Source organism: Ornithorhynchus anatinus, chromosome 1, assembly GCF_004115215.2.
Source record: "Ornithorhynchus anatinus isolate Pmale09 chromosome 1, mOrnAna1.pri.v4, whole genome shotgun sequence".
Lineage (NCBI taxonomy): Eukaryota > Metazoa > Chordata > Mammalia > Monotremata > Ornithorhynchidae > Ornithorhynchus > Ornithorhynchus anatinus.
Genome location: NC_041728.1, coordinates 59688684 through 59968493, shown reverse-complemented (window position 1 = coordinate 59968493; position 279810 = coordinate 59688684). Strand labels below are relative to the sequence as shown.

The following is a 279810-nucleotide window of genomic DNA, read 5'->3' as shown; positions in this document are numbered from 1 at the left end:
CTACCCCAAGACTTAATACAGAGCTTGATACATAGTAAGCACTTAGATACCACCATCACTATTATTTTTATTATTACAGTCATATTAAGGGTACATCTTACCCAAGAGGCCTTCCCCAATTAAGCCCTCTTTTCTCCAAGTTCCCCTCCCTCCTGCGTCATCTATGCTCTTTTAGATCTGTTCCCTTTGAACATTTGATATTCACCCACCCTCAGCCCCACAGCACTAATGTATATATATTCATCTTTTCTTCAATGATACTTTTGAAACGTTTACTATATCCCAGGCACTATTCTAAGATACAAGATAGCTTGGACATAATCCATATCCCACATGGGGCTCACAGTCCCAATCCCCATTTTACAGATGAGGTAACTGAGGCACAGAGAAGTGATGTGACTTGCCCAAGGTTACACAGCAGAAAAGTGGTGGAGCTGATATTAAAATCCAGGTCTTTCTGACTCCCAGGCCCCTGCTTTAACCACTAGGCAACACTGCTTCTTTATATCTATAAATTCTATATTATAAATTCTTTCATACAAATGTCTGTCTCCCCCTCTAGACTACAAGCTTGTAGTAGGGCAGGAAAGTGTCTGTCAGGTCTGTTGTATTGTACTTTCCCAAGGGCTTAGTATAGTACAGTGTTCTCCACAGAGTAAGAGTTTAATAAATATCCACTGACTGAATGATTGATTGATTGATGGGGTCTAGCAAAGGTCCTCTCTGGGGGCTTACTGGGGCATTGCATGAGTCTTCCACAGGGTTGTGAGACAGTATAGCATAGTGGAAAGAACAAGGACTTGGGAGACAAAATAGGCTAGCCCCAGCACCAGCACTGGCATGCTGTTTGACCTTGGGAAAACTGTTTTACCATTCTGGGTCTTAGTTTCCTCAACTGTCAAATGCGGATAATAATTCCTGTTTCTCCTCAATGGGATGTTGTGAGGATACAGTGAAATAGCTGGTGTGAAACTTTAGGGGAAAAAAAGTGCCAATCATAGTTATTGAGCACTTTGTGCAGACCAGTGTACTAAGCACTTGAGAGAGTACAATATAACAGAGTTGGTAGACACATTCCCCGGTCCACAATGAGCTAGATAGGGAGACAGACTTTACTATAAACCAATTACAGATATAATAAGTAAATTGCAGATATAATAAATAAATTACAGAAATAGTAAATAAATTACAGATTAAATAAATGAATTGCAGAAATAATAAACTACAGAGAGTTGCCCTATAAATTCCCACATTAGAGGGATGCACATAACTGTATCGAAAGACTAAGACCTTGTCCCACCAGAGGGGGGTGATCTGGTGGGAAGCCACCACAGACCATGCCCAAACTGGTTTTCCTAAAGTCCAGATTTAGGGGCCATTAGTGGGGTTAACAGAGAGGGGTGGGATGGACTGGCCTGCTAGGATCCCAGGGAAAACCCGCTTGGGCTGGCTCAGTTCAGAGACAATATGGACAGCCACAACGAGGATGAAATAAAAGGAGCTTCCGATCCTCAAGCAAGACCTTCAACTACTCTGTTCTCACCTCGTTGCCCCAGGAGAATTTCCTAGCCAAATGGGTCTCGTTGGAAAACTTTAAGATTCGGGTGAAGTGGTTTTCTTAGAAGATGGGATTCAGCTGAGTCACTCAACATTGATCTTAATTTTAGATGCATTAATTAATGATCCCGATTACACCCCAAACCCAAGTCCACCCACGCCTCCTCAGATGTTACTCTTTTGCATTTGCCACTTTCTGAGAGGCAAATTGCCTCCTGTGAACTGGAGAATCCAGGGAAGAAGCTGAGAGTCCGGGAGCCCATCCAGAACCTCTAGAGGAAAGACGTCACCCTTTCCACTAGCTCATGGGAAACAAGGTGAGGAAAAAGACCACTTTCTGTTCATCGTTCCCAAATTCCTCCCAAGTATGTGCATTTCCAACAGTTCCAACCTGGTTCCCGAGGGGCCCCCAATAAGATGAATTTTCAGTTTCTGTCCCAGCATTAAGCAGCAGATAGTCCAGGGACACCGATGAGCTGGATTAAATCTACCCTGGATGTCAAGCCCTTGGCCTCCAACTCCCATGGAGGCCAGTCCCTCCATGGGGGCTGCCCATCACGTGGACATCCTTGGCATGTCATCAATGAGTCAATCAATCCTACAAGGGAATTTATTAAGTGCTTACTCTGTGCAGAGCACTGGACTAAATACTTGGTAGAGTATAATATGACAGAATTTGCAAACGTGTTCCCTGCCCTTAGCAAGCTTACAGCCCGGAGATAAACATTATTATAATTTATAATTTAAAGATATGTACCTAAGCGCTGTGGGGTTGGGGCGAAGGTGGGGCAAATATCAAGTGGCCAAAGATCAGTGATCTGAATGCAATATGAGGCCATATTCACCTGCTGGAAGGGATAGTCTCTTGGCAACAGCATGGCGTAGTGGATAGAGCATGGACCTGGGAGTCAAAAGGTCATGGGTTCTAATTCCAGCTCTGCCACTTTGCTGTGTGACTGTGGGAAAGTCACTTCATTTCTCTGTTCTTCAGTTATCTCATCTTTAAAATAGGGATTGAGACAGTAAGCCCCATGTGGGACAGGGACTGTTACCAATCCTATTTGCCTGTATCCACCCCAGCACTTAGTACAGGCACATAGTATGTGCTTAACAATTATTAGCATTGGCCAAAGAGACTTCAACCTGAGAATCCGTTTATTCATCCCTGGGAACTGTCTAGCCCCAAGGTAAGACACGGGAGTGGAAATCTTGGTTTGTAACCTACCAGACCACAATAGCCATTCCACTGAACTGTTCAGTGCAGTGCTAGTCAATTCACTATGCAACAAACACTCACAAGCTGCACTGCACTGATTTCTCACCTAGGATGAGACAAGAAACATTCTCCACTCTCACTCTAGTTAGGACAAGATGGTTCCAACCTCACTGAGAACATAATAACCCTACCAGCAGCACGATTGGTGGGTCAGACTAATGTTTCACCTGTGACAGCGGTGACAGGATATTCATTTCTCCATTCAATTGTATTTACTGAGTGCTTACTGTGTGCAGAGCACTGTACTAAGAGCTTGGGAGAGTACAATTCAATGATAAACACATTCCCTGCCAACAACGAGTTTACAGAAAGGATATTGGAGGAAGCCACATGACTTTTGCCCTCCTTGGTACCAAGCCTTCCCAAGGAAGGCCTTTTTAACATCCCTAATGTTTCCCTCCAATGACCCATCATGAGTGTAGAGATCCCATCAAACGAAGAGAGCAGCGGGCAGGGGATGGGGTGGGGCTGTGGAAGTACCAGCCACGTTGGGGGCAGGACAGGCAAAAGAAGCAGCCCTTTTGGAGGGTCAGCCCAAGATTTGCGGCATCGCCTAGTGGATAGAGCACAGGCCTGGGAGTCTGAAGGATTTAGGTTCTAATCCCAGCTCTGCCGCATGTCTGCTGTGTAAACTTGGACAAGTCACTTCACTTCTCTGGGCCTCAGTTACCTCATCTGCCAAAATGGGGATTAAGAATATGAGCCCCATGAGGGACAGGGACTGTGCCCAACCTGATTGACTTGTAATTACATACTAAGAGTTTAACAAGTGTCATAATTATTATTATTATTAGAGGGAAGACCAGTAGCATTCAGAGTCTATGAATAGCCTAAGGTAAATACCAGAAAGATGGCAAAGATGAGCTAAGATGGCAAACTTCTAGGATGGAGGATAGTAGTGTTGCTCACGGTAATGGGAAAGAAAAGAGGAGGCAGTGGTTTAGAAAGGAAGACCAGGAGTCCGGTTCAATATGAACCTCCTACAGCCTCAAACATCTCCTTCTGGACGGTTCACCAGAACCTTCAACTCTCTACACAAACTTAACGGGACTGCCCCAAAGACACCAGGTATTCTAAGGGACTGTTTTAATTTAATCAGCATTAAATATGACCTCATTATAAACAAGCAGCAGCCTTAACCAATCTTCCACCATTCAACCAAGATTTGGCTGCCATATTCAAAGTAAGAAGGAACAAATCACCGTTTCAACAACCAATTGTATGTTCAACTAGATAAACATCAAGAAAGTAAGGTGGATACTAAAATTCTATTATTGGTGTATGCCTAGGGATTTCCTATAATAACAGTTGTGGCATTTTAAACACTTACTATGTGCCAGGCACTCTACTAAGCACTGGAGTGAAAACAAGCAAATAGGGTTGGACACAGTCCCTGTCCCACATGGGGCTCATAGTCTCAGTCTCCATTTTACAGATGAGGTAATGAGGCACAGAGAAGAAGGGATTTGCCCAAGGATACACACCATGGATTAGAACCAGTGACCTTCTGACTCCCTGGCCGTTGTTCTAGCCACAGCCCCATGATGCTTCCAGTAACCCAAATGACCCATGGCACTTCATACAATTATGAATTATGAGCCAAGCATGTCTGTAGTGAAATGTGTCAGCCTCAATTGCAGGATCTATTAAGCCTGAGCATAAACATCAAATGTGTCACAACATGGGCTTCAATTTTTTCTGATCATCACTAAGAATTCCGCGGCATTTATCTCAATGAACCTAGAAAACACCCAAAGAATGGATCTTTCCACCCACTCACCTTGCAAATGTTGGAAGTGGAGGAAGGAGTGACTCTAAATTAAGATTTCTTGATTCTAATTCTCCCAACACCCACATTTACACCCCAGTGTAACTGAGGCCCCTTTTGACCAGGAATGGACAGGCTTTTTGGGAAATGTCATGACTGTTCTGGATTGCAAAGGGAACGCTCACTGTGTTGTGGAATCCATTCCACATTCACTGCTGTTGTGCTATTCAATAAGTTTTTCCTGGTGATCTGGTCGCAATGGTATTTACTGTGCACTTACTCTGGGCCAAGCACCAGAATAAGCACTTGGGAGAGTAAGGCACAACAGGTAGACACAATCCCTGCCCTCCTGGAGCTTAAATGTTCCACCCAAAGGGCCTGGCTTTGCAACAGCCATTTGAAGCCCCGGGAGTGTCGGGCTTTTTGTGACTGGGAAATTTCTTTTCTGTACAAGGCACACTCCATCTAAACTGTAAACTCCTTGTGGGCAGGAAACACCTCTACCAACTCTGTAATGCTATGCTCTCCTAAGTTCCAAGTACAGTGCTCTGTATACTGTAAACACTCAATAAATATCACTGATTGATTCAGCTGTTCCCCAGGTGGATTTCACAGAGCCCAAAATGGAATGACCCCGGGGGATGGGACTACATATCAAGAGCTAAATTCTTGACACTTGAGAATCTGCAGTGTATCCGGGCCCCAGCCAGAAGACACTCTCCAGGAAACACGCGCATTTCAAATGCCACACAAACTCGGAGTAGGGAAAGGAATAGAGATCCAGACCAGGTTCAAAACCTAATCCGGCATCATATTCTGGCCAAATTGCTCCTCTCAAGAAGGGGTTGACCCTTAGGCTGCACGATCATCATTTTACTTTGAGAAATAGAAACTGAATGTTCAAGCAGGGGTGCTCACTCTACAGAAGCGGGGAGGGACAATTACTAAACTTTATTCATTTCTTTTTAAAAATGCACTTTCCTATACTTTGAATTTCGAGGGTGCTAAGGTTTTGGGGTTTGGCTCCAAGGGAGGTTACCCCTGCATGATTAAATCTGGGTGGAGGATTTGTAGACAGTAAACTCCTGAGAGGAAGTTGCATCTACCAACTTTATTTTATTACACTTTCCCAAGAGCTTAGTACCGTGCTTTGCATACAATAAGGGCCCAATAAATACCACTGATTGGTTGATTTAGCAGGAGAAAGAGAGAGAGAGAGAGAGAGAGAGTGTGTGTGTGTGTGTGTGTGTATGTATGTGTGCTTGTGAATGCCACATGTATGTATAATGGCCAGTTCTTTATACTGTATTAGGAACCAAAGTCAAATTCACAGGCATTAATTAAAAAAAAATAATTCTTAATTTAAAGAGAGCATTCTCCTTCCACTCTGCTATTTTTCCTAGAAGCCTTTGGCTTTGGAGTCAATAAAAAAAAATATTCCAACCCCAGAGCTGATTAATCTTTTTGTTGGACTTAACACTCTCCCAATAAATCAATGGTATTTATTAAGCATTCACTAGATGCAGAGTACTGCATGAAGCGCTTGGGAGAGCACAATACACAATACCATGGAATTAGCAGACACATTCCCTGACCAGAATGAGTTTGACCCCTCCTTTCCAGATTAGGCCTGGCAAAAAGGAAAAATTGCCCTATAGGATGTGAGGGGAGAAACATGTAGGGGCTGGGGGGAAGGGAGGGCAACAGACACACACACCCCCCCCACCCACCTGAGGGACTTAGCAGAAGGGGGCATGGGTGCCGCCACCCCATGGGGGAGACAACTTCCCCCATTCGAAAAAGGTGCCCAGGAATGGTGAGGTATTAGAAGGATTTAGGTGGGGAGGGGTATATGGAGAGGCAGAGAAAAGATAACGCTGCTCAATGCTGGCCTAATCCCCTTGGATTGTTGCTCTGCTGCAGATTTCCACTTCCTGATGATGAACATACTTTGTTTTCCTCCCTCAATTCATCTGTTGTATAAGACCATTCCTAACTCCAGAATTCTTACTAGAAAGCATTCTTCACAAGCAGCCCAAGCAAGTGAAGCAGAATGAGAAGCATCCTGAGAAGTAGGATGGCCTAGTGGATAGACCATGGGCCCAGGAGTCAGAAGGATCTGGATCTCAGCTCTGCCACATTTCTGCTTTGTGACCTTGGGCAAGTTACTTCACTTGTCTAGGCCTGTTACTTCACCTATAAAATGGGGATTAGGACTGGGAGCCCCACTGGGGACAGGGACTGTGTCTAACCTCATTAGCTTTTATCTACAACAATGCCTAGAACAGTGCCTGGCACATAGTAAGCATTTAAATCCTGAACACTCAGACCCTAAATGGCTCTAGAGCAGCAAACACACATGAAGCAGGAAAGGAAGCGATTTCTAAACCAAGAATGGGCTCCCTTTGGGCCACTGGCTTTGAGGATCTCCACCAGTTTCTGCCTTCTTACAGAGTAACTTTCTTCTCCAGCTCACACACTTCACTCACTCAGAGGTGACTTTCTAACTGAACTATGGCTCCAGGCTCTCCCACCTCCAACCCCTTTCACCTCCCTGAAATCCACTCCCCACTCAAACCCACCATGCCCCAGTTCTTATTTTATTATTTTTATGGTATTTGTTAAGGTCTTACTATGTTCCAGGCACTGTATTAAGCACTGGTGTAGATACAAGCTAATCATGTTGGACTTAGTCCCTGTCCTACATGGGGCTCACAATCTTAATGCTCATTTTACAGATGAGGTAACTGAGGCACAGAGAAGTGAAGTGACTTGCCCAAGGTCACACAGCTCTTTGGATCCTCAGAGCCCCGCTAAAATCATAACTTTTCTAGGAGGCCTTCAATCCAACCATCATATTTATTGAGCACTTACTGTGTGCAGAGAACTGTATTAAGTGTTTAGCACTGTACTAATTTATTGAGCATTCACGGTGTGCAGAGCATGGTACTAACAACTTGGGAGAGGACAATATAGCAGAGTTAGTAGACTTGAACTCTGTGCTCAAGGAATTTACAGTCTAGAGAGGAGAATCACAATAATAGAAATTATAAATGGGAGAAATGGCATAGTGTAAGGAGACATACCTATATACTGATTGGGTGGGATGGCAATCAATCATATTTATAGAGTGCTTACTGTGTGCAGAGCACTGTATTAAGCGCTTAGAAGAGTACACTATAACAGAGTTGGTAGACTTGGTCCCTGTTCCTAGAGGAAGGAGCCCTGGCCTGGGTGTCAAAGGATCTGGGTTCTGGTCCCAGCTCTGCCATTCGTCTGCTATGTGATCTTGGGCAAGTCACTTCACTTCTCGGAGCCTTAGTTGCCTCATCTGTAAAATGGGGATTAAGAGTGTGAACTCCACATGGGACACAGACTGTGTCCAACCTGACTAGCTTGTATCTGTGCTTAGTACAGTGCCTGGCACATAGTATGTACTTAAATACCATAAAAAAAGGAGCCCACAGTCTAAAGGGGGAGACAAACATAAATAAATACTGGCTATGTACCTAAATGCTGTGGGGCTGAGGGAGAAGTAAATAAAGAGTGCAAATCCAAATGCAAGGGTGGCTCAGAAGGGAGTGGGAGAGAAGGGAATGAGAGTTTACTTGGGGAAGGCCTCTTGGAGGAGACGTGTGGAGGTGGTACAGTTTCAGGAGCATAAAGGCCTCCTCTTCCTTCCCAGATTCCATTCAGCCAACAGCCACCCATCATCAATAGACATCTCAGGACTGGGGTAAATCCAACATAATCAGATTGGACACAGTCCGTGTCCCACGTGAAGCTCACAGTCTTGAACCCCACTTTACAGATGAGGTAAACAGACACAGAGAAGTGAAGTGACTTGTCCAAAGTCACAAAGCAGAAAAGTAATCCCAGCTCCGCCACTTGTCTACTTTGTGATCTTGGGCAAGTCACTTCACTTCTCTGTGCCTCATTTACCTCATACTGTGAGCTCTATGTGGGAGGGGGACTATGTCCAAACCAATTAACTTGTATCTACCCCAGTGCTTAGTACAATGTCTGGCACACAGTAGGTGCTTAACAAATATCACAATTATTATTAAAATTGCAGTTGAGATGGAACATCTTCTGGGGAATCTCTCTGGCTGACCCCATCACTGTAGTGTCATTTTTGTTGTTTACATTTGTTAAACTCTTACTATGTGCTAAGCACTGTACAAGGTGCTGGAGTAGGTACTAGACAACATCATCAGACACTATCTCTGTTCTACATGGGCTCACAGTCCCACTAGCATGGAGAACAGCTATTTAATTCCCATCTCGCAGATGAGGAAATTGAGGCACAGAGGTATTAAAACACCTTGTCTATGGTCATCCATAATAATGGATTATGGTATTTGTTAAGAACCTACTATGTGCTAAATTCTGTACTAAGTGCTAGCATTGAGTCATGATAATTAGGTTAGATAGTCCCTGTCCCATGTAGGAATCACAGTCTAAGGTGGAGGGTATTTGGTTCTCATTTTACAGATGAGGAAAATGAGGCCCAGAGACATATACCAGGCAAGCTGAAAAACTGGGAATAGAAAGAACCCAAGTTTCCTGACTCCCAGGCCTGTGCTCTTTCCATTAGGTCACACTGCTTCCCACGGCGGGCTGCTCGAAAACAGGACTTGCTAACCAGACCGCCACAGTTCCAAAACCTCCCTTGGGCAGCCAGGGGCTGCCTCAGCCTGCCCATCTGTTATGAAACCACCCCCGAGCCCCCAGACTGCACCACAAATGTTCTCAGTGCACTTCTGCTTTGGGGGAACAGCAGTATCAACGAGCTCAGTTGTATTCACGAGTTTACCAAACAGCAGATTGTCTGATCTGTTGGCCAGATTTGGCGGTCTGTTATCACGGCTCTATCTCAGGATGACGGGCGGCAGATGTTTGCAACTCATTCTTGGGTTCATTCTCACAGTAAGCTGGTGCTCTGCTCCTTGCCTTGTAATTGAAGGCTTTGACATCCTGACCTGACCTAGAACACCATCCTGTCTATTTGTCAAAATGACAGCAGTCAAGGACTTCCTGCTTCCAATTACACCATCACTTGTCTTGCTAGCCCTGTAGCTCCTTGGCCTTCGCTTTCAAGCAAGTTTTCCCTCATCTTCTACTGGTGATCATTTTAGGTGCCAATCACCTAGGTCCTGAATGGTCACGACAAACTTTTCCTTCTCACCAAAAGCTCTAAATGAGAGAATGTCAGTTAATAATGATAATTGTGGCATTTGTTAAACACTTTCTACATGCCAAGCACTGAGATAGCTACAAGATAATCATGTCCCCCATGGGGCCCCATTGTTCAGATGAGGTAACTGAGGCATAGAGAAGTGAAATGACTTGCCCATGGTTACACAGCAGACAAGTGGCAGAGCCGGGAATAGAACTTCTGACTCCCAGGCTCATGCTCTATCCACTATGCCACACTGCTTCTCATGAAATCCCATGACACATATGGATTCTGTTGATGGGAGCCCCTGTTATTCTAAGAGCTGCAGCCTCTTTACAGCCACCCAGAAGAAGCTTTTCTTAAGCTTTTATCCAGGAGGTGAGAAGTAACCAGGTCATAACTCAGAGCCATACTCCCTAAGCTTCTGGAGACTGTGTTGGGATGCTACCCCATGGATGCTGTAAGCACATTTTGGATAATCAATCATATTGATCTAGTGCTTACTGTGTGCAGAACACTATATTAAGCCTTTGGGAGAGTACAATAGAACTGAGTTGGGAGACACATTCCCTGCCCACATTGAGCTTTCAGCCTAGAGAGGGGAGACACAGTCTTGGGGAGGGAGGGGGACACAGTTTAATGGGGAAAGCCAGAGCCTAGTGGAGGGGGAGACAGGCTAGGGGGATAAATGAGGCTTTAAGCACAGGGAACAGCTCTTCACACTTTTTGTGGCTCTAAGTACTTTTGAAAAAAGCATCTATTGCACATAGTCATCTTCACCTTTGGGTCCCCCCTGACTTGGAGAGAAAGGGTAAATAAGAACATATTAAATCCTGAAAATCGAATTACTGGCTTTCAAGGCTGAGTCTCTCACAATTTGAGACATTCTGAATTGGATGAAGGAATCTTGTTAACCCTGAGGCCTGGGCACTCTTGCTCACAGTGCATATTTCTAGATTTCTGTCTGTTCATATTTTTGTAGTTGCCCTCAGAAATCTCAGAGAATGTGGCTTTTCCTCCTTGTGTCCAAGCAGCATGGCTCAGTGGAAAGAGCACGGGCTTGGGAGTCAGAGGTCATGGGTTCGAATCCCAGCTCTGCCACTTGTCAGCTGTGTGACTGTGGGCAAGTCACTTCACTTCTCTGTGCCTCAGTTACCTCACCTGTAAAATGGGGATTAAGACTGTGAACCTCATGTGGGACAACCTGATTACCCTGTATCTACTCTTAACAAATACCAACATTATTATACATGCTTGAATTTGAGAATCAGTGTGGCCTTGTGGAAAGAGATTGGAGTTGGGTTCTAATTCTGGCTTCTCCAGTTGCCTTCTGTGAGACCTTGGCCAAGAAAATTCAGTCTTCTGATCCGTAAAATGGGGATTCAGTGCCTGTTCTTCCTTCCCCTTTGACTATAAACCCCTTCTGGGACAGAGTGTGTCCAACCTGCTTATTTTGTCTCTATCCCAAATCTATCTAGTAAAATAATAGTTATTATTAACTAATAACTAATAACTAACAAATAAAATAATTGTTAGGGCTCGGCTAACAAGACTGTAAGCTTCTTATTATTATTCTTATCAATAATAGTTATTACCATTTATGGCATTTGGTAAGCTCCTACTATTTTCCAGGCACTGTACTAAATGCTGGTGTAGATACAAGTTACTCAGGTTGGACACAGTTCCTGTCCCAAATGGGGCTCCCAAATCTTAGTCATTTTACAGATGAGGTAACTGAGGCCCAGAGAAGTGACTTGCCCAAGGTCAGACAGCAGACATGTGGCAGAGCTGGGATTAGAACCCAGGTCCTTCTGACTCCCAGGCCTGTGCTCTATCCACAAGGCCATGCTGCTTCTCCTTGTGGTCAGGGAATGTGTCCACCAACTCTGCTATATTTTTCTCTCCCAAGGGCTTTAGTACATTGCTCTGTCCACAGAAAGCCCTCAATAAACACAGTAGATTGTTATTGATCTAGCCTTGTCACAGTACTTTTTAGCCACTCTAAAAAAGCTAAAACCACAATATTCAACCGAATAAGGGTAAAGTCAGTTAAAATCTTCATGTACACAGACATTTTCTCACTAATTTTTTTTCCATCTTCTGACTGTCACTAGATATGCAGTTTGCTTTTTCAATGGCGCTTTCCTACAAAGAAAAAGAATTAAGAACTGAAAATATTGTCTCCACCTCAAACCATTTCATTCTCTTATTCTTCAGCATGTCTCTAGAGTGAGAGATCAATGAATAAATTGTATTTACTGAGGGCTGAATGTGTGTAGAGCACCGTACTAAGCACTTGGGATAGTACGATATAACAGAGTTGGTAAATATATTCCCTTCCCACAAGGAACTTAAGAGTCTGGATCCAAATTGGAGTTAAGGAAGCAAGCCCATTATTTGCAAAGGTATAAAACCAACCATTTATATAAAACCAACCATTTAAGGGGAACCAATAATCTCACTTTAAGAACACAAACATGAAGCTATATGCTGACAGTGTAAGAGAAGCTTTTCAAAACATTATTTCCTCTTCTCTTGAGTGGAGGGACCTCTCCTCCTGGGATTAGAAAGAGCCCCATTCTTTTTTGAGAAATAGTTGTTAAAATCAGAGCCCAAATCAGTTTGAAGGAACTGCAGTTTGATGATGAGGGGCATAACCTATAACATTACACAGTGGATCGAGTAACCAGTTGCACTCTCTGTGCGTGATCATGTATGTTGAAAATATACCTGATCTTGGGAAACAAATGTATGATTTATGCAAGTGTGTGTACGGGGATGGGGATGAAAGACAGGGTTTCAAATTGTGATCCCCAAGTCCATATTCAAACTAAGGGAGCCTAGATTAGTGTTACATGACTAGTCAGACTGTGTATTTTTTGTGAGTCACCATCTAGCTTGTGCGTTACCTCCCTCTCTTTCAGGAAGTGGGGAAAAAACTTAGCCCATTCTAACCTCAGCTGGGAATTAAACTGAGCATGCTCTGCATCGGACAGGGAAAACCCAACATTTAAGGAGAATGAAGCAGCTGGAGACAGTGCCAGGTCATCTGAAACACTAGCCAGAACGCTCCCAGTTTTTGGACTTTTGACCAGCTTTACAGTACAGTCCATCAAACCAAATCCTTACCCTCAATGGGGCACTCAGGCTCTTCAGACATTTCCATTAGTCTCATTTATTGAACACTTACTGTGTGCAGAGCGCTGTATGAAGCACTTGGGAGAATACAATATAATAGCGTGGGTAGACACATTCCCTGCCCACAAGCAGTTTAGAGATATACTTTATAATGGTCTTTGGCTTTGTTTTCCATAATGACAGGACTTTTGCTTATTTTTCAGGATGATTGTCTTTTGTCTACATTACAATTTCTTACGATCACCCTCAGAAGGAAGGAAAGGGAGAGAATCTGGAAATCAAAGCCACTGAAAAGGGCAGTTCAATTTCCCCTGGGAAATTCAAAGTCGAGTCTCGGGCTTATTAATCTGTTTACTGCCTCCTCTCCATCACCACACAATTCAAAAGTTGGAGATACTTCAAACCAATAAAAGCCAGACAACCTATCAAACCCTGAAAATAGGTTGTCTGCAGTACAGTGTTCGGAACACGGTAAGAGATGAGTGGCAAAGTGGATAGAGCATAAGCCTGAGAGTCAGAAGGTCATGGATTCTAATCCCGTCTCTGTCACTTGTCTGCTGTGCGGCTTTGGGCAAGTCACTTCACTGTGCCTCAGTCACCTCATCTGTAAAATGGGGATTGAGACTGTGAGCCCCACATGAAACTGGGACTGCATCCAATCTGTATCCACCCCAGCACTTAGTATAGTGCCTGGCACAGAGTAAGTGCTTAACAAATACCATTATTATTATAATAAATCAATCAATTGTAATAATAATGACTGGTATTATTACCATTGATTAATAATAATAATAATAATAGTATTTGTTAAGCACTTACTATGTGCCAGGTACTGTACTAAGCAACCTCAGGCGTCCTATGGAGTAGAATGTTGACACTTTCTTTTCAAAGACTCCCCCAAGTCTATCTCACAAGGCAGGCATATGCAGCTTCACCTTACAGGTGATGACATGGATTGCTGCATATCAGAATAGGTAGGCCTTCATATATTGTATATATGAAATTCACAGTATTTGTTAAATGCTTACTATGTGCCAGGCACAGTACTAAGTGCTGGGGTAGATATGATATTATCAGGTAGGACATAATAAGCAGTGAGGTTTTCTTATTGAGTGCTTTTGTTCTGGGTGCAAAAGCACTCTAAGCATCTAGTACATGAAATTAAATTCTCTAAAATAGCAGTGCAATTGAAAAACTGTGCAGTGCAGACTGAAGTCCCGGAAGCAGATTGCTTAGAGCTTTTAACAGACTGAAGCATGGATCTCAGAATCTTCCGTAGAAAAGAGGTCCCCAATGTAATGAATGTGGAAAAACCTTCAGTCAAGGCTCAAACATCAGAGACTTCATCTGTAATGAATGTGGAAAATCTTTCATTTGACACTCGATCCTTATTACACATCAGATAATTCATGCTAGAGAGCAACCCTTCAAATGTAATGAATGTGGGAAAGGTTTCTATCAATATGCAAACCTCATTGCTTATTTGAGAATCCAGGCTGCAGACACACCCTAAAAACGAGCGGAGACATCACAAAATCCATTCCAGAAAGAGCACGGGACTGATAGTTACGAGACTTAACCTCAGCCCCACAGCACTTATGTCCATATCCATAATTTATTTACATTAGTCAGTCAATTGTATTTATTGACCACTTAGGGTGTGCAGAGCACTGTACTAAGCACTTGGGAGAGTACAACATAACAATTCATTCATTCAATAGTATTTATTGAGTGCTTACTATGTGCAGAGCACTGTACTAAGCACTTGGAATGAACAAGTGGGCAACAGATAGAGACAGTCCCTGCCGTTTGACGGGCTTACAGTCTAATCGGGGGAGACGGACAGACAAGAACAATGGCAATAAATAGAGTCAAGGGGAAGAACATCTCGTAAAAACAATGGCAACTAAATAGAATCAAGGCGATGTACATTTCATTAACAAAATAAATAGGGTAATGGAAATATATACAGTTGAGCGGATGAGTACAGTGCTGAGGGGATGGGAAGGGAGAGAGGGAGGAGCAGAGGGAAATGGGGGGAAAAGAGGGTTAAGCTGCAGAGAGGTGAAGGGGGGTGGTAGAGGGAGTAGAGGGAGAAGGGGAGCTCAGTCTGGGAAGGCCTCTTGGAGGAGGTGAGTTTTAAGTAGGGTTTTGAAGAGGGAAAGAGAATCAGTTTGGCGGAGGTGAGGAGGGAGGACATTCCAGGACCGCGGGAGGACGTGGCCCAGGGGTCGACGACGGGATAGGTGAGACCGAGGGATGGTGAGGAGGTGGGCGGCAGAGGAGCGGAGCGTGCGGGGTGGGTCGTAGAAAGAGAGAAGGGAGGAGAGGTAGGAAGGGGCAAGGTGATGGAGAGCCTTGAAGCCTAGAGTGAGGAGTTTTTGTTTGGAGCGGAGGTTGATAGGTAACCACTGGAGTTGTTTAAGTAGTGGAGTGACATGCCCAGATTGTTTCTGCAGGAAGATGAGTCGGGCAGCGGAGTGAAGAATAGACTGGAGCGGGGTGAGAGAGGAGGAAGGGAGATCAGAGAGAAGGCCGACACAGTAGTCTAGCCGGGATATAACGAGAGCCCGTAGCAGTAAGGTAGCCGTTTGGGTGGAGAGGAAAGGGCGGATCTTGGCGATATTGTAAAGGTGAAACCGGCAGGTCTCGGTAACGGATAGGATGTGTGGGGTGAACGAGAGAGACGAGTCAAGGATGACACCGAGATCACGGGCCCGAGAGACGGGAAGGATGGTCGTGCCATCCACGGTGATAGGGAAGTCTGGGAGAGGACCGAGTTTGGGAGGGAAGATGAGGAGCTCAGTCTTGCTCACGTTGAGTTTTAGGTGGCGGGCCGACATCCAGGTGGAGACGTCCCGGAGGCAGGAGGAGATGCGAGCCTGAAGGGAGGGGGAGAGGACAGGGGCGGAGATGTAGATCTGCATGTCATCTGCGTAGAGATGGTAGTCAAAGCTGTGAGAGCAAATGAGTTCACCAAGGGAGTGAGTGTAAATGGAGAACAGAAGAGGGCCAAGAACTGACCCTTGAGGAACTCCAACAGTTAAAGGATGGGAGGGGGAGGAGGCGCCAGCGAAGGAGACCGAGAATGACCGGCCAGAGAGGTAAGAGGAGAACCAGGAGAGAACGGAGTCCGTGAAGCCAAGGTGAGATAAGGTGAGGAGGAGGGGGTGGTCGACAGTGTCAAAGGCAGCAGAGCGGTCAAGGAGGATTAGAATGGAGTAGGAGCCATTGGATTTGGCAAGAAGGAGGTCATGGGTGACCTTAGAGAGAGCAGTCTCGGTAGAGTGGAGGGGATGGAAGCCAGATTGGAGGGTGTCCAGGAGAGAATGGGAGTTAAGGAATTCTAAGCAGCGATTGTAGACGACTCGTTCTAGGATTTTGGAAAGGATGGGTAGTGGGGAGATAGGGCGATAACTGGAGGGGGACACATTCCCTGCCCACAATGAGCTTAAAGTCTAGAGGGGAAGTGTCTGTCTCTCTTTCTAGAGTGTAAACCCCTTGTGGGCAGGAACATGTCTACCAATTCTGTTGCATTATACTTTCCAAGTCTTTAGTACAGACAGTAAGTAGTGCAGACAGTAAGTACTCAGTAAATACCACTGATTGACTGAGTCCTGGGTTCCAAACCTACCTTGGCCTCCTGTGTAACAAGTCACTTAAATCTTTTGTGCCTCTATTCCCCTAGGAGGAAAATGGGAATAACATCCTGGCACACGCTCCTTCAGACTGTGAACTCTCATGGAGCAAGGACACTGTCAGATTTGGTTTAACTGCATCTATTTCAGCATTTCAATAACATAATAACAAATATATACCCCATAATAATAACACCATAATATTTCCTGCTTAATAGAGATGAGGCACTCTTGTTCTCTGATGGGAAGCAACATGGAAAGAGCACAGGGCTGGGGGTCAGAAGGACCTGGGTTTTAGTCCCACCTTTGCCACTTGTCAGCTGTGTGACTGTGGGCAAGTCACTTAACTTCTCTGTGCCTCAGTTCTCTCATCTGTAAAATGGGGATTAAGACTGTGAGCCCCACGTGCGACAACCTGATTCCCCTGTGTCTACCCCAGTGCTTAGAACAGTGCTCGGCACATAGTAAGTGCTTAACAAATACCAACATTATTATTATTATTTGCCACTTATCTGCTGCGTGACCTTGAACAAGCCACTTCACTTCTCTTTGGCTCAGTTACCTCATCAATAAAATGGGGATTTGATACCTGTTCACCCTCCTACTTAAACTGTGAGCCCCATGTGGGACTTGATGATCTTGTATCTACCCCAGTGCTTAGGAGAATGCTTGGCACATAGCAAGAGCTTAAATACCACAATTATGATTATGATTATGTTCAGCTACCCTTTTGAATTCTCTTGCATCATGCAGATACACTTCTACTCCATGACTGCAAGTCTTACCCGGGGTTTAATTCTACCCTAGCCACATCTGGCTTCCAAGGAAACAGCTTCCTAATGGAATTTCCTCTCCCAGTCCAGTGTGACCACAGTTCTTACGAAGGTTCCGGCCAGGCTTTGTTCCATTTTTGATAAGTGTCCAAGACAGTTTCCCACTAAAACTCTTGATACTCAAGTGAATTGAGAAGACCATCTCATACTTTAATACATGTAGGAACAAATTTCCCCAAAGACATACTGTTTTCACAAGAGGTCCAAGCAGATCATCTGAATTTTACTGATTTTTTTTCCCCCACTTACCCCTTTAGTACATCACTAAATGTCCCTTGGCAATTCCTGGTTTTGTGTTTTTATTTTCAAAACGTTTTGCTTATTGAAATCTTCCAGGAACACAGATGCAGTCATCAACTGTGAATAATGTTAAGAACACATGGAAAATTTATGCTCCATATAAGATGGTGAGAGAGGAAATACTCAGAACACCAATATCATTCCAACAGTGAACCAAACCAAATATGCCGCCCTGCCATGTTATCTGTCACATGACCCTCGGATGCCCTACTGAAAGGATCCTCCACCAGGTGTCCCTTGTATATATGGAGCTGGCAAATCCCTAAGCACTACTCACGAGTTGGGCATAATACATCTAGGCATGCATCATACCAGGAGTAGTGTCATAAATCTGGCAGACCTACACCCGCATTTCTCTCCCCAAGGGCATGAATTTTTATCGATAAACATTCCACAGAAGGGTGTTATAAGCATATGTCACCATCTAAATTCACCCTGATGGCATTTTCCCTAGGCATCCATTGTCCTCAATTATTCAAATTGTAGTTAAGCATTTGAAAACAGAGATGAACCACAAATCATTCATGTTGAGTAACATTACTCCTCTTCTTCAACTTGCTTTTCAGGTAGGCTCTGGTCTCCCTCACTCCATCAGGGTCACCCAGTCCCCAGCTTGGAGGTCTGTTCTGTTTGGGGACCCAATGATGGGGCAGAGGGGTGGCTTTTCATCTACCCATGAGAGGGCAAGTGTGACAAACATGGCCAAGGCCCTGACCAGGGAGAAGTCGAGGTAGGTGATGCCTGTGGGGGAGTCCATCTAGCCTAGAGGATAGAGCACGGACCTGGGACTCATAGGTCATGGGTTCTAATCCAGGCTCTGCCACATGTCTGCTCTGTGACCTCAGGCAAGTCATTTCACTTCTCTGTGCCTCAGTTACCTCATCTATAAACTGAGGATTGAGCCTGAGCCCTAAGTGGGACAGGGAATGTGTCCAACCCAATTTGCTTGTATCCATCCCAGTGCTTAGTACAGTGTTTGACACATAGTTAGCGATTAACAAATACCATTATTATTATTATGCTACTCCCCTCACCCTGGCCGAGTCCTGGGTGATCTCCCAACCCCACTCTGTTTCCACTCTGGCCCATTTCCTTCTTTGGAACTGACCAAATTCACTTTGCAGCAGGGCAGAGGAAGCAGCTCCAGCTCAAGTTGCAAAACCCAGCACCCCAGATAGGGAGCTGTTCTCAGAAACCAGCATGAGGCAAGTTGGTACTCAGCAAGCTGTGCAACGTAATCAATGGCCCTGAGAGAAAGGGCTGTATGATGCCAGGATGAGTAGGCCCTCAGATGCTGCCAAATCAATCGGTTGATGGTGCTTATGGATAAGAACACCTACTGAATGCAGAGTGCTGGTCTATTCGAGAGAGTACTACAGTACCAAACATATATTCCTGCCCTCAGAGGGTTTACAATTGACGTACTGCCCCCAAAGTCTCCAGAAACAACCTATCAGCTGGCAGCAGGGACAGCCTGAAATCCATTGGCAGCTGCACTCCCAAGAGAGGCCTGCCAGTGTTCTGGAGCTTGGGAAGGTGATGGAGGCTGGTAGGATTACTAAAGGTGGCACACCTGCAAGAGTGAGTGAAGACCCTTAGAGCTTAATCAAGAGTGCCACCTATGATTATTATTTATTTTATTATTATTATCTGATACTTAGTCACCGACTTTGCTTTGCTTGATGAACTTTGCCAATTCACGTCTGCTTCATAAAAGGGGGAAGGGAACAAGGGGAAAGAGGGCAGAGGAACAGGCCAGGGTGTGGGATTAGGGGGAAACAGAGCTCAATAGAAGCAGTGTGGCCTAGTGGATAGAACACAGGCCTAGGAATCAGAAGGACCTCAGTTCTAATCCCGGATCTGCCACTTGTCTGTTGTGTGACCTTGGGCAAGTCACTTCACTTCTCTATGTCTCAGTACCCTCATCTGGAAAATGGGGATTAAGGCTCTGAGCCCTGTGTTGGACAAGGACTGAGTCCAACCCAATTATCTTGTATCTCCCCCAGTGATTAGAACAGTGCCTGGCACGTAGTAAGGACTTAAATTCCACAATTATCATTATTATAATTTACTTAAATATGATTTCTCTCAAATATTTCCCCAGCTTATTTTGGGGGTAATCACATGAGTTAATATTATTAATAATATTTTTTAATCACGTAGTAAGTATCAAGCACTGTCTAGCAGCTAGGGTAGATACAAGATAATCAAGTTGAACATAGTCCCCATCCCACCTGGGGTTCACAGCCTAAGGAGGAGGGAGAATGGGCATTTAATCCCCACTTTATAGCAAGGAAACTGGGGCACAGAAAAGTTAGATGAGTTGTCCAAGGTCACACAGCAGGCAAGTAGCAAAGTTGGAATTAGAACCCAGGTCCTCTGACTCCCAGGCCTACGCTCTTTCCACTGTGCCAAACTGTTTCTCCTTGCTGATATGTATTTTTAGGTCACCAATCATTCTTCAAAAACACTACAGATCCACTTGTCTATGCATCTATGATGAGGAAAACAGTCAGAGTTGAGTAGCAGGCTTCTCCCTTAATCTTAAGAGTAATGAGCAAACCTAGCAGAGGGGAGACAGGGAAGTTGTAAGAAGCACCCAACAAAAACAAACAAATAACTGATAAGCACAGGCAGCAGAGCAGCTGACAGTGACAATTTTGTTTGACTAGCTCTGCTGATGTCAACTGCAATCCTATTGGAAGACTTCTGGCTTCTTTTTGTTTTGTTTTTAAACAGTGGGTCAACAAGCAGCTGTTGTATAGTGAGCTGAAATGGGATTCCTGCAAGTCAGTAAGACAGAAGGCACATTTCCAAGACCCTGGGAAAAACAACTTCAAACAATGCCACGGACACTAGGATGGAGGGAGACAGAGATAGCAGCCCAAACCAGCCTGACACACAGTATACAAACAGAGTTTTGGGTAAGGCTGTTGCCTAAAGCACTCAGTACAATGTTAATAATAACAATAATATTAATAATGGTACTCATCAAGTGCTTACTCTGTACCAAGCACTATTCTAAGCACTGGGGGAGATACAAGTTAATCAGGTTGGACACAGTCTCTGGCCCACATGGGACTCCCATTCTTAATCCCCATTTTACAGATGAGGTAACTGAGGCCCAGAATAGTTAAGTTGATTCATTCATTCAGTCGTATATATTGAGCACTTGTGCACTGCATTGTATTAAGTGCTTGGGAGTGAACAATACAGCCATAAACACATTCTCTGCCCACGAGTTTACAGTCAAGAGGTGACTTGCCAAGTGTCCATACGCTTGGTGGAGCTGGGATTAGAACCTAGGTCCTTCTGATTCCCAGGCCCATGCTCTATCCATTAAGCCACACTAGTAGACACAATAAATATGATTGAATGAATGAATGAAGCAGGCTTGGAAGCAATACCAGGGATTGCAGATAGCCAACACAAAGCCTAGTTGAGGACTTTATGTACTTGAGCAGTATACGAGGAATTGTCAGTCACACCCCAGTCTTTCCAGTCACACCAACAAACTTCAGTAAGGTTTGCTGCTGGAGGCACTGTTTTCAAACCCAATGATTGTCTCCATGAGGCCTTTGGATTCATCTTGGCTTTAATTGCATGGAACAGTATTGTCCTCTCTACATTTACCTGGCTTATTTATAGATCCTGGGGGCCACATTGTCTCATCTTGTCTTATGCCATCAAGTCGTTTCCCACCCATAGCAACACCATGGACACATTCATTCATTCAATATTTATTGAGCGCTTACTATGTGCAGAGCACCGTACTAAGCGCTTCGAATGTACAATTCGGCAACAGATAGAGACAATCCCTGCCCAATGATAGGCTCACAGTCTTAACGGGGGAGACAGACCAGAGCAAAACAGAACGAAACAAAAACAAGACAACATTATCACGATAAATAGAATCAAGGGGATCTACACCTCATTAACAAAATAAATAGGGTAATAAAAATATATACAAATGAGCACAGTGCTGAGGGGAGGGGAAAAGGGAGGGAAAGTGGGTTCAACTGCGGGGAGTTGAAGGGGGAAGGGGGAGGAGCAGAGGGCGGAGGGGGAGCAGAGGGAAAAGGGAGTAGCTCAGTCTGGGAAGGCCTCTTGGAGAAGGTGAGCTCTCATCTCTCTCAGAACACCCCACTCTCCACCTGCAATCAATTTGATAGTGTATCCATAGAGTTATACAAGCCTAAAATGGAGTGGTAGAAATCTCTGCATTTTTAATACGCTGCCTGATTTTGGAACAGCTTTTAAAATCAGTGTCCAGTTCATTGAAGGAAGTGTCCTCCTCTGGAGAACTATTGCTGAAACCTGCTAAAGCTCATCTTCAGCTCTGATCTCTCTCTCTTTCTGCAGTCTTACATTTCCTCCTGCCTTCCAGACATCTCTACTTAGATGTCCTCCCATCGCCTCAAACTTAACATGTCTAAAACTTAACAGAACTCCTTATCTTCCAAAACAACCCCTGTCCTCCCCCTGACTTTCCCATCACTGTAGATAGCACCACCATCCTTCCTGACTCACAACCTTGTAACCTTGGCATTATCTTTGACTCCTCTCTCTCATTCAACTCTCACATTTGATCCATCACTAAATCCTATGGGTTCCACTTTCACAACATTGCTAAAATCTGCCCTTTCCTCGCCAACGAAACTGTTACCACTTTAATCCCATCACTTGTCCTAGCCCACCTTAAATACAGTACTGCCTTCTTGGTGACCTCCCTGACTCCTGCCTCTCCCCATTCCAGTCCAAACTTCACTCTGCTGCGTGAATCATTTTTCTACAAAAACATTCAGGCCATGTTTCACCACTCAAGAACCTCCAGTGGTTGCCCATCCACCTCCACATCAAACAGGAACTCCTCACCGTTGGCTTTGAAGAATTCAATTACCTTGCCCCCTTCTACCTCACCTTACTCCTCTCCTAGCACAACCCAGCCTGTACACTTCACTCCTCTAATGCTAACCTTTCCACTGTACCTCGATCTCATCTATCTCACTGCCGACCTCTTGTCCACGTTCTGCCTCTTGGCTGGAATGCTCTCCCTCCTCAAATCTGACAATTTCCCCACCTTCAAAATAGTATTGAAAGCACATTTCCTCCAAGAGACCTTCCCTGACTAAATCCTCTTTTTCTTTTCTTCAATTCCCTTCTCCATCACTCAGGCTTGCTCCCTTTATTCATTCCCTCTCCCTGCCCCATAGCACTTATGTACATATCTGTAATTTATTCATTCATATTAATGTCCATCTCCTCTTCTAGACTGTAAGCTCACTGTGGGTAGGGAATGTGTCCATTATATTGTTATACTGTATTCTCCCAAGTTCTTAGTACAGTGCTCTGCACACAGTAAGTGCTCAAATACGATCGACTGACTGACTAAAGTTGACTCTGTGTCATTCAATTGCACCCAAATAATCAAATAAGGTCACATCACTTAACTTCTCTGTGCCTCAGTTACATCATCTGTAAAATGTAAATCAAGACTGTGAGCTCCATGTGGGCATGGACTGTATCCAATGTGATTAGTTTGTATCTACCCCAGTGTTTAGTAAGTGCCTGGCACATAATAAATGTTTAATGCCATAACGAAATAACCAAAACATTCCAATCTGGTCCCCACATATCTAGAAAATGCAACTCTAGATTTATCTGGGCTATGTGCTGGGCTGAAAGATCCAGATCTTTACTGTGACATCATCTAAGAGCAAGAGCAACAGTCAATCAACAGTATTTATAAAGTGTTCACTGTGTGCAGAATGCTGTACTAAGAATTTGGAAAAGTACAACCGAGTAAACAGGCACAATTTCTGCTTTCAAAGGGTTTTCAATCTAGGGGAAGAGACCAGCACTGAAATAAATTATAGGTAGAGTCACTGTCAAATGGTGGGAACCAGGGGTAGAAAGGAAGACTGCAGCCACTCGACATTGCTCTGGAGAGTCCGGAGAACGGTATTACAGTAGCTATGACTCTTCACCTCCTGTGAAAGTAAACCTTTTCATTTTGCATGTCAATCTATTTACAGATGATTTGATTACTGTAACAAAAGAGAAAACCTCAATTCTCCAAATTAACCTTGTACTTTATCTGGTCCAATATATGCCCCATGTATTTTAGACAACTGACTCCTTCCTTTCCTCACAATATCCTGTTTTGGGGCTCAGACACTCTTTTCTGGGGACACACTGTTGAAATTGATGGCTAGAAGCTCACTTTTGAAGTTGCCGCATTTGAAGCTGACGACGAGGAATGGTCAGGGAAGGCACATCTGGCCTTCTCTGTGACATAGGCAGACCAAGCACAGCAGCGAATGATGAGGCAGAACAGCCAGAGAAGCAGCATGGCTTAGTAGAAAGAGGACTGGACTAAGAGTCAGAGGGCCTGGGTTCTAATCCCAGCTCTTCCAATTGCTTGCTGTGTGACTTTGGGCAAATCAATTAACTTCTCTGGGCCTCAGGTATGTCACTTGGGAGAGTACAGAGATGGTAGACCTGTTCTTTACCCACGGTGGGTTTATAGTCTAGAAGGGAAGACAGATATTAATGTGAATAAATTAATAACAATAATTACACATTAAGTATACAAGTGATTAGTGTTTAGTACAGTGTTTTGCACATGGTAAGTGCTCAATAAATATGATTGAATAATAATAATAATTGTGGTATTTGTTAAGCACTTACTATGTGCCAGACCCTGTACTAAGCCCTGGGGTGGGTGCAAGCAAATTGGGTTGGACAGTCCCTGTCCCATGTAGGGCTCACAGTCTCAACCCCCATTTTACAGATGAGATATCTGAGGTATGGAGAAGTGAAGTGATTTGCCCAAGGTCACACAGCACACAAGTGGTAGAGGGGAAATTAGAACTCATGACCTTCTGACTCCCAGGCCAGTACTCTATCCACTACACCAAGCTGGTTCTCAATAAATGGGGATTAAATTATCTGCCTTCAATTTAAACTGTGGGCCCCAGGTGGGACAGAGACTGTAACCAATTTGATAAGCACTATCTACTCCAGGCCTTAGAACAATGCTTAACACCTAGTGTTTGTTTAACAAATACCATAAAAGCAAATAAACAAACCGCAAAGTACGCTAAGGTCTCAGAACACAGATCACCAGTAGAGAAGCAGTGTTCATCACAACACAGTTCTCTGCTGGGCAGGACATTTAAGGGGAAGGGACATCAACAGGATATGTAAGCTCTGGCTGGGTGGTGAACTGAAATGAGGTGTATAAGGTGCAGGGAGGGCAAAAAAAGCATTTTAAAGACCCAAAGAAGATCAGACTCAAACAACATGGTACAGTAGCAGATTGCTGGGAGGCAATAACAGAGGACAGGCCATGTGACTCTTCATGACTGAAGAGACTAAAGGCAGATTGAAATGAGTTACAATCCCTGAAAATGGCAATCACATCTCCCTACTTTCAAAGCCTTATTTAAAGCTCATCTCCTCCAAGAGACCTTCTCCGACTAGGCCCTCATTTCTCTCCTCCCACACCCTTCTGCGTTACTCTCGCACTGGGATTTGCACCCCTTCCTCAGCCCCAGAGCATTTATGATTATATCCTTAGGTACATTCAATGTGTAATTAATGTAATTAATTTATTCATATTAATATCTGTCTTCCCTTCTAGACTATAAACTCACCCTGGGTAAAGAACGGGTCTACCAACTCAGTACTCTCTCAAGTGCTTAGTACGGTGCTCTGCACACACTAAGTCCTTAATAAACATGACTGATTGACTGACTGATCAGGATAGCAAAAACCACCTTTGTAGAATGGAGTGTCAGTCAAGTGTCAGTCTTTTCAGTCACATCTACATGTATGGATAGGCTCTCTCATTAGTAGCTCCAGCTTTTAATAAGAAGGAGGGCAGGGATCATGTCTACCTATTCTATTGTATTGTACTCTCCCAAGCACTTAGTACAGTGCTCAAACACGGAAAGAGCTCAGTAAATACCACTGATTGATAGAACAGCTATGTGTACGCATGCATAGGTATATAGGAAACAGGTGTGGAGGACAGAGTCCAGGCAGCAGTAGTGAAGGGTGGGGGCGATTTTGTTCATTCATTCAACCGTATTTATTGAGCACTTACTGTGTGCAAAGCACTGTACTAAGCGCTTGGGTGAGTACAACACAACAACAAAAGAGACAAATTCCTGCCCATAACAAGCTCATCATCTAGATTCAGGGCCTGTAAGGCTCCTTCACTGAGGGAAGGGCCCAGCGGAAGGCAGGCCCCATCCCCGACTCTGGAAACTGGTGGGTTTGGGGCCCCCCTCCCTCTTCCCAGTCCCAAGTTCCCCACCTTTAGTGCAAGGGCCCGGGTAGCATAGCCATCCTGCCTTCAGCTCGACTTGCTCCTGCTATCTCCAGGGGCTCCCTATTGCTCCCTCAGCAGATCGACCCACCACCCTGGTGGGCGCCTTGGCTCCCCCATTCCTTCACTCCCCAAGTCACCCTGACCTGCAGCGCGAAGGATGGCAGAATGTTACCGAGCACCCCCAGAAGCAACCCACCCTAAGCACCTTAAATGAGAGAGGTAATGGCAAGACATTTTCAATCTGTCCACCCTGGTGTTAAATCAAAAAATATCATGCTGACCCTCTGCAAAGATCTGACTTTATTTAAATGAACAGTTGACATAACTAGTGCCTACTAGAAATCTTCCTGGTTTCAACTTCTTCTGAACCTGCATTTGAGTTGTGCTCATGTGGCAATCTTAGGAAGATGTCCTCTGTTACATCATATGCTCGCAAGCACTTAGGACAGTGCTAAGCACACAGTAAGAGCTCAATAAAGACAATCGATTGATGGATTGCTGTCTGCTGGGGCTGGAAGTGAATCTAGTGGCCTAAATGAATGACTTGGTTTTTAAACAGCCAGGACAGAGGGGGCAGAAAGTGAACAAAAATAAATACTACTTACAATGCTTAGTTCAGTTCTTTGCATACAATAAGTGCTCAATAAATACGATAGAATGAAGTGAGAAAATATTGCGGCCTGAGCCGATGCTAAAACTGTTGTCATCATGGCTGAGGCAGACATTTCTCTTTATTAAACTACTACAATCTCCCTCCGAGGGGGCCAGCGAATTGTGGTTTCTCTGTGAAATTGTTGGGGTACCATAGGTTGTCAGATGTTAGGATTTGAACTGGTTTGGGACTGGGTCCCGTATAGCCTCTGCTAGTCTGTGCTGGGTCTCACTGGGGCTTCTCCCTAGGAGCTCGGCAGGGGAGAGTGGAATTCAGGGGTGTGGACCAGGCTGGCAGTCCGAGGCCGGCTGGACAGCTGGGTCATACCAGAGCTGGACCAAACTCCTTCAACCTCTGCCACCAAATCCCAACTCTCTGAGTCTTGGATGGCAATTTCACTAGGTGGGGGGGTGGCTCTCCCTGACTTGGGCTCCCATCTTGTCCTCCTGCTCTTCCCCATCACTCCCCCCATCCCCAATATATGCTGTCTTCCTTCATTTGCACATCACTGTCAATTATCATTGCTATTAATTTATTGTTTGATATTTTATCAGGTTTTGAGCATGTCTAGTACCTGGCAGCGGGAGTAGCAGTTATCAATTAATAATAATAATAATAATGTTGGTATTTGTTAAGCGCTTACTATGTGCCGAGCACTGTTCTAAGCGCTGGGGTAGACATAGGGGAATCAGGTTGTCCCACGTGGGGCTCACAGTCTTAATCCCCATTTTACAGATGAGGGAACTGAGGCACAGAGAAGTTAAGTGACTTGCCCACAGTCACACAGCCGACAAGTGGCAGAGCTGGGATTCGAACTCATGAGCCCTGACTCCAAAGTCCGTGCTCTTTCCACTGAGCCACGCAATTGCAGATTAGGATAGATATTTTGTGTCTGTGGATTAACAGTGAGTTTGCAGGAAAGCCAATCCAAAGTGGGGAAGGTCTTTGGAAGCTTGGGCAAGCATTTCCATGGGAAGGGGGGTCAAGGGGAGGGGATGCAGGGTCCCCAAAATGCTGCTCCCCCCTCTCTCCAGCTTCCTTCGATGATCATACCTCACTTCTCCCCATTGAGTGATCCCTGGCTAGAGTCTCCCGAGATACTTTACTTTTGCATTTGGCCTTTATTGTATATTAAAAACTGAAAGAGCTCAGCCTCTAGGCTTTGATGAGTTTAAAGACACACACTTATAACTGGATTCATCCATAATTCAAAGGAGTCAAAACTAAGTAAATCCTGGTAGAAGCTGGAAGTTGGAATGAAAAAAAGAAAACAAAACCCTCATTTCCCCAGTGTTTTTTCAGTGAGCGTTACTGTAATTCTGGCCTGGTGGAATACCGCTAGACTGTAAGCTTGTTGCGGACAGGGAATACATCTCTCTGTAGTTACAGTGTATTCTCCCAAGCACTTAGTACAGTGCTTTGCACATAGTGAGTGCTTAATAAGTATGATTGAATTAATGAATACCACAGGACCTTCTCTGTACCTCAGTTCCCTCATCTGTAAAATGGAGAATAAGAATGTGAGCCCTATGTGGGACAGGGACTGTGTCCAACCCGATTACTAGGTGTCATGCACTATTCTAAGGACTGGGGTAGATACAAAGTAATAGGGTTAACAAATACCATTATTATTATAATAATTATTATTATTATGGCTATCCTGCAGGGTTCTAGCTTCAATGAGATGTATTCATCTGGGTGGAAGGCCTCTGCCTTTCAAATCAATTGTATTTACTGAGTAGTTACTGTATGCAGAGCACTGTACCAAGTGTTTAGGACAGTACAATATACACAGAGTTAGTAGACAGGATCCCTTCCCACATGGAGCTGTACTGAGATCCCAAGGACCAATAACTACTGAAAAACCTCGGCAAATGTCCCAAGCCCAAGAGCAGAGAGACGAGTTGGACTCTAGCATCTTTACAGTTCCCTTAATTCATCCCTCTCCCAGCCCCACAGCATTTATGTCCTTATCTGTAATTTATTTGTATTAATGTCTGTCTCCCTGCCTCCAGACAAAGCTCGTTGAGGGAAAGGAAAGCGTCAGTTATACTGTAATTTCTGTACAATTTTCTGCAGCCAGCAAGCACTCAATAAATATGACTGGCTGACTGTTAGAGGCACAACTGTTCCCTCAGGACACTGACAGCTGACAGGAATAATAATAATAATGTTGGTATTTGTTAAGCGCTTACTATGTACAGAGCACTGTTTTAAGCTTCTGGGGTAGAGAAAGAGTAATCAGGTTGTCCCACGTGAGGCTCACAGTCTTAATCCCCATTTTACAGATGAGGGAGCTGAGGCACAGAGAAGTTAAGTGACTTGTCCACAGTCACACAGCTGAAAAGTGGCAGCACAGGATTCGAACCCATGACCACTGACTCCCAAGCCTGTGCTCTTTCCACTGAGCCACACTGCACACAGCATGCCCCCAGTAGCTCCCTCCAGCCTGGGCTTCCGCTCCCATTTGGGTTCATTTTTCTCTTTTAATGGTATTCAAGCACTCACTACGTATCAGGCACTGTACTAAGGGCTGGGGTAGATACAAGCTAGTCTGGTTAGACACAGTCAAAGTCCCATGTAGGGCTCAGTCTTAATCCCCATTTTACAGATAAGGTAAAAGGCATAGAAAAGTTAAACGACTTGCCCAACGTCACACAGCAGACAACTGGCAGAGTCAGGATTGGAACCCAGGTCCTCTGACTCACAAACCCATGTTTATACACTAGGCCATGCAGTTTCTCCAAATGACTTGCTCAAGGTCACACAACAGACAAGTGGCAGAGCCAGAATTAGAACCCAGGTCCTCTGACTCGCAGGCCTACGCACTATCCACTAGGGAATGCTGCTTCTATTTTTTCCAGTTTCCCTTCCAGGAGACGAAGCGAGCAGCAACAATCAACGACAAACTGCGCTCTGATGACAGTGTTTCTCGCCACTTCCCATCCACCATGAAAGGTACCCACACTCAGGGAGTAGAATTGGACTAGTGAGACATTATCTAAAGTGGAAGGGTCCCTTCTCTCACCTTTTCGAAAGTTGGTTCCCATGAGGAAGCCACTGATATCTGCGTTTCACCCACCACCCCCTCTGCCAATTTTGGCATTTGAAAGGCCGGTACCTGGTCTTCTCTCTGGGGGAGAATGTGCTCCAGAGAGCATTCAGCTGGTTCCCTCTGCTGGTGGACCCACAGAGCTGTTTAACCTAGTCTTCGCTCCCCTGCCCTCTCCTATTTTATGCATTCTGTGCTTGTTTGATATCTGTTAAGCTCTTACTATATTCATTCATTCAATCGTATTTACTGAGCGCTTACTGTGTGCAGAGCACTGTACTAAGCGCTTGGAGAGTACAATTCAGCGATAAATAGAGACAACGCTATCCAACAGTGAGCTCTCAGTCTAGAAAGGGTGAGACAGACAACAAAACAAAGCAAAACAAGAAGACGGGCATCCATGGCATCGATATGTGTCAAACACTATTCCAAGTGCTGAGGTAGATGCAAGTTAATTTAGGTCGGACACAGTTCCTGTCCCGCGGAGGAGCTTACAGTCTTAAGCAGGAGGGAGAACAGGAATTGAAACCCCATGTTACAGTTGAGGAACCTGAGGCAGGAAGAAGTGAAGTAACTCGCCCAAGGTCACACAGCAAGCAATTGGCAGAGTCGGAATTAGAAGCCAGGTCCTCTGACTCCCAGATCCATATATCCCTTATTGGATGGCTTTTTTCTTCTTTTGGGGTGAGCCAGGAGCTCCTCTGGGTGCCTCAAGTCTGGAGACACAGTTCACAGCCTTCAGAAAGTCATCCATGAAGGACACCAACCCCTCCCACTGCCAAGTGGGCACTGTAGGGTCATAGAACAAGAGACATTGGGCAAGTGGAACCTGGAGTAAAAGGTGGGTCTTCACCAACCAGCTACCTGGATAAATTGAGCACACAAAAATACACTTGGTCCACAATTATGGGAGTACTTAAAACGTTTAGATATTTAGGACCGTGTCTGACCTGATTAACTTGTATCTATTGGAGTACTTAGAACAACACTTGACCTTTAGTAAAAAACATTAACAGTATCAATACATGGACATTCAGAACAGATATATGCCTCCAGTAGTGAACAGAGAAGTCTTTCTATCACTGAGATACAATCTCATAAGCATGAACTGTGGGACTCAACTTATTTGGGTGATGTTTTATTCATTCATTCCACTGCATTTATTGAGCGCTTACTGTGTGCACAGCACTGTACTAAGCGCTTGGGAAGTACTATTCGGCAACAGATAGAGACAATCCCTACCCAACAATGGGCTCACGTTTTAGTATTTCATACTCGGACTCAAATATGCAACTGTACTAGAGAAGTGCATCTCACTATATGAGTTCCCAATAGTGTTACTAATTGTCCAAACCAAAGCATCCACAAAAGCAGCAAGGGTATTCTAAACAGGCAGTGATGTTTTTACTCCACAGTAGTAAATATTTTTGTCTATTTGAAAAGCAAGAGGCTTGGTCCTGCGTGTCAAAGCTGCTTAAATATAAACAATGTGTAGAACAAAGTTGCAATGGCAAACCTTTGGGGAATGCCCACCAAAGGCTGATTGAAAAATGAGTATTGTGGATCATGAGAGAGGCAGTGTTCCTATACAAGGGAGAAAAACAACAGTGTAAATTGTGATGATCTTGTTCAGAAAATTGTCAGATGGTATTTTGTCTGGGAAGCAGGGTGGCCAGAAAGTGGACAAAGCCCCGGCCTGGGAGTCAAGAGGCCCTGGATTCTTCTAATCTTGCTTCTGCCACCTGTCGGCTGTGCTACCTTGAGAAGTCTCTTCACGTCTCTGTGCCTCAGCTACCTCATCTGTAAAATGGGCATCGACTCCACCCTATGTGGGTCAGGGACTGTGACCTGGGCATTGATTCCTCCCATGCGGGACAAGGACCGTGTCCAACGTCATTATCTTGTATCTACCCTAGCATTCAGTACAGTATCCGGCACAGAGTAAGCCCTTTAACAAATAACCCTTGCAAAAAGAAGAATCCATACCAATTTTCCACCAAAAAGCAGAGTCAGAGGAGATGGAAAATATTCCTATCTCACTCAAAGTCAGTTTCAGCACTGATCTGAACACACCACACTGACTCCCGACTTTCCTGGACTTTATGGGAGCCAAGGGAACGTTGTCGATCCAATCTGATTCCAAGAGTATCTCCCCAAAGAAAAGCTCCCCTTGCCATAGGGTGGGTCATGATCAGAGGAGACCCTCCCACCCCGACCCCCACCCCCATCGGGTGTCCCAGACCCACCATGCCAACTGTCCTTGGGAGGCCCAGGCGCAGCCCGAGCCGGAGAGAGGGCGAGGGGCGCACCGGGCCGGGACCCCCGAGCTGGGACCTTCCAAACACGGGGTAGAGGAAGCCGATTCAGACGCCCCCGACCCTTTTGAACCCCATTGAGACCCGGGACTGTGGGTCCCCGCCCCCAGCTCCCGGACCCAGGAGACTGGAAGCCCCTCATCAGAGCTTCCCAGGAGGTGGGCATGGGGAGAGACCAGCCGGGCAGGAAAGCGACCATCTCCTTGGAAATGCAAGCCGAACGGGAAGGCGTCATGGAAGGCTGAAGCCCCCTCCTCCCCCAAAACACACACACACACACACACACACGCTCCGGGCTACCTGGCAACGGGGAGGGGAGGGAGGAGGATGGTGGGGAGGGGAGGGAGGAGGATGGTGGGGAGGGGGCTGGAGTAGGGGGGCGGGGGGAGGTCTCTCTGTCTCTGTCGGGGGGCTGGGAGGGAGTCGGAGCCCCCCGCCCCCATCAAACGCGGGGCTCTTTCCGCAGCCCCCGGCCTCGACCTCCCCCTCGTGTCCCCCCGAGGCCCTGTCGCCCAGGACCCCCGCCCACCCAAGCATGGGGGGCACACCAGCCTTCCTCCCTCCTCCCACCAGCCAGGGCCGGTCCTTGCCCCGCGCCCCCTCCTCCGCCCGCCGCTCACCTCATTTTTCCTGCCAGGCCCGGACCCCCGGGGGGCGTGGGGGGACCCTGGGGGTCTCTCCGGTGGGGGGGAGGGGGGGAATGGGGGTGCCCCGGGCCCCTGGGGTCAGCGCGGGGCTGCGCGGGGGAGGCGGCCCCGGGGGGCGCGGCCGGGGGAGGGGGCGGGGGACGGGGACAGGGACAGGAGGAGGGACAGGGAGGGGGCGCGGCGGCTCCGGCTCTCGCTGGCCTCGGGACGGGGGCGGCGCCTGCGCATCTTTTGGGGGGAGGGAGGGAGATGGAGGGATGGAGGGAAAGATGGAGGGAAAGATGGAGGGAGGGAGGGAAGGAGAGAGGGAAGGAAGGAGAGAGGGAGGGAAGGAGGGAAAGGAGGGAGGGAGAGAGGGAAGGAGGGAGAGAGAGAGGGAAGAGAGAGGGAAGGAGGGAGGGAGAGAGAGAGAGAGAGAGGGAGGGAGGGAGAGGAGGGAGAGGGAGGGAGGGAGAGGGGGGAGAGGGGGGGAGGGAGAGGACGGAGAGAGGGAAGGAGAGAGAGAGGGAGGGAGAGGGGGAGGGGGAGGGGGAGGGAGAGGGGGAGGGGGAGGGGGAGGGAGAGGGGGAGGGGGAGGGGAGGAGAGGGGGAGGGAGAGGGGGAGGGAGAGGGGGAGGGAGGGGGGAGGGAGGGAGAAAGGGAAGGAAGGAGGGAGGGGAGGGGAGAGGGAGGGAGGGAAGAAAGGAAGGAGGGAGGGAAGAAAGGAAGGAGGGAGGGAAGAAAGGAAGGAGGGAGGGAAGAAAGGAAGGAGGGAGGGGAGGGGAGAGGGAGGGAAGGAAGGAAGGAGGGAGGGAAGAAAGGAAGGAGGGAGGGGAGGGGAGGGGGAGAGGGAGGGAAGGAAGGAGGAAAGGAAGGAAGGAGGGAGGAGGGAGGGGAGGGAAGGAGGGAGAGAAGGAAGGAAGGAGGGAAGGAAGGAAGGAGATGGGTGGGGGTCGCGCCGCTAGCTGGGGAGGCGTCTCCCAGATGCTGGCACTTCTCCCCCAGCCCCTGCCATCCACCCCCCCCCAGCTGTTGCTGCCCCTAGGCCCCGCCCCGTGTGTCTCTGTGGGTGTGTATATGCGTGTAACAGACAAAACACAAACACACAAAGCCGCTGTGTCCCGGGTCCCGCACCAGCCTCTACTGGGTGGGGGTCGGGGGGAGAAGACTCTCCGGGGATCACAGAGCACACACACAGATTCACACCCGCATCCCCAGACTGACACCGTCAGAGCAAGCTTGGCACGCCGATCCAGAAGCCTAGACTGGTCCATGACACACTCCCTCCCCCAAGACAGGCCCAATCAGACACAAGGACAGACCCACACCATCACACACAACCGCATGACGCACGCCTTCCACCACCACACAACCACCAAGTCTGTCCCTCCCAGGCAGTCCACTGAGCAACCCACCCCTTCCCAGTTTACACTTTGCCCCCCATTGCAAAGGTGCAACCCTTCAAACCCAACCACGCCTACACTCCTCTCCAAGACAGTTTCCCTTACAAACCTAGACACGACACAACCTCAAAGTCAGCCAGAACCAGACACATACCACCTTGAATGATACAACCACTGCAATCACCACCACCCCACAGTCTCCTCCAACTTTTACTCACTCTGAGCATTCTCTATTCAAAGCTTCTAACCCTTCAACACCCCAGAGACTGACTCCACCAAGGGCCCAAAGGGAGTTGTTCTCTGTTGTGCTCTGAAAAATTGTTCAAGTGGTGGTGTAGGTCGGGATTTGCAAACTGAGGCTGGAGAGAAGGCCCTCCCTGCAAGGGAGATTTAACTCACCTAGGGATTCGGAGAGCATCACAGGACCACCACTGGTATTTGTGAGTCACAAATCAATCAGTGGTGTTTATTGAGCTTTAGCAGTGTGCAAAGCACAGCACTAACAGAGTTGGTAGATGCAATCCCCGCCTGCAAGGAGCTTACTGTCAACAGGTTCTAAAACTCATTCTGCCAGAGAAGGAGGTGGCTCACTGGAAGGAGCCCGGGTTTGGGAGTGAGAGGTCGTGGGCTCTAATCCCTGCTCTGCCGCTTGCCAGCTGTGTGACTTTGGACAAGGCACTTAATTTCTCTGTGTCTCAGTTACCTAATCTGTAAAATGGGGATTAAAACTGTGAGCCCCTCGTGGGACAACCTGATCACTTTGTATCCCCCAGCGCTTAGAACAGTGCTTTGCAAATAGTAAATGCTTAACAAATACCACCATTTATTTATATTTTTTACTGTCAACGGGTTCTAAAACCCATTCTGTTTCAAACTCTCACCCACAGATGATTGCATATCAGCAACTGCTTAGTTTCACCTCTTTTTTTAAAAAACAAAATCCCCCACCTATTTTGGTTCATATTTTTCCATCTATTTTTTGACCTTCACCCCTTCTAATCCTCCTTTCCTTTCCACTAAATTATCAATCAATCACAGTATTTACTGAGCATTTACAGTGTAAAGAATGGTGTACTAAAACGCCTGGGAGAGTACAGTAGAGAAGGTAGACTACGATCCCAGCACTCACCCTTTTTTCCTTGCTCCTCACTTCATAAACAAGTTGTTTCAAGTGCCAGTGCAGCCATACGTGAACTATTTTTAAAGTTGGAATCACATTAGGTCCAACTATTCATAATTAACTCCACCTAGTAACCTTCTGAGTTGTTGCTTAATGTTGCAGGGTTCTATTTGGAATCCCTTTACAATAATTGACTTCTGATTTTACTTCCCTAAATTTCTTCTCTTGAAAAAAAAAGCAGTGCACCTCCAAATTAGCTGTAGCAATATTTTTTCTGAACCACCCTAAATGGGGAAATTTAACACGTTTACTTCCACTTGGTCTGGATCAACTCCACTGTTCCTGAGAACCTCCTTCAGCTGAGTCCAATTAGACACTAGTCTGATGAGCTCCCAAGCACTGAAAGTCACGGGACTCTTTTGAAAGCCCCCACATGAATGATATGATTGGTGTGAACAATAAAATTAATCATCCTTCCTTTAGTTGAAATATGAGATGAATTTATGCAAGGGAGAATTATTCTTTATATATCCACAGCAATAAATGGCTTAATGAGTCTCATTTCTTTATCTAAACAACTTGTTACCGGCACCTGCTTATACTGCATTTTCTAGTTGGAGCAACTATTTCAAGTGATAGCTACTGCTGACATTTATTAAATTAAAATTGAAGTATCCATTTGGGATTTTTACCTCACAAGTGTCATTACCTTAGAAATATTTTCAGCCCCAAATACATTTGCAGTGAATAGGAAAACTCAGAAGCTTCCACTTGGTTTTTTGTTCAATTTCTATGTGAAATGATGCTGGTTTCTAAAAAAAAAGTGAAGATTATCTCTTGCATCCATGACCGGCCAATCCTCAGTGTGACACTGAACAGTCCTCCCAAGAAAAGCACCGAGGCAGATGTTACAAATATCCTGAGATGGTGATTAGGAAATAATTTTGCAGAATCAATTAACAATTACTTAAACTACTACTTTAACACCTTCTTAAAAAGCATGCCAGAGAATGTGAGCCCAAGAGAACAAAATGCACCAAGAGGAGTTTTTAATGGGACCAATTTAGTTGAATTTGTAAAATGTGAGGGCAAATAAAACTAAAGTATCAACTTTTATTAGTGAAAACACCAAAGTTTGCTAATATAAATCACAGGATTGTCATCATCAGCAGTACTTAGAGCACAGAAGTGTGAAGAAGGAATGATGATGATAATTTTATCATTTGTTAAGCAACTATTATATGCCAAACACTGTGGTAGACATAGGATAATCAGATCAGATACCAATCTTATCCCACATGGGACTCAGAATCTATGCTAGAAGAGAACAGACTAGACAAGAGTGTAAGCTCATTGTAGGCAGGGAATGGGTCTACCAGCTCTCTTATATTGTTATACTGTGTTCTCTCAAGCGCTTAATACAGTGTTCTGCGCATAGTAAGCAGTCAACAAATGTGATGAACTGAACAGGTATTAAATCCCCATTTTACAGATGAGAAACCTGGGAAGTTAAGTAATTTGCCCAAGGTTGCACACAGTAGGCAAGTGGCAGAGCCAGGGCTAGTACCCAGATCTCCTAGCTCTCAGCTCTGGGCTTTATTTATCCACGAGGTCACTCTGCTTTTTGTGGAAAAGAGAAGCCCCATTGCCTACCCTCCAGGGCTTGAATTCTAATAGGAGAGAGAGGTGGATGCAAGTAGCTTGCACTGCCAATCAACTGGATTTAATGAGCTCTTATTATGTGCAGAGTACTATATTAAGCACACAGAACCTAGAGCGCATAGAACAAGCACATTTGGAAAGGTACAGTACAACAGAATTAGCAGACATGTTTCCTGTCCATGATAAATTTACAATCTAGAGGGGGGAGACAGACATTAATATAAATAAACGTGCTTACATTGGTAAGTATACTTATTATACATGTATTTATAAACACATTTATTCTACTTATTATACATCAACCAGAGATGTATTTAGAGGAATGTGACCCAGAGATGGGCTCAATCCTTTCACTCTTCTCTAGCCTGGTCTGACCCTCATCCTAATTTGGTCCAGTTTTGGAAATCAAACTTTAAAGTGGAAGTGGATAAACTGGAGAGGACCCAGGGAAGGGTGGGGAAAATGATTAAAAGCCTGGAAAATGGATCCAATAAGGAAAGGTTTTGAGGTGCTTAGCCTGGAGAAATTTTTCTTTATTTCACAAAAACTCCCTGTAGAAATAACATTCCACTAGAAACAACCTACACTATATTTTGTGATTTCTCTTAGGTTCCTTTCCAATTTGCCATTGCTTTCTTCACACCTCATATCCTAGTGAGGAGCAGCCTGGCCTAGAGGAGACAGCACAGGCCTGGGGGGTAAGAGGATCTAGCTCCTAATTCAGGCTCATTCACGTACCTGCCGTGTGATCTTGGTCAAGTCACAACTTCTTGGTGACTCAACTACTTCATCTGTGAAACGGGGTTTAAATCTGCTTCCCTCCAGTGCACTATATGAGATGCTTGAAAGAAGAAAACAGAGGCAGATATATTTCCCATCCACGAGGAACTTGCACTCTAAGGGGGGAGACCAACATGAAAACATTTTCAAATAGTAGAATAAATAATCAAATTTTCACTGAATAATCAATCAATCACGTCCATTGAGTGTTGATTTATGCAAAGCTCTGTATTAAGCGCTCTGGAGAGTACAATATAACAATATAACTGAGTTGGTAGACACTTTCCCTGCCCATAGACTCAGAATCTATGCTAGAAGAGAACAGACTAGACAAGAGTGTAAGCTCATTGTAGGAAGGGAATGGGTCTACCAGCTCTCTTATATTGTTATACTGTGCTCTCTCAAGCGCTTAATACAGTGTTCTGTGCATAGTAAGCACTCAACAAATGCGATGAACTGAACAGGTATTAAATCCCCATTTTACAGATGAGAAACCTGGGAAGTTAAGTAATTTGCCCAAGGTTGCACACAGTAGGCAAGTGGCAGAGCCAGGGCTAGTACCCAGATCTCCTAGCTCTCAGCTCTCGGCTTTATTTATCCACTTCTACAGTCTAGAAGTAATAACAAATATACACAGGTGTTGAGGATAGGTAGTACTAGGCTTAGAAGGATAAAGGGCTTGGCTCATAGAGGGAGTTTTCTGGATCTTGGGGCTCAGTAAATCCCCACTGGAAGAGGTGCATGGGTTTTCTGAGTTCTCCCAGTTCACCCTTTCTCACATTTCAAAGCCTCTCAAGGCAACCTTCCAGGTCAGAGGGGACCAGTGACCCTAACAGTCACAAAGTCACATATATCCACAGGCTAGAGTTCAGGGGCAAACATATGTGATCAAATCTTATTACTTCAAGCCTTGCTAAGAATTTCTGATATTTCATAGTAAACATTTACTACCAGATTCTTCCCTTTGCCTCTTCTATTACAACCTAAGAAAGTCAGATTTGATCCAAAGAAGAACATATTTGAGCTGCATCATGGTCTGAGTCTGTTAAACTGCAAAGCAGATCTCTAAGGAGGGGTGGGGAGTTTGGGGGAAGACAGGAATCTGTCATTCCCTGTTTCACTTTTTGCACCTTCTTCCCCAGATCTGGCCATATCCCATTTTTCTGTCTTCTCTGTCAGAGCTCCCACCATCCCCAAACCCTCACTACCTGAGAGGCCCGGCCAAGCCTATCGCTGGAGATAACTTCAACTGCAATATACAGAGGCAGAGATGCCAAAATGCACCTTCAGCCCCACAGCACTTATGTCCATATCTGTAATTTATTTATTTCTACTCATGTCTGTCTCCGCTTCTAGGCTCTCAGCTCCCTATGGGCAAAGAACATGTCTACCAATGCTGTTACAGTGTACTTTCCCAAGTACTTAGTGCAGCGTTCTGCAAACAGTAAGCATTCAATAAATATGATCAATTGATTGATTGATTAAGCCCTCTACGGAAATGGCAAGGGAGAGAAAAGAAGATACAAAAGACTGGACTATAAAACATGCTTTCATTCTAATTGTCTCTTCTTTAATCTGGACTTCTTTTGTGAGGGTGTCCCATAACCCAAGCCTGCCTATTTCCCTATACTGCAAATGGGACGACTCCTTTTACATAATCATACCTCTTTGCTGATCAGACAGGCTCCTTACCGAGATATTTCCTACATGTGGTTCTGGGATAGTCCTTCAGTCTATTTAAAATATCTACAAATAGCTGAGGTAAAACTTTTAAAGATCTCTTCTGAAGGCACTAATAAGAAGGCAGTCATCTCCATAACCCTGCCCTAGTTATCTATGTTTGACACACCTCCTTGATGGATTGGTTGTATGTCATTTTAAAGAGAAATGTTTTCCACCAGAAGGTAAGATCATGAAGCTTGCATAGCACAGCAATAGAAAATGCCCAGCCTATATATATGATTAAACTGAAAGTGTTAATAGGAAAATAAAATTGTATCTAATTAGGGAGACCTTCTAGACCCCGGAGAGAAATGAAAGTTTTCCTCCTTTCAAGTACAACCCACGAGGGTTCACACCTCCTCTGAAAGGAATCAATCCTGCTTTTGCTATCCCCCTCACAGACGTCATGACCATGACACACATTTCACTTCACAGTTTTACTCCTCTGGAGGAGGGTCTAGTCCTTTCTTGGCCTTCCAAACCCCCATATCATTTAATAAATGACTAACATTTTCATCTACAAATAAAAATATGGCAGTTCTGCGGCAAGAGGATACCTGTTGCCTCTGTGGGGAACCTGGAATGGAGCATATTCATTTCCTTTCCTTTCCGAAGTATAAATTATAGCACAATGAAGAAAAACGTGGTTTCAGAGACATTCTGCCCCACAAACAATGGCTGCCCCCTGCTATCCCTGCAGGGACTCCTTCCACAGCATGCTGCTGCTGCTGCTGGGCTTCAGTGCAAATCATCACCACTACTGCCAAAGCTCCTTCTCAAACACACCTCCTGTGGCTGAGAGGATCTATCTTTGTCTTCCCTCAATGCTAAAATCCTAGGAAGCAGGCTGATCGCAGCCTGGCCTGTTGCAGCGTGGCCTAGTGGAAAGAGTCCGGGCTAGGGAATCGGAGGATCTGGGTTCTAATTCTGGCTCTGCCAAATATATGCTGTGTGACCTTGGCCAAGCCATTTCACTTCTCTGTGCCTCAGGTCCTTCATCTGTAAAATGCAGATTAAATCCTACATCCTCCTACTTAGACTGAGCCTCATATGGGACAGGGACTGTGTGCAACCTAATTATCTTGCATCTATACCAGTGCTTAGAATAGTGCTTAGAATAACACAGCAAGTGCTTAACAAGTACCATGAGAGATAGAGGGAGAGAGAGAGATGGCAGGCTAAGAGAGAGACAGAGAGAAAGAGAAGCAGAGGGAGGGAGAGAAGAGAGAGGGGGTAGAGAGGGAGAAAGAGGGAGAGAGAAATGCCATTAATGGCTCCCTTGGTATCTGAGCAATAACACAGAATGGCATGGAGCCAGAAATTCTACAGTGAATTCATGCTCTCCGTCAAGTGTGTTTTGCAATGTGCAAGATTCAGCCAGGAGAGGGAAGGGTCCCCAATTCAGGTCATATGCTGTGTGGGAGAAGATTCCCTCCCCACACCTTCTCAAAATAGAGAATTAAGCTTAGAACATAGAGTTGATCTGAGTAGGAGAAAAAGCAAAGAGTTTGTGTTCATTATTTGCTTGTGAATGTATGGGTGGGTACTGTAAGCCCTTTGTTGGGCAGGGATTGTCTCTATCTGTTGCCGAATTGTACATTCCAAGTGCATAGTACAGTGCTCTGCATGATTTACTTGTATCCACCCCAGTGCTTAGCACAGTGCTTGGCACATAGTAAGCACTCAACAAATACCACAATTATTATTATTACTAGAGTTAGAGAAGCAGCATGGCTTGGAGGAAAGAGTATGAGTCTGGGAGTCAGAGGGCCTGGATTCTAATAGCAATTCCACCTCTTGATGGGTGAGCTGAGAAGCAGCATGGCCTAATATAGAATGCATGGGCCTGGGAGTCAGGAGGACCTGGGTTTTAATCCCACCTTGGTCAACTGCTTGCTGTATGACCTTGGGCAAATCACTTAACTTCTCCGTGTCTCAGTTCCCTCATCTGCAAAATGGAGGTTTTATACCTGCTGTCCCTCCAACTTAGTCCGTGTGCCTTATGTGGGACTTTATTACCTTGGATCTACTCCAGTATTCTCTACAGTGACTGACACATAATAAGTGTTTAACAAATATCACAATGATTATTATTTTTAATGGTATTTATTAAGTGCTTACTATGTGTCAGAGACTGTTCCAAGCACTGGGGTAGGTACAAGTTAATTAGGTTAAACACAGTTCCTCTCCTGCATGGAATTCACAGTATAAATAGGAGGGAGATCAGATATTTAAACCCCATTTTACGGCTGAAGAAATATGAGGCCCAGTGAAGTTAAGTGACTCCCAGGCCCCCGCTCTTTGCATTAGGCCATATGGCTTCTCATTATTATTGTTACAGTACAATAGAGTTGGTAGACAGAATCTCTGCCCTCTTGGAGATTTTCATTTATCTCTTTTTTTATGTATGTCTCACCCACTACCACCTCAGGTTGAGCCTTTTATAGCCCTCATCCTTACCTGTAAATAATAAAATAGGTGGGCTGTGGTGGTGGTGATAAAGGGATACAGGATGTCAGTTAAGAAATAGAAAGTGGTGGGGAAAGATAAAGAGAGCTAATACTTTTAAGACTGAAGCCAGATAATCAGAAGTTTAGAGAATAGAAGATTTTCCATCTTGAAGCATCATATTTAGGGGATCACCTTAGATCCTCCTTTCAAAGTCCAATTTCAGAATAAATAACCTTAACAAAAATGGCTAAATTATGACCTATTAGGCAGGACAAAGACTACTTATATCTGTGCCTGTATCACGTTCATCATCATCCTGACTACTGGCTTTAGGGCACTTCATTCACTCTCTCGTCTAAACACTCTCTTCTCCCACTATGCCCCAACTCACTCTCCCCATTCTTCCCAGCTCACCTTCTCTCACTTGGCCTTGTTCACAACTCTTTTGTCTCCAAACCCTGGCTCATACCCTTCCTCCCGCCTGGAACTCCCTTCCCCTTCAAATTCACCAGCTCTCACCATTTTCTGATGAGAGAAACAAGTGGACAAAAATTGCCAGGTGTCCAAGAGATAAAAGAATAGATATAAATGAAAAAATACCCTTCACCCAAATAAGCAATTTATATTTCTATGGACTTTGTTTAGAGTTTACTATGTGGCAGGCACTGTACTAACTGCTGGGGTAGATAAAGATAATCTGATTGGGGACAGTCCACATTCCACATGAGTCTCACAATTTTAATCCCCATTTTACAGATGAGGTAACCAAAGTAACCAAGTTAAGTGATTTGCCCAAGGTCACACAGTAGATACAGCAGAGCCGGGATTAGAACTCCAGTCCTTCTGACTCCCGGGCCCATGCTTTATCTGGTAGGTCACACTGCTACATTAAATAAGCAGTTATACAGCTGAGTGCTGAGGTAGCTGACAGGATGATGTAACCTAGGGTGGCAGGGCCATGTTGGCTCTCTTCCTGTCTAAATCAATCTATCTGGTATTTGACTACTTATTTGAGTATTTGAGTGAAAAGCTTTTTCCACTAGGAAAAAGCGCAGGCCTGGGAGTCAGAGAATTTGGGTTCTAATCCCAGCTCTGCCACTTACCTGCTGTGTAACCTTGGACAAGTCATTTCACTTCTCTGTGCCTCAGTTTCCTCATCTGTAAAAATGGGGTTTATATCATTACTCCTTCTACCTAGACTGTGAGACTCATGTGGGACAAGAACTGTGTCCAAACTGATAATCTTGTTTCTTCCCTAGTGCTCAGAACAGTGCTTGGCACATTCGAGCTACTGGGGGTGACAGGTAGGGAAGCAGCCGCTGAGAGTATCTTTTGGAGCTCTGGAATGTGGCCAGGCCCACAAACTAGCACTACTCAAGGGCCAAAGTTAAGAATACCCTCTACCAGAATAACAAGCAGGCGCTGGGGCTAAGTGGGTGAGCCATTTAAAACTGCTGCCAGGGGCCTGTGGGCATCAGGGGCATGAAACACTCCAGCTCTCCCTCTGCTTGGCGAGGATGCCAGGAACCCACAGGCTGAGCCAAGGGTTGCCTGTCACCATCAAAAGAGGCGGCTCCCTCCAGCTCCACTCATGGGCTGTGCCCATGGAGCCACGCAGGGTTCAGAGCAGGAGCATGTAATGTGGCCCAGGGCTCTCTGTCTGCCTGGCCCACTACAGTTCAGTCTGTGATGATATTTGTTAAGTGCCTACTATGTGTCAAGCACTGTTCTAAGCACTGGGGTAGATAGAAGCTAATCAGGTTGGACACAGTCCCTGTCCCACATAGGGCTCACAGTCTCAATCCCCATTTTTCAGATAAAGTAACAAGCTCTGAGAAGTAAAGTGACTTGCCTAAGGTCATACAGCAGATAAATTCATTCAATAGTATTTATTGAGCTCTTACTATGTGCAGAGCACTGTACTAAGCGCTTGGAATATACAATTCGGCAACAGATAGAGACAATCCCTGCCCAGAGATGGGCTTACATGGCAGAGCTGGGATTAGAACCCAGGTCCTACTGACTCCCAGGCCCGGGGTCTAGCCACTAGGCCATGGGGGAGGCCCTGACCCAGAGTCCACTTTGAAATAATTTCTCCCCAAATGCCCGCTCTGGCCCCTTTTGTGTTACTGAGGTGCCACTCTGGGGTTCTGGCTTCCTCTCACTACTGGCACCCCACTTGTGTCTGGTATCATGACACAATATAGCCAAATAAATCAATCAATCAGTGGTATCTTTTGAACTACGCATGCTTAGGAGAGTGTAATATAGATAATAGACAAAATCCCTGTAAGGGGCTTACAGTCTAATGCTGAATCTACCAAATTTCTCAGGGAAGGAAGTGCAACAGATCTTTTACCTGCACATCAACAGGACAGTCTTACCTGATCTTTCTAAAAGTGAGTTTGAATTTTCTTGGTGATAAACAGACCCTTCACTAAATGGTTGAAAAAAGGATCGAGGGTAATGCTAAGAGCACAAACCATCTAGGGCTGGGAGATAAGAAAAAAATTACAGTTGGGGTTTTTCTGCCAGCCTTATCAATGATATGACTGGATTCCTCCTTTTGTTTTGTAAAGGAGAGGAGGACAGCTAAGTCAAGGGCCTGGCAGATGAGAAACAACACGATAATGGGGAAATGAGATGTTTAAGGGGTCTGTTACCACTGCCTCTATTTTTAGATTGGGAACCAGGGACTCTGTCTAGACCTCATCCATGTATTTCTTTCCCAGTGCTTTGCCTGGAGTAAGTGCTCAATCAATACTATTACTCCTACTAGGAAAGGAAAAAAGGAGAGCAATGGTCAAGATGGGTTTACCAGGCAACCTCTGCCACAACGAACCCTGAATGGAGAGGAGGGGGAAAGTGGGTCCTCTACCTCCCTTTGAAGCTTTGATGTTTCACCTCCGATAGTTTGGGGTAAGGTCAGGCAATTGGAGTTACTCCACCCTGCCCCCTTAGAGCCACCGAGGAGGGGATAAATCCACTTCTCAATCTGCTCCTCCCTACAGCCCGGATGCAGCTCCTCAGCCTCAATCTGCAGGCACCTCTCCTCCCCCTAGACCCACTGGCCTCTAGCCTACAGCCATACTCTGCCTGACTTGGATTTGGCCCGGGTGTTTTACTCATCCCTGGATAAGGGCCAGATTTGGGGATTTTGATCTCCTTGAAGTCTCATCCTCCCAAAACCCTGCACCCACCCCCAAAAGCCTGCCGGGGTGAAATGGAGGAGGAAGCACAATCAGGGACTTCCTGGGGGTCGAGGAAGTTAATAAATTTGGTTACTTGGGTACGGAACAAAAGTGAAGAGCTGTAGGGAAAAAGAGAAGAAGGCTACATTTCACATCACGTTCAAGCAGTTCAGAGAGAGAAATGCTCTCAATGCAAATTCTAATAGAGCTGTTTGTGTTTGCCAACTCGGCTGTACTGTACTCTCCCAAGCACTCATTACAGCATTCTGCACACAATAAGCATTCAATATGACTTATTGAAGTATATAGTAAGTGCTCAATAAATACTATTGATGATAATAGACAGCATTCAAAATCTGTATCACTAGAAAGGTAACAAGGAAAAATTATTCCAGATAGCATACCCAAATCTACTTTCTTGCAATTTTACAGGTCATCCTCTCAATGATGAGTTCCACCAGCATCTGATAATTTCTGGGAGCCCACTGGGGGCCTGGACCTGAATTATCATCAGTACATATGCCTCCACCAAGATGGACACTTTCTGGCATGCAGTGCAATGCTCTGCACAGAGTAAGTGCTCAGTAAATACCATTGATGATAACAGGAAGGAGGGTGCTACACTGAGGGGGAGGGAGGATGTACATCTCTAGGCAGAATCATCATGGCAGGGTCAGTATCACAAAATGACCATCCTGAGAGATGATAATAGTCAAATGGGTAGCGATGCTGAAATATGGAAAACAATGACTGGAAAGTTAAAGATCAGTGCTCAGTTTAAGCCCAGTCAATGGACTGGTCATTACCCTGTGATAACTATCAATGGTATTTATTGAGTGTTTACTGTGTGTAGAGGACTCAGTGCACTGAGTGCTTGGGAGAGTACAATATGACACAGTTGGCATTTGTGATTGTAAGCCACAATGAGCTTACAGTCTAGAGGGTGACAGACATTAATATAAACAAATAAATTACAAACAAATAAACAAATGTACATAAGTGTTTTGGGGTTGAGGTAGGAGTGAATAAAGGGTGCAAATCCAAATGAAAGGGCGATGCAGAAAGGAGTGGGAAAAGAGGAAATGGGAGTTTACTCGGGGAAGGCCATTTGGAGGAGATGTGCTTTTAATAAGGGAGAGTGGTCACCTGTCAGATATGAAAGGGGGAGGGAATTCCAGGCCAGAGGCAAGACACTTGTAAGACGTGGGAAATGGATGAGATCAAGGTACAATGAGGAGTGAAGTATAATAATAATAATGTTGTTATTTGTTAAGTGCTTACTATGTGCAGAGCACTGTTCTAAGCGCTGGGGTAGATATAGGATAATCAGGTTGTCCCTCGTGGGGCTCACAGTCTTAATCCCCATTTTACAGATGAGCTAAATGAGGCACAGAGAAGTTAAGTGACTTGCCCACAGTCACACAGCTGACAAGTGGCAGAGCCGGGGTTAGAGCCCATGACCTCTGACTCCTAAGCCCGAGCTCTTTCCACTGAGCCACACTGCTTTCTTGAAGTATGCAGGCTGGGTTGTAGTAGGAAAGCAGGGAAGTAAGATAGGTTGGACAAGGTGATTTTGTGTTTTACAGCTCTTTTTCTGCTTTTAAGCACCATGCTCTGCACACAGAAGAGCTCAATAAATACAGCTGATTGATTGATTACGAGAGAGAAGGCTACCTCAGGTATGCCCAAGGTCTAAGAAGTGGCATCTAACTGCCTAAATTGTTGCTCACCTGCTGGAACTGAAGGATGCTTTTAATACTGCCATTATTCACGGGATTGGACTGGTCACGCCTGGACTGGCCATCATTTGACACAAACTTTGATCATAAACAGTTCTTTTGGAAGAAGCAGTCACAAAATAAATAAGCACACATAAAAAAAACTCTTAAGAACTGCTAGCCTGACATCTGTTCTGTTCATCAACTTAGAAAGCTCTATCATCACCAGTATTTTATGGCATGGTGAAGTAACTGTATTGATGTTAGAGTACTTTCAAGGAATTCTTTTTGGGGCTGAGATTTAAAAAAAGTTCATTTTCACTCTTTCAAACAGGATTAAAAATTTTTGTCTGCTGTAGTCTTCTCTTATGCTGTCATCACCGACCTATAGCGACTCCATGGACACATCTCTCCTAGAATGTCCCACCTCCATCTGCAATCATTCCAGTAGTGCATACATAGTTTTCTTGGTAAAATAGGGAAGCAGTTTACCACTGCCTTATTATTATTAACTGTATTTGAGTGCTTACTGTGTGCAAAGCACTGTACTAAGTGCTTGGGAGAGTACAATATAACATAAAACACATAACCTGCCCACAGTGAGATCACCGTCTAGAGGGAAAGACAGACATTAATATAAATGAATAGATAATTAAATTACAGATATATATATATATATATATATATATACTATGGGGAAGGGATAGAGGATGAATGAAGGAGCAAGTATGAGCTGTGCAGAAGGGAGTGGGAGAAAAGGGAAGGAGGACTCAGTCAGGGAAGGCTTCCTGGAAGAGATGTGGCTTCAATAAGGCTTTAAGGTGGCGGAGAGCAATTATCTGCCTGCTAGGAAGAGAAAGGGCATTCCAGGCCAGGGGTAGAATGTGAGCGAAAGGTCTGGCGGTGAGATAGACGAGATTGAGGTACAGTGAGGTTAGCACCAGAGGAACAAAGTGTGCAGGCTGGGTTTTAGGAGGAGAGTTGTGAAGTGAGGAAGGAATGGGCAAGGTGGGTAAGTACTTTAAAGCCAATGGTGAGGAGTTTTTCTTGATGCAGTGGTGGATGGGCAACCAATTGAGTTTTTTGAGGAGTGGGGAAACATGGTCTGAATGTTTTTGAAGGAAAATGATTTAGGCAGTAGAATAGAGTATGGAAATAGAGTGGAAAGAGGCAGGAGGCAGGGAGGTCAGCAAGGAGGCTGATACAATAATCAAGGTGGAATAAGATAAGTGGCTGCATTATGTGGTAGCCATTTGGCATGGAGAGGAAGGGGCTTTTGGTGATGTTGTGAAGGTAGAACTGACAGGATTTAGCGATGGCTTGAATATGTGGGTGAAATGAGAGCGAGGAGTCAAGGATAATACCTAGGTTATGGGCTTGAGAGACAGGATTATGGGTTCGTGCCTTCTTCCGTGCAGTAAACTTGAGTCTCTGCCCTTGACTCTCTCCCATACCGCTGTTGCCCACCACAGGTGAATTTTGATTTGTAGCAGATTGCCTTCCACTCGCTAGCCACTGCCTAAGCTAGGAATGGAGTGGGTATGCCTCTGCTTGACTCTCCCTCCCATAGCCGAGACTGGTAGCGTACTGGAAACTCTCCAGGTGCGATCTTGAGAGGGGAGTCATCTTGAGAGGGGAGTCCACTGTAATAGGGATAGTAAAACACATATTTAGAAATCATTTAGGGAACCTTCAAGGTTACTTGCATTTCCCTAACAAGAGTAACTGCAGATTGAGAATAAATGTAAATGTATCACTACCCTAAAGATACTTAAAGGTTCTTGAAATTCAATTTTCAATTTGTCATTCAAATAAGTCAGTACCTCATCTCCGGATTAGATTTAAAATAAAACCATTACTGTGATATCTCTTTCTTCAGCATCTATAAGTTTGCATACTGTAATACCAAAAGTCAATATTTAAACAGGTGTTTTTTTCCAATTGACTAAATGTATAGATTTCCAGAGAGAACACAGATTGTAAAACTGTAACCTAAAAATCATAAAATCAAATGAAATGGAGAGTTTAAAAAAGGTCCACTCATTTTGAACTTAGCCAGAAGCCAGAGAAAGGAAATTTTTTTCCACAGAAATAAATATGTCCTAGAATTGCTCTGTTTGGGGAAAAAACTGAGAAGTCAAATAGAATCTCCCCATCTCTGCCACATCACATGGGCTCAATACAGTACCTCATAAACACCATAGCTTCTCTAAACAGATTCCTGCTGAACATAAGGTAACCAAGTAATCTGGGAACCATGTGGGAACCACCTAAGCAATTAGGTTAAAAGCTCTTACTCACCCATCAAATAGCAAGTCCATAAAAACGAAGCCTGCACAGAAAACCCATTTGTGTACACACTTATTAAAGAAAGTAATTTAAATCTCTAAATCCTACAGCATAATGACGGGTGGGGTGAACCCGTAGTAGTAGTGCTCCTGTTGCGTCGGAGGAGTCAAAGATGTCTGATTTTATATATTTTGCTTCTGTTGCATTTCCTGCAGAACTCTGAACTCAGTAGGTGTTTAATAATATCCACTTGCCTGAAGAAAAGGATACAAAATTCACTGCTAGATTGAGTGGGACCACACAGGATGTGGATGTAAAGTAAGGAAACACACAAACAATTCATTTTTATACATGATTTTTATTGGCGACCTGCACTTTCAACATAGCAGGTTGGAGATGTAATAGAAAATGTTTCAAACTTTTATTTATTCTGTGTCATTTAATTAATCACTCTAAACAACCAGTGTTGTAGAGTTCAGAGAATTCAACACATTTACTTGTCCATAACAAGCAAAAACTTTAATAGTAGCTTTTAAGTGTCAGTTTATTCCTCTATTTTAAAATCTTAGAGACATTCCCCAATGTAAACAATACATTTCAATCTGTAGCACACGATCAAAATTGATAAGGCCTTCTGAACCATTTTATGCCACCTCCATTATGACTTCATAGCAAAACACAATCTTATTTCATACTATAAATATCCATCCATGCACAAGAGACAGGGACCAGAAGTTGCACATTAATATTTCATGTAGGCTTTCAAGACTTCCTTTTCCCTCTGCAGGTTTATGGTACACTTAAAAGATATTCTTTTGACTTGGCCTTCTTGGTCTTAAAATACAAATATACAATATCCATAAGCATAAAAAAGTAAAGCCTAGCCTTACCCATTTATTATGAATCGCTAAAATCCTATACAAATACAATACCGTTTCATGCCGATTAATATACAGATTATGGCAGTTAAATGTCTTAACCATTAATGGGCACGTGGGTGGTCGATAACTCAAACATCATAAGAAATTCTTCATATGCCTGGGAAAAAGTTGGTTTTCATTTGTTTGGGCAGCACGCAATCCAAGAACCAGTTAAATATGGGCATCTCCTGTTGAAGTCTTTAAATCGATTTGTAATAGAATCTGTTGCTTACAAAAGGAACAGAAATCCACCCACAGGAAGAATTTAATGCATGCCATACCTTCATTTCTGAGTCGATATGCTGCTCGGCTATTCGGCATTCCTCTGGTATGGTTTAGCCTTTTGGGGTCAAAGAATCATTAACCGTCATAATTCAGTACCTCAGTGTTGCCATAAATACTCTAAATAGGTAGATTACATGGAGTGTAGATGGTGAAAGAATTAAGAACATATATACAGTATTTGGAAAGGCATTCTGTGACCATTTTAGTAGAGTTTCTAGAAAAGTTACTAAGTATTCACCAGTTACTTCTGTTCATACCACCGCTCTGTAAACCTTGGAGTCATCTTTATATTAGATTTGAACTGTCTCATAATTGTACAATAAAAGAGAAAATAGAAATTGCTTTTCAGAAGTGACACTTCTTGAATCGCTAAGCTAAGGTAACCGGCAGAGGGCAAAATTTTCCTGAGGTTTGTAAGAAATTTTAAACAAAAACAAAACGAAAATCACAGTGACCAAGCTAACTGCAAATACATGTCTTAAAGATGCAGCTTTTACAGAAGTATGCTCACGGTCATCGCGTGATTATGTTGTGTTCACACTGAAGTTCCCTTTAGATGACTCGCCACTGCATAATACTTGTATCTTTTCCACCTGTGGAGATGAGATGGCTGTCTTCACACAGAAAATCTACATTTGTTACATGACTACTGTGTCCACCGTACACATGGCTTGGAGCCTAGAAAACAATAACAGAATAGAAATGTTAGTTGGAAAATACTCTGGCTCTGATTTCTGCAATTATTTTTCTTCTCCTGACAGTACTGAGCAAGTCTTTCGAGGATGAGGGCATCCTGACAGAAGAATAAACAAAACCCCTTACCCTAAACTGTGAACAGGGATAAGAGAAAAGATGCACTTTGCCAAAATCATCTCCAGTGGCCAGAAGTCTTTTTTCGTGGGCTCTGCAGACAGCATTAAGATCAGTTCCATCAGAGCCTTCGGGCCAAACTCCTGAAATGGGACAAATCTGGTTAATTCCCTGGACATGGAACTGAAGCAGGAAGAAGAAGTAGAGAACCTTATTCCCCCCTACCTCAAATGCATTGACTCTGCACTTGGCTGTGAACCGACTAAGCACTTTGATACCCCCACCCGGGCCCAACAGCACTTATGTATGTCCCCTTACATGATACTATTTCCCTTAACTGTAATTCATTTTTATATCTGTCCCCCTGTAGACTGTAAGTGCCATTATTATTATTATTACTGTAATTGTTAAGTGCTTACTAAGCACTGTTCTAAGCACTGGGGTAGGTACAAGCTAATCAAGCGGGACATAGTCCCTGTCCCACATGGGGCTAACAGTCTAAGTAGTAGGGAGAACAGGTATTTAACTCCATTTTATTGTTGAGGAAACTGAGGCATAGAAAGGTGACATGACTTGACCAAGGTCACTCAGCAAGCAATTGGCAGAACTGGAATTAGAACCCAGGTCCTCTGACTTCCAGGACCATGCTTTTTCCACTAGGCCATCTATCTCAAATGCTTGTGCTATGTGCACAATGTGTTCAATTAATACCATAATAAATATTTAAATTTTATTATTTTAAAAATAAGGGATAATTACTTACTGACATGCAGACTACATGTTTTACATGTCAAGGAAAGTCTTTTAACTATTGCTCTACTCTTTCTACCTAAAAAATTTTCCCAAAAAGTTGCAGTTTACTCACTGGCGATCTCAGCCCCTGAATACAGCATTTTAAATAAATGAACCTGATGCCTTAAAAGAAAATAGCTTCTAGCTTTGAACATTTAAACCCATTTCATCAGAAATGTAACTGAAATGTAACTGAAAAATCTAAAGTCAAAATCCCAAACGATTAAATCGACAAGCTGGCCTTAGAGGCAAACGTCCCCAAATTAGATCTCACTTACTTTTGAATTCAATAAAATTAACTTACCAAAAACGTGAAATCCCAAAGTACACGTGTAGGTCACCCACTCAATATCTCTAGTTGTCTCCACACTTACAACTTGCTTACAAGCAGAGGGAACCCCTAAGAAAAGGAAACAAGCAAACTGTGACCTCTCACGGGGAAAACGGAACCAAGTAAAAGCACCACCTCATTAAAACACTCAGGATGGATCTGTGTTGGGCAAACCCAGGATCAGGTTGAGCCCATTACTAACAGAAATTCCCCATTTATTTTAATGGCCCAAACCAAATCCAATTTGGCTTATTAAGCAGCTAATGGTGGGGGATAAGGTACTAGAATTCATTGGTGCCATTCAGCCTAAAAGGTCTGGTAAGTGCTTTAAATGACACAGCTTGAGCTTTCCTTCTGTTTGGGCATGTCTTTCTAGGGGCTCTTCTGATTGACCTAGAAGTTCACTTGAGTGACAGTTGCTGCCTGGGAGTCCACCAGGTTGTTTGATCTGCTCCTCTTACCTCTGTAGTAGCCTCCTAAGGACCCTAGGCCAACCATGGAGGAGGAGACATACTGGAGGACATATGGTGAGCTAGAAGAGCCCAAAATGTCGTGAATCCAGTGGTTGGGTGGAAGGAAAAGTTTTTGAGATGGGCTCTATGGTGGACAAGTGGTACATGGCTCCATAGGGCAAAATCTTTCTAAAATTCCATGAATACAAGCTGTCAATTGATTCACAGTGGACTCTACACAGAAGAGGTTAGATATGCCCCACACAGATCCCACCAGAGATTATCTTTAGAAAGAAAATTCCAAAGCTGCTCATTCCATGCTGTCACAATCACCGAACCCTTTAATCTCAGCACTGGAATTTCATCCTCCTGGCCTCAAGCAAGACCACATCCAAACCATTTCAGACATATTTACTTGTTTATATTGATGTCTGTCTCCCTTTCTAAGCTGTAAGCTCCTTGTGGGCAGGGAACATGCATACCAACTCTGCTACAGTGTAGTTGCCCAAGCGTTTAGTATCATTCTGTGCACACATTCATTCATTCAATCGTATTTACTGAGCGCTTTCTGTGTGCAGAGCACTGTACTAAGTGCTTGGAAAGTACAATTCAGCAATGAAGAGAGACAATCCCTGCCCATAACAGGCTTACAGTCTAGAAGGGGGAAGACAGACATCAAAACAAGTAAACAAGCCATTCTTCTCTTACATCTAACAAAAATCCCTCATACTGCAGGCTAACTTTTCTCTTTTATTTTTATTGTCCTTTGAAGAATTGGGAGAAACACTATATAAAAACCTTAAAATAGCAGAACATCATTTAGTCGCCCCTGAATGCTCTAAATTTCTTTAGGTTTTCCTTAAATGTCTCATTTTCCAACCCTTTAATTATCTTTGTGGTTTTCCCATGAAAGCTCACTCACTTATTTCTACAAAGACACCACTTGAGCTTTAACAGAGCTTGGCACAGTCTCTAGGAAGGGTCGGATCACAGCTGACTATAAAAGGGAAGATAACTTCATGGTTCCTCCAATCTCTGCTATTTATGCATCCCAATATCAAATTTGCCTTTAACACTTTAGTGCTACCTTGCTTCCTGATGGTCTGAACACCAACTTTCTAGTCCCCCCTCAACCACGCATTTGCCTGGGACCTTGGCAAAGTTGCTTAACTTCTCTGTGCCTCAATTTCTTCATCGGAAAAGCCAGAATAATGCCTGTTCCCAGAGGGCTTTTGAGAAGACAGATGAGGCCACTAAGCTAAGAACCCTTCAAATGCTTGGATCAGATTTATCTTCCATCTTGACTTTTCCTCTCCAGATCTACTTCATATTCTAGAAGGGTTCTATGTGTTCTGTGTTCCCTCACCCCCAACGATCTGGCCACCAACTTCATCACAAAAATTAACACAATCAGGTCTGAGCTCCCCAAAGTCACCCCTCTCCCTTCTGCCTCCCCCTACCCCCACGATCCTCTCCCCTACTTTCCCATCCTTCCCTGCAGTATCCTCAGAGGAAATCTCCTCCCTCCTCACAAGTGCCACCCCTTCCACCTGTGCTTTGGACCCTATTCCCGCTCACCTTATAAAAACCATCACCTCTTCCCTCCTCCCCTCCTTAACTTCTCTCTTTAACCGCTCACTCTCCATTGGCTTCTTCCCCTCTGCCTTCAAACATGCCCATGTCTCCCCCATCCTAAAAAAACCCTCTCTTGACCCCACTTCCCCTTCCAGTTATTGCCCTATCTCCTTCCTACCCGTCCTTTCCAAACTCCTAGAACGAGTCATCTACACTCGCTACCTAGAATTCCTTAACTCCAACTCTCTCCTGGACCCCCTCCAATCTGGCTTCCATCCCCTCCCCTCAAAGGTCATCCATGACCTCCTTCTTGCCAAATCCAATGGCTCCTACTCTAACCTAATCCTCCTCGACCTCTCAGCTGCCTTTGAAACTGTCAACCATCCCCTTCTCCTCCACACCTTATCTCACCTTGGCTTCATGGACTCCATCCTCTCCTGGTTCTCCTCTTATCTCTCTGGCCGTTCATTCTCTGTCTCCTTCGCGGGCTCCTCCTCCCCCTCCCATCCTCTAACTGTTGGGGTTCCTCAAGGGTCAGTTCTCAGTCCTCTTCTGTTCTCCATCTACACTCACTCCCTCGGTGAACTCATTCGCTCTCACGGCTTCAACTATCATCTCTATGCAGATGACACACAGATCTACATCTCCGCTCTGTCCTCTCCCCCTCCCTTCAGGCTCGTATCTCCTCCTGCCTCCAGGACGTCTCCACCTGGATGTCTGCCCGCCACCTAAAACTCAACATGTCCAAAACTGAGCTCCTCATCTTCCCTCCCAAGCCCTGTCCTCTTCCTGACTTCTCTATCACTGTGGATGGTAGAACCATCCTTCCTGTCTCTCAAGCCCGCAACCTTGATGTCATCCTTGACTCACTCCCACACATCCAATCTGTCACCAATGCCTGCCGGTCTCGCCTTTACAATATCGCCAAGATCCACCCTTTCCTCTCCATCCAAATGCCTATCTTACTGGTACAAGCTCTCATAATATCCCAACTGGATTATTGTGTCAGCCTTCTCTCTGATCTCCCTTCCTCCTGTATCTCCCCGCTCCAGTCTATTCTTCATTCCGCTGCCCGGATCATCTTCCTGCAGAAATGCTCTGGGCATGTCATTCCCCTCCTTAAAATCCTCCTGTGGTTGCCTATCAACCTCCGCACTAAACAAAAACTTCTCACTCTGAGCTTCAAGGCTCTCCATCATCTTGCTCCCTCCTACCTCTCCTCCCTTCTCTCTTTCTTCTGTACACCTTGCACACTCCACTCCTCTGCCGCTCACCTCCTCAAAGTCCCCCGTTCATGCCTATCCTGCCACTGACCCCTGGCCTACGTCCTCGTGCTGTCCTGGAATGCCCTCCCTCCTCACCTCCGCCAAACTCTCTTCCCCTCTTCAAAGCCCTACTGAGAGCTCACCTCCTCCAAGAGGACTTCCCAAACTGAGCTTCCCCTTTTCCCTCTGCTCCCTCTGCTGCCTCTCTGCCCTCGCCTCCCCTCCCCTCAGCTAAGTCCCCTTTCCCCCATTTCCCTTTGCTCCTCCCCCTCTCCCTTCCCCTCCCCTCAGCATTTTGCTCATTTGTATATATTTTTATTACCCTATTTATTTTTGTTAATGAGGTGTACAACCCCTTGATTCTATTTATCATGATTAAATTGTCTTGTTTTTGTCTGTCTCCCCCGATTAGACTGTAAGCCTGACAGTGGGCAGGGATTGTCTCTATCTGTTGCCAGATTGTACATTCCAAGCACTTAGTACAGTGATCTGCATATAGTAAGCGCTCAATAAATACTATTGAATGAATGAATGAGTGTGTTCTGATTAAGCCCTCTTTTCCCCGCCTCCCTCTCCATTCTACATTATCTTAGTCCCTGGATCCAAGCCTTTTAGGCATCTTGTATGCACTGCACTCTCCATCACACAGCACTTATGTACATACCCATAAATTATTCATTTATATTACTGTCTGTCACTTCTTTTTAGACCTTAAGCCTGTTGCAGGCAGGGAACGTGTGTACCGACTCTATTGTAGTGTAGATTCCCAAGCTCTACACACAGTAAGCGCTCAATCAATACCACTGATTGATTGATTCTATGGGCCCTCTATGTTTGACCAAACTTCTAAACATTCTAGAAGTGCAGACAAACTACTGTGGATCCCTGATTATGTATGGGATGAGCCTCTAATAATTATGGTATTTGTTAACCACTTACTATGTGCCAACCATTGTTCTAAGTGCTATGGTAGATACAAGGTCATGAGGTTGGACACAGTCCCTGTCCCACATGGGATTCACAGTCTCAATCCCTAGTTTACAGATGAGTTAATTGAGGCACAGAGAAGTTAGGTGACTTGCCCAAGGTCACACAGCACACAAGTGGCAGATTTGGAATTAGGACCCACAACCTCTGACTCCCAAGCCTGTGCTCTTGCCACTAGGCCATGCTGCTTCACTACAAGGTATGGTCCCCAAAACATTCATTTGTTTATACTCACAATAAAGAATTTCGTAGTCCCCTGAATTAGACACGAGGTACTGTGAATTAACAGACCAGTCCAAGTGAGTAATAAAGCTGGAGTGACCCTAAAAAAAGAGAAGCACATGTGATTATTTTCTTTGGTGAAGAAATCTGTCACTGAAACATATGAAAGCACATTTAAAAAGTCATGATTCTGTGTTTAAAACAAAGATGGGAACTTACTGAGCACTTGCCAATTCTACTGTATTTCCTTCCGTTGTCATTTACACCATAGATATAGATACAGTTGTCATGTGAACCAATCGCCAAAAAATTCCCATCTATCCAAAAAAAAAGAAGAGGATAATTACCTTCCAAACGTAAGCCTAAATTGGCTTGCAAAGTACCAAGGCTAATCACTCAATTTTCCATAGTGGTTTTAAACAAAATCCTAAACTACTGTAATTTTTTTTCCTAATATGGAAACATTCAGATTCTTGGGTGAATTTTGGAATTATTTTGCTGGGCCTGACAATGAACTCAAGGGCTCTCTCCCATGCCAATGGCTTTGACTTTATGTGACAGCCTAAAAATCCTGTTCCCTGGCTCTGAGCCAAGAGCTGCTGGGGTAAAAGGGACTCCTGGGACCACTTTATGATTCTGATTCAGGAACCTCCCTGAACACTCATCTTTAGTTAGAAAGGGGATGCAGGTGACCCATTTCAACTCAGTTACCTGATAGACACTTGGTTCTAAATCCTTTGGATACTATCATATTTACAAACAGGTTCAAAGCAGAGGAGAGAAATCGTATTCAAATTTTTAACTTGGTTTAAATTATGATGTCCTCATCTCAATTATCTGAAAGAAACTTGGTCCTGAATTTTTTGGATACCATCATATTTTAAACCAGGTTCAAAGCACAGGAGAGAAATTATAATCAAATTTTAAATTTGGTTTTAATTATGATTAAAGTTCTACCATATTCTTCCTCTGATGTGTATATTAAATATCTATACATGTATATGAATATATATTTAATGGTATTTGTATACATTTAATGGCATTTGTTAACCACTGCTTCAAATGCTGGGGTAGATACAAAGTAATCAGGTTGGACACAGTCCATGTCCCCCATGGGGCTCATAGTCTTAATCCCCATGTTACAGATGAGGTAACTGAGCCACAGAGAAATGAAGTGTCTTGTCCAAGACCACACAACAGACAAGCAGCAGAGCTGGGATTAGAACCCAGTTCCTTCTGATTCCCAGACCCATGCTCTATCCACTAAGCCATGCTGCTTCTCTCTATATCTTGAGGAAGGTGGAGGAAAGTGAAGAAAATGACCCAACCCAACTATTGTGTTGTTGCTCATGCCATACCCTCACCCGTAGCATAAAACTGTATTCTTCCCCCCTACACAAACTTTTTAAAATGTCACTCCTCGATATATTCCTGATTCACCTCTTTCAATAGCAGCTTTACTGAGTCAGTCATCTCGGGACTCAGCCAAAAGTTTATGAGTGTATTCTAATCCCAGCTCTGCCTCTTGCCTATCTTGTGACCTCGGGGAAGTCACTTATCTTCTGTGTGCTTCCGTTTCATCTGGAAAATGGGGATGAGATCTCTGTTCTCCCTCTTTTTTAGATTCTGAGCCTGAATGGGTCAGAGACTGTGTACAATTGGACTAGCTTGTACCTACCCCAGGTTTAGTTCAGCGCTTGGCACATAGTAAGAGTTAAACAAATACCACATTTATTAATGCATTCCTGTTAACCATGTACCGGCATTACAAATGACACGTCTGTGATCCCTGATGTCTGCCCGATTCCCCATTTAGACCATAGATTACTTGAGGGCAGGGACATTGTTTTCATCTTCCTTCCTCAATTTTCCTCAGTATTTTGTAGTATAAATGCTTGCCCAGAGCAGGGTGCCCAATGAATATTGTGGGAAATGATGTGATTAAAGCTCTCACTGGATGCCAACTTCTCACTCATTTTAATACTTTTATGGCACCAGGGTCCTATTCTGAGTACTAAGGCAATTTACTGAACGTCACCCGGGTGATATGGAGTGCAGGGACCAGGCCTGTTGGCTTTGCTGGGAACAGAGTTCAAGACGCTGTCATGTACACATGAGCCCCTAATTGATGTGCTTGATGGTCAATTGCTCAGGAGTATGGTGCTGGATGGGAAATTTGGCACTAAAAGATGCAACAGCTGGATGTTGAATGGTCAGAATCCATGAACTACATGACTAGCTACAAGGAGTTATAGAAATGTTTACATTTTAGTATGGAGAATTTAATGTTAACATTTTTAACTATAAAACGAGTCTGAAAACATAATCTCTGTATAGTGAGTTCTGATAGTAATGGCTATAGCTGAATAATTTTCTGGGTTTTTGAATTTGGGTTTACAATGCTATATTTTCTCAAATCTAAGTTTCTACAGAAGACACGGAAATGATAATAATAATGATGATGATAATAGAGAGACTAGTAAAATGTCCTAATTTGGGGCTAAAGAAAAAGGATCCTCTAGAGATTAAAAAAAAATTGTTCCTCTTCCCTTGTGACCAAAATAGAATTGGCATAGAGGTCTCCAAAAGGTGGCATACTCCCAAGTCCATCAAGCCAACCCATCTTACTCCCAGTTAAACAACTGTGAATTTTTTGTCTGCAAAACATGCATTTCTGGAAGGTTCAAAATGGTAGCTACAATGCATAAATTTGACAGAAGCCAAGTTACATTTTACCTAGGTCCATCTAACCAGGCCAAAAGAGAGGCTAAATTCACCCTGAAATGATAGCCTGTGAAATACTCACTTTGCAGAAAAAAAAACCACTAACATAACCCAAATTGGGTTAACTCTGCATAGCCTGTGATAAATTTGTACATTTGGTCCTTCCTCAATATGTTTTCACTTGGCATTTTGGATAGAACATTGTCAGGGAATTTGGGAATGCTCTTCTGACGATTCACAGCTATCTGGATAGGATGTGATGTAAATGGAAAAACTGCTTGAAGAGATGCACACAGTGTGGGTCAAGATGTATGTGGCTTTCCATAATGTGGTTAGGCAAGAACATAACCCCCTCACTGTGAGTTTTCTGAATCTCTGTTTGGAACTCATTCACAAATTTTGATTTGCCTAGAGATACGTTTAAACTTAACAGATGAAAAGTAAAGGGTGTGTGATTTAATATTCCAACTACCAGAAAAACAGTCACTGTTCTAAAAGTGGGGGCTAATAGTCTCCTTCCAAACACTCATGCTCATTCTGAGCCCTGATGTGCTGCTCATTTGTCACATCACCTTAAATGACCACAAACCATGCACTGGCCCAGAGGGTCAAGAAGACTGCAGCTGGTGCAGATCATAGCCACCTGTCTGCTAGTTAGAGCCAAGTAACACACAGGACGCTGCAACCCTGGTGCTCTACTCTTTCTAACAGGGGCAGAGGTCTAAATCCTTGATCCCGCTGGAGATTGTGGACCTACTTTTTAAGGCCTTGTAGCCGAGTCTGAAATGATCATGGCGATTGGGAAACCAGGAATATTATTACTCTAGGACTGCTCCACTTCTAGTTATAACTACTGCTCCAGTTGTTTCACCTAGGAGAGAGAAGTGCAGCCGGCTTTGGTGGCCTTGGAAGCTACCAACTATTTTTTTTATGGAAATTCCTAAGAACTTACTATGTGCCAGGCACTGCACTACATGCTGGGGGAGATATAGGTTAATGAGGTTGGACACAGTCCCTGTTCCACATGGGGCTCACAGTCTTAATCCCCATTTTCCAGATGAGGTAACTGAGGCACAGAGAAGTGAACTGACTTGTTCAAGGTCACGCAGCAGACAAGTGGTGAAGTCAGGATTAGAACTTAAGTCAGTCATTCATTTAACTGTATATATTGAGTGCTGTGTGCAGAGTACTACTAAGTTCTTGGGAGAGTACAATATAACAATAAACAGACACAATCCCTGACCACTATGAGCTCAAAGTCTGTATTTGTGGGGGAGACATCATTAATATAATTAAATTACAGACATGTATCTAAGCGCTGTGCGGCTGGGAGGGAGGAATAACAAAGGGAGCAGGTCAGGTTGACATCCAAGGGACTGGAAGAAGAGAAAAAGGGGGCCTTAGTCAGGGAAGGCCTTTTGGAGATGTACCTTCAATAGCCTTGAAGTGGAGGGAGAGTAACTGTCTGTCAGATTAAAGGAGGGAGGGTGTTCCAGGCCAGAGGCAAGACACGGGCAAGGGGTTGGTGGTGAGATAGGTGAGGTCGAGATAGAGTAGAAGGTTAGCATTAGAGGAGCAAAGTGTGCAGGCTGGGTTGTAGTAGGAGAGTACCAAGGTGAGGTAGGAGGGGGCTAGGTGATGGAGTGCTTTAAAGCCAATGGTGAGGAGTTTTTGTTTGATGCAGAGGTGGCTGAGCAACCACTGTAGTTTTTTGAGGAGGGGGCTGACATGACCTGAACTTTTTTGTAGAAAAATTATCCAGGAAGCAGAGTGAAGTATGCACTAGAGTGGGGAGAGGTGGGAGGCTGGAAGGTTGCTGCAGTAATCCAGGATGGAGAGGATGAGTGATGTTTTAATGTGGTAGTAAGTTTGGATGGAGAGGAAAATAGCGGATTTTAGCGATGTTGTTAAGATGGGACCTAAAGGATTTAGTGATGGATTGAATATGTAGGTTGAATGAGAGAGTGAAGTCAAGGATAACACCAAGGTTACGGGTTTGTGAGACGGGAAGGATGGATGTGCCGTCTAAAGTGATGGGAAAGTCACGGGAGGACAGGGTTTGGGTGGAAAGATAGGAGTTCTGTTTTGGACACATTAAGCTTGAGGTGACTGGAGGGCATCCTATTAGAGATGTCTTGAAGACATGAGGAAATGCGAGACTTCAGAGAGGGAGAGAGATAAGGGCTGGAGATGTAGATTTGGGCATCAACTGCACAGAGATGGTAGTTGAATCCATGGGAGCGAATGAGTTTTCCAAAGGAGTGGTTGTAGATGGAAAATAGAAGGGGATCCAGAACTGAACCTTGAAGACACCCCCAGAGTTAGGGGGTGGGAGGCAGAGGAGGAGCCCATGAAGGAGACTGAGAAGGAACAGCCAGAGAGATGATAAGAGAACCAGGAGAGAAAGAGTTAGTGAAGCCAAGGTGGATAATATTTTCAGAAGGGGGTGGTCCACAGCGTCAAAGGCAGCTGAGAGGTCGAGGAGGATTAAGATGGAGTAGAGGACATTGGATTTGGCAAGAGGGTCCTTCTGACATCCAGGCCTGTACTTTATCCACTAGGCTACACTGCTTCTCTGTAGTATTGTACTCTCCCAAGAACTTAGTACAGTGCTCTGCACACAGTAAGCACTCAATAAATTCCACTGATTGATTGTACTCTGAGTGGGAGATGATGTGGGGGTTCAATAATAATAATGATGGTATTTGTTAAGCGCTTACTATGTGCAGAGCACTGTTCTAAGCGCTGGGGTAGACACAGGGGAACTCACCTCACCTCATGGTGGAGAGTGTGTCTCCAGTCCCTTCCCCTAGGAAAATTTCTATCTTTGTGGCTGTGGAGGGGGCAGGAGCTCATCCTTCAGGGAATGTGGAAGCTGCATTTCCTACCAGAAACAGCATGGGCCAGGAAGTAAGAGGCCCTGGGTTTTACTCCTAACTCCAACACTTACCTGCTGTGTGACTCTGGACAAGTCACTTAACTTCTCTGTGCCTCCACTCCCTCTTCTGCAAAATCGGGATTCAAAACCTGTCCCCTCCTTTCTACTTACTCTGTGAGCCCCATGTGGCACCTAATTATCCTATATCTACCCCAGGGCATGATACAGAGCTTGGCCTATAGTAAGTGCTTAACAAATACCACAATTATTATTATTATCCTTTGTTCCTGCCTCCTCTAGTCAACTCTAGGATCTGATGCAGATTCAAAAACGTGGCTATGGAGCACATGCAGAACTCTCTCCCAATGTTGGCTGGGAAATGACATATTTAGCCCTCCCTGGAGTTTTAGACTCAGGAGGTGGTTGAGGACAATCGCAGGGGTTTCCAGGGCTGCTCTCGGGCCTATGGATGGCCAATTGCCAAATCAAGAGCATCCTATTAAAGACTCCCTAATAAAGATGCTAAATGATTGCCCTGTTATCATCCTCAATTAGCATTTAATGGGAACCCACAGGGTGCATGGCAGTGTGCCAAGCACACAACCAGCAATCACCCTTGTCTTTTGTTTCATTTGAAAAAATCATACTGCATTAAAGCAATGTATTTGGATCATTTTAAAGGATAATTGAAACACAATTACTCAGTTAAATTTGATATTAAATAATCCACAACTTTTACCTGCATCAACTTCTGGATGATCTTCAATAATACCTTTAGATTCATGTCTATTGTATAAGCTGCCCACATCCAGTGTGAGTGAGTGAGAGAGAATGTGAGTGAGAGAGAGAGAGAGAGTGAGAGAGAGAGAGAGAGAGTGTGTGTGTGTGTGTAAAAAACAGTCTGCCCTTCCCTTCAAGGGTCAAATAAGTGCAGATCATATCCGCATCAATATTGTGGGCAGGGAATGAATCTACCAACTCTACTGTAGTGTACTCTCCCGAGCACTTAGTATACTTCTTTGCACAAAGTAAACAATAAATACCACTGACTGATTGATTGATTCTTTCTCCAGGCTTAGTCTAGTGCTTTGCATTCAACTGCCAGAGAAAGTACTAATAATGAAATTTAGGAAGCAACCATTTTTACCAGTGTTTCTAAAAAAGAGTCCCTGAAATGCAGCGGAGTGCACCTAAATCAGAGATACTGACAGTTGAAAGGACTGTTAACAACTAGTCCGGCAGTCAGCCAGGTTCATGGAAGCAGTAAATTTGAGGAACTGGGAGAGAAACTGGAGAGCTGATGGTCCTTAAAGCCTGACTGCTCTCCAGAGGGAACCAACTCATCTCTGTAATGACAACTCTTTGGAATAGAGGAATGAATGTCTGGTAGAGAGGAAGGGCATTAATTCTAATGGTGGGGATACCAAAAGAAAGTTTAGGACTATCTAGTGTTTGCAGTGTGAACATAAAAGTTTATTGAGCTAGCACAGAGAATCAAATCTCTGTGGTCTGGGACCTTACCATCCAGAAAACTCTACTGATAAATAATCACTCATCCCTACTGAAGAGGGTTTACAATATCAGTTGCTCCCTAGGGTGATTGTATAAATCCCTGATGATAGTTTAATTAGCAAAGAGCTTCATTTTTACTATCAGTGACTTTCAGCCACAGGTTACCTTCCAATCTGATCAGTAAACAACTTTCCCCCAACAGATTTGGGTTTCCCAGGAGGATGGAGTCCTCTGTGTGATCATGTAATGCCCCCTTCTGGCTCCTCGTTAATTAGCACGGTGATGATAGTCTCGCTTGGAAAACGACAGATGAGTTACCTGCCATACGCAGAGTTCTTTCAAAAGGCTGGTTTATACTGAGTTTTTAGATTGCATGCTTCTGGGGAAACTGGGCCTGTTCTTCTCACAACACTCTTATCTTTGGCTAGAGCTCAGTGCTATGGGATGTCAGAAGAAAGTCTTGACCTGTAAATAGGATTGCTCTGACAATACATTAACAAGATGCTGGAGATAAGGAGGACACCTTGTAAAGTTTTGATCATACCCAGAGATGTACAGTGACCACTTGACTACTAATCCCCTTTTAAATCCAATGAAAACTCCCATTTATGGAGTCCCAAGTTTTCCAAAGATTGTCTCTGCTTTTTTATCCATGGGCCATTGCTTCTCCGAACAAGCAATCTACTTAGTGAAGCCAACTGTATATCCCTCTCCTTTATCAATCAATCATATTTATTAAGCATGTACTGTGAACAGAGCACTGTACTAAGCACTCGGGAGAGTACACTATAACAATATAACAACTCGGCACCCCTCCTTTCCAAACAACCTCACCTGGCTCCAGCCACTCTAACCATTGCGATGTGACTCTTAAGACTCAAATGTCTTTTCCCTTGCAATCGGTTAGGTATTTTATTTACATGGCTGTATATACCTGTAATTCATTTATTTATTTGTGTTAATGTCTGTCTCCCCCTCCAGACTATAAATTCGCTGTGGGCAGGGAATATGTCTGTTTATTGTTATATCATACTCTCCCAAGTGCTTAATACAGTGCTTTGCACAGAGTAAGTGTTCAATAAATGTGACAATTTATAAAACTTCAACCATGGGGACTGCAAGTTTCTCAAGGACCAGGAATAGGTCTTGTCCATTCTCTCGAACTCCACTCAGAGCCTTGGAAAGTAATGACGACGATCCCAGACTGCATGGTCACAGTAAATGTGGGTGGCAGACAATGAATATAAACATCTGCGGGCACAATTTAAATTGGACGCTGAGAGATTTCAAGTACTTGAAGAAAGGGAATCATACACAAAATTGAATCATTTTTGTTTTTACAGTGACTGAATTGTGTTCTGACCTGGTGAGTAACGCATTACAGACAGCTGCTCATTTCCATCTGTGTGGACAGTGACCAGATCTTTTGTTTCTGTGTCAAACACAAACCACCTGTTGTAAACACAGGAAAGAGTGCAATAAGCCACTAGGCAAGAAATGCAATTTACAGAAGGTTTATTTAATCATTTATCATTGAGACACAATAACAGCTCTCCATGTGTTTGCCTTAAAAGGGAAAGAGCTTTAAACGCCATTCAATGAAACTACTGTTCATAATCACTTCCTAATGGTCGTTCTCTGCCCCACCCTCAAGTTATTCTCTCGTTTGGAACTCCCTTCCCTCCCAAATCCCCACACACCACAGTCCTCCCTTTTTCAAAGTCATCTTGCAAGCCCACCTCCTCCAGCATGTCTTCCCTAATTAATTCCAAGTATCCCAAGTCAGATAAGCCCACCAGCCATTTCCAGCACTTAGGTTTTTATGTTTATTCAACTGCACATTAACGATCTCTTTTGAATACTCTATTTGTAGATACTATTGTGGGTCCTATTGCATCTGTGACCCACACTAGATTATAAACTCCTTGTGGGACAAAATGTGTCATTTGTTTGTTTTGAATTTCCCAAGTACAAAGCATTACTTTCGGTGGATGCTTAATAAATGCTGCTAATATTACTACCACAATTACTATTCTGTGTCACTGAGGCACTTGGTTGTGTAGCTCTTAAGCATTTTGATACACACCGCAGCCCCACAGCAATTATGTATGTATCCTTTTACTCTTCTATTTCACCAGTTTATTTTGATGTCTGATTCCCCCGTAGATTGTAAGTTTCTTGTGGGCAGGGATGGAGGCACTTGGTTGTGTAGCTCTTAAGCATTTTGATACACACCGCAGCCCCACAGCAATTATGTATGTATCCTTTTTACTCTTCTATTTCACCAGTTTATTTTGATGTCTGATTCCCCCTGTAGATTGTAAGTTTCTTGTGGGCAGGGATGGCATCTAACTCTACTGCGTACTTTCTCAAGTGTTTAGTACAGTGCTCTGCACATACTAAGTGCTCAATAAATCCCAATGATTGATTACTACAACTACGACTAATTGAGGGAATCCTTTACTGGCTGCTACCCAAACTGCTCAGTTGCAAAAGTTATGTTATCCCTAAATTTTATTTTCCAATTTGAATTTCATTATATTTCAGGTCCTACAAAATGCAAAAATTTATGCCTAGAAAGAACAGAAAAGAAAGATCACAAAATAAAAATCAAATCTAAAATCTGGAGTAAATTGGTTTGCTAATCCAAGTCTGGTAAAGTATTTGGCTCTACTTAAATGTTATTTACAATATGCTTATTCTGTTTCATTTCATTCAGTTTGATGTATTTTTCAGGGGTCAAATTTCATGGAAACACTGAATGGTACATTTCTCTGAAGGAATATTCAGAGAGCAATGAAAATGACAGGAAGTTAACAAGGCATAAAACATACTACTGCAGGCTTCATGTGGCTTTTAGATGCCTGTCTTGTTCAAAAGAAGCTGGGCAAATGCCTTAAAGGGCAAAACTGGCCATACTGGTGGCAGAAATCAAAATATCGATCTTACTTGCAGTGAGCTTCTGAAATATAAAAAATAGCCAACAGATTTGCCTATTTCTCTTACCTTCCAGTGAGGGTTCCAACAGCAACAACTGAACCTGATGGATGAAAACCGGAAGCCTGGGCTGGATCCTATAAGATTAGAGAGCAAGTGTGAATTGAAAGTCACACCTAATAATATGAAAAATAAAAACCAGGCTTTTTTGTTCAGGCAAACACTTTTCCACATAAACTACTACTCCTTTATTTAAAAAATAAAGTGATTCTTCCTTGCTTACATTAATACCATTTTTTCAATAGGACCCTAACAATTTGCCTCTGTTTCTTGACCTGCCCTTGATCCATAGTTCCCTATGTTATCGCCCCATCTCCCTCCTACCGTTTCTCTCCAAATTCTTTGAGCAAGTTGTCTACATCCGCTGCCTCCACTTCCTCTTCTCAACTCCCTTCAATCTGGCTTTTGCCTCCTTCACAACACCAAGGCTGCCCTCTCAAAGGTCACCAATAATCTTTTTCTTTCCAAATCCAACAGTCTCTACTCCATCCAAATCCTCCTCGACCTCTCAGCTGCCTTTCACAGTGTTGACCACCCCCTCCTCCTGGAAATATTATCCAACTTTGGCTTACTTCACAGACACTGTACTCTCTTGGTTCTCCTCCTCTCTGGCTGCTAATCCTCAGTCTCTTTCATGGGCTCCACCTCTGCCTCCTACCCCCTAACTGAGGGAGTCCCTCAAGGCTTAGTTCTGGGTCCCCATCTATACACCCACTCCCTTGGAGAACTCATTCACTCCCATGGTTTTAACTACCATCGCGTTTTGCAGATGATTCATATATCTGCATCTCCAGCCCTGATTTCTTTTCTTCTCTGCATTCTCGTATTTCTTCCTGGCTTCAGGACAACTCTACTTGGATGTCCTCCCTACACCTCAAACTTAACATGTCCAAAACAGAACATCTCACATTCCCACCCAAACCCTGTCCTCCCCATGACTTTCCCATCACTGTAGATGGCACCACTATCTTAGAGAAGCAGCGTGGCTCAGTGGAAAGAGCATGGGCTTGGGAGTCAGAGGTCATGGGTTCTAATTCCGGCTCCCTCGCTGGTCAGTTGTGTGACTTTGGGCAAGTCACTTCATTTCTCTGGGCCTCAGTTACCTCATCTGTAAAATGGGGATGAAGACTGTGAGCCCCATGTGAGACAACCTGCTCACCTTGTATCCCCCCAGTGCTTAGAACAGCTTTGCACATAGTACTTAGAAATACCAACATTATTACATTATTATCTTCCCTATCTGATGAGCCCATAATCATCGTGTTATCTTTGATTCCTCTCTCTCACTGAATACCAAGTATTCAATCTGTCACCAAATCCTATCAGGTCAACCTTTGCAACACCGCTAAAATCTGCCCTTTCCTCTCCATCCAAACTGCTACCACATTAATCCAAGCATTTATCTTATTGCACCTTGAATCCTGCATTCATTCATTCATTCAATCAATAGTATTTATTGAGCGCTTACTATGTGCAGAGCACTGTACTATTGGAATGTACAAATCGGTAACAGATAGAGACAGTCCCTGCCCTTTGATGGGCTTACAGTCTAATCAGCCCCCCTTGCTCACCTCCCTGCCTACTCTCTCTCCCCACTTCAGTCCAGATTTCACTCTGCTGCCCAGAACATTTTTCTACAAATCCATTCAGTCCATGTTTCCCCACTCCTCAAGAACCTCCAGTAGTTGCCCATCCACCTCTGAATCGAACAGAAACTTCTTACCATAGTCTCTAAAGCATTCAATCACACTGTCCCCTCCTACCTTGCCTCACTACAACCCAGCCCACACACTTCACTCCTTAAATGCCAACCTACTCACTCTACCTCCATCTCATCTATCTCGCCGCTGACCCCTAACCCATATCCTGACTCTGGTCTGGAATGCACTCCCTCTTCATATGTGACAGACGATCACTCCTCCCAAAAGGCCCTCCCCGACTAGGCCATATCGTCTTCTCCTACTCCCTTCTGCACAACCCTTGCACTTGTATTTTTACTCTTTAATAATAATAATAATGTCATTTGTTAAGCACTTACTATGTGCCAAGCACTGTTCTTCTTCACCCCTCCCTCAGCCCCACAGTACTTATGTACATGTCCGTAATTCTTTATATTAATGATGGTCTCCCCCTCTAGACTGTAAGCTCTTCGTTGGTAGGTAACCTGTGTACCAACTCTGTTGTACTGTACGTGGCTCAGTGGAAAGAGCATGGGCTTGGGAGTCAGAGGTTAGGGGTTCGAATCCCGCCTCGGCCACTTGTCAGCTGTGTGACTGTGGGCAAGTCACTTAACTTCTCTGTGCCTCAGTTACCTCATCTGTAAAATGGGGATTAACTGTGAGCCCTATGGGGGACAACCTGATTACCCCGTATCCACTCCAGCGCTTAGAACAGTGCTCTGTAAATAGTAAATGCTTAACAAATACCAACATTATTCATTCCCCTATATCTACCCCAGCACTTAGAACAGTGCTCTGCACGTAGTAAGCACTTGGCAAATACCAACATTTATTTATTTATTTTTTTTACTCTCCCAAGTGCTTAGTACAGGACTCTGCACTCAGTAAGTGCTCAATAAATATGACTGACTGATCTTCACTTGTCACTTCCCTTCATATGAAAAACAATCAGATGAGACAGCAAGCTGGATGACAATTTTTTTTTTTTACAGAAATCTGTACAATGTATGCAGTATACATCCCCAAGGCTGGTTTTCGAAGGCTGAACTTGTCAAATAATCATGTCCACTCATTACCTGAGAACTCAACTGTATAAACAGTGTTTGTTTAGCAATAAATTATGGGGAAGGTTGGAATATTTGGGGAAAAATTTGGATTAAACCCTCTTAGTCCACAAAGCACCTGTTGAAAGATCGATGATGATTTCTTGATATAAGCCGGGTGTCAGCAACCCCCAACATGTCTACCAGAGAGTGGCATGCTAGACCATTTAGTCTGGCACACGCCAGAGAGGTGGTCCAAACTACTGTCTCAAAAATCATTACCACCATCTTTTACTCTGGATGCTTCCTAGGTGCTCTGCACACAGTAGACAATCAACAGTCAAGGTAAAGATGATCCCTTGGCTTCTGTCACTGTCCTCTGTCCACCTGTGCTACTGCTTGGGTGGCAGCAGTATTATTAATAATAATTATGGTATTTGTTAAGCGCTTACTATGTGCCACTGTTCTAAGCAGAAGGTGATGGGAGTGGGAGAAAGGCCTCAGACACCAAAAGTCAGAGCTGCTCTTTCTGTGTTGGGGTTTAAAGCTACTACCTCCATCCCCAACTCACCCACACAAGGGCACCATGTGATCTGCCAATCCCTAGTATTTATTGAATACCCGCTGAGTTCCACGTTCTAGGCAGTTCGGAAAGTGCAACACAAATAAGTGACACATTCTCCCTGCCCACTAGGGCTTTATACTCTAAGGTGAGAGGCACACATAAAAATATTTTCATTTAATCAAAATAATTGAATGTACAGTTGAATTGGCATTTATTCATATTTGTGGAAGATGAGTGTAAATAGTGACAGAGGTGCTAGAAATGGCTGGTGGCTTTGATTCTGGGAGGGCCAAGGGGACATAGGAGGGAGGAGCTGAGTTTGGGGCCTGAAGGGTGGGAGAACTTCTGGGAAGAGGAGAGAGTGGAAAAACAAAAGGGGAAGGGGTGAGACTAGAATTGATTGGCAGGCACTGATTGGCTGTAACTTTCTTTGCGTGAGGGTTTAATCAATCAATCAATGGTATTTACTGAGCGCTTACTATGTGAAGACCATCCCCGCTCCCAAACCCACAGCACTTATGCACGTATCTGCAATTTATTTATATTAATGTCAGACCGCCTCTCATTGTGGGCAATGTGTCTGTTTACTGTTGTACTGTACCCTCCCAAGAGCTTAGAACAGTTCTCTACACACAGTAAACGCTCAATAAATACGTTTGAATGAATGGATGAATGAATACAACAGAAGTGGCAGACAAGCTTCTTTGCCATTACTAACTTACCATCTAGCATTTATAGATCTTAGAGTATGTCAGCAATTAGTGTATGACATATTTCTGGGTTATACAGAGTGTGGGTGGGTAGTAACATATGTATGTCTGTATTACTATTGTCTAGGGAGAATGTCTTCATTTTTTAGAGCCTCATATTCCCATCAGTAAAATACTCCTTCCTGCCTCAGAGATGCTGGAAATATGAAGGTATTAATATATATGAAGACCCTGGGGCTTCTTGGATGAAAGGCAAAAAATATAAGGCAATCATTATTATTATTATTATTATCATCATTATTGAGATGCAGCTTGGCCTAGTGGAAAGAGAATGGGTCTGGGAGTTAGGGGATCTGGGTTCTAATCCTGGCTCTACCACTTCACTACTTGGTGACTTTGGGCAAGTCGCTAAACTTCTCTGTGCCTCAGTTTCCTTATCCATAAAATGGGAGTTAAATACCATTCTTATTCCCATAGGACTGTGAGCCCTATATTGGACAGGAACCGTATCTGACTTCATTTATCTTCTCTTCCCTAAAGCTGAGTTCAGTGCTTAGGCCACAGTAAGTACTTAAATATTATTATCATTATTAATACTCACTTTCTAGGAAGTAAGTAAGGAAGGGAGGGAGAGGGGGAGAGAAAGGGAGAGGAGGGAGGGAGGGAGGGAAGAAGGGAAAAAAGCAAGGAAGGGAAGAAAGGAGGAAGGAAGGGAAGGAGGGTGGGAGGAAAGCAGGAAGGGAGGGAGGGAGGGAAGGATAGAGGAAGGGAGGAAGGGAGAAAGGAAGGGAAAAAAGCAAGGAAGGGAAGAAAGGAGGAAGGAAGGGAAGGAGGGTGGGAGGAAGGCAGGAAGGGAGGGAGGGAGAGAAGGATAGAGGAAGGGAGGGAGGGAGAAAGGAAGGCAGGAAGGAAGGGAGGGAGGGAAAGAAGAAGGGAGGGAGGGAAGGAGAAGGGGAGGCAGGCTGGCAGGCAGGAGAGTTATCTTCATATACAAGGTGGGGGAAGGCTAAACTGGCAGAGCTGAGACTAGAACTGTTGTCTTTCAGCTGCAGGTCTTCTCCCCAAATTCCTTAAGGTTATAAAAATTGATACTCATGCTAAGACTGGTAGATCCTGTCCAGTGGAAGGAACCATTGTCCTGGCTCAGTTGTAGATATTAAGGAATAGGATACAAATCCATATTTCAGCTTATTTTGAGTCCCATGTCTAAATCTCCTAAATAGAAACTAGCTAAAAATTGGACTACATTTTTGATTACTTTTGTGGCAATACCAAGCAAATCAAATCCTTTAATGATTATGTAATTACGACAATTTGCTACCAAATGAAGCTCCTAGAGTTCTGAAGGAAGTATATCCTCTAACTTGAAATTAACAGCCATTCAAGTTATGTAATTGTCATAAAATAATTTGATTATTATTAAATTACCTGCTAATCAGGTTGGACAAAGTCCCTGTCCCACAAGGGGCTCACAGTCTTAACCCCCACTTTATAGATGAGGTTACTGAGGCACAGAAAAATGAAGTGACTTGCATAAAATCTCTCAGCAGACAAGTGGAGGGGCTGGAAATAGAACCCAGGTCCTCTGACTTCCAGGCCCATGCGCTATTCACTAGAACACACTACTTTTCAATTCAGTCAGCCATTCAGTTGTATTTATTGAACACTTACTGTGTGCAGAGCACTGTGCTAAGCGCCTGGGAGAGTACAATATAACAGACATATTCCATGACCACAACAAGCTTACAGTCTAAAGGGGGAGACGGAAATTAATATAAATAAATTACAGATATGCACATAAGTGCTGTGGGGCTGGGAGGGGGGATGAAAAAAAGGAGCAAGTCAGGGTGATGTAGAAGGGAGTGGAACTAAAGGAAAAGAGAGCTTAGTCAGGGAAGACCTCTTGGAGGAGATGTGCCTTCAATAAGACTTTGAGGATGGGGAGAGTAATGGTCTGTTAGATATGAAGAGGGAGGGCATTTCAGTCCAGAAGTAGGACTTGGGCGAGAGGTCACCAACAAGATACATGAAATTAAGGTACAGCAAAAGGTTTGGCATTAGAGGAACAAAGTGTGTGGGCTGGGTAGTAGTAGGAGAGTAGCAAGGTAAGGTAGGAGGGGGCAAGGTGATTGACTGCTTTAAAACCAATGGTGAGGAGTTTCTGTTGGATGCGGAAGTGGTTGGGCAACCACTGGATGCTTCTGAGGAGTGGGGAAGTTTCTTGAGGAGTGGGGAAGTTTCTTGAGGAGTGGGGAAATTGGTTAACTCAAAGCACTGCCCTTCAAATATATTTAATTATAAGAAGCAAAAAACAAACCCTGGCTTCATCTTGGTGCCTACCTCTATTATTTTGTTCCAGATGGGGCAGTGACTAGACGCATCCCAGAGAGTGACGTGTTTGTCATGTCCACATGTCAAGAACTGAGCCTTAGAAGAGTGAATGGCTAGACCCCAGAGCTCATCAGTGTGACCCTATTGAGCAAAGAAGATCAACAAAGGAAAATATAAATAATAATGCCATGATTTTAGTGCGCTAACCCTACGTGACTTTTCTAATCTTCATAACATCAAAGTTACTCCCTTCTCTTGTGTTTCAATTATCTGCCAACTTTGTTATTATTTTATCCATTTCTTTCCTTCTAAATTGACAGTAGTAGCAGATGAAATCAAGAAGGCAAAGAGCTCTATGCAACCATATAATTACCTATTGCACCTTAAATACCTTTGAAGGACACTATTATAATTTCAATTGGAAAAATAGCTGACCGGCCCATTTTGGGTAAGACGTACCTGGGTAATTGGATAAAAGTCTCCCGTCAGCGGGCCTTGTAAAACAAAGTTTCTAGTAGTGCCTATTAATACAACGTCACCTTTTCCTTCAGCTACTGTCCGGATTGGCCCAAACTGCTCTGGAATCTGGTTTCAAAATAGTTAGGGAAAAAAAAAATGTTAGGCTAATTTTCAAAACTTGGTCATGAGTAAGATGCATTTATATATGTATTAACTCTAAAACTGTTCCCGTTATCATTATTAACTAATGGAACAGAATTCAAGGTGTTAGAAGGAAATTGATTCACAACTGTGGACCAACAATCTTATAGGCTAAACTAAGAGACCACATTTATTATTTAGATATGAATAATATATAATAATAATACTTATGAAAGCTAGACGGATCCCTAACAACTGAATTTTCTACTAAAAGAAGAATAAATGATGTCTGTTTGATTTTTTAGAAATTTGGGGCTTACATATTGGTATGCATGGTACTGAAGAGTGGATTAAGTTTACAAACTTTAATGTTATTTTTTTTTCCAATGGTACTTGTTAAGCACTTACTATGTGCCAAGCACTGGGGTAGACACAAGACGATCAGGGTGGACACAGTCCCTGTCCCTCATGGGGCTCACAATCTAAGTAGAAGGGAGGAAGAGTTAATCCCCACTTTAAAGATGTGGTAACTGGGGCACAAAGAAATTTAGTGACAGGCCCTAGGTCACACCACAGACAAATGGTGAGGCTGGGATTACAACCTAGGGACCTGACTCCCAGGCTTGTATACTTTCCACTAAACCATAGTGCTTACTGTTAAGTAATAAAGTACCTGAGAAATTCTAAATTCTAAGTGAAAATTAACCTGGACTAACATTAACTAGGAGTAGAGAATCTATCAAGTTTTATTAAAACAAAAAAAGATTAAACTAAAATGGAAAAAAAATGTACTTCTGTATTTGGTGACACTGAATATTCTAGTTCTGTGAAAACATGGTACCATTTACTTTCATACAAGATTCATAATGACTATATGTATTTAAGGACCAGTATTATAAATACAGAATTCTCAAATTTTTATTTCTTACTAAGTTTTACAGATGTAATAAATATTAAAATCTCAACTTGCAATTACCATTTCAAACCAAAAATGTAAAATCCTATTCCCTAGTAGTAAATAATTCCCTAAATAATTGACTTTAAAAATCAGGTACTTCATTCCAATTCATTTCTGATTAAACTGTGTAATTTTTCAAGTGACAATTTACAGCCTCCAAACTAATTAAAGAAAAAAGGGAAAAAAAAAGAATTTTTCAAGTTCAAAATGAAGCTTAAGCGTTCCACTTGTCTCACCTCAGTTTTATGAAGTTTTTGATAATTTCCATTCCAAGATATTAGTTTTCTGTCTTTTCCTCCTCCTGACACCAGGGTACCATCTCTTAACATACAAAGTGCAAAAATACCACCCTCATGGGCTCCTTGAACTGCATAGCTTATTCTGTTGGTACCTAAACAAATCCAGAAACAAGCCCTTAGAATGACATTTAATAGTCTGTAGACACTTTTATTGCATGTGTAGTCTGGATTGGTGGCACTGTTTGAAGAGCCTCCTCTCCCCTCTCAGCTCCAATGCAGCAAAACTGTTGAACCAGAGATCACTCAGCTGACAGCTCTCTGTCCAGAAAGACAGGTCAGCTTGCTCTCTCAAGCAGCAGCTCTAACTTCCTCTGGAGAACTTTTATAGCATGGGCCTTAGGAGTCAGAAGGCCATGGGTTCTAATCCCACCTCTGCCACTTGTCTGCTGTGTGACCTTGGGCAAGTAAGTTCACTTTCCTGTGCCTCAGTGACCTCATCCATAAAATGGGGATTGAGACTGTGAGCCCCATGTGGGACAGGGACCGGGTCCAACTGGATTTGCTAGTATCCACCACAGAGCTTAGTAGCGTGATTGTTCAAGCTGCTCAATGAAAACCTGGCCAAAGGCACTGAAGAGCAACAGCAGGTTACTAGGAGAGTTGAGTTTGCCTGGGGATTGCCACTCCACACTCAAGGGGATGACCCACCCTGGAACCCTTGACACATGATGGAAGGCATCCCACTAATATAAAATCAGTGGAAGTGATTTTCCACTGGAAGATCGGTATAGCTGACTAGTTTTCACTCGTTGCCTAGCTCAATGTCTTTTATGATATTTAACATATTATCCCTCGTTTGGAGGGGAGATGACAGCTAGAGAAAATTGCTCAGTAGTATGGTGATCACCCACAACCACTCTCCCTGCTAGAGAAGCTCCATCGGGGGAGGGAAGAAGAGGGACTACTGTGACATTTTTATTCTGGCGATTGCATTGATGTTAATAACACATATCTGTGGAAAATAATGGTGCCAATAATAAACTCCATGTTGAACTTATCTATCACCTTCCTTCTGTGATACCTGAAATAGTTCACCTAAAATATCTGATTTATCTCAGTATAACCTGGGGGAAAGGGCAGATGATACTCTGATCTTTAAGACTTGGAAAAATGAAGAACCTGCCCTTGGGAAGAACCCAAAACAGAATTCAAATCTCTCAATTTCCAGTCAAGATAGGGTTATTAATAATAATAATACTATGTGCCAAGCACTGTTCTAAGGGCTGGGATAGATACAAGGTAATGAGATCATCCCACGTGGGGCTCACCGTCTTAATCTCCATTTTACAGATGAGGTAACTGAGGCACAGAGAAGTTAAGTGACTTGCCCAAAATCACACAGCTGACAGGTGGCGGAGGAGGGAATAGAACCTACAGATGCTGACTCCAAAGCCTGTGCTCTTTCCACTAAGCCACACTGCTTCTCAATTCCAAATATTGCAATGTTCTTTTTTATTATTATGGTATTTTAGATTATGGTTTTTTTTATATTACTATGGTATTTGTTAAGCACTTCGTATGAGCCAGACACTGTTCTAAACACTGGGGTAGATACAAGCTAATCAGGTTTGACACAGTCCATGTCCCATTGGGACTCACAGTCTTCATTCCCATTTTACAAATGAGGTAACTGAGGCACAGAGAAGTTAAGTGACTTGCTCCCAGGTCACGCAGTAGATAGGTGCAGGAGACGGGACTAGAACCCAGGTCCACTGACTCCCAGGCCTGTGTTGTACCTACTAGGCCATGCTGCTTCTCTATTGGTCTTGATATTTTCCATTAAAATTATCTGGAAACAGAGGACCGAGATCTATTTGCATAGTAATATTTTTTAGAAAATCTGTAGTGGATGTTTAATAACTGACAAACTTCATTTCAAAATGTACTCATAATAATGGTATTTGTTAGTGCTTATATGTGCTAAGCATTGCACTAAGTGCTGGTGTATATAAAATAATCAGGTTCCATATGGGGTTCACAGTTTAAGGAGAAGGGAGAACAGATAGTGAATCCTCATTTTGCATAGGTGGGAACTGAGGCATAGAGAAGTTAAGTGACTTGCCCAAAGTCACACAGCTGGTAAGTAGTAGAGCTGGAATTGGAACCCAGGCCCTCTAACTCCAGGGCCCATGTTCTTTCCCCTAGGCCATGCTCCTTCCTCATACACAAAGATGGAATGATGATCCAATTCTATTTCAGTTGACCACAATATTTTTATCACTAACTTCATACAACTAGATCTCCACAATCATCCTTCCCATCATTAGCAGTGATTTATTATGCACCCACTGGGTGCCTGGCTGAGACCTTGAAGTAGTACATTTTTTATACAGACAATATATTTATACAAAATTGATCTTTCATTTCCTGTAACTAACAAAAATGCATTAGAAAAACAATGTAATTCTTTATGTATGTGTTTCACCTCTCCTTCATGCTACCATATAGCCATTATTTGGTTCTGAACTGAAAATAATATTCTGAATATAAATGATCAAACTTTTTTTCCTTTTTAGGACCTCTTCTGGCCAAACAATTTAAATGTGAATTCCCAAGAGCATTAACCTGGCTGACCCTTTTAAAGACAGGGTTAATTTAACTTTGAGGCACTCTGTAGCTTTTAATATATGCAAAAGTGAGGATGCCTACTGCCTAAAAATTCAAGTAGTTTGCACCATGATCTGATTTACATTTGTACATTTCTAAAGAATATTACAAGATAGTGTTGGTGCCAGGAAAATAAGAGCTAGAGAAGAAAACGTCCAAGCTTGCCAGAATAAAATAGCTCCATTTGCAGATGAAGACATTTGCAGAATATTTCAGTAGAAGCCAAATTTAACTTGGCTTAAATATTTCCTTAAAAAGGAATCGTAACAGCATCAACAATATTAAGAGGATGTTTAGGCTCACTATAGCAGGCATTATCCTTTATTATAAAATATGTTTTCTCTCACCTTTTCCCCAAACCAAGATATTTCCACTTGAATCTCCAGTGATGGTATCCCCATTTTCAGAAAAGGTCACACAAAGGACAAACTTTGGCTTCTCTTGTTTCTACAGAGTCATAAACATTTGTATATTTTCATTAAGAGAGTTTTTTAATTGCACATAATATTCTAGAATAAAGTACTCTCATTTATTATTTTTCCATTCCACACTATTTCACAAAACACCTCATCTTTTTTAGAATTCAAAAAGGTGAATAGAGTTTTTACTTTTTTGGACATTTTTCATCTCTGAGTATCCATTGCTGCTATAGTCTTTGTATGTGCATCAGTTTTATTCTTACATATTGATTTTGTTGATCAGAGGCACCATAAATCAGAAGACTAGTCTTTCATGAATTACAGCATTCCTTTTAGACAACTGGGTAGGATGTATTCTAGGGGAAAATTCAATTTGTGTTATTTCAATGTATATCTGTTGTCTCCATCATTAGATTGCAAACTTTTGGAGGGCAGGAATTATGAAACAATCCTTCTGTAATAACAATGTAACAATAATCCTTCTGCATGTTCCCCTTTGAATACAGTAGGCACTCAATCGATTCTGCTAGTGACGTGATTTGCCAATGTCCATGTCTGTAAGAGGTAATTCTAAAAGGGAGAGTGTAAGAGTCAGGGCTGGAAGCTCTCTGTGGGCACAGAACATGTTTACCAACTCTGTTGTAGTGTACTCTTCCAAGTGATTAGTACAGTGCTCTGCACAATGCTAAATATGACTGATTGAAATCATTTAAAGTAATCTACCTGGGTCAAGGATGCTGAGGCTTGCTAGAATTCAAAAACCTACGGCTGAGAACAATAAGCTGGCAATATATTTTCTCCTGGTTTGTATTGTTTGATTGCTAATGGGGCCTGCCAATTAACATTGGCTAGCCAGAAGCACTAGTAATAGTAGTAATGGTATTTACTGAGTGCCTAGTAAGTGTAATGCAATATGCAGAGCACTTGGGGAAGTATAGAAACACAAGGCATGTTGCCAGCCTGCAGCGCAGCACGCATATGCTCCCTTTCTCTCTAGTTATCCATGGAGGAGTGGATTCCATTCCTCTAGGACTCAGAAGCTATTTTCTCAACCAACCTCTTCCAGTCACCTCTGTCCCATTTCTTTCTGCCAGAGTCTCATGGCTTTCTACCTTCCTCCACTCCCGATCCACTCCTGAAACTTCTTTTCACCCTCTACAGCTCTGGTGTGCTGGACTCTGCTGCTGCCACCGCTATAAACCTCACTGTTACTACCTTCTGCATCCCTTCATATCTGGTGGTCCCTACCCTGTCTACAGAGTTTGGGAGCTGGACTGGGGAGAACAAGGAGATACTTGGACTTCTTCCCTGACCTCCTTATCCTCTTCCCCTCCTTGTCCCTCTGCTCCAGGCTGCTGCCCACCTTCTTCTGCCTTACACTGGCCCCCTTATTAAATACACATCTCCTTCAAGAGGCCTTCCCCAACCAAGGCCTCATTTCCTCATCTCCCACTCTCTTCTGTGTCATTCTTGCACTTGGATTTGTACCCTTGATTCATCCCTCCTTCAGCCCCCCAACACTTATATACATATCGGTAATTTATTTATTTATATTCATGTCTGTCTCCCCATCTCAGCTGTAAGCTCACTGTGGGCAGAGAACGTAACTACCAACTCTGCTAGGTTATACTCTCCCAAGCACTTAGTACAGTGCTCTGTACACAGTAAGAGCTCAATGAATACCACTCATTGATTGACTGGTGACAGTGAGGTTCATAATGGCAGAGTTGCAGAAAATAATCCCCAAAATTATAAAAATAGGTCCAGAATAGAAGAGAGCCCAGGAGATCAGAGTCGTTTAGACTGTGAGCCCATCACTGGGCAGGGATTGTCTCTATCTGTTGCTGAATTGTACATTCCAAGCGCTGGGCAGGGCTGTCTCTATCTGTTGCTGAATTATACATTCCAAGCACTTAGTACAGTGCTCTGCACATAGTAAGCACTCAATAAATACTAATGAATGAATGAACAAAAGCTGGGGAGACAGTCCAGGGTGCATGGGCCAAGATATCAATCAGTGGTATTTAAATGCTGGCTTAGTGTGCAGAGCACTGTAAGAAAATGCTAAGAAAGCTGTGGAAGGAGGAAAGGCAGGATGAGAAAAGACAAGATTAGGCTAATTCCCTGTCATATCTCCTAAAGAAGAGACTCAATCCACTATCACTTTGAGAAGACGTGATTTCTGTGTGGCTGGCGTGCGACCCTCTCTTAACCTTCTGCTGGCCGGCCAGCTGACTCCCTGGGAATTGGGCATAGGCTGAGGGGCGGCCAGGCCCACACGGATGGGAAAGCCTGAAATACTGCCTGCCAAACAGGAGCACAGGCTGATGTTAAGATTTCTGCACAAGTAGTAGTAGTTGCTGTTGTAATAGTATTTAGGAAGCACTTACTGTGTGCACATCATTCTACTTAGTACCAGCAAAGAATGTACAGGCAGGAATTAGACCCGATCCCTGCTGAGGGTTCCGTGGCTGGGTGGGTGGCCGGAAAACACTCGGATCTTCACAATTCAGCAATGACATCATTAGGTGGACACTTAGCATTTGGTTTGCCGAAACCAGATTTGGGTCCCAAATAAGACTTTTCTTAGGAAAACTTCTCTTCAAAAAACATGCTTGTGCCCTGAGCAAACATGGCCAAGTGAGGTATTCTGGTCCTAAAACCAACCTAGCAGGGGAAAGTTACTACCCTATTCCAGGATGACCCACTCCTTCCAGACCTGGATAGATACTTTCTGACTCACCATGGAACTACTCTGAGCACAGACAAGGAATCAGAATGCCTAACCTCTCCCACCACCAGAAGAGCTCAACAGTTTCCACAGGCTTAACCAAGAGCACACACAGTACACTCAATCAAACAATGTTGTTGCTTATTATGCACAGAGCACTGTACTAAGCGCTTCGGAGAGCACAATACAACAGAGTTAGCAGACAGGTTCCCTGCCCATAACGGCCATAAGTTGGTGATTGCAGTGGCACTAGTAAAAAAAAAAAAAAAAGGGTGGGGGGAGGGGAGGGGATCTGCTTTACCTCAAATAGCCCTTGTTTTTTAATAAGTGAGTTTCCCTCTAATGTCCAAAAGTAGAGATGCAATTTTCCACAGGTAACTATTATATTTGTATCAGTGGGGTGAAAATCAGCGGCAAATACAGCTTCATTGGAACACTAAAAAGATAAGAAACCTAATGTAATAAATAACTCCTTTTAAATGGAAACACAAAACATTGACTTTACATTATTAATGAAAAATTCTTACTTATGCAAAATACAAATTTATCAAACCCAAGAAATCTTGCATTTCTCTTATTTTAACAGAAATAATTTCAATGCACAAATACTCTTCTATAAGAGCTCCAAGATATTATATGAAAATATGCAAACTACAGCATCAATCACTACCAGTTAAAATGGTTGCTTATATTTTTATACAGAAACAACATAGGCTTTTCCTATTTCTGCATTCATTCTAAAATCATTAAATTTTGAATTTGGAGATTCTTAATGGGGAAGCTTTTCTTAAAAATAACAATAAAAGAAACCCCAAACACTTTCTATGAGAAATTTTTTATTGTTGTTGTTGTTGTGCAGTGGAATGGTTTTGAGAAAGGAACATTTCAATTGTGGCTGAAAAAAATCTCTTTTTTTTTAAGCTGCCAGGACATCCAAGTATTTTGATAATGCTTTCTTTCAGCAGGACTTCCTTTGGCAGTGTATTCTTCAGGACACATTTACCTTAAACATAATGCAACTATCCTTAAAATTTTACATATTGAGGAAAATGTCACCCCCTGGTGCCATATCAGGGACCAATGGCATAATCTAGTCTGTTTATAATAATAATGTTGGTATTTGTTAAGCGCTTACTATGTGCAGAGCACTGTTCTAAGTGCTGGGGTAGATACAGGGAAATCAGGTCATCCCATGTGAGGTTCACAGTCTTAATCTCCATTTTATAGATGAGGGAACTGAGGCACAGAGAAGTTAAGTGACTTGCCCACAGTCACACAGCTGATCAGTGGCAGAGCCGGGATTCAAACCCATGACCTCTGACTTCCAAGCCCATGCTCCTTCCACTGAGCCACGCTGCTATATTTATTCATATAGTCTCAGGTATGCTTCACTAGACAATGTAGGAATGCCTATATTTTCTGCAAGGAGAAATACCAAGGGCCCCTCACAAATCTGCAAACCAATTCCAGCTCCCAGGCATATGCCTGAGCTATTGGAAATGGGGTGTGGAGAGCTAGTCATGTGTGCCCAGCATTATTGCCAGGGAATGAAGAGTGACTTCTCCATTCCTCTTTCAATGGCACTTGGAGATGAGTAAAACTTGAGGAGCTATTCTCTTTAAAGCAGGAACCAGACTGGTAAGAGAGATTAAAGACAGGAAGGATCGGTATGTTCTTCCAAAGGGTGCACTGATGCACCCTGTGGGAATTCAAGGAGAAAACAGAATCCAATTAGAATTTGTGGGTAAAACCTTGACATCTGCCAATTTTTCTTCCTTCTGCCAATCCCACACAGAGAGCACATGGTCATTGGAGTCATCCACCGAACACAGGTTACTTCCTCCATTCTGAAATACAAGATCAAACAAGAAACCTTCATGTGAGTATAAAAAAGACAGACTAGGATCAAATGCATAACACTACTTTTGAAAACTAAGAAAATCTCCTTGCCTATGCATCAAGGAGCGGGGAGAGAAAATGGGGAGACCAGAAATGGGCAGGGGAACAGTCACATGGGGACAGGCTTCATAGCAGTAGATCAAGATGTTCAGAGTGGCTGGGGAAGAGGTGCTGGTACAGATATCTGGAGGAGGAACAGGTTCACAGCACAGTGACCACTACAACGCTTAATTAAGTGGGTATCCTAGAAATGATCTAAAGTGTACTTACAGATTTAGAAAAAGCAATGCAGGTGACAGCACGGTCAAAAAATCCCATTCCGATGACGTGTAGTGTATTTAAGGTAACGGAATCCCAGATGCGAACATGGGGGGGTAGTTGCTGTTTTACACAAAGTGGAGGCAAAATTTAGGAAATGTTTCTATCACAACAAAATTAAATGATTACTTGAATGAAGACCTGTTCTAACACCTCTATATTTACTGAGTCCAACAAGAATTACAGTCCTACATGCACAATCTACATTATATAAGAAATACTTCTTTGCCGAACTATGTCGAAATGTACCCTTAGCAAATCTAGCGTCAGCTGGCAACCTAGACAAATAATATTAGCACTAAGTGGAATTTAAAAAGTTTTTTTATCTTCCTTCAAGTTTGTCCCAAACAGATTCAGCCTAACACCTCATTTCACTTTTTTTTTAATCTAGGACTTCACCTGGACTTTGAATTTGAGGTATCTTTTTAAATATCTGTAGAACTGAGATTTGTACACATGAACTGGTTAGCAGATGTTCAAAGGCAGATTAATTTGAGCTAAAAAGATGAGTTCTGATGTGTTTTTATGTTTCCCACGAATTAAATTATATCTGACTGGGCACAGAGAACGTAATCATTTTCAAATAGCTTAATATTATGCTAGACACTACAGTGAGGAAGCAAGTAATTACATTCACATTTCCACTCTGATTAGTATGAAACCATAACAGTCGGTTTTGGAGGATGATTTACTTGTATTTCTCTCAAGATTATTGAAATTAACCTAAGTTAAGGCACCCGACAATTAAAAAATAAAAAGATCTAACCAGCAAGAGAATGAAATACAGTTTCAATCCACAAGGGGGGAATCTATTGAGCTTTTCAAGTTGTTTTTTTTTTTTCAAAATCACATAATGCAGCACAGCAAAAAGCTATAGTCACCAATATGCCTATTCACAACATACACATTTCCTGATATTGGTTCTCCATTAATCCTAGTACCTCTTCTAATAGTAGTACACTATTTACAAGCAAGAGGATTAGATTTACTTTTCTCCCATATGATTTTATTAAAATATTTCTTAAATGTCGAAGAAAGCTTCATGTTTCCGAAAGAAGAGTGTTCTTCTGTAGATTTAGGTATTGAATTAAAATACATTTCAGTCAAAAAGCATGCTCAAAAATTGTAGGCAGGCATGATATACATTATTTATGTTTATTACAAATACAGCTTAATGTGTTTTTTAATAATACTTTTGGTTAATCAAGGCTATCAGGCTCTGCACAAGTACATTTTAGAAATATGAGAAAAAACATATTTTGAAAATCAAAGAACCAACAGCTCAAAACAATGATGCCAAACCTTTTCTGCAAGGAGGGATAAGCCTTAAGAATTCCTAAAGTTATTGGGTTTTAAATTGCCATGATTCTAGTGAGCCATTAAACAAACATGCTCATCATCTTCAACGGCCTTTATTAGGCACCAACTGGATAAATATGTTAATTCTAGCACTCTTACAATAATATCCATCAAAAATGCTCTTATGAAATATGGGTTCATTACCCTGAGAATGAAAAATGTTAACTCACTTTTCCATCCTTCGATGTACCTGCAACTTGGCCTGTTGCTATGGTGATTCTATCAGGATGAACAGCCAGGCTGGAAAAAGGGATATTTGTCAAGTCTACCCCTAGGAAGAAAGCTTTAGTGTATCCCAAATATAATTCACAGATATGCATTTACCTTTTAATATCATTTCTAAACAATCTGTGGACTCCAACTAAATTCACTCATCATCCATTTTCCCCCATATAATTCCATTTTTCATTTGGCCAGTTTATATTATTTTATTTCTCAATAAAGAAGAACAAAGTCCAAGTTGGGATGTTTGGGGCATTTCTTAAAGCCCCAAGATGTGGTGTTTGGCTTTTTTTTAAGCATTAAGGATGAGAAATGAAACGGAAATTGTGTTGCCTTTAACTATTCTTTAAGAGATAGTCATGATATCCTCAACTGAGGGAAATTAGAAACCACTCCAAATTATAGTGGTTTCCTGTCCATTCCACCCAACCACTCCATCCTCCCCCAAAATCACTCTTCTGGCCTTTGCATCTCTGCAGGTGCAAAGAAGACACCCTGTTAGTTTAGTTGTGCAAATGGAGAGTCAAGGAGGCAAAAGAAAAAATGATAGAGAAGAGAGTAAGAGCAAAGGGTCAAAGGGTAGAGCACTTTTCCCTACTCCTTTTTTCTCTCCTCCCCTCTCCCCAAATATTTATCTTGTGTTAACAGAAAGTTTATACCCAGCCAACTGATCCAATTTATTTTAAAAGTTAATTTTAGGAATAATGAAATAGTCTGTAACGGAACACTCACCACTTTACATCGTCGTTGTGGCCAGTGTAATGTCTCTGAAGTTGTTCCTCAACATTGTACAGCACAACTACTGATGCGATGAAATAGACAGTCTCACCCGTTGGGAGTAGGTAAAGGTTGTTCCGGCAGTCCCGACCCCGATAACCGTAACTTGCATTTTTGTCAGGAAGAAATCTCATTTCAGTAAGTGTAAGGTCTCTGTGGGCAGGGAAAGTGTCTACAAGCACTGCTGTATTGTACTCCCAAGTGTTTAGTGCACAGTAAGCACTCAATAAATACCACTGATCGATTGATAATGATGGAGAGTGTTCTCTCCTCCCTTTTGCCCAGGTCCCAATCTGCTAACAATGCCATTAGCAAAAGGAATGGTCCTTTCGTGCGTGGCCTGAAATGTTTCATGCCCCACTAAATCCCATAATGTATTAGCAGGGAGAGAATGGATCATGGGGGAAGAGTAAGGTATTTACTCTCTGGGGAGAGTATAAAGTTTAATCTTCCCACCTTCAAAGCCTTACTGAAGGCACATCTCCTCCAAGAGGCTCGGTTAGAGACAAGCTAATCAGACTGTTTTTCTACAACCTCTTTCTTCACCACCTTCCCTACTATGGCTAGACTAATGTGTCGTGGCCTCCCTATCTCCAGTACATACTTCCTTCTGCTTCTCTGATCCTTTTTCTAAAGTGTCATTCAATAAATCAACGGTATTTATTGAGTGCTTACTAGGTGCAGAGCACTGGACTAAGCACTTGGGAAAATATGATACAACCAAGTTGGAAGACACAATCCCTGCCTACAAGGAGTTTACAGTCTACAAGGAGAGACATTAAAATAGATCAAGGGATAGGGGAAATAGTAGAGTAATACATCTCTCCATTTTTCATAAACCTCATAAACTAAGCCCCCCTTTTCCTCAGCTCCTCCTTCCTTCCACATCAACTCAAGTTGCTCCCTTTGCTCTCCCCAACCTGCCCCACAGCATTTATGTACATATGTACATATCTATAATTCTATTTACTTATATTGATGCCTATTTACTTGTTTTGATGTCTGTCTTCCCCCTTCTAGACTGTAAGCCCAGTGAGGGCAGGGATTGCCTCTCTTTATTGCTGAATTGTACTTTCCAAGCACTTAGTAAAGTTCTCTGCACACGGTAAAGCACTCAATAAATGATTGAATGAATGAATGGTTACCCATTCCTCTATGCACTGTGGAAATTTTTGGCTCTGGCTTTAAGGCCCAACAGCCCTATTGTCCCATTGGAACCCCGTTTTCATTCCTCCCAAGCTAATTTGCTTACTGTGTCTTGCTCTCATATTTCCTTCTTTGGACTCCTTGCTCATGATCTTCCTCCTGCCTACAGCCTCTTACCTCTTCAAACCCACGAGACCACAGCTCTCCCTATCCTCAAAGCCCTTTTGGAGGAGATAGAAGCTATTCCCCAATTAGTCTCTTCCTTCTTAAATTAAATCCACTCAAATACACCACCAGCTAGTATGCACGTATAACCACCTAGCGATTTGCCTACTTTATTCTGACAGCCTTCCGTTAGACTAGAAGCTCCTTGAGGACAGGGGTAGCATCTTTTACCTCTATTGTACTCTCCTAACAGCTCAGTCATGCTCTGAACATATTAAGGACTCAGTAAATACTACTGATTGATTGATCCACCAAGACCTAAAAATTTCAGAAGTGATTCTTATAGCTACTGGCAAAATTGTACTTGCATAAAATGCCCTTTTCAGAAGATACTTCTAACACTGCTACACTGACCAAAATATCTCTGATGAAAAAATTTGCTCAAAATTAACTCATACAGTCTCTAGGCACTCTAAATGAGCCTTAACTCTCCCAGTCAACAAGTTCAATTTGGAGCTTTCAAGATAAGATTTTTAACTTAATTCTTTCTGTCCTGGGTGGCCTCTGGTGCTTTTATCTGAATCAGGCAAATCCTTCAGAATGGAAGAAAGTCTTCATTAAGGTGAAATTTTGGTTTAAAGAAATAGCCATATTCTAGTTCTTGGCACCTTTGTAGTATTTTTTGAGTGGTGGGGAAGTTCAAAACCTCCTCATTTTAATTTTAATTCTATGTATAACCTCAACATTGGTGATAAAAAAAATCTAATATTTTAAAAAGAAGATACTTCTTGAATAGGAACCATTGTTTTAAATGACTTAAAAACTTGAATTGGAAGTAGACAAAGATAAGCTTCTACTCTGACTCTTCCCCCTGGCTTGAACTGAAACCGAATCATTTTGGACACGTGAACCAGAATTGAACTGCAAAATTCCAAGCTTGGATTGCTTGGTTTAGCTGAAGTAAATGTTTATGGGAGAAACGTATTCCAGTCCTCAGATGTAAAACAGGAGTCAGCAACCCACAGCAGACGTGGCAGAGAATGGCCCACCAAGCCACCTGTCTGCCCAAGGCTGAGGGTTCGATGCCCTCTTCTGGACCTACCTCACTATTCCCAGTTAATAATAATAATGATAATAATAATAGTAGTACTTGTTAAGCGCTATGTGCCAAGCACTGTTCTAAGCACTGGGATAGGTACAAATTAATCAGGTTGGACCCAGTCCCTTTCCCACATAAGGCTCAAACTCTAAATCCACCTTTTTACAGATGAGGTAACTGAGGCTCAGAGAAGTTATGTGACATGCCCAAGGTGACATAACAGACATATGGCAGGGTTAGGATTAGAACCCAGGTTGTTCTGACTACCAGGCCCATGCTATATACATTAAGCCACGCGGCTTCTCATGCAGCTACACGGTAGCTGCTCTGGGGACCTTCACCCTCCTCCGTGCTCCTCCCCCTCACCTGTCTACCCTTTCTGCTCAGGCCCAGGGTACCACGTGAAGCCTGGGTCAGCAGCAGTCCAGACCCATGAACGTCTTGGCGGCAGCTGCATTTAAATTGCTGATGCCTGACTTAAGATGCTTCCAGAGATATGAGATATGTGCCTGTCTACTTTAATACCTGAAGGTCTCCTAACCTATTTCCTTAAGATCAAGGCCAAAAAAACCCCTAGAAAAGCCTATATTTTTGTCTAACAACTCTCGGTGCAATTTAATCCCCTTCTGTGTGTGGAGAACCATTGCTCATTCCCCTTTAAATCTATACAAACTTTTAGATATGAACTGCTATACTCCTCACTTCTTTTCTTCTCCATAGCACTGATCCAAATTTCTTTCCTTCCAGATTCGACGCTCCACATTTTAATAATTTTGTATTTTTGTGGCTCTGTTCTGGATTCACTCCAAGTTTTACAGATTGCTCATATTCTGAAACCCCAAAGTTGACTCATCAAAATTCCTTTCTTTTATACTGCTTTATTATTTTAAAAAACACAGGCATAAAGATTACACTGATAATTATTTTGTTATTTGTACCCTAAAACCCTCAAGTCCTGTTCTGCAACACTTTCATATCACTGTACGTAACTTCACTTTGCTCCTATACTCTTCATTTCTCTTTTCTAAATGAAGCACTTGGTTTTCATCTTATTTCTGGCAACTTCTCCAACCTGCCAATTTTGAATTCTGATCCTGCTTTCCCTTTGGTGGTCAACCACCAAGTATATGGAATGAAGGAAAAGCCACTGGTATCTATCAAAAACTGTGGAAGAGTAATTGGACTTTTTTCTCCCTTAATGGCATTTATTAAGTGCTTACATTGTTCCAGGCACTTTACTAAGCACTGGGGAAGATACAAGCTAATCACATTGTATTAACCCCATTCTAGAGATGAGGTAACTGAGGCCAGAGAAGTGACTTGTTCAAAGTCATGCACATCAGACAAGTGGCAGAACCAGGATAAGAACCCAGGATCTCTGATTCCCAGGCCTGTGCTTTTTCCTCTAGGACATGCTGCTTACTTTTCAAGTCAGTGCTGGGCAAGTATCTTTTTCCCATTTTAAAAAATTGGTTCCTTTTTTGAAGGAAGTCACTTTACCAACCCCTGTGAGTTCTTGAAAGAATATGCAATTACTTCAGTGAGTTTTTTTCCAGTGAATCATACAGCATTGTAAATTTTAAGGTCCTAAATTTGCTATTTGCTCTATGCTTGTTAACATCTAAACATTTTCGTCCTTTGTTTAAGTCTGTCATTTCCACTAAAATCCCAAATTCCACTTTCAAAAAGATTGTCTTCAAGTACTATATCTCCAAGTAATTCCTCTTCATTGGTGAGAAGGACATTGTCATATTTGGTTTGCCTTCTACCTCCACCTCCTCCCATGGCCCCCCTACCACACTCACAGACAGGATGCTGCCCTTTTAGTGCCTGTTGATTGCAGAATGCATTACAGCCAACTAAGGCTAGAGGAGCAGTGTGGCTTAGCAGAAAGAGCATGGACTTGGGAGTTAGAGGTTGTGAGTTCTAGTCCCAGCCCTGCCACTTATCAGCTGTGTGACTTTGGGCAAGTCATTTTACTTCCCTGTGCCTCAGTTACCTCATCTTTAAGATGGGGATTCAGACTGTGAGCACCTGATTACCTTTTATCTACCCCAGCACTTAGAACAGTGCTTGGCACATAGTAAGCGCTTAACCAATACCATCATCATCTAATGTAACTGAACAAAATGAGATGCCATCTTCCCTTTGAATTTTAAATATTGGAAAATAATTTTTCAGTATGTAAGTACTTTCAAGCTATCATGTAGTATTAGCAGCAATAAATTTCAGCACCACTCTTTTGGTTAATAAAGGATACACCCATTCCAATTTAAGTCTCTTGGCTGGTAGGTCTACTTTTGCTTCCAAATTGTAAGTTTCCACTTGATCTTTGGGCATGTACATAGTAACAGGACGTCCACGAAGAAACATTTTTACGTATCCTTCCTCTATAAAAAGCCAGAAATTGTTAGTGTAATACTTAAGTCAATGAAATATTTAAAAAACAAATTTGGTTCATTTCCACAGCCTACCAATCACCCAACATCAGAAATACCACACATCACATCTTCCTTCACATCATACCATCTCTAATTTGTGCCAAAGAAATGTTGAAAGAATAGAAATGTTTATCTTAAATGAAAGCACCCAATTTTAAGAAAGGTGTAGTACTTTTCATTCATATTCTATGTGCATCAACAACACAATTTAATCTGTTCATCAAACCAAACACAACAAGAAGGAGCTCAAGTCATTAGTTCACAAGAGAAATTGTACTCTTGTAAGTCCAAACAAATGAAGAAACACCAATAAAATAAAAACTACAAATCCTCTTAAATGTTTTATTGATTTTAATCAATATACACTTGCAAAATCACGATCCACAAACTATATTGTAAACTCAAACGTATTCTTGTATTTCGGGGTATAGAAAAGCCCTGATCTATCTTTAACAGAGTGATGGTTTCAAACACAAGTGACACAGATAATTAGCTGAAGACACATGCTAGTATACATGCCAAAAGAAAGGGGATAAGTACTCAAAGACAAGCTAACACCTAAATCACAAGACACATGAAAGAACAAAGAGACATTCGAAAAGAAATCAAAAACAGAACTTTCTAGAACAAGCATTCAATGGTTTGAGAATCCCCAAGAAGGGAATCCCGAGAAGGGAGGTAAATCAATATCAGTAACAGATCTGAAAGTACTGACTCGGGGACCTCATGGGGTTTAAAAAACTAGGTGACCTGGGAAATGTTATGCAGGTCTGACTGGGACTTTGGGGAACTGGCATGGCCAAAGAGAATGTCTTGTGAACTTCTGACGAGGTTTTCCCAGATTCAGAACGTGTTGGCTCCTGCTGTTCCACTAGCAGATCAAGGGATCCAGCCTTGCTCTCAAGCGAATCAAGCAGTTTTGGAGTCAGTGACATCTGCAGAATTACTGGATAGAATGGTCATGGGCATAGAGGAAATGGAAGGGCAAAAGTCATAAAATTGCATTGAGAATTACTATGGACAAGGTACACCTGTACAAGTTAGCGATGAGGATGTTGTAAGCGTTCTAGGGGCAAGGAACCCTGCTTTGCCACCTAGAGCTCCTGAAGGCACGGTCACTGTCACCCTCTCCAGCACCACAGAAGGGAAAGCAACCAGCCTCCACCACCTCTTTCATTCTCTGCTTGAAGCAGACCTTGAACATCCTTGTGCAAAGCTCATGGACTTCCCTTTCTTCAGGTCTTTGAAAGAATTCTCCCCCTAAGTGAAGGACAGAACTGGGCTCAATTTTCACTGCACTTTTAAATGTTTTGCTGTATTTTATTTCATTGGGCATGTTTTCATGCATTTCAGATCCCAAATGCATCTCCAGTATAATAAAAATAAGACTGTGAACCAAAAAATCCTTATATATTTTGAGTTTTTTTTAAGCTATTGAATGAGAGAAATTGAAATACTAATACTGTGGTTGGCATTCTATTGCTGAACACATGAGAAAAGAAAATTCATTTTAAAAACAGACTTCGGGTTCACACAATCGCAAAACACTTAAAAAACATCCAACAAGATCATCACACGCTTGTAGCAGCAGGAATTACAGTTTAAAATTCAAGATCATCAATCCAAATATGCTGTGGAATATTGATGGATTATTATGCCAGTTTTTATGCTTCATATCTCTATTGACACCTCAGTATCAGCCATTAACAGTCACATTAAATGGGTCAAGGACACTTTGGAAGTTACCAGGGTTTGTGGCTCAAAGCTTCATATCATGAATTTTAGGCTAAACAGAATTGCTTTAGTGATTTAAAGTATGATGGACCTCAGCCAAACTGAGCAGAAGCCTTAGATACCCAATACTTTTCTTGGGTGAGGACCTCAGAGCATCAAAAAGTACCAAGTGCCAGAATCGGTGGTGTCATAAGAATAGAAATAGTAGAGAATCAGTTCCTCCATTAGGACTGAGTCAACATCTACAGAATGCACTGGTTAGTGAGAATATGAAAAAAACCTCACATTTCAAAATGAAAAAACAAATAATATACACACATGAAATGTACACATTGGTTCTACAACACTGATTGGTCAGTGAAGAATTTAGGAGTAATTATAACAAAATCTGACATTACTGACCTCAGCAAAAAAGCTCTGAATTTAATTACTGGCATTATGCAATGGTAATTCCGAGAAGCTACATCTACCAAAGCTAGCATAGGAGAAGCAACGCTTCTTCAGGCAAACATTAGGAGAACAGCAAACACCAATCAATTGTATAAGCTCATTAGGAGGGACATTTCAGCAGAAGTGCAACAAATCATGTTTAAAAAGTGGGTCATCCAGGGATTACCATAAAGCTCTTAATTTGCCATATAGCTCATTTTATTTTTTTAATATTCAAAAAGTTGGTCAAAATGAACCAAAATCCAAATATTACCCCAGTAGAGTGCCTCTAAGGGGACAATCGAGGATTCTTTGAATTCAAAATAAAACACAGGCTCGTAAAGAAAAATCTTTTATACAAGCCTTGCTTGTACAAAAAGGAAATTTCTGAAGCCCAGGCCATATTTTGGCTCAGAGAGCTATGAGGTTTCCGAGGAGAAGCCTACCTTTGCAGTGGGTCACACGGCGTTTCCCTTGGGATTACAGAGACAGAGACAGAAGGGCTAGATCAAGAGATTGCAAGTACAAGACTGAACTGACCCCAGTCTAGCAGAAGTCTGGCTGCTTTCAGATAGATGCTAACCTGCTCCTTTTCAAGGGATTGAATACCTAGTTCTTTGAGTTTTTACAGATAAAACCTTTTTCTGGGAGATTCTATAGATCATGAAATTATCCTAAGAATACAGGATAATACTCAAGTTTATATTTCTTCATGGTTCATTTAGAAAAAAATCACTGAAGCAAAGCTTATTTTATTCTCTAAAATGAATGGATTCCTCTAAAAGGTAACAGTTAAAATCTATTTACTTTTCAAATGAAATTTAAAATAAAATTCATGCGTTAAAATGCTATCTACCTTTATACAAAATGTGCCGTAAAGGTATGTCAGCTATTAGTTTGAAGCTTAGAAATCGAGACAGAAAAAGAAAAAGTTACTTTAAGAAAGGTTACAATGCGATGCGCTGGAAATCTCCCGCTTGCCCCCTTTTTAAGAAATATAAGTATTTTGAAACAAACCTTGTCAGTAACCGAGGAACAGGAAGCTCTGGACCAGTCCACCTAGAGAACACTGTTACCCCAGGGGCACTGGAAGTTCAATCATTCCCCTCCATGCCCTCTATTCAAGTACCTTAAATCCGGTTTTGATAGGGACCGATTACAGGAGTACAAGTCTCTATGACCTTTTCGCTGAGAGTGGACCAAGAAAAAGTACCAATTATTAGTTGAACCACTTGACCATAGGTAACTCAACTGCCATGGTGCACATATTCTACAAAGACTCTGGCCACCATGCAGACACCACAGTAGCCAATGACTGAGAGGGGAAAAGCACTCTCGGTCCTGTTTCCAATTCCCTGCAACGCTTAATCTGTAGTCACAGCTCAAGCTCCAAAGAACAGAGTGGGAGGTATCCAAAGGGCAAAATAGAATTGACCTACCTGCACTGAACATAGGTTCCTTGGGTTTGCTGTGAAAATGAAACAAACTTTATTTAGCAGATTATCCACATTTAAGTTACAGAAAGCATCTGGGTTATGAATTTCAATAGTTCATTTCATCACAGAGTCGCCTGCACTGTCTTTGCCCTTAATAACAAATATATCACTACTGGAACATTTCATTACAGTACGGAGGAGACCCATGTTAGAAGCTAGCACAAAGTGGTACTTAGGCAGTTTCTGAAATCTATTTGCCAGGCTACCAACAACATCCAACAGGCAGAAGAAAATTACAAATTAAAGATATAGATTATTCATACTTATTTTTTAATTAAGGCCAATTAAGCCTTCTTATCCCCAACTTCCTCTCCCTTCTGTGTTGCCCTTGCATGCGGATCTGTACCCCTTTGGGTACTTGATATTCACTCTACCCTCATCCCCACAGTATTTATGTACATACCCATAATTTACTTTTATTAATGCTTGTTTCCCCTTGAAGGCTGTAAGCTCCTTGAGGGCCAATAACGTTAATGCTAGCTCTGTTGTACTGCACTGTCCCAAATGTTTAGTAGGGTGCTCTACACTGAATAAATGCCATTGATTGATGGATTGATTATAAATGGTTGGGCCTGGCCATCACATTTCTTAAAACAGCCTTAATAGGCAACTTCTCTCATTTCACCAAAAGTGCTATTTCATAAAGGTACTTATGAAAATAATGTGCTCTGAACAATTGATATTTGCATAAAATTCAGATATTAGTGAATTAAATGTTAAACAAATTAAAATACAACTCCACTCTTCAAGGAAATCTTTTATTCTGCACACTTCACAAGTAAGAGCTTATAAAGTACACACCTCTCCATCTTCAAAAACCTCTAATTACTGCCCAAATCCTTCAGGATCAAATCAAAACTTTTTACCACTGACTTCAAGACTCTCCTCAGGTTTTCTCCATCTTACATATCAGCTCTCTTTACCTACTTCTTCCCCCAACATGCAGTCCTTGCTCCTCCCAAACTCAATTCTAACCATATCTTGCTCCTGACCCTGCCAGACCACACCTCTCTCCACTTTCAAAGGCATCAGACCTCCTCCAGGAAGACCACACCATCCCCTTCACATCAAACCAAAAGCCGTCCTTAGCACTATGTAATTAAGTGCCTCAACACCATCAGAACTTCCTAACAGTCTTTGCTTTGTTCCTCTATGGTAGGGAGGGGAAGTAATAAGAGCATGTCCACTGAATTTTTAGAAGCCTGGGAAAGCTTTTAAAGGTTGTTGTAGCTACTGTAACTGTTGGACTCTGATCTTTAAGGAGGCTAAAAATCTGCTCCTCTAGATGTTCTTTATGGTCTTTGTTAAGCACTTACTATGTGCCAAGCAATGTTCTAAGCACTAGGGTAGATACCAGTTAATCAACTGGGCCACAGTCCCTGGTCCACATGGGACTCACAGTCTAAGTAGGAGGGAGAACAGGTATTGGGTCTCCATTGAACATTTGAAGAAGGTGAGGCACAGAGAAGTTAAGTGAATTGCTCATGGTCAGAGAGCACGCAAGTGGCAGAGCTGGGATTAGAACCCAAGTCCTCTGACACCCAGGCCTCCTTCCAATAGGCCAAGTTGCTTTAAGTATTTGTGTATTTCTCACTGTACTTGTCTTTTATGTTGTTTTGGAGTTTTTATTCTTTCACCTTTATTTACTCACCTTTCGTCAGTGCCCTCTCCCCTCTTGTTCTTAGTTTATGAATTTCTTGTAGGGCAGTGGCCATGTCTAATTCTCAAACTTATACTTTTCCCCCAGAATTTAGTACAGAACTTTACACAGAGTAGGAGCTTAATCAATACAATTACTCTTACACCTTTTGATTATATCTGTCCTTGGGAAACGTTTATACATATAGTCAAGTATACATTTGCTTATTCATTCTAATACTTCAATAGTAATAATAATAATAGTAGTATTTGTTAATCCCTTACTAGGTGCCAAGCACTGGAATACCTAAAGGATAATCAGGTTCCTGTCCCAGATTGGGGCTCACAATAAATATTTTCTCTACTACTTATTTTATTATTGTTCTCTCTGCTCCCAATACTTATTTATAATTCTGTATATCTATTTTCCCCATTAGAGAATAGGCTCTTTGTGGGCAGGGATCACGTGTTCTATTTCTGCTGCACTGTTCCAAGTACTTCATAGAGCACTTTTACTTGGTATGCCTCAGTAAATTCTACTGACTGATGATACCTTAGTATACTAACTAAAATTGCATTTGAATTATACTCAGTTCTGCAAATTCAATTTATTTTGTCATTTACATAATACTGTATCCAATTTTGAACTACCATACTCTCTTTTGACTAGAAAAAAGATCCAGTTCAAAAAGGGGCAAACAAAACCGCTGGCTAAATTCATTTGGATGAATGAATGATGAATTCATTCATTCATTTAAAGTGTGTTAAAAGGTCTATAAAACTGAATTATCGCCAATAGATGGTGCTATATGGACACTTTTAAGCCACCAAGATCTCATTAATCATTTGAGAAATAACTGCAGTATCAATTGTGGACTTGCCAATGAATCAATGTTTCGTACGGTTTTCTTTTTCCCTCAGTTATTTTGAAACGCAACACACCATTTTACTCCTTTGTAGCATGGTTTTCCCTAATGCAAAATTGCTGATCTTTTCGACTTTTGCAAAAAGGCCTTTGGCAAAGGCTGCTTTGCTGGGCATTGGCGATTCTGGTAGGAGTGCCTTTGATTACATTAAGCCACTGAGGTGGACTGTTTTGCAAACAGTACTAAGAAAAATACTGCCTTGCAAGCTTTTATTTTTTTAATTAATTTTATAATTTTGGCCAAGAGCTGAAGAGCCAAAGCAACCAACAGCAGGCGTTCTGGGGGAGGTTCAGCAGCAGGGGCTGTCCACATGGGACCAGCTGGCCAGCCCCACAACAAATTCTGTGTACAACCACTTGCCACCGGGATGTCTGGCTTTCAATGAGGAGGGGGTGGCAAAGTGGAAGAGGCTACGGTAGCAGCGATGACATCTTGGAAGAATTCCTCAGCTCCCCAGTCTGGTGGCTACTGATCGTATTTATGGACGTGCAAATGTTCTTTCAGGCTTTACAGACGTGACCAATTTCAGGTCATTTCTATGGGCTGTCTGTGAATCATACACACTGTTTTGGCAATCCTATGTGGAATTCTGGATACTCTTTTATCAAAGCGAGCTCGTTGTGGGCAGGGATTGTCTCTCTTTATTGCTGTATTGTACTTTCCCAAGCGCTTAGAACAGTGCTCTGCACACAGTAAGTACTCAGTAAATACCATTGGATTATAATGAATTCCTCTCCCCTCCATTTGTGATTCGATAAACACTAATAACTAATAAAAACAAAAACTAGGGTGAAACTACCTTGCAGGAATGATTTGGTTTCGTATTTTGGTCCATTTCTGGTGTCTCCAATTTTGTTTTCTTCTGAAATGAATGACAACCAGTCTTTCCCTGATCATGGTCCAAGAAGCAGACACGCTATAACACAAGCTATGTACATTACATGAGGGCTTCATGGGGACTCACACGTCAAAAGATTCTTTGTGGAAATTTGTCAAACCTGTAAGGTTGTTGCATAGTACAGTACTGGCAACTCCGGCAGAAGGGGCAAAAATAATGTTGGTATTTGTTAAGTGCTTACTATGTGCAGAGCACTGTACTAAGCACTCGGAATATACAATTCAGCAACAGAGACAATCCCTGCTCAATAACGGGCTCACAGTCTAAAAGCTTTCCATAACTACTAATAACAGGGAACTCAGAGTGAATGCTGAAACTGAAAATGTAGCAAGTAAGAATCAGATTTTGCCCACAAAGATCTTCAAAGGATGCTTCCGAAGGTCCGGCTTTAGTATTTTGATCACCGTCTATTTATGGCTTTGGTCTGACCCCAGCCACCACAGTTTATCTAACCATTTGTTCCCTCCACTTCCTCCAGTTGCTTCCTTCCTTTTGGAGGAATGGGCCCAATGAGAAGCAGCAGGGCCTAATGGATACAGCATGGGCCTGGGAGTCAGAAGGACCTGAATTCTAATCTCAGCTCTGCCAGGTGCCTGCTGTGTGATCTGGGGCAAGTCACTTCACTTCTCTGGGTCTCAGTTCCCTCATCTGTAAAATGATTAAGACTATGAGCCCCATGTGGGACATGGACTTTGTCCAACCTGATTAACTTGTATCTACCCCAGCATTTAGTACAGTGCCTGACACATAGTAAATGCTTAACAAATGCCATTAAAAGACAAATATCTCCTTCCTCCACAACCTGATTCCCCTCTCTCTTATTCTTCCAAAGAAACCAAACCCTTGAAAATGAGTAAATTTAGGTGGTAGAAGTTATTTTTAGAAAATTATTAGTAATTGTTGCCTTTCCTTTCAAAAACAAAATTTCTTACAGGAGCACCTTTTGATAAAAGCAATTTATCTTCAACGCTCAATATTTCTCATGGAAATATTTACCCAGTACATTAACAAAAGACGAAGGATTTAAGAGATAAAGCAGAGTTGAAGTTTGCATAATCCAGATTCTCTTTTTGGAAATTCTTAATAAAAATCAGATGGCCAATGGCAGAGCCAAGAAGTAAGGGCTGCCAGGATCTAAATATTTTGGGTCAACTTGCATGAGCTCGTTCTGCATTTGGAGGGACCGAGAGCCACACATTAAGCATTATGTGTACAAGCTGTGTCTGTTCCCCTATATTAATTACTATGCATCCGCCTCCAGCTTTATATCCATGGGTGCTGTCATCTTGTTAGCATAATCCTCTGATAAGAAACTGACTGCTAGAGTGAGCCTTAACTAGATGGAGGCTTCACTTTAATTATTTTTTAGGAAATCAACAGAGTATTGTCATGATACTCAGATTTAAAAAGCCCAATATCCAAAGAAATATTAGGGGAAAACTTCAAAGCCATTTCTACAGAATGGACCAAATCATGTTAGAAATAAAAATTAATTCACAAGCTGCTTTTATAATAAGGCATTTCAATCAAATTCTGTACAACCTCAGAATTTCACAGCTTTGGAGACCCTATTTCATGACTCAGACTTCTTTAAATTTAAACATTTGAGAAAAATACATATTTTAAATCTTTTCATGCAAATGCCAAAACTTTTGAGAAAATGTCTTCAGTTACAAATCCAAATATCTATCATGAAACTTGTGTAATCTAAATAAGAAATTTACTATGGTAGAATTTTTGATGATTAAAATAGACTACTCATTATAAGTTTTTACTTGAAACCTGTTACTATCAAAATTTTTTTAAAAAGATTTTAATTTGGTTCACATAAATTATCTACACGACTGCAAAATCAAGGGTTACCTAATTTAATCAAATATGAAAAAAGCTGCCTTATTTAACCTTTCTTAAATTGTTTTGAAATATTATTTATTTTTCCTATTTATAAAATTGCAGCTTTTATAAATATAGCACCCTAGAGTGCAAGTATACATTTTGAAATTTTCAATTTAAGTAAAGAAAGGAATGCAATGGCACTCGATTTTAAAAATCTCAACCTTAAAGTACCACCCCAAAGAGAGTCCAGTTTAGAAATCTAGACCAGCTCCATGTTCAATATCAAGACAGCACCGTCTACCACACTGGGCTCCTTCACAGTCCCTTTTAGCACAAATACCGCTGTAACGCAGAGCTCCATCTTGAAACTATAAATTTCAATTTATCCCCTAAGAATATAATTCACAAATTTCTTGAAGACTATTTTAATAAACTGTTATCCAGATTGGTGGACTGGCAAGAGGGCCACGCCTCCTTACTCCCCCTCCTTACCCTTACCTGGGGGGCTTTTTGGACAATATCAGGCTAGGGGTAGAGCCAAGCCCTATTGGCTCAAGAAGAAGCATGGCCTAACGGAAAGTGCATGGGTCTGGGGTGTCAGGAGACCTGAGTTCTCATCTCCACTTTACTGCTTGTCTGCAAAGTCATCTGGCAAGTCATTTAGCTACCTTCCTTATCTGTAAAATGGGGGTACCAGTTCTCCTTTCCCCTTAGATCATGAACCCTATATGGAACAGCAAGTGTGTCCAATCTGCTAATACTGTAACTATCCCAGTGCTTAATAGAATTCTTAGCATGTAATAAGTGAGGAGCAGCATGGCCTAGTGGAAAGAGCATGGGCCTGGGTCTAATCCCAGCTAAATCAACTGCTTGCTGTGCGACCTTGGGCAAGTCACTCAGCTTCTCTGTGCCTCAGTTCTCCTTTCCTCCCTCCTACTTAGACTGTGACCCCCATGTGGGATAGGGACAATGTCCAACCTAATGAACTTGTATCTATCCAGATCTTAGAACAGTGTTTGACACTTAGTAAGCGCTTAACAAATACCATAAAAAAAACAAACCCAGAGTAAAGGGAAGTGGGGGAATTGAACATGGTTGTTGGCTGGGTTGTGTACTGCTGCCTCCTCTCATATTCATTCAATCATATTTATGAGCACTCATGTGCAGAGTAGTACTAAGCACTTGGAAGAGTACAATATAACAGACTTGGTAGACACATTCCCTACAGTCTAGAGGGGAAGACAGACATTAAAATAAATTACGGCTATGTATATAGAGCTCTATATGTGGTAATGTATTTCTCTCCACCCAAGCAATACCTAAAGAGGATGCTAGAACAGTTTAATTTAGTTATCTTAATTTGGGTGTTTAATCAACTAAAACCTATTCTCCAACATTTCCCTAAGCAAAGCTTTCATACAGGCCACATGGCTTATACGCATGTATAAAATCAAATCCCCAGCTTGAACCTGACAGAGTAAAGCCTTGGTGGTAGAAAACATTACCTGGAAAACCTTGTCCTTAGTATTTGCTGTTGTGATCTTTCCTTTTGTATTACTGATTTAATCCCAATTTTCATTATTATTTTATTTGGGACTTTGGTTCTATCATGGCAACTGGGGCCTAAACAGAATGATAGTTATCACATAGTGGTGAGTAATTTTTGCTCTAGCTGGGTATAAACAGAAAAGAGACCCCAGTACAGATCTAGTGAGGAAAAATAATCAACCTCATTGGAGTCTAATATAAATGATAATGATTTAACTGTTAATCCAGTAGGATATACTAGTCTGAATGCCCTTGAGATATGATATGAAGTGAGACAAGAAGGTACTGAAAAGACAAGTTGACAGCACTGTGATTAAAGGGTTTAGCTGATGAAATTCTCCCTTTGTATACCTATGGGTCAAGTCATCTTTACTTATCGTTTTCCCCTTGCAACAGTCAGAGAAGCAGTGTGGCTTAGTGGAAAGAGCCCGGGTTTGGGAGTCAGAGGTCGTGGGTTCTAAACCCAGCTCTACCACTTATCTCTGTGACTTGGGACAAGTCACTTAACTTCTCTGTGCCTCAGTTACCTCATCTGTAAAATGGGGATTAAGACTGTGAGCCCCACGTGGGACAACCTGATTACTTTGTGTCTACCCCAGTGCTGAGAACAGTGCTTGGCACATAGTAAGCGCTTAACAAATACCATCATCATCATCAATCAACTGGAATAATGACCACTAAACTGAAGTAAAGAAAATTTTCCAATTAAATTTTATATGAGTTCAGGAAGTTTGGCTGCTTATGAGAGGGGTATAATTTAAATCACTTAGTGTCGTATCTTTTTGGGTATGGGCATGATACATTTTAAATATACACATTAGAACTTGATCTTACCTATAATGTGGCCTGATTATAGTCTGATCCAACCTAAAACAAGGATCCCATGGACCAGAATAGAGTAGACCACAGAGATTTGCATCTCAGTAAGGGGATAGGCAAATCTAATTTAGGAATATCACTCATTTGATACAATATATTGGAATGTACACAATATATTTGAATAACTTTGACTAAAAATCTCCCATCTAGCAGAATACATGTCTGAATTTTTCTCACTCTCAGAAAGTTAAAGGAAACTAAGGGGAGAGTTTAATCAATCAATAAACAAGTGCTGTTAATTGATGGAAAGTTTAGAGACACTGTCAAAGGCCAGGGAATGGCTGGCTCTAATAAATTATACTGAGTGTCAACATTCTTCTCAATCAACTACCCAGCAGGGTTTCTCTAATTTAAATATCCTCAATGAATAACAGCTTCACTCCTTTATTAGGGCTGAAGAGGTGACATCACAGTCCTTTGTTTTTGGTTTCCTAAAAATTTGCGAGTTTTTTTAAATGCTTTATTTGACCTCTTTCCCCTTTATATCACTCACATTTTGGATAAAACCAATTTTTAAGAAATCTGAATTCAGAGCAAAATTGATCCATTAAGCTGTTTGAAACTTAAAATGTCTAAGGCTGCATCAATTTCAGATACTCTAGGATCCATCTGGCTCAGAAACAGGAGCCAGGAGTCTCTGGTCAGGGGTGAGGAACAGGATCTGTTTAGCTTACTGCCCATTCAGTCCTCTAGACTATAGAGCTCGCTGTGGGCTGGGAATGTGTCTACCAACTCCGTTGTACTGTCCCAAATGCTTAGTACTGGAGCACACAGTAAGTGCTTAATACCATTGATTCATTGGTTGATGTTCTCATATTTACCCAGGAACACCACCACTGGTTTTGACCTTTCTCATTGTGGCACTTTGACTTCTCCTATAACACGGGGGACTGTGCTTTTGCAAGCCCCAGCACTAAGAGAAGCTCACACTGTAGTGCTCACCCATTCTGACACTTCGTTCTTAAACCTTGTCTTTCTTCCCTGAGGCATGTTGTATCCAAACAGGCTCACACTGTCAGACTTACGTTCCCTAATTCCCTTTCCCTTTATAACTGACAGCCGATCACTCTCCCCATTTTCAAAGTCTTATTAAAATCACATCTCCTCCAAGGGGCCTTTCCCAACTAAATCCTCATTTCTCTTACTCCCTCTCACTCTGTGTCATTCTTGCAGCACTTGGATTTGTACTCTTTAAGCCCTTGATATTCATCCCACTCTCATCCCCACAGCACTTATGTACAGATCTGTAATTTATTTTAATGTGTGCCTCCCCCTCAAGAGTGCACACTCCTTGCGGGCAGGGGGACCACGTCTACCAATTCTGTTGTGCTGTACTCCCCCAAGCATTTAATACAGTGCTCTGCACACTGTAAGTACTCAAAAAATAATTGCCTAATATTCTAGCCAAAACTTGTAATGAAAACACACGATAGCAAATATCAGCTTAGTTATAACTAAATACATAATAAATGTTAAACTATCCATTACCTTTCATTGTTCTTTTTCCCACTAGAAGAACTGCTAGTCGATCCCGTTCGATTGCGGCTCCCTTTGGAATCTCCATAGCTTTCCTTCCGGCCTCCAGGAGACACACGCTCAGTTGAGCTTGTTCTTTTGATGGTACTAAGAGGGGAAGGAGATTACAACTGTATTTTTTTCACAAAAGGAATTTCAAATATTAAAGAAACTAACAACTTCCTTTGTTTCTGAAATCAAGAAAATACCCATCAATCTGGATCATAATATTTTAGAAGCTTTTAAACTTAAAGCCTGACTTTATGAGTAAAGTGTGCTTTTCTGAGTCTCCACTGGAACTGTTGACCTTTGGTCAGAAGTATAATCACTGATTCTGCTAGAAAGAACATACGAGGTCAGATCATATTTCATAACTGCAGCAGTGGAAGAGGAGATGGAAGTAAAATAATCTCATTTAACCAACCTAATATTCAATACTTGGCGTGGTATTCCTTTCCCTCTGACACATAAAATTGTAAAATTGTCAGGTTTATTTCTAAACAGAAGTACTGGAATCCAAAGAACACTAACCTGATCATAAATAGTTTTTAAACTTAATTTTTAATGATGAAGATGAAATTAAATAAGGAACCTTGGGACATAGGCCATCTTGGCATTTTTGAAGATGTTCATTTTTACAAAGATGAAAAATGGAGTCCAATTTTCTGGAAATTAACATTTCTAAGAATTACTCCAACCAACTTCACACTTAAGTGGTGTCTCCATGTTTTTCTGAAATTATTCTTTTGATCATAGAACAAGGAGTCTTAAATGAAGTTACCGGAATATTTCTGGGTGGCCACTGGAGCGACCGCTGATACTCTTATATGAGGAGAACAAAGTGAAGTGTAAGCTCCTTGTGGGCAGGGAATGTGTCCCAGCTATGCTGTATATATATATATATATATGCTGCTCCTATACCCAGGAGCTTAGTACAGTTCTCTAAACACAGTACACACTCCATAAATACCAGTGATTGATGGGTTGAAGCACAGTAGAAAGGATATGTTCAGAGGAAATGTGTTTAAAAAGTAACAGGAATATCACCTCCCTGATGTTAACAATAATAATAATGTTGGTATTTGTTAAGCGCTTACTATGTGCCGAGCACTGTTCTAAGCGCTGGGGTAGACACAGGGGAATCAGGTTGTCCCACGTGGGGCTCACAGTCTTAGTCCCCATTTTACAGATGAGGTAACTGAGGGACCGAGAAGTTAAGTGACTTGCCCAAAGTCACACAGCTGACAAGTGGTAGAGCCGGGGTTCGAACCCATGACCTCTGACTCCAAAGCCCGTGCTCTTTCCAGTGAGCCACGCTGCTTCTCTGATGTTGTGCTGACCCAAAAAAGTGCTGATTGTCCAAACCAGTGAACCCCTTTACTGAATTTTGCAGGACTTTCACATGACTTGGGCAAACGGTTGAGGCCAACTATTTTCTAAATAAACAATTAGTTCCAATTTTTTCAGATATCTCCTTCCCTAAAGTGCAATTTCCATTTGTCCCTCACTGTATGCATATAGTAGCTTACTGCGAAACTTGGGGGAAGTTAGAATGCTAAGAGTCTGAAGGATCTTGGTTCTTATCCACAACTTGTCAGTTGTGTGACCTTGGCCAAGTCCTTTAAATTCTCTGTGCCTCAGTTATCTCATCTGTAAAATGGGGATTAATACTGAGTCCCCTGTGGGACATGGACTGCATCCAAATTTATTAGCTTTTATCTACCCCAGTGCTTAGTGCAGTGCCTGGCACAAAGTAAGCATTAAAAAAATATTATTTTGAAAGTTTTTTTTCATTTTAGGGGTGGACTGTAATTTTGCCTTATTGATTCTATTAATGTACAAATATTACTGAGAAGATAGGAAGGATAGATAGCCTTTCTTTTAACTTCAAACAACATAAAGGGCTTCATTAAAAGTGGAAGATCTTGTTAACTAGTTTTTGGAATCAGATGTGCTTAGATTGATTTTAATGTTCCAACACAATACCGTTGGTCAGATTCATACCCTTAGGTCATCAGCTTCTTTCCAGGGGTTGACAAAACTGTTTAGGTTGCCAATTATGAATTCACTTATGACTCCTAGTGTGTCTCCTTCCAGCAGTCAGTCACTAACCACTGTGACCAGTAGGATAGCAAACTGGCGAAATGTCTTCTGGCACTGCTATTCTGCAGCTAATATTGAGTCAGTTCCTGCCACTTTTGCCTACACCACCAGTGAGACCAGACTGGGGGATGGGGGATGGGGGGTGGGGGAGCATAGAAGTACTGGGTTTGAATGGGAGCCCAAGAAGCTGAGTGGCTTAGTGGAAATAGCACAGGCTTGGGAGTCAGAGGTCATGGGTTTGAAGCCCAGATTTGCCACATAAGCTGAGTGACTTTGGGCAAGTCACTTAACTTCTCTGTTTCTTATCTGTAAAATGGAGACTGTCAGCCCCACGTGGGACAACCTGATAACCTTGCATCTATCCCAGTGCTTAGCATATAGAATGCCCTTAACAGATACAATCATTATTACTAACCTGTCATCCAGATGACCCCAGCGACTTAGCCAATCATGTGACAAGAATGAGAGTGAACTCAGCGTGGGCCGGGGGGAGATTAAATTTGGTATTAATACTTATTTGATCTTCCTACTTGCACCTTTCTTGCACCTTCACACAACCTCGCTTCCCCTAAATCTATACCAGGGATTCTGATCCCTTTAGGGGAGTAGGTTAAACAGCATAGTTCGGACTTTGGCCTGTCTGTCCTACAATCAATCTTCCTATCCTAGAGCCCTCTAGAGTGGAAACAATCTGGGCCAGGAGTAAAACTTTCCCCCCACCCGGGGGCAACTCTGGGGTGTCATTCCAGTTTCCCAAGCCCCTGGAGGCTCTGGGGACCTAATCCTAGAGAGGAGGTGAAGTAAAAAAGGCTCCTCATCATTACCGATTAGAATGTGCTCAATCCGTGTAGCAAACTGCAGGGAGAAAAATAATGGCCTAACAGCTCGCTGAGAAGGGCTGTTATGACTCACTCCCCTGCCAATTTTTTTTTTAGAATCAAATAATTAAAATGATTAATGAAGTCCTGCCTTCTTATACTGACTTGAATGCTATGATGATGAGTGACTTGATTATGTACCGAATTTCACAATTCATTGCTTTTGAATCCAAATGTCATTCTAGGGGCAAAGAATGGGGATGATCACTGAATAATACTTTTTCATATTTAGTACTATTCCACAGCAATTACCCAGACTTCAGGTTGAATTTTCTTCAACTCAACCTGAAACTAACAAACAGTAGGACAGTAAAGTAGCAGCGTGGTTCAATGGAAAGAGCCCGGGCTTGGGAGTCAGAGGTCATGGGTTCGAATATGACTCGGCCACTTGTCAGCTGTGTGACTGTGGGCAAGTCACTTTACTTCTCAGTGCCTCAGTGACCTCATATGTAAAATGGGGATTAACTGTGAGCCTCACGTGGGACAACCTGATTACCCTGTGTCTACCCCAGCGCTTAGAACAGTGCTCTGTACATAATAAGCGCTTAACAAATACCAACATTATTATTATTAAAGTATAAACGTTTAATTCAACAGTATTTTGTGGGAAAAACAATACTAGAAATATAAACATGAAACATTCCCTACATTCACTCTGGAACCTTGATGTAAGTCCTAAAATAGCACTGAACCCAACTATTTAATAAAACCTGTTTCTAATCTAAAAGCCTGCTTCCTTCCTTTTTAAAAAATGAATAAGTATTTTGAAGGACAAAGCAAATCTAAGCACTCACCAATACCAAATACTCACCTTTAAAAAGTAAATCAGTTTGAACTCAGTTAAAGGCAAGGTGCAATAAGAAAATTTGTAATAATGACAGGTAAGTATAATCAGTAAGAATATTAACCAAGATGTTAGTGAGCTTATATTTAATTCTTAGTAATTGGCTAGTAATTGGTCTTTCCTACTTCAAAGCTTTATTGAAGGCACATCTCCTCCAAGAAGCCTTCCCTAAGCCCTCTTCTCCTCTTTTCCCACTCCCTTCTGCGCCACTCTTACTTGCTCCTTCATTCATCCTCCGTCCCATCCCCACAGCACATATGTATATATCTGTATGTATATGTAATTTATCTATTTAATTATATTAAGGTCTGCTCTCCCTCTAGACTGTGAGTTCTTGTGGGCAGCAATGTGCCGGTTTGTTAGATTGTATTCTCCCAAGCGCTTAGCACAGTGCTTTGCACACAGTAAGCATTCAATAAATACGAATGAATGAATGAATGAATGAATAGCCACTTTGGGAAGAACATTAACTCTCTCCAAAAATAGGGTACGTTCAGTACATTATATCAGTATATGCATGGCATAGGCAGGAATAAAGGCAACAGCATTTTAGAAGCTTGCAAATATTCCTGCCCCTCCCAAATTACATTTCTCCCAGTAAGGAAATTTAAGCATGGGAGAATTGACTCAATGCAACCAGAATAATTCCTTCCAGAGTTTATGATGCACTGCCACATTTATTCTAAGACTATTTAATGATCCTTAAAATAAAATCAACAATGGATAAAGTTATATGATGAGGCACATAACTAAACATTAGGAGAATGGATACCTCTTCAGATTACTGAGTTAAAAGGGAAGGGAAGATCTAGTGAGCTAGCAGCTAAGACTACAATAAATCCAATAAGCCCTCACCTGGGAGCAGATTTATTCAGTTTGCATGCACTGAGAAGATTCACAGACCTGTTTAATCCGTGAGCATGAGATGCAGAAATAAAACAGAATAAAAGTGAATGCAACAATCAAAGAAGTGGGAATGAAGTACAATATGTAGAATTCAAACAAACTATAATAATACGTGAACAGCATCTTAAGACATCAAAATAGAAAAATATTTGGACATAATATATGGATTTATTTCATGCAACAAAACTGGTCCTTCAATGAGATATTTTCAGTCTGACATTAAATGCAAGCAACAAATATTTTTTTAATCTTTTGTCACTTCTCAATATATAGGAATATATAGGATCCTTTCACAGTCACAGGTTATGTCACAATTTAAGGTTTGAAAGAAAAGAATGGAAAAATCAAGTTCTATGACAGGACACTTTCAACAACAAGGAGAGCAAGAACAGGCAATGCAGGATACACACAGCAGGAATTCTTCTCAGGCAACTAAAGGGGAATATCAAAGAAATTATGTTCCTTATGGCCAGGAGAGGCTGCATAATGATCTTCATCATGAAAGAGAAGTAGAAGAAACTGAAAGATGTAATATTAAAATGGAATAAATTGCCCAACTAAGTTTATGTAAATCTAAAAAAAGCCCCCCAAAGCAGAAGCCCTACAGATGACCACCAGAATAATGAGAACTGATTCTTGTATTGACCACAGGTGACAACCAAAGAATCTCCAAACTCTGTAGAAGAGTCAGAAGGGAAAGAGTCAGAAGGGAAAGTTTCCAGAGAAATATTTGTAAACTTGCATTTATCATATTCCAAAATTCATGCCAATTCTGACACTATCATAGAAATGTGCAAAATCAATCAATCAATGATACTGATTGAACGCTTACTGTGTGCAGGGCACTGTACTAAGTGATTGGGAGAATATGATACAACAGAATTAGCAGGCATGTTCCCTGCCCAATAGGCTGATGGAATTCACTGAGCTTCTACTGAATGGGGGGAATGCAAATCAAAAAGATAATGTGGCTGACAGCCTCAGTACCCGCAATAGCAATGGCAAGAGAACAGGTGTTCACGGGAGCATGGAGTGCAGAAAGAGTGGTGAGCCATGGCACTGAGCAAGATTCAGCCATGGCAGGGGTTGGAGGTAGGTGGCTAACTCTAACCCCACCCTGGCCCAGGCCAACAGGGGCAGACCACCACCGACACCAAGAAGACTGGAGCGGCGACACACTGGGAAATGAAATAAGAACAAATAATCGAGCTTATTTGGGCAGGTCACACAGCAGCTGAAGAAGCTTGAGCGGCGGTTTGGCAACGCCTGATCCAAAGGGTGAAGAGCACTGAGTCGAGCGCTTGGGTGACTACATGAGTAGCAAAAATTACAGTCCTTGCCCTCCAAGGGATTAGATTCTAATGGAGGAGATGGGTAGTCATAAATTATTTACAAATAATTTATGTAAATACCTTTGTCTCTAAGGTCCAACAGCAGGGTCGAGGCAGCCGGGCAAGCCGGGTAGTAAATGGGACCACTCCATTTCCCCATGGGCACTGGGCACCTTGCGTACTGGTAGTGGCAGCAGATGGCTGCCCGCTGGGTAGGGGGGTGGGGCAGGGAGCAATAATAGCCCCAACCTGGGCGTGACATTGCCCTTGCTCACTGGCGTGGCAGCCGTGAGTCACATTCCAGGCAGGGGGCAGGGAGATTCTCTGGCTGGGAGCCAAGCTCCCCATGTGCATTGAAGGACAAGAGTCACCTTCCAAGGGTGCCAGGCCTGGAGCAGTGGTAGTAACACTGGAGGAGGAAGACAAAGAGGAAGATGACGGAGTGGGTGAGATGTGACACAGCACAGTGCTCTTCCACTCTAAAATCCTGCCTAACTTCTCTTCCATATGAACCAAGATTAAGTTTGTCCTTTCTTTCCCTACTGCCCTTTTTCCTTTCCTCCTCTCCTCCCCAATTTCTATTTAAATTTTACAACTGACTTTTTGCACAGCAATTGCTCAAAAGTTTCATTTTACTCCCGGCTCTGCCACTTGTCTGCTGTGTGACCTTGGGCAAGTCATTTCACTTGTCTGTGCCTCAGTTACTTCATCTGTAAAATGGGGATAAAGACTGTGAGCCCCATGTGGGACAGGGACCATGTCTAACCTGATTATCTTGCATCTACCCCAGCTCTTAGAACAGTGCCTGGCACATACTAAGTGCTTAACTAATACAATTTCCAAACCAAACCAAAATAAACTTAGCTGTTCTGGCCCAAAAGGTTGCAGCCCCCTGCATTGGTCCATACTACCCTAAACCAAGTTGTCTCCACCTCCAACTCCTTAATACAGACCTAGATTTACATTTTTCAAAGAGGTTTGGTTGCCAAAGGAAAGAGACAACTTTCTATTGCAAACCACTTTAAAGCATAAAGCATGATTAAACTGAATTTCCTAATGATTTTAATTAATGTTGGTATTTGTTAAGCGCTTACTATGTGCAGAGCACTGTTCTAAGCGCTGGGGTAGATACAGGGTAATCAGGTTGTCCCACGTGAGGCTCACAGTCTTCATCCCCATTTTACAGATGAGGTCACTGAGGCACAAAGAAATGAAGTGACTTGCCCACAGTCACACAGCTGACAAGTGGCAGAGCCAGGATTTGAACCCATGACCTCTGACTCCTAAGCCCGGGCTCTTTGTAACATTCTAAGACTTTGAGAAAAGATCCAAAACTAACCAATTCTGTTATAATGTACTTTCCCAAATGATTAGTATAGCGTTCTGCACACAGTAAGACACTGGAAAAAACACACTGCTGAGCTCGATGCAACCATTTGACCCATTATCTGTGCAAAGGAGGATCAAAGATAATATTTTAAACTGAAGCAGCTAAAAAATATATTTCCTTTAGACTCATTTCAACATCAGAGTTGTTAAAATAAAAAATAGTTGAGACTGTACTGTATTGCTTCTGATAAAGAATATTTTGTCATTCAAAGAAGATCCAAAACACAAAATTAATGAAGCATTTTTATTCCAATTAAAGTTGTAAAAAAAACCCAAAACATAGCCCTAAGTAATCAAGGATGTTAGGACCCTAAAATTCTACTAACATTGAAAATATTTTATTTTGTGCATATCTCATTAATTCCACAGTCTAAACAGGAGTTATGATAAAATTTTCAGAAGTATTACAAACTTAAACCATTTTGTGATACTTTTTATAATGTTCGCTTTTTCTACGAGTTTCCTCCTTTTGATCTCCATTCTCAGTTTTGTCCTATTGTAGTGCTCTACTTCTAAATTGGGATAATAAGTGTTTGTCTTTTTTTTTTTAATCCAGTGGATCTGCTACTCTAGAGACTGCTCCAACATCCCCCACTGAGCTAGGTATGACCCGCAATGTCTTCCCCTGGATTTTCTCCTTTTTTTCCTTTTACTAATGGAAACAAAGCTTTTTCCAAGGATTCCCGAATCAAGCCTCCAATCTAGGCCTTAATTGGCAACACAAAGCACAACCACTGTGTACTGGCCTATTTCCAATTTTTTGAGGGGGGCAGGGGGTAAGAGGGGGAGGGGAGGGAGAAGGGTTGAATCACTCAATTTCAAATTACTAGAGAAACACAGACGCTTTCACAGGCAACTACATCCACCCAGCTTCCCCATTCTGTTTGGCTTCATACAAAATTCTCCAGGCATTCTGAATACTTATAAATGCAATGTTTTAAATAGTTCCCTGAACCTTGGTATTCAAAATCTCTTTGTATTCTATATGCTGCTATAAGGCAATTCAGACAAAACACAAGGGGCTAAATCTCACTCTTCAAAAAACTTCAGAGCTGAGTTACTATAGTGTTGCATAAGGTAAGAACCTGGCCCACTCTTCAATTTCCAACTTCACAATGGATGTGGATTCAAAAAAAAACCACAAGTCCCATAAGAGAAAGTGGGAACAAAGAAGATGGGAAAGAATGAGAAGTTACTAGTCCACTTAATACACCAAGCATCTCAGACAGCCAACGGTCTTTAAGACCATTCAATTACAAACTGAATGGTTCAATACTTGTGTTGAAGTTCCCGTTCAGTGTTGCTATGTTAAGCTTTACTCTACCAATAGCAACAGAAGCCATTGTTTGAGAGAACTAGGAAGAAAAAAGTCTGCTGATGAACTGAGACATTTTCAAGAAGTGCTTATTAAGTGCTTATTATGTGCCAAGCATTGGGCTTGGCACTGGGGTAGCCACTCTCAGTCCTTGTGCAACTATGAAGTGGGGGGGTCATTTGGAAAGAGCACGGGCCTGGGGGTCAGAAGGCCTGGGTTCTAATCTAATTCACCACTTACACCTGCTGTGTGACCTGGGGCAAGTCATTTCCTTCTCTGTGCCTCGGTTTCCTCATTTGTAAAATGGGGATTCAATACCTCATGGTGGGCAGGGAAATTGTTCATTGTTATATTTTACTATCCCAAGCACTCAGTACAGTGTTCTGCACACAGTAAGCACTCAATAAGTATGACTGAATGAATCAACTCCCATTCTCCCTCTTATACTGTGAGCCCTGTGTGAGCCCTGGGTATCTTGTATCTACCCCAGTGCTTAGTACAGTACTTAGCACAGAGTAAGCACTTAACAAATACCTCTATTACAGGGATCATAGTCTAAATAGACTCAGTCTAAAAGAGAGGGGAGACAGGTACTCTATTCCCCTTTTACAGAGGTGGAAACTGAAGTAGAGAGAGATTAAGTACCCTGTCCAAAGTCACACAGCAGATGAGTCAAGTCTCCTGACTCCCAGTCCCATGGCCTTTCCTTTCAGAAACAATATGTTTGACTCTGACCATTTTTATATTTACTTCGTGAGGTGGAGCTGGAATTCTTCACTACCAAGGATCCCGCCTCCAAGTCCGAAGGCAATGAAGGGAAATAGTTTGCTCTTGCCACCTCCCTCACACTTTACACTGAAAGACTTGCTGTGGTCCAAGAATTCATTAATCTCCATCCAGTAGGATCTGGAAGGGTGGGGAAGTTCACATATATGATGCCCCACAAGGCTTTGATATTTTTATTCTGTATAAAGAGAAGCAGCATGGCCTAGTAGACAGAGCACGGACCTGGGAGCCAGAAGAGCTTGGGTTTTAATCCAGGCTCTGCCGCTTGTCTGTTGCGTGACCTTAGGCAAGTCACGTCACTTAGCTGTGCCTTAGTTACCTCATCTGAAAAGTGGAGATTAATATTGTGAGCCCCGCATGGCACAGGGACTGTGTCCAACCTATTAGCTTGTATCTACTCCAGAGTTTAGTACAGTGCCTAGCATATACTGACACATCTTCGAGAGTCTGGCACAGATGACCTGCTGAACAAATATTAAAAAAATATTTCAAACACTCAGGATTCAGAAATGGTTGCACATACAATCTGGGAGTTGTGCCAAAGAACTATTAATTGAAGAGTCACTCCATTACTACTAACACAGCTTCATTAACAAAATATATTCTGTCCTCCACTGATAGGGCATTGTTTTCAAATATGCCTCCCATATATTAAAGGAAGTCCTCTTAACTGGTGGAACCATGAAAAATGGCTTCATACCTGGACCTGATGGTATACCCACTGAAATCTACCTGCAAGGAGGGGACACTCTGCTTAAACATTTAAACAAGCTCTTCCTCAACATATGCAACAGTGAGGACATATCACAGACTCTCCAATATGCTACCATAATCACCACCTTCATAAGATGGTTGAAAAATCTAGTTGAAACTACTTATTGTTATTATTACTAAAAGTGCTTCCTAGGAGTCAAGCACTGTTCTAAGCACTAAGGGAGATACAAGTTGATCAGGTTGGACACAGTCCATGTCCTACCTGGGGCTCCAAGTCAAAGTAGGAGGGAGAACAGTCACTGAATCCCCATTTTACAGAGGAAGTAACTGAGGTAAAGAGAAGTTAAGTAAAGAAGTGTGTCCAACATCACACAGCAGGAAAGTGGAAGAGCCTGGATTAGAACACAGGCCCTCTGACTCCCAGGCCCATGATCCTTCCACTTGGCCATGCTGCCCCTCAATTAATGTTATTTTTTGGGCACCTACTGTGTACAAAGCACTGGACCAAGCACTTGGGAGAGGATGATACACTAGAGTTAGTACACATGATTCCTCATTACTCTTACATCTACCCTCATTCCTTTGGATATTTGGATGTATATATTTTCATTACCCTATTTATTTTGTTAATGAAATGTACATCGCCTTGATTCTATTTAGTTGCCATTGTTTTTACGAGATGTTCTTCCCCTTGACTCTATCTATTGCCATTGTTCTTGTCTGTCCGTCTCCCCCGATTAGACTGTAAGCCCGTCAAATGGCAGGGACTGTCTCTATCTGTTGCTGACTTGTTCATTCCAAGCGCTTAGTACAGTGCTCTGCACATAGTAAGCGCTCAATAAATACTATTGAATGAATGAATGAATGAATGGAGAACTTAATCGTTCCCATGGCTTAAACTACCATCTCTATCTAGATGACACCCAAATCTACATGTCCTCCCCGATCTCTCTCCCTCTTTTCCAGGCTTGCATCTCCTCTTGCCTTCAAGACATTCCTACCTGTATATCCTCCCACCACCTCAAACTTAACATGTCCAAAACAGAGCTCCTTATCTTCCCACTCAAGCCCTGTCCTTTCCCATCACTACAGATGGCACCACCACCCTTCCCGTCTCACAAGCCCGTAAACTTGGTGTTATCCTTGACTCCTCTCTCTCATTCAATCCACATAATCAGACACCAAAGCCTGTCTGTCCCACCTTCACAACATTGCTAAAATCCACCCTTTCCTCTCTATCCAAACTGCTACCATGTTAATACACGCCTTTTTCTCTCCATACAAACTTCTACCTTACTAATACATTCATTCATTCATTCAATTGTATTTATTGAGCACATACTATTTGCAGAGCACTGTACTAAGTGCTTGGAATGTACAATTTGGCAACAGAGACAATCCCTGCCCAACAACGGGCTCGCTCATCCTACCCAAGATTACTGCATCAGCCTTCTTGCTGACTTCTGCCCACCTCCTGCCTCTCTCCTCTCCAGTCCATACTTGACTCTGCTGCCAGGATCATATTTCTACAGAAACGTTCAGGACATGTCAGCCCACTCCTCAAAAATCTCCAGTGGTTGCCTATCCACCTCTGTATCAAACAAAAACTCTTCACCACTGGCTTTAAAGCACTCCATCATCTTGCCCTCTCTTACCTCACCTCACTTTTTTCCTTCTACAATCCAGCCTGTATACTTGGCTCCCTCCTCAAATCCACCAGACAATTACTCACCCCACTTCAAAGCCTTATTGAAGGCTCATCTCCTCCAAGAGGCCTTACCAGACTAAGCCCCATTTTTCCTCATCTCCCACTCCCTTCTGCGTCACCCTGACTTGCTCCCTTTTCTCTTCCACCTCCTCCAGCCCCTCAGCACTTACACATATAATTGTAATTTTATTTATCTGTATTGATGTTTGCTTATTTGTACTGACATCTGTCTCCCCTGCCTTCCAGATTGTGAGCTCATTGTGGGCAGGGATTGTCACCATTTATTGTTGTATTGTACTTTCCCAAGTGCACAGTACCATGCTCTGCACAAAGTTAGAACTTAAAAAATACCATTGAATGAATGAATTCTTTTCCTACAAAAATCAAGCCAGAGTACTTTGGGATCAGCTACTAGAGAAGAGTGTTGAACAAATGTTACTGGAATCTCAAAGGGACTTAATAGCACAGACCGTGGCACAAAGGATGTGATCTCTGCACCACATCAAATATAGGAAAAGTTCAAGGAGCAGTATCAACACCTTATACAATTTCATAGACCTTATGAAACCATTTGGCACCATCTATAGAACTGCAAACCCTCTAGATTTGAAGGGCTATATTAAAAGTTAAGGAACAGAGCAAAAAGATGGGCCTATATTTGAATGTCAAGAAAACAAAGATCATGACAACTTGAAGCTTTAACACATTTATAGTGGACAAAGAGAAGATTGAAGTAGTTGACAATTTTTCTCTCCTTGGATCAATAATCAATAATAAAGGAACCAGTAGCCAAGAAATATGCCAAAGATTAATGTTAGGAAGACTTGCTACGAAGAGCCATGAAATGTGCTGATATAACAATTGCCACAAAAATACAACTGTCAACTCTATGGTGTTTACAGCAACAATGAATGGATATGAAAACTGGTCAGTGAAAAAACAGAATAGAAAGAGCATCGATTCTTTAGAAATGTAGTGTTGGGGAAGGCTTTTGTGAATTCCATGGACTGCCTGAAAAACAAATGGATTTTAGAGCAAATTAAACCAAAGTGGTCTTTGGAAGGCCAAATGATTTGACTTAGATTAGCATATTTTGGACTCAAAATAAGGTGAGCTAATTCTCTGGAGAAGATCACTAATGCTAGGAAAAGTCCAGGGATTATGTGGAAGAGGCAGACCAGTAGCTAGCTAGATGGACAGAGACCATACCAATGATAACGGAAGAACCATTAAAAAAGTTGCAGATTACGGCACAGGATAGGACATTACAGAGAAAGTATATCCATGGAGTCGCTATAAATCGGAAATGACTCAATGGCACTTAACAATAATAGAAACTGCATCCTGGAAATCATTTTGAAAATTTGACTAGCCTGAGAAGTTCATTAAGATTTTTTTTAATGGTGTGTGTTAAATTCTTACTATATTCTAGGTAAGGTATTAAGCACTGGAGAAGATAAAAGCTAATCAGATTGGATACAGTCTGTGTCCCACACCGGGCTCACAGTCTTTATCCCCATTTTACAGATGAGGTAACTGAGGCACAGAGAATCTAAATGACTAACCAATGGTCACAGAGCAGACAAATGGCAGAAACTGGATTAGAACACTGGTCCTCTGACTCTCAGGTCCATGACCTTTCCATTATGCCATGCTGCTTTTTTTAATGGTATTTTTAAGCATTTATTATGTGCCAGGCACTGTACTAAGTGCTCGGACAGATACAAGGTAATCAGGTTGGACACAATCCCTGTCCCACATTGGGCTCAAAATCTTAATTCCCACTTTACAGATGAGGTAACTGAGGCTCAGAAAAGTATAGTAAAAGTAAAGTAAAGCCCAGTCACACAGCAGACATGTGGTGGAGCCAGGATTAGAACCCTGGTCCTTCTGACTCCCAGGTCCATGCTCTATCCACTAGGCCGAGATGCTTCTCAAACTCCTTCATATCTCATGATACCACTGACCTCGTTAGAGCCAGATGTGCCCTATCTGATTCATTTCTCAATGCCAATGGGGTAAAGCCATGATGTGTAGTAGGCCCAGTCCTCTTCAATTTATTCTACACTGTCTATTAGGAAGATGCAACAAGAGACCTGGAAGCAGGTGATACACCTAATATGCTTCCACCCCTCCCAGAGGTACTTCTAACAACAGATTATAAGCAACATCCAAAGTCTTACCAATGACTGCACACTTAGAGGCATTCTCCCAAGGAGACATGCAAATGAGTGTAAATATTAACTTTGTCCAACCAGCCAGGCTTTACGGGTTGCCAATAAACCTGAAGGAAACTGAGGTAATGCAATAATCTGCACCATGGAAGTCATATACACAACCAAAAATCTAAAGAGTCATAAGGGCTAAATTCCATCATGGAATTCTGCTACTTTGGCAGCACAACGATCAACACTGCATCAACAGACAAGGAAATAGAAAACCAAATCCAAGGCCGCATCATCCTTTGAAAGACTGTCAAAAAGAGCGTGATAGCAGTTTGGTATCAGGTTTCAGACAAACTAAATATCTACAGAGCTATAGTGTGTTCCAACCTTCTCTATGGCTCTGAGACTTAGACTCCCCACAGACACCACATCCAATTTCCTGAGGAATTCCACAAGCATCACTAGCAGGTTATGCTCTACATCAAATGGCAGGAAAGAATCACAAGCAGTCAAGTCCCAGAACGAAACAATTCTCCTAGCATGGAAGCAATGCTCACAACAACACAACTGCAGGAGAATGGTGACAGCAGGATACCCAAGTGGCTGAAGTACTGTGAACTGAAACTGAATAACTGAAAAAACAGAGGTCAGAGTAAATTTAAGGATTTAAGGTTTAAGGATAGAGTAAAACAAAGCCTCAGATAATTCTGGATCACAATTGATCACAGCCTGGTTCATTGCAATAAGAGTGGTTCTGTTGGAGGAGAAGCTGTGAGGATTGTGAAACAAGGAGACAAATGTGAAAACTCTAATTGGGGTTAGAAGTACAAATATAAGGATTGGCTTGTGTCTGTATAATGTGGCCTGGTCTGTGGTCCTACATTGATATTTTCAGTCAAAGAACCACGCACAGGTGGATTTCAGATCTGTAGCCTCTTCACCTAGGCTTCAAGGCTCTACATCACCTTGCCCCTTCCTACCTCTCCTCCCTTCTCTCTTTCTACCACCCACCCCGCACGCTCCGCTCCTCCACCTCCCACCTCCTCACCGTCCCTCGGTCTCTCCTATCCCGCCGTCGACCCCTGGGCCACGTCCTCCCGCGGTCCTGGAACGCCATCCCTCCTCACCTCCGCCAAACTGATTCTCTTCCCCTCTTCAAAACCCTACTTAAAACTCACCTCCTCCAAGAAGCCTTCCCAGACTGAGCTCCCCCCTTTTCCCCTCCCTCCCTCCTCACCTCCGCCCTACTGATTCTCTTCCCCTCTTCAAAACCCTACTTAAAACTCACCTCCTCCAAGAGGACTTCCCAGACTGAGCTCCTCTTCTCCCTCTACTCCCTCTGCCACCCCCCCTTACCTCTCCGCAGCTAAACCCCCTTTTTCCCCTTTTCGCTCTGCTCCTCCACCTCTCCCTTCCCATCCCCACAGCACTGTACTCGCCCGCTCAACTGTATATATTTTCATTACCCTACTTATTTTGTTAATGAATTGTACATCGCCTTGATTCCATTTAGTTGCCATTGTTTTTACTAGATGTTCTTCCCCTCGACTCTATTTATTGCCATTGTTCTTGTCTGTCCATCTCCCCCGATTAGACCGTAAGCCCGTCAAACAGCAGGGACTGTCTCTATCTGTTGCTGACTTGTTCATCCCAAGCACTTAGTACAGTGCTCTGCACATAGTAAGCGCTCAATAAATACTATTGAATGAATGAATGAACCTATCTCTCATCTATATCTATATATCTCTGTGTGTACGTACATACACACACACACACACACACACACACACACACACACAGAAATATATAGATAAATATGCCGCTCAGGGCCCCAATCCTTTATATGCATGTGGCAAATGGAAAGAATGTGGCTCTTATAAATAAGCAAATGACCTGAAAACTAGAAATCGCGGTTTTGGTCTAGATTTTGATTTCCACTTGGAAATTATGTTATTCCTACTGTTCTGTCTCAAAGAGGAGAAGGGATGTGAAAGGACTAGCCCAAGGATTAGGGCTCTCGGCTGTTGAGCAAAGCTATGGGAACAGGATTCACAGCCACTGACAGAAGCCATGGGGACAGGCTTCACAATAGTCAACAAAGGCAGAGATTTGCAATTTTCTTTTGGAGAGAATGGAGGGATAGATTTTAGCCTTCTCATTACCTACTGCTGATGTGAAAAAGTCAATCTTAATAAGCATCCAGTTAACAGACAATATTGTCCATGTCTGCAGTTGGAGACTGGAGATCTGGGAGGCATTTCACATTGATTTTCAATTCAAATGGCTTTAAATGAACAGAACTCGAATGGAAAATAAGGCCAGTCATTACTTCATTTAATTAAGAATTTTCAGAAGGCCCATGAAATAAAATTTTCTCAAGGCCTGCATATTACCAGGGGTACCCTTACTTAACAAATGCCATTTGATGGAAAATACATCCTCAATGTGTACAGTTCCCTAAGTTATATTGCTATCAGCACTTGTTTATCACAGTTAACTACAAATACCCTAGCTGAAACCACCAGCTCTTTTCCTGATCTCCCAACCGATTGTGCCCCGCCCACTTCTGGTTGTTTGCCTTTTCTTCACACAGGTTCTTGTATTTTTGAGAAGCAGCGTGGCCTAATGGATAGAGCATGAGCCTGGGAGTCAGAAGGACCTTGGTTCCAATTCCAGTTTCGCCATTTAATAATAATTGGGGTATCTGTTAAGCTCTTACTATGCGACAGGTGCTGGAGTGGATACAAACAAATCAGATTGGATACAATACCTGTCCCATGTGGGGCTCACAGTCTCATCCTCATTTTATAGATGAGGTAACAAGCACAGAGAAGTGAAGTGACTTGCCCAAGGTCATACAGCAGACAAGTGGTGGAGCCGGAATGGGAATCCATGACCTTCTGATTACCAGGCCCCGTGTTCTATCCACTACACCATGCTGCTTCTGTCTTCTGTGTGACCTCGGGCAAGTCACTTCATTTCTTTGTGCCTCAGTTCCCTCATTTGTAAAATGGATATTAAGACCATGAGCCCTATGTGGGACATGGACTGTGTCCAGCCCAATTATCTTGTATCTACCCTAGTGCTTAGTACCGCGCCTGGCTCGTTGTGGGTAGGGAATGTGTCTGTTTATTGTTATACTGCACTCTCCCAAGTATTTAGTACAGTGCCCTGTACACAGTAAGTGCTCAATAAACACAACTGAATGAATGGCACATAGTAAGTGCTTAACAAACACCACAGTTATTATTATTAGACTGATACAAAGCCCCATATCTCTTCTCCATAGTAGTTAGTAATAGCAGTAGTAAAAGAAATTGTGCTCAATAGATGCATTGGCCTGCACTAAGCACTTGGGAAGCACAAAACAAGAAAGTGACACATTCCCTGCCCACAACGAGCTTACATTCTCAATGGGGAAAGAGGTGTAAAGGCATTTACAAATAGCAATCAAAATTAAATACTTGAATGCATATTTACTTATATGTGTTTACGTATAAAGTACATGTTTGCTCAGGGACTGTCTCCAGACTAATTAAATTGTATTTACCCCAGTGCATAGCAAAGTGTTTGGCACAAAATAAGCACTTAAAAACACCACAAATATAAATATATACCTTTCATTAATGCATTAATTCAATCATATTTATTGAGTGCATACTGTGTGCAGAGCACTGTACTATGCGCTTAGGAGAGTACAATATAATAATAGACACATTCCGTGCCCACAACAATCTTACAGTCTAAAAGGAGAGACAGGCATTAATGTAAATAAATCAATTACAGATATGTACATGCTGAGTCCTAGAAAGGGCTGATGGCTTGACATAACTTTGGATTCTGGGAATTATTGGAAGAAGGCATTTGGGAGGAAAAGGGCTTTCAGGATCTTGAACACAGGGAGGACTGTGATCAGTCAGACCCTTGGCTGCTGCGAACCTGATTTCACAGTTTTTCTTGTCCACTAGATCCTCTCAGCCTGTGGTTTTCTTCCTGGCCCTGAGCCAAACTGGTTCAACAGGGAAACCACAGTGGTCTAGAGGATGGGTTGCCCATCCATGGCCAAGGACGGGCTTGGCCCCATTGTGGCTCTGGTCCCCGGCCTGAAGCCCCAACTGGTTTGTGCCAGGCGGCCAGTGGCTACTAGCCGGTCTGTTTGCTTCTGTGGCAACCTGGTGTGGCTCTGGTGGGGTGCAGAGGCCACTCCAGGGAAAGGAAGGAAAAGAGTCAGGCCAGGCTCCTGCTGCCCCCCCCCACTTTTTTATGGGATTTGTTAAGCACTTACTATGTGCCAGGCACTGTACTAAGCACTGGGGTGGATGCAAGTTAATCAGGTTGAGCAGAGTCCACATCCAATGTGGGGCTCTCAGTTTTCATCCTCACTTTACAGAGGAGAGAACTGAGGCTCTGAGAAATGAAGTGACTTACCCAAGGTCACACAGCAGCAAAGTGGCAGAGCTAGAATTAGAACCCAAGACCATCTGACTCCCACGCCTGAGATCTATCCACTAGGCCACGCTGTTTCTCTAACTTCTAACTCCCAGGCCCTTGCTCTTAGGCTGTCGTCCTAGGGACCTGAGTTTTCCCCATCATCCTCATCGAGCTCAAGGTGAGTCAGTACAGTTCCCGCCATTGTGGACATGATTTTAAATGCCTTTGCTTCACACACCCACTCACCCCAGCCCCACACAATGCTTGGTCTTATCAGAGCAGCGAGGCACTTAAAGGAACCGGTGCCGTTACTGCACTGTTCCTTTACATCCCCTGGCTCCTGAGTCGATTTTTACTTTCACCTCTGTTTATGCTGCACTTTGCCAGATTATGTGTTTTCACTACATGTTTTGAGTGTAATTTGAAAACAGACTTAGAGAACAATCTTCCGACACACTTTGGACAGCGTACATCTCTGAGACTTGATGGAGTTATGGTGTCAGAAAAAAGGGTACTGTGCACTTGCTCAGCAGACAAGGAGTGAACAGGAAAATGCAAGGAATCTTCAGGAATGCAGTGCCCAAGTATAGAGGAGTAGTGATTGTGCAGACACCTAAAAATATCTAATATGAGTCACCATACTGTTTAGAAGTCAAGTTTCATTTTTTGTTTGAAGGGTTGTGGATTGCTTTTTTTTGTCAGTCAGCATGATGTTTTTATTCAAAATAGATTGTAGGCTCCATTTGGAATTGCTGAATATTCTTTTAGCCCAATTTTCTTCTGGCAGTTCGAACAAAATTAAAATGCCATACTGTGCTTCCAACGCATCCCTAAAGCATTTCTCCTACCCATCTCTTATCATTTCTTCCCTTCATTTCATCACCCAGTAATCTTTCTGTAACATGATGTCATTCAACCATCTCATATATCCAGGCCTGAAAAACTAAGTTACAATGCCTGCCTTCATGGTCAATGATTATACAAGAGAACTTCTGTATATAATATACAACACACATTTGATTTCACCTTGTTTTCATATATATGACTGTTTGGATACAGGGGGCAGCAGTAACAGAATAAACACTCAGTGTGTATGGGGTGGTGGATAGGATGAGGCCTTCAGTGGGAGATTTTGCACAAACACAACTCCCAGGATATAGAACTGGGCATATATGCAAATTATGATCAGACAAGAAATACTAATATTTGATGTTCCTGTTGCTAACCTCAGCGTGAAACCCCAAATTACCCACACATATCACCATAAACCAGTTAATACATAAAAAATAATTCTCAAATCTACAAACAAAATTTGAAGAATTGAAATAGATAATGTTGGAACAATTTGTGCAACCTGGGATCTTCAGATCATTACCACAAGTTATAAGCGCCACCATTTTCAGAACACTTAAAAAGTGCAAATAAAGGACAGAATTTCCTTCTCTTTCGCCAAGATCTTTATAGATTCCTAGATTTGTGTCAAGATACAATAGCTAAAAAGCAAGGAAACATATTTTAGAATGACTAACATTTATTACAGAAACATTTATCATTCAGCATTTAAGTACTGCTTTAATATAAGCTTTAATTCCTAATCTATGACTTTCAAGGTGCTACATAAAAAAGAAAAGTGACTGAATTGTCTTCACAATGTGTTGATATACATTTCTGGGTTATTCCTACCTTTTAGTTGCTGGTGAAATCGTTTCTTTCCTGGCCCCTGAGGGGGAAGGCAGAGAGCCACTGGGTTTCTTTGGTAACACAGTTCCATTATTAACAGTAGTTCTTAAAGGCAGTGTTTGTACCAGGGGTCTTGCTAGAGAAGACAAGCAGAAAATAAAATCAGAGCTTGACCTGAAAAGATACTTATTCCTTAAAAGAGGAGAGGATATCCTGTAAATTGCAACGACATTACTTGAACCTAATCCATTACATTAATTTCAAAATTAGAAATGCAAATAAAAGTGATGTCATATATCAATTCTTTTCAACTGTTCCATCTACCACTGATCACGACGTGATAAATTTTTACTAATGCCGATATCCTAATCCTAGTTCTTGTAAAGTCATCCAGTGAGAGTACCAGTATCCTATTTTGGTTTTAAAGGTAGTAACTAGCAAAGGCCATGGCCCCAGCTCTCCATCTCAGAGAGAGGATGATTCAAAACCCAACTGCCAAACCCAGAGATGCCGTCCGTTTAGGTGAGCACGGACCCCTGCATGTCATGAGTCTTCTCTGGATCAACGAATAAATCAATCCATATTTATTTAGTGCTTGCTGTGTGCACAGCACTGTACTAAAACACTTAGGAGAGTATACTGTTATAATATAACTGAGTTGGTAGACCCGTTCCCTGCCCACAATGAACTTAGAGTCTAGAGGGGATGGCTGACAGTGAGGTAACAACGCACCATGAATGAGCTGCCTCCCAAGAAGATATAGCTACTAACCGCCATCTAGTTTTAAGCCAGGAAGGAATGTGGAAATTCTTCCTCTCCAAGCCAGAGTCAGCAAAGGAAATAAAAACTGGATCCCACTGAAATGCTTGTAAATGAAAGGGAAATTGTGCCACAACACAGAGGCCATGCAGTTTTTTTAGGGTATTTGTCAAGCACTGCGCTAGACACTATTCTAAGCACTGGGGTAGATTCAATGAGTTTGGACACTGTTCCTGTCCTACAAGGGGCTCACAGCCTAAATAGGAAGGAATTGGATTTAATCCCTGTTTTACAGTTGGGGAAACTGAGGCACAGAAAAGCTGAGTTACTTGCCCAAAGTCAGACGGTAAGTAATTGGCAGAAAGACCAGATCCTCTGACTCCCAAACCCTTGCTCTTTCCACTAGGCCCTGCTGTTTCTAATGTAGTGAAGAATCAGACACCATAGGGAATTTAGCTGAACTTCTCGACTCCTGCAGCCACAGGAGTTAAAGACTTCTCCAAGACAGAGTGTATGGAATGACGTAATTTGAAGGGTAACCTACGCCCATAGTCTCATCTGAGTCCCTTATCTTGTACCAGGATCTCTGTCACGTGATAACAAACCTGAACTCCTGAGTCCTTTTCCACCTTGAATAAAATCACATTAAGTAAATAAGCAGACTGCTTTTCTTTCTCAGGAAAACAAATGTATTAATTCTTACAATTTAGAGGGTTTCCATAAATTCACACCTCCCTGGATTCATAAGGTTGATCCATAAAAATGCCAAGAATTTCTGTTCTTCCTTACAAACCCTGAATTTCTTCTAGGGCACCAAGCATCATGGCCTGGGAGTTACAAGACCTGGGTTCTAATTCCAAATCCTCCACTTGTCTGCTTTATGACCTTGGGCAAGTCACTTAACTGCTCTGTATCTCAGTTTCCTCAACTGTAAAATGGGGATTAAATCCTACACCCTCCTACTTAGACTAGGAGCTCCATGGGGGACAGGGACTGTGTCCAACCTGAATAACTTGTAACTACTACAATGCTTAGATCAGTGCTTGACACATATTAAGTGTTTAACAAATATTGAAATAATAGAGAAGCAGCGTGGCGCAGTGGAAAGAGCACGGGCTTTGGAGTCAGGGCTCATGAGTTCGAATCCCAGCTCTACCACTTGTCAGCTGTGTGACTGTGGGCGAGTCACTTCACTTCTCTGTGCCTCAGTTACCTCATCTGTAAAATGGGGATTAAGACTGTGAGCCCCAAGTGGGACAACCTGATTCCCCTGTGTCTCCCCCAGCGCTTAGAACAGTGCTCTGCACATAGTAAGCGCTTAACAAATACCAACATTATTATTATGGTGTTCAAATTTCAAAAGGAAAGATCATCAAAAGCCTTGGATAAAGTGAATACTCTGTCTAGTAGCCATCCAGAGAAACAAGCGTCATTCTCTCCCTTTTTTGAAGTCTAATCTGTATATTAAATGCTCTATTATAAAAATTCAAAGATTCAAAGGTTGCTTCTAAGAGATGGTTTGGTTTTCTGATTTCTGGAACCCATTCAGCAAAAAAAGTTTTTAATCTTGAAACTAAAACATTACCAAAACAGAACCCAAGAATAAAAATCAGCAAACTCACCAAGAAAATAAATGATTTAGTATTGATTAAAAATAAAATAAAGCATGCACTGTTTCAGAAAGATACTTGTTAAACAGTCTTATTAATTCAAATTAAACATTCTCAAAATGAAACAAATCAGGCAAAGTTGTGAAGAGTCACCGAAGCAAAAAACTAAAATGGTGGAAGTTTAATTGGAATCATGTTCTAATAGAAAGGATGCGCTTTTATTGCAAATGCTAGCAAGTATAATAAAACCAAGCTTATCTTATCTGTTGAGATTTCTTTTCTAAAAGATAACAAGAAATGTACTGTTTCGCTTCAAATCAAGAAAATGTTGCATTTAAGACAATTCTTTAAAATATATTGCAGAATGAAAAACTGATCCTTCCATACTTTCCCCTTTCTCCATACTTCACGTGTGTTCCACTTTTCTCACCTCTGTATGTAAGTAGCGTGGCCTGGTAGAAAGAACATGGGGGTCTGGGAGTCACAGGACCTGGGTACATTGATTTATTCATTCATTCAATCATATTAATTGAGCGCTTACTATGTGCAGACCTCTGCACTAAATGCTTGGAAAGTACAATTCAGCAACTAATAGAGACAATTCTTGCCCACAATGGGCTCACAGTCTGGAAGGAGGATTTTAATCCACGCTCTGCCATTTGCCTACTGTGTGATCTTACGTATGTCACTTCACTTCTCTGTGTCTCAGTTAGCTCATCTGTAAAATGGGGATTAACACTGTGAGCCCCATGAGGGCTCACATGCGTCCAACCTGATTAACGTATATCTACTCCAGCACTTAAAACAGTGCTCGATACATATTACGTGCTCAACAAATATTAAAATAATAATAATAGTTACCATGGGCCCTTTTTCCTCTCATCAGACACTCCAAATCAGTTCTCCTCCTGCACCATTTTTACTTGTTGGCAGAGTCAGCATAAAAGACTACTTGGAGACATGATTTGGGGAAGCAACAGGAGAAAGTCAGAGATAAATATAAAGGAGACAGAGGGATGGGCACAGAGGGAAGAGCAGAAGGAGACGGAGACAGAATCAGAGTAGAAGTTAGGAGAAAAGTAGCATGGCCAAGGGGAAAGAGCATGGGAGTCAGAGGACTGGGATAAGTCACTTCATTTCTCTATGTCTCAGTTTACTCGTTTGTAAAATAGGGATTCAAAGCTTGTTCATTCATTCATTCAATTATATTTATTGAGTGCTTACTGTGTGCGGAGCACTGTACTAAGTCCTTGGAAAGTACAATTCAGCAACTTGGAAAGTACATTTCAGCAACAGAGACAATCCCTACCCAACAACATGCTCACAGTCTAAAAGGGGGAGACAGACAACAAAACAAGTAGGCATCAATACCATCAAAATAGATATATAGAATTATAGCTAATTCACATCATTAATAAAATAGAGTAATAACTATGTACATATATACACAAGTGCTGTGGGGTAGGGAAGGGGGTAGAGCAGAGGGATAGAGTAGGGTTGATGGGAAGGGAAGGGGGAGCAGAGGAAAAGGGGGGCTCAGTCTGGGAAGGCCTCTTGGAGGAGGTGAGCTCTCAGTAGGGCTTTGAAGAGGGGAAGAGAGCTAGTTTGGCGGATGTGAAAAGGGAGGGCATTCCAGGCCAGAGGTAGGACATGGGCCAGGGGTCGATGGTGGGACAGGTGAGAACTAGGCACAATGAGGAGGTTAGTGGCAGAGGAGTGGAGTGTGCAGGATGGGCTGTAGAAAGAGAGAAAGGAGGTGAGGTACGAAGGGGCCAAGTGATGGAGATCTTTGAAGCCAATAGTGAGGAATTTTTGCTTCATGTGAAGGTTGATAGGCAACCACTGGAGATTTTTGAGGAGGGGAGTGACATGCCCAGAGCTTTTCTGTAGAAAGATAATTCGGGCAGTGAAGTGAAGTATAGACTGAAGCGGGGAGAGACAAGAGATTGGGAGATAAGAAAGGAGGCTGATGCAGTAGTCCAGTCTGGATATGATGAGAGATTGTACCAACAAGTTAGCAGTTTGGATGGAGAGGAAAGGGCAAATCTTGGCGATGTTGTGAAGGTGAGACCGGCAGGTTTTGGTGACGTATTGGATGTGTGGGGTGAATGAGACAGCGGAGTCAAGGATGACACCAAGGTTGTTGGCTTGTGAGATTGGAAGGATGGTAGTGCTGTCCACAGTGATGGGAAAGTCAGGGAGAGGACAGGGTTTGGGAGGGAAGAAAAGGAGCTCAGTTTTGGACACGTTGAGTTTTAGGTGGCGGGCACACATCCATGTGGAGATGTCCTGAAGGCAGGAGGAGATACGAGCCTGGAGGGAGGGAGAGATAACAGGGGAGGAGATGTAGATTTGGGTGTCATCTGCTTAGAGATGTTAGTTGAAGCCGTGGGAGCGAATGAGTTCACCAAGGGAATGAATATAGATGAAGAACAGAAGAGGGACAAGAACTTACCCTTGAGGAAGCCCTACAGTTAGGGGATGGGAGGGGGAGGAGGAGCCTGAGCCTCATGTGGGATAGGGACTGTATCTGACCTGATCATCTTGTATCTACCCCAGTGCTTAGTAGATAAAAAAAGCTTAACATTTTTCATTCAGTGCTCTGCACATAGTAAGCGCTCAATAAATACTATTGAATGAATGAATTCAATCGTATTGAGTGCTTATTGTGTGCACAGCACTGTACTAAGTGCTTAACAAACACCCCAGACTATCTTCTAGATTGTGAGCTCACTGTGGGCAGGAACTGTCTCTCTTTATTGCTGTATTGCACTTTCCCAAGTGCATAGTACAGTGCTCTGCACAAAGTAAGCACCCAATAAATACGACTGAATGAATGAACCACAATTATTAAAGACAGAGAGATCTGAGGCAGGGAGAGGGACAGAAGAAGAGAGAGAGAATCAGTGAGATGGAGTCAGTAGAAAGGAAAGAGAATGAAAGTGGAAGGAACACATATGCAGGCACCTTAAACATGTTTTTCTTCCTAAATATATCCCAATACTTCCCCCCAAAAAGGGTTAAGATGTGTTCTCTCAAAACCATTATTCCCCTGATCCTAAACTCGAATCCCTTACACTGAGAGCCCTATATGAGCCAGGGGTTGTAACCAACTTGATTATCTTGTATCTACTCCAGTGTTTAGTCAGTGCTTGGCACTTAGTAAGCCCTTAAATACCACAATTATGATGATTATTATTATTAGAAAAGAGGCTAAGAAGGGATGATGGAAAAAGACTCCCAGTGCCAGTGCCCACAGAATATATCTCTGTAACTGCCTACAGTGCTATCTGAACAGGAAACTATTCATTAGTGCTAAAAATAGGACAAATAATCCCATTATCTTGGTTTTAGGGCAAAACAGTAGTTAGAAATGGACATTTCATACCATTCTGAGGCAAATGAACACCAGTATGGCCTTATGGAAAGAGTACAGACCCGGAAATCAGGGGACCTGGGTTCTAATCCCAGTTCTGCCATTTGTCTGCTCTGTGCCTCAGTTTCCTCATCTGTCAAACCAATATTAAATATCTGTTCTCCCTCTAACCTTAGATTGTGAGCCCATGTGAGGCAAGGGTTGCCCAACCAGAATATTTTATAACTATTCCAGCAATTAGTACAGATCTTGGCACATAGTAAACCCTTAAGAACTACTAGTTCTTATTAACAATAATAATAATTAATAATGATAAAAATTACATCCAGTTTGGTTGTTTGATTAATCATTATTACATACTCCTCTCTTCCTTAATATGATGGAATTCTTCAAAATTCCCATGTGATCTCTGAGTGTGGGGCATGGTAAATATGTGAAACCCAAAGCCTTTTGTTTCTCCTTCAGAAAATCAGTTTTTCTCATGTGGAAAGGAGAAACAGTGTTCTTCACATAGTAGATACTCAATAAATGGCGCTACTGATGAATGTTGAGAAAACTGTTGCCCTATTTCTAATCTAGTGATACACTGATATATTTCTTCTAATGACCTGACAAAAATAATGCTCCTCTCCTTGAAGGTCCCATATCACTAGAGGACTGACCCCTCAATCCAGAGAAAGGACTACTGAGGTCCAAAGGCAAAACATCAGAGTTTCCTATCTGAACAAGTGTCACTACTGAATCCAGCAAAATTACTGATAAAGGCTATCCATAAACATCCATAAATTGTTCCATAATAAAACTGCCTTTTAAAGACTGTGATGTTTTCCAAAGAGAGGCACAGCACACACTTTCCCAAGATCTTCGGTGTGCTGACAAGGCCTCACGTGGCTCTCCTCCTACTTCACTGACTGCTCATTCTCAGTTTCATTTGCTAACTTTTCTTCCTCCGGTCATCCCCTAACTGAGGGTGCCCCACAAGTCTCTACCCTGCTTCTTCCTCTTCTCACTTGGCACTCACTTTCTCCATTTGCTTATCTGCCCTTTGCAAATGATTCCCAAAACTACCTTCCAAGCCCGCTCACCTAATATCGCTTATCTGCAGGACATTTCCCAAACTGACCTTCTTATTCTCCCTACCCAAACCTGTCCTCCTCCTAACTTTCCTATCTCTGTTGACAACATTGCCTCTTCCCTGTCCTGGAAGTCTGTAACTTTGGCATCCATCATCTTTAACTCCTGTCTTTCAGCCATCTGCTAACTTTTGCCAACACTTCCTTCATAATACCCCCTGAAACTGCCCCTTCCTAGCCACGTATACCCAGTTAGGCTACCACATCAGCTGCCTCGCTGGTCTCCCTGTACCTCCACTATTAAGTCCATCTTCCTCACACTGCTGTAGGGAAGCAAGGTGGCTTATTGGAAAGAGCACAGGCTTGGGAGTCAGAGCTCGTGGTTCTAACTCCGGCTCCACCACTTTGGGAAAGTCACTTAACTTCTCTATGCCTCAGTTACCTCATCTGTAAAATGGGGATTATGACTGGAAGCCCCACATGGGACAACCTGATTCTATCTTGTAACTACACCAGTGCCTAGAACAGTGTTTGGCACAAAGTAAGTGCTTAACAAATACCATTATTATTAAATGATCTTCTAGCTACATTGCTTGACAACATGTTTTTCCACTCCCGTGAAACCTACAATGACTATCCAACTCCCACCACACCAAGAAGGAACTTCTTAACATTGGTTTCAAGGGTCTCTATTTTACATATCAGTTCTTTTCAACCACTTCTCCCCAGCTCACACTCTTCACTCTTCCCAAATGCCCCATCTAACTGTAACTTGCTCTTGACTGTCCCACCTCTGATCCCCAACCAAAACTGTTCCTCCACACTGCAACTTCCTGCAACCCCAAATTCAACAGACCACGGCTCTTCTTAAATTCAAAGCCCATCTACTCCAGGAAGCCTTCCCCAAATAACGCAAAAGCACCCCAGTTACATCGGCCTCTTATGGCAATTATGTTCTTTAACTGTACACACAGCACTTGTTTACATGCACATAGTTTATAAATTTACACATTCAATTATTTTTTTCAGCTCATTCATCCTGATCTTCTACAGGATATCTATCTCTCCCATTAGACTCTATGCTTGAGGGCAGGGATACTACCGAGCTCTCCCCTTCTAGACTGTATGCTGGTTCTCGGTAGGTAACACGTCTGCCAATTTTTCTGAATTGTACTCTCCCAAGCTCTAAGTACGGTGCTCTGCACACAGTAAGTGCTCAATAAATACCACCGATGAATGATAATACAGTGCTTAGCAATCAGATGGCACTCAGTAAGTAGCACTGATGACGATGCTGTTAAAATGAAAGATGGATTTGTTTTTGCAGACCTGCTAAGCTGCTGCTTCTCCATTTTCTCTTCAATTTTCTTACAGGGTTTTAAGTGTGTGGAAAGAAAAGAGAGCTAGAAAAATGTTTCACTATCTTTAGGCTTAAATGGAAATTTGATTAATCTGTTCTTTACTCCTTCACCTAAATCATCAATAACTTGGGGAGAACTGATCCCGGAACCAATCTTCACTAGGTTACTAGAGTTCTGGCTCTTTCTCTGCTATCAGCTCGGCTATCTCCCCTAGTGTAAGGCTCCAAAAGATTTGTATTACCGAGCAGAAAGCTATAAATTAAGAGGCTTTTAAAAACATGTTCATTTGATTAGCCAGTGGTTAAAGATTGTGGGTGGTTAATTGGGTCTCTGCCACTGAAATGAAGAGGAATGGAATAGTCTAATACAAATGCCTTCATACTGGGAGATAAGAATTCTCAAATTATGTAGTTCCTAGCTGTAACTTAGATTTCTGCTTTGGCCTTGAGCAAATTCTAATGTTTTTGACCCAGTCACCCTGTAATAAAGGGGAGAAAATAATTACCTGGGTGTGGGGAGGATTAGTATCATTACTTCCACCTAGACTCAGGAAATTTGCTCCCCTATCTTCCATCCTATTCATTTGAGAACACTTGCGGCTGTCATTCAGTTTTTATGTGAACTGAATACCTTAACAGGCAAAAGAGACCACAAGCTTATTTGCACACAGAAGAGCCGCTATGCACAGGGAAAGATTTCCATGAGAAGAGATGCTACTTGTCGCAAGTGATTAAGCACATATGTGGAGAAAGACCTGACCAGCTTGCCCATCACTCCATGTGGCACAGTGCTTGAAAGAAAGAGATTACAGATATGATGCTTTAGCTTTAGATCCTCTCACTTTATAAGGGAGTCCTCCCTCAAAACAAATATCAAAATCCTCCTTTCATGATTTGATGCAATGAGCTTCGGGTGATGCAGCAAAAGGCTCCATGAGAAGCTGGAGGATGAAGAGTGGGAAGCAGCTTGGTCTGGTGGAGAGAACATGGGAGTCAGAGGACCTGGGTTCTAATCCCATATCCACCATTTGTTTGCTGTGACCTTGGGAAAGCCACTTCACTTCTCTGTGTCTCAGCTACCTCATCTGTAAAATGGGGATTAAGATGCGAGTCCCAGGGGAGGAATGGACTGTGTCCAACCTGATTAATTTATATCTACTCCACCCCTTAGTACAGTGGCTGGTTTAATAAATACCATAAAAAAAGAAGAAAAGAAGAAAAAAAGCATGCCAGCCAGCAAAATTTAACAGTTGGGCTGATTACCCCTTAAATTCATTATAGGCAGGGAATGTGTCTGCTAATTCTGTTGTATTGTACTCTCCCAAGCGATTAGTAAGTACTCAAATAAATACTACTGATTGACTGATCGATTTAATGGCTTCAGTTTGCCAAGATCATCCTGAAAGTTTAGGTTGGGCCACCGCGCCATGGGGTACTAACTGATGTCCACTCTACCCAGTTGTCTCTTATTGCATGTAATCGTATTTACAGCGTGCTTACTTTGAGCAGAGCACTCTATTAAGCACTTGGGACAGTACAATATTACAACAGACATATTCCCTGCCCACAAAGAGCTTACATTCTGGGGCCACTGCCTCCTGATAATAATAAATTATATCAACAGTGGCAATTGTTAAGCAGTTACTATGTGCCAAGCACTGGTCTAAGCACTGGGATAGATACAAGTTATTCAGGTTGGACACAGAGTCTTTAGCCCACATGGGGCTTACAGTCTTAATCCCCATTTTACAGATGAGGTAACTGAAGCCTAGCGAAGTAAGCGGCTTGTCCAAGTCACACAGCAGGCATGCAGCAGAGCCGGGATTAGATTCCAGGTACTTCCTCCCAGGCCCGTGCTTTATCCACTAAGCCAGGCTGCTTCTCTGATTTGAGGACTAGGATCTAATGCAGGAACGGGCCTACGAGATGTGCTGATACCCAGCATGATCAATTCTTTTGTACTCTACTGTCTTAAAATTCCAAACACAGATTTGGGACAATTATAATGCTAAGGAATGCCCCATAGCTTAGTATTTAAATAAACCCTTCTGGCTTGCAGGGACCAGGGGTGGTGGCATGATGGACTGCAGTTACATGAGTTGAAATGCAGAGCATGTTTTCTGTTCAGAAGCTTTCAGAAGGCGTGACAAAACCCAAGTTACTACATTATCAAATATGAGTTACTTAGTATGAGGAAAGTACCTACAAAAAAAATCCAATCGACTAACACTGTGAAATTGCAAGAAGTGTTTTTTCTGATCAAAGGAATTTCAGAGCACGGAGAAATAATCTGGTTAGCAATGTGGCCTAAGAGTAAGAGCACAGGCCTGGGAGTCAGAGGCATTGGGTTCTAATTCCATTTTTGCTACTTTCCTGCTATGTGATCTTGGGCAGGCCACTTAATGTTTCTTTGTCTCAGTTCCCTTTTTGCAGAATGGGGATTCAATACCTGTTCTCCCTCCTACTTACTCTGTGGGCACCATGGGGGACCTGATTATCCTATATCTACCCCAGTGTTTGATAAAGTACTTGGTATATAGTAAGCATTTAACCACCACTATTATTATTATCATGAATCAGATGAGGATCAGGCCAATAGACACTAGTTGTACATACAAATAATATATATGTGTGTGTATATATATATATATATATATATATATATATATATATATAATAAAAATGAGATGACAATCCCTACTCAAAGAAAATTACTTTTTAAATGAACACTACTATAAGTATAATATTAGAGAAGTAGCATGGTCTAGTGAATACAACACAGGCCTGGGTGTCAGTAGGACCTGGGTTCTACTCCCTGCTCTGGCACTTGTCATATTTTACTTTTGTTTTTTAACCACAGGCTTTAGAAATCTACAAGATGCCCAGTGGATTTCTTTTTTTAATACTCTACATTTCTTCAGGTCTCACTCCCTGATTCAGTGAAACCCAGATACACCTCTTCAAAAATCAAAGAAAGGCTAACGAAGCACTACCATTAGCAGTTCCCCAGAATTCCTTTTCCCTATAGATAGAAATTAATTAATGGGCAATGACTAGATGAAACTCTTAACATTTACTTTAAAATAGGCCTTAAGGAAAAAAGGCAATATTTACAGGCGGGACCTAGAAAGAGTAGGACCTCAGTGGGGCCGAGAAGGGGGAGAAACATCCATTACACTTTCTAACAACCAGGATGATTGACAACAATAAGCTTAGTATCATTTACAGTCAGAGAGTGAGAAAGCAAGAGGCCTTTGAGGTGAATATTGTACCTGAATCATAAATTCGATGATAATTAGTAGACCCTATTATTCCAACCAAGGTTGAAATCGAAAGCATCCCATTATACTCAAAATAGTTAGCAGATTGACTCCTTTATTATCAAACAGGGTTCTCATGTTAAATCACTAAAAGAGAAAACCTATCCAGTCACATATTTGTTAGTAACTATTCTGTGGGATTAGACTCACTCTTTTAAATCACTGTTTTGAGGTGAGAGAAAACATCAAAATGTTAAATGTTAACACAGCAGATACTAGCAATGGATCAATTATATTATTCCTGGTCAGTAGCTGTTTAAATTATTTTAACATTACTTGTCCATTGTTATGCTTTGATGCCTTACCTGGAACAGCAGCACAGACATGTTTATCAGTCTCTCCAGTAGATGCTTTTTTAATCATATTCTGATCTAAGGATTAATAAGGCTATTAACATCAGCAGTAAAAAAAAAGACTTTTAAAAGGAAAAATTAAAAATGGAAAGACTGGAAGCTAAACTAGATTCTGGATAGACAATTGAACAAACAGAATGTCAAAGTCATTAAACAGCTCCCTGAGTTTCAATTATAATAGATTTAGGCATAAAACGCATTCATATTCATTATATTTGAAATGCATCAACAAAAACTCAAACACTGGTTCCACAGCTTGGGTGGTACTCTTATAGCACCTATAATTACTGATGCTGATAACACCAGCACCAGCGACCCTTGACCCCTATGGCTTCAGGGCACAAGCAGCTTCTAGGATGAAGCAGGATGACCCAGTGGAAAGAGCACAGGCCTTGGAGTCAGAGGACCTGGGTTATAATCCCAACTCTGCCTCTTGCATGCTGTGGGACCTTGGGTGAGTCACTTGACTTCTCCATGTCTGAGTTTCCTCATTTGTAATATAGGGATTCAATACTTCTTCTCCCTTAGACTGAGAGCAGTTGAGGGACACAGTCTGTGTCCAACCTGATGATCTTGTAACTACCCCAGCGCTTAGTACAGTGCCGAGCCCAGGAATGAGAACTTAAAAAGTACCACATTATTATTAGCCCCACTGTTACTATAATTTCTGGGCCCCACCATTTTCTGTATCCCCATTCCCATTCACTTGGTCTATCTCGATGACTGTTTGGGGGAGGGAGGACCCCCAAAGCAGTTGCAGACAGAGGCAGAAATCCTACAGAACTCAGGAGTCATGGAAAGAAGTAGGCAGCAAGGAAGGGAGGAAAGGGGAAGAGGAATGGAGGGAGAGCGGGAGGGAGAAGAAGGGGAAAAAAAACCAATGAGAAAATAAAAGGTCATGGCATGTTCAAGATCAATGAAGCATTTTTCTACCATAACAACAAATAATATGCACTGCCCTGCCTGTCTAGTCTTTCTAGAATCTTGAGCTTTATTTATGTAACTACTTATTCACTCGAGTCTCAATAAATCTGGTAGGCCTTTCTACTATATAAACTGGAAGCGATTAGTACATGACATTTACTGTAATGATGAAAATGTCCGAAGAACTGGAGCTGGACACAGGAGACATTGTTCTAATCAGCTTTGCTCATGAATCCCAGAATGACCTGGGATAGGCACTAGCTGTGGCCCTTGGTTTCTACACTGAAAAGTGAGGCAACCATTTCCCAAAGGAGCACACTCAAAATGCCCTCAACCCAGCACATCGCAAAAATGTAATTCCTGATGATGAGAACCACAAAGAATTGCTCCTTCCATAAAACAGCTCATCAGCTGATCAGTTGGTGAGCAGGAAGTCTCTTCTAGAGGCAGCTCTTCACCTTTTGATAAGGAATCCCTTTTTAGGATCCCAGAACACTGTAATCTGGTGTTCAGTGGAAGTCTGGATAGCCCACCCATTCAAGACAGCAATTAGAGAGACAGCAGTGTTACAATTCCCTGTTTTTGTAGTGACATTTTCACTGCAATTTCCTATTGTGCTTTTTACCATCATGTTTTGACATGTTGCCATTTATGTAAGAAAACTGTGAAGATGAACTAGACATCCAAAGCACCGTGAGCTTACAAATAACCAAAGGCATTATTAACATTGCTTTATCTAGGAACGATTTTTTTTCAAATGTAAATTTGCTCACATCCAACAAAAAGACAGCACACATGGTATTAGTACCTAATTCAGGTTGGATAAAATCCATCCCATTTGCATCTTATTTAGCTTCTTATAATTTGACTCCATTGCCCCTAATGAAATATTTTACATACTGAAAAACGATACCCAAAGATTAAAACATGAAACACAACCTCAATGATTTCACTGTATTCTATGATACCCTTTAGAGGAGCAGATTTATTTCCTTACTAGATTCCTTAAAATAATCCAGCTTCAGTTACATTACTCATAATTTTTAACCTTAAAATCCAACCGATATGGGCATCCTACATCAGTTATTTGTCACAATTTTCTTAAATGTAACTGTGATTAGACCACCATTAGTCAATCTCATTTTGAAAAATAAACAAGTCTGGCACAATCTGGCTCCAGGCAGAATTTGTTAGCTGCAAAGTAATTTGTTAAACACAAAAAGGCTTGTTCTAAGAGTGTTTGTACCTGGAGGTTTTCCTCTGAACTTTAACGTTTGTTTGACATTATGACTTATGGCTAATCTGTTTTCCAGAGTAAAAACACTGAACACTGCCGCTAGTAAAAAGCGTGTAGTGAATGGGCATTTGGATTCTTAGTGAACAGAACTGAAAAAGTTGTTCCAAGGCCCTTTAGTCAAAACCTTCAACAAAGGGGTTGTCAAAAACACAACAATGTTCTTTTTATTTGGACTTTAAAATGGAATCCAAGGAGTAGGATGACTCCCCCAAGAGCAAAGGAGCACTGAGATCATATTTTGGGGATACCCTAGAAAATGATCAGGCTTTGACCAATGATTATTTCTTCTCGTTTGAATTCTCCTCAAGGCATCATAACTATGACTAGGATTCATCTAGGGTTGCTTTCTTTTTAAGTTTATTCATTATTTACTCCATTTTTAAAAGAATGAAATACATATTGCCGGAACATAAGTCAATGAAAACAAACTATTACTTTGCTATACTGCAGGGATCAGAAATGTCTACCTTTGGTAGGTCCTTTCCTATTCAACATGGCCTGCTGCTCCTCTGTAATATTCAAACGCCGAACTACATCGGCCAGAGCTGACTTGAGCAGCTGGATATCATCTTCTTGCATCTGGACCCGTTGCTCCAGAGACGCGATGCGATCAGTTACCTCCATGCTACTTGCTGCTGAAGCACTGTCATCTAAAATAGAGAATAAGAAACTAAAGGTTATAAATAGGACAGCTAGAATAAAGGTTCATATCCTGAATTAGCACTTGGCTAGCACCTAATAATGATAAAAATGAAACATCATAGGCCTTATTTATTCTAAAGTCATTCATCTTTCATCTTCATTTTACCAATTTATGAGAACAAGAAATGTTTTAACTTCAAATCTTTATTCCACTTGACTTTATTCCTTCTAAAATAATCCCCCCATCCAGCATTATTTCATTGTATCCCCACTTCTTTGAACTCCAGCTTTCAAGTTCAATGTGTTGTGTTTTCTCTGGGTTTTGGCCAACTGTTGTTTCCCTATAAAAGATGTGCCTGTAAACATAAAGGGCCAGGATCCCAGTTTCTAGATCATTCTAGAGTAGTCTACATTTTGTCTGGTCAGTGTGTTTGGTTATCAATAGAATTTTATTCAGTACAGCTCTGAAAGGGACCATAAATAAAGCTTCTTACATTAAGGTATTCTTGATCAATCATTTGCATTTCTTGAGGGCTTACTTGTGCAGGTAAAACACAACAGAGCTGGTAGACCCAATCCCTGTCCATGACCTCAGTCCAGACACATAAGTATAAATAAATATGGATATGTACAATAATGCTGTGGAGCTGGGGGAGGGGTAAATAAAGGGTGCAAATTCAAGTACACGGTAGACTGAGAAGGGAGTGGGAGAAGAGGAAATGAGGGCTTAGTTAGGGAAAGTCTTTTGGAGGAAATGTACTTTCCGTCCATCAGGCAGTCAATCGTATTTATTGAGGGAGGGCTTTCCAGGCCAGAAGCAGGATGTGGGTGAGAGGTCAGCGGTGAGATAGATGAGACTGAGAACAGTGAGCATGTTGGCACTAGAGGCGTGAAGTGTGCTGGCTGGGTTGTAGCAGGAAATCAGGGAAGTAAAACAGGAGGGGGCAAGGTGATTGAGTGAATTAAATCGGCAGTTTGGAGTTTCAGTCTTATGCAGAAGTGGATGGGCAACCACTGGAGGTTCCTGAGGAGAGGGGAAATCTGGACTGAATGGTATGTGGAAAAATGATCTGGGCATCAGAGTGTAGTATGGGCTCAACTGGGGCAAGACAGAAAGGCAGGAAGGTCAGCAAGGTTACTGAAGGAGTAATCAAGGCAGGAAAAGATAAGCACTTGGTTTAACATGGTAGTAGTTTGGATGGAGAGGAAAGGGTGGATTTTAATGGTTATGAAGGTTGAAGTGACAGGACTGGGTGACACTGAATATGTAGTTGAATGAGACAGAGAACAGTCAAGGATAACACCATAATTAGAGGCTTGTGAGACAGGGAGGATGGTGGTGGTGGGATGATGGGAAAGTCAGAGGGAGGATAAGGTTTGGATAGGAATATGAGTTCTGGTTAGGATATGTTAAATTTGAGATGTCAGGAGGACATGCGAGTACAGATGTCCTAGAGCCAGGAAAATACATGGCTGTAGAAAAGGAAATCAGGGATGAAGACGAAGAAGCTTAATCATCCCTAAAATTCCAGCAATCAATCAACAGTACTTATTGAGTGGCTACTGTGTCTAGAACATGGTACTAGCCACTTGGAAGAGAACACCAGAGATAGGAAAGTAGCATGGCCTAGTGAAGAAATCATTGATCTGGGAGTCAGAGGACCTGGATTTTAATCCCAGCTCTGCCACTTGCCCGTTGCGTGACCTGGGGCCAATCACTTAACTTCCCTGTGCCTCTATTACTTCAACTGTAAAGTGGGGATTTGATACCTGTTCTTCCTTCTACTTAGACTGTGAGCCCCACGGGGGGACAGGGACTCTGCCCTACCTGATAAATTGTATCTAACCCAGCATTTAGAACGGCACTTGACACATAGTAAATGCTTAATAAACACTATTTAAAAAATAGACAGGATGAACCCTGCCCTCTAGAGGTATGCTGCCTAGCAGGAGAGACAGACACAAAGCAATTACAGGAGGAAGAAGAGAATGAAAATGATGGCTGTGTGGATAAGTAGTGCTTTGGTACACTGAGTGATATGTACCAAAGGGCTACAGATCCGAGTGCTGAAAATTCATTCATTCTTTCAATTGTATTTATTGAGCGCTTACTGTGTACAAAGCACTATACTACGCACTTGGAAAGTACAATTTGGCAACAGATAGAGACAATCCCTACCTAACAACGGGCTCACAAGAGCAAATGCAAGAGTTCTGGGGTAGGGATTAGGAGCATATGACTTAGAACAGTGCTCGGCACATAGTAAGCACTTAACAAATGCCATCATTAACATATGACATGGGAAGAAGAAAGATTAATTGGGAAAAGTCTCCTGGAGGAGGTGGGATTTCAAAAGACCTCTGAAGATGGAGAAGGCTTGGTCTGGCATATTAAAGGAGGAGGGAGCTTCATAATGTAATAAGCATTTACTTATTTGTTAAGCACTTACTATGTTCCACACACTGTACTAAACTGTGGAATAGATACGAGGTAACCAGGTTGGACACAGTCCCTGTCCCATATGGGGCTCACAGTCTTAATTCCCATTTTACAGATGAGGGCATTGAGGCACTGAGAGCTTAAGTGACTTGCCCAAGAACACACAGCAGACAAGTGATGGAGCCAGCACTAGAACCCAGGTCCTTCTGGCTTCCAGACCAGTGTTCTATCCGTTAATTCAATCATATTTGAGTGCTTACTTTGTGCAGAACACTGTACTAAGTGCTTGGAAAGTACAATATGGCAATAAAGAGAGACAATCCCTGCCTACAATGGGCTCACAGTCTAGATGTGGCGAGGGGAAACAGACATCAATATATACAAGTAAAACAGGCAGCAATATAAATAAATAGAATTATAAATATATACATATATACATAAGTGGTGGGGGTGGGAGAGGGGGAAAAGCAAGGGGAGTGAGTCACGGTAACATAGAGGGAGTGGGAGCTAAGGAAAAGTGGGGCTTAGTCTGGGAAGGGCTCTTGGAGGAGGTGTGTCTTCAGCAGGGCTTTGAAGGGGGAAGAGTGATTGTCTGGCGGATTTGAGGAGGGAGGGCGTTCCAGGCAGGAGGTAGATGTGGGCCAGGGGTTGGTGGCGAGACAGGCAAGATCGAAGCACAGTGAGAAGGTTAGCACCAGAGGAGTGGAGTATACGGGCTGGGCTGCAGAAGGAGAGAAGGGAGATGAGGTAGGAGGTGGCAAGGTAATGGAGAGCTTTAAAGCCAATAATGATGAGTTTTTGTTTAATACATTTTATGTTATTTTATGTTATTTTTGTGTTTATATTGCTTCTTCTTTCCTTATGTGTCCATTGTTAGCCTTCTCCCCCTTACTCCTACATTCCTGAGACCATGTCTTATTTTTACCTGCATATTTTTCCCAAAACTCAATACAGGGCTTCACACAAAGTAGGTGCTTATAAATACTATTACAACCTCGGTACCCTGAGAAGTTCAAAGTAGTGCAGACAACAGTAATTCCAACTGACGTGCTGACGGGTAGGCAAACCATGCAATCTGTCCACCAGCTTGGGCACTAACATATTTTCACTGGTAAGAAATGCAGCAAAGGCTTTTTTACAATCCAGCTTGCTCAGGGGATAGGAAGAGCTGGTTAGTCAAATATTCCAGCTGTCTAAGAGAAAAAAGTTAACAAACAGGGCACTTTGTATAATAACCCATCTGTTTGGGTAAAGTGCCCCACTAGGCAGTGAACTCTGGCTGTGTTTACAGTCCAAGGATTGCTTGTTGATCAGATTAAGAGATAAATTTATGATGAAAAAGGAGTGTTGGCTAATCCTATTAGAAAGAAAGCAAATTTGCTGCTCGAAGAGTCCTTTCCTATTGGCATGGTGCTGGATAACCCAGCTTTAGCTGCATGGCCTAATGGAAAGAGCATGGGCTTGAGAATCAGAGGACCTGGGTTCTAACCTCCACTCTGCCAAATACGTGTTGGGTGACCTTGGGCTATTCACTTAACCTCTCTCGGCCTAAATTCCCTCACCTGCAAAGTGGAATTCAATACTTCCTCTCCCTCCTGCTTAGGTTGTGAGCCGAATGTAAGACTTGATTATCTTTTACCTACTCCAGTGCTTAGTACAGTTATTGGCACATAGGAAACGCTTAAAAATCATTATTATTGTTGCATTATGAGGAAATAAGAAACTATGGAGGTAGAGGAGAGGTGATTGTTAAAGAAAGCCCTGCCACTGAAGAAATGTTGGTGATCAACCAGTTTTGAGTTATAGTTGTGTGAATTAAGAAGTTATGAAACTTTGTAGTTGTGCAAACTGAGGGGCATTTTAAGTATTTTAAGGGGGTGTGGGGGTTGCCCTCCATGACATCCATCTTCAGTGTCCATGACATCCATCTTCAGTGTTGGAGCTGGGCTGTCTAACATTCCTCTAGTCATTCACTGAACACTCCTCACCCATTACTTTATTTAAATTCCTCTTCCTTCTGATATTTTCCACTGAATAATTTCCTGCATTAACAAATTCCACATACTCACCACTCTCTCAGGAAAGAAAAATTTCCCACTTGTGCATTTAGAACGTACCACCTTCAAGCGTCAGTGGGCGTCCCCTCATCCCCATGGAAGGAGAATTCACCACCACCAATGGAGGGTCCAGTCTATCCACATGCTTCATGATTCTGTAAACCTCAATTCACTTCTCCTTCAGCCTTGGTCTTTCCACACTGGAGAACCCTGAACTTCTCAGACTACTCTCATATGCAGACAACTCCATCCCCCAATCAACTCTCCAGCTAAAGCACAACAGGCAGACCTGCATGCAGTATTCCAGGTGAGGGTGTAACACTCCATATATTGATGAAACCGTCTCATTTTGTATGTTCTTCCCAGTGAGGCCCAAACTTCTGTTGGCTTTTTGGGTGGCTGACACATCTTAAATAAATGATTTGAAGGAAGTTTACCGAAGGTCAGATTTTTGTACCCCTTTTAAAAGAATTATGAAACAAGCATGTGGATATGGCACATAAATACCATTCCCTTACCCTTTAGGCGCTTGTAACATTAAATGAGCATGAGATTGTAAACGCCTTCCGGCCAGGGATCGTATCACCTTTATTGTACAATAGAGTAATCTAATGTATTCGCTCAGGTGCTTAGTATAGTGCTCTGCACACAGTAAGGGCTGAATAAATATCACTTTGTGAACGGTGTGGACACACACTGTTTACAGACATAGCTTTAATTGGTCTATAATCACATCAGGCTGGCTTTCATTCTGCTACAGAGAAAAATTTTTATCTAAGAAATCCTGTAAAATGTTAACATTTCCCCCCCAAATAATTTACATCCCAGGTTTGCTTTAAAATACAACTGAACAAAAATGAAATTTAAATTGTCCAATTCAGTTTATGAGCACTACAGTTTCTAAGATTGGCTGGTTTCCCCTTGGCCGAATCTATCCACTGAACAAAACCTGGCAGAATCAATGCTGAATTTGTTAATAGGCTTTCTTACTTCAGTCGTTTCAGGTAATTAATCCAAGGAAAAAGATTCCTAGACTCTTTGGCAGTAGGAGCTGTCTGCTGATCTTTACCTCTCTGGGTAGAGAAATGGCCTGTATTATTCCAATGAGTTCACACTTTAATTCAGCTGGAAGTAACCCTGATCAGCATAACAGACAACAAAATCCAAAGCTCAATTTAACCAATACGAGCAACATTCAACTTCTGGACAGTTGGCTAGGGTCTGCAGGGCAAAACTTCATTTGATCTTGGAATGTGGCCAAAGAAAAGTTGGCAGGTTTGGTACTCGCAGTACAGTGTTACTATTCTAAAACATCTAATACTGAATGCTACTTCAGGTAAAAGAGAGGTACGGTTTATTTTAGTTCATCATGACAAACCTTCATTATTTTAGGTCGAACTCCTCAGCCTTTGGTTTTCTGTGGCTTTAAGGCCACTGTGGCCACCGGTGGGCCACAAGGAATCTTGGAGAGCTGCCAGGTGGGTCCTGGAATTTCACTATGCCTGCTTGGCAAGATGGCAGTACCCAAAACCAGTGAATTCCCAATTTAAAAAAGAGTTAAGTAAGCACTTATTTTAGGTTCTCAAATTCTGGTACACAGTTTTGCTTGAACTTTACTAAGCTGGGCAAAGAAAAGAAAAAGCTTTACTTCATTTGTTTCAATATCTTTCTTAATTCATTCTTTAAAATCTTCCAAGGTAAACATTACTAAAGATTGGCCAAGTCATTTGCTGTTTCCTTTTATACACTCATGTATTATTTTATACACATTTAACTGCTTTAATAATCTCCTCCTTCAATCTTCTCTAAATTATGCTGTATATCAATCAATGGCATTTATTGAGTGCTTACTCTTTAATAACTACTATACTAAGTGTTAGGAAGAGAATAATTCAGTAGAGTTGATACGCATGTTCCCTGCTCACAGGGAGCTCACAGTCTAGAGGGAGACACAGATGTTAAAATGAATTACTGATTGGGAAATGGGAGAGTATAATGACGAACATAGGGTTGGGGGTGGGGTGAACATCAAATGCTTGGGGGTACAGATACACATACATAGGCAGCACAAAAGGGAGGGTGAGGAGGAGAAATGGGAGCCTAATCATGGCAGGCCTATTGGAGAAGGCGAGAATTTAGTAAGCTTGGAAGTTGGGGGAGAAGTGGTCTGTCGGGTATGATGGGAGAGTGAGTTCCAGGTCAGAAGGATTAAGTGGGCAAGGGGTCAAAAGCTAAACAGACTAAATCAAAATATAGTGAGATGGTTGGCAGTAGAGGAATGAAGTATGTGAGATGGGTTGTAGTAGTAGATCAGTGAGATAAGATGGAGAGTCAATTGACTGACAGAAAGCTGAGAGTAAGGAGTTTCTATTGGATATTGACGTGAATGGGCAATGATTGGAGGTTTCTGAGAAGTGGGGAGATGTGATCTGAACTTTTTGTAGAAAATGATCTGGGCAACAGAGCAAAGTATGGACTGGAGAGAGGAAAGACTAAGCACAATGTGGGCAGGGAACATGCCTAACAACTCTGTTGGACATCAAGCTCTTAGTACAGTGCTATGCACACAGTTAGTGCTCAATAAATACCTTTGATGATGATGATGATGATAAAGATGATGATGAGAGACAGGCAGGGAGGTAGCCTTGACGCAGTAGCCAAGGCAGGATATAAGAACCTGGATCACCCTGGTAGCCATTTGGATGAAGAGGAAGGAGTGGATTCTAGAAATACTTTGATGGTAGAACTAACATGACTGGTAACAGTGACCACGTAGGTGGACCGAAAGAGATGAGTCAAAGATAACACCAAAGCTGCAGAGAGGTGAGACAGGGAGGGTGGTGATATTGTCTACAGTGATGGGAAAGTCATAGGGAGAACAGGGTTTGGATGGGAATAAGAGTTCTGTTTCGCTCAATAAATTCAATTGATTGATTAAGTTTGAGATGTCAGCAGGACATCCAAGTAGAGATGTCCTGAAGACAGGAGGAAATGTGAGACTAGAGAGAAGGAGAAAGGTTGGTCATGACTGGAGAAATAGATTCGGGAATCATCCGCACAGAAATGGCAGTTGAAGCCATCCAAGGGAGTGGGTGTAGATGGAGAATAGAAGCGGATCCAGAGCTGAACCTTGAGGGACCCCTAAGTTAGGGAGTGGGAGGCAGAGGAGGAGCCAATGAAAGAGACTGAGAATGAGCAACCAGAGAGACAGTAGGAGAACCGGGAGAGGACAGTGTCAGTGAAGCCAGGGTTAAATAATGTTTCTAGGAGTAGGGGGTGGTCGAGAGTGTTAAAAACAACTCTGTGACCTTTCATATTCCAGAATCCCATTTCCAACCCCAGAGTGATTAGTACAGTGCCATTAGGGTTGCCAACTGCTGAGAATGATTTTTATCATTTGAATAAAAATGATTGACTTTTGAATTTAACTGGCAGTTTTACACAATGTAAGGGACTAACTGGTCATCAGGTGTGCCAATAATCAATCAGTCGATAGTACTTGAGCACTTACTGTGTACAGAGAAGGGCACTGAGCACCTGGGAGAATACAACAGAGTTGGCAGACACGATCCCTGTCCTCAAGCAGCCTATAGTCCAATGTTATTTATTCAGCCCAGAGGTACGGGTTGTTAGAGAAGCAGCGTGGCTCAGTGGAAAGAGCCCGGGCTTGGGAGTCAGAGGTCATGAGTTCGAATCCCAGCTCTGCCACTTGTCAGCTGTGTGACTGTGGGCAAGTCACTTAACTTCTCTGGGCCTCAGTTCCCTCATCTGTAAAATGGGGATTAACTGTGAGCCTCACGTGGGACAACCTGATTACCCTGTATCTACCCCAGTGCTTAAACAGTGCTCTGCACATAGTAAGCGCTTAACAAATACCAACATTATTATTATTATTACTATTAACCCGCTAAAAGTGGGAGAGCTCTGCAGGGCATGTAAACCACATCTCTGCTCTCCTCCCCATGTGATAATGATAATAGCAATAATAATAATGAGGATAAAAACAATAAGTCATCTTTTAAAGTATTTTCTTTTTACTTTGTGCCAAGCACTGTACTAAGCACTGGTATAGATACAATTCAATCAGATCAGGCACAATTCCTGTCCCAAAGAGGTATTCATTCATTCATTCAATCGTATTTATTGAGTGCTTACTCTGTGTAGAGCACTGTAGTAAAAGTGCTTGGAAAGTGCAATTCAGCAATAGAGACAATCCCTACCAAACAACGGGCTCTCAGTCTAGAAGGGGGGAGGCAGACAATGAAACAAAACAAGCAAACAGGCATCAGTAGCATCAATATAAATAGAATTATAGATATATACATATCATTAATAAATAGAATAATAAATTCCTATTTTACATATGAGGAAACTGAGGCACAGAGAAATTGAGTGACTTGTCTAAGGTCACACACAGTCAAGTCATAAAGCCAGGATTAGAACCTGAGTTACTTGACTCCCAGGCCAGACCCCTGTTCTTTCAACTAGGCCATGCTGCTACCTTTACTCTTGCCCAGAGGCTGGTTTCCCTGGGGGAGCGGGTGCTGGGAGGCTGCCATTTCAAAGCTCTTTGGCAAGAGCCAGGGAGGGAGGGAGGAGTGGAGGGCATTCCTAATTTCTAATTCATTTCTAATTTCCCCCAAAGGCCCCTGTGGCCCTGGAGCCAGGCGTGCTCAGCACCAGTGGTTTCACCAATGGTAAAACTGGGTGGGGAGAAGGGGACCTTCCGGGACTACCTGGGATGACAAGGATAGGCAGTGCCCACTCGGCTGGGAGAACCTGGCAGTCAGAGGGAGCTGGCCATTGGGGGTGGCGACGGGCAGCTCACCTGTACCAGCCACAGGTGAGTTGCCCCTTCCTGGGCTGGGGAGGGGACAGGGCATCACATTTCACCCACCACCGGTTGGCCAAAGAAGGCAGGGCTGGGTGGCATGTGAGCTTTTGGAAAAGGAATTATTCATTCACCACCATTGCCCAGCAACTGCAGTCATCCCTCAGGCCCTGGGGAAATGGGCTTGACAGAGGGAGGCTGGCATGCACCTCATTGGGGGCAGCTCCTGGGCCACACTGCTGAGCTAACAGGATTCTTTCTGCCACTACCCAAGGGTAGCAGCTGCCCATATTTACAAGTATCAAAATATTGCTTCAGGTTTGGAACACATGACCAATTTTTGTACATTTCCCTCCTCCATTCATTCATTCAGTTGCATTTACTGAGCACTTACTATGTGCAAAGCACTGTACTAAGCGCTTGGGAGCATACAATATTACAATAAACAGACACATTCCCTCCCTACAACGGACTTTGATTGCCACCCCCTTCTGTGTTACCAATACACTTAGGTTTGTATCTCCAGAGCACTCTGATATTCATTCATTCATTAATTCGTATTTATTGAGTGCTTACTCTGTGCAAAGCACTGTACTGAGCACTTGAGATAGGACAATACAATAGACACATTCCCTACCCACAATGAGCTCAGCATCTAGATACTTGATACTCTACCCTCAGTTTCACAGCACTTAAGTACATATCCTTTTAATCTGCCTTTCCCTTATCTATAATTTATTTTCATGTCTGTCTCTGCCACTTCACTGTAAACTCCTTGTGGGCAGGCATCATGTCTACCATCTCTACTGGACTGTACTCTCATAAGCACTTAGTCTAGTGCTCTGCACAGAATATGCACTCAATAAATACCATTGATTCACTGATAAATTGCCTACCAATGTTCAGGTGGCAACCCATCATAGGAAGCATTCATAGCTCAGTTGGTTAGAGCGTGGTGCTAATAACGCCAAGGTCGCGGGTTCGATCCCCATACGGGCCATCTCTTTTTGGAGAAGCAGCGTGGCTCAGTGGAAAGAGCATGGGCTTTGGAGTCAGGGCTCCTGAGTTCGAATCCCAGCTCAGCCATTTGTCGGCTGTGTGACTGTGGGCAAGTCACTTAACTTCTCTGGGCCTCAGTTCCCTCATCTGTAAAATGGGGATTAAGACTGTGAGCCCCACGTGGGGCAACCTGATTCCCCTGTGTCTACCCCAGCGCTTAGAACAGTGTTCGGCACATAGTAAGCGCTTAACAAATACCAACATTATTATTCATCCATTCATTCAATCAATCGTATTTACTGAGAGCTTACTGTGTGCAGAGCCCGGTACTAAGCGCTTGGAAAATACAACTCAGCAACAAATAGAGACAGTCCCTACCCAACAATGGGCTCATATTCTAGAAGGGGGGAAACAGACAACTAAACAAAACAAGTAAACAGGCATCAATAGTATCAATATAAATAGAATTATATACATATACACATCATTAATAAAATTAAAAGAATAATATGTACATATATATAGAAGTGTTATGGTCGGGGGGTAGAGCAGAGGGAGGGAGTCGGGGCGATGGGGAGGGAAGGAGGAGCAGAGGGCAAGAGGGGCTTAATCTGGACTATTAAGCAGTTGGTGCATGCTTAATAACTATTAACAGAATTGATCAAGATAATTCCTGAGGCTTTCATTCTCTTATCTCACTTAATAATTCATTGACAGCTACATTGAGTGCCTATTCAGTGTAGAGCACTGTACTGGGTGCTTGGAGCATTTTGTAAAAACAAAGACATGGTTCTTCAGACCAGGAGGATTTTTAAATCTAATGGTAGAGATAGACATACACATATTGCACAAATGGAATCTCTGGTTACCACCTCTTTTAAAAATAATAAATGGAACAAAGGAACAGATTTTTCACAGAAGCACTGAGAGTCTGAATGGATGCCACAGGACCACGAGATAGGGGTTATTGAAGGATTATTTAGGGAAATTAAACACAAAACGGGAGTAGTGCGGGCTAGGAAAAGAAGCAAGGGCCTGGAAATCAAGGGACTTGGATTCTAATTCTGACTCCACCACTTGGGCAAGTCACTTCACTTCTCTGTGCTTCAGTTACCTCATCTGAAAAATGGGGATAAGCCTGTAAACCCCACGTGGGACATGAACTGTGTCTAACCTGATTACCTCGTATAGTGCTTAGTATAGTGCCTGGCACACAGTAAGTGCTTAACGAATAGAATTAAAAAAAATAACAAAAACAACAAAAAAGGTGATTAGCAAGGCAAACAGTGGAAGGCTTTAAAAACATTACAGACAACAGCATTGCATGATAATTTGACTGCTGACCTTCCTGAAGAATGGAGGTGGGGTTAAACTATAAGCTCACTGTGGGAAGGTAACTCCTCTGCTTACTGTTCTATAGTACTCTCCCAAGTGCTTAGTACAATGCTCTGCACACAGTAAGCACTCAATAAATATGACTGACTGAATGAATGAACCTGGAGGTTCATTAGAGAGTAAACTCCTTGAGGGCAGGGATCGGGTATTACACTACTGTATTCTCCCAAGCACTTAGTACATCGCATTGTACATAGTAAGTGCTCAAATACCACTGATTGATTGATTTCAGCTCTAGGATTCTATGCTACTGCCAAAGTAAAAGGTTGAAAACATGTTTTTGCCTGAATTACATAATTTTACTTTTTTTTTCCACCTAAATTATACAGTTATCTCAACCACCTCAGGGACTAATGCCCTTTTCCTTCCAACCACAATAAATTGTTGCTTAACTAATGTTTGGCCTATAGTCTTAATATGAGATTAAATAAGGATTCAACATATTTATGGCTATCAAATTGAACGCCATTTTGTTTAGCTAGGCAACACTGGGGGTATAAACCACAGCACGTCCAAAGATAAGAGAAATTCAGACCTACTTAATAATAATAATTGTGGTATTTGTTAAGCACTTATGTGCCAAGCACTGAACTAAGCACTGGGGTAGTTACAAGATAATTAGCTCCCACAAAGCACTCATAATCTAAATAGGAGGGAACAGAGGTAATAATCCCCATTTTGCAGATGAAGGAACTAAAGCATAAAGAAGTTGAGTCCTGCCTAGGTCACAAAGCAGGCAAGTGGTTGAGCTGGAATGAGAACCCAGGTCCTCTGACTCCCAGGCCCATGCTCTTCCCACTAGGCCATGCTGCTGCTTTCTCTCCCCCGCACTTCACATTTTTACTAAAAAAGCAAAGCCTAGGTATCCCTTTAACTTGTCATCTTCATTAATTAAAACCCTAAAATCATCACCTCTTAGACTTAGCCAACCTCTAGCTTGGTAAACATGATGCCTGAATTTCAGTATACATTTTTTAAATTTTCATTTAATTGGGAATTTTTAAAAAAAAAGAATGTGCAGTTTGAGAACTTTTGTTCAAGAAAATTAAAGCAGAAAGCAACCTCTTCTCGCAAAGGTATTTTTGTTTAGAGAAATTTCATGGTTGGTCTTAATTTTAATCCATATGCTTCACAAGCATGTGTTCCACGTATTCCCTAGGCATTTAAATGAAAGTCAAAAAGGACTAGTCATTTCACCAAATCTCATTTGCAGTTTCAGATTGTCAACAATCAAAAACTTCAAATGTGTTAAGCCTCATATTTCTACTAGAAATATAAATGTACAAGGCTATTTTTGTCTGATTGATTTGGGAAGAATATTATTTCTATCTTTTTAATAAACAAGGACTGCTCCTATACCAAAATATGGTCACAGGAATGCAGAGAGAATTGCTAGCTGGGTTCGTGGTATAGTTTGGTGGGTTTGAGTGCTTCTCCACCCCACTGCCCCCCAACCCTTTTTGAATTCTTCCTTTTCCAAATGTATCTGCTTCAAAATTTCTCTCCCCACTAAACATAAAGAGAATAGAATTGAATAGAAAGTGACTTGGAAGTAGAAGCAACTACACCAATAAGCATACTGGTTGGTATCTATGAAAGCATTTGTTTTGCTAAGATATGTAATGAGAAACACTTTGGTCAGATAAATCATCACCTCAATTGAGGCTATAGTATGTTTTCTATGCTTTTCAAAACTGCTACTCTTGAATAGAACAATCTTAAATGAAATTATTATATATCCTGGAACCTGTTACATGAAATTTAGCTGTCACCATTGTAAAAGCCTACCCTGTGAAGACACTTATTAATGGCATCCTATTAACAGGGGACAATAAATACAATTGATTAATTGATTTTCACTCTTCTTTCTTGACAATAGTGAAGATAGTGAAGATGACATCAATGGCATCCTTTGGCATTTCCTTGTTGTTACAAATGTTAGATAAGTGGACAGATGAACAATCATTCCCTCCTTATTTGAAGATCTAGGAAGCATGCCCTCAGATTTAGAATAAGTAGCATGACTTCCTCAACTGATGATATGGAAAAATAGATTTCTGAATTAGAGGTACATGTTGCTCATCAAGTGATAAAGTAAAATCAATTACAACTAGAAAATACATTGTGAATTTTCCAATTGTGTGGTTATGGAGTTTGTCCACTGTGCTCCTTTTTGATTTCTTAATTGTATTTTATCTAGCAATAACAATTACGCCAAGCAGAAATACATGAGGAGAAATTCTGATTCCTATCTTCTATTGTAAATATTATACAATTCATAGTAGTTTTGCCTACTTCAATCAATCGATGCTATTTATTGAGCACTACATGTATAATTATTTGCAAATACTTCTAGTTCCCAATTTTGAATACAAATAAAAGAACACTGTAGCTCGGCCAAACTGCCATCTGTTACCGCAAGAGATATGTCCTTTTCCTACCCTGCTCAGCCTCACCTAGGAGCATGGGAACATCCCCCCAATCTCCCACGGTAATTTGAAAGAGAAAAAGGTGGTGAATAAGAAGGAACTGTAGATTTTCAATAAGCCTGAAGCTTTTGGAGGAAACAAACAAAGCACCTGAGTCTGAAACTGGGTAGCTTTAATATTATAAAGGAGGGTGAGAATAAAATCTGCAGGAGGTGGAAACAGAGGGAGCATGAAAGTTGAAAGGAACAGAGATCTATTGAGAGAATTCTAATACCTAAATATCAGTTGGTATTGCTGACATACACTCATTCAAGCTATAAGTCCTTTACATTGAATTTTGACATCTTATTGAACTTACCTAGATTTTAGGGGGTCAGGGTCTACAATCAACATCTGTCCCCTTTTACTACTTAAAGCTTTGTACACTTTTAGAGGCCATCTCCTTTTATTATAATTCTTACCCCATGTTATTAAGGGGCACTTTGAATTACGAGCTAAATTGGGCTTAGCAAAGACTGCCCTTCTCAAGATGAATGCGAGAAGAGGTCTTTGAGGGCTGGCTGTTCCATTTTTCACTTCTGGCCAGTTACCTAAGATCCTGCTATATGAATAAGCTGATCATTTTTGTTCAGGACTTAATGCCTCTTTAACTGTGGAAAAAAATGAGATCTTTTTTGATACCTTCATTTTACGCTGCACTTTCTCAGGGAGTAGCTCCAGTGTAAAGTACAAGATACAATTTGCTGTCATAAGACACTTCTGTATAAAACGGCAGTTCATACACTTGCACCAGAAAGCCAGTCAGTTTTCCTATAACAAATTCTGGCATTTGGCAAAACTCTGTCAAAAGCTTTTCAAACAGAATGAGATAATGGGGAAAAAGTGAATAAAAAATGGGACTGGATTTTAAAATTGTCCTATTGGAACGGTACTTTTCTCTGAAGTGTAAGTACTTTCCATTCAAAATTAATTCAGCTGTTATGCAGAAGAGTTTTGTTTAGTTTCAGGAACTATTTCCTTGAATGAGAGATTAGCCTTTCCATTTCCGAATGAAGGGAAGGCCAAAGAAAACTACAGTTTAAATGACTTTGCTACCCAGCTGAACTTAGATCCTTGGCTTTCCATTACAGCCCCAAAACACATGTAATCCAACAGCCTTCATTGTGAAATATAAAGATTGTTCATGGAAGTAAAATGCATTCAAGGACATCAAATACTGAGATAATAAATACTGAGATGTGTTAAAAGTATATGTCACGAGAAATGAGGTGAGCTACACCATTCCATCTTTGCAGTCCTCTTAGAACTTAGGTCTACCCTTCATCCACTGGAACCCCAATTTCCCCCCACTCTTCCTCCCTACCACTGATAGACATTTAAGGAAAAGTGGCCACCTCTTTCAATAAAGGATGAAGCAACCTCATATTCAAAAATGGGATGCTTCCTCTGAAATATTTCTTCAGTTTAGTCAGAGAAGTTAAATAAAACTGAACCTGTAAAAGGGTTTCTGGAAATTAAATGTAATCTTGTTTGTTTTTACATAATAAACCAGAATTAACTTTAAAAAGTACCACATTTCAACTCAACAGTTAAAGACTAGTGTACCCATAGTGTTGGGAGAAAAAATAACTTAGCACTTAAGTTTACTATTTACCTTTAACCTGGGAAACATTTGCCTCCCTGCATGAAATTCACACTTCAAATGTTTTCAAACATTTAATTCATGACTCTCAGCACATAGACAAATACTGCCAATATTGAATTCAAATGACGTGGCTGAAAAGTATTCCCAAAACACTCCCCACATTAATTCAAATTAGAAAATTGGAGCTCCTTTGAAAAAGGTAAGTTTCACAAATTTGAGTTATGATTTATTCCCATCGTGTTAGCAGTCCTAAGCAATACAGTTTCCATTAATAGCTGGACCTGGACCTTGAAAAGGGGTAGGAGGCAAAAGATAATCAGCAGGTCGTCTCCTGACAGGAAAGGCTCTCTGGTAAAAAGGATACAACATAGTACGTAGAGGTACAGGAGTCCCAAACTAGGTTAATAAAGCACTCGGCTTTTACTGTAAGCCCGTCAAAGGGCAGGGACTGTCTCTATCTGTTGCTGACTTGTTTATTCCAAGCGCTTAGTACAGTGCTCTGCACATAGTAAGCGCTCAATAAATACTATTGAATGAATGAATACTCTACCATTCATCTAACAAAACATCAATTTAGATTAACAATGCATTTTCTCTATATTTAGGGTTTTGAAGTAAACTCTCAAAACTCAGTACATGAAAGTTTCAAGACAAATACCTTATTTTCAAGGAGAAAGGCCCAAAAGGTACAAGGCAAACGCAAACTCATTTCCCCAAACCATCTTGAATCTACATGACACAATGACATGACTTAAAGACATAAAACCATGAAATCTAAAAAGGAGTCAACAAGCAATGAATTTTGCCTTAAAATTAGGCCATGTGACCACAGTCTCCCCTCTGCCAACTGAATGGCTAGGGATTCTGCCTGACTGACAACATTCCCCAGGGTGTTCTGGGGGCTCTGCGTTGTCCCACTCGCACCATGGGAATTGCCTGCCTAGAATCAATTATTTCCCTTACTTTCTATTGCAACTTTTGAGTGCTCAGTTGAAATACCATTGATTGATTACTTTGGGTAAAGTATTAAGGCTCTGTTCTAGACCCTGTACTAATCTGGGGACTGCCCCTGGGAGCCCCAAAATGACAGCAGAGTGGGGTGATTAGTCTCGGGGTTGAAAAAGTCTGAAATGCCTACGGCGGATGCCTGAAGTAGGCTCTGGGACAGGGCTGGTGGAACAAGATACTGGAAATGTTTGCGCCATTTGCGCAACACTTTCCAGCAAGTGATGGATTGGTGCCAAGGGTTAGAATTTTCCTTTGAAGATTCTAGCCAGAAGAAAATAAAATCCCCTCAAAAGATATGTATTTTCCTTTGCAGACGTACCTGATAAGTGGACACAATCAGAAAGATAAGTGAACAGACAAAAATATGAGCAAAGTACACAAGGAGGACTACTGCGAGTAGGTACCAATCATAACAAAATGATTTAACAGACAAATAAGCATGAACAAAATGTGATTAAAACAGAGGAAGGCAATTAGCAAACTATATAAATGGGTTTTTACTTTCTATTTTATATAAAATATTATATATATTAAATATATATTTTATTACAAATGGGGGCGTCATCTATATTTCTGGTAGGGCTGTTGGGTGGATTCAGTAGGTGATGTATTTTAAATGGCTTTCAAGGTGAAATGTGTTGTGTGAAGTAAGCATCATCATCTTCTTATCTTTTGATTATGTCACTCCCAAAAAGCAGGGGAGGCAAGGAAAGTGGTCCCTAATTAGGTGAAATGAGCAGCAGTAGCTCTCGAGTCTGAAATGTGGCCCCAAAAAAGGATTTAAAATGAGAGAAATATTCAATCTAAGACATAAGGCCCTCTATGCAATTCAATTTTTAATCTATCCATGCAATCCACATAACTCATATAATGGAGAATGTATATCCCAGTGCATTTCATGATTTAATGACTTCTTCAATTCTTAAAGTAGATTGTCTTCTAAACATTTAAGTTAATACAAAATAGCTAACCCTTAGGAAAAACCAATACAGTTGCACTTGATTTTGCATCAGTATAGCATCCGTGGTACCTGGTACTCAGAGGCTGACTTGCTTATTAAAATAAGTAAAAGGGTGAAATTCAAGTATGCCACATTGTTTCCATAACTCATGGACTTTCCTAAAATAGGAACTTTGAGCAATGTGGCACACTCCTCACCTTTTCATCTGCTCATCTCCTTTCTCTGCTAAAGTTGGGCTATGGTAGTGAAAGTGTTTAGACTGGGAGCCCGTTATTGGGCAGGGATTGTCTCTATCTGTTACATTCCAAGTGCTTAGTACAATGCTCTGTACATAGTAAGCACTCAATAAATATGACTGAATGAATGAAAGCACCTGCCTTCTCTGGGTGCACAAAGTCCCCAAATTCTTATTTTCTAGATCCTATGCCATTATTATCCTCTAAATCTGCGATTGTGAAACTAATGGAAAAGGCTTAGTTTGAAGCAAAGTGAGTGTACTATTATCGATCTCATTTCTCCCATCCCTAAAATTTTCTATATAATGGGATGTTTTTATACTTGAGATTAACAACTCTACTAACTCCAGAATTACAGGAAAAATAAAAAGGACTTCAAATTGTTACACCAGTATTATTCAGGACTTCAATGGAGAGGAAAAATTTACCAAATCCTTTTCCTAGTCTTGCCCACTTAGCAGTTTTTTTCAGCCATCTTCTCTGTTGTGCAGTTTCATGTGCAAAATAAAGCACTGCATGGATTGAGATGAAGGTGTCAGGCCCAGCCCAATCTACCCCATTTCCAGTTATGATTTTTATTATTATTATTCTTGTTGTTGTACTTGTTAAGCACTAAGTGCCAAACACTGTCCTAAGCACTGGAATTGATACACATTCATCAGGAGGACACAGTCTCTGTCCCACAAAGGGCTCACACTCTTTATCCCCATTTTATAGATGATGTAACTGGGGCAAAGAGAAGTTAAGTGACTTACCCAAGATCACACCGCAGACATATGGCGGAGCTGGGATTAGAAGCTGACTCCCAGGCCTGTGCTCTACACACTAAGCCATGCTGCTTCCAGTGCCCATTAATACTCTCTCACCTTTGGCTGAATCCAACTTCAGCTGACTATGCTTTGGGGATGACAAAGAAGAGGGAAAGTCAGCCAGAGATGACTTTGCCCATGCTTTTCAAATGTGTAAGTCTGTGGAAACTCACCGACTTCCACACATCCACCTGACGGCTGCACTTCCTCCTAGACCAGAAAATACTAACTGGTATTTGTTAAACACTCACTCTGTGCCAAACCTTGTTCTAAGTGCTGAAGTAGATACAGGATAATCAGCTTCCACATGGGGCTCTCAGTCTAAGTAGAAGGAAGAATGGGTAGTGAATCCCCATTTTGAAGGTGAGGAAACTGAGGCAAAGCAGGTAAGTGGCGAAGCTGGGATGAGAACCCAGGTCCTCTGGCTCCCAGGCCCATGCTCTTTCCATAGGCTATGCTGCTTCTGGGCCACTCTACTCTGACCTAAATCCAAGCGTGGCATGAGTCCAGGGCAGACCCATGCCTAGGACAGATTGGATTCCAAGCAAGGGTGCAGCCCCTTCCCGCCCTCCACCTTTGGAGCTGGCTCAGTCTGGCACGATGGCAACAGAGACCTTTCCCACAACTCATAGTTGAGGCAGCAGGGGAGGGAAGCTTGGAGACACTCTCCCCTGTCACATCACAGCCTCCCCTACCATCTCTGCCTCTCAAAATGGGTGGAAATGAACCACTAAGAAAAACAACTCCACTGCCTTATTTTTGCATCAAGATCATTTTTCATTATAATAATTAGAATTGATAGTAACAATTATGGTATTTGTTAAGTGCTTACTATGTGCCAGGCACTGTACTAAGCACTAGGGTGAATGCAAGCAAATCGGGTTGGACACAGTCCCTGTCCCATGTGGGGCTCACAGTCTCAATCCCCATTTTACAGATGAGGTGACCGAGGCCCAGAGAAGTGAAACGACTCGCCCAACATCCCAGAACAGACGAGTGGCAGAGCCAGAATTGGAACCCATGACTTTCTGACTCCCAGGCCCAAACTCCATTCACTATGACAAGCTGCTTCTCAACTATATTCCTTATATCACAGCTATATTAAAAATGCATGTATGTTGTCTGTAAACCACGAATTAAGAAACTTAAAATTTGGTAAACATCATCTTTTTGTTTGTCAAAGTTTGTCAAATGTTTTCTATAAGACCAGGATTTGTGAGCTTTAATTAATAAGTTGCTGTGTGCAACACGCAAAGGTTTTTGAGGGCCAATACGTTTTATTGTTTTCCATTGAGACCAACTACACAAGTTTCACTGTGTTTTTAATCCTTTCTGATATGAATGGAATGTTCATAAATCATGCTTCTTAACCCCCTACGCTATAACCCTTTATTTGTCCATGCGCTTCTCAAATGAAAAACAGAGACAGTATTATAATTTGGGATGAAAAGTTAATATTCAAAACTACTAATGTCCTACCATTCAAAAACCTTGCAAGAGACCTCAAATTATTCCCTGTCTCCCAAATCTTAAATATATTCAATGCAATGCCTTCAAAAAATTAGTATTTTGTCAGAGAATAAAGTATAGCAGAGGGGTCATAATATTCAAACCAACTCCTCCCACTTTTCCCCAGGTCCACTTTTATATTGAAGAATTTTCTAGAAAGAAACTTTCAGAAAGACTGTCAATGAACACTCTTACCGGCTCAAAACAGGCAAACTATACAGATGTAGGAGAACATGTTTTAAATCAATATTCAAAACATTTGCCTATTTATGAAACTGCTTTAAGAGAATAAAAAGGAAGAAATAATGTTGCCCTGCTAATGAATGGCATTTAAGGAAAGAAAAATAAAAAGCATTACTTGGCTCAACAATGACATTTTTCCAATGAGATTTCTTCTTTCAAAGGTTCAATTTGTAAATCGTCATATTCACTCAGTCCCTATTTCTGCAAGCCTTTCCTTCAGTTTTCCTTTCCTGCTGCTACCTACCAACCCATAGCTGGTTACACATTCCTTCCATTACTCAGTTTTTCACTGAAAAAAAAAAAAGACTTTTTTTTTTAGTAGTTTTCTGAAGCAACTAAAGAAAATGAGACCATAAATAATGCCATTACAGGGTCTGACCAATCTCATTTTTCAATTTCTTATTTACCACTCACAGTACTGTTCGGAAGCATAGCACTGAGTGCTTTTCCAATAGTGGTACTTCACCGCACCCCAGGTGACACATAAACCCATGTAGTGTTTACTCTCCTAAGGGAGGAAGGGGCAATTTGTTTGCCCTCTTGTTGGATTTAGATAACAGCAGGGTGTCTTTAATAGGACCAGCAATGAGGGAAATATGTGCCCACACACAGAAGGTACCCAACCAAGGAATGCCAAAAATGGACATGTAGGCAATTCATTTCAATGCTACTTTTTCAATTACAGGAAAAAAATAATTAGATTGAGCATTTTATATGTGGATTTTTCTCAGAACAAAAAAGGGAATCTCTTTCATAATTTCAGACCATTTTTTTCCAATCAGAGTTTCAAGAAGTTATGGGGACTCTGTCCAACTTGATTATCTTGTATCTATTCCAATGTTTAGCTCAATGTCTGGCACAAAGGGCTTAACAAATACCATCTTAAAAAAAGAGGGAAACACATGTATTTTGCTTGCATGTGCTGCTACACCAAACAGACACTGAACACAAAAGTTCACCCACATTTCAATTTTGGTTAAAGTCCATCTGCTTCTTCAAGCAGGTTGCTTACTATTAAAAGGTGCATTATGCTTTACCTTTGTACATGTTGTTTTATTTTCTCTCCCTGGGCCAATCAGATAGCTATACTACCTCCTCCTAACAAGGAACCATCAAGTACCTGAGTATTCACAAAGAAAAAAACAAAACAACAACAAAAACCCAAAACTTGAAAAGCAGAACCAAACATGATCTATATGCCTATGGGCATTTTTATGGTATTCGTTAAGTGCTTTACTATGTGCCAGCCACTGTGCTGAGCACTGGGGTAGACTTAGGATAATCACGTGGACACAGTCTCAGTTCCATATAGGGCTCACAGTCCTAATCTCTATTTTACAGATGAGATAACTGAGGCACAGAGAAGTGAAGTGACTTGCCCAAGGTCACACAGCAGACAAGTGGCAGTTCTGGGATTGGAACCCACATCCTCTTTCTCCTAAACCCATGCTCTTTTCACTAGGCCATGCTGCTGCACTGTTCATTATTCTAAACAGAATAGCAGTAAAGTAGGTCTATTGAATATCAATTATCTCTGAATTTAAATCCAGGCTGCCTGGGCTTTGGCTTTCCATATATGTTTAATTATCCCTTTGCTAACGTTGAGGTATATATGCAGGAGATGTCCAGAGCATGTCCTGGCATTGGCTGCTCAGTGCTGCCATCCCAGAAGTAGTTACGGCTCAGTGACAGATAGTAGGGGATGGAGGCTGGTAAGCGGTAAAGCAGCAACGGTAGGGAAAGCAGTAAGGGAGAGCAGGGAGGAGCAGAGGGGAGGGGGGAATCAAGCAACTTCAGAAGGAAAGTCCACCAAAAGAAAAAGAAGCATTTTCCTGACCAATCAGTGCTGCTGCTACAGGGCTCACAAGCTATTTGGGGACCAGGAGCAAAGTGCTGATGCTGGAAATGTGCAGGAGAGTTAAGGGTGTGTGGGCAAGAGCATTCTGACAGGTTCAGTCATCCATTCAATAGTATTTATCGAGCGCTATGTGCAGGGCACTGTACTAAGCACTTGAAATGTACAATTCGGCAACAGATAAAGACAATCCTTGCCCAATGGCGGGTTCACAGTCTAAACGGGGACAGACAGCAAAACAAAACAGAACAAAACAAAAACAAGACAACATCTTCAAGATAAATAGAATCAAGGGGATGTCAAAGAGTAGAAAAGCAAAGGACAAACGACTCTACAAAAATACTCCAAAACAAATGAGAAACTAGTCAACACAAGAAATGTGACATTTTTTAAAAAAATTCAAAAACAAAGGAAGAGGACAACTACAAGACAAACAGGGAGGGAGGAAAGGAAAATGGCTGGGATGAAGTCTACATAGTCTGCAAAAAATGGGTATGTCTACCAATCTCCAATAGGTAGAAAGTAAGCATTACTTTTCCTGGATGGTCAAGCAAAAGCAAAGAACTGAGAGTAATCAAAAAGAAAACAAATGTAAAGTGCTAAAAAGTGAAAGGGTTAATAAGGAGCTACAAAACAGAAAGGAAATAGGGATTTGGATGGAAGAAGTTGAAAGAGAGGGGAAAGGAGAAGAGGAAAATGAGACCTACTTCACCTCCAGCAGTAGTTGGAACAAAATGATTTATGCTGAGGACCCTCATCATATTGCTATTCAAATATTTAAGCACTGTTAAATGACTTGTAATCTCATGGGGCCTAAAGGTTTCCTTTCACTCCTCTTATTTTCAGACACACACACACTTTCATTCTGCTTGAGGCTACTATACTTGAAATTAGAACTAATTTATTATAACTATTAGAATCACCATCCTGGTAATGCAATCTCAACAGCCACCTTGGCAATCATGTGCACCTCTCTGTTACTGATTTATTTCACTGCTTATTTTTGCTGCTTAACAGCTGCATCTTTTACCTATTGTATATTTGGCAATTTGTGCCATCTTATCTCCCCTACTGGACTGTAATTTTCTGGAAAGCAGGAATCACATCTGCAACTTTTATTGTATGTTCCCCATTCCCCTAAAATGGTACTCGGGAACACAATAAAGGTTTAATAAATGTTGTTGATGAGAAGGGCACCCAGTGGAAATTAGTTTGGATGAGAAAGGGAAGGGCATCGTGGAGGGTTATGTAAAGTAATGGGAGGAGGACAGGAATACTTGAGACCACAGGGATAGAGTTGATTAGGTTGAAAACACCTATATTAGGAGAAACCAGCCCTGACTTTACTGCTGTACTTTCCCAAATGCTTAGAACAGGGCATTGCATCATGGACCCTCAATAAACATCATTGTTACTACTGTCCACTTACATAAATATAGCCATGAAGGCTTGCTTTGGGCAGGGAATGTGTCTATCAACTCTGCATATTGTACTTTCCCACGTGTTTAGTACCGTGCTCTGCATACATTAAGCTCAAATACCACAGAGGATGATGTTGATGTTTAATGTTTGACCTGCAATTCATTTCTGTTCTCTACTGGTTGCAGATATTATCACTCTTTGAGGCTGTGTCTCAGCTTCACAAGTCACCTGTCCTCCTAAAGAGTCATATTACAATTCTACAGTTACGCATATAATCAGCTCTAAATCAGGGACTATTCCTAGTATAATGGAGGGTCAAGTTCTTCTGATGTCACTTCACTTTTCTGTGACTCAGTTACTTCATCTGTAAAATGGCGATTAACACTGTGAGCCCCATTTGGGTCAGGGACTGTGTCCAAACCGATTAGCTATGCCCAGCGCTTAGAAAAGTGCTTGACACATAGTAAGTGCTTAACAGATACCATCATCATTATTATTATTATTACTTGGTAATTATTATCATATTTATTAAGCATTTAATCTATGTGCCAAGCACTCTACTGAGCCCTGGGGTAGTTGTTGGACACAGTCCATGTCCCACATGAGGCTCACAATTTAACTAGGAAAGAGTGAGGTTTAATCCCCATTTTAAAGAGGTAATAAACCCAAAGAGAAGTTAAGTTGCTCGTCCAAGGTCACACAGCAGATAAAGCAGGGAAACTGAGATTAGAAGCATAAGTCTTCTGACTCCTGGTCCGTACTCTTTCCAACAGGCCATGCTGCTTCTGAAAAGTGTATGTGCCTTGGAAAGATTAAAGAGAGCACTTTTAAATGAAGCTGCATAGAAACAGATCCTTTCTTCATTTGTGTTTTAATAACACTCACTGGTGGTGGCTTATGAGTGTAAATTTAGGAGTGACTTTTTGAAAAATCTATGTGTCCTAAAATTTAATAGCTTCATTTAATATCTCCTTTAAATGTTAACAGCTTGCTCCTTCAGCATTGGATGCAGCTATAATTTATCCTCATCTAGACATGCAAAGTGAGTAATTATGCACCTTGCTAACTTCGCACATTTGCAAATCAAGGAACTGTACGCATGCCATTTGTTGTGCTGCACATTTGGGAAGATTCCTATATTTCATCTATCAAGTTTGAAATTGCTTCCCCTTGGCCAATTTAGAGGCCAAAACAAAACAGAGTATGCTAAAACCACCTGTGCATGCAAACATAGATTTATTTATTCCCCAGGAAGATGAGTAGTAGTAGAAGTATTTATTAAGTGCTTACTGTGTGCAGAGCACTGTTCCAAAAACTAGGAGGGAATACAAAGGTGGGAATTAACCATGGTCTCTGTCCCTCAAGGGGCTCAATCTCACAGCACAAACAGACATTCTGATTTCGAGTCAGCACACTAGGCTAGGACAAAAAAGCCTCTGAAAAGGCAGATCTTTCTAGAATTGGGTCTTGATCAGTGCTCAAAGTGGAGAGGCGTGCCTGAGTGAGGTTTGGTTTGCTTTTTTGAGCTCCACCATCCTGCTTCAATTTTCGAAAAAATCAGGTTACTGCATTTTTAGAAAACTACCCAGAAGCATTAAACATCACTTCTTCCACTGTTTTTTGTTTCTGAAATGTATTTATTCCATGAATGTTCACTATGATACAAATGCAATAATGAAAGATAAAATGAATTTTTTTAGATATTTGAAATATTTCTACCATAACAAATCAAGTGCAACTTAAAACAGGAACCCAGTTTTGGATTTGCCTTAATACACATTTCTTGGGAGTTAAAATGGAATAAAATGTCTTGCAAAATACCTTTCCTTTAAATTTCATTCTAATGTCTTTAAGCACAATTGATCCACAAGTTGTACACAATACTGAGGTCATAGATTTCATCTTGTAATATGTTATTGACTACACTACCAAATTACAAAAAGAAATACAATAGAAGTTCAACCTTCTAGACTGTGAGCCCGTTCTTGGGTAGGGATTGTCTCTATTTGTTTCACTGTACTTTCCAAGCACTTAGTACAGTGCTCTGCACACAGTAAGTGCTCAATAAATACGACTGAATGAAAGAACAGAGAAATGCAATGCTGCAATACAAGTTTCAGACAAGCAGGGTAAAAGGTTAAATCTAGTGTTCAAATGTTTGCACTCTGAAGAGTCAATTGTAATCATATTTGAATTACTTGTTCCATAAGAATTTAAGGAGTTAACTCTTATCAGAGTTGTCCCTTTTTCTAACCACCCTCTTCTCAATCAAAGACAACCAACTGAAAACCCTTAGCTCTTCCTAAAAGCTTCTCTCCAATCTCTCCAACAAACTCCTGTCAGTGTCATCTGGAAGAGTTTTAAAAAAAATCACAAAAGAAGAATCACCTACATTTTCTATCACTCTACCTCTAATAGAGAACATTAGCGTGGAAAATACATCAAACAGTGGTTCAGAATCGTCAATCGATCACTTATGAGAAATCCCGCTAATGTCAAATTTTGCTGTCACTTGAAAATTGCTTTGGTTGTTTTCTAGGACATATTGTGAAGGATGATGCACCTAAACTGTCTAAATATTTATTTCTTCTCTTTTAAACAAAAAATATCATGATTTGTGGGAATAGAAGCAATAGATCAATTACAATTTTCTTCAAAATAAATCAATAACAACTGAAAGATAAAGACAAATTCCTGTCATGGTAGAATTTGAACCTCAAAAATACACACCTTGTGGTTACAAACTTAACCACAGAATCACTGCTTCTCACCTCTTTTCACTCATACCTCACTGCCTAAATCATTTTTTATAATTTCTAGCCCAAAGAATAACAAAACTATTCAGCTTTAATGAAAAAAAAAAGTCCTGAAAAAGAAAAGGGCAAACATATCTATGTGGAATCCTTGCTTCAGTTTAATTCTGAGTATCTACATATTTTGTAAGGTCACTATAAGGAGGCACATATAACTGTCAACTGTCTATTGAAGTAACTAAATTTCAGGTCTCAAGTAAAATGCAACTCCAAAGATCAACTAATACCAGCCAAACTCTAGAGTATGTTCCTCTTTACTAAAATAAAAACATCTAGTCTATAGCAACAGTGCTTGGCACATAGTAAGCACTCAACAGATAACATCATTATTATTATATCCAACCTCCATTGCATTAAGATAATTCTCTTTAAAAGAATGACATAGTAATTCACTTTCAATCCCACTGCACAGTAAACTCCTCAAGAGAAGGGACCAGGTCTTCTGCTTTTATTATATGTTCATATTGTAATAATTATTTTATTATATGTTCATATGCATTTAGTACAGTGCAGTAAGCACTCAGTAAGTCCTGATGATGATGTGGCGATGATGATGAAATTTGATTTAACTTCCTTAAGTTCTCAAAATCCTTACTGTCTTCGTGAAAGTAACTGCTGTTTCCTTTTCATTTAATTCTCTCAATATCTGAAACAAGAAAACTAACCAAAGAAGAAGAAATTGTACACACAATATAGTGGTGTCTTAATTCAGATCTTAGGAAAGTTTCTGAAACAATTATCAAAATTAACATGAGCATAGCACCTGTTTCCTTAAGGAAATCTTGTAAATTCTGCCTGAAGATGACTACAGTTCAAAACCTCAAGACCACAGAATCAATTTTTGTCTCAGTTTTACAACACAAAAATAGAGTTTCCGATTTGACTACAGAAATTTGATTTTGATTTAAACTTCCTAAATGACTACTGTCATATAGCCGAGAAGCAGCAAGGTTTAATGGATAGAGCACGGGCTTGGGAGTCAGAAGGACATGGGTTCTAATCCCAGCTCCACCACTTTGTCCACTGCGTGACCTTGGGCAAGTCACTTATATTCTCTGTGCCTCAGTTACCTCATCCTGTAAAATGAAGATTTTGACTGTGAGTCCCATGTGGGACAGAGAAGGTGCCCAACCTGATTGGCTTCTATCTGTCCCAGTGCTTTGTGCAGTGCCTAGCACATAGTAAGCACTTAAATACTATAAAAAGCCAAAACTAATGTATAAAAAATAATTCACATATTCACAATGAAGCCTTTTTGGTGTTTGCATATCATTATATTCCTAGCTAATTTCAGAACAGTTTCTTTGGCCTGGGAAAAAAAAACACACAATTATTGTTTACAGAAATCAGTAACAATCATCTGAAAAATAACTGTAATGTCAGTGACATTTGGGTTGTTGCCTCACAGACAACACTAGGAAATGATGTGGCACATTTTAATATAGCCACCGATTTCTTTACTTAAAACCAAAACTGGTATTTTTCTTCTGTGATCCTATTATTCTCAAATTGGGAACCACAGCTTTGAAAGGTCATATTTAATCTACAGTAATCAATCACCAGAATGATTAAGGATCCTCATTGTGGAAAGTCCTGACTAGGAAGCATTTTTACACTTTCTTCTATGAGTGGCACTTAATTTAAACCGATTTATAAAACAACAAACACACATGAAGCCTCAAGAATTCTGTGGCTGACCTCGCCCCTCTGTCTTCTCTGGTATGTTAGTCCTGGTTAAGGGAAAAAAGCTTTTCCCATTTAAAAACAGCTAATGGAAGTTGGGTTTTTTAAAAAACTCATTCAAGAGTGGTTGGACACAATGTACACATTTTCAGAATTAACAAAGCAATGTGTTACTATTATGCAGACCATGCAAATGAGAGCTCTAAAGCTTTATTGAATCTTTTATTTCACCCTTGAAACCTCTAAGAACTGAGCCAGAGAGCTTCCCTCCTCTCCTCAACCTACTTCCTGGTTCCAGTTCTCCATCTCTCACAGATTAGTAGTCTAGAGGTAGAGGTTGGGCAGGGATAGTTGCACTAACTGAAAATGCCAAATCGGACACTTTGAAGTGGGTAGCCAGTTTAAAGGTTGGGAAAGGCACAATAAGACATGGATATCACAATGGAGGAAAGGGGTCACGCACTGAGATTTGTTGCCGAGAAAGAATTAGTTCTTCACTCCTTTAATGCCAATGTACTCACTGTACCCTGATTTCTGTCTGTCTTGCCACCGACTTTGCCCATAACCTTCCTCTGGTTTGGACCTTCCTCCCCCTTTATATATGATAGACAATCACTCTCCCCACCTTCAGGGCCTTACTAAAATCCTATTATTTCCTCCAAGAAGCCTTCCCCAAATAAGCCCTCATTTCCCCTACTCCTTCTCCCTTCTGCATTACTAATGCACTTGGATCTGAATCCTTTAAGCACTTGGTTTAATAATTATTATTATTATTGTGATATTTGTTATATGTTTGCTATGTGCCAGGCACTGTACTAAGCACTGGAGTGAATACAAGCAAAGCAGGTTGGACATATGGGGCACATAGTCTCTATCCCCATTTTACAGATAAGGTAACTGAGGCCCTGAGAAGTGAAATGATTTGCCCAAGGTCACCCAGCAGAGAAGTGGCGCAGCTGGGATTAGAATCTTCTGATTCCCAGGCCCGGGCTCTATCCATTACACCACACCATGCTGCTTCTCCCTCAGCACCACAGCACTTATGTACATATCTGTAATTTATTTGAATGTCTGTCTCCCCACTCTAGTCTGTAAGTTCTTAGCGGGAATGGAACGTGTCTGCCAACTCTGTTCTCCCAAGTGTTTAGTACAGAGCTCTGCACACAATTAGTTCTCAAAAAATACCACTGCTTGATTGTGCTAGCCATCTCAATTTTGGAATATTTATCGAAAATGTCAGATGATCTTCTAATGGCTATGTCTACTAGACCTTAACCCTAAGACCTTAAAGTTGTTGCAGGAATACTGCTATATTGTATTCTTCCAAGCACTTAGTTCAGTGCTCTGCACACAGTAGAGGTCATTAAATACAATTGGCTAACTGATCCTAAGGGTGAACTTCAAAGCTTCAGGTCCAGTCCAGAGACTCAGGGGGATATCCAAAAGCTTTGGTGTGTGTACATGAATATCAGGTCACCAGATGCACTAACTGGTGCAATCTTCACTCTGGAATTCACTCTGGAGCTCACAGGACATTAAAAGTGCTACCCAGCAGATATTTCATATTCATCCCTTCTAACAGAAGGCTTAAACCTACAGGCTCATGTTTCACTCGAAAGGTTTTTAAGAAGATCCATGCTTCTGCAAATGTCACATACCTTTCAATTTTCCAGAGGGTGGGAGGGGTTGTTCGTTGTTTATGGTATTTGTTGAGCATTTACTATGTACCAGGCTCTGCATTAAACGCTGGAGTAGATATGAGATAATCAGGTTGGACACTGTCCTTGTCCCACATGAGGCTCACAGTCTTAATCCCCATTTTATAGATGAGGTAACTTAGGGACCCAGAAGTGAAGTGACTTGCTCAAGGTCAGACAGCAAACAAGTGGCAGAGCCGTGATTAGACCTGGAGTCCAGGTCCTCTGACTCCATCTACACATTAAGGTTAAAGTCCATGTTATTATATGCATTAAGGTTATATCCACGTAATGTCCTATGAAAAGAAAAATGACTTTTAATGGAACCTTAAGTTAACAAACGTCTTCATTTATGGAACATTGTTTTAAGTATATTTATGAAAAATCACAAGGATAAATTCCTTTACTTAGAAGATGAAACCTACTATATTAAGAGCTCAGAAAACTTTATCTTGAACTGTATTTCAATATAGGTAGCTTACTTTTCATTATAATTGAAAGACAGAAACAAACCTAGATCTCAGATTTATCAAAATCTCTTCAGAAAAAGGATAACCTGCGTAATTGAATGACAAATAGTTCCTTAACAGATGATTGCTAATAAGAGGCTGACACCAGATAGTCACGTGACTGGTCCCATTAAACCATATTAGAAAGCCTAAGATTCCAGTTCAGATTCATCACACATTAGGGTGTCCAGGACATCCATTGTTTCCTTTCACAGATACCGGCTATGGAACTGTCAAGAATTATAGATGACCTGTAGGGTTGTAGAATGGAACTGATGTCATTTATTTATGCTCTTCATATTCCTCTTAAATGCCTTCAAGATAGCACCCTCTCCTGTTCTCTACAGCACTTATGTCCATATCTGTAATTTATTTATTTTTTTATTAATGTTTGTCTCTCCCTCTAGACTGTAAGCTCTTTATGGGCAGCAAATGTGTCTATTACATTGTACTCTCCCAAGCGTTAAGGTACAGTGTTCTGCACACAGTAAGCACCCAATAAATACGATTCACTGATTGACTCTCTACCGCAAGAATGCAGCCATATATGGGCCTGGCTGAGCGTTAAAGCCCCTCCTCAAGCTGGAGCTTTATTCGCTCAATCATATTTATTGAGGGCTTACTGTGTGCAGAGCACTGAACTAAGCATTCAGCAGAGTACACTACAGCAATAAACAAACACATTCCCTGTCCACAACAAGCTTAGATGGAACAAGCCAAAAGTCAGGACGGAGAGAGGGGTACAGTGGGAAGAAAGGTAGTAGGTTCATCGGTAGATGTTAAAACTCCCTGCGGGCAGGGAACTTGCCTACCAACTCGAGTTGTACTTTCCCGAGTGCTTAGTACAATGCTCTACACTCAATAAGTACTCAATAAACACCATCGATTGACTGATTTATCTCAATTGCTGCTACCCCCTACCTACCAGCACTTCCAGGACTGCAACCTTCTCCAGTCAGCTCCGTGAGAGGCTGAGTCCTCTAAAACTGTACGGTTCCTCAGGCGGGGTTTTAAAATGCCACTGTCCACTTGGCTTGAGCCCAAATCAGGGATATTCGGGCCCACAGAATCCAGCCCACGCCAAGCTGTACCAGGAGGGCCGGGAAGCCGTGCCCAAACCCTGCTCCTCAAAGCCGGCTTTGTTCACTTCAGAGCAGTGGAAAGTGTGGCTAGGAGCTGGGAGTGCAGTTCTCTGATATTCTGAATTCTCCTTTCTATTGCTTTTTTCCCACCCACTCTCGACTTGGTCCTCACGTTGGCTCCAGTTTAATGGGGGAGCATCGTCTTGCTTGTCATCTTTGTTGCCACTCCCTGCAAGAGGTGTCGACAGTACTTTGTACTTGTCATTAGCAATACCAGGCTGTTGAAGTTTGCACGAGGCTGAGATGGAGAATCAGTAGTATGCTGAAATAGCGATGAGATAACAGCGTTTCTGCTACACCCGCACTGGCCCAGCCTCTTAGACCAATGTAAGGAAAAGATAGGAAACCTGGAGAGGAGCCAGATGAGAGCAATGAAAATGATTAAAGGGTTGGGCAATTAGACCTCTGAGGAAAGGCTAAAGGAACTAAAGTTATTTTATTTAGCAAGGGAAAGGTTTTCCAGAGGAATGTAATAAAAGTCTTCAGGAAGCTTAAGGAGTGACAAGGGCAGTTTTACGCGAGAACAGGCTGCCATGGGAGGCTGATGGACCCTCCTTGGGAGATTTTTTGTGTTACAGTAAATGGCTTTCTGACTGGGTGAATTAAATGGCCTCTTACAGTGTCTTTCAGTCTGTCGATTCCAAGATACTTCTGACTGATGTTTTCATGGAAGTACATAATATTGACTTTAAAAAAAAAAGGTCAGACGCAAGTAAGACAAGAAAAGGTTGGGCCATATATCAGATTTTGCTCATTGATAGTAATGGGGTGTGGGCCATCTTAATTACTTTTCAAAGAACTAATTCAGTAAAATCATGTTAAAAAGAAAATTATCTTTATTGCAACTCCCTAATAATCCCTGGGGAGACGTTTCCATGTTTTATTAATCATGTAATGGGTAAGCATTTGGAATTTGGTTTCATGGCTGATGACCAGTCCAAGCCAAACTTCTCTTCCAATCTAAGAATTTTACATTACTACTGGAATTCTAATTAGTATTACAATATACAGTAAAACCCACAAGAGTTTATAGATTTCTAAATATTTTCTACACTGGTAAATATTTTCTAAAGAAAATCCTTGATACAGAACTAAACATTGCATCTGAGCTGTCTGAACAGGCAAAAGTAGTGCATATAATGTTAAAAACAATGAAACTAAAGGGAAAGCCTGAGAAGCAGTGAAGCTTACTGGAAAGAGGAAGGGCTTTGGGAGTCAGAAGACTTGGATTCCAGGCCCAGCTCCACCACCTGTCTCCTGTGTGACCTTGGTCAAGTCACTTCATTTCTCTGTTCCTCAATCACCTCATCTGTAAAATGGAGATGAAGATTGGGAGCCTTATGTGGGACAGGGACTTTGTCCAACCTCGTTAACTTGGTTACACCCCTGAACTTAGTACAGTGCCTGATGCATAGTAAGGCTCATAACACATTCAGGGAAAAAAAAAAAAAGAAGAAATGTCTATTTTGAAAACATTGCTTAAGTCATCTGGGCCCAAACTATTTGTCTTAGTAGTTTAGAGTGCCCTAATAATTCTGCTTTTAAGACATTTGCAGTGGATGGAGAGAAGATTGAAATAGTTGACAATTTTTCTCTCCTGGGATCAATAATCAATAATAAAGGAACGAGCAGTCAAGAAATATGCCGAAGAGTAATGTTAGGCAGATTTGCTATGAGGAGCCTGAAAAAACTCACAAAATGTGCTGATGTAACAACTGCCACAAAAATACAAATGGTCAATTCTGCGGTGTTTCCAGTGACAATGTATGGATCTGAGAGCTGGACAGTGAAAGAAACAGGATAGAAAGAGCATCGATTCTTTTGAAATGTGGTGTTGGAGAAGGCTTTTGTGAATACCATGGACTGCCCGAAAAACAAACAAATGCATTTTGGAGCAAATTAAGCCAAAGTGGTCTTTGGAAGGCAAAATGACTTGATTTAGACTAGCAAATTTTGGACACATAATCAGGAGGACTAATTCTCTGGAGAAGACACCAATGCTAGGAAAGTTCAGGGATAACGTGGAAGAGGCAAACTAGCAGCTAGATGAAGAGAGACCCTAACAACGATAACGGAAGAACTGTTAAAAAGGTTACAGATTATAGCAGAAGACAGGACATTCTGGAGAAAATACATCCATAGAGTCGCTATGAATCGGAAAAGACTTGACAGCACTTGATAATAATAATACTAATTCTGCACATGACTATTAACACTTTTCTTGAGAAGGTGATGATTAATGCAAATGTTTACACAAGTACTTATAAAGATCAGACTGTATGAATGTTTATAATAATGTTTGTTTATAAAAAATAAAGTCAAAGGATACAACTAGCAAATAAATTTTTTATAAACATATGGCCTGCTAACTGCATTAATATTTGCCAATGTGGACATAACTTTAAAATAAGCAGTACAATGGTAGTCTGCCTAGTCAAACCAAAAGGAAAAATGCAAAATGTCCGTGCAGGGAAGAAATCACTATTATTAAGTGCCATCAAGTCATCTCCAATCCGTAGTGACTCTGTGGATATACTCTCTCCGGAACGTCCTGTCTTCTGCCATAATCTGTAAATTTTATGGTGTCTATCCAATCTAGCTGCTGATCTGACTCCTCCTTGTTTTCCCGAGACTTTTTCTAGCATTAGTGTCTTCTCCAGAGAATGAGTCCTCCTGATTATGTGTCCAAAATATACTAATCTAAGTCAAGTTATTTGGACTTCCAAAGACCACTTTGGCTTAATTTGCTCTAAAATCCATTTGTTTGTTTTTCAGGCAGTCCATGGTGTTCGCAAAAGCCTTCTCCAATACTGCATTTCAAAAGAATCCAAGTTCTTTCTAAGAAATAGTCTCTTGTAAACTTTTATTTCAAGATAATCAAAATTATTGGTAAAAGTGTAAAGTTCATGAGAACTACTGAAAGCCTTCTAAAGATTCAATGTAGACTGAATTAGAAACTATCAAATATTTCTACTTTTGTGCTAGTGTTACTGTTAATGGCATTTTTAAGCCCTTGTAAATAATGTAGAAAACATTTAAAATGTTTTGAATTTGTGAAAGGCAAATTACAATTTAGAATGATTAATTTACCACTATAAGTATTATTAATTTCTAGACTAAAAGCTCCTTATGGGCAGGGAACATGTCTACCAATTCTGTTGTATTGTACTCTCCCGAGTGTTTAAGTGCTCTGCATACTATTAGTGCTCAATAAATATCACTGATTGATTAAAGTTAACTGTTGAAAGACCGCTAAAGCGTGTTTTACTAGGGTGAGTCTGGTACTTTTAATAAATCAATAGTATTTGAGTGCTTACTCCATGCAGATCACAGTACTATGTGCATCTGAGAGAGTGCAATAGAGTTAGTAGACATGAACCCTGTCCTTAAGGAGCTTATAACCTAGTGGTGGAAATAAATTACAGGTAGGGAGAAGCAATAAGGGTGTGTACTCAAGTGATTATTTGAGGTTGAAATGCTGAAGGGGACAGAAATACGATCAAGAGAGGAGAGGTTAATCAGGAAAAGCTTCCTGGAGGAGATGTGATTTCAGAAGGACCTTGGTCTGCTGGATGTGAGGGGGAAGGAGTTCCACTTAGAAGGGAGGATGTGAACTCTTTAGACTTAAGCTCCTGGTGGGCAGGGAACTTTATCTATCAACTCTGTTGTACAGTACTCTACCAAGAACTCAGTACAGTACTCTGTATATTTTAGCACTCAAATACTATTGACTGATTGACTGAACAAGAAGTACACAAATACTATTGACTGACTGATTGAACAAGAAGTCTGAGGCCAGAGAGATGAGAACTGTTTACAGTGAGTCTGTTGGCTTGCAAGCATGCAAGCTGGGGTGTAGGGGCGAGAGGATAAGTAAAGGGATGAGAGCTGATTGAGTGCACTGACGTATTCTAAATATTGCTTTACATTCATTCATTCACATTTATAGTATCACATCTAACAGATTACTAGTTTTATAGTATATCAGAGGCATCAACACTAAGTTCCTCAATTACAACTGATTCCTCTAGACAATCATGCCATCTTTTGATGATTCTATATCATAAAACCCCCTAATATTGTCTTGAAAAATAAGTTTAAAGCAGCATATGTTTTCTAATAAGGACTCAGGATTGAAGAACATTAACATCTCAAGGCAAGTAACCTGCAATTTGGGGAGATTTTCCACCATGAATTTGGATTTTTTTTAATGTATCATATTTGTTAAGCACTTACTATGTGCCATACACTGTACTAAGCACTGGGGTAGATACAAGCTAATCAGGTTGGAAAAAGTCCCTGTCCCATGTGGAGCTCACAGTCTTAACCCCCACTCTACAGATGAGGTAACTGAGGCTGACTAGTGAAATGACTTGCCAAAGGTCACACAGCCAACAAGTGGCAGAGCCAACATTAGAACCCAGGTCGTCTTGACGCCCAAGCCTGTGCTCTCTCCACTAAGCCATGCTGTTTCCATCCCTTGTTTCCCCACAATTCTTTTATATTTTCATTTCAAAAGGTACAGATTTAATGTTAATCATAAAATCCCTAGGCTCTTCAAAGAAAAGGTGTTATTTAAATTTAATGAATCACTGAAAAATAAAGATGGCACATATGAATGCAAATGTAACACTATAAAGCACAGGCCTGGAAATCAGAAGGACTTGGGCTCTAATCCCAGCTTTGTCACTTGTCTGCTGTGTGACCCTGGGTAAGTCACCTAACTGCTCTGGGATTCAATTACCTCATCTGTAAAATGGGGATTAATACTGACCCAGAGGTTAAGCACATAGTAAGTGCTTAACAAATACCAACAATGAAATAAAGCTATGCATGCTTTCTTGAGTAAATGGGATGATACTTGCTATTATTTCTGTCATCAACCCCAACTGCATTAAGAGCTGAGAGAAAAACACAAAAGAGGAAGTGAATGTATTCATTCATTTTTTTCCCCTTCCTCTTTTTTTCATTTTAGCATCCTCTCCTACCTTCACATCTCAAATCCAAGTGAATCATTACTAGTTCCTAGACACAAACAAATGCATGGCTCTAACTTTTATGGCATCTATTAAGCTCCCTCTAGACTGTAAACTCGTTGTGAAAGGCTGTAAACTCACTGTGGACAGGGAAACTGTCTACCTACTCTGTTGTATTACACTCTCCCCAGGGCTTAGTACAGTGCCCTGCACTTAGCAAGCACTCAATAAATACCACCGATTGGTTGATTGAATAGTACAGACACAGCCCTGGTTCCAAACCACCACAACATGTAAACTCCAGAGATATTAACATGCACTACCTGCTGATGTAGATCAAGTTCTGAAAGCCCCACCCTATACTGCATCCAATCACTGTTGGGATTCAATTCTCTCTCCAGGCCCAACCCAAATACCACTAGGATACCACCTTCTCTGTTTCACCGGAAAGCAATCCAGAGAAACTTTCATTCCGCTGCTGCCTTTCCCCTCAATATGAACTGCAAACCAGTTTCTCCACTTGATCGAAAAGCAGCACAATGGCAATCAAGTGGAAGAACCTGATTAAATCCATTTAAAATCCCTGCCCTTCTATCTCACTCCAATTCTATGATGAAGACTGTGAACTCCTTTTGGGCAGAGACTATGTCTATTTATTGTTATGTTTTACTCTCCCAAGTGCTTAGTACAATGCTTCGCACACAGTAAGCACTCAGTAAATACGACTGAATGAATGGAGATGCTGGCTCCAAGGTTTTGCTGGGGGAGAGGCAGCAGCTGAACCTTCTTCCCATCCCCACTCCACTCTGCCCCAGGGTGGATGTAGCCAGGGAGATTGTTATGGCTGCGGCTAAGGTTGTTGGCTTTGTCTGTTTTATTGTTTTACCCTTCCTTAAGTGCCTGTCATCTGTCCCTGCTTCTCTCTCTTAATTCTTAGATCATGAGATTCTTGAGGGTCAGGGATCAAGTCCACAATTCACCTGTGCATATTTTCCTTGTGCTTTATAAGTATGACTACTATCACTACTAAAATCTTAGCTCCCACCACCAGCTAAGGGGTTAAAAATATTTGCATCAGTTTTTTAAAGAGTGGATAGACTTTTTTAAATGACTGAAGAAAACAGAACTATAGAGGGGAGTTTAAAGGGGTGAAGAGATGTTCCAGAGAATTTGGCTACTACAAGAGATTTTATGAAGAAAAGAAGGCTGTTCAACCTCAACTGGACACATTTTTCAGTACATTAAATCAAAAACTACTTTTCCTTCTCAGTCTCTTTCACGGGCTCCTCCTCCCCCTTCCATCCTCTAACTGTAGGGGTCCCTCAAAGATCAGGTCTTGGTCCCCTTCTATTCTCCATCTATACGCACTCCCTTGGAGAACACATTCAATCCCATGACTTCAACTATCATCTCTATGCGGATGACATCCAAATCTATATCTCCTCCCCTGTTCTTTCTCCCTCCCTCCAGGCTCACATCTCCTCTTGCCTTCAGGACATCTCTACTTGGATATCCTCCCGCCACCTCAAACTCAACATGTCCAAGACAAAGCTCCTTATCTTCCCTCCCAAACTCTGTCCTCTCCCTAATTTTCCCATCACTGTGAACGGCAATATCATCCTTCTTATCTCACAAGCCCACAACCTTGGTGTCATCCTTGACTCCGCTCTCTCATTCACCCCACATATCCAATCCGTCACCAAATCCTACCCTATTGATGTTCAATACTATAGAATATTAACTGCAGAGGAATTTTACATCACTGTCCGGAGGTTCTGGAACAGGTCACAATTTATAACACGTACGTCTATGAAAAAGTAGACCCCAGGATTCAGCCAAGTCATGAGGCTATATCGTGGGAAATGCCTGTTTCTGCAAGAGACAGAAGCTCCTTACCATCAGCTTTAAAGCGGTCAATCAGCTCATCCCCTCCTACCTTGCTTCCCTGATTTCCTACTATAGCCCAGCCCACACATATCACTCTTCTAGCACCAGCTTGCTCACTGTGCTCCAATCTCATCTATCTCACCACCAACCCCTTTCCCACAATCTCCCTCTGGCCTGGAAATCTCCCCACCTTCAAAGCCTTAATAAAGTCACATCCCTCCAAGAGGCCTTCCCAGATTAAGCCCTCTCACTCCCCCCAACCCCTCCCTACCCCCTATCCAGGCTCGCTCTTTCTCCTGCATCATCTTCACACTTGGATCTGTACCCTTTCGGCATTTGGTGTTCACCCTTCCCTTAGCTCCACAACACCTGTGTATGTATTCATAAATTATTTAAATTGTCTCTCTCCCCCTCTAGAATGTAAGCTCATTGTGGGCAGGGAACGGGTCTACCAACTTTGTTCTACTGCACTCTCCCAAGCACTTAGTACAGTGTGCTGCACACAGTAAGGGCTAAAAAAATAACGCTGATTGATATTTAGGACATTCTGAACATACGGAAAATGTGTGAGTTAGCTGGCCAGACTTTTCAAGCCTTACCATTTTAACAAAAGCCAGAAAGATTTTAAAGTTCCATACGTGAACCAAAATAGTCAAGGCTTGGCCTAATTCTTGGTAAATCTGAGTCTCACAAGCCAAATGTTTGCGGTAATTTAATGAATTACACACATCACCAATGTTAAGTAACTATTAGTTGTTTCTACTTTCTCTGAAAGGAATTGGGTATTTTAATGCTTAGTTTCATGCTAAAAGCTTTGTTCCTGAAGAAACAATTAGATGACATTCACTTCTGCCCCTCAAGCAATCACGAGTGTGGGTTTATACAACCCCGGTACTTAACATTATCCTGAATCCATTTATGCGTTAACCAGAAAATTTTAGAAAGTGCTACACTGCCATTTGACAAAAAGGCAGTTAAATACTGTAACCTACTTGTGCTTTGCAAATGATTTCATCATTCATAAGCAAACATGTACAAGTTCAAATTTTCAGCTATTCTTAAAGTTTTTTCTCCTTACACTAGATTGCCAATTACATATACCAAAAAAAGTTTCAAATCTTCTATAAATATCATTAGCTGTTCTTTACATCTGTAAAGATATAAGTAAAAGGTATAGGATTATGCAGAGTGCTAAGTGAAATGCAGGACTATTTGTCTAACTAGTCATAGTAAGGTTACCCTGCTACTCAAAGAAACGTTAGAAACGTCCTAGAATGATTATTCAAGACTATGATTTAGTTCCCCCTTTTTCACATCCAAGTCAAATTATCAAGTGTCTTCTTGTCTAAGAGACACTAAAGCATAATTTACATCTAACATAACTATCTTGGGAAGAACTATACTAGTTTCACGGCCGTATACACACACACGTCTCATACAGTAAAATTTTATATAAAGCAATAAAGAATTCGGACAAATTGCAGATGAAAAATGCAGTTCAATAATTATTACGTTCAATCTATTAAAGGAACAAGAGAATACATTTGGATTAGCCTTTGCAATTGGTATGTATGCCCTGGCCACCGAACAATGGAGCAAAGCACCAAAGCACCCCAAAGTCATTATACTGTCCCTCAAGAAACGTACATTTTATGGCTCCAAAGAGAGCTCGTTTTGGGCAAGTAATGTGTCTACCAATTTTGTTGTATTGTACTCTCCCAAGCACTTAGTAGAGTGCTCTGCACACAGTAAGTGCTCAATAAGTACCACTGATTGATTGCCGACTACACATCTGCGAGTTAGTGTCCTGAAATGCAAGTAAAACTTGCTAAAATCTATTTATGTTGCCAAAATTACCGAAACATGTTTAAATGGAAATGATAAACCGTTATTTTAAATTCCCAAACAACATAGTAAACGCTCAGTAAATACCACTGATGATGATGAGCATACGCTATGGCAGTTTTATCCCATTCTTAACAATGAATCTCCCTCTAAAGCCATTATGTTACACAAACTGTGCCCCTTATTGAACCTCATGAAAGAAATGATCATTCATGCTCACATGAAATAAATGCTTCATGCTCTATGGTCAAATCGTAACTCAAACTTTTAATAAGCAGCTTCATGTTCTATCAATGCAAAACTGTGAAAGACACACTCTTCTAGTTATCTCCCAAACTACCTACAGTTTAAATGTATTCTGTTTCATAACTACCAGGGAAGTTTACAAGAGCCCTCAATAAAGTGTTCACAACAAATGATTTAACTTTTCAGACTGTTTATGAAGGAATTAATCAAACGTACAAAATGGGCGGTTCATTTCTTTGTGCATAGATCATCATACATCTTCTGGTAAAACATGCAGTGTGCTGTTAATGCCATGTTTTTCCAAGTTCTAGAATTATAAAAAAAATCTTAAAACTTGGAAGCATTCCTTCAAGACCATCTTAATAGCCATTAATGCTAACTTTCCCCTTCCCCTTAGGATCTATTACATAAAAGTCAATTAAAGGAAAAATGTCTGAAAATCCATCCCAGCTTGCTCCTGATACTCTGAAAATTTAGGTACAACTAGAAATTTCAGAATGTTCCTCAACGTTTATACGTTGGGATACAACTGGAAGGAAATAAGATGCTGAAAAAAAGTTTGCAGCCAAGTGTTTTCATTCTTGGGTTTCGTCCTTTGTTGATATTAAACGGTTTGTTGCCCGTGTTTTGCTTTTGTTTTTCCTTACCGGTTGTTTCTAAACAAAAGCCAGCTCTCAACACTAAAACCAAACGTCTTGCTCAACTATAAAATTCCGCCTAACGTGTCTCCCTTGATTCCTCCCTTTCTAGATTTATGAACCATTTTCAGCCTCCTTATCCAGTTCAAACCTCTCTAGGAGAGTCCCCTTCTAAGAAACCCCAGGCAATCAACTACTCAGAGTATCAACAGCAAGCTGGGATGGATTTTCAGACATTTTTTCTTTAACTGACTTTTATGTAACCGATCCTAAGGGGAAAGGGAAAGTTAACATTAACGGCTATTAAGATGGTCTTAAAGGAACGCTTCCAAGTTTGAAGATTATTTTTAAAAAATTCTACAGCTTGGAACAAAAAAACCGATGCCTCCTTAAAAATAGTTTCGCCATGACACCCCCCCCCCCCCCCAGCGAGATTCCCCACCAGAATTTGACATTTCCAGCGCTTTATCACCTATTTTTAGGGGGTGGGAGGATTGGCTGATGACAGTTGTAACTATGGGAGGCTTCGGGGAAGGAGCTCGCCCTTTTGCAAGCCTGGATGCACGACTATACACGTGTCAATTTCCCAAGATTTACAGGGGTGGGGTGGGGGGCTAGCGGTTTTTCTTTGGGGGGGAGGGGTTTTCCCTTTTCAGGCCTGGAAAGGGGAGCTGGGAAAGGGGAGGGCGGGGGGTGTCACGCACAGTTCAAGCAGCTCCACATTGCAACGCCAAACACAATGCCCACCCCGGATGGCTTCTGGCTATTGTGGCTGGACACTGGACCTCGCTGGAAACTTGAGCGGTTCAGCAGCCCCAAGGGGGCCTAAAAAGCAGCTTTTGGGGGGGGGGAGGGGATGCTTTTCTTTCTCCCACCCCAGGAAAGTTTCTCCGTGACTTTGCAGGGGGATGGGGTGAGCTCTCCTCTTCCTCCCCCTTTGGGATGGGGGTCGCAGAGGGGGGGAGGGGAGAATAATCCTAATGGTATTTAAGCGCTTACTATGTGCCAAGCGCTGGAAACCCCCAACGGCCCCGTAGGCCTCGCCAGCCCCCCAGGCCGGGGAGGGAGTGCGGTGGGGGATGCTGCGGGCGGGAAAGCGGCCTCCAGGGGTGCGGAGCGTTGCGGGCAGGGTTGGGGAGGAGGAGGGAGCGGGGGCGCAGGGAGGAGCCGGTCCCCCCCGGCCCTTCCCGCTGGGCTCACCGTTGCAGAACTGGAGCAGCGAGGAGGTGTCATAGAGGCTGCCGTAGCTGGAAAATCCGTCCTCCATCGTGCGGGAGGACGGGGCGGGGGGGAGGTCGAGGCCGCTGCTGGGGCTGCAGCCGGGGCGGAGGCTCCTCGCTCACCCCCGCACAGGGCTGGGGCTGGGGCCGGTCCTGCTGTTGCTGCTGCTGCTGCTGCTGCCGCTGCCGCTGCCGCTGCCGGTTACCATGGCAACCCCTTCCTCCGCCGCCGCTCTGCCCCGGCGGGAGCGCGCGAGAAAGAGCGGGAGCGCGCGAGCGGGGGCAGCCCCTTTCTCCGGCCCCGCCCCTCGGGGGGGCTCCCCCTCCTCATTCATTCATTCATTCATTCATTCATTCAATCATTCATTCTTCATTCATTCATTCTTCCTTCATCCTTCTTTCCTTCCTTCCTTCCTTCCTTCCTTCCTTCCTTCCTTCCTTCCTTCCTTCCTCCCTCCCTCCCTCCCTTCCTTCCTTCCTTCCTTCCTTCCTTCCTTCCTCCCTCCCTCCCTCCCTCCCTCCCTCCCTCTCTCCCTCTCTCCCTCTCTCCCTCTCTCCCTCTCTCTCTCTCTCTCTCTCTTTCTCTTTCTCTTTCTCTCTCTCTTTCGTTCTTTCGTTCTTTCGTTCTTCATTCATTCAAGAGCAGCTGCTTCGGGACTTCGTGGCAAGAGCCCGGGCTGGGGAGTCAGCGGTCGCGGGTTCTCCTAAGAATAATAATCATAATCTGTTGCCGCATTGTCCGTTCCAAGCGCTTAGGGCAGTGCTCTGCACCTAGTAAGCGCTCAAGAAATACTATTGCCATTGTTCTTGTCTGTCCGTCTCCCCTGATTAGACTGTAAGCCTGTCAATGGGCAGGGATTGTCTCTATCTGTTGCCGACTTGTTCATTCCAAGCGCTTAGTACAGTGCTCTGCACCTAGTAAGCGCTCAATAAATACTATTGAATGAAAATACTATTGAAGGAATGAATGAATATGTGATAAGCGCTCACTAGGTGCAGAGCCCTGTTCTAAGCGCTGGGGGAGATCCAGGGTCATCAAGTGGTCCCACGGGAGGCTCACGGTGACTCCCCATTTTCCAGATGAGGTCACTGAGGCAGGGAGAAGTGAAGTGACTTAATAATAATAATGTTGGCATTTGTTAATGATGTTGGTATTTGTTAAGCGCTTACTATGTGCAGAGCACTGTTCTAAGCGCTGGGGTAGACAGAGGGGAATCAGGTTGTCCCACGTGGGGCTCCCAGTCTTAATCCTCATTTTACAGATGAGGTAACTGAGGCACAGAGAAGTTAAGTGACTTGCCCACAGTCACCGCTTACTATGTCAGAGCACTGTTCTAAGCGCTGGGGGAGATACAGGGTCATCAGGTGGTCCCACGTGAGGCTCCCAGTTTTTTAATCCCCATTTTACAGATAATAATAATAATAATGTTGGTATTTGTTAAGCACTTACTATGTGCGGAGCACTGTTCTAAGCGCTGGGGGAGATACAGGGTCATCAGGTTGTCCCACGGGAGGCTCACAGTAAATCCCCGTTTTACAGATGAGGGAACTGAGGCACAGAGAAGTTGAGTGACTTGCCCACATTCACACTGCTGACAAGTGGCAGATCCGGGAGTCGAAACCATGACCTCTGACTCCCAAGCCCAGGCTCTTTCCACTGAGCCGGGCACCGAGAAGTGAAGTGACTTAATAATAATAATAATGTTGGTATTTGTTAAGCGCTCACTAGGTGCGGAGCACTGTTGTAAACGCTGGGGGAGATACAGGGTCATCAGGTGGTCCCACGAGAGGCTCACCGTTTTTTAATCCCCATTTTACAGATGAGGTCACTGTGGCACCGAGAAGTGAAGTGACTTAATAATGTTGGTATTTGTTAAGCGCTTACTAGGTGCAGAGCACTGTTCTAAGCGCTGGGGGAGAAACAGGGTCACCAGGTGGTCCCACGTGAGACTCACAGTTAATCCCCATTTTACAGATGAGGTAACTGAGGCACAGAGAAGTTAAGTGACTTGCCCACAGTCACACAGCTGACAAGTGGCTGAGCCGGGATTCGCATCCCGCCTCCCCCTTGTCTGCTGTGTGACCTTGGGCAAGTCACTGCTCTGGGCCTCAGTGACCTCATCCGTAAAAGCGGGGATTAACAAATGGGAGCCCCACATGGGACAATCTGATTATCCTGTATAATACTAATGGTGTTTGTTAAGCGCTTACTATGTGCAACGCACTGTTCTAAGCGCTGGGGGGATACAAGGTAATCAGGTTGTCCTACGTGGGGCTCACAGTCTTAATCTCCATTTTACAGATGGGGTAACTGAGGCACAAAGACATTAAGTGACTTGCCCAAAGTTACACACTTGCCAAGCGGTGGGTGCGGGATTAGAACCCATGACCTCTGACTCCCAAGCCCGTGCTCTTTCCACTGAGCCATGATGCTTCTCACCCCATTGCTGAGAATGGTGCTCAGCACATAGTAAGCGCTTAACAAATACTATGCCTCAGTGACCTCATCTTTAAAAACGGGGATTAAAAAAATGTGAGACACACGTGGGACAATCTGATTACCCTATATCTACCACAGTGTTTAGAACAGTGATCAGCACATAGTAAGCGCTTAACAAATACCATCATTATTATTATTCATTCAGCTGTATTTATTGAGCGCTTACTGTGTGCAGAGCCCTGCACTAAGTACTTGGAAAGTATAGTGCAGCACCAAAGGGAGACATTCCCTGCCTACAACGGGCTCATAGTCTAGAAGGGGGGAGACAGATAGCAAAACAAGTCAACAGGCATCAATAGCATCGATATGGATAAGTAGAATTAGAGATCTACACAAATCATGAATAAAATAAATAGAATTATAGATATGTACACAAATACACACAAGTGCTGTGGGGCGGGGAAGGGAATGGAGCAGAGGAAGAGAGTGGGGGTAATGAGGAGCAGCAGCAATGGGGCAGTGAGGAATCGGGGCGTGAAAGAGGCTGCGGGCAGGGGACGGACAAAAGGTTCACGAAGAAGGTCCCATGGGGCCCCTCACCCTGCCGTCTCCCTTGATGATGATGATGATGACATTTGTTAAGGGTTTACTATGCGCAAAGCACTGTTCTAAGCGCTGGAGAGGATACAAGGTGATCAGGTTGTCCCACGTGGGGCTCACAGTCTTCATCCCCATTTTACAGTTGAGGGAACTGAGGCCCAGAGAAGTGAAGTGTCTTGCCCAAAGTCACACAGCTGACAAGCAGCAGAGCCAGGATTTGAACCCATGACCTCTGACTCCCCAGCCCGTGCTCTTTCCACTGAGCCATGCTGTTTCTCCCTTGTCCCTCCTTCGCTCCCCATCAAGTGGCCTGGTGCCAGGCCCCACACCGACCCATCTCCCCCACTACCACCGACTTCTCAGGGGTCGGCTCTGGACGTGCCCCAAAAGCCCTCCGCACCCGCTGAATAAATACAATCGACTGATTGACTGATCGATCGTCACAAAGTGAGGAGACATGAGGAGGAAAAACTCAGTCCTGGGGGAAAGCACGTGTGCCTCGTTCCACTTCCCTCCTAAACGCAGAGGCAGGGCCAGGTGGGAACTCCAGGTGGGCAGGGTGGGAGGAAGGAGATGGAAGGAAGGAAGACCAACAATCTGTCCTCCTCAGCCTCACACCTGCTTTCCCTCACCCTCCAATAAACTCCTTTATCATCACCAATAACAATAGTGATGGCATAGGTTAAGCACTTACTATAAGTAAAGCACTGTTCTAAGCGCTGGGAAGGATACAGCTAATCGGTTTGGACACTGCCCCTGCCCCAAATGGGGTTCACAGTGTTAATCCCCATTTTACAGATGAAGTAACTGAGGCACAGAAAAGTGAAGTGACATCAGAAGAACTGGTCCCTCCATTACACTAGGAATAGTCCTTGATTGAGAGCTGATGATTTGTGTAACTGTAGAATTGTAAGATGACTCTTTTTGAGGACAGGTGGCTTGTGAAGCTCAGACAGAGCCTCAAAGAGTGATGATTTCTGCAACCAGTAGCCTTAGCTGCATATGTTAAGTGCAGCTAATGCTAAGTGCATATAATGTGCCAAGCACTGTTCTAAGTGCTGGGGTAGATACAAGGTTATCAGGTTGTCCCACGTGGGGCTCACAGTCTTAATCCCCATTTTACAGATGAGGTAACTGAGGCACAGAGAAGTTAAGTGATTTGCCCAAAGTCACACAGCTGACAAGCAGTGGAGCTGGGATCTAAACAATCTCTTTCCAAAGACCTAGTTAGCACTGGTAACTCCACCCTGTTGGGGCAGATAGATTGACCCAGATGAGAGCAAACCATAAGGGTTTCGGTGACCCAACTCTCACAAGCCCTGGTCAACCACCTGCCTTTGGTTTCTACTCCTGGTAATGCTAGTGGCCTAATGGAAAGAGGGTGCAACTGGGAGTCAGGAGACCTGGTTCGATGATGTGCCGATTGCCTTCTGTGGGACTTTGGGCAAGTCATCCATCCCCTTTGGACCTCAGTTTCCTCATTTTAAAATGGGGATGAGCTTTAGACTGTGATTCCCCCCATGGGACAGGGACTGGGGCTGATCTCATAACCTTAAAACTACCCCAACTTTTAGCATAATACATGACTCATAGTAAGTGAATGCCATCATTATTATGATTGTATCTAGTGTGCATTACAACTGTATGCGGAGCAATCAATTGTATTTACTGAGCACTTACTGCATGCGGAGCACTCTATTAAGCACTTGGGAGAGTACAATATAACAGAGTTGGTAGACACATTCCCTGCCCACAATAAGCTTACAGTCTACAGTGCTCTGCTAAGTACTTGGGAGAGGATGCTATTGAGCACCTACTCTGTGCAGAGTACTGTAGTAAGCACTTGCGGGAATATAGAAGGTTAGAAGACATGATTCCTGCCCTTTCATTCATTCAATCGTATTTATTGAGTGCTTACTGTGTTCACAGCATTGCACTAAATGCTTGGAAAGTACAATTTGGCAACACATGGAGACAATCCCTGCTCAACACAGCTCACAGTCTAGAAGGGGGTAGATAGGCAACCAAACAAAACAAAACAAGTAGACAGCCATCAATAGCATCAATATAAGTAAGTAGAATTATAGATATATACACAGCATTAATAAAATAAATAAAATAATAAATATGTACATATTTACACAAGTGCTGTGGGGCAGGGAGGGGGGGTAGATCAGAGGGAGGGAGTAGGGACAATGGGGAGGGGAGGAGAAGCAGAGAAAAAGGAGGACCCAGTCTGGGAAGACCTCCTGGAGGAGGTGAGCTTTCAGTAGGGCTTTGAAGGGGGGAAGTTATTTTGGCAGATGTGAGGAAGTAGGACTTGGGCCAGGGGTGGACGGCAGGACAGGCGAGAAAGAGGCACAGTGAGGAGGTGAGCAGCAGAGGAGCAGAGTGTGCGGGCTGGGCTGTAGGAGAGAAGGGAGGTGAGGAAAGAGGTGACAAGGTGATGGAGAGCTTTGAAGCCAATAGTGAGGAATTTTTGCTCTATATGAAGGTGGATAGGCAACCACTGGAGATTTTTGAGGGGTGGGTGACATGCCAGAGCATTTCTGTAAAGATAATCCGGGCTGCAGAGTGAAGTATAGATTGAAGTAGGGAGAGACAGGAGGTTGAGAGATCAGAAAGGATGCTGGTGCAGTAATCCAGTCGGGTACTAACAAGGTAGCAGTTTGGATGGAGAGGAAAGGTTGGATCTTGGCGATGTTGTGAAGGTGAGACCGGCAGGTTTTGGTGACAGATAGGATGTGTGGGGTGAATGAGAGAGCGGAGTCAAGGATAACACCAAGATTGTGGGTTTTTGAGATGGGAAGGATGGTCTTAGCGTCCACAGTGACCTTAAGGACTTTAAAGTCTAGCAGGGGAGAGAGACCCAAAATAATTGACTGATAGATGAGAAAGGAAAAAGGGACATGTGAGTGATTAATATAAGTGCAAATAATGGGATATGTAAATTGACGGGTAGAGGAGTGCTAGAAGGGGGTCTGACTGCAAAATTGGGGAGTTGGTGCTAAAGTGGTAGTTTGGTGGCTAGACTTTGAAAGAAGAAAAATTAATCAGGAGAAAGAGTAGTTGTAATAGTAGAAGTAGGAGTATTTGTTGTTGTCATAGTATTTATTAAGGGCTTACAGTGGATAAATCACTTTAACTGGTGGGAAAGACTACACGGATAGGAATTAGATACTTTCCGTAGTCCTCAAGGGGCTCACAAGCTAAGTATATAAGGGGGTAGAGGGGACTGTCGACAGACTTATGAGGAGAGAGGAAACAATAAAAACACTCCAACGAGGTAAGATGAGGACAAACACATCCAAAGTGAAAACAACTGGACCAGAACAAAAGCAATAGGGTACTGTGAGACTCCTGCAGCAGAGGTTCAGGTTCTCAGTGGCTCAGAGCTCAACAGTCTTAGCTGCAGCCATGGCTCCAGCAGCAGCCTCAACCTAACCAACACTCTAAATTTTGTGCAGCTCTGCAACTAAAGCTTTTCTCCCGGGGGGCCCTGATTTCTCCCCCACTACCTTGTTCCAGAGCTAGTGTGTTCCCCTCCGCAGGTCCCTGTTAGCACAGGCACCACTTCTGACTCGGGCCAAGAGGAGCTGGATGCTTTCGAGTTTTCAGCTTTTGCTGTTTTTCGGCATGGCTAAGGTCCCAGGAATTCCAAGTTCCCCAAGCAACGTTCTTTCCCCTAAAATCCATGGGGCGGAGGGTGAGGAGACAAGCAGTAATCAGAAGAGAAGAAAGTCCTGACCCAACCTGGACAATTATCTTTAGTTCTTCCTGCCTGCTCCATGGACAACAGGATGGTCAGTTGTCCAGTTGCCTGCCAGACAGTCTGCCCTTCAGCAGGTCCATCCCCCATTTGGACACAGAGTCACATGCCCCTAAATCTGGTAAGCTTCATCACCCAGCATCCTTCCGCCCTGCCTTCTGCCACAGCTCGGAAGCCACAGCCATGTTCACAGACACCTGGGAGGGGAACCAATGGCTCTGGGGCCTATGGGAAGGCTAGGGCACACCCAGAAAAACTCTTCAGGTCAGGCAGAATCAATGGGAATTCTAAAGCGTACAACAAGCTGTGTAGGGGAGAAGAAGCTGTGTGACCTAGTGGATAGAGCACAGGCCTAGGAGTCAGAGGACCTGGGTTCTAAACCCAGTTCTGCCATTTTTCTTCTGGGTGACCTTGGGCAAGTCACTTCACTGTGGCTCAGTCAGCTCGTCTGTAAAATGGTGATTATGACTGTGAGCCTCATGTGAGACATCAACTGTGTCCAACCTGATAAGTTTGTGTCTACCCTAGTGCATAAAACAGTGCCTGGCCCATAGTGAATGCTTAATAAATACCATAACAAAAAATACGACCACTTGTCCTAATTGGAGATGCTCTAGATACAGTTGGTTCTCATTTCTATTGACTGATCGATCAATTGTTTTCAATACCACCCAATTAAAACAATCACAACCATAACCACAAAATCACAAAGATCGCAGGTTACTAACTTGGGAAATATTGTTCCCTCTCCCTCTTCTAGAATCATGTATTCTTAATGCTTTGAATTAGTGATGGCCTTAAAAAAAATCCCATCCAAGCAATCTGAATCAAACTTATCAACAAGTTGTCATACTATTGACTTCAGTATAGCATTTCATTGCTAAAGTATAGCAGAAAATGATTCTCATTCACCAATCTATCATGGTAGCATGTTATATCGAGCTATAGGTCATGCTGTATAACTAAATACTCTTTTCAAGAATTTCTAGAATGGTTAAAATTTCATTTTAAAATTATACTCAGAAATGAAAAAAGATCTAGTGTCATTTTGTACAATGGGGCAGTGCATATAAAAACTTCGATGAATCAATGAGGGTATTTTTTTCCAGTATACATCACTCGAAGATATCATTAATAAAATTTAAACAATTACAAAGAATAACCATAATTCTAGAATAACTTGAAGGTCAGTGATTTTTTTTGTGGTATTTGCTAAGCACTTACTATGTATTAAGTGCTGGGGTAGATACAAGCTAAACAGGTTGGACACAGTCCATGTCCCAAATGGGGATCACAGTCTTATCCCCATTTTACAGATGTGGCTACTGAGGCCCAGAAAAGTTAAGTGATTTGCTCAAGGTCACACAGCAGACTAATGGCAGAGCTGGGATTAGAACTAAGGTCCTTTTGACTCTCAGGCCCATGCTTGATCCACTAGGCCACGCTGCTTCTCAGAGCCACTTACTGGTGTGGGAGGAAGGGGAAGGGAAGGGGTGTGACTTTGAAAATGCCCAAATAGTAAGGAGCTACAGTATAGCATGTTCTGCTTTATCATTGATAGTTGATAGTTGATAGTATAGTGTGTACTGAATAAACTATAAAAATAACTTTATTAGTAGAACTATCACAAACTTCTAAAGTTTTGGTACTTCAAGTTTGTGGCAACAGAGTTCACTACAATCAATCAATCAATGGTATTTATTGAGCACTTACTATGTGCTAAGCGACTGAGACAGTACGACAAGTTTAGCAGACCCATTTCCTGCCCATAACAACCTTACAGTCTAGAGGATATACTGTTCATCCTGGAAAAATAATAAAACAATAACATTTGGTAAGTGCTTACTGTGTGCTAAGTGCTGGGACAGGTACAAAATAATCAGATGAGACAGTCTTTTCTGTTCCTCGGTGAGTTCATTAAGAGGGAGGAGGGGAAGGTGTCATCCCCACTTTATACATGAGGAAACGAGACACGAGGTTAAGTGATAAATATACAAGGTCACACAGCAGGTCAGGGGCTGTGGCGCTCAGGATTTGAGGAATTCTGGAAATTCTATCTCTCTGAACAAAAATTGCAGTTATCCAGTATATATTACAAGCTTTAAAAGTATATAGGTTTTCTGGACTTATGAAAATTGCCTAGTATATCAGTTTTTGAGGTTCTTTTAAATAAGGTATCAGATTGGTTAAAAGAAAACCTTCTAAATGTAGGACCTTTTCTTATATAGTGATAGTGATTTCAGGCCCTGAAGTCTCCTGTCATCTTTATGTGGGGATAATGCTAGCAGAAAAGTGTCAGGGCTAGAGGGGGTATAAGGTTCAGGGAAGAGTCATTGACAAGGGAAGAGAAAAGACAGGAAGGTCCATCAACCAACACTAAGCTCCATCCACTCCTTCAAAATTACAATTTCCAAAGCTGGGATTCAAAGGAGAGTTCCTCCAATCAACTGTGAAGTGCTCACTGACTGCAAAGCCCTGTACTAAGCACTTGGGATGGTACAATCCTGGCTCTGTTACTTACCTGCTGGGTAATCCTGGGCAAATCACTTAAGTTCTTTTGCCTCCATTTTCTCATTTGTAAAATGGAGATTGAATAGCTGTCTCTCTCTCCTCCTTTGACAGTGACAACCCTGTGGGAGAGAGACCATGTCTGATGTAATGATCCTGTATCTAACCTAGCACTTAGCACAGTCTTGGTACATAGTAAATGCTTTTTAACAAATGTTACTATTATTATTGCAAAATATGGGTTCCTAGCCTTCAAGGAGATTATAGTCTAAACTTCAAAGTCTCTACTGATTCTAGATTTATATTAATGTCCATCTTCCTCTCTAGACTAAGTTTGTTTGGGGCAGGGAATGTGTCTGTTATATTGTACTATCACAAGTGCTTAGTCCATTGCTTTCCACACAGTAACCACTCAATCAAATGCGGTTGACTGACTGACTGATTTGTTGGACAATCAGTCAAACTGCCCCTTGAGGCTGGTTACAAGCCCCAAACACACGATACGCTTTGAAGACCCTGAATCCGGAAAGTCGTTTCTGGCCTCTAGACACTAAGAACATTGAATTTTATCAAGGATTGTAATGTGCAGATAAGAACAGTGTTTCTGGATATTTGTGCCATTGGTGTCATCTGAGACCAGTACCCAAGTATTGCCAGTTTACTTCCATCAGTTGATCTTAAAAATGGTCTTTCCTATTCCATTTCTAAAACAATGTCTTTCTACATTAAAAACCACAAGAAACACTTATAAGCAAATTTGGATTCTTTTACAAGAAAAAAGGCATGTGGAAGCATGACACTTTGGTTTCCAGAATTTTGCATAGAATTAGTAGTAAACAGAGAATGTTCTTCAAAGAGAATTATTTTTGTCATCCATCTGTTTTCAGAGGAGTGGCATTTAAGGCTTGAATTAACATAACTGTATCACTGAGGTCTGCTATGAAAATTCATTTTAGCTCCAACTTTACTTTTTATGTCATGACTGTTAAGTGGTCTTATAATAATCAAGAAACCCCTCAAGCATATTTTATTTGGAGCCCTTTTACTCCTAAAAGTATTTTATCACCCTGTAAAGAAAGACCTTCAGTTCCCGGTTCATTTATTTTTACCATCTTTCAAACTGAAAAGGTAAATGCATATATGTATTTCAGTAATAAAAATAAACCTTTTTATCATCATCATCATCATTATTATTGTTTTATTTGTTAAGTTCTTGCTATGTGCCAAGCAGTATTCTAAGCATTGGGTTAGATAAAAGTTAATCTCGTCGGGCACAGTCCCTGTCCCACATGGTCTCACAGTCTAAATAGGAGGGAGACAAGGCATTGAATCCCCATTTTTCAGGTGAGGTAACTGAGGCACAGAGAGGTTAAGTGACTTGCCCAACTCATACGGCAGGCAGCTGGTAGAGTCAGAATTAAAACCCAGGTCCTCCCAGGCCTGTGCTCTTTCCTCTAGGCTACGCTACTCCTCTGCTATCTCAAATCAAAAATAATAATAATCATGGTATTTGTTATATGCTTACTATGTACCTGGCACTGTACCAAGTGCTGTGGTGGATACAAGCAAATCGAGTTGGCCAAAGTCCTTGTCCCTAGTCGGTCAGAGTCTCAATCCCCAGTTTACAGATGAGGTAACTGAGGCACAGAGAAAGAGAAATGACTTCCCCACGGTCACACAGCCGACAAGTGGCAGAACCCGGACTGGAGCCCACAACCTTCTGACTCCCAGGCCCACGCTCTATCCACTATGCCAGGTTGCTTCTCATCCAATCAGTGGTATTCATTGAGTGCTTACTGTGCTGTGACTGCAAGCACTGGATGTCAATAACATTATTCAAATCTCAATGTATTGAACTTAATTCTCCTGCCCAAGGGTCAGGGAACAAAGCTGAATTCAAGTATGGTGGGTTCCTCAGAACTGAAAATATACTCAGTCTATGATCTTCGGTCTGTTTTTGTTTCACAGCGTAATGAATGTGTCCAAGCAGTGTTGATGGGGTTCCCCAAGACGGATGAGCCTCAATCCTGTAAATTCAGAACCAAGGACCTACTCAACTGATTATGATGCTATTGAATCGGGCAGCGACACTCACGTCCTCTCAGCCCCCTGCCAGTTGTGTTCCTGCCAGGGCACAATGCAACAACTCGATGGGCAGGATTATAACACAGTGTGAAGGCAATTCAAAGGATTTCTAAATGCTGGTCCCATAAGTGACCACAGAATGGTGCCAATGCTGTGTTATAGTGCTATAACTTGGCCACTGCAATCTTGGCAACACCTACGATTTTTGCCACCCTCATTAGCCAGTTACTTCTCCTGATTCCTTCTGGGTCTAGCCACCTCAAGGAATATCTTGGCTAGTTTTGGGTCCAAACTTTTCATTACTGATAGCACATCTCCAGCAGGCATTCCTTGCATAACCAAAACTAAAACCCAAGTCTTCTGATTCTCGATATTGCATACCTTCCTCTGGACTGGCAACAGGGATAATGTGCTCAATTATAAGATGCTTGACTCTCTGGCAAGATCATTAAAAAGGCATATTCATTTCCCCCATAAGCCGAAGTGGTTAAAAACAGCTTTCAATAAAAAATACTATCTTGACAAATTGAGCATTTGTGTTGGATATTTTTCTCTTTGCCACTAAGTAACAGATGATAAACTACTAGAAACAGTAAGCTCTATCTACTAAGATAACATGCATATATGCATATATATGGTATTTAAAAGAACTTAGTACAGTGCTTTGCACACACTAAGTGCTCAATAAATACAATTGAATGAATTTATTGAGGGCTTACTGTACTTAGAGCATTGTAATAATAATAATAATTATGGTATTTGTTAAGCACATACTAAGTGCCCAGCACCGTACTAAGCACTGGGGTGGGTACAACCAAATTGGGTTGGACATAGTCCCTCTCCCTTATGGGGCTCCCAGTCTTAATCCCCATTTTACAGATGAGGTAACTGAGGCATAGAGAAGTGAAGTGACTTGCCCAAGGCCACACAACAGACAAGTGGTGGAGCGGGGATTAGAACCCAGGGCCTTCTGACTCCCAGGCCCGTGCTCTATCCACTACACCATACTGCTTCTCTGTACTAAGCACCTGGGAGAGTACACTTTGATTTGCTCCTTTTGCTCTACTCCCCTCTCCCCGCTCCACAGCACTTGTGTATATGTGCTCATATCTATAATTCTATGTATTATACACTGATGCCTGTTCACTTGTCAATATGTATAAATCTATTTATATTGATGCCTGTTTACTTGTTTTGATGTCTGTCTCCCCCCTTCTAGACTGTAAGCCCAGTGGTGGCAGGGATTGTCTCTCTTTATTGCTGGATTGTACTTTTCAAGCGCTTAGTACAGTGCTCTACACACAGTAAGCGCTCAATAAATATGATTGAATGAATGAATGAATTCAATGTACCACAATAGGAAGACACGATTTCTGCCCACAAGGAACTTATAGACTCTACATACACATGGTCTGTTCTGACATCTGTGGCATGAACAGGTGAAGAAAACTGTTTTCTTGGTTATTCCATCTGACAAACTTTAAGCAGATATTTTATTGCTATAGCAGTTGAGATCCACAGTCTTCTATCTTTCTTTCCCCACCTCCCTCACACCATTCTTTTCTTATCAAGAGATAACGTAATTAAGGTAAATAGTACTATCTCAAGGGAACCACTGAACATTTAGTTAAATTAGCCAGCTCCTCATAAATAATGCAACACAAAGAATCAGTTTCCAGCAAGGAAATTGCTCACTTTCTGGAAAGATTCAGTGTAAACTTGTTATGGTAAGGGAACATAGCTGCTTATTCTGTAGTATTGTACTCTCCCATGCTCTTAGTACAGTGCTCTGCACATAGTAAGTGTTCAATAAATACCAGTGATTGACTGATCTGGGCCCTAAGGGCTCCTTTAGGAAATCACCTGTCATCCCATCTGATACCTCTAGGGTCAAAGGGAGTTGGTGAAGCTCCAAAAATACAGTTTATGCTCCTTTCTCCAAATTGTAAGCCCCATGAAGTAGTAATAGTGTTTATTAAGTGTTTACTGTCTGCATAGCACTGTACTAAGTGCTGGGAAAGGGTGCACAGGTGGGAAATAGACATGGATCCTGTCCCTCAAGGGGCTCACAAGCCATGCAGGACAGGGACTGCGTCCAATATGATTATCCTGAGTCTATTCCGGCACTTGGAACAGTGGTTGGCACAGAGTAAGTGGTAGATAAATATTGTAATGATTAGCAGGATCAGGTCTGTAATATTAGGCTTGATTGAAGACCCTGAATTTATCTATGATATGAGATTATTCAAATTTTTAAATCATTATTATCTCCCTTTAGCTCCTACAGTAGCATGGGGAGCAAGTTATTATGAAAACATTCGTGGATAATCCATATCCCTTACATGCTCTGATTTGTGGCAGAGAAGGGAGGAGGACAAGGAGAAGCTGGTCTGTGGCAGGCAGTCCCTACAGGGCCAGGGCTCATTTATTCATTCATTTAATTGTATTTATTGAGTGCTTACTGTGTGCAAAGCACTGTACTAAGCACTTGGGAGTGTAAAATACAACAAAAGAAAGACACATTCCCTGTTCACAATGGGCTTACAATACAGTTGAGAAGAGACATCAATAAAAATAAACTGAAGAAAACAAAAATAAATTGTACAAATCCAAATACAGATATATACATAAGTGCTGTGGGGCTGGGAGGAGGGAAGAACAAAGAGCAAGTCAGGGTGATGAAGATAGGAGTGGGAGAAGAGGAAAAGTGGGGCTTAGTTAGGGAAGGCCTGCTGGAGGAGAAGTGCCTTCAATAAGGTTTTAAAGGGGGGGGAGAGTAATTTTCTGTTGGATTTGAGGAGGGGAGCATTCCATGCCAGAGGCAGTATGTGGGCTAGGGTTCAGCAGCCAGATAGGTGAGATCGAGGAACAGCGAGAAGGTTGGCATTAGAGGAATGAAGTGTGTGGGCTGGGTTGTAGAAGGAGAGTAGCAAGGTGAGGTAGGAGGGGGTAAGTGGGTGAAGTGCTTTAAGGCCGGTGGTGAGGAGTTTTTGTTGATGCAGAGGTGGATGGGCAACCACTGGAGTTTTTTGAGAAGGGGACGACATATTCTGAACATTTTGTTAGAAAAATGAACCAGGCAGCAGAGTGAAATGTGTACTGGAATGGGGAGAGACAGAAGGCTGGGGGAGGTCAGCAAGGAGGCTCAGAGAATGCTTGGGAGGAACCAGCCAAGGGAACTCATTTTCCTCTCACCAGTCAGCCAGCCAGCTCCTCCCTGGTGTGCTTCATTCAAGGGGAAAAAGTCGTTATCAACACATCTTTTCTTAAATTTCAATCCACGTTCTTCAAAAATAGGGAAAAACAATATGCCCGAGTCCATGCATAATTTAGGAACGTGTGTGCATCCAGGATATTCAACTTAGTGTCTCATCATTTGTACTGGGCTAGTTTCAGTGGAAAAAAGGAACAAAATTCAACCTACTCACTGATTTATGAATACTTAAAAAAAAGAAAAAAATAGCAAAGTAATTTGGTCACATAAAGAAGATATGGTGGAATGTGAGCCATGAACTCAACAAGCAGATGCAGGCAGGGACCAAAAGAGATGGGAACATAATCCCTCAACTTGGGCTCAAGGAGGGCAAAAGGTTACTCTGGGTCACTGCCCAAACTGCCTTCTGATTTAAGATCTTCCTTTATGGAACTCCAGCCTTCCCAGCATTCCCACTTAGCCCATTCTCTCAGATTTCTCCCCTGTCACGTGGCACTTAATAAGATGAATTCATTGATTTAGTCAGCAGTCTTTACCATTCAATGGATTCATCGTGTTCAGTGGAAATTTTGCCATGATGATCAGGAGCCAAGCATTTCAATTTGGGAAAAACTCCAAGTCAGCCATCTCATGGATGCAAACAGGAAGAAACTTTCAGGTCCCTCCACTGTCACAGCTAAGCAACTCAGCAGAATAATCATATTTATTGTTTTAGAACTTGTTTAGGAAATTTCTTAAAGGTTGATTTAGTCAAATTGGTTTTAGTCAGTCAGTTGTATTTGTTGAGCACTGTGCAGAGCACTGTACTAAGCGCTTGAGAGTGTACACTATAACAGTATAACAGACACATTCCCTTTCCAGAACAAGCTTACAAAAAGGGAGACAGACATTAATAAAAATAAATCAATTACAGATTTGTACATAAGTGCTGTGGGGCTGGGAAGGGGGGATGAATAAAGGGAGCAAGTCAGGGCAATGCAGAAGGGAACTGAAGAAAATGAAAATAGGGCTTAGGCAGAGAAGACCTCTTGGTGAAGATTTACCTTCAATAGGGCTTTGAGGTGAGGGAGAATAATTGTCAGTTTTAAAAGCAAGATACTAATTAGTACATTTATCGGGTGCCTGGACTGGGTGGTGTCCATTAGATCGTAAAGCTCCTTGAGGGTAGGGGTTGTGTCTTTCATCTCTGTTGAATTCTCCTGAAAGCTTAATACAGTGCTCTGCACACAGTAGGTGCTCAATAAATACTACTGATTGATTGATTGATTGATAATCTCCTTCAGTAGTTCCCAAGCACCTGCATCAAAAGGGCATTCAGTAAATGCTGCTACTCCTACTGCGATTACTACTAATTAATTAATGGTGGCATTTGTTAAGTGCTTACTACTAATTCTACTACTACTTTTGTTACTCTTACTAATTAAAGTGAGAGACCAAAGTGAATAAATAAACAGAATGCTGAGGTGGTGGATATATCAGCATTAAGCTCACTGTGGGCTGGGAGCACGTCTACAACTACCACATCTGTTATATTGTATTTTCCCAAGCTGTTAGTATAGTGTCCTGCACACAGTAAGTGCTCAATAAATACGATTGAGTGATCGATCGATTAAGCAAATGATACTTGGTGAAATTCGGTGGATGACAAGGATGGGAGAGGAGTGAATCTAAGAGGGAGTCAGGGAAGTGGTATCCAGGGAAGGGACAAGCTCAAGATGAGGGAAATAATTGGTCACTGCAGGGGTGAGTGTCTCAGGGAAGAAGAGAATGCCTATAATAAGAGGCAGGAAACTGAGGCCTTCCCGGATTAAGCCCTTTTTTATCCAACTCCTTTTCCCTTTTGCTTCATCTGTGCATTTGGATATGAACACTTTAAACACTTCTGGTATTCACCGCCCTTCACCCCACAGCACTTATGTGCATATCTGTAATTTAGTTATTTATTGGAATGTCTGTCTCCCCCTCTAGACTGTAAGGTCATTGTGGGTGAGGTACATATCTGCCAATTCTGCTGTAGTGTACTCTCCCAAACATTTAGTACAGTGCTCTGCACAAAGTAAGCACTCACTAAATACCATTGATTGATTGATTAATTGAACCTCAGCCTGCAGAGATGAGGAGAGGAGGAGGAAACATTCCTTTGAACCTGGAAGACAAGTGTTGAGTGTAGGACTAAGGAGGTCCAGTTCAGGGTGACTTTGCAAGGTGAGAAGATTGACTCAAAGATAAAGGAAGGTTTTCAGAGGTGTGGGGGCCTCAGAATAGGGAACTAGTAAGACCCAATTTTCCACATTAGCAGGATATTTCCCAGGAGCTAGTCCTGCTGCTCTAAAATAATCATATTGAATTCATGGATAATTTTTATCTTTCCAGAGCCCTTTCATATCGATTACGTTATTTTATCTTCATAAGATCCCTGTAATAATGAGGAGTCTAAGGCACCTTTCAGTTTAGTGACTTGACCAAGATCATACAGCAGGATGGTGGCAGAGCTGGGACTTCATATCTGGATCTCCTGGCTCCTACACACAAATGCTCTTTCTAATAAGCCACCCTACACTAGGGGAGTTACTGCACAAAATATGAGACGCGAAAGTATTCTGTCTTACTTTACTCAAGTTTTCTGGAAAAAAAAACAAGTTCCTAATGGAAATATAAGCCGCTTTTATGAGCTACATGAAAAACAATATCCTGACGGATGTGGCTTTCTCTCCTAATGCTCCTAAGATATTCTGCAGATCATGCAGTATGGGATCGTATCCAATGCTAGTCTCTCACAGCCCAATTTTAAGTGCCACTTTAAAACCTAGTAGTAGAAAATCATAATTCTTTATGCAATAAAAGCCAAACACAAATAAGAAATCATGTCTTTTGGGGAACTACTAGATCAGAAAAAGATTAAATATTGCCGTTCAATAATTGTTTGTATTGGTTATGAAAAAGAATTGGTATGTGTTGAAAAATATGGTTCTTCTACTGTCTTTACTTTTTGCTCTCATTTTTCCCTTCAAGAAGTCGTTTCATTTATATGTGAAAGGCCCTTTAAATGTAAAAAAATGGTGTGAATGGAACAAAGCACTTAAGATAGGAGATGGCACAGGCTTGTGGAAGTCTGAAAGTCAGAAGACCTGAATTTTAGTCTTGCTTTGCCCATTGACTGACTGGGTGCCCCTGGACCTCAGTTTCCTCAGTTTCCTCATGAACTAGGGATGATTATATCGGCCTCTTCTCACCTCACAAGGATTCTGTAAGGACAAAACAAGAGAGCAGGAATGCAAGTGCTTTCAAAAAAATTCAACTGCTCTACAAATGATTACTGAAAATTGCCCAGATTTATTTTCACTCAATAAAAAATATTAGCATTCCCAAAGACTAACAATAGACTGTTCCATATTTACACCAAGGGAGAGAATTTGAGAGCTACTTTTTCTTTCCGGGAGCGTAGACGAACCCTAGCATCCCTGTCCCAAGACAAGGATATGTCTTAACCTCATCTGAACTGATCCACCTCATGCACACTATACTGGCTTGGAAACTTAACGTGGCCTAGGGAAAAGACCACCAGAAGAGGAGTGAGGAGACTTAGTTTCTAATCCCAGCTCTGCCACCAGTCTGCCCTGTGACCTTGGTAAATCCCTTAACCTCTCTGGGCCTTGATTTCCTCATCTATAAAATCAAAGTAATATACCTGTTCTCCCTACCACCTAGACTGTGAGCCCCATATAGGGCCCATATCTAACTCCATGCTTAATACATAGTAAGCACTTAATATATATTGTCATTGTTTTTATAGTTTTTGCTTATAGAAACTCAGTGATGGGCAATCGTCCATACAGTTTTTTGGGTTGGACATCCAGTCCTGCTCATTCCACATCTCTCCCTCTAGAGTCCAGGCCTGGGAGTCAGAAGGACCTGGGTTCTGATCCTGGGCCCGCCACTTGTCTGTTGTGTGACCTTGGACAAGTCACTTAACTTCTCTGTGCCTCAGTTCCCTCATTTGTAAAACAGGGATTGAGTGTGAGTCCCATGTGGGACAGAGACTGTGTCCAACCTGATTTACTACTCCAGTGCTTAGAACAGTGCTCAGCACATAGAAAGTACTTAACAAATACCGTAATAATCATTATTATTATTATTATTTACTTAATTAATTATTTACTTATTTAATTATTATTATTAACTGTAAGCTCGTTGTGGGCAGGAAATGTTTCTACCTTCTCTGTTATATTGTACTGTCCCCAAAAGCTTAATGCAGTGCTCTGCCCACAGTAAGCACTTAATAAATATGATTGATTGACTGATTGCTCTCTGACAAGACCAGAGAATTTTGAATCAGAGAAAAAAAGACTCCGAACAGGGTTTTTCTTGTTTGTTACTTCATTCAAGCCTATCTCTTCCCAGTTCCCCTCTCCCTGCCCCTTCCGAGTCTCTGCACTCTAAATGAACAGTTGGCAACTATGACTCCAATTGCCAGGGTTAGAGAGAAATGAGGGTTAGAATCAATCAAACGTCATTCGTATTCACTGAGCACTTACTGTGATAATAATAATTCATTCATTCAATAGTATTTATTGAGTGCTTACTATGTGCAGAGCACTATACTAAGCACTTGGAATGTAGAATTCGGCAACAGAGACAATCCCCGCCTAATGACGGGCTCACTGTCTAAACAGGGGAGACAGCAAAGCAAAACAGAACAAAACAAAACAAGACAACATCATCAAGATAAATAGAATCAAGGAGATATACATCTCATTAACAAAATAAATAGGGTAATAAATAATATATACAAATGAGCACAGTGCCGAGGGGAGGGGATGGGGGAAGAGCGGGAGGGGAGAGGAGGAGCAGAGGGAAAGGAGGGGCTCAGTTTGGGAATAATAATGTGGTACTTGTTAAGTGCTTCCTATGTGCCAGTTACTGTACTAAGTGCTGAGGTAAGATATAAGCAAATCAGGTTGGATGCAGTCTTTGTCCCACAATGGGCACACAGTCTTAATCCCCATTTTCCAGATGAGGGAACTGAGGAGAAGTGAAGTAACTTGCCCAAGGTCATGCAGCAGGCAAGTGGCAGAGCCAGGATTAGAACCCAGGTTCTTCTGACTCACAGGCCCACACTGCTTCTCTACTGTGTGCAGAGCACTGTACTAAGCACTTGGGAGAGTACAATATAACAATATAACAGACATACTCCCTGCCTACAGCAAGCTTGTAGTCAGAAGGCTAAACAGAAGAGGTTCATGAGACTGAGAAATTCGAGAGGAAAAATAGACCAGGTTGAAGGGAAGGGAAAATTATACAGCAAACAGATGGTCTTTGAACTAGTAAATATGGCTATTTGTGTTTTTTCCTGTACTAGGGACAAGGGTGGGCTTTTGCTACAAAGCTTTCTTTAAAAGAAAAGATGGCTACCAGTTGCATGAAGGAAATGTAAAGAGGAGTAGAAATGTAAGCTGAGGTCCAGTCTGGGCTAAGTAAAAAAAAAAAACAAAAAACAAAAAAAAAAACCTGAAGTTTCTTAGCTAGGCCTTCTTCTCAAGCTATCACTATGGCAATGGGAAAATATTATGAGGTGAAGGAATTGTGGGAATATGATTCAGCAGGGCCAGAAAAAGGAATGTTCAAAATTTAACTCCCAGTGGGTATGCATTAGATTTTCAGAGAAAATATACCTGAGTGATGAATGACATTAGGCAACCTAGGAAGCACTTAGTGGTCTGCGTCAATCTATTAGAGACAAAGACCTGCCTCTTAATTCAATCGTCAGTACTCCCTTCCTTTTATCTAAAAATATTGGCTATCCATTATCATTATTGTTGCCCGGCAACCTGGAACTGTGGAAAACTGCTGACTTCATTAAACTTTAAAGGAATTTTTGCTTTGCCAAAGAAAATAAATTATTGATGTTGATTTTTGGGGTATATTTAACATGTTCGGTGGAATTTCCACAGTGAAGAGGAAAAAAATCTGTTTTAAATATCCAGGATAATGAAAAAGTCATTGTTCATTACAACAAATGCCCTTAAGATTCAGTTATTTCCCATTTATTATCCATTTTGGGGGTTATGTTCATGAATCCTTCAAAGAAGTGCTGATGATAGTGGCAGTAGTGGTGGTGGTGGTGGATGTGGTAGTGTCAGAGCATCACAACTGGCACGCAGCTCGCGGTAGCGAACATTTATCTCCAAAGCCGAACATGACCTGTCTGCGACCAACATTTTTTCTTGGAGGCGGGACCTGTAAGATGATTTGATGCCCTTGGAGATTCAGAGAAGACTTGACAACGTTGCCAATTTTGGTTGATTTCCAATAGAGCATTTGTGCCATCGGTGCAAACAAAACTGAGTGCTTGGCTTCGATCCCTTTGAAGCCAATCGATTGGTTCATCAATGCCATCCTCTTCACTGGCCATCCCCAGTCTTTTAGCAACTCTTGGCCACTTGGGAAAGCTCGTACGAGGAAGAAAAACTCAGAGGACTTGGGCATGCCCTAGATGTGACTGGTGAATGGTGAATGGTTCCTAATGGGAGAAGGGAAGCCGGAAAGCTGAGAGAGAGACGGGGCAGGGGAGAGAGAGCAAAAAGACTCCAGAATGAGGTTTGGTAGCCGAAAGAAGACCTCAGTGTGAAATGTCTCCCACAAGGAGACTGTGAGCCCCAAGTAGGTCAGGGACTGTGTCTACCCTAGTGCTTAGAACTCTGCTTGATACATAGTAAGCACTTAACAAATACAGTAATGATAATTCAGGAGGTTGAAGGAGAGGGCAGGAGAAGAAGTGGGCAGTGCTAAGCATCCATCGTTTACAGAGCACTCTACTGTGCACTTGGGGAACAGACAGCAGAATTATTCATCCCGCACTCAACCCCACAGCACTTTCATTCATTCATTCATTCATTCATTCATTCATTCATTCATAGTAATTATTGAGCACTTACTATGTGCACAGCACTGTACTAAGCCCTTGGAATGTACAATTCTTTAAGATAGAGACAATCCCTGCCCAATAATGGGCTCACAGTCTAAATGGGGGAGACCAGACAGCAAAGCAAAACAGAACAAAACAAAACAAAGCAAGACAACATCATCAAGATAAATAGAATCATGGAGATATACACCTCATTAGCAAAATAAATAGGGTAATAAATAATATATACAAATATACACAGTGCTGAGGGGAGGGGAAGGGGGAAGAGCAGAGGGCGGGATGGGGGGAAAAGGAGGGGAGGAGGCGCAGAGGGAAAGGGGGGGCTCAGCCTGGGATGGCCTCCTGGGACATACCCCTATACTCTCCCATTTCCCCTAAATGTAATTTATTTTAATGTCTGTCTCTCCCTCTAGTCTGTAAGTTCCTTGTGGGAAGGGATCGTGACTACCAATTCTATGCATTGTATTCTCCTAAACTTTTAGTACAGTGCTCTGTACACAGTAAGCACTCAAGAAACACCATTGATTGATTGACTGATTGAAGTAAAAAGCCCAGTGCCTGTCTTAGAGAAGCTTACAATCTACTCGGGGAGGAAAACGGACAGAAAATGCTAAACATTCAGTATGCTAAGAAGGAAGAGCATAGATATAAATGATAAAAACAACCAAGTAATTCAATCCATAAATGATGATATATAAAAAGATATAAACATGAGTGGTCATGTGACTGATGGAGTAACATGGCCAATTAATCAATCGTATTCACTAAGCACTTACTGGGTGCAGAATACCGTATTAAGTGTTTGGAAAACTACAATATGACAGAGTTGGTAGACACATTCTCTGCTCACAACAACCTTACAGTCTTCTCACTGTGCTGCAATCTCACCTGTCTCTTCGCCAAACTCTGGCTCCATGTCCTGCCTCTGGCCTGGAATGCCCTCCCTCCTCATATTTGACAGATAATTACTCTCCCCCACTTCAAAGCCTTATTGAAGGCACATCTCCTCCAAGAGGCCTTCCCAGACTAAGCCCCACTTTTCCTTATCTCCCACTCCCTTCTGCATCACTCTGACTTCCTTCCTTTGTTCTTCCCCCCTTTGCAGCCCCACCACATTTATGTACATATCTGTAATTTCATTTATTTGTATTGATGTCTGTTTCCCCCACTTTAGACTTTAAGCTCATTTTGGACAGGGAATGTCATTTCATTCATTCATTCAATCACATTTATTGAGCACTTACTGTGTTCAGAGCACTGTACTAAGCACTTGGAAAGTACAATTCAGCAACAGAGACAATCCCTACCCAACAATGGGCTCGCAGTCTAGAAGGGGGAAACAGAAAACCAAACCAAACAAGTAGACAGGCATCAATACCATCAAAATAGATAAACAGAATTATAGACATATACACATCATTAATAAAATAGAGTAACAAATATGTACAATATATACAAGTGCTGTGGGAAGGGGAAAAGGATAGGGCAGAGGAAGAGAATAGGGGCAATGGGGAGGGGAGGAAGAGGAGAGGAAAAGGGGGGCTCAGTCTGGGGAGGCCTCCTGGAGGAGGTGAGCTCTCAGTAGGGCTTTGTAGGGGAGAAGAGAGTTAGTTTAGCGGATGTGAGGAGGGAGGGTATTCCAGGTCAGGACATGGGCCAGGAGTTGGCAGTGGGACAGGCAAGAACGAGGCCTAGTGAGGAGGTTAGAGGCAGAGGAGCGGAGTATGCGGGCTGGGCTGAAGGAGAGAAGGGAGGTGAGGTAGGAGGGGGCTAGGTGATGGAGAGCTTTGAAGCCAATAGTGAGGAGTTTTTGCTTCATGCGAAGGTTGATAGGCAACCATTGGAGATTTTTGAGGAAGGGCGTGACATGCCCAGAGCATTTCTGTAGAAAGATAATCCGGGCAGCAGAGTGAAGTATAGACTGAAGTGCGGAGAGACAGGAGGATGGGAGATCAGAAAGGAATCACTGTTTACTGTTGTATTGTATTTTCCCAAGCATTTAGTACAGTGCTCTGCACACAGTAAGTGCTCAATAAATACATCTGAGTGAGTGAATTAATAGAGAGTTTACAGTCTAGAGGCCAGGAAGGTGAGATTTAATCAGAGAATATCTCCTGGTGGAGGGGGTTTTTAGAAAGACTTTGATGCTGGAGAAGGATTTGGTTTGGCAGGCTTGAGGGATTAAGGAGTTGTGCAATTTAAGGGGAAAGGAATGAGCAATGGATTAGAGCTGGAAGAGTCACAAACCAGGTGCAATTAGCAGGTTAATGACAATAATAATAATGGTACTTGTTAAGTGCTTACTATGTACCAACCACTGTTCTAAGTGCTGAGGTAGATACAAGTTAATCAGGTTGGACACAGTCCCTGTCTCTCATGGGGCTCACAGACTTAATTCCCATTTTAGAGCTGTGGTAACTGAGGCCCAGAGAAGTGACGGTCACACAGCAGGCAAGTGGCAGAGTCGGAATTAGAACCCAGGTCCTTCTAACTCCCAGGCCCATGCGTATTCCACTACAACACGAGGTTATCTTGGGAGGAGTGAAGAGTATGAGCTGGGGTGTAGCAGGGGAATAGACTGAATAGGTAAGAGGGAGTCAATAATAATGTTGGTATTTGTTAAGCGCTTACTATGTGCCGAGCACTGTTCTAAGCGCTGGGGTAGACAAAGGGGAATCAGGTTGTCCCACGTGGGGCTCACAGTCTTAATCCCCATTTTACAGATGAGGTAACTGAGGCACCGAGAAGTTAAGTGACTTGCCCAAAGTCACACAGCTGACATGTGGCCGAGCAGGGATTCGAATCCATGACCTCTGACTCCAAAGCCCGTGCTCTTTCCACTGAGCCACGCTGCTTCTCTACTTCTGGAGATCCTCGAGAGCAATTTACACACTACTTTAAGCTCTGGTGTTGGAGCTGGGAGGGAGCCAATGTGGTATTGAATTCTCCACATTGCCAGCTGCTGGTCATGGCTCTTTCCTGCCAGCACCATCCCAGCCTGGAAAACACCATTTCTCTAAATCCTTCCCTTCACCTCGCCGCCATACAAACAGTTATGTAGGTAGTTCTCATTCAGTTCAAGAATCACTTCCAGACAAGAGGCTGAAAAACCTTAAAAATAGTCTGACTCTTCCCCTAAATCCTTTCTGTTACATCAGGATTACTAGCTGGGCTTGGGAGGCAGACATTACAATAAAAACTGGACCTAGAAGAAGCTAAGAATACCTGATTGGAAGTCAGGCAGCAGGCTAAAAGGCAGTGCACATACTCTGCCTCAGCCTCTCATTCCTGTCTCCTTTTTGTTTCATTTTCAAAGACGCCTGAGTTTACAGGAGATCATCGGCATATGTGCCATTGGCAGACGTTTGTGTCTTTGTAAGGTAAAGCTGGGAGATTAAGGTGGATTTAGATCTTAAACTGGGGACATCTTTGCTTCAGCTTTTTTAAAGCCTCAGACCCACTCTCCTTCGGAAGGATACAACAGGCAGAAGGACAAAATTAGATAAGCAGTGGGAAAGTGTTTGCAAAGATAAAGTGCTGAACCAATTCAGATGTTCATTGTCATAAGAGAAAGATAACATCACAATTTTTAAAAAATCTAATTCCAAACCCTTTAAATTCACTACGAATATTGTAACCAGGTTTTTAGATATAGTTAATAATAAATAGCAGTTGCTTGACCCTAAATATGCTTATATGAACAACTTGAATTAACTCTCCTGAGTCCTAATAATAATAATAATAATGATAATATTACGTTAAGCAATTTCGTGTGTCAAACATGGGACTAAATGCTGGGCTTGATAAAATATGAACAGATTGGACACAGTCCCTGTCCCACATGAGGCTCACTATGTAAGAGGAACGGGTATCTTATCCCCATTTTTACAGATGAGAAGATTGAGGCATGGAGAAGTTAAGTTACTTGCTCAAGGTCACACAGCAGGCGAATAGCAGAACAGGGATTAGAACCCAAATCTCCTGACCACCCAGGTCCTTGCTCTGTTCGCAAGGTCACATTGCTTTTCAAAATATTGCATGTGTGAGTTTCCCTGAGTTAAAGTATTTTGAAAGAAAATTTCTAGATTCACGCATTCATTCTAGCTGAGAAGCAGTGTGCCTAGTAGCTAGAGCACAGGCCTGGGAGTCAGAAGGACCTGGGTTCTAATCCTGGCTCCACCACGTATCTGTTGTACGACCTTGGGTAAGTCACTTAACTTCTTGGGGACTCAGTTACCACAGCTGTAAAATGGGGATTAGGTCTGTGAGCTCCATAAGGGATATGGCCTATGTCCAACCTGATTATCTTGTACCTACCCTAGCATTTAATGCAGTGCCTAGGACATAGCAAGTGTTTAATTAATGCTACTAAAAAAATTTCACTGTTTTCTATTAGATGGAAATGATTTTCCATTTTAAACTAAATAGTCAAAGGAGCCTTCTATTAGAAGCCTTCTCACTTCACTCAAAAGTTGGATTTTAAATGAGCTCAGGAAGTGTCCTGACAACTCATCTATCCCTAATAAAAGTAATGGCATTTGTTTAACGCTTACTATGTGCAAAGCACTGTGATAGATACAAGATAATCAGTTCTTGCACAGCCCTGACAGTCTAAGTAGGGAGAGAACAAGTGTTGAATTTCCATTTTGCAGATGAGGGAACTGAGGCACAGAGAAGTGAAGTGACTAGCCCCATGGTCACATAACAGGTAAGTGGTGGAGACCGGATTAGAACCCAGGTCCTCTGACTCCTAGGCCTGTGCTCTTTCCACTAGGCCATGCTGCTTCTCTAGGTAATAGGCTTGAGCCATGTGGTCCTGGCTGAGACATCAGTGGGATTTGGTGAGTGGGAAGAAAGCCAAAACAGCAGGAGGTGCAGAAGGGATTGTGGGTGGTGGATGCCTTACAAGCAACACTCTTGCGCAGGGGAGCCAGGCTCTCCCTTAAACTGGGCCTCTCCCGAGCCACTCTCCTACCCTTCCTTCTCCAAATATCCTCCCGGGCATCTCTCCTCCAGCCCAAGATGATGATTACATAGAAATTCTGATTCCCAACCAGCATCCAACCTCCATCAATGGAGTGGATGATTCTAGCTCATGCAACCAGTAAGGCTTTGGAGTTGGTTGTGCTCTCATGCTGAAGTGGATAGAGAACAGGCCTGAGAGACAGAAGGCCACGGGTTCTAATCCCGGCTCTGCCACTTGTCTGCTTTGTGACCTTGGACAAGTCACTTCACTTCTCTGTGCCTCAGTTACCTCATCTGCAAAATGGGGATTGAGACTGTGAGCCCCATGAAGGACAGGGACTGTGTCCAGCCCAATTTGCTTGTACCCACCCCAGCACTTAGTACAGTGCCTGGCATATAGTAAGCACTTAACAAATACCATAATAATTATTATTATTATTATTCTTTCATGGGGACTCCATTAGCAGAAACCTGGCATTAGACTCCAGAGGCCGGCAGAGACCGATCTCAACATCTCAGCGTCAGGATCGCCATGCTGTGGGAGAATTTAGTGGAAAATCGGCATCTGTGCTTTGGCCCATTCCAGTAACAACTGAGCTATGGGCTCATAAACGGCACGTGACTTACACAGGCTGAGTAAAACCATCTGCTGGGCTCCAAAGGCAGAAGCCTGTAGTGCCAACCGAAAAAGGAAAAAAAAATCTTTGAGAACCCTATGGCAATCAGACTCTCTTTCAGAATGAGTAGATGCCTACCAGGACTCCTTTCAATATTGCTACTAATAGCCCATCCGGACATCAATCCCCCATCTGGAATTGGCAGCCAATTGTCCTATTCATACCAGACAATCCAGTTTTCAGCCTTCTGGTTTTGATGCGGTGCCAGTCACCTTTCAACCTTATGCCCGTATTTTCAAATTTTTAGCACCAAGACCTCCTTCCCCAGAAGTTTCTGTTGCTAAGCTCTTTGTCTCAAATTCTTACAGCTTTGGTAGGGGAACACCGAGGCTCTGGAGCAAAGGAAGCGATTCAGAGGTCCTCCTAAAGAGAGATTCTCTAGGATTCTGTGAAATTGGCAGCTGTGACATCATCACACTATGTTGCACGCCCGGTCTACCACATGGGAGTGTCACGTGTGTCTCCTTGTCTGGTATTTGGCATCAGTGGCCACCGCAAGTTGGCATGGTGACTTCTAAACAGATGCCATTATCATTCGAGAATTACAACCCTGGTGAAGGAAAATTACATTAGTGGGTAGAATGCTTTGACTTTCCTTTGATTTGGGCCTAAATTTTACTCACACACTAGTGGATGTGGACTTTATTTAAAAGGCAATGGATCTGGAGACTCAAAAATGGAAGACGTGCTATTAAGCCGATTCAAATAACACCCAAGACTGGATTCTTGGATCAAATGTACCTGCTATTCTGCGTTTTTCTCATGGCTTTGTCAAAGATTCTCGGGGACTTTGGAAACACTCATTAATTCATTATCGACACATTCTGTACTGCGCTGCCAATGCAGAAGGGTCAGGACCCGAGCACCCTGTAGGAAGTACGGCAAGCTTCTGACGCGTGCCAAGTCATAGCAAATGAAAGGCAGAGACAGAAAGAGAGACACAGGAGTCTCAATTCCCCGGTGCCGGCTCATACTTTCTCCATTATTTATACTTGTTTGAGGATCCCCATGCTGCACTAGAATGCTAATAATCTTGCAAAGGAAGAAATATCCTTTGGTCCAATTCCAGGCAGTTATTTCCATGGGCTGAATGGAATAGGGGATGAATTGTTCTGGGGCAGTCATGTAAATTGAACTCAAGGTAAAATCAATTTCTCTTTGGGGTAAATGTCAGAACTGTGAAAGGCAGACTCCTGATTTCAAGTTCAAACAATGCCAGATTTATTCCAGGGACTTGGGGAGATGGTTAGCTCACTTTAATGGGCTAGGATGCTTGAAGCCAGCCCTATCCTACAAAGTGAAAGCAGGTACCGTGCTGTTAATGCAGAACAACAATTCAAGCTTAAACTCCTCAAGAACCAAGGTAAGGCTTTGGATGAAGCTAAGTGATCTCATGCTTTAGATCCAACACCTAATAACTCCTCAATCAGTACTTCCTTTGAAAAATGAACCAAGTATTTAGTGAAAACAGCTTCAATTTAAGGAAAGGCTATGCTCAATACGTTTTTTTAAAAAAACAAAACACCTTGTTAAAGGCCTTTTCATTGCTCAGATAAATATATTTTAGGCCTTATTTAATGCTGTCCTACTTCTGAAGTAGGAAAGTGGATCATGAATGATTTATGAAGAGGAGATATGCATATTCATAATGAGTGTTCTTTTCCAAGTCCAGTTGGAGTGTAGTAAAAATATTCATATACTAAATGGCAATTTTATGATCTGAAGAAAAGAAAAAAGTGATTAGATTCTGGCTTTGCCTTTAATTGACGTTTCATTTTCTATACTTTGTAGTGGGTCACCTTCTTTAATTTAGAAATATTTGCTAGGAAAGTGCCCAGGATTTGTGTTTGCCTTAGTCCAACAATTAACTCTCATCATATTTTTGAAGATAATTGATGAAAATGCCCTGGAATTCATACATTTGTGGAAATTATAGAAAAATGCATGTTTCGAAAAGCAGTGTGAACTAGTGGAGAGGTCTCAGGCCTGGGAGTCAGGAGGCTCCCAGCTTGTCCACTTGCCCGAGGTGTGACCTTGGCCAAGTCGCTTAAATTTCTCTGTGCCTCAGTTTCCTCATCTGTAAAATGGGGATTAAATTTCTGTTTTCCCTCTTCCTTGGGTTTACAGGGAAATGGGGGATAGACAAGTTGTCCCATCTGCTTATATTTTGCCCACTGCTTTGTATAGTATATCGCACAAAGTGAAACTACTTATTCACACTTAACAAATACCATAGTTACTGTTACCAAAAACCCCATTCATTCATTCATTCATGCAATCATATTTACTGAGTGCTTTCTTGTGCAGAGCACTGTACTAAGCACTTGGAAAATAAAATTCAAAAACGAATAGAGAAAATACCTGCCCACAATGGGCTCACAGTCTAGAAGGGGGAGACAGGCATCAAAACAAGTAAACAGGCAACAATAGCATCAAAATAAATAAGTAGAAGTATATATATCATTAATGTAAATAAATAGAATTATGGATATAAACATCACTCACACACAGGTGCCATGGGGCTGAGGGGGGGTAGAGCAAAGGGAGAGAGTCAGGACGATGGAGAAAGGGAGCCGAGGAAAAGGGCTTAGTCTGGGAAGGTCTCCTGGAGGAGGTGAGTCTTCAGTAGGGTTTTTAAGGGGGGAAGTGTGATTGTTTGGTGGATTTGAGGAAGGAGGGCACTCCAGGCCAGAGGTAGGACGTGGGCCAAGGGTCAACAGTGGGACAGGTGAGAACAAGGCACAGTGAGAAGGTTAACACCAGAGGAGCCGAGTGTGATGACTGGGATGTAGGAGAAAGGGTGGCGAGGTAGGAGGGGGCAAGGTGATGGAGAGCTTTGAATTCAATAGTGAGAAATTTTTGCCTGATACAGAGGTTGATAGGCAACCACTGGAGATTTTTGAGGAAGGGGGTGACATGTCCAGAACGTTTCTGTAGAAACCTTAAAGTTAAAATAGAACTTCAGACTTAGAAGGCACCAGTTTAAGTAAAAAATTCTGGGATGAGAATTGTTTTGCTGAGTCTATGGAAGTGAAGAGTTTGTTAAGCTGAGCACTGAAAGGGACTTCAATAACAAGATACCACAGAAAAAAAGGACAGACTGTAAAAATCTAAGCTTGCTCCACTTCAAGTGGGCTCAGTCAAATCACCAGCTCCAGCCTTGACTTCCTCCTTAAAACAGATCTCTTCCCTGAGAAGACAGTCTCACCATTTAATTCTGATTTGTCAGACTTAGCAATGTGTGTGTCCTGCTTAGGAAAACTCACTTTGTAATCAGCGTTCTTCATGGGTTTTGCAGAATTCAGAGTGATTATCTGATTAATTTGGATTTTGCGAGGCCTAAAAGTCTAGGGTTTCCCTTGACTAGTCACAACACACTTAAACTTTTCCTCGAAAAGCATATGATAGTGATTCATTCAATACACATTCCAGCTCCTCTCATTATGAGGAATGCATTGTCGAGTGTGCTTTTATTGGGCTGAAAATCGCTTATTAGACTATAAGCAGCAAACTCTTTTATTTCAATAAACAAGGTTTTCAAATCTGATGCTTGAGTGTACCCGTGAAGATCAGTTCTGGGAATTGCATCGATATTATTCAGTTCCTAGGTGCATTCCAAGAAATGCACCGGAAATTTGTTTAACCTGTTTCCAGAAGTAATAACACTTTCCAGGAAAATGCATGGGACATTTCCCTCCCAAATCTCTTTCCTTTTTCTTGTGTTTTTTAAATGCTATTTGCTAAGTGCTTACCATGGCCTTTTTTTTCAAAATGCTATTTGTTCAGTGCTTACTATATTCCAGGCACTGGACCAAGGTATGGGGCTGATAAGAGATAATCAGGTTGGACACAATCTTCCCTTTCACTTTTTGATTCTGTGGTTCCTCCAGGTCAATAGAGAAATACAGCTAACTTCGCACAGCTGCGAATTTACCACAGGCCAAACCTATCTGCTGAGACTCAACTCCTGTTACATGGAACTGCTTTTGGGAAAGGCCCGGCTTCTCCTTCTCCTTCCTTGCCTTCTCCCATCTTCGGTGTTTCAGCCTCTCAATATTCCAGGCACGTTGTCGGGCTCCTGCTCTGCGCCCCCTTCTGGTCATCCATGGAAATAGAAGCGGACCGATTTGCTTCTTTAATAATCATAATAATCATTAAGAATTATTAATAATTATGGTCTTTGTTAAGCGCGTACCGTGCGCCACGCACTGTTCTAAGCGCTGGATTAGATACAAGGTAATCAGGTTGTCCCACGTGGGGTTCCCAGTCTTAATCCCCATTTTACAGATGAGGTAACTGAGGCACAGAGAAGTTAAATGATTTGCCAAGGTCACACAGCAGACAAGTGGCGAAGCCAGGATTAGAACCCAGGTGTTCTGACTCCCAAGCCCGAGCTCTTGCCACTAGGTCATGCTACATCCACACTTGATTCTATTTATTGTGATTATGTTTTCTTGTTTCTGTCCATCTGTCTCCCCCAGTTGGACAGTAAGCCCGTCATTGGGCAGGGATTGTCTCTCTCTGTTGTACATTCCAAGGGCTTAGTACAGTGTTCTGCACATAGTAAGTGCTCAAAAAATACTATTGAATGAATGAATTAATGTATAGCCTACATTCAGATGTAGCCTACAGCTTCCATCCTGTGGGGCATCCACAAGGGGGCTGAGCTCGAGACAAGGCAGCCAGTCAGTCAATCGTATTTACTGAGCACTTACTGTGAACAGAGCACTTTACTAAGAGAGTACAATACAGTAATAAACAGACACACTCCTTGCCCAAAATGAGTTTACAGTTGCTCATTGTAAGGCTCTGAAAATTAAGAGCATCTGGGTTCTAAGTCCGACTCTGCCACTTACATGCTGTGTGACCCAAGGCGAGTCACTTAACTTCTCTGTGCCTCCAAAACCTCATCTGCAAAATGGGGATTCAATACCTGTTCTCCCTCCTCTTTAGACTGTGAGCCCCATGTGGTACCTGACAATCATGTATCTACCCCAGCAATGAGAACAGTCCTTGGCACATAGTGATAGCTTTAAAAATACCATAATTATTATTATTATGTAATGGAACCAGTGGAGGGAAGGGGAGGTAAGGGGTAGCAACCTAGCCTCTAGCCTGGGGAGTGGAGAATGGAGGAAACCAAGGTTGGAGAGGACAGGCCCTGGGGGAGAGGGAGGGGCAAGGGAAGAGAGGCCACGTGGGCAGTTCTGGACCCTAACTGGAAGAATGGGGATTGTGCAGTTGACTGGAGCCCAGGCTCTCCCAAAGTGGGGATACTGGGCAGGACCCCGATTTACTATGCCATAATAATAATAATCATGGTATTTGCTAAGCATTTACTGTGTGCCAGGCACTGTACTAAGCACTGGGGTAGATAGAAGCAAATCAAGTTGGACACAGTCCCTGTTCCACATGGGGCTCACAGTTTCAATCCCCATTTGACAGATGAGGTAACTGAGGCACAGAGAAGTGAAGTGACTTGCCCAAGGTCACACAGCAGACAAATGAGAGAGTCAGGATTAGAACCCATGACTTTCGGACTCCCAGGCCCGTGCTCTCTCCACTGTGCCATGCTGCTTCAAAGTTCACTCTAAGAACAGTGAACTCCAGCTGCAGAAAAGATTCTTTTTCAGTGGAATTCACTGACAATCAGATTTCTTAAATGGGTGAAACTCAAAAAAAGTATTCGTTTTCTCTAAATGATCATCATTGGCAATCTTTCATGACTGAGAATTTTTACAGTAAGCAGTCGATCAGTACCATCGACTGATTGTATGTGGTCAATAACGTTGACTGTCAAGACATTATTCCTTAACCGAGGTGTTTTCTTTCCTGCTGCTAACTGTAAAACTACTGAGCCCCTGCTGTGTCTTTTTCACCTTCCCCGATTATGTGGTTACCTCTCCTCCCACTTCCACTATGATACCACAGGTCCTGAACTTCCTATCATCATCCTATGACCATTTGCTTTCCTGGAGTTAGCCCCAGATACGCATCCACACAGGTATTTCTTGAACACAGAAGGCAGACCAGCAGCAATGGATCACATTGCCTACTTTATTTGATCATTCGGGCTATTATTTTCAGACTGTGCTCTTAAGATGTTTCACAAAGGTGAAGACAATTAGAGCACAACAGTGCTTCATTCTTTTCCCCTTCTAACGGTTTTGTCTAGTTCTTTCTATAGAAAACAAAAGCACGGTTGTATAAAGTCCTGAGATACTAAAATAATCCCTTCTCATTCAATTAAGTTAAACCATTAAGGGAATTACAGCTTGGTTTAGATTTACAGCTCTCCTCAGTGCCACCTGTCCTGTTTTGTTAATCAAGCATCAGAAAAAAACTGTCATCTGCTGTCAGGTCAAGCTAAAATCTTTATCATAAAAAGATAACACTTACAGAAATGAATGAATGGAACCAGGGCCATACACCACAAAAATAGACAATGCTTTCTGCCTCTCCTTTCCTTTCACCACTTCCATCTACAGCAGAAATCTTAATATAGGAATGAAGTCTCAGCAGATAACTTTAAAAGTGCAGAAAGCATTATTAGAATCACTCGACATTACGTTGTCACACACATTCTCATTTTACAAGTTCATTTTCTTCCAAGAGGTCTGAATAATTTAGTCACTTGATAGATTTAGCCTGAAATCTTAAACACAGCTAGAAAGCACAGACTGCCACGGCAGTGGAGTTACAGACGAGAATAAGACTCAGAAGGAATGACCTGCAATGAATTCCGCTGCTCCAAACTTATGTAGCTGAACTGGTTCTTCAGGAATAGATTTCATATTCATCAGGATGCTTCAGAAACGGCTGACGAAATCTCCTGGCATTCAAAGAACTCTGTATTGGAGACGGCTGGCCCCCCTCTCTCCTTTTATTTATGTAAAGGTTACAACGGTAGCCCACACTGAAAACACACACTAAATTAATTGAGCTTCCTTTAAGCCACAGCATTAAGGTGATGTCATAAGAACCAGCTTAGGATGGAAAGGTCATTGGAAAGGGAGGGCTCATTTTTGGTAATAAACCAATTTACAGTTTGAAGGACACTTACCGGATCTTCTGTATCTTAACTGATCTAATGGATTATAATCTGAACATGGATTTGAACTAAACAATGAAATTTTTTTTTTACTTTTAAAGATAGCAAAGGAATTTTCTAGTGCTTGTGGACTAATTGGTTAAATCCTAAAAGCAACATGACAGTTAAGATGTCACTTGATCATTATGTGATGAGCAATAAAAGAAGTTTTAATCTGAATAAATCTTTAAGAAGATGAATAGTAACCTGTTCAATAGTCAAAACACACAGAGAGAGGACATCCAGTGAATTAACCAAGGTTATCCCTGAGAGGAAATGAGGTATAGAGGGTTTTGGATCTTTGTTTTTTAAATGACAGTTACTTTTTTAAAAAAATTAGGACACGTGTACATCAGCACACCCAATCTCAAAAAGAAATGACTTACATAACACAGTATTTTTTAGATTCTGTCTTGATCAAGGTTGCAAACAGTCAAAAAATTACTGGCAAGAATATTTGCAGCAATATTCAGCTTCCTTCACCACTCCCTATAGTTAAAACCTTTTTCTTAAAAGGATCTGAAAAATGTAAGTGGAAATAATTATCCTTGGCAAGGTTTTGATTCCCATACCTCAAGGGATTTAAAGCTTTGTAGTAGAAAAACTACAGCAGAAGCCATGATAAAAGAGGCATTGCATTACAAACCCACAATGTTAATACTTTTTTAATGCGAGAAATTCCCACCAGCCATTCAGAATGCCTGATCTCTCCACTCATTCGCTGAACGGCTGAACTGCAGGCTCTCCATAATCCTTTCTTGCAAAAAATCCAACTCGGCCTAAGTACTGAATAAGGAAATGTCTCGGACTTGGACATTAATGAAATCAAGTCAAAGAAATAATACTGTGGGTAGAATAAGGCCAAGAATTTGTATTTGTGGTCAAAGTAAAGGGATTTTTAGAAGCAATCAGTTCCACATGAAGCAGAGGGATTCAGAACAGTCCTTGGGGATTCAGTTTGTAGTTTAAGAAGATTCTTTAGCTGTCAATGCCGAGAGGAAAATGGCTCCCAAACTCTGCATGTTAAAAAAAGATGCTTACATGTTCACACTGGCATCACCTCCCAATCAAGTCTCCCCTGCTCTCATCAGGTGAGAGGAGTCTACCCGAGTTGCTCAGCAGATCTACTCGTTTTTGCCCAAGAGGTGATTGCCACACATTTGGTGTCTCCGCCGAGCCTTCAGTGGGTGGGTAGCATTCCGGATAAATGGCAGGGAGAAGGCCTGCACCACTCTGCCTGCCCCTGTACCCACACAGAAAGCCATCATCAATCAATCAATCAATAACATGTACTGAGTGCTTACTGCATGAGGAGCGCTTTGTGAGAGTCCACAGACCCAAGCAAAAGAGATGCCTGTTTTGACTCTCTCCCCCGTTTCTGGTCCCACCCACTCATCTGACTGGCAGCTTGAATTTTGAGTTTTTCACACCTACTGCCAGGATCTGGCCACCTTCCATCTCTTGTCTTGCCCTCCTCCTGCCACACTGCTGCGGCCTTCAGAGCAGTTCCCGGAGCTGAAGGGCTGGGGGTGTGAGGACAGCCAACCCCAGTTGGCAGTTGCCAATCAGGATGACTTCTGGGCCAATCAGAAGACCTGCTGGAGAACCCAAACTCATATTCCCACAACCCCATCTTCATGACCTTTGGTGACAGTTTGAATATGTGTGCTAATAATAATAATAATTGTGGAATTTGTTAAGTACTTACTATATAGCAGGCACTGCACTAAGCACTGGGGTCTTGTCTTGTCTTATGCTGTTGAGTCAACTCCGACCCATAGCGATGCCACGGACACATCTCTCCCAGTGCAGCCCACCTCCATCTACAATCATGCTGGTAGTGTATCCATAATGTTTTCTTGGTGAAAATACGGAAGCAGTTTACCATTGCTGCCTTCCGTGCAGTAAACTTGAGTCTCCACCCTCGACTCTCTCCCATGAGCTGCCGCCGGCACAGGAGAGTTTTGATCTGTGGCAGATTGCCTTCCACTCGCTAGCCACTGCCCAAGCTAGGAATGGAATGGGTATGCCTCTGCCTCACTCTCCCTCCTGTAGTCAAGAGTGGTGGAGTGCTGGAAACTCTTCAGGTGCGACCATGAGAGGGGAAGCACTGGGGTAGATACGAGTTAATCAGATTGGACACAGTCCCCTGTTCCACATGAAGCTCACAGCCTTAATCCCCATTTTACAGATGAGGAAACTAAAGCACAGAGAATAGAAGTTACTTGCCCAAGGTCACACAGCAGACCAATGGCTTTAAAACTGGGATTAAAACTCAGTCCTTCTGAACCCCAGGCCCATGCTCTATCCACTAGGCCATGCTACAATAAGAGATGAGTCGAGGACAGATCAGAGGAAAATAACAAGAGAACTGCCACTGCAAATCTTCCACTCAAAAGCCTGAAAATCTGATTGGATAGATCACCATACTTTACCTGGAATTAAGCCAGTGGGCTGACTAGATTTGAGGGTAAGAATGGTGGGGAAATATTTATTAAGGATCATTTCAAGCCATTATTAACAGGGAACTCAAGCATGTCAGTCTAGGTAACTGACATGGAAAACTACTGCTGTTAGCTGAGAGGAAAGCTCTTTATGCAGTGTGTTCAAAACACTGGTCCATACTGAACTAAAGAGCTCCTGGGATGCAGACTTTTAAACACCAGAAACTCTTCAACAGGGTCAATGATTCCAATTTCCAGAGGAACACTGAATCTAGGACACTCTGACTGATGATTCTTCCCAGGGTGTATAACGAGATTTCATGTATGACATCTTTTATCTTTGGAAGCAGACATTGACTGGAAAGCACTGCAAGAATGAAGACATTAACATGTGCTGCTGATGCTGGGTTGTTACTCCAGCTTTCAGTCCTGGAAAGATAAGCTAAAACCTCCCACACAACAATATTCACTTCCCAGATGCTTCTGAGAAGTCAGAAGGTCATGGGTTCTAATCCGGACTTTGCCACCTGTCTGCTGTATGGGCAAGTCATTTCACTTCTCTGTGCCTCAGTTCCCTCATCTGTAAAATGGGGCTGAAGACAGTGAGCACTATGTGGAGCAGGGACTGTATTCAACCGGATTTGCTTGTATTCATTACAGTGCTTGAGACATAGTAAGCACTTAACAAACGCCACAATTATTATTATTATTTATTCTGCCCATTCATCTTAATAAAGGGGTCATTTCCTCAACTTGTCTTTGGGAAGACAAATACTTTTCTCTTCACTGGGTTCAAATACCTGCCTTTTAGTCAAAGAATTCTCCCTCAATCTATAGTGGGGATTGTTCCAAAATCATCTGTTAACAAGTCAGTATTAAGGAAGGAGGCAGAGTTCTAATTTGAACCTCTCAACAGTGTCTATAAGACCACACTAATTGCTCTCACTGGAGCTGGTGAGTACAAACTGAGTTTGATGGAAGAACTGAATCTCTGAAGGACTCCTCATTATTACTACTATTAGTACTCTATTATTTTATATTACCTACAATAGTCTGAGTGATACCTCCGCTCACTTTGCATTTATTCATGTTTCTCCTGATGGGTTAGGCATGAGTTTCTTAGCATCTCACAGAAAACAGTGGCTTGTTTATGTCTCCTCTACTGATCGGCATGTGTCTTATGAGTTTCCAAAGATCCAGGCTACTGTAGAGTAACCAACTTCAGGAAAGTAATAGTTAAATGATCTAGCTCCCAATTCTCACTAAAGCAGCAAACCTATAACACCAAGCCCTGAGTATTGTCTGCTTGATTAAATATGGCAGACACTCCCTAATTAAAAGGCAGAAGGATTCCTTCAAAAAAAACCTGCATTTGTTCAGCACTTAGTATGTGCCAAGCATTGTACTAACTGCTAGGGTACATACAGGTTAATCAGGTCAGTTAGAATCCCTGTCCCACATGTGCTGCTTCTGGGAAGCAAATACCAAATACCTGCCCTTTAGTCAAAGTTCTTCTCAAACTACAGTGGGGATCATTCCAAAATCATCTGTTAACAGCTCAGTATTAAGGAAGGAGGCAGAGTTCTAATTTGAACCTCTCACCAATGTCTATAATACCACGCTAATTGCTCTCACTGGAACTAGTGAGTACAAACTGAGTTTGTAGGGAGTAGAATTTAATCCCCTTTTTACAGATGAAAAACTGAGGCACTGAGAAGTTAAGTGGCATGCCCAAGATCACACAACAATCAAACAATGGTGTTTATTGAATGTTTACTATGGGCAGAGCACCATACTAAGCACTTGGTAGAATACAGCACAGCAGAATTAGCCAGAACATTCTCTGCCCATAATGAGTTCCAGGTCCTCTGACTTCCAGGCCTGGGCTTTTCCACCTAGGCCATGCTGCTCCTCAAAAATAATTTTGGTACTTGTTAAGCACTTACTATGTGCCTAGCACTATACTAAGCACTGGGGTAGATAAAAGATAATCAGGTTGGATACAATCCCTGTCCCACCTGGGGCTCACAGTCAAAGTAGGAGGGAAAATAAATTTCCATTTTATAGATGAGGAAACTGAGGCACAGAAAAGTTAAGTGACTCAGTCAAGAACACAGAGCGGGCAACTGGTAGAGCAGGGATTAAAACCCAGGTCTTCTGACTTCCAGGCTCATGCTCTTTCTGACAGGACATGCAGCTTCCTTTAATAATCATTTAATAATTTAGTAATTATTCCTTGTCACTGTGATTGTTTCTTTAATAATACTGTAATGTTTTTCTGTTCCTGCCTGATCTAAATTTCCAGCGTTTCCGGCATTGCCCACATCTTTCTTGCAAATGTTAAGGGACACTTGCCCACTCTCTTCTTCCCTCCCTGACTTGACCTTCATTGGATTACTTTCCAATGGCTCCTTCCTCACTACTTTCAAACAAGCTCCTGTATCCCCAATCCTAAAAGTATCCTCCCTTGACCCTATGGATCTCTCTAGTTATAGCCATGTCTCCCTCAGTTGATCAATCTTATTCAGTGAACACTTACTATGTGCAGAGCACTGTATTAAGTGCTTAGGAGAGTTCAACACAACAGAGCTAGTAGATACATTCCCTGGCCACAAGGAGCTCAGAGTCCAGAACACCGCCATCCTCCCTGTCTCACAAACCCATGAACTCAGCATTATACCAGATTCATCTCTCTCACTCAACATGCATAGCCAACCTGCCACCAAAACCTGTTGGTTCTACCTTCGCAATATTGCTACAATCCATCCTTTTCTCTCCATCCAAACTGCTACCATGTCAATCCAAGCAATTATAACATCCACCTTGACAATTACCTCAGCCTCCTTGCTGACCTCCCTGCCTCCTGTCTCTTCCCTCTCCAGTTTTTTCTCCACTCTGCTGCTCAGATCTTTTTCTAAAAATAATGCTCAGTCCACATTTCCCAACTCTGCAAGAACTTCTGGTTTTTCATATCAAACAAAAACTCCTTACCTTGGATTTTAAAGTACTCAATCACCTTGCCTCCTCTTACTTTACCTTGCTGATTTTCTACTAAAACTCAGCCCACATACTTCACTCCCATAATGCCAACCTAGTCACTGTACCTGAATCTCAATCTCACCACTGATCCCTTGCCTATGTTCACTATGTGGCCTGGAATTCCCTCCCCCTTCATATATGATGGACCACCACTCTATCTTAAAAACCTTATTAAAATCATACCTCCTCCAAGAGTTCTTCCATGACTAAGCCCACATTTCCCCTACTCCCTCTCCTTTCTGCATTGCCTATGCAATCGGTCTGTACTTTTTAAGCACTTAATATACACCCCACCCTTAACACCACAACATTTATGTGCTTACCTGCAATTTATTTTAATGCCTGTTTCCCCTCTAGACTGTTAACTCCTTGTAGGCAGGACAGGTGTCTACCACTTCTGTTATATTGTATTCTTCAAAGGGCTTAAAATAGTGCTCTGCATACAGTAAGCATTCAAGATACCACTGACTGACTAATTGATAGATTGGGATCTCCCCATTGTTCTTAATAATAATAATAATAACAATAGTAATAATAATAATTGTACTTGTTAAGCGCTTACTATGTGCCAGGCACAGTTCTAAGTGCTGGAGTAGACACAAGCTAATCTGGTTGGACACAGTCCCTGTCCCAGGTGGGGCTCACAGTCTTAATCCCCATTTTACAGATGAGGGAACTGAGGCACAAAGCAGTTAGGTGACTTGCCCAAGGTCATAGAGCAGACATGTGGCAGAGTGGGGATTAGAACCCATGACCATGACTCCCAGGCCTGTGCTCTATCCACTAAGCTTGCTTTAATTCTTTCAATTCCTTCACCCAGGTTCTCACAAGTCTTTCTCTGGACTAGACCGAGGCTCATCTGGCATTTATGATGGGAGACACCATCTTCATGTTCTTACATCTATCTAATTTTACCTCTAGTCATCATCATCATCATCATCATCATCATCATCTTCACCAATGGTATTTATTGAGTGTTTAGGATGTGCAGAGCACCGTGCAAAGTGTGTGGGAGAGTACAATTCAAAAGAGTTAGCATACAAGTTCCCTGCCCACAGGGAGCTTAAAGTCTAGAGGGGGAGACAGACATTAATATATGTAAATGATTTATAATATATAATTTATATTGAGGGTCGAGGGTGGGGCAAATATGAAATATCCAAAGGTCACAGAGCCAAGTGCACAGAAGACACATCATCCTTAGCAAGCTATTTGGGATCTCTACAAATCCTAGTGTGTGCCCAAATTTGACAGCATTTCCTCTGTGTATCTTTAATTTTTCCCTTATTCCAGTATTAACTTTTCATCCCTTCATGAACATGTTGAAATTTTTTGTCCTGTTCAGCTTCCTGTAGGAACAAATTTCTTGGGCTTTCCACTTGCAGTATATCTTTTGTTTGCTTTTAAGCCACCGCCTTCAAGCTTAATGGGTGCTGCCTCACCCTAATGTTCTAGGTTTAGGTGCACAACACTCTTTTCTCCCCACCCTCGTATCTTTGTGTTTTTGCAAATTTGAGCCTCCACCTTTCCAGAGTGAATCAATCCATCAGTGGTGTTTATTGAGTGCATACTGTGTAAAGAACACTGTACTAAGCACTTGGGAGAATATGATAGTTGGTAGTACAGAGGAGGAGGTCTACAGTGAAAAGTCCTGATCACTTCCTTTCCATAGCATTCTAACACCCACTTTAGGACTCATGAATCAATCTCTTATTAATGTACTTGTGTCCGATATCTACATATTCCCTCCCTCCTAATTAGAATGTATATGATCAACACATGTTTATTACCTCCAAAAGCCTAATCGAAAAGATAGTAACTCTTTGAGCAGGGACCACATTTATCCCACTAGACTGTAAGTTCCTCACAGGCAGAAAATGTGTCTACCAACTCTATTGTATTGTACTCTCCCAAGTCCTTAGCACAGTGCTCTGTCCTCAGTAAGTGCTCAATAACCACGACTGATCAAGTGATTTTAGGAAATTCCACCTCATCCAGCAAGCCTTCCCTGATCACTTCCCAACACTCCAAGGTATAGGAACCACCTTTGCCACTTATACACCGATTGCCATCCTCAGCAGTTATGGATACATGTTCATTGAATTATTTATTCTGGTGACTCTAATTGCAAATAATTTTATGCCTGTCTCCTCCATTAGAGTGTAAGCTCCTTGTCACCAAGTCATTTCTACGGTTTGTACTCTCCAAGTTCTCACTATAGTGCATTATACCACAGGACCTCAATAAATACTGTTAATAGTAGATTTCTGTTTTAATTCCTTTCTCTTTCAGCCCCTAAATCTCAAAAACTCCCCTCTAGACTGCAAGCTTGTTGTGGGCAGGGAATCTGTACGTTACATTGTTGATTTGCACTTTCCCAAGCACTTATTATTTAATAGTAATAATAATAATAATAATTCCATTTATTAAGTGCTTATTATGTTCCAAGCACTGTTCTAAACACTGGGGTGGATACAAGCTGATCAGGTTGGACAAAGTCCCTGTCCCACAAGGGGATCACAGTCTTAAACCTCCATTTTACAAATGAGGTAACTTAGGCACAGAGAAGTGAAGTGACTTGCCCAAGGTCACACAGCAGACATATGCAGAGCTGGGATTAAAATCCACGATCTCTGACTTCCGGACCAGAGCTCTTCCCACTAGGCCAGGCTGTTTCTTAATAATAATAATGGTGGCATTTGTTAAGCACTTACTATGTGCAAAGCACTGTTCTAAGTGCTGGGGGGATACAGGGTGATCAGATTATCCCACGTGGGGCTCACAGGTTTAATCTCCATTTTACAGATGAGGTATCTGAGGCCCAGAGAAGTTAAGTGACTTGCCCAAAGTCACACAGCTGACAAGTGGCAGAGCCGGGAGTCGAACCCGTGACCTCTGACTCCGAAGCCCACGCTCTTTCCACTGAGCCACGCTGCTTCCCCGGTGCTCTTAATACAATGCTCTGAACACAGTCAGCACTCAATAAATATGACTGATTGAGTGACTGAGAGAAAGAGCAGCAAGCCAACTCTGTCTGGATTCTGATGTCCATCATCCACCACGTCCACAGGGAGGTCCAGGAGTCAGACCTTCCCAAGGGCTAAAGCAGAGGGGTGAGAACCTGAAGATTTTGAGGGAAATGGATTGGTGGGACTGCTGCTCTGTCACTCGGTGGTCTTCTTTCCCTCTCAGACACAAACATGCTGGACAAGCTCCTGGACCAACGGGAGCTGAGGAGCCAAACTGCAGGTCTGCCAGTCCTCAGAGGTCAGGGTGGAGCCGAGGGGAGGAGGACTCAGAACCGACCAGCACAAGAGGCATTCCTGAACTGATGCTTCCTTCCAGTGGGGCAATCTGGTGGTTCCTGAAAAAAGCACCCTTCTGCATTCTGCCCCCCACTTCCCTTTCTCCCAAATGCTAAGTGCAGTCCTCTGCACATAGTAAGTGGTCAAAAATAATAGTAATAATAATAATCATGGTATTTGTTAAGCACTATGTGCCAGGTACTGTACTAAGCATTAGGGTGGACAAAGCAAATTGGGTTGGACACAGTCCCTGTCACCCAGGGGGGCTCACAGTCTGAATCCCCAATTGACAGATGAGGTAACTATAGCCTAGAGAAGTGAAGTGACTTGCCCAAGGTCATGGAGCAGACAAGTGGCAGAGCCAGGATAAATATGATTGACTGACTGACTGATAGGCTTCTTTACTTCACAATCACCCCCACCTCGGCCACAGGCTCTGCTCTGCCAAAATAAAGAAATGAATTTTCACCTCACTCCTCTCCCAGCTCCATTTCCTTCCCCCTCGCCACCCCACCCCTTTCTCCTGCACCCAGATGCCAGCATCTGGTCTGGAATTTCTGGTTTTGAATAAATACAGGCAGTCAGCAAAACTCTCAGCTGGGGAGAAAAATCTCCCAGAGATTAGAGCTGTCACGCAGGGCAAAAGCATTTCTGAAAAGAGAGCTGCCACTTCCCAGACCCCTGTGGTCGGCTGCTGGTGTATTCACCCTGCCAACTTCCTTTTTCACCGAGTTTATTTTTATAGTCCCTCTAGAAAATGACACTTCCTAAACCTTGGATTTGGGAAAAAAAGTTGAAGAGATACAGAAGTAGATGTTCCAACCCTTCCGCACGTTGCTGGGGAGGGTGGCTTCTGGAAGGAAAATAATAGCAATAATGCTAAAAATAATAATAGTAATAATAATACAAATAATTAAGCACTTACAATGTGCCAAGAATAATAATAATAATTATGGTATTGGTTAAGAGCTTACTATGGGTTAGGTACTCTTCTAAATTCTGGGTTAGATGCAAGATAATCAGCTTGGAACCAATCACTGTCCCACAAAGGGCTCATAGACTTAATCCCCATTTAACAGATGAGGGAGCTGAGGCACAGAGAAGTTAAGTGACTTGCCCTAGGTCACACAGCAAAGTGGCAGAGCTGGAATTAGAACCCATGATCTTCTGATTTCCAGCCTGGTGGTCTATCCACTATGCCACACTACTAAGCCCTGGGAGAAGTACAAAATAATTAGATGGGACAAAGTCCCGGTCCCACAGGGACTTCACAGCCCACGTAGGAGGTTGAACAATTATGAATCCCAATTTTACAGATTAGCAAACTGAGGCATAGAGATGGCAAGTGACTTGCTCAAGGTCATACAGCAGGCAAGTGGCAGTCCTCGAATACCCAGGCCCAGGTGCTTTCCACTAGACCAAGCTGCTTCTCAGAGGAGAAGGAAGAGTAGGCCTAGGCACTGTGGGACCCCCCGCTCTATGGAGATCTCCTTCTGCCTCTCCGTTGGTTCCTGTCTCTCAATCAGGATAGAAATAGCCTGCAACCAGAGCCAGTGGTACAAGATAAGGGAGAGTCTGGGGAGAGTGGCATAGTGGATACAGCTTGGACCCGGGAGTCAGAAGTACCTGGGTTCTCATTCCAGCTCTACTGTCTGTGTGGTCTTGGGCAAGTCACTTCACTTCTCTGTGCCTCAGTGGCCTCATCTGTAAAATGGGGATTAAGACTGTGAGTCCTGTGTGGGACATGGACCCTGTCCAACCTCATTAGCTTGAATCTACCCCAGTGCTTAGTACAGTGCCTGGAACACAGTGAGTGTCTAATAAATGCCATTTAAAAAAAAGAAGCAAAAGCAGGGGAATGGTGGCAGCATCAGTGGCACAAAAGAGGTGCCTTGAAATCTGAAGGCCTCATTCCTGGGACTCCTTAGTCCAAAGATGTAGTAATAATAATAATAATGATAACAATGGTATTTGTTAAGTGCTTACCATGTGCCAGTCACTGCACTAAGTGCTGGAGTGGATACGAGCAAATCGGATTGCACACAGGCCCATGTGGGGCTCACAGTCTCAATCCCCATTTTACAGGAGAGTTAACTGAGACATAAAGAAGTGAAGTAACTTACTCAAGGTCACACAGCAGACAAGTGACAGAGTCAGGATTAGAACGCATGACCTTCTTACTTCCAGACTCTTGCTCTATCCACTCCACCATGAGGGTTGAGACAGAAGGGCAGGGCACCTCCCTCTCCCTTCTGGCCTGCTCTGTCCTCGAGAAGCCCTGTTCCTCACGGGGAGAGGAGGGTGGGAAGAATCCCTAGAACCTGGGACTCAAAGCCTTAGTCACCCACTGGGCTATGGGGTCTGCAGAAGGATGCCCAAAAGCAGGGTCTTCTCCCACCTGAACCATCCAGGTTTAATGGGCTGACAATCAATCATTCATATCAGTGGTAAACCCAGTGTGGGCAGGGATTGTTTTTCTTTAATCACGGAATTGTACTTTCCAAGCGCTTAGCACAGTGCTCTGCACACAGTAAGCACTCAATAAATAAGATTGAATGAATGATTGGACACTTATTGAGTGCTTTCTGCATGGAGAGCACTGTACTAAGCGCATGGGAGAGTACAATACAATAGAGTTGGTAAACATGTTCCTTGTCCACAAGGAGCTTACAGTCTAGAGTGACTCAGCTCTCTCATTCACCCCACACATCCAATCCATCACCAAGACCTACCGGTCTCATCTTTATAATATCGCCAAGATCCTCCCTTTCCTCTCCACCCAAACAGCTATCTTACTGATACATGGCTCTCATAATATCTCGGCTGGATTATTGTGTCAGCCTTTTCTCTGATCTCCCTTCCCCCTGCCTCTCCTCACTCCAGTCTATTCTTCATTCCGCTGCCCGGCTCATCTTCCTGCAGAAACGCTCTGGGCATGTCACTCCCCTTCTTAAAATCCTCCAGTGGTTGCCTATCGACCTCCACTCGAAACAAAAACTTCTCACTCTAGGCTTCAAGGCTCTCCATCACCTTGCCCCGTCCTACCTCTCCTCCCTTCTCTCTTTCTACTGCCCACCCCGTAGGCTCTGCTCCTCTGCCGCCCACCTCCTCACCGTCCCCCGTTCTCGCCTATCCTGCCATCGACCCCGGCCCACGTCCTCCCGCTGCCCTGGAATGTCGTCCCTCCTCACCTCCACCAAACTAACTCTCTTCCCTTCTTCAAAGCCCTACTGAGAGCTCACCTCCTCCAAGAGGCCTTTCCAGACTGAGCTTCCTCTTTTCCCTCTGCTCCCTCTGCTGCCTCTCTGCCCCCCCTTCAACTCCCCTCAGCTAAGCCCCCTTTCCCCACCTTCCCTCTGCTCCTCCCCCTGGCCCTTCCCCTCCCCTCAGCACTGTGCTCATCCGCTCATTTGTATATATTTTTATTACCCTATTTATTTTGTTAATGAGATGTACATCTCCTTGATTCTATTTATTGCTATTGCTTTTGTCTGTCTGTCTTCCCTGATTAGACTGTAAGCCCGTCAATGGGCAGGGATTGTCTCTATCTGTTGCCGAATTGTACATTCCAAGTGCTTAGTACAGTGCTCTGCACATAGTAAGCGCTCAATAAATACTGTTGAATGAATGGAGAGGGAGAAAGACATTAATATAAAGAAATAAAATTACAGATATGTACATAAGTGCTGTGGGCCTGAGGGTGGGGTTTATTGGGTTCTACTATTAAGTAAGTAGCAATACCCAAAAGGTGCAGATCCAAGTGCATAGATAATGTAGAAGAGAGAGTGATTTGGGGGCAAGAAGCCTTAATCGAGGAAGACCTCTTGGAGATGAGATTTTAATAAAACAGCCCACAAAGTGGTGGTCTGTGGTAAATAAGGGAGTTCCAGGCCAGAGGGGGGATGTAGCAAAGAAAGAAGTCAAAAGCAAACTGAAGTGATGTGTCAGCCTGCACCAGGGAAGACTTAGAAAGAAACAAAATCTCTATCCACTGCACGGAGCTAAATTCTCACTCAAAAGTCAGTCACCTAGGCCTCGCACTGACCAATGATGCAGTGATAGACAAGGAAGTAGAAAATGGAATCAAGCTAGCCAGGGCCTCCTGTGGAAGACTGTCAGAGTGTGGCGGCAGCTTGATATTCAGCTCCAAACCAAACCAGCAATCAACAGAACTGCTGTGTTATCTTCCTCATTTTGGTCACTTAAGGAACATCATATGACAAGACAGGATTATATGGAGCAAAATCCATCTCCTAGCATGGAAAATATGTTCCTTGCAACCTGACTGTGCTGGATGGGAAATATTGGAGAATGGATGACAGCAGGCAGAAAAATATCCAAACAGCTGCTGTATGATGGGCTGAAATTGAAAAACCTAAACAAGGAGAGCAGAGGAAACATTTCAAGGATACCTTAAAACAAAGTCTCAGATAATGCTGTATCCCAGAATTCATATCCGACAGGCCACCACTGTCCCCACCCTTATACCTCCAAGAGGCCTTCCCAGACTAAGCCCTTTATTTCCCCTTTCTGCCCACCCCCCATGTTGACTCTGCATTTGATTGTGTACCCCTTCACTGTGATCAATCAATCAATGTATTTATTGAGGGTTTACTGTGAGCAGGGCACTGTACAAATGCTTGGGACAGTATGACACAATAATATAACAGACACACTCCCGTCCCACAACAACTTTACACACTCACCCCAGCCCCACAGATACATATGCAAATATTCTTATATGCTGCTGTTTCCCCTAACCCTAAAGGACTTTAATGTCAGTCTCTCTCTGCAGACTGTAGGCTCCTTGTGGAAAGGGTTCGAGTCTACCAACTCTATTGTATTGTACTTTCTCAAGCATTCAGCACAGAGCTCTGTGTACATTAAGTGTTCAATAAATACTATTGATTGATTGACTGATTGATTGGATGGGGTGGAATTGGGGTAGTTCTCTCAAAGGCAAATAGACAACTCCCTTTGAGCAAGTAGAAGAGTCAAACAGATGGTTACCAGCAGAGTTGCCAACTACTGAAAATGATTTCTACATAGTACATAGAGATGCAACAGGGCCTGGGTTTTAAGCTCAGTTCCACCACTTACCTGCTTGGGAAAGTCATTTAATTTCTCTGTGCTTCAGTTTCCTCAACTGTAAAATGAAGTTTGATCAATCAGCCAATCAATGTTATTTATTGAGTGCTTACTGTGTCCAGCGTGCTGTACTAAGCAGTTGGGAAAGTACAATATAACAGAGTTGGGAGACATGTTTCCTGCCCTTAGGGAGCTTAAATTAAATACCAGTACTCCCTCTTATTTAAACTGGAAGCCCTGTGTGTGGACTGGGATTCTATTTGATATTTTTGGTAATTTGTTAAGCACCATCTATGTCCCACACGGGGCTCACAATCTTAATTCCCATTTTACAAATGAGGTAACTGAGGAATAGAGAACTGAAATGATTTACCCAAGGTCACACAGCAAACCAGTGGCAGAGCCGGAATTAAAACCCAGGGCCTTCTGACTCCCAGGCCTATGGTCTGTGCACTAGACCATGCTGCTTCTTAGCATGTCTAACCTATATCTATTTTGTAACTTGTATCTATCTTGAATGTGTCTCAGTGTTTAGTAGAGTGCTTGACACACAAGTGATTAACAAATATTACTACTGTCATTATTAAAAGTAGACTTCCAGACTTTTTTTTCTGACAGATCAAAATTGTGGGCAGCAAGTATTGGTAGTGGGATGGGGGGTTGCCATCTGTTATATAATAATAATTATTATTATTATGGTTTTTATTAAGCATTTAGTATGTGCCAGGCATTGTACTAAGCACTGGGGTGGATAAAAGCAAATTGGGTTGGACACACAGTCCCTGTCTCACGTGGGACTCACAGTCTCAATCTCTATTTTACAGATGTAGTAACCGAGGCAGAGAGACGTGGAGTGACTTGTCCAAGGTCACAGAGCAGACGAGGGCAGAGCCGGAATTAGAACCCATGACCTTCTGAATCTCAAGCCCATGCTCTAGCCACTGTGGTTAGGGTTAAGGTGAGGGTCTGGATTGATGACACCCTGTTTGTGAAATTCATACTCAGCAGTTGGCAACACTACACCAAGGTACCCGCTGCTTTAAAGGAGGAGGAAGCACTGTGGCATTGGAGGCGGCAGTGGTGGTGGAGCAATGGCAATGGCAAGAGAAGCAGAAGCAGTGTGGCTCAGTGGAAAGAGCATGGGCTTTGGAGTCAGGACTCATGAGTTCGAATCCCAGCTCTGCCACTTGTCAGCTATGTGACTGTGGGCAAGTCACTTAACTTCTCTGTGCCTCAGTTCCCTCATCTGTAAAATGGGGATTAAGACTGTGAGCCCCACGTGGGACAACCTGATTCCCCTATGTCTATCCCAGTGCTTAGAACAGTGCTCGGCACATAGTAAGCGCTTAACAAATACCAACATTATTATTATTATTAAGAGTAGGGAAGCAGCGTGGCTCTGTGGCAAGAGCCCAGGGTTGGGAGTCAAAGGTCATGGGTTCGAATTCCAGCTCTGCCACTTGTCAGCTGTGTGACTGTGGGCAAATAACTTAATTTCTCTGTGCCTCAGTTACCTCAATTGTAAAATGGGAATGAAGACTATGAGCCTCACGTGGGTCAACCTGATTACCCTGTATCTCCCCCAGTGCTTAGCACAGTGCTCTGCACATAGTAAGCACTTAACAAATACCAACATCATCATTATTATTATTATTATTACTAAGAGTGGTGACAGTGGTAGTGAAAGCAGTGGAGGCGGCAGTGGTGATGGCAGCAGTTTTGGCAGCAGCGGCAGGGCTGCAAAGGAGCCGGTCCTGGGGATGCGGGGTTGGGGGTGGGGAACTGTCTCTCTCCCACTGCCCCCTCCTGCTTCCACATCTGCATGAACCCTCCATCTGCCCCAGGGACTCCCAGGGATGCCCTGAGCAGGCTGGGGAATCAATGGGGCCCTCACGCTTTTGAAGTCCAGGAGCCGCCCAGAATGGTTCCCTAAATGGCTCCAGCATCACCAGCTCCACCCCGGACTCCCCCCACCAGCAGGCTTCCCCCTCTTCCTCACATTTCCCCTTTCCCTTTAGGCAGGGAAACTGAGACAGGGCCTAGGATACCCACACTCTCATCCTGTTTTTTCCCCTCCTTAGCGAGACTAAAGACTAAGACAGGAGGCCACTGAGCTCCAGCCCCAAACCCCCGGCTAAGTTCCATCTCTGATCCTGAGTGGAACCAAATCCACACTTGCCCACATTGGAGGTCCGGGCCGGGGTCCACTCTAGCAAGGCAAGGTGTAAAGAGGGCTCTAGGATCTACTACCCCCCCACATTCATTCATTAATTAATTCATTCATTCAATCGTATTTATTGAGTGCTTACTGTGTGCAGAGCACTGTATTAAGCACTCATAAAGTACAGTTCAGCAACAGAGAGAGATCATCCCTACCTACATCGGGCTCACAGTCTAGAAGGAGGGAGACAGACATCACAACAAGTAAACAGGCATCAATAGCATCAGTATAAATAAATAGAATTATAGCTATATATACACATCAAAACAAGTAAACAGGCATCACCTCCCCGTCCTCCAGGGAAGGGCTCTGGGGATGCCAGAGTCTTCTCTGAAGCTTGTGGTCCCTAGCAAGACTCCACCCCTTCCCTTCCCAGGTCATAAGGGAGAAGCAGTGTAGCCTAGTGGATAGACCACAGGCCTAGGAATAGAAGGACCAGGGTTCTAATCCTGGCTCAGCTACATGTCTGCTGTGTGACTTTGGACGACCTTGAGTGACTCACTTCACTTCTCTGTACCTCAAATTCCTCATCTGTAAAATGAGGATTAAGACTGTGAGCCCCATGTGGGGCAGGGATTGTTTCCAACCTGATTATCTTGCATCTGCCCCAGCGTTTAATAAGGTACACGACACATAGTAAGTACTTAACAAATACCACCAACAAAACCAGGTTTCTGGGGCCCCAGGGGAAGGAGGTGGAGTGGCTGGAGGGGGGCACCCAAACTGGGTGGGGGGGGGGGGGGAAGGGGAGAGCAGAAAGGGAGATAGAGGGCATGGGAAGACTTTAGCATGGAACCCAGTTTGTCACTCTGTGCTCTGCTCCAGATGCTTCAATCAATCGATGGCATTTATTCATTCAATCATATTTATTGAGTGCATACTGTGTGCAGAGCACTGGACTAAGGATTTGAGAGATTACAGTACAACAGAGTTGGTAGACCCGTTCCCTGCTCTCAAAGAGCTTACAGGCTGGTGTCTTCATGCCACACTCTGCATCCTCCCAAGGGTTCAAAGAGGTGTCGACTCTCTTGGAATCCCTTCAGAAGCTACCCCAGTGTGGCGGCCCTCTGTGTTTACCCCGAGTTCATGGACAAGGACAATTAGGGCTCATTTGTCCGTATACTGACGGAGGGTTGGAAGCTCTGGTTGCCAGGACTGAGAAGTATGTTCCTCTGTGGACTCTGGCTTGGGCAGCAGATGGCACCGCTCTGCCATGAGCTCTGACAGGGCTGAAAGAGAAGGGGTGGTAGGGGCAGGTCAGAGGGGGCACCTGGTCCTGTCTGTATCAGTTCTTCTTGTAACCCCCAATGGCAAACCAACACACCCACAGGCGTGCATGTGAACCGCCCCCCCACAAACACACACAAACACACACTTGCTCTTTCCAACAGTGCAGCAACAGGAGAAACCAGGGTACGCAAGGGGAGAAAGAAGCCTGGGCACAGACTTGACATCTCAGACAGAGCACATTCTTCCTCCCATGGCAGAGAAACCAGGAGGCAAAGGGATGAATGTGGAACAATCACTTTGTGATTGTGATTTCCGGCGGCGAATATACAAAAGAGAAATGGATGAGAAAAAAACACCTCAGAGGTCCAAGACCCATCGGCCTCTATTTCCTGCTATGGATTCACCGGGAATGAAACTGTTCCCGTTTGAGGGTGGAGTTTCATTATTCTGGTTGGCTCATTAAAGGCACAGCCACGAGAAAATCTGTGTTCTATTCAGCGTGGCTGTCGGAACATTTTTGAGTTTAAAAAAAAAATCTCATTATTTGCTTTTGAGTGTAAAGTCCTGGATATTTTCCGGCTGAGAAAAGAAGAACCTGACCCTGCAATGCACAAGGGAGGGACGGCAAGAAGGAAAGGGTTTAAAGGAATGGCCAGAAGTTGGTGGGGGCGGGTGGAGGGGGGGAGTCTGAGATGAAAAGGGAGGGTGACCCAGACTCCAGGAGAAGAATAATTTGACCATGAATAATCCAAAATGATCTATCTTGAATGGCCCCTAATTGAAGGTTCCAATTCCCTCGTGGGTTCCCAGAGACCTGAGAGAGCTTCTTGGATTTCATCATTCCGGCAGGTTCTCTCCATGCAATTTTGAGACAATGGAAAGTGAGTGAGAAAGACATTATTCCCCCTACTCCTCCCTGTTCTGAGCCCCCTTGGGAAGAAAGCCCTCTTCCAGAGGGGACGATGGGCCAGCACAGGAGGCCCAGAAACCTACATCTTCCCCAACCTATGATGCAGTTAGCTCCAGAACGAGACCGTTCCCTTGTAAGCTCATCGTGGGCAGGGAATGTGTCTGTTTATTGTTATAGTGTTCGCTCCCAAACAATTAGTATAGTACTCTGCACACGGTAAGTGCTCAATATATATGACTGAATCATAACCTCCCTCAGACAATCACCCTTGCTCTCACCCATCCTACCTCACCTCACTCATCTCCTACTACAGTCCAGCCCACACACTTTGCTCTTCTAGCGCCAGCTTGTTCACGGGGCCCCAATCTCGTCTATCTCGCTGCAGACGCCTTTCCCACATCCTCCTCCTAACCTGGAACTCCCTCCCCATCCATATAAGCCAGACTATCATTCTCTCCACCTTCAGAGCATTATTCAGGTCAAATCTCCTCCAAAAGGCCTTCCCTAACTAAGTCCTCTTTTCCCCGGTTCGCTTTCCCTTCTGCGCCTTCAATGCCTTGGATCTGTGACCTTTGGACATTTGATATTCAACCCACCTTCTATCGTACAGCACTTTATGTACACATCTTTAAATTATATGTTATAAATACTTATTTATTCAGATTAATCTGTCTTCCCCTCTAAACTGTAAGCTCGTTAGGGGCATGGAACATGTCCGCTAATTCTGTTGTATTGTACCAAGAACTTAGTACAGTCATCTGCACATAGTAAGTACTCGATAAATACCACTGATTGATTCTTTCCTGCAGTCTTCAGATCCCTAAGAAAAATGGTTACGGTATAAATGCGAGGCCTGAGGTGGCCCTGTGCTGTCCTTTCCACTCACAGGACTTCTCTCTAAAACCCAGCAGGTTCTAACAGGAAGTGTACCAGGGGGTCACAGCAACTGACCTTTATCGAGTCGAGCTGGTTGTATGGTGTCACTTCGCAGAGTGGCCTGAAATTCTTAACCCTTTCCTCCCCCATCCACTCCATCCTTCCCCCATGTCAGAAAATGGAATGCCACACGGGGAAAACAAGCTCCTGGGCCACAATTCTGATAAGAAGGATTTCAAAGCCCTTGTATTTTCCCCTTCAGCCCCAAGGCTGTCCCTCTCACGGCTCAGGAGGGAGGGCAGACAGGCACATCTGGACAGGGGCTCTGAATGGGAGACCCCATGACAGCGCAGAAGGTTGAACTTGCCCTCCCTGTCTGGGGGCTCATGTAGCTGGGTGGGCAAAAGGGTGTGAGTCCCATGTGGGACAAGGACTGTGTCTGCTCTAACTGTATAGTATTTGCCCCAGTGTTTAGCATGGTGCTTGGCACACAGTAAGCATTTAACAGATACCATAGTGATTATTGACCCTGAGGCAGCACTGCCCTCTTGCCCAAGGCCATGGAGGAGCAGGCCTGGGCTGCAGTGTGTCAGGAGGCCAGCCCACCAGAGCCACACCGTCTGCCCTGCCAGAGAGGCTAGCATGGTTCCAGACAGGGTGCTGGGAGTGGGGAGGGCTGCTCCAGAGTGGGCACAGGGGTCCCTTCACCCTGTGTTCCCACTGCTCGGCTCCCGACATAGGCCCAGCCTGCCCTGGGGACCTGCAGGCTTCCCTTCATCCTATCTGGTGGCAGGGTGAGCTGGAGGATCTCCAGCTCTCCTTCACACAACACCTGCTCAGAGCCACCGGTTTGGAAAGCCTGGACTCTCTGGAAAGAAATCATTTTTAATTTCTCCCCTGCTGCTAATGATTCTACTCCTGGCCCACTCAGGTTCAGCTTAATCAAAGCCTTTCCTCCTTTGATGGCTCTTCACTGCCAGCAGGTGGCAAGATCCCTCCCCTTGGGGCAGGGTGGCCACCCCCAGGGTGGGGGGCTGTGCGAATCATCGAATCATCGCCAGGTGAGGATGAGGACGACCACCATGCTCCAGGGGCTAGGCCCTGGAGCTGAACTGAGCATCCTCCTGGGGAGAGTGGATGTCACATGGCTGAGGTAATTCAACTGGGCATCTAGTGCCGCAATATTTGAGGCTCCTTGAGGTGTGGTCACCAATAAAGCCTTCCATAGAGGCTAATCCTTAGGTCCAGGAGGAATAATAATAATAGTAATATTGGTATTTGTTAAGCACTTATTATTTGCCAAGCACTGTTCTAAGCACTGGGTTAGATATAAGATAATCTGGTTGGACACAATCTCTGTCCCACGTGGGGCTCATAGTCTTTATCCCCATTTTACAGCTGAGGTAACCGAGGCACAGAAAAGTGAAGTGACTTTCCCAAGGTCACACAGCAGATAAGTGGTAGCACAGGAATTAGAACCCAGGTTTTTCTGGCTCCCAGGCCTGTGCTCTAATCAGTAGGCCACACTGCTTCTGGGAATCTACTCTGCTCCTTGCACCAAAAGCCCTAAGAAAAGTGGGATACACTGTTCTAACTGTACTCGGGCCTTTCCCTATGGGAAGGGCAAATCTGTTAAACAAGAATTTACAGCTCACCCTGAATCATCATCAGTGGCATTTTTCAGCCCTTACTATGTGCAGAGCACTGTATCACAAGTTAGTAGTTCAGATTGTTCTCCAAAGTCTCCCACGTTGGAGTCATTTCTACTTGGCAGGGATGCAAAATCCTAGAGAGGATGGTGGTCAGTTGGTCAACAGGGGTCTTATTGGGCAACTAGGAGGCAGTGTGAGCTAGCGGAAATAGCATGAGACTGTCGGGAGACCTGGGTTTGAAAAGCTCATCTCTGTGACATTTGGGAAGTTAGCATGGCTTAGTGGGAAAAGCACGGACCTGGAAGTCAAAGGACTTGGGTTCTAATCTCAGCTTTGCCACTTGCTTGCTATGTAACCTTGGGCAAGTCACTTAACTTCTCTGTGCCTCAGTTTCCTCAACTGTAAAATGAGGATTCAATACCTAATCTCCATCCTACTTAGAGCCTGAGCCCTCCATGGGACTGTGACTCTGTCCGACCTGATTAATTTATATCTGACCTGATTAATTTATATCTAGCCCAGCACTTAGAACACTGCTTGACACATAAGTAAATTCTTGACAAATACCATGAAAAATTTCTCCAATCAATCTCTCTGGTCCCCAGTTTTCTCACCAGTAAAATGGTGAGTCATGCTCACCCACCCTCTTAGATTGTGAGCCCCATATGGGCAGGGATTGTGTCTGATCTGATTATTTTGTAACTATCCCATAATGTTAACATGTTTAGCACACAGTAAATGCTTAATAACTACCGTAAGTAAATAAATGCATAATCCATAGGTTGCAGAGCACTATTCTTGGTGGTTTGGGATGAATCAAGAAAAAAGACTCAATCAATTCCTGTCTTGATGGAGTTTACCATCTAAAGGCAATAACAAAAAAACATCCAACAAACCTTTCCTGATCTTTAAAGATGCAGCCTGATCCCTGGAGTTTATGCTTTCTTATGCAGAGCCTGTTTCAACTCTCTCCGCACTAATGAAGTAAATATTGGAACTGGAGAGACAACATCCTCCATCCTGCCTCTTAACGCCCACCAAATTTAAATCTCCTTGTCAAGGACTTAATTGAATATGTATTGAGCAGTTCCACTCCTTCCCCTCTCTTCAATCTTCCTGGCCCCCAACTCCTCCAAGAAGTTTTCCCCAGTCCTCAAAGCCCAGAGTTGGAGGCTTCCTAACCTCCTACTATCCAAGTCCAGAGAATTATCAGCAAGAATAGTTGGGGAATATTTGTCCCATTTGAATGTCTTATTCTTAGCTCCTCTCCTAGCCCTCTTTCAAAATTGCTTGGAGTCTCATCTATCCTTTAGGCTGTATGATCGTTGTGGATAGGTGGTGTGTCTGTTATAATGTTATAATGTACTCTACCAAGCGCTTAGTACAGTGCTCTGCATACAGTAAGTGCTCAAGAAATACTGACTGTCTGAGGCGGTCTGCTTTAAGGGCAGTCCTACCTGGAAACAGGAGGTATGGGTTCTGTGCAACTAACATTCAGCAACCCTTCTAGGCTAAATATCCTCTACCTTTTATTGTTCCTTCTCCTGGATGGCAAGGAGGACTGGATATTTGATGGATGGGGCTATTTGGAGAAGGTGGATTTCTGGTTCCTGAGTCCCCCCGTCCCTTACAGAGTTGGGATCTAGCGATGGCTTAGATGAAAGGAAAATGGTGGAAGGAATTATGGGCTCTCAGGTCCATGGGGAAGAGGTGTAGGATAGAAGAACAGAAGCCAGAAAGCACAGATTCAAGGTTGAACCAAGGTGAAGAAGGCAGGAAGGAAAGTGGCCCGGGATGGGGGAAGGGAGGAGGGTTTATGTAGACCCACCTTCACGTTCCCTGGAGCCTCACCACACTTACTGCCGGAAAACAGAAGTGACCATACCCCACATACAAAGACTAAGCCTGTTCCTTTTAAATCCCTTTCCTCCACCCACTTTCGCAAATTCTTTCAGGGTGAAATGTAAATTCATTTTTGCATGTCCTGTCACCTCCTGTTCAACTTATCACAACAATAATAATAACATTGTCTTGCACTGTGGATTAGCAACCTTCCACCCACTGGAACTGGCTGATGTGATCAGCTTCCCAGCTTCCTGTTGGCTTTGGTCCTGAGCCTCAGCATTTCCTGGATGGTGTGCTGCAGGACACTGTTATCCTAGACCTGCACCAAGGAAAATAATCCTTCTCCCAGCTCTCAGTTATAAACCACAGGGTGGAAACCGGAGACGAGAAAAGAGGGGAATGGGTCAGAAATCTACCAAAATTTTGCTGCCCCCGGAGATTATTTTTAATGGAATTTGTTAAGCACCTACTATGTGCCAAGTACTGTGCTATGTACTGGGGTAGATGCAAGCTAATCAGGTTGGACATAGTCCATGTTCCACATGGGGTTCACAGTCTTAATCTCCATTTTACAGATGAGATAACTGAGGCACAGAGAAGTTAAGTGACTTGCCCAAAGTCACATAGCAGATAAGTGGCAGCATAGGGATTAGAATACAGGTTTTACTGGCTCCCAGGCCCTTGGCTAAACCACTAGGCCATATTACTTTACTTGACCTTGACAAATCAGTAAATCAGCCATTGGTAGTTACTGATCATTTGTGCTTGGTTCAGAACACTATACTAAGAACTTCAGAGAGCATAATACAGTTGATAGACACTATACCTGTTCTCAAGTAGCTTAAGGTCTAATGGAAATAATGTCACTACCAGATGATCAACCCCACCAGATATTATCCCATCAATTCCACCCAGGGAAGGCTGGATGAAACCCTCAAAGCCTTATTGAGGATACATCTCCTCCAAGAGACCTTCCCTAACTAAGCCCTCCTTTCCTCTTCTTCCACTCCCTTTTGCCTCACCTTGACTTGCTCCTATTATTCATCCCCCCTCCCAGCCCCACAGCACTTATGTCCATATCTGTAATTTTATTTATTCACATTAATGTCTGTCTCCCCCGCTAGACTATAAGTTCATTGTGGGCAGAGAATGTATCTGTTATATTGCTATAGTGAACTTTCCCAAGCTGTTATATTGAATTTTCCCAAGCATTTACTACTGTGCTGTGCACACAGTAAGCACTCAATAAATATGACTGAGTGGATAAGGAGAATATGCTAGGTCAGGATTAAGAATTCGCTAGCTCAGTATTAAGAATCAGTGGGACTCCCGGCCCCAGCAGGGTTAGAACAGTCCCTCACACATAACATCTGTGACGTTGGCAGCAAGTAAGCTCTCTGTGGGCAGGGAATGTGTCTGTTTTATAATTGTGTTGTACTCTCCCAAGTGCTTAGTACAGTGATTTGCACATAGTGCTCTGCACACAATAAGTGCTCAATAAATATGACGGATTGATTGCTGTGAGGGTTCTGGAATGCTCTAAGGGTTCTGGGGTGCAGTGACGGTTCTGAAGTACTATGAGGGTTCTGGGGTGCTGAGAGGATTCTGGTGGTCTGAGGTTCTGGGGGTGCTCTGAGGTTCTGGAACGTCATGAGGTTCTGGAGTGTGGGAGGTTCCAGAATGTGCAGTTCATTCAATTCATTTAGTCAATCGCATTTATTGAGTGCTTACTGTGTGCAGAGAATTGTACTAAGAGCTTGGGAGAGTACAGTAAAACAATAAACAGACACATTCCCTATCCACGCTAGCTTACAGTCTAGACCCGTGGGGCGGGAAAGAGAGGGACAGACATTAAAGGAATAAATAATTTACAGCTATGTACATAAGTGCTGTAAATGGGGCTGGGAGGGTAAGGAAGAACAAAGGGAGCAAGTCAGGGCTACATAGAAGTGGGAGAAGATGAAGGGGGGCTTATTCAGGGAAGGCTTCTTGGAGGAGATGTGCCTTAAAAAAGGCTTTGAAGGAGGGAGAGTAATTATCTGTCGGATTTGAGGAGGGAGGGCATTCCAGGCCAGAGGCAGGACGTGGGCGAGGGGTCAGCGCGAGATAGGTGAGATCGACGTGCAGTGAAAAGGTTAGCATTAAAGGAGCGAAATAATAATGTTGGTATTTGTTAAGAGCTTACTATGTGCCGAGCACTGTTCTAAGCGCTGGGGTAGACATAGGGGAATCAGGTTGTCCCACGTGGGGCTCACAGTCTTAATCCCCATTTTACAGATGAGGGAACTGAGGCACAGAGAAGTTAAGTGACTTGCCCACAGTCACACAGCCGACAAGTGGCAGAGCTGGGATTCGAACTCATGAGCCCTGACTCCAAAGCCCATGCTCTTTCCACTGAGCCATGCTGCTTCTCATGTGAGGACTGGGTTGTAGTAGGAGAGTAGTGAGATGAGGTAGCGGGGGCAAGGTGGTTTTTGTTTGATGCCAATGGAGAGGAGTTTTTGTTTGATGTGGAGGTGGGTGGGTAATCACTGAAGACTTTGGAGGAGTGGCATGACATGTCCTGAACGTTTTTGTACAGTTCTGGAATGCTGTGAAGTTTTGGAGTGCTTTTGATACTGCATTGCTTCTCTCTCTCACCTACAATACCCTTCTGCCCCCAACACTGTACAACTTTACCCTTTGGCAGCCAGGAAGGAGGCAGTCCAATTTCAGAAGATAATAGCAGGGGACTCAGTCAATTGATAGCATTTATTGAGCTCTTATTATGTGCAAAACACTATACCAGGAACTTGTCTTATGCTGTCAAGTCATTTCTGATCCATAGCGACACCATGGACATATCTCTCCCAGAACATCCCGCTCTCCATCTGCATTTGTTCCAGTAGTGTATTCATAGAGTTTCCTTGGTAAAAATACAGAAGCGGTTTATCATTGCTGCCTTACATGCAGTAAACTCTAGTCTCCGCCCTCAACTCCCTCCCATGCCGCTGCTGCCCAGCATGGGTGAGTTTGGGGAGCATATAATAGAATGAGTAGACCTGAGCCCTGCCTTCAAAGGGCCTACAATCTCAATCTCACATGAAAGACAGACAACCCAAATACATTACAGGTAGAAGGGAGCAATAGAGTATAAAGAGATGTACCTAGGGCTACTGGGAAAGTGGGTACACTGTCATATCTGGGGTGACATGGAAGCGCTGCAGTGGCAGTTAAGGACATGTAGGGTGGGGCAATGAGAGATTAGTAATTTTTACTTTGAGAGCAAGCAAGGCCACACCTGCTGTTTAAGGAACAGCCATTGATCTCCAACCCTACAGGTCTCCTAGCCGCTGTCAGTCCCTCAGTCAATCGTATTTATTGAGCCCTTACTGTGTGCACAGCACTGTACTAAGAACTTGGGAGAATACAATATAATAATAATATAACAGGCACATTTCCTACCCACAGTGAGCCTAAAGGAACAGGAAAGAGCAGAGATGTTCAATCTATCAACCAATCAATAAATGGTATTGATTGAGGGCACTTACTGTGAGCAGAGCACTGTACTAAGCACTTGGGAGAGGAAAACATAACAATATACCAGACACATTCCCTGCCCACAATGAGCTTAAGACACAGGGAAGAGCAGAAGTGTTCGATCAATCAGTCAAACAGTAAATCAATGGCATTTTTTGAGAGCACTTACTATGTGCAGAACACTGTACTATACGCTTGGGAGAGTACAATATAACAATATATCAGACACATTCCCTGTCCACAGTGAGCCTGAGGCACAGGGAAGAGCAGGGGTGTTCAATCAATCAACCAATCAATCAATGGTATTTATTGAGAACATTTATTGTGAGCAGAGTACTGTACTAAGCACTTGAGACGGTCCAATATAACAGAGTTGGTAGAAACATTTTCCTTCTCAGACTTGGAGGCTGAGGTTCATTTAGCTCCATTTCAAGCCAAGTTCTGGGGCCACCTATATCTCACTCAACAAGGAATGGTCCCACATAAGACCCCAAATCCTTCCCAGCCCCCCTGCCTATGGCCCCCTCTCACCAAACTGTAATGTTTCAGCCTAGGCAAGGCTCCTGCCAGATTCAGAAATACGTGTGAGTAATAATAATAGTAATAATAATGATGATGGTATTTGTTAAGCGCTTACTATGTACCAAGTACTGTTCTAAGCACTGGGTATTAGGGTTAAAGCATCCACAACTCCTCCCCATCCCCCGAAGCAAGCCAAAGCCCAATCACAAGGGTCAGAAACTTTCACAACCTCTCGGCTAGACCACACCAAAAATCTCAACCATCCCCAGGATGACCTGACTTTTCTAAAGTATTTTAATGGACAGCAAAATCCTCGTTCTCCTATCCGTCTTTCCCCATGTCTACTTTCCCCAAATGAGATCTAGAATCACCCAGACACCTCTTCTTCTGTTTTGTGTTTTTTAATGGTATTTGTTAAGCACTTATGTGTCAAGCACTGTTCTAAGCACTGGGGTAGGTACAAGTTAATCAAAAGCAGCGTGTTCTAATGGAAAGAGCATGGGCCTGGGCGTCACAGGACCTGGGTTCTAATCGTGGCTCTGCCACTTGCCTGCTGTGTGGTCATGGGCAAATCACTTCACTTGTCTGTTCCTTAATTAACTCATTTGTAAAATGGGGATTAAGATCGTGAGCCTCGCATGGGATATGGACTGAATCCCACCTGATTATCTTGTATCTATGCCAGGACTTAGTAGAGTGCCTTGCACATAGTAAGTGCTTAACAAATACCATTAACAAATGATAAAAAAAAAAGATTGGACATAGGCTCTGTCCTATATGAGGCTTATAGTTTTAGTAGGAGGGAAAAACGGTACTGAATTCCTATTTTAACTAAGGCACAGAGCAGTTAAGTGACTTGCCCAAGGTCCAACAGGAAGCAACTGGCAAAGCTGGGATTAGAAGACAGGTCCTCTGAATCCCAGGGCTGTGCTCTTTCCACTAGGCCATGCTGCTTCTTCTGTTTTGACTATTTTGGTCCTTCTGCCAGCTTCCTGGTAGCAGGCCTGGGGCAGAGTTGGGGGCAGGGAGTGGATAGGGTTGCAGACCTTGAATATTCTCTTGTAGTTTATAGGGCAGCAGCAACTCCGACTGAATATCAGTCCTATTTAGGGTTTGGCTCTATTCTTCTCTTTTGCTTTACTAACACTCGTTCCGCTCCTCTCCTTTCTGAAAACCTAGCAATCATTCCATTTATTAATTAATCAATGGTATTAATCAATCAATGGTATTTATTGAGTGTTCAATATGTGCAGAGCACTTTAATAATAATAATGATGGCATTTGTTAAATGCTTACTATGTGCCAGGCACTCTACTAAGCACTGGGGTGGAGACAAGCAAATCACATTGGACACAGTCCCTGTCCCTTATGGAACTCAGTCTCAATCCCCATTTTACAGATGAGGTAAGTGGGACACAGAGAAGTACAGTGACTTGTCCAAGGTCACAGAGCAGACAAGTGGTGGCACCGGGATTAGAACCTTTTGACTCCTAGGCCTATTCTCTACCCACTACACCATGCTGCTTCTACTGTACTAAGTGCTTGGGAGAGTACAACACAATAGAAAAGGCAGCAGACACTTTCCCTGCCCTTAATGAGCTTACAGGCTAGAGTTGGAGGCAGATATTAATATGAAAAAAGCTCTTAGCTTCCCAGCTAGGCATGAACTCTAGGGAATTCCCCCCTGACTGGTCTCTTGAGAGTCTCTCCCTTTGAATCCCCTTTAGATTGTAAGCTCGTTGTGGGCAGGGAATGTGTCTGTTATATCGTTATATTGTACTCTCCCAAGCACTTAGTACAGGGCTCTGTAACATAGTGAGTACTCAATAAATGTGATTGACTGACTGACACACATGGTAGGTGGCCGATCAGCCCTCAAGCCTCAGTCCTGACTCATTTCAAACAAGGCTGTCTTAATAATAATAATGATGGTATTTGTTAAGTTCTGACTATATGTCAAACACTGTACTAAGCGCTGGGTGGATACAGTAGATACAAGCAAATCGGGTAGGACAGAGAACCTGTACCACATGGGATTCACAGTCCTAATCCCCATTTTACAGATGAGGTAACTGAGGCCCAGAGAAGTTAAGTGATTTGCCAAAGGCCACACAGCAGACAAGTGGCAGAGTGGGATTAGAACACATGACCTTTTGACTCCCAGGCCCATGCTGATTCAGCTCATCCCAGTCACCTCCGACAGGGGAATCCTAAAACCCCTGGAAAAACTGGTGGAGTCCTGCAGACCCCTTGGACTTTGCTCCAAAGCATCACATTCCCAAGAGATGCGGCAGGGTTGGCTAACTCATCTCTAATTGCTCTCCTTGGGAAAAGATAACCCCCATTCTCCCTTATCTTCCCGGTCACTCTGTGCTGCTCTACCCCACCCTCCGATGCTGAATTCCAGGTTTCCCTTGGTGCTGGTCAAATACTAACTGCTCTTCTCTCACTCTCTTCTGCATCGCCCTGTCTTACTCCCTTGGTTCTTCTCCTCACCCAGCCCCACATCACTTATGTCCATTTTATTTATTTGTATTGATGTCTGCCTCCCCGTCTCTAGACTGTAAGCTCATTGTGGGTACAGAATGTGTCTGTTTATTGTTGTATTGCACTCTCCCAAATGCTTAGTATAATGCTCTGCACAAAGTAGATGTTCATTAAATACAACTGAGCAAATGATTGTGTGATACCATCCTCGTAGTGCTTTCCCAAGCTGGCAGCTAACCAGGCAGCCATCATGGCAGGAAAGACAGGCAGGACTGACAGTACTGGGGCAGGTGTTTCCTCCCTGAAGTCCAGGTAGCTCCCCCTGGGTCAACCTTGCCCTTTCCTGGGACACATTAGTCACTTGTTACAAGTTCCTCTAATCCTTCTGGGCCAACACTCTTCAGCTGTTGGCCACATCCACATGGTTAACCCTGTGTCCTAGGAGCCTGGGATGAGGTGCTGCAGTGCTGTGCCCGGAAGCCTCTGAGTCCAGCAATTCAGGAACAGCTGTCGGAGGATGCCCACAACTGAGAATTTTGGCTACAGGGCCCACGAGGCTGTACAGATTGCACAGTAAGGTAAAAATTGGAGGGGAGGGGCTGATTAAGACTGAGATGATACAAATCATGATAATCCAGAAGGCCTGCTGCCAAGGATTGTTGACAAACAAGAGGATTGGGAGAAGAATAAACCAGGAAATGATAACCATAAGGGAAAAAATAGACTATTCATGGTCAGGGAAGTGACAAAGGAGAATCAGTCAAATGTAAGAAGGGCGTAAACTATGTGGAGAAGCAGCATGGCCAGGGTAGAGAGCACATGCCTGGGGGACAGGAGACTTTGATTCTACTCTGGATCTGCCACTTGCCTTTTTTGTGATCTTGGAAAAGTCACTTCTCTCCTCTGTGCCTCGGTTTCTTAATCTGTAAAACAGAGATTCAATATCTGTTCTCCCCTAGACCGCAAACCCTTTGTGCGACAAGAACTTTGTCCTATCTGACTATTCCACATATATCCCAGTGCTTAGAGCGCTTGGCATATGATAAGCACTTAATATCACAATTATTTCGCTATGTAACATATTCTGTGTGAATTTGAAGGTAGTGGTGAACCCTTACTTTGTTTTTTAAGGCAAATTCTCCTCCTCCATTCTACCTGGCTGATAACAGGGGGCAATGGAGGGAAGTAGAGATAGACGGGTCACTGTGGACAACACCCCTCCACTCTGCCCCACCTCAAGGAACCTCCAAATCTCTGAGAGTGGGATAGGTGAAAAAGAAGGAACAGGAAGGAGGGGGAACAAAGGACAGTAAGAGAAATACAGGAAGGTGGGAAAAGAGAAGATAAACAAGGAGAGGTGAAAAGTTTAGCAGGAGCAGGAAGGGAAGGAAGGGACTAAATGAAAAAGAGGAAGAGCCAGGTCAAGGGCAAGTACCCAGGGATACGGAACTGGGGACAGAAGACTAGGTAGGAGGAATGTCATGAGGGAAGGAAGGTGGAGGCAGTGAGAGAAAAGAAGAAACATGGGAAGTAGCATGGCCTAATAATAATAATGATGGTATTTATTAAGTGCTTACTATGTGCCAGGCACTGTACTAAGCTCTGGGTTAGCTACAAGCAAATTGGGTTGGACACAGTCCATGTCCCACATGGAGCTCTCAGTCTCAATCCTCATTTTACAGATGAGGTAACTGAGGCACAAAAAAGTGAAGTGAGTTGTCTGAGGTCAAACAGCAGGTAAGCGGCAGAGTCAGGACTAGAACCCACAATCTTCTGACTCCCAGGCCTGTGCTCTATCCACTACGCCATGCTGCTCCTCTAATATACTACGCTCCTTTAATATGTCATCTCACTTCTCCTCCCGGAACCCAAGGGAGACAGATGTAGGAGTGAGCATCCTGATCCCGGCTCAACAGCGTATGTGTCTCACTTCCCACCAGTATATTTGTTTCCAGCACCTAGTACAGTGCATTGCCCACAGTGAGAGCTTAATACATACTCCTATAATTATTACAGGGACTAATAGACACACTCAATACTCAATTGTTTCTCCTACCTGTAATTTATTTTAGTGTCGTTCTCCCCCACTAGATTCTCAGGTCCCTGGAGAGCAGGGATCATAACCTACCAATCTATTGTTTCCCAAGGATTTGGTCCAGTGCTCTACCCACTGCGAGAGCTCGAAAACAACCACTGATTGATCGATTGATCAGTGCAGGTGGGTTTGCTAAAAGCTGGGCGATCTAAAGAAATCCTCAGACTGGGGCCCCTCCTATAGGTGTTTTGGGGCCCACTTCCTCATGTCTCTAACTCTCTTTTCTTTGGCTATCCCAGCTTCCAGCTTTCACCCTCTGCAAGCCCACTGGAGGCTAGGGCATACCCGGGCCACTTCTCCCTCCTCGGGGTCAGGGATTCCACTGGTCTGGTATACTAAACTCTGGATTCCTAAACCTTCCAAGGGGCCTACCTCTCCTATTTAGGGCAAACAGTGCTTCTGGATAAGAGGCGAAGCTTAGAATGAAGGTTTCTGCATGTCTCAAACCGGGCAGAGCCTTCGCCTAGTGTGAGGCCGCCTCTAGACTGTGAGCTTGTTGTGGGCAGGGAATGTCACTGTTTATTGTATTGTACTTTCTCAGTGCTTAATATATACAACTGTATGAATCAATGAATAAATAAACGAACCGGAGTTACTGAGGGCCCAGGGTGGAGTAAGTGCCATCTATCCTCAGAAACTCTCATGCAGAGTACCCCACCCTTTAAATCTCTCTTTCTGCCTGGCTCAATCAAAATCCACTGGCGGGGCCCAGATATGGAGGAGAAAGTCCACTGAGTGCCAGTTAACACCAAGCTTTTTATTCTGAATCTGCAGCATAAGGGATTTTATTGTGGAACCACATCGTACAGCAAATCTGGGTGTGCTCTTGGGCAACAGAGTATTTTCTGGCTCACTCCTTAGTGCCCAAGCCTGTTTGTGATTCAATGGGTGGGCCCAGAGATTTGTCACAGTGCACATATTCCCTCCAGATTCTCCTAATTCAGGATGATTTGTGAGTGTGTGTGCACGCGTGCACACATGTGCCCACAAGTGTATGTAGGAGTGTGTGTAAATTCATTCATTCAATAGTATTTATTGAGCGCTTACTATGTGCAGAGCACTGTACTAAGCGCTTGGGATGAACAAGTAAATGTGAGTATGAGTGTGTATGTGTGTATGTGAGTGCATGTGTGAACATGCATGTGTGTGTATCCTCTAGACTGTAAACTCATTATGAGCAGGGAACGTGTCTGCTAATTTTGTCATATTGTACTCTCCCAAACTCTTAGTATAGTGCTGTGCATATAGTAAGTGCTCAATAAATACACTTGATTGGTTGATTGATGTGTGTGTGTGTGTGTGTATGTAAATGTGGGTTAAGTATATGTGAATGGATCTGTGGGCATGCTCGTGTGAATATGTGTATGAGTTTATGAATGAGTGTATAAGAGTACGAGCGTGTAAATGTGGAAGTGAGTGTGTATATAAGAGTGTGTGCATTCATGCACGTGTGTGTACATGAGTGCATGTGCATGTGCATGTATGTATATATGTGTATATAAGTATGTGTGTGTGTGCATATGTGCTAATCAGATTCCGGAGGTCAGTGTTTTCAAGCTCTAATGACATTCCCAGAAGGTCTATGTTCTGAAGAGTTTCCCAGCTCATTTTATGACGTTGTCAGTGCTTAGGCAATGGCTAGAAGTCTACATGGAGCAAGTTTGAGGGCTTCCCCAGTGCTTCAGGACACCTGGATCCCTGTCATGAAAACCTCAAGACTCAGGCCAATTAGCATAGGCCCTGGATGTGGAAGTCAGCCTGGGGCCAAGTCAGAACTTTAGGGAACACTAGGAATCCAATTCAATCCCTCATTCTGCTCTTCCTCCAGCTATGGGAGTCACCTGCTATTAATAATGATGGTATTCATTAAGTACTCTCTATGTGCCAAGCACTGTTCTAAGCACTGGGGTAGATTCAAGGTAATCAGGTAGTCTCATATGGGGCTCACAGTCTTAATCCCCATTATACAGATGAGGTAACTGAGGCACAGAGAAGTTAAGTGACTTGCCCAAAGTCACACAGCTGACAAATGGCGGAGATGGGATTAGAACCCACCATCTCTAACTCCCAAGCCCGTGCTCTTTCCACTAAGGCACACTGCTTCTCACTAAGCCATGAGGTCAGTGGAAGTTTGTTGGGGTGACAGACCCTCTGAAATCTTCATCATTAAACAATGCTGCATGTAGAGTGCCTTGTGTGCAGAGCACTGAACAAGAGACTTGGGGAACAGAGAAAAGAAGTCTAAGCCCACTCCCTGCCCTCGAGGGGTTTACACAGGGTGCCAGCTCTACTGGAATGATGGGGGTCCCTCAGGTTTCCCTCAGGGGAGGGGGGAGGAGGCCTGTAGTTTTCACCCCCAGTGGTTTCCCTTGGACTTCCAACTTGGCTGATCTGGAGCTTCTAAACAGGGTTGGATAGACCCAAAAATTGGATCTCCCAGAAGAGATGAGTTTTCAGCAGGATTTGAATGTATAGCTTATATGAAAATGACTCTCGTACCCAAAGGGGAACTCCATCCCCTTAATCTTTGCAGGAATTTCCATGTAAAAATCAGTCAGCTGTCCACAAAACAGTGAGGTAGGCCCAAGGGGATCTCTTGACACCTCGATCAAGCTGAAATCAATTCTCTTCCTTGTATTTCCCTAGCAAAATTCCCTAAAAAACCGATAAGGTAAGTGTGAGTGAAAACTCCTGGGTTTGAACCCCTGGGCCATTTCTGGCATCTCCAAACTCTATCATCCAAGTTGGATGCTGCAAGATTACACCAAGTCCCCACTGTTTCTGGCAATTCTGCTTGAAGACATTCCAGAGCACGACCCATTACCATATGCTCTTTACAATGAATACTGATATAGAGTAATAACCCTCTCATTTGCCCCTCTTATTTTCCTTCAAACACAGTGCCAGGGTCTTTGACTTCACAGGTTTCCTTAATGTCAAAAGTTAAGGAAAGAGCAGCCACTGATGTAACCCACAATTCTCTATAGGCTGGAGGCCTATAAAGATGTAGCAGAGCTACTCCAAAGGAATATCATTCGCACAAGGGGAGGTGCTTGAATAATTGATGTGTTGGCTTTTATCGGCATGTAGGAATGGCAGTAAATCCATGTTCAGTGTCCTACAGGAGTATGTCAGGTGCCAGTAATTGCTAATGAGGAAAATAATGAAATTAAACAAAAACCCACAAACATCCTTCTCAAGTGTCTAGCTGTTACATCTTCCTCTTAACTGCAGATTGGGAATATGAATGGCAAGAAATTCAAATATTCCAACACATCAGATAACTTTCATCCCACCAATCCATACTGAAGTATTCAATAGTTGGTCAAATTTCATCCTGGGAAAATTACACCAAACAGAGGTTTTGTTAGTCAAAGACCAAAATGGAAATCATTTAGCAATAGATCCACTTGTCAGGAGATTTTAATTGGCAGCTACAGATTACAAGATGTTCATGTGACAATATTTCTATGAATGCATATGCTTCTTACTATAAATACAATGCCGGCTTCACAGAGATGCTAGGCTCAGAGCTCCATCAGAGAGCATGGCCAAGGGTAAAAGAAGCAGCATGGCCTAGTGGAAAGAGCCCAGGCCTGGGAGTCAGAGGACATGGGTTCTCATCCCTGCTCTGCCATGTACCTGCTGTGTGACCGTGAGCAAATCACTTAACTTCTTTGTGCCTCAGTTCCCTCATCTGCAAAATGGGGATTCAATTCCTATTTGCCTTCCTTCTTATTTTGTGAGCCCCACGTGGGACCTGATCATCTTGTACCCCAGAACTCAGGAATTTGCACATAGCAAACACTTAAGAAATACCACAATTATTAGTAGTATTAATTATTGATGATAATAATAATTAAAAGAGCATGGTCCAGAGAATCAGGAGACCCACAAATCCACAGTATTTACTGAGCACCTTTTGTGTGCAGACCACTGTACTAAGCAGTTGGGTGAGTCCAACAGAAACAAGAGATATAATCCTACCTCAAAGGATTTTGCAATCTAATAACTTGAGAGACTCAGAATAGATTATTATTACGAGGAAGAAGAGAATGTAAAGATGGACAAGTGAATAAATTGGTACTTAAAGAGAGTATATAAATTGATTCATACCAAAATAATAATGTGGGTATTTGTTAAGCGCTTACTATGTGCAGAGCACTGTTCTAAGCGCTGAGGTAGATACAGGGTAATCAGGTTGTCCCACATGAGGCTCACAGTCTTAATCCCCATTTTACAGATGAAGTAACTGAGGCACAGAGAAGTTACATGACTTGCCCACAGTCACACAGCTGACAAGTAGCGGAGCCGAGATTCGAACCCATGACCTCTGACTCCCCAGCCCGTGCTCTTTCCACTGAGCCATGCTGCTTCTCAAAAATTTAAAGAGCGACTCTGGCAGGACTCGAACCCACAACCTTTGACTAGCTTCCTCCACACTAGAAGTCCAATGCGCTATCTATTGCACCACAGAGTCAGATAAATACTATTGATAAAAATACTACTGATGGCTATGAATGCATAAATGGGGAGGTGGGAGCTGGAAGAATCAATCAATAATATTTATTGAGCACTTACTAGGGTGAAGAAAATTCATTGGGGAATGCCTTCTGAGGAGGTGAGATTTCAGGGGGGCTTGGAAGCAGGCCTGGATTCTAACCCCAGCTCTGCTTCTGGCCTGCTGGGTGACCTTAAGCAAATCATTTAAACATTCTGGGACTCAATTTCTTCATCTCTAAAACTGGGGTAAAGATGTTTGCCTTCCCTACTTAGGAAGTAAGTGTGTATGAGACTGGGACGGGTCTGGTCTGATCATCTATCTTATCCTGGTGCTTGGTATATAGTAGGCGCTTAATAAATTCCATATTTATTTGAGATGTTACTTTCAACCCCTTGTTCCTCTAAAATATTAATGCTGAATGAAATTTCTTAAGGCTGAGTTTTTCATAAATAAAATCAAATTACAAAACTGAGTACCTTATATTCTTAGATTGAGAAGTGTCCCCCACTTCCACCCCCAACAACCAAGGAACAGGGACCATGTCAAATTACCACCTTTGTAGTCTCTCCCAATGTATGGTACAGTGCTCTGCACACAGTAAGTTCTTAATAAATATTAGCAGTACTACTGTCAAAGTCACATTCAAACAGACATTACCAATAATTACAAAAAGCAGACAAATTAACTTTGGATGATAACCCTCCGGGAAATCATGCTTATTTCCCGGAGGAATTTTCTAACTCTCTAAACACGGAGGAAACTTCCTCAATAAGAGTATTTCAGTTGCAACTTTGGCCTTTCAAAATTATTCAGATCCCCTCCCAATCTCTTCTCGGCTACCCAGACCCCAGACACACTGTTGAGAAGATTCACCACTAATTTCCTGAAAGAGTAGAAGCTTCCTAACCCACTGGGCAACATGACTGCAAAGAGAAATTTTACCCACATGCTACTACACATAGTGACACCAGTTTCATACTTCACACCAGACATGGGCTAAATATCATCTCTGTCCTCCTGAAATAACCTCCTCAGCCTATGCAATTTAAGCGCTTTACAACATGGCTTGGAGAGGATAGTTAAGTTACTAGCTGTCTTCTGAGGTAAACTGTACTCTTCCAAGCGCTTAAAATGGTGCTGTGCACATGGTAAACCCTCAATAAATACCAATGATGCTGATAATAACGCTAAAATAAGCAAGAAAGAGGCCCCCTTAAGTTTTTCATTTATCTTTCTTTGAATATTATAAATTATTTATGTACATTAGTGTTTGTCTCCCCCCCAGTGTCTATCTACCAATCCTGTTGTTCTGTACTCTCTCAAGTGCTTAGTACAGTGTTGTGCACAGTGCAAGCACCCAATAAGTACCTTTGATTGAATAAAATGATTTTGAATCATCAATGATGAGTAGAGGTGTTTACAGGTCTACTTGTAGTGTGGACTAGTGGATGGAACAAAGGGTTGGGAGTCAGAAGGACCTGAGTTCTAATCCCGGCTCTACGTATATCTGCTGTGTGACCCTTTGGCAAATCACTTCACTTCTCTTGCCTCAGTTATCTCACCTGTGAAATGGAGATTGAGACTGTGAGCCCAAGGTGGGACAGGAACTGTGTCCAATCCAATTACCTTGTATCTACCCCAGCACTTAGTACAGTGCCTGACACATCGTAAGTGCTTAACAAATACCACAATTATTATTATCATAGCAAAAATATAATGCAGTTTTCAACACAGCTAGAAACCTGTCCTTATCACTCTGGCTACTTCCCACTTGCACAAAAGGCCAGTCCTGAATGGTGGTGTTGGAGTTGCACCCATAATAATAATAATAATGTTGGTATTTGTTAAGCGCTTACTATGTGCCGAGCACTGTTCTAAGCGCTGGGGTAGACAAAGGGGAATCAGGTTGTCCCACGTGGGGCTCACAGTCTTAATCCCCATTTTACAGATGAGGGAACTGAGGCACAGAGAAGTTAAGTGACTTGCCCACAGTCACACAGCTGACAAGTGGCAGAGCTGGGATTTGAACTCATGAGCCCTGACTCCAAAGCCCGTGCTCTTTCCACTGAGCCACGCTGCTCTGAATAGTATTGCAATATGGAGCATCATTTAGCAGCAATCTCCTCACAAAACTAGTTAATAATTATGGTATTTGTTAAGTATTTACTATGTGCCAAGCACTGTTCTAAGCGCTGGGGGAGATAGAAGGTAATCAGGTTGTCCCACGTGGAGCTCACAGTCTTAATGCCCATTTGACAGATGAGGCAAATGAGGCCCAGAGAAGTGAAGTGACTTGCCCAAAGTCACACACTTGACAAGTGGCAGAACCGGGATTAGAACGCTCGACCCCTGACTCTCAAGCCTGTGCTCTTTCCACTGAGCCTTGCTGCTTCTCTACTCCCACCTGTCAGCAGTGGCTCTCATGCAGAGTCACATGAAGGAAGACGGGGGTCATGGATGGGTGGGAGTCCAGGGTGGAGGGAAGGAAGCATGAAGGGGTACAGTGCTTCAGCACTTAAAACAGTGTTTTGCACATAGTAGGCGCTTAATAAATACCATCATCATTATTATTATTATTATTACATGACTGAGAGAATGAAGTCTAGCCACATGACATCCCAGCAAAGTTTTTAAATCCCCCAACCATGTTTGCAACTACTTGATCCTATTAGCTATCGATGAAATGTCTAAAGCATATCGTCTCCAAACCCAATCCCCTTTCAGGAGCTAGATTCGGGCTTTCCTTGTGTTTACATCCAGACTTCCTTTCCTGCAGAGTCTCTGAGCTGGAAAAGGCTTGTCCGGGATGTTTACACACAGAGAATTCGTTTCAAGAACATTTCCTAGACATTCTTCCTCTAGAGGCTCCACCGACCACCGAGAAGAGAACGGCACGATGATTCGCCCCAGAAACTCAGATCGTTTTCCCAAAAACTAAACCGGTTATTTTGGACTAATCAGGGAAGGGAGGTTTTTTTGCAGTCCAAAAAAGGGACAAAACCGAAGCAGCTCGAGCAGGCACTGTTTCTGAACTGTTTTTCTTTTCTGGCATTCTGACTCAACTTGATGTCCCAACTCCAATGAGTGTGTGTGTGCGCGCGCGCATGTGTGTATGTAAAAGAGATATAGAGAGAGAGACTTTGCAATCTGAGCCTGACTCTCTCTGTACGGCTGCTGGGGGATTGGGGTAAATATAAATCTGGCACTCACCCACAACGAGTCCCTCGCAGTCTGACATCATGTAAAAAGAAGTTCTCTCCTCCCAGGCTTGGGGAAAAAAAAACACACAGGAAAAGACAAAGTCGAGTTAGTTCTTCTGTTCCTGAAATCGGGGGGTGTGTGTGGGGGGGGGGGGGGAATCTAAACGTTTCCAGCTGCTCGTCTCGCCTACATCTCCCCACCCAGGGAGCTCGAGCAATAATTCCGCGTCTGCCCTCTCATTATGGGATGTGCAGATAAGAATGTCCTTTTGAGCCAAAAGAGTATGCTATTGGTGGATAAATTGGTTATCTTCCCTCCCCTCCACAGTATCCTCTTTAATGTCACAGAGGCACACTGCACAGTTAAAAGGCCATACAATATTTATGAAAAGGCTTTTAAGCCACACCCTGAAAATCTGGGTTCTCCAGGAGGGATAATTACCAGTTGAAGTTTACTGTCAAAGCCCCAATCCCGTTTCTGAATCTTCCTGCTTCGAGTGACCCCCTTCGATTCTAGCCAGGACTTCAGCTCCTCCTCTGGGGGGCTGGGGGAAAGGAGGCAGGGGCAGGGGGGCGAGGAGGGCAGGGGGTGGCACCCACTTCAGTACCATCTTGGGGATCTCCCAGGGAGGAGGCGGGGGAGGTTTACATTTTTAGCTTGGTGGGGCTGTGGGGGATTGGTGGAGAGGCACTTCTCACTCTGGGCCAGGAGGGTTTTTAAAAAGAAACCAATCTAAGCTTGGCTGGAGAACGATAGACATCCTCACTTCGAAATCCTGAATCCTTGAATCCTGACTCCTGATATCTTGAATCACACCAGGTTTAAATCAGACAACTTAGAAGCCGAAAACTCCAGATTCAAAGTGAGTCACTAACTAAATAAATCACTGATTAGCGAGCTGTCAGCCTCACTCGGAAAAATTAAGCATTTTCTTTGTCCAAAGATCCTGTACGTTTTTGCTTGAACTATTTCCTCGTTCCCTTCTCTGCCCACCGGAGACTCCAGCAGGCTGGAATGATGATGCTGAAGAGAAAGGAGCTGAGTGTCAGAGGACTGAGTGGCTTTTTCTCCCTAGGGGACCATGTACACTCTGTGTTTCAGGGTGTCAGCCTGTTACCCCACAGGAGGTCCGTTTTAAAGGAGGAAAGGCACCCTGAGGAATGATTTTTTGACTAAGGGTGGGCCGATTTCCCATTCCCTACATGATTTATAACCCTGCTATTATTCCCTTTCCAAAACTCCCCTACAATTCTTTCCCCAAGCAAGACGAAAACACGTGGGTCTACAAATTGAGCAATCAGTTACATTTATTGAGCTCTTAGTTTGTGCAGAACACTGCACTAAGCATTTAGGTGAATATAACAGTACCCCCTGCCCATAAGGAGCTTAGAGCCCACAGGAAAGTCGAATGATCTTGGTCATTGAGCTCTAAATATCCCAAATAACCCAGATATTTTGCACTGAGACCCTCCCTGAAATATCCCGAAAGTCCAGGCCAAATGGGCATATCTGCAGTCAGAATTAACTAGATAATATATAGACACAGATAGTGGGACTGATGGAACCCCCAGGCCGTCCTTGGGATTTCTGGCCTAAAGTGAAAGGCAAAGGGCCGTGTGAACACAGAACCAGATGGGAAATGAAGAGTGAATAATTACCCATCGATGCACCATTTTGTCCTGAATCCTTCAGCTTCCTTATCTCCCCAATCTTAATTTCCTGCCCAGCTCTGATGATAAAAGATGGGGCTTTTTTTTCCTCTCCTCACCAGGAATGCCTCAAATTCAACTGTGAGAAGCAGCAGGGCCTAGTGGAAAGAACACATGCCTGGGAGTCAGAGGACCTGGGTTCTATTCCTGGCTTTCCCCTGTATGTGCTGTTTGATCTTGATCAAGTTAGTTAACTTCTCCATGCCCTAATTTTACTTTCTGTAAAATGGGGATTAAATCCCACTCCCTCCTATTTAGATTGTGAGCCCTATGTGGGGCAGGGAATGCGTCTAACCTGATTATCTCGTATATACCACAGTGTTTAATATAGTCCTTGGCAGAAGGTAAACACTTAACAGATACCATTAAAAAATTATAAAATGCTGCCCCTCCCCTGCCAATAATGATGGGAAACAGGTCCCTCTCACTCCAGAATATAAATTGTCAAGGATCTTTCTAGACTGCGAGCCTATTGTTGGGTAGGGATTGTCTCTATTTGTTGCTGAATTGTACTTTCCAAGCGCTTAGTACAGTGCTCCGCATACAGTAAATGCTCAATAAATATGATTGAATGAATGAATAAATCTTAGTCATCCTAGTCCCACTGGTCAGCAGGAGTGGCATAGTCACTTGTTGGCATGGGCAACAACATCTATGACATCCACTCAACAAGGGTGTTGACTAGTTAGCAATAGTTCCTGGGTGGTCATCAGAAGTTTCAGATCGGCATCCATTCTGTCTCCACCAAAAAAAAAAAAATGCAACCAAAGGAGCAAGAGAGCTTAATACAGTGCTCTGCACACAGTAAGTACTCAATAAATATCACTGATCAATTGAGGGGGCTGGCTTAAGCACCTTTGAGGGCCCAAGCACTCTTTCTTCTGCCTACTTGTTTGAGAATCTATGAGATACAAAACCCCATTCTGAGCTTTTGGATGATAACAAAAGCATAAGATATGAACAAAATCCTCGAGAAGCTTCCAGTAATAATAATAATGATATTTGTAAGGTGCTTATTATGTGCCAGGCACTGTACTAAGCGCTTGGGTGGATACAAGCAAATCAGGTAGGACACAGTTCACTCTAACAGGGGAGACAAGCAGAAAAACGGATGAACATGCAAGAGTGGGGAAGAGTAGAGAGAAACAGCAAACAGGTGGTTTATTAGACTGTCAGCTCCCCATAGGTAGGGACCTCCCCCACTACTTGTCCTGGATGTACCCCAAGCCCAGTGCTTATCAAGCAGGAGACTTACAGCACAGGCTGTTGATAAGGATATCTCCCAGGATGTGTAGGGAAATACATCAATAATAACAAAAAAGTATATGGACAAGTGACTTGGAGAGGAGTCCGGGCCATGGAAGGGTAACAAGGGCCAGAGCAATTTCCCATACCAGGTCTTTCTCCTGGCTGTCTTGTCTCTCCTCTCCCCAAAGATCTCCTGAGTCTGCTGCTTTCTGCCATCTTTCCTATGTCAGTTTCTGCCACTGCCACGTGGAAAGACCATGGCCCTCTGAATACTCCCGGGTCCACTGGCTTCCTGGGGCATTCAGCCCTCTTGGCGGAGGGCTGCCCTCCTCTTGCTCGATATTGTCAGGGCAAGTGTCTGCTAATTCTGTTGTAGAGTACTCTTCCAATCGCTTAATACAGTGCTTAATACATACATAGGAAGTGCTCAATAAATACCATTGATTGACTGACAGATGCCTTATGTGATGGGCCATGTTTGAAAGGCCAGAGCTTTTAAATTAAGGACTTTCAGAGCCCCCCAGGAGCCCCTCCATACTGAGGGGGTTGAGCCCCCCCTGCAGATTTTCTTCCTGCTGAAATGGAGGAAAGTTCCACCTGGAGTCAACCAAGCGAGCTTGGATCCTGGGGTCAGTTTATGCAATAGGAATGGGATCCACTTCCTCTCTCCCCCATAGACACACACACACAAAAATTCCCATCATTTTCCTCACCCCGATGTGGTCCTCATGTGAGCCCCATCCTTGTAGGTGGGGAGCTATAGAGGAAGAGAGGGAAAGGAGATTTCCTAGATGCGGGGGGGGGGGGGGGTGTTGGTGTTTGTTATGAAATGCAGTCAACTCTGAGTGTAGGGCATCCATACTGTGGGACTATTGCAGCCAAACTCTTACTCTAATCAGAGTTACTCAACTCTTACTGAGTGTGAGCCCGCCTTACTTGCCCTTCAACATTCTTCCTCAAGGTAGGATTCTCTTCATCCTCCCATGGGCCAGGGGTTCCTCTTCCAAGCTCATCTGAGAAGCAGCGTGGCTCAGTGGAAAGAGCATGGGCTTTGGAGTCAGAGGTCATGGGTTCATATCCCGGCTCTGCCACTTGTCAGCTGTGTGACTGTGGGCAAGTCACTTAACTTCTCGGTGCCTCAGTTACCTCATCTGTAAAATGGGGATTAAGACTGTGAGCCCCACGTGGGACAATCTGATTCCCCTGTGTCTACCCCAGTGCTTAGAACAGTGCTCTGCACATAGTAAGCGCTTAACAAATACCAACATTATCATCTTGGAAATGTTCACTACGGTGAGCTCACTGTAGGCAGAGAATGCATCTACAAGCTCTCCTATATGTATTCCGGAGGGCAGAGCACACAGTAAGCACTGAATAAATACCTTTGTTAGATTGATTGAAATATCACAATGATCATTCATTCATTCATTCAATTGTATTTGTCGAGCGCTGACTGTGTGCGGAGCACTGTACTAAGCGCTTGGGAGAGTACAATATAACAATAAACAGACACATCCCCTTCCTACGACGACCTTATGCTGTCTGGCAGGAGCTCCCAACTCCTCTCAGTTGTGTGTTATCCACACCTCTGCTCCCCTCCATTTGAGCTGACTGTAATTCAGGGTTGACACATTCACAGAAAGAGACCCCCTGCTCTCTGGAGGAAAGACATGTCCACAGTTCAAGTAGGACTGGGAAAACGGCTCCCAAAGAACTCTGAACTTTTTTAAAGACAGTTTCAAGGCAACTAGGGAGAGTGTTTTGTTCGTAAAGGAGCCTCTGAACAGAAACAAGGAGTAAGGTGTTGGAACAAATTAGCTGCAGTCTAGATCTTGGTCTCAATTAATTAATGCTATTTATTGAGGTCTAGACATTGTGCTAAGCCCTTGTAATAGTGTAACTAGCAAGACCCACAATCTTTACCTTCAAGGAAAGGAGACAATAAAAATTATTTACAGAGAGGGAGAGTTAGAAAGAGAACAAACATAAAGCAGGAAGCAGTACAAAGATATCTAAGTTGAACTGCTGAACAAATGACTGAACGTACAGATAAATGCAAAGATCAAATATATAAATAAATTATATACTTACATACAGGAAATATGGATAAAATATACATACACAAATGCTAATGGTGAAGCTTAAGTGACTGGATTTGGTGAAATAATCAGGGAAAGCTTCCAAAAGGAAGTGATTTAGCACAGCACGATCTAGTTGAAAGAGCTTGAGACTGGGAGTCAGAAGATCTACTACTAGTACTATTATTACTACTACTACTATTATTATTACTATTAATAATAATGATAATATTTATATTTGTTAAGCACTTACTATCCACCAAGCACAGACTGTACTTAATGCTGGGGTAAAGACAAGTTAATCAGATGGGCTACAGTCCCTATACCTCACTGGGCTCACAGTTTAAGTAGGAGGAAGATGAGGTATTAAATCCCCATTTTACAGGTGAGGTAACTGAGGCACAAAAGCAGTGCTCAAGATTTCACACAGCAGGAAACTGGCAAAGCTGGGATTAGAACCCAGCCTCTGACTCCAGGCCTACGCTCTTTCCAGTAGGACTAGGACTCCATTACTTGCCTCCTGTGTGACCTTGGACAAGACACTTAACTCCAATTTGGTTTTTTACAGTGTTTTCATCTGTAAAATGGGGATTCAATGCTTGTTTTCTCTCCCTCTAATGATAATAATAATGATTAAGGTATTTGTTAAGCACTTACTATGTGCCAGGCACTGTACTAAGCACTGGGATGAATACAAGCAAGTATTAACTAGGCACGTGTGGCTTAGTGGAAAGAGCACGGGTTTGGGAGTCAGAGGATGTGGGTTCTAATTCCGACTCCACCACTTGTTTTCTGTGTGACCTTGGAAAGCCACTTAATTTCTCTGTGCCTAAGTTACCTCATCTGGAAAATGGGGATTAAGACTGTGAGCCCCAAGTGGGACAACCTGATTATCTTGTATCCACCCAGTGCTTAGAACAGTGCTTGGCACATAGTAAGCACTTAACAAATACCATCATTAATAAATAGGATTGGACACAGTCCCTGTTCCCAGTGGGGCTCACAGTCCCATTTTACAGATGAGGAAACCAAGGGACTAGACTGTAAACTCACTGTAGGCAGGGAACGTGATTATCAACTGCTTTTTCATACTCTACCAAGCATTTAGAGTACTGTTCTGCCCACAGTAAGCACTCAATAATTACAATTGTTTGGTTGATTGTTTGATTTTCTTCCTACTTAGAGGAACTAGGGAGTGAGATTGAGAAGGAGTGGTCAGTGAGATAGGAGCACAATCAGGTGAGGAACTCAGTGAAACCAAGACCTGAAAGTCTTTCAAGGTGGGGAATATGGTCATCTGGATTGAATCATTTAAACAGCCACATTTATTGAGCATTTAATGTGTGCAGAATACTATGCTCTTGGGAGAGTACAGTATAACAGAGTTGGAAGACACACTCCCTGCTTCTGTCAGTATCCTCACAATCTCCATCACGGGCATCAAAGTGGTCAGGATTGAAAAGGCCGGCCTGGTGAGCCCCACTTCAGCCTGGGAAGAGTTCCGATGAGAGGCAGTAGCATGAGCCACGCAGTGCTCTGCATGGACGGAAGCTGGCCAGCCCACCAAGCCACATCGCAGTTACTGTTTAGGTCTCAGACATAGATAAGCCCATAAGCACAGACTTCACCCATCTATTCTCCCTCCAGACACCGTCCAACGTGAACTACTGGACATAGGGCGTGGCTCAGCGGAAAGAGCCCGGGCTTGGGAGTCAGAGGTCCTGAGTTCGAATCCCAACTCTGCCACTTGTCAGCTGTGTGACTGTGGGCAAGTCACTTAACTTCTCTGTGCCTCAGTTACCTCATCTGTAAAAGGGGGATTAACTGTGAGCCTCATATGGGACAACCTGATTACCCTGTATCTACCCCAGCGCTTAGAACAGTGCTCTGCACATAGTAAGCGCTTAACAAATACCAACATTATTATAGAGACGCAGCGTGGCTTAGTGGAAAGAGCCTGGGCTTGGGAGTCAGAGGTCATGACTTCGAATCCCAGCTCTGCCACTTGTCAGCTGTATGACTGTGGGCAAGTCACTTAACTTCTCTGTGCCTCAGTTCCCTCATCTGTAAAATGGGGATTAACTGTGAGTCTCACGTGGGACAACCTGATGACCCTGTATCTCCCCTTGCGCTTAGAACAGTGCTCTGCACATAGTAAGTGCTTAACAAATACCAACATTATTACATAGGGGACTGGATGTGAGAGTGTGGATGGCTCAGTGCAAACCATCACCACTTCTGCAAAAACAAATCATGGCTTAGTGGAAAGAGCCCGGGCTTGGGAGTCAGAGGTGATGGGTTCTAATCCCTGCTCCGCCGCTTGTCAGCTGTGTGACCATGGGGCAAGTCACTTAACTTCACTGGGCCTCAGTTACCTCATCTGTAAAATGTGGGTGAAGACTGTGAGCCCTACTTGGGACAATCTGATGACCTTGTATCTACCCCAGCGCTCAGAACAGTGCTTGGCACATAGTAAGCGCTTAACAAATACCAACATTATTATTAAATCCAGAGCCTGGGAGCAGTAGAACATAACTTGCAGCTTTTGCAACAAGCTCACCCAAACGAGAAGGGGCCAGAAAAGTTACACTTTCATCTTTTAATGGGCAGAGTGTGTAAGAGATTCCCCGCGTGATCAGGGGATGGATACAACGTCACAGTCAACAGCATTACGTTGGAACACAAAGATAACGAACGTTGCGCACAGGATTGACTGGTTCAGGCCGGGAATGTCTCCCTGGCGCCATCTTGTGGATTCAGTCCTATGTGACACCCCCACGCACCCACGCCCCATCACCCCCTGGCGGGCACCGTAACAAGATCCGTGTAGCTTCTCTCCCCCTGGAAAACTCAGCCTTTGGCCCAGAGAATCAATCAATCAATGCCATTTATTGCGCGCTTACTATGTGCAGAGCACTGTGCTCGCTGTGGGCAGAGAATGTGTTTATTCACTGTTGTATTGTATTCTACTAAGCGCTTTGTACAGTGCTTTGTACACAGTAAGCGCTCAATAGATACAATTGAAGTGAATGGATGAATTGATCAATTGAGAAGCAGCAAGGCCTAATGTCAAGAGCAGAGGCTTGCGAGTCAGAGGACAGGGCTTCTACTTCCAGCACTTGTCTGTTGTGTGACCTTGGGTGAGTCACTTAACTTCTCTGTGCCTCTCTTTATTCATTCATTCAATCATATTTATTGAACACTTAATGAATATAAAGCTCTCCTTCTCACTTCCTTTCCCTCTTTCCCTCTCTCCTCCCTCTCCCTCTTTCTCCTTCCCCATCTCTCACCCTCTCCCTTTCTCTCCTTCCCTCTCCCTCTCTTTCTCTCCTTCACTCTCTCCCTCTCTTTCTCCTTCCCCTCTCTCTCTCTCTCTCTCTCCAACTTTTTCTTCTTCCCTCTCTCTTTCTCCCCAGCTCCTCTTGGACTCCCACCTCCATGCCGCTGTGAGCTGGAAACAGAGGGGCAGCATGTTCCTGGGGACTCATGAAGCAGTGCTGCAGAGAGCATGGGGAGTCAGCCCAGCAGAGCCAGGGGGTGGGGGAAGAGGGGCTACTTCACCCCAAACAGGATCCCGCGGAGGTGGGTACATATGCTTTTACTCTGGGGGCTGAGGCAGCTCCGGGTGATGGTTTTCTAGTTGTCAGGTGGCAGGTGCCCTCTAGGATACTTGTTGTGGGCAGGAAATCTGTCTATTTATTGTTATATTCTACTCTCCCAAGTGCTTAGGACAGAACTTTGCAGACAATAAGTGCTCAATAAATGCGATTGAATGATACTCAAATCTAGATCTTCAGAGCTGATCTACATCTCCAGCCCTGATCGCTCTCCCTCTCTACAGTCTCGCATTTTCTCTTGCCTTCAAGACATCTCTACTTAGATGTCCTCCCATCACCTCAAACTTAACATGTCCAAAACAGAGCTCCTTATCTTCCTACCCACACCCTGTCCTCCCTCTGACTTTCCATTCACTGTAGATGGCACCACCATCCTTCCTGACTCACAAGCCTGTAACCTTGGTATTTCGCTTGACTCTTCTCCCTCACTTAACCCACACATTCAATCCGTCGCTAAATCCTGTCCGTCCCACTTTCACAACCTACCACGCTAATACAATCACTTATCCTAACCTGCCTGGATGACTGCATCAGTCTCCTTGTTGACCTCCCAGCCTCCTGCCCCTCCCCACTCCGTTCCATACTTCACTCTGCTGTCTGAATCATTTTTCTATAAAAACGTTCAAGACATGTCACTCCCTCCTCAAAAAACTCCACTGGTTTCCCATCCACCTCCACATCAAACAAAAACTCCTCACCATTGGCTTTAAAGCACTTCACCACCTTGCCCCCTCCTACCTCACCTCGCTACTCGCCTACCACAACCCCGACAGCACACTTCACTCCTATAATGCTAACTTTTTCACTGTGCCTTGATCTGCCTATCTCACCACTGACCCCTTGCCCACGTCCTGCCTCTGGCCAGGAGCACCCTACCTCCACAAATCTGACAGACAATTACTATCTCCTCTGCTCCACTTCAAAGCATTATTGAAGGCACATATCCTCCAGGAGGCCTTCCCCACCTTCCCCACCTTTCCTCTTCTTTCACTCCCTTCTGCATCACCTTGATTTGCTCCTCCTGTTCTTCCCCCCTCCTGGCCCCAGAGCTCTTTTGTCACTTCTCTGTGCCTCAGTTACCTCATCTGTAAAATGGGGATTAACTGTAAGCCTCACGTGGGACAACTTGATTACCCTGTATCTACCCCAGCGCTTAGAACAGTGCTCTGCACATAGTAAGCACTTAACAAATACCAACATTATTATCTGTAATTTCTTTTTCTTTATTAATGTATGTCTCCCTGCCTCTAGACAGTAAGCTCATTATGGGCAGGGAATGTATCTGTTTATTGTTGTATTGTACTCTCCCAAGAGCTTAGTACAGTACCCTGCACACAGTAAGTGCTCAATAAATACCACTGAATGAATGGAGAAGCAGCATGGTGTAGTTGGATAGAGCCTGGGCCTGGAAGTCAGAAGGACCTGGCTTCTAATCCCAGCTCTGCCCCTTGTCTGTTGTGTGGCTTTGGGCAAATCACTTCACTTCTCTGTGCCTCAGTTACCTCATCTGTAAAATGGGAATTAAATTGGTGAGCTCCATGTGGGGCGGGCACTGTGTCCAACCCAAATACCTTGTATCTACCCCAACACTTAAAGAAGTGTCTGGCCCATAGTAAGTGCTTAACAAATACCACAATTATTACAATTATGATTATTACTATTACTAATACTCTCTACAGCAGCTTCACAAGGCATGATATAATGATGTCATGGATCACATGTGAGAGTCATACATTGTATGATTGTCTACACTCCAGTTGCTCCAAGATTTCATTTTGTCTGACTCTTCTAGTTGTAATAGTTTTTAAGTGTTCACTCTTCAGAACACTATACTAAGTGCTGGGAATGAGTAAACAGGGGATTAGACACAGACCCTGACCCTTGCTGTGCTCACAATCTAGGAATTCAGGTGTTGGGGGGGAATGGAGACAGACACATCAGAAGGAATGAAAGAATAAAACACTAAAACAGCATAAAAGATAAGGACAAATAGACAATATACAAAATAAAAACAGAAGTCAGTAGGGAGCTCTGGCTAGAGGAGCAGAATTTCAGGTTCCTCATGATTCAGAGTTCATGGCATGCCTTCTTTTTATGGTATTGGCTAAATGCTGACTGTGTACCAGGCACTGAATACTTAGGTAATCAGGTTGGAAACAGTCCCTGTCCCACATGGGGCTCACAGTTTTAATCCCCATTTTGCAGATAAGGTAACTGAGGCACAGAGAAGTGAAGTGACTTGCTCAATATCACACAACAGACAAGTGGCAGAGCTGGGGTTAGAACCCAGGTTCTCTCACTCCCTGGCCCATGTTCTTTCCAAAACGCTATGCTACTTCTCCTTCTGCATAAATAGTTTGCCAATTCTTACCCTAGAGCATGGCTGGATTAACCAGATGTCTCATTCATTCATTCAGTTGTATTTATTGAGCGCTTACTATGTGCAGAGCACTGTACTAAGCACTTGGGAGAGTACAAGAATAAAACATATTCCCTGCCCACCACCAGCTCACAGTCTAGAGGGGTGGCCCTGGATGCCCATCCTTGTGGCTAGGAACTTTTCCAACTTTTTCTCTAGCCATCCATCCAACTTTTCCTCTAGCCATCCACTGTGGACTATAGCATGGCCTAGTGGCTAGAGCTCAGGCTTGGGAGTCAGAAGGTCATGGGTTCTAATCCTGGCTCTGCCACTTGTCTTCTCTGTGACCTGGGGCAAGTTGCTTCACTTCTCTGGACCTCAGTGACCTACAAAATGGAGATTGAGGCTGTGAGGCCCTTTGGGACAAGGAACTGTGTCGAACCTGATTTGCTTGTATTCACCCCAGTGCTTGGTACATAGTAAGCACTTAACAATGTCACAATTATTATTATTATTAATAGTCCATAAATCCATCCAGACCCCCTGCTGAACCATTTGGTGTCTGCAAATGTGCAGTTTCCCATGCCTCTGTGCAACTGCTGGGTGAAGAAGTGTTTCCTCTGGTTTAGTTCACCTCTCCCTTCCCAGCTCAATTCCATGTTTGCTTACAGCTTTGTAAAGTTTCAAATCTGTCCCCTCTCAGCCTGCATCTTTCCAGAGAGATGAATTCTAACCATCTCAGTCTCTTCAAATGGAAGCTGTTTGCCCCATGCATTTTATAAAGGGACAAGTTTGAGTGATAACAACAGTGGTATTTGTTAAGCACTTATTATGTGCCAGGAGTGATGAGTTTGTGTCCCTGACATTTGAAGACCCTCCCCACAACCCAGGGAGAGATTCCCCATTTTCTATTTGGAGTGGGGTGGTCGGGTGGGGGTGGGGCAAGATAATAATAATAATAATAATGATATTAAAGTGCTTACTCTGTGCTAAACACTGTAATAAGCACTGGGGTGGATACAAGCTAATCAGATTGGACACAGTCCCTGTCCCACATGGGGCTCATAATCTTAATCCCCATTTTATAGATGAAATAACTGAGGCCCAGAGAAGTTAAGTGATTTGTCCAAGGTTATACAGCAGACAAATGGCGAAGCTGGGATTGGAACCCAGTTCCGACTGATTCCCAGGCCCGTGTTCTATTCACTAGAGCCATGCTGCTTCTCCTAAGAGGTGTTCTCTTACCCACTCTGCAGTTTGAAGTCTGGGGTGTGGGGGTGGTGAGGATAAGTGGTTTTGTCTCCCAGCCCTGTAAGGGAAGATAGGGTCATCTACGGCTCCAACTAAGCAGCACTACTCTTCCAGGCCTTAAAGAACCAGAGTAAAGTGAAACTGATGGGGGCTCAGAGAATAACAGAGGTTGAAGAACTGAGATAGAGAAGCAGGGTGTCTGATGTGTGATCTGGGGCAAGTCACTTCACTTCTCTGTGCCTCAGTTACCTCATCTATAAAATGGGGATTTAGACTGTGAAATCTGGGACATGGACCATACCCAACCTGGTTATCTTGTATCTGTTCCAGCACTTAGAACAGTACGTAATATACGGTAAGCACTTAACAAATACCATAAAAAAGTAACAAAAAGATTTGAAAGCACCCGCCAAAACCTTCCCAATTCTATTGAAAGGATCAGCTATCCAAGCTTATAGGAATAAAGGGGTGTTTTTGTAACTGGCTGGAGTCATCTTGGCAAAGCTGCTGGGGGCAGATGGAGGGCAATTTTGTCCTGCTCAGAGCTTCCCCTTGCCAGTGACAGAGCACTGCATGAAATGTCAGGATGAGGGCGGGGCGTGGAAAGGCCGGGGGTGGAGGGAAGACTGGGGGCATTCGAGGAAGAGATTGAAGACTGGAAAGTATTTTGCGGCGGGTTCAGAGAAGGGCTAGGACACAGTCCAAGCCTCTGAAGAGTAGAGGCGGGGGCGGCTACTGCCCTTCTAAGTGAAAACATGAGCACTTCAGAGGGTGGGGCTGGAGATGGCTCAGGCTCAGGATGGGTGTGTGAGAGAGAGTGTGTTCATTCATTCATTCATTCTCATTAATTGAGCACTTACTGTGTGTAGAACGCTGTATTAAGCACTTGGGAGAGTACAGTATAATAAACAGACACATTTTGTGTGTGTGTGTGTGTGCATGTGCGTGTGTGTGTGCGTGTGTGTGTGTGTGAGACAGGGGAGATCCGGCTGCCCCTTGTCTCAGAGGACAGCAAAGAGATGAAGGAATCTCCTCTCTGACAGCTAAAGACCTTGGATCTCAGCACAGTGGACCCAGGCTAATCCCAGTAAACACCTGGTGACGTTTAGAGTAGGCCAGTCCAGAGTCACTGGGAAAAGGTGCCTACTGCCAGGAGAAGGAGAATCCAGCAGGAGCTATGAACTTCAGGAAGCTGATGGCCCAACCTGGAGGTGCTGCAAGAAGGTTAAGATAGTCTCACAAAACCCAACTCTCTACCAATACTATTGTATCATATTCTCCCAAGTGCTTAGTACAGAGCACTGTACACAGAGTGTACTCAATAAATACTACTGACTGACAGTGATATACAAGAGTGCTGAGGAGGAGATTGAGGGACATATGCTCTAAGGATGGGTGTTGAATTGATAGGGCAGGTGTTTAAAATTAATCAGAGAAGGTCCCTGGAGAAGTTTGGATATTAGGAGGGCTTTAAAAACGGGGGAGAGCTTGATCTGGCCCATTTGAGGGTGGAAGGAAGTTTCAGGCAGGAGAAACTGCATGGGCTATAGGCAAATGCTTATGTTTTTGAAAAGACACAGTGTGGAGTTACAATAATAATAACAACAATAGTATTTGCTAAGAAAACACTAATATTTGCTAAGTAAACACCAGTATTTGCTAAGTAAACACTAGTATTTGCTAAGTAAACACTAGTATTTGTTAAGTGTTTACTATGCCTCAAGCATTGTATTAAGTACTGAGGTAGATGCAAGCAAATCAGATTGAGCACAGTCCCTCTCCCACAGAGGGCTCGCAGTCTTAATCCCCATTTTGCAGATCAGGTAACTGAGGCACAGAGAAGCGACTTGTCCAAGCTCACATAGTAGACAAGCAGAGGAGCTGGGATTGGAACCCTGGTCCTTGGGACTTCCAAGCCCATGCTCTGCCTACTAGGCCACAGAGGACCAGAGTTTTAATCCCAATCACTACCTGCTTTGTGTTCTTGGGCAAATCACTAAACTTCTATGTGCCCCAAATTCCTCATCTATAAAATGAAGATTTAATATTTGTTTTCCTTTCGACTTAGACTGTGAGCCCCATGTGGGATGGGGACTGTGTCCAATTTGAATAGGTTGTATCCACCCCAGTCAATCAATCCTATTTACTGAGTGCTTATAGTGTGCAGATCACTGTACTAAGAAGAGTACAATATAACAGAGTGGGTAGTCACGTGCCAACAAAGAGCTTGCAGTCTAGAGGACATGATAGCACATAATAAGGACCTCACGAATACCACTATTATTTTTATTAACTCTGATTTGCTCAAAGCTCCTTATCCATCCCCATGTAGAACGAGGGGTGGTTACCCTTACCCTTGGTTTCTCAATCTGTGTGCCTGGGTCCCCTGTCTTCCATGACTTCTGATTCAGGAGAGCTAGAGGACCCAGAAGGTGAAAGAGTCCTTGACCTCCACCCAGAAATCCCCCATTTTTGAGCTACCTTGCAGGCACAGATCTAACTTAAGAGCTGAGATCTAGCTTTCAGTGGACAAGTAAATATCATTGATTGAATGGCTGACTTCAAGAGAACAAGGGCCTTGGATTCCAAAGGACCTGGGTTTCAATCCCAACTCTATCTCTTGTCTGCTGTGTGACCTTAGGCAAACTACTTCACTTCTCCGGGCCTCAGTTACCGCAGTGGTAAAATGGAGATTAAGACTGTGAGTCCCAGGTGGGACATGGACTGTGTCCAACTCGATTAGCTTGTGTCAATCCCAGTGTTTGGAACACTGCCTGGAACAGAGTAAGTACTTAACAAATACCATAAAAAACACTAACTGGGAGGTCCCAGATGATGGAAATCCCATGATAATCCCCCCAAAACGCACTTGAGCAGTCAACTTTAACCCCCTCACCCCTCATCCCAAACTCCTTAAGGAACAGGCAGCAAAACAGGCTGGCTTGCCTGCCCCCTTTAAATTCCCTTGCCCTTGCCCTCCCACTGATGAAGAAGTTGATGATCTGAGGGGGAGGGTCAAAAATTAGAGAGCAGAAAGGCTGAAGAACAACAAACCCAGGTAACTCACACACTGGCTGCGAGTCTCCCTGAGGAGTCTAGGTTGGCCACACCTCCACACTCATGCCCGGGACTTCAGAAGGAACTCCCACAGCACCCACAGCTTCATTCCTGCCTTTTTTATATAATCATAATAATAATAACAATAATTAAGTGCTTAATAAATGCCAAAAACTGTACTAAGTGCTGAAATAAATACAAGACCATCAAGTCAGACACAGTCCCTGACCCTCTTGGGGTTCCCAGTCAAAGTCAGAGGGAGAACAAGGTAGTGAATCTCTTTTAACAGATGAGAAAACAGAGGCCCAGAAAAGTGAAGTGATTTGCCCAAGGTCACACAGCAGGCAATTAGCAGAGCTGGGATTAGGTTGAGCCATAGGTTTCTGACTCCCGGTCTGTGCTCTTTCCCCTAGGCCATGCTGCTTCCCCAAGTCCTCTATGCCAGCAGTCAGGATCCTGGAACTGCCAGAAAATGAGTCATCTGAAGGGTGGATTTGAATCCCAACCCCACTGGTTCACCTGGAACTGCTGTCTCTGAGGTCTTTGAGCTCCCTGAGCTTCCCAAAGTCTATCTGCTACATGACCTGTGGAAGCTCCCCTTGAAGCAACATCAAGAACATGGTTCCTCAGTTTACATGTTAGATTCCCTCCTTTCCCTAATCCTGCTTTTCTTGAGAGACTCCCCTTTACTAAATAGTAAAAATAATTGTGGTATTTGCTATGTCCCAAGCCCTGTGCTAAACAATGGAGTAGGTCAGAAAAGTCCCTGTCCTGCCAGGATCTCACAGTCTAAGGGAAAGAGAGAACAGGTATTTTATCCCCACTTTACAGATCAGGTGCCTGAAGAAACCTATTGACTTTTCTTGTCCGTCCTCCCAAAACTTCCTTAGGAAACAAAGAATTTGGGATGTGGGGACATTGCTGGAGAGGGCTCTTGTTCTTGGGGGATGCCCCTCTCTGCTTTCCCAACTCAGCCACTCCCTTCTGCTCACAGAAGACTAGATAAAGAGTTGCTCACCTGCCTGGCCAGCTTCCCTCAGAACTCTCTGAGTGGCTCTCAGGCAAGTGAGCTATGCAAGCTGATGCCTGAACAAAGTTGTTTTTGTCCAGACTTTACATTCTTTTATCTTGGATTCACTCATTCATTCAATATTCACTCATTCATTCAATCAATCATATTTATTGAGTGCTTACTGTGTTCAGAGTACTGTACTAAGTGCTTGGAAAGTACAATTTGGCAATATATAGAGGCAATCCCTCCCCAACAATGGGCTTGTGGCCCAGCTTAAGCCTCAAGTGAGCCACAGAGAGGTGGTCCTGTGTATCATACTGTGGTCAGGAGATCACACCCAGTGGAAGGACAGACTTCATAGAGGTTAAATAATATTACAACTAATGATAATATATATGCATTTATTAAGCACTCACTATGTGCCAGACACTGTTCAAAGTGCTGGGATAATTACAAGGTAATCAGGTAGGACACAGTCCCTTATCCCATATGAGGCTCACAGTCTTAATCATCATTTTCCAGATGAGGTAACTGAGGCCCAGAAAAGTGAAGTGACTTGCTCAAGGTCACACAGCAGACAAATGGCAGAGTTGGGATTAGAACCCAGATCCTTCTGAATCCCAGGCCTGTGCTCTATCCACTAGGCAATATTGTTTCTCCCACCTCTATGGCTTCTTCACATTTTCTTTCAGAGGCTTGTCCTCTGCCTGCCCCTCATTCATTGTGGGAATCCCCTTCTGGGTCTCTTTCTATTCTCTTTCCACACCCATTCCCTTGGAGAACTCATTCGCTCCCATGACTTCAACTATTATCTCTACATGGATGATTCCCCAAAATGCCTCTTCATTTCTGATGTCTCTCCTGCTCTATATTCTCACATTTCCTCCTGCTTTCAGGACATCTTGGATGTTCCACTGACTCTTCAACTTTAACATGTCAATAACAGAGCTCCAAATATTTCCATTACCTCACTGTAAATAAGGATGAGGACTGTGAGCCCCATGTGGGACATGGACTGTGTTCAACCTAATTAGCTTGTGTCTAATAATAATAATAATTGTGGTATTTGTTAAGCACTTACTTCATGTCAAGCACTGTACTAAGTGCTGAGGTAGATACAAGCAAATTGAGTTGGACACAGTCCTTGTCTCATGTGGGGCTTACACTCTCAATCCCCATTTTACAGATGAGGTGACAGACACAGAGAAGTGAAGTGACTTGCCTAAGGTAGGTCCCCAGCAGACAAGTGGTGAAGTCAGGATTAGAACCCATGACCTTCTGACTCCCAGGCTGATCCGTCCACTGCTCCATGCTACTTCTCACTACCCCATCCTGCTTCTCATCTCACTACCTTATCTTGCTATTCTCTTACTACAACCCAGCCAACACACTTCATTCCTCAAGTGTTAACCACCTTACTGTTCCTAAAACTCATCTATCTCACTGCCGACCCCTCACCCATGTCCTGCTGCTGACCTGGAATGCCCTCCCTCCTCAAATCCAACAGATAATTACTATCCCCACTTTCAAAGCCTTATTGAGGGCACATCTCCTCCAAGAGGCCTTCCCTAACTAAGCCCCCCTTTACTTTTCTCCCACTCCCTTCTGCATCACCCTGACTTGCTCCCTTTGTTCATCACCCATCCCAGCCCCATAACACTTTCATACATATCTGTAATTTATTTATTTTTATCAATGTCTGTCTCCCCCTCTAGACTGTAAGCTCTGTAAGGATTGTGGACAGGAAATGTGTCTGTTTATTGTTATTGTTATGTGTCTGTTTATTGTTTGTGTTATTTTCTACTCTCCCAAGTGCTTAGAGAAGCAACATGGCCTAGTGGTAAGAGCATGGACATCAGAGGAGTTGGGTTCTAATCCCACCTCGGCCACTTGTCTGCTGTATGGCTTTGGGCAAGTCACTTCACTTCTCTGCACCTAAATGACCTCATCTGTAAAATGGGGATTAAGACTGTGAGCCTCACATGGGATAACCTGATTACCTTGTATCTACCCCAGCTTTTAGAACAGTGTTTGGCACATAGTAAGCACTTACACAAATTCCATAATTATTTTTAGTACAGTGCTCTGCACACATTAAGCATTCCATAAATATGGTTGAATGAATGAACAATAAACTGGCACATTCCCTACCCACAATGAGCTTACAGTCTAGAGGGAGAGACAGACATTAATATAAATTACAGATATGTACATAAGTTTCGTGGAGCTGCCTCAGGGTGACGCAGAAGGGAGTTGGAGAAGAGGAAAGCAGGGCCAAGTCAGGGAAGGCCTCTTGGAGAAGATAGGCTCAGCGGAGGCTAGGAAATGCAAATATGGCTGAGCCATTTGGCCCCTCTGTCCTTCACCTCTCAATTTTCCCACCTGGGAAATGGGTAGACATGAGGTCTCCTGCAACCCAGGAGGCAGACCAGAGCATGGTTTGGAAATGCTCTGACTCTACTGTCCTTTAGGCCAAGCTATTCTCCACCCTTCCCTCTACTCCAGGCAGCTCTCTGTGGAGACTGAGCAGATGTGGCAGCCCTCACAGGTTGGCACTCTGGACATGTCCTGCTTCTTGACTCCCACCCCTTCTCCCACACCTTGACCACCTCAAACCCTGCTGACCCAGAGGCCTAAGTCACTGCTCATGCACGATCCGCTTACACCCTGCCCAGTTGGCCCTTTGGTCTTTAGGCTTGGATAGAAATCTCCAGAGACATGAGCTTTGAGCCCTGAATTTTCATTTCAAACAAACATCCTGTCGTTGAACTTGCTGTTCAAACCAGGAGAGCGCAGGGAATGGAGGGGATGGGGAGAGATGGGGCAGGGAGAGGCAGGAGACCAACAAGGGCAATAGGTCTCTGTGAGAGATCTGCCTTGGGCGGGAAAAACCCTGTCAAACCTCCAACTTGGCAACAGGCGGAAAACCATCCTGAAAGCCACATAAGCCTGCTGAGAAAGGCACTCACTCAGGGAGGGAAGAGCTGGCTCTGCCTGGATTCCTCCCCCAAGTTTCCATAAATCATCTCTAAAGAGCCGGGGCCGAGAAGAAGGCAGGGTGAGTCACATTGGCCCCAGCAGCTTGGCTCTCCCAGAGTCAGGGATGGGGGAGGAGGGATGGATGGAGGGTGAGAAAGGGCCTAGGCAGCCCCGTGGGAGGGGGTGAGGGCTTGGCCGGAGTTCCCGGTGGGTTTGTGGGGGTGCTCCGGGCTGCGGGCTCCTCCCTGAAGCGGAGAGAGGGGGTGGGCCCAGCCTTTTCACTCCAGGAACTAATAATAATAATCTTGGTATTTGTTAAGTGCTTACTATGTGCAGAGCACTGTTCTAAACGCTGGGGTAGATACAGGGTCATCAGGTTGTCCCACGTGAGGCTCACAGTTAATCCCCATTTTACACATGAGGTAACTGAGGCACAGAGAAGTTAAGTGACTTGCCCACCACAGTCGCACAGCTGCCAAGTGGCAGAGTCAGGAGTCGAACCCATGACCTTTGACTCCGAAGCCCAGGCTCTTTCCACTGAGCCACGCTGCTTCTGGGCTGCCTGTGAAGCCGCAGCCCAGAAACGGGTTCAGGATAAAGACCTGGGAGACCCATCTGAAGATGGGGAAAGGAGAGTGGGAAAGGGTGGAGGAGGGGGCTGTAAAAGGGACCCTGACCAAACTCAAAACCACTTCCAGTGGCCCAGAAAGGAGTGGGTGTGCACATGGTGGTGATAACTGTAGCATAGTATGCTAACCCTCCCACTGTGCCTCCATCTTTCCTATCTCACTGCTGGCCCCTCAACTACATCCTGCCTCTGGCCTGGAACATCCTCCCTCCTCAAATCTGACAGAATTGCTCTCTCCCCGATAAAGCCTTCTTGAAGGCACATCTCTTCCAGGAGGCCTTCCCTGGCTGAGGATCCCTTTTCTTCTTCTCCCACAACCTTCTGCGTCACCCTGACTTGCTCCCTTCATTCTTCCCCCCTCCCACCCCACAACACTTATGTTCCTATCTGTAATTTATTTATTTGTATTAATGTCTAGTCTCCCTCTTTAGACTGTAAGCTTATTATGGGCAGTGAATGTGACTGCTAATTGTTGTATTGAACTCTCCCAAGTGCTTAGTGCAGCGCTCTGTACACAGTAAGTGCTCAATAAATAAGATTGAATGAATGAATGAATTTGTTAAGGGCTTACTAACGCTGGTGCAGATATCATTCAATCAGCTGGGATGCAGTCCCTGTCCCACATGGGGCTTACAGTCTATGTGAGAGGGAGAACAGGGATTTAACCCCCATTTTACCAATGAGGAAACAGGCTAAGAGAGGACAGGAGACTTGTCCATGATCAAACAGCAGGTAAGTGGTGAAGACAGGATTAGAACCCATGGCTCCTGATTCCTAGCTCTGGACTCCTTCCATGCTGCTTCTCTAAACACATTACTTTTCATTTGTTCACAGATAGCCTCCAATGAATCAATAGATTGGCTCAGTGGAAAAAGGCCAGACTTGGGAGTCAGAGGTCATGAGTTTGAATCCCGGCTCTGCCACTTGTCAGCTGTGTGACTTTGGGCAAGTCACTTCACTTCTCTGTGCCTCAGTTACCTCATCTGTAAAATGGGGATTAACTGTGAGCCTCACGTGGGACATCCCGATTACCCTGTATCTCCCCCAGCGCTTAGAACAGTGCTCTGCACATAGTAAGCGCTTAACAAATACCAAAATTATTATTATTATTGTTAGATTAGTGGTATTTATTGAGCACTTATTGTGTGCAGAGCACTGAAGAGTACAACAGAGTTGGTAGACACATTCCCTGACCACAGGAGCTTACAGATATTAAAATAAAATAAATTACCAATATGCACATAAGTTCTGGGAGACTGAGGGTGGGTTAATAAAGGGTACAAATCCATGTGCAAAGGTGACACAGATGGGAGAGGGAGTAGGGAGCAATTAGGGCTTAGCTGGGGAAGGTCTCTTGGAGAAGGTGTGATTTTCATAATTGGGCTTTGAAGATGGGGAGAGTGATGGTCTGTCGGTTATGAAGAGGGAGGGAGTTCTAGGCCAGAGGCAAAGAAGTCCTCAATAAATACCACTGTTTGATTACTGGATGACACGCAAATTCATGAAGCGTTCCATATTTTTCTGCCAAACTAGCATAACCCCTTCATAGCCCTAATGAAACTCACCTCCTCCAGGAGGCCTTCCCAGACTAAGCCCCCTTTTTCCTCTGCTCCCTCTCCCCTCCCCAATCTCCCCGACTTGCTCCCTTTGCTCTACCCTCCTCCCCACCCCACAGCACTTGTGCATATATGTACATATTTATAATTATAATTCTATTTATTTTTATTAATGATGTATATATCTCTAGAGTTCTTTTTATTTATAATGATGCTGCTGATGCCTGTTTACTTGTTTTGATGTCTGTCACCCCCACTTCTAGACTGTGAGCCCGTTGCAGGCAGGGATTGTCTCTGTTGCTAAATTGTACTTGCCAAGCACTTAGTACAGTGCTCTGCACACAGTAAGCACTCAATAAATATGATTGAATGAATGAATTGACATATAAATATCTTTATGTTATATTACTTCTTCCCACCTGCAATTTATTTGGGGGCCTGTTCCCCCCACCCCACACATTATAAAATCCTCGAAGGCAGGAATCACGTCTACTAACTCTCTTCTACATTCCTCAGTACTTAGTACAGCGCTCTGCACATGGTGAGCTCTCAATAACTACTGTTGACTGCTGGATAGTCTGTTCTGTGACCACAGTCTTAACCCTCTCCTAACTGGTGGCCTTACAGTATGGATGGTGCAGGGCTCAGGGAGACATTTCAGAGAGTGAAGCTGACTCAGTGAAAATCATCATCACTAACCCAAAACTTACTCAACCATCTATCTTGCTGTTGACTGGTCAGTAGGTCACTTGTCTGCTGTGTGCCCTTGGGCAAGTCACTTAATTTTTCTGTGCCTCAGTTACCTCATCTGTGAAATGGGACTTGAAGCTGTGAGCCCCACATGGGACAGAGACTATGTCCAACCCAATTAGTTTGTATCCACCCAGTGCTTTGTACCGTGCCTGGCACTTAGTAAGCACTTAACATATACCTGAATTATTATTAGTAGGAAGACATAACTTTCTCCTCTTAAGCATTTGTGCCCAAGCAAAGCTTATCCCAAATAACAAGTATCCAGAAATGATGCATTATCTTAATTTCCTCAAAACTGCAAGGCGCTCACAGTCTAGAAGAGGGGTGACAGACATCAAAATAAGTAAACAAGCATCAATAGCATCATTATAAATAAAAAGAATTATAGATATATACACATCATTAAAAAAAGAGACCTGTATCCATGTATCTATGGATTTGCTATGGGTTGGAGTGACTTCACTAGCACAATAATAATAATAATAATGATGGTATTTGTTTAGTGCTTACGATGTGCCAAGCACTGGGGTAGATACAAGGTAATCAGGTTGTCCCACATGGGACTCACAGTCTTAATCCCCATTTTACAGATGAAGTAACTGAGGCACAGAGAAGTTAACTGGCTTGCCCAAGGTCACACAGCAGACAACTGGAGGATCCAGGACTAGAACCCACATCCTCTCACTCCCATGCCTGTGCTCTTTTCACTAAGCCTCGCTGCTTCTACAAGATAAGAACTCCTCCCACCAGCAGTCTTTTCCCAACTAAAATAAATCCCGGAGGCACCTACAGGAGATTGGTGACCCCAAAGTCCTCAGGCCCACGTATTTTTCTGCTGGACTAAGGAGCAGTTTTTAGGGGCCCAAATTTGTCAAACCCAAAATGTTTCACCCCTCAACCTGCAGACCTTACCATATAACCTTGAGAATTGTACCCCAAACAGTATAGGAAGCATCTAGGGTTCAGTTGGTGAATCCTGTTTCCAGAGGGCAAGTTGATTGGAAAAGATAGGTAAATAAAATACACATGCACGCACAAACACACAAACCCAACTCACTTACCTTTTTTTTTTTTGTGATGATATTTGTCAAGTGCTTACCCTGTGCTCGGCACTGTTTTAAGTGCTGGGGCAGATACAAGATCATCAGGTTGGACACAGGCCCTGTTCCACCCAGAGCTCGTCTTCTAAGTCAGATGGAGGAGGATTTAAACTCCCTTTTACAGATGAGGTACCTAAGGTACAGTGAAGCAAGTGACTTGCCCAAGGTCTCGCAGCAGACACCTTATGTATTAGAACCCAGATCCTCTTTCTCTCAGGTTTGTGTTCTTACCACTAGACCATGCTGCTTCTCGTGAGGCAGAGGAGGGAGAGAAATAGGCCCAATTTTTATGCTCAGATCCTCCCCCTCCCTCCCTACTGCCCTTTTTCCCAGTTACCCAAACTGGGGTAGCGACAGCAACTGAGACTCCACTGAACCATTAAAGTCACCGTCCTGGGACACCTTGCTGCACAGCTAAGGAGTCTGAACCCTCGTTTGGACACAGAAACCCAAATGTTCTCCAGTTTGCAACACCCTGGTGACTCTACCTAGAGCCCGGATCTCAGGCGAGGTCCCTTCCTGCCCCGCTGTACCCTCTAACCCAGGCCGGACCTTACCAGGCTTCCCAGGGCAGCAGCCCCTCTGGTTTGCTCCCGGGTCTCTCCAAGGGCTCCTGCCCTGAGAATTCTCGCCTCCTCAGAGGACTCCCAAGTGCTGACTCGTAGGATGAGCTGTCCGTCCTACGGCTGTGACGGGGAAGCAGCTCACAACCTCCCTGCCTCCCAACCAGCCCTGTGCTCTCAGCTGAGGGCAGCTATTAGGTGTGGGGGACAGAGTTCAATCAGACACTGCTTTCTGGGCATGAGAGGACATGTGTGTGTGTGCGTGCGTTGCGTGCGTGCGTGTGTGTGTGTGTGAGAAAGATCCATTTGCCCTTTGAGGGCCCGCCAGGGCTGATAGGGTCCAGAGGAGTAGCTATCCCCTCTGTGCAGTGGAGGGGCCCCCCTTATTGCAGTTCCCACAGGGATTACTTACAATCTCTAGAGGCCTTTTCATTTCCCCCGCCTGAGGTCATGACCTTCCCACAGCACACATGGAGGGAACTTTATACTCCTTTGCTCCCCCTACTGAAACTGATTTTTACTGTCCATCCTCCCTGCCTGGTCATTAGCTCCTTGAGGGCAGGGGTTGTGTCTCCTAGCTCTATTGCAGCCTCTAGAGAGTTTAATCCAGTGCTTGGGGCAGAGTAAGCACCCCATAAATACAACTGATTGATTCCCAAAGCCTCTGCTCTGACAATCACCTCATTTTCACTTGCTGCAGCCACCTCTGCTCCCATTTGTTCACGGGCCTGGGAGATTCATTTGCATCTGCATCATTTGAGGTTTTGATTCATTGCATTTTTAAAGGGGGTCTTCGTTCTTTCCCCACACGGTCTCTCCTGTCACTGTCACTCTGACTCTCTCTCTCTCCCTCTTATTTATTGAGGATTCTTGGGTCCTCTAGTACTGTAGTGGATGTATAGGATGCTACAGTCTCAAAGGGGAGATGAGATTTGTGCACATGCCATCACATGGCCTAGTGGAAAGAGCATGTGCCTGAAAGTCAGAGAACCTCAGTTCTACTCCCAACTCTGCCACTTGCCTGATGGGTGACCTTGGGCAAGGTCTTCTCTGTGCCTCAGTTACCTCATCAGGAAAATGGGGATTAAGATTGTGAGCCCCACGTGGGACAAGGACTGTGTCCAACTTGAAAAAACTTGCATCTACCCCAGAGCTTAGTAAGAGTTCCTGTGCCTGGTACTTAGTAAGAGCTTAACAAATGCCATTTTTTTTTAAATGCTGTGTAGCAAAGAGGTTGGTGGGAGGGGAGTAATGGATCACGGATTGTACTGGCAAGCAGGCAGGGGACTGACTGGAGAAGTCTTCCTGGAAGAGGGGGGCTGTGACTCATCCAAAGGATAAACAGAAATACCTTGAGTTTTCAGGTCGCCTTTATTCTGAGGCACACACTCATTTACGACATCAATGCATTAATCCTCCCCAAACCACTGGGAAGCAAATGATAATTATTTTAGAGCACAGATAATTGCAGCCCAGAAAGGTACAGCAATTTGCTCGGAGCAACTCAGTAACTGGGGAAGAAAGCCAAGCATTTTGCCCAGTGCCACAGAGTTTTCCTGGCTCCTACCCACATGGCAGTCCCAAAGGCTTGACCACAAAGCAACTTTTGGACCCAAAGCAAACACCCACAAGATCTTTCTTCTCTCCCTCTCTCTAGCCACTGGACTTAGCTCAGAGGCAATCTGGCCAGGAATCGGACACTATTGATTCCTAGCCTCCTGTGTCTGAAATGAGCTCAGGAACTATGGTTGTCAGCACTGCCTGCAAATGCAAACCCCACTTACCCAGCTCCTCCCCTGTTAATTACAATCAAACAAGCAGCATATCCCCATTACAGAGATTATGGGTTGGGGTTAGTTGGAGGCATGTCTATTAAACAGACTTACCACCAATATGTGTAGCAACTTGCCCAGATGTTAAATACCTTTCCAACCCTCACCTCGGCACCCAGGGCTAGAACCCCAGGGAGCTAGGGGGAGGCGGAGGGCTGGGTGGGGGATCGTTTTACTCCGAGGAGGGAGGAATCTCCAGTCTACTGGCCCCCGCAAGCTTCTGCTTGGAATGAGTAACCACTGTGGTGGCCTCTCTTCTGCCAGAGTGGGACGTACCCACCCTTTGTTCCTGCCGCAGTTGAGGAGAAGCCAAAGTGCCTAGGGTAGGCCTTGGCTGGGCAGTGGCAAGGACTGGGAGACGGGGCGGCGGGGG

The 279810-nt window shown here is 43.0% G+C and overlaps 1 protein-coding gene and 2 non-coding genes across 5 annotated transcripts; all 3 read right to left on the bottom strand.

Moving 5' to 3' along the window:
• Positions 1–48201: 48201 nt before the first annotated feature.
• LOC114816916 lies at positions 48202–48339 on the bottom strand. The gene has a single exon (XR_003764725.1). It is a non-coding gene; the product is annotated as a small nucleolar RNA SNORA7 (small nucleolar RNA).
• Positions 48340–49346: 1007 nt separating this feature from the next.
• Positions 49347–254216, bottom strand: EML1 (EMAP like 1). 3 transcript variants are annotated; one of them, XM_039911997.1, is made up of 24 exons: positions 254137–254216; positions 253705–253761; positions 137815–137997; positions 123279–123411; positions 107706–107753; positions 102999–103133; positions 93729–93757; positions 89946–90075; positions 85231–85380; positions 84447–84516; positions 82870–82980; positions 82452–82547; positions 81002–81136; positions 77898–77997; positions 74881–75035; positions 73546–73671; positions 73096–73227; positions 66768–66835; positions 65125–65213; positions 56867–56964; positions 56661–56748; positions 52120–52215; positions 51036–51166; positions 49347–50891 (listed from the first exon to the last, which is right to left on the bottom strand). In XM_039911997.1, exons 2-24 carry the CDS (start codon positions 253733–253735, stop codon positions 50766–50768), a joined length of 2460 nt encoding a protein of 819 aa, XP_039767931.1. In that variant the 5' UTR covers positions 253736–253761; positions 254137–254216; the 3' UTR covers positions 49347–50765. The 3 variants fall into 3 exon arrangements, with proteins under 3 accessions (XP_039767931.1, XP_028923826.1, XP_028923832.1); XM_029067993.2 differs by lacking the exons at positions 253705–253761; positions 254137–254216 and adding an exon at positions 180465–180666; XM_029067999.2 differs by lacking the exons at positions 107706–107753; positions 253705–253761; positions 254137–254216 and adding an exon at positions 180465–180665.
• Positions 216725–216862, bottom strand: LOC114816521. Its single transcript, XR_003764308.1, has one exon. It is a non-coding gene; the product is annotated as a small nucleolar RNA SNORA7 (small nucleolar RNA).
• Positions 254217–279810: the final 25594 nt, after the last annotated feature.

Excerpts from the sequence above, each read along its gene's own strand:
- EML1 (XM_029067993.2), bottom strand. The coding sequence starts at position 180,531 with ATGGAGGACGGATTTTCCAGCTACGGCAGCCTCTATGACACCTCCTCG. Across the intron at positions 75,036-77,897 it reads TATCTTGGTTTGGGGAAAAG|GTACCAACAGAATAAGCTAT; the intron begins GTGAGAGAAAAC and ends GGATTTGTTTAG. Across the intron at positions 52,216-56,660 it reads GGACTACGAAATTCTTTATT|GGGTTCCCTCTGCTTGTAAG; the intron begins GTGAGTATAAAC and ends TCCTTTTCTTAG.